Source organism: Pimephales promelas, chromosome 16 (assembly GCF_988280905.1).
Source record: "Pimephales promelas chromosome 16, fPimPro1.hap1.1, whole genome shotgun sequence".
Taxonomy (NCBI): domain Eukaryota; kingdom Metazoa; phylum Chordata; class Actinopteri; order Cypriniformes; family Leuciscidae; genus Pimephales; species Pimephales promelas.
Window position 1 is genome coordinate 7754265 of NC_142784.1, and position 288358 is coordinate 8042622.

Consider the following 288358-nt stretch of genomic DNA (forward strand, 5'->3'; position numbering starts at 1 on the left):
GCTCAAAATATCACACGGGTCATTTTTTTATAGCATGTTAAGTTTGCCAATTTTGGGGGGTAAGGAAAAACGTGCCATTTTTGTTTGTCCCTTTAAACTTAAATGGGTTGGTGCTACTAGCCCCTGTTTAGGAAGACCGTAGCTTCAAGAACTTGTGCTCTCACACACTAAAAATATCAGTAAGCTGTGTTCATCCTTACATGTTCAAACCAGAGTTGGACTCAAGAAGAAGTGACAAGATGCTTAATTGATGAATTTATGTAGATGATGCAGATTGAAGTTATCTTCAAGTCATCCATTATCAGGTTCCGTCATGATAATCTATCGTTGTACAGAGGCTCGTGAAGGAATTGTTGTCAGATGCCTACAGAGCCAGGGAATATGGAGATAGAACAGGTGTGCACTAGTTTAGTTTAATTAAACTTTTATGACATGCTGTTGCATTTGTGTTACGTACTGGCTACGTGAGGTGAAAACAAGGATGCGACAGCTTGAGCAGTCTCCCAAAACCGATTTTGAGATTCACATTCGAGAGGGTGACATACCAATATAAAGCCCTTCCATTCGGACTCTCTCTTGTTCCTTACATTTAAAGGGGACATATCATGCAAAATCAACTTTTTTAGCCCTTAAATGCATTTCATTGGATACTTGGAGTGTTTATAAGTACAGAAAAGATGAAATTATTCTCTTCAGGTGCTTCGTTTATATCTTTATATTCTGTTTTGGTCATATTTTTCATCCTATTCAGATATTTCTGTTCTCTATATGACGTTTTTTGAACAAATACGTCACAGTATTTGCAGCGGAACTGACAAATAAGGACAATGACTACCGGTTCGAGCAATCCGCCATTGTTATTTCTCGCTCCGATTTTGTAGTCCAAGCTCAAGGATGCCGAAGTTACGGGAGGGCAAGTCAAAATGTTCGGTTGTTGGATGTAGTGACCTGAAGCACTTCTAGGATTCCCACTTCAACAACCTCGGCCTTATATTGGAAGGGTTTGCCGATCGACTTCGTCTGAATGAGGGGTCAATTCCTTCCATCTTTGGAGACGACGAACAGAGCGTTTCGATAAGCTGTAAATATTGTTAATAAAAATAAAGTACTTTACTTTATTAAAACACATGGTGGTCATGAATTAGCAGTAACTTTGTCTTTCTTTGTTTTTGTTTTGAAGTAACATTAGACGTCCGCAGTATTATTGGTCTTTCTTGAGTTTCATCAAAGGTCAGCTGCTGTGTTTTCTGATGCTTTTCTAAACGTATCATATATCAGTTATGCTGTACATAGACCACAAATGTATGATTTATATGTAAAAATGAAAGATTTAAAAACGCGGTATGTACCCTTTAAGAAGTGAGAAGTTTGAAGTGAGCTATGCACACAGAGATCCCTGCTCCTCAGTTATCTAAGAGACTTGGGTTTCAGGGTCAACTTTGGCAGGCGCTCGCTGCTCCCCAGCCAATGGATCTCATTCCTGGGGCAGTCTTCGACTCAGCCCAAATAAAGACTTTGCTGACGCGAGTCATGCAAGTTTGCACATCAACCAAATGTTGGCGGTAATTCTGGCTTCAAGGAGCTCCAGCTTCAAGGAACTCAGGGATTATCATGTCCTGGTCCGCTCAGAGAACAGGACGGTGGTTGCCTTCATAAACTACCAAGGAGGTCTCAGGTCTTGCCCTCTATGCAGACTGGCGAGCCGTCTTCTCCTGTGGGCACAGAGGAACCTCTGCTCAGTGGGCGGTTCACATGCAAGGCTCCTTGAAGGAGAGAGCAGACATGTTGTCATACATCAGTCCTCCCCTGGGCTAATAGACTCCCCCTTTCATTGTGCAACTTCGGTCAGGCGGATGTGGACCTCTTTGTGACAAAAGAGAACTCCCACTACCAAATTTACTTTTCAAAGGAAATGGACGTACTGGCTCTGAAGCAGCACCTTTATGCTCCCAAAGGTCGTCAGTCGGATACCGGAAGAAGCATGTGCACCAGAATGGAAGAACCACGCCTACCAGAATTAGTCCAGCTACTGCCAGCAGGCCCATATCACTGAGGAGAGACCTCCTCTCCCAAGCAGTATTTGTATGTATTTAATTATAAAGCACCTTCCAGGCTACACAGTAGCTCCAAAGTGCTGTACATTACAAATGATCTAAATCAAAACAGCTCCACATAACAAATGATAGAGAACAAACAACAAGATAAACCATAAAAAAGTACAACACCCATTAAAAGAGTGACTTAAAATGCAAGAGAGAACAAGTGACACTTTACACGGAATCTAAAAATATTGAATGTTGGGGAAGATCTAACAAAAATGGGTAGGTCGTTCCATAATCTCAGACCAGCAAAAGCGAAATCACGATCACCCTTGGATTTAAGGCCTACTTGTGGGATAGTTAACAGGAGCTTATTTGAGGATCTTATTGATATATTTGCCCTGTTGAGCTCCACCAAGTATTCTGGAGCCATTTCACAAACTGCTTTAAAAACATGGATCAAAGGATCGAATCTGAAGATAAAGCAATCTTACGGAAGCGTTTGAACTAACAGTAGAGACAATCTGACACCCCCAACAGCAAGAATTACACGACAATGGTGTTTTGTTTGGCTGAGAATTCAAACTTTGACATAGGTGACATTGCAAATTAAGACTTTAAGGTCTAAGGTAAGGTAAATTAAGGTCTTGCATGTATCATAGAGTGTTTTTTAATCTTTTTCCACGGATCTGTGAATCATTTTGATAATGTTTTCATCTGTACAGAGGAAAAAACAACATTTGCCTTTGCAGGGGAGTCTAATTGACATCATCTCTGATGACACTTTGTGTCTAGGGAAAAATAATAGCATTTTCATATTTAATAGCAAACAATGTAAGATTCAAATCCCAATGATGCCACATTGGAAAATACATTTACATTACTTAACTTATGTAACATAAAATCCATAATGTTTGTAATAGTATTTAGTGTGTTTATCAAGCAAAATTATGTCCAAAAGACGTCTTTTCAACGTCTTTGTCACAAAAGTCAGATGTTGAAAAGACGTCAACTGAGGAGCCAATGAAAGATTTTATGACGTCTTTTTTTGACGTGTTCTGCATAGATGTTCATCAAACCTTCGCACAAGTTTAAAAACTGGTTCAAATGTGGCCATTGCGGACATGTTTTCAACATCATTTATGGTCTCATTTACACAATTATACTGTTTGTGGACCAAATAAACACTCAGGATGCATTAAATTAAAACTCATGTTTACTTCAATGTAATTTCCTTACATTGTTTAGATGAAGTTTAGAAGTAATTTGTTTTCATTTTAAATCACCATTGTGGTGATCAATATTTGCTTTAGTTTGGCCCTTGATCCCAGACTGCCTTACTTTAGCTTTCCTTTGGCTGTAGTAACTGTCATCAGTTCCTTATTGATGATGACATTGTCAACACAAAGTGAGCATTTAACCTTTTAGACTTGTCTTTATGTCTGGCATTTATAACCATCAATCTTGTGGAATTGGAATAAATTGGAATTATTTGGGCCATTAGCATTAAAATGATCACTAAGGTGAATTACAAGCATGTCCACACACTATTTTGAGCAAACACAGACATAAAGATTTTAGATATGATTCTCAACAACGGTGACAACCAAAACAAAAAAGCTTGGGAATCAAGGATGTTGTGTACTATGAAAGTGTACTATCATGCATTGCAGCATGAAGCTTTTTTATTGTCACCATTGTTGTGAATCATATGCAAAATATTTGTCTGTGTGTGACTATATGTTACATTACCTCTAAACATTGTGTAAACATGTGTAGGATTGAAAATAATCCAAGAAATTTGAAATGAACTGTTCTGTTCCACCCCTTCTTTTAACCACAAGGACCATGGAGGAGCTGATAGTGATCAAGGCCTGTAGGCCAAGATTTGTGTACTTTGGGGGTCAATGAATTGTCACACCTTTAGAACACTGGGGGAAGTGTAATTATCTGATTGGTCAGTTTGAATGTCTCACATTTGGGTTTTAGTCACATGGTCAGGAAAAGGATAAAAGAAGACTGTAACTGTTGCTCTGGCTCTTTTGATGCTCTGCTCTTTCTATGCTCTGGTTCTCTCTCTTTCTTGGCCTCCTCTTTTTTGTCTCTCTCTCTCTCTCTCTCTCTCTCTCTCTCTCGCTGGTAATATTTTACATGCTAAGTAAGATTATTGGTATAAGTTAACATCATCTCATATATCTATTTTGTAACTATTTTAAGTGTAACCATAAACTTATTCATTAAACCTTTTCAATTACAACTAAGATGCTATCTAGTTTTGATTTGGTATTGACTTTGAAGTGCTACATATTGCAATACAATACTGTCACTCTCTATAGCAAAGCTCTCCCACATATATTAAGCTATTGTAACTGCGCTTATTTCTGTCGTTGGTATAAGTGGCAGTGGGTGGAATAGACAATAAATGAGCAGTTTTCTACCATCTTGCTAATAACGTTTCTTAAGTCATTCGGCAGTCTTGCAGCCTGAACCTCTGCAAGAAATCCACCAACACATGCTTTTTATTCACCCAAAAATTAGTGATCATTTTAATGCTACTGACCCTAAAAAGCAGCTCCACAAGGTTGGTGGTTATAAAATTAAAACAAAAGTCTAAACACAATGTTAAAGGCTTGCTTGGATTGATTTTATCATTGTCAACTGATGACAGCCAATTGTACTTTTTCTTGGCTTTCTCTGTCATAACCATTGTATTTTACAAGCACACAGTTACAACAGCCAAAAAAGCACTAAGTAAGAAGAACTGGGACCAAGAGCCCAACTAAAGCAAACACCGATCACCACAATGGTGACTTAAAATGAAACAAATATCAACATCTAAACCTCATCTAAACAATGTATGGAAAATAATTACATTGAAATAAACATGAGTTTTAATTTAATGCATCCTGAGTGTTTATTGTGTCCAGAAACATTATAAATTGTTCGAGACCATAAATTTACATTTACATTTAGGCAATAACAACGCAAGAAGTGCTAAAAATACAAGACAATTTAGGATTTAAAGTTGTTTATTTTTATTTTTATATTAAGTGCTCAAGGAAGAGATGAGTTTTCAGTTTTTCAGTCTTTTGAATGCTGTCAGGGATTCTGCATTCCGGATGATGATAGGTAGATCATTCCACCAGCATGGAACCGTGAATGAGAATGTTCTGGAGAGTGATTTTGAGGCTCTTTGTGATGGTACCACGAGCCGTCGCTCATTGATCGATCGTAGGCTTCTGGTAGGGATGTAGACTCGTAGGAGTGAGTGAAAGTAAGAGGAAGCTGAGCCGGTCAATCTGTAAGCAAGAGTCAACGCCTTGAACTTGATGCGAGCAGCGAGTGGCAGCCAGTGCAGAGAGATGAACAGAGGAGTGACGTGGGCCCTTTTGGCCTCGTTGAAGACCAGACGAGCTGCAGCATTCTGGATCATTTGTAGAGGTTTAGTTGCACATGATGGAAGTCCAGCCTGCTCAGTTAGGAAATCCCTGATCTTCCTGATGTTGTGCATTGCAAACCTGCATGATCGAGCTGTCTTTGTAATGTGGTCTGAGAAGGTCAGCTGGTCATCAAAGATTACTCCAAGATTTCTATAAATGATGTTGAAAACATGTCCACAACGGCCACATTTTAATTCGTTTTAAACTTGTGCGAGGTTTGATGAATTAATCAGACGTGCAGTACACATCAAAAACACACATATAAAAACTTTCATTCTGGCTCCTCAGTGGACGTCTTTTCAAAGTCCAACTTTTGTGACAAAGACAGCTTTTGGACATAATTTTGCTGTATCACCTTACCCTACCCATAAACCTGTGAACATCACTAAATTTAAAGGGAAACATCCAGTCACATTTATGACACTTTTGTATAGGTCTGGTGACAAGTCTGTGTTTGACGTTTAATTTTCATATATGTTTCAGTATAGTTTAATCAACGAACCTGTACACAGCTCTCTTCCCCCACAGTGTGTCCTTTTATAGGTTTTTATTTATTTTTTATTTTATTTATTCAATCCCCCCTTACGTAGCACTAATCTCCATTTCCCAAAAAAGCTTGTATGTTTTTTTTTTTATTATTATTTTGTTTGTAAAATATAAATTAATGAATTCTTGTCACAGCATTGCTAAAGTATTACGCATTAATGGGAATTTGGCAGGATTATTGCGCTTAATTGTCAGAAGAATAATGTAACAACCCCAAAAATCGTAATGGTCCTACACAAGCTTGTATACTTAGTTATATACTAGGCTATATATATATATATATATATATATGATCAGGGAAAGGATAAAATAATTTATATACTCTTTATAATGTTGTTTCGTTTTGGTCTGTTTGTTTTCGAAAACATGTTATCTGGATATGTTTGAATGTTGAATGTACAATCACTCAATCGATAAATCACTCTACCGAAATTGTAGATGAATGATTGTATGATGAATGTTAAATGTTGTCTATTCTGTAGTCAGACAATCAAGAGGAGCATCAGGCGCCAGAGGAACAGTTGGACACCTGTCGCCCCCCTCCCCTCTCCATCTCTCTCTCTCCCTCTTCTCCCTCCCTCTCTCCTCTATTGTACTCGACCCTGACTGCGCGTGCAGCTGCTAACTGACGGCATTACGTTACGCGCGACCCCTGACATCTGCGAGCGCAACTCAATTTTGAACAGATTTCTATTGAACTTACACTTTTATCAGGTCTTATGCATAAATACCCAAAGTTGTGCATAAAATATGAATTATTTTCATTTTCTAAACTAAAATGATGAAATTATTATTATTTAAAAACGGATGAGTTTTACTAGGCTAGTATTTGAAGGAAACTCAAGTGCACAGCCTACTGAGAACTGAAGAAAAAAAATACTGAGTAAAAAATCAGCTAATTAAAGACAGAGATGTGTGTGTATAAAGAAAGAGTGGGTGTGTCTAAAATAAAAATTGCATAAAAAGAAAAAATACAAAAACAAACTAAAAAGTGGTGCGTGCAATACACACATAATGGACATAGCATAGCCTACATAATGTAGGCTAGCCTATATAATGGATTAATTGTATTCTACAGTCATGTTAACAAGACTCATTAGAGCGTTTGCCGAAGAGAAAGTAAAGCCTAACTAGGTTTATAAACAAAAAGAACTGAGTTCTGCAGCTTCGCTTATGCGCGCTCTCGGACACGGAGACAAAAGCGCGCGCGCCGATTGGCTGGAGCGAGCACGCGAATGTTTCATTCATATGCAAAGTGGCTAATATAAAGCCCTCACTCTAGCCTCACATCGCTAAACTACCAGCCCCGTTTGGTTTGTACACAAAGCACAATAGAGAAGACCCAATATTGCGTCTTTCCTCAGCTTTATTTGCCGAGCGAGCAGTTCCGGACGGCGGAGCACCCGGTTCGCAATGGCCCCCGCGGCCAGACTCAGAAACGACTTCGGTGTGGAGGACGACGCATATTATGCCGCTAAAGGTGACAGAAAGGTAAGGCCATTTTGCGCTATCCTTAAATGGCAAAAAAGAAAACGTAAGCTTGTGGTATGCTTAAACACACACCGCGGGTGTTTTTCTTCTTAGACTCGAAAACCAATAGTGGAGAAAAAGAGGCGAGCGCGCATTAATGAAAGCCTGCAGGATCTCAGGACTCTGCTCACAGATAACGATGTAAGTTTATCTCCTCTTTACTGACACTGTCAATAGACAGACATACAGATAGACAGACACATAGATAGATAGATAAGCAGATAAATAGATTCTCACCTCACTTTATAAACAATATTGCATATTTTTCTCACTTTTCCTTCAGTTGCAGACAAAGATAGAGAATGCAGAGGTGCTTGAACTGACAGTGAGACGAGTTGAGAACATCCTACAGAACCGCTCTCAGGGTAAGATGAGCCAACCTCAGTTTGCAATACACAGAGGCAATTGTTTGCAGTGTAAACAACTGAAAGTGTGTGTATGTGTGTGTGTGGATTACAGAGGCTGAAGCTGTGAATCAGGAGGCCAGCGAGAGATTCGCAGCGGGTTACATCCAGTGCATGCACGAGGTGCACACCTTCGTGTCCACGTGTCCCGGGATCGACTCCAAGCTGACCTCAGAGCTGCTCAACCACCTGCTGGAGTGCATGCCCTTAAATGAGGAGCACCTTCAGGAGATGATCCTGGACCTCATCTCAGAGCCATCCTCCTCCAGCGGGGAGTGTGTATCCGACCTGTCCTCAGCACTGTCCCCGTCCCCGTCCAGTGAGGACCCGTGCTCCGACCTGGAGGAGACCGAGAGCGAGAGCGAAGCAAGCTCAGCCAACTCCTCCAGCATCACACTCTCCGAGGTCGTGTGGAGGCCGTGGTAGAAAGATCACAAGTCTTCCTTCTTCAGAATACACATAATCCTGTATTGGAGCATATGCTGGGATTCTTTTGTCATGATTCAGATTCTCATGAGGAAATGGCTTTAGGATTTATATACACACATAAGCAGGATATATTACATCATCTTACGGAAAGAGTATGGAATTTGACGGACTTTGACACATTTCCGGATGCTTTTCTTCAGTTTCTCTTCAGAAACAAGATGACTATGAAAGCTTATTTAGAAGTGAATTTTAGATTGAATTGCCTTAAAAAGTTAGCTTATATAGAGTAATGACTTATATAGAGTTTTAGTGGGGAGAAAGATTTGTTTTGTGCCTTTGTAACCTATAGTTAAAAAAACACTAAATCACATTGAGAGACTGAGTAGATTATCAAGGTTGTATGTCTCGACCAGCTGGTTTATGACTACTACTAGTCATAAAGTATGTTTTTAATACGGTGTATCTTTAGGGATTATAAATATTAATAAAATATATAATTTAATTGTACTATAAGTGTCAGAGTAGTTCACGCTTCATAGTACTGCAGTGTCCGGTATAGGGTAAAGATGTCTTGTATTTCATGTTTATGCTCTTATGAAAATTTCTTTTGTTTTAGTGATTGTGAATTTAATTGATTTGTATTAAACGTTTTCATGTTAAGTTGTCAGTGGGCTAGGTGTGAACACAGCAATTCATGTATTTGTAAGATTTGGACAGTTTGAAGGAACAGGATCATGTAACTGATGTACCTGTAACTGTTCTCACCCCTTTTCAATTAGTCAGATTTATGGCAATGATTCAGTTTGATGTGTATGTATTTATAAACCTGAGCCCATGTAGCTTCAGCTTTTTTTGGATGATATTTTAAAACGTTTTGGGGAAAGTTACTTTCATTCTGGATTGCGGAATAGGACACAGGAGAAGAAAGTTCAACACTTCAGCAATAAAAACAAAAAAATAAACAAATGTGATGTTTATCGAAAGTCATTTTTGCTTAGTATGGTTGAATTGGATCATCGAAGGTCAGAGATATTTGTATGATTTAACATTGAATTATTGCAGATTTGCATAATCTTCTGAGTTTACTGTTTGTGAATACTGATAGCGATGGGATGCATTAACAGATGTTTAAGGATATATTGAGTGGGGTGAGGGGTCAGCTGACTGTTGAGAGAACAGATGGTGATGAAACAGATCCCTCGAGACCACAAGGTTGTATGTCTCGACCAGCTGGTTCAGACTAAAGAAATAAAAAAAGAATAAATAAGTAATACTTTTGAAAAAAAAAAAGGGGGTCTCTGCCTTTTATGGACCCCACAATGACCATAACATAATATTTAACATAAACTATACATGAATTCAAATTTTCATGACAATTTTATGACAATGGTGTTGCTTCATGCATGTAAACGTGATTAAATATTCAAATCCAACAATTTAAAAATACTAAAGTTATTGCCAGTCATCAATATTAATTTATCCGTCAAATAATAAACACTATTAAAAAGCAATTTAATTTCAGAACCTTGATGTCATTTTTCACAACTCTAGACACAAAACTCACAACCAATGATCAAAATGCACATTTTTCAAAACTCTAACCCTTTTCTCAATTGCTTGGATACAATACACATAAAACTTAGATCATTTGTTCATTCAACAAAAATCACCTGTTCAGTATGACACAAAGAATTACTATTTTCAAAAGGCAATTCACACATTACATTTCAAATGAGTGTCTATTCATTTCCTTACAATGATCTCACTATCAAACTGCTCAAAATGAGAAGTAACATCACTCTTAATGTAGTTGTATGGACACAATATTTCCATGTTTACAGTAAATCATGAAAGTTTCAAGATAACGAGATTGATTGTCACCGATTAGCGCATAGCATGAACCAATTAGACTGCAATATCCATGGATGTAGCCTAATATTTCATATTTTTGATTCCAATGAACATAGGTTCTGATTGTACTGTAGTGTTTTGTGTGTATTCTCTCTACTACTGCAGTACTGCTTTACAGAGATGTGTTTACTGTACATGTAGAACCACAACAACCTGGATCACCTATTTTGCTCTACAATATTTAAAGATTGTACGAACACAGTGAAACTATCAGTTGCTGGTGTGTGGGTGATCTATAGTTATGTTTCAATGGTATTTCACAGTAAATTTATTTTTTGAACCAATGATTGTGCAAGTGCAAGATTTCTTTAAAGATGTGAATGCACAATGCAATGTTTTGAACATTAGACAGTTACAATTAAGTGAATAACCGTTTTGAGTTCCCTTTCGTAGTCACTTCGAGTTACGTCAGAAGTGACGGAGATTGGGGGTTTCGCATAGAAAGCCAATCCTCTTCGAGTATTTAAACACGAGCCAATGGCATGCAATGCCTTGGGGCTGCGGAAATTTGCATAGCGTACTCCGCCCTACTCCGTGAGTATAAAGGAGGAAGTGAACGCAACCGCAGTATGTTTTCGCTTCGGAGCCAAGAGAACCTCTTCACTCCTGAAAGCTATTACAAGACTCTTCGAGACGAGCGTCCTCTTCAGTGTTGGTGTGACGGAGGTACCCAGCGAGTTTCTGCATTGCCTGCGATCTGTGCAGTGGTCTGCCAGACTTTGCGCTTCTCCCTGGTCGCCTCAGCGCTGAAAGAGTGAATTTCCTCCTCTCTGTAAAAGAGCTGCACGCGGCACGTCTTTTTAAAGACGGTTCGCCCGTGTTCTTCTGGATGCGGTCGATTTCTGTCGTCATCTGATGGTCGCGATCGCTGCTCTGTATGCCTGGGCATTCAGCATGCGGCAGCAGCGTTCGTGGATGACTCATGTTCCTGCTATGGGGACATGACCATCTCCACACTGAGGTTAAAAAAAAAAAAAGATATATATATATATATAAAAAAAATTATATTTTATATATAGAATATATATTTTTATATATAAAAAAAAAAAAAATCTCACTAGAGTGAGAGCCCCGGTCCCCCTTACTCGATCGGCTTCCTTCACGAAAGGGGGCCCGTCGACCGGGGACCCGGCGAATTAACGGTGACGGTGTGGCATAAAGCCCCGACGATTTCTCGGGCCACACCTCCCGCCTCAGTGCGTGAGCCAGCGAGTGTTAGTTTGATTCAGTCGGCTGCCTCTTCAGTGGTACCGGCTGCTTCGAGCAGCGCTCCAGATGATGATGTGATGTCGATCGCAGCATCACTAGGTGGGCTACAGTCCTCGGGAGATGAGGATGCGGCTGCACTGCCCCCTTCGGGAGAGCCAGCGCTGCCCGTGTCGGATCCCGAGCTGACGGCATGCTGTCTCAAGCCGCTGGGAGTATTGGGTTAGAGTGGCATCCTCCATTCTCCCCCGATCTCTCACGGAGGGATAATTGGTTTTGGACAAAGCTGCCGCCGCAAGGCCACGGCCAACTCCATTGCCTTTTTTTCCCCGAGCTGCATGCGGAGTTATTGCGCTCTTGGGGGACTCCTCTGTCCACTCGAGAGCGCGATCTCTCCCCCGCCTTTCCCCCCTCGATGGGGGGGCCGCCCGTGGGTGCACTGGGATGCCCCCGCTGGAGCGTTCTGTTGCGATACAGCTGTGTCCACAGGGCGCCTCCTCCGTGGTCCTCCTAGGCACCCATCCAAAGCCTGTAGGTTCTCGTCTGCCATGGCGGCGCGTTCCTATAGAGCGGTGGGACGGGCGGCCTCCGCTTTGCATGCGATGAGGACTGTGCAAGCGCAGATGCTCAGAGATATGCTCGAGGGCGGGACTGATCCAACGGCATTCGAAGATTTGCGGTCCGCCACTGACCTTGCTCTCCAAAAGGGCAACGAAAGTGGCCGCTCGCGCCGTTGGTCAGGTGATGGCCACTAGTGTGGTCCAGGAGCGTCAACCTGGCAGACACTCGGAGCGCTGAGCGGATTCGTCTGCTCGACGCCCTTCTCTCCAAGGTTGGCCTTTTTTGGAGGTGCAGTCGAGAACTCTTGCCCAGCAGTCTCCACTGCCCAGGAGCAGACGGAGGCAATCAAACATGTTCTGCCCCGACGACCAGCTGCTGCCTCCACAAGCAGTCGTCGGCACAGATGCCTCCCGCTGCTCGCCGCCGAGGACGCCCCCCCGCGGCTCCCCTGCCTCCCGCCCCGCCCCAGCAGCAGCCTTCATCCGGGCCACGGCGTGGAGGAGGCCGCCGGCAGGCATCACAGCCCCCTCAGGCCGCACACCCCGCTAAACGCCAGGTAAGCGATGATCCTGATACGGGCTGCTCAGTGATGGAGTTGAGTTTTTCCCCAGGAGGCCCCCTCCTGCCCCCGGTGGAGGGCCGGGGGGAAAATCTTTCGTTTTCAGTTCCCGCTGCTCGCCCACGGGTGGGCAGCGCCCTGAGTTGGTTAAGAAAGACTTGACATCATCACTGAGCCCACAGACTGGAATGAGTGCGCTCGACGTTCCAGTGCGTCAGCCCACACATTCCTCTCTGTCTCTGAGGGTGCGGAAGGGTGCGAGTGTCGTCCCCGGGCTACGGCAATCCCTTCCCCCTCTGTCGCCAGACCCCCGGCGGAACGGACCCCCGTGGAACGCTCCGCTTTCCCTGGTCCCTTCCGTCGGGGAGCGGGCTTCGACGCATCCGAGCGGGGTCATCCCTGCACGCGTGCCAGTCGACCCGCCACGCTGCCCCTCCGGGGGGACGTCTGTGGTTCACATGACCCCGTTGGCTCACTTCCTGGAAGCCTGGCTAGTGCTTCCCGGGATATCCCGCTGGGTCATCAGAACGATCAGATTCGGCTACGCGATTCAGTTCGCACGGTCTCCTCCCCGCTTCAGGGGAGTTCGCTCCACGATAGTTGGTGGCAATGCCCCACTCCTCAGAGCGGAGATTGCGACCCTGCTGGCGAAGGGTGCAATCGAGACGGTCCCTCCAGCCGAGGTGGAGTCCGGGTTTTACAGCCCCTACTTCATTGTCCCCAAGAAGACCGGTGGGTTACGACCGATCCTGGACCTGCGCATTTTGAACCGTTCTCTCCATCGACTACCGTTCAAAATGCTCACGGCCAAACGCATTTTCGAATGGGTTCGGTATCAGGATTGGTTTGCAGCGATCGACCTGAAGGACGCGTACTTCCATGTGTCCATCTTACCTCGACACAGACCGTTTCTTTGGTTTGCCTTCGAGGGCCAGGCATATCAGTACGCCGTTCTCCCATTCGGGTTAGCTCTGTCCCCTCGCGTCTTCACGAAGATCGTCGAGGCAGCCCTTGTTCCCCTTCGCGAACACGGGGTTCGCATCCTGAATTATCTCGACGACTGGCTGATACTAGCACACTCTCGAGCTCAGCTTTGCGAACACAGAGACTTGGTGCTCCGGCACCTAGCCCGTTTGGGCCTTCGGGTCAACCGGGAAAAGAGCAAACTTTGCCCCGTGCAGAGGATCTCTTTTCTCGGCATGGAGATAGACTCGGTCGCCATGTCCGCGCAGCTCACGAACGAGCGCGCACACTCACTGCTGACTTGTCTTCGACAGTTCGAGGGCAAGAGTGCGGTTCCACTGAAACTATTTCAGAGGCTCCTGGGGCATATGGCATCCGCGGCCGCGGCAACGCCGCTCGGTTTGCTTCATATGAGACCGCTTCAGCTGTGGCTTCGCGATCGAGTCCCGAGGTGGGCATGGCATCGCGGCTCGCTCCGAGTTCCAGTGACTCCAGCGTGCCGCCGAACCTTCTTCCCGTGGTCGAACCTCAGCTTCTTACGGACCTTTATGCGTTGAAGTGGAACCTCTTCGTCAATTGGTGCTCTTCTTGCGGAGAAGACCCCCGGAGATGTTCGATCACTGTCGTGCTTTCCTTCCTGCAAGAAGGGTTGGAGCGCAGGCTGTCGCCCTCCACCCTTAAGGTTTACGTCGCGGCCATTGCCGCTTCTCATGAAGCAGTGGAAGGTAAGTCCTTAGGGAAGCACGACCTGGTCATCAGGTTCCTGAGGGGAGCGAGGAGGCTGCATCCGCCTCGTCCTCCCCTCGTACCCTCTTGGGACCTCTCGGTAGTTTTAAGTGCTCTGCAGAGGCATCCCTTTGAGCCTTTGCAATCGGTAGAGTTAAAGTTTCTGTCCATGAAGACAGCACTCCTGGTTGCATTGGCCTCCATCAAGAGGGTGGGGGACCTGCACGCATTCTCCGTTGACGAAGCGTGCCTGGAGTTCGGGCCGGCTTACTCTCACGTGATCCTGAGACCCCGGCCTGGATATGTGCCCAAGGTTCCCACCACTCCCTTCCGGGACCAGGTGGTGAACCTGCAAGCGCTGCCCCCGGAGGAGGCAGACCCAGCCTTGGCACTGCTCTGTCCGGTACGTGCTCTCCGCACCTATGTCGACAGAACGCAGTGTTTCAGGACCTCAGACCAGCTCTTTGTCTGTCATGGAGGGAGCCAGAAGGGAAGGGCTCTCTCAAAGCAACGGCTGTCCCACTGGATTGTGGATGCCATTGCTTTGTCTTACCAGCAGCAAGGCCTTCCGTGCCCCCTTGGTGTGACGGCCCATTCCACTCGGAGTGTGGCCTCCTCTTGGGCTTTAGCGCACGGCGCCTCGCTAACAGACATCTGCAGAGCTGCAGGCTGGGCGACACCCAACACCTTCGCCAGATTCTCTAATCTGCGAATTGAGCCGGTATCCTCTCACGTACTCGTTTCGGCCAGTTCTGGATCCGCTCAGGTGTCTTCGCTTGCTCGCCACTCCACTCCCCGGACTGGATAAGTGCGATATTTCCTCAGTTCTTCCATTGAAGCCTTGAGTCCTCCAGCACCGACGATGCGGGCACCACTGCTGTGGCTCTGGATGCTGGCTAGGTGCCTCCATGCGTACGGTTCCCCCTTGGTAACCGTCTCATGTGTATTATCCACTGTAAGCCTCTCTGAGCATGTGTCTTCCCTTGGCAAGCCATCTGCCACCCCTGGAGCTGAAATTAGTAGCCACCTGCGGTTGGTGCTCCAGTGATTCCATATGTGTTCCTATGTGGCCATATGTGTATTCGTAAGTCCTCCCTTCGGTAGGCAGCTGGTAGCATGTCCCCTTCGGGATATGTTTCCCAGTGTACCTTGGTAATCCTGTGTCTAAGTCGGATCCCCTAAGGAAAACAGGTAAGGCTCGGGGGTTCAGACTTTCGCAGGGCACTGGAAGACAGCCTGAAGTTGGCGTGATGGCACAGACCCCCAATCTCCGTCACTTCTGACGTAACTCGAAGTGACTACGAAAGGGAACGTCTCGGTTACGTATGTAACCCTCGTTCCCTGAGTAGGGAACGGAGACGTTACGTCTCCCTGCCACTTCTGCTGTATCGCTGGGTAGATGCCGAGTTCAGTCTTGGCTCCTCAGCGAAGACATACTGCGGTTGCGTTCACTTCCTCCTTTATACTCACGGAGTAGGGCGGAGTACGCTATGCAAATTTCCGCAGCCCCAAGGCATTGCATGCCATTGGCTCGTGTTTAAATACTCGAAGAGGATTGGCTTTCTATGCGAAACCCCCAATCTCCGTCACTTCTGACGTAACGTCTCCGTTCCCTACTCAGGGAACGAGGGTTACATACGTAACCGAGACGTTTTGTGTCTAGAGTTTTGAAAAATTACATCAAGGTTCTGAAAATAGTAGCAAAGTGATTGTAAAAAAACTATAATATACAGTATATATAACTATCTAATAGTGTTTGCCATTTATTTTGGAACAATGTATGCCAATATTTTCCCTTAAACATATTATTTTATTTTAGATCATTCGATTATTTGGTTGTCACAGGCTTTCATGTGGTTATCCTTGTTCAGACAATTAAAACTGCTGACAGAGAACTAGAGGTATCTTTTTATTACAAGGTAGGAATAATGAGACATGTTGGTTTCACTAACATTTATGAAAAAACAAACACAAACCAAATGACATGCTCATAAAAACTATTAAATAAATTTGAATAAACTAATGTTTACTGACAGGAACAGTTTAAGCAGTCGCCACAACCCTATGGCTCTTTCAGCTCGTCGTACATTTATTTGCTTCAACACATCATAAACTGAGATGTGGAGAGCCAGTGGCAGTGTTCATACACAGTGCAGTGCACTGCTGGCCATGAGGTAAACCCCACAATACACCAAACTTCAGACAATAGAAGCAGAGTATTTCAGGTACGGGAACAGTTTACAGGATTTCTGTCACTGTTGGACAACTGCAATGTGAACAGAACATCTTATAGCCAAACGACAAAAGAAGTTACGAAACGTCAAAATTTCGATTTCTTGGTCAATTTCTTGAAGACCTACAAAAATTGTCTACAAAAATTCTGGTTCCCATCCCTGTGCTTACTAGCACATCCCTGAACAGCCACAGGAAAAAAAAAAAAACGCATGTTCTGACGAAAAGAATAGTAAGTGGAATAGACAGGTCATGTGATGTTGGCAGCAGCTTATTTGGCTGGAATGATCCCCAAACTCACAGTATATGGTGGCGTTTCAGTTCTTGGTTTTGATTGCATTGGTGCATTAGTATTGGCTTGTGTTCATAATAGGTCTGTTTCTCCTTTTCATTTCTACACACTGTAGAATAGATGCTCTACACCTCATTCATATATATTTGCGTATGTTCTGATATGTGCACAGAGCACCATTCCATGAAGGAAAACATTGCTGTAGCGACATAAGTGCTCAGAGTCAGGTCCATGTGACAGCAGTTCCAGCCAATCAGAGAAGAGCGCACATTTGAACAGCATCTTTAGGTTAATCAGTCAGCTATCTGGCATTCTTTTGTATTTACACGCACACATAAATAAACACATTCATAATCTTTTCAGGAAACAAAGCATATCTGATTAAACTTCAACTGTGTACAGGCGTGAAGGTCATGTTGTCGTCTGCTGGCTGAGATTAGTACATTGTCAAAACGTAGATCATGATCCACTAGGTTGCAGCTCCTGTGAATGAGATTCTCCTCCATCTTTTACCACCTGTCCTCTCAAAATCCCCAACTCCATATCAGGCAGGTCTTCTTCTGGCTGAGAGGAGACCTCATTCTCGCAGAACATACAATCCTACAAAAACACATACAAGAGTTGTTTAACCACTGTGCTTTTACCACTTCTACCAACTGACAGTCTCAGTGTGGTGCTCTATATGCATATATTGGGTGAAATATTGTTTGTCAATTCTGACTAATTAAGTTCTCTTTCGAGGGAACTCAACACTGCGTCATTGAAAATGACCTTTTGGGGAAGCTCCCTTAGCGTGCGCCTCTGAAGTATGAATGAAACTAATCCAATCCTGATTGGTGTTGCGTCATGATGTAACATGTGATGGCATAACCGATGCATAAAAGTGACTCCGGAAACACACACATTAGCTTTTGCTCTTCAGCAAGCGCTCTGTGTTGAAACTGTCTCTGTCTATTTGGTGTTGTTTGTCTGATTTATCAGTTACTATGGGGAGTGAACAAGTCGTTTGATGTGTCCACCCCTACCCAAGATACATCACGGGTGGGGACACACATCATATATGATGTGTCCTGCGGCTTCTGCTGCCCGTGACGAGTGCCCGGTGCTGGAATTGTCTGCTTCTGAGGAAGTGGATGTTCTCAGCATCGGGAGCGAGGAACATGAGTTTAAATCGCCAGCTCATGTTCCCGCGTACGAGGAGTTGTAGAGGTTGTGACGCATGCTGGGGTCAGGCTCAACATCAGCTGGCCCACAAGATAAGCAGGAAGATTCTCGTCACAGCAAATTAGACGAGAGATTCCTGCAGCATATATCACAACCTCAGTGGCGGGGTTTGCCATTTTTCCCAGATCTACATAAAGAGATCGCTAGCTCCTGGGAAAACCCCCACTCCTCTCGTATCTCAAGCTGTACATCATGCGATTATAGCAATGTTGTGGGTGCGGGGGAGATGGGGTATGGCAAGATGTCGCAGATGGAGGTCCAAGTGACAGCCATCAACCAGCTCCTCATACAGACAAGAGCAGAAAGAGAGCGTTGCCTCTAGAGCCCCTCCTCCGGGAGCTTGGCAAGAGAGGAAACGCTCGACCTGAGGGCCGTCCTTCAGGCCAAGAGAGCAGGGAAGGGGTCCTAACCGAGGTGGTAGGACCTCAGAGGGCTGTCCTCACAGGTTGTCCTCACAGGTTGTCCTCACGAGGTTGTCCTCACAGCGGAGCCCTCAGGGAAAAGATGCTGTCCCGCCATCTCTGATGCTTCGGGCCACATCAATTTCCAGCGAACTCCCGGCGTGGTGTCCGCCACAAAAGTTTCAAAAAAAGCAACTACTATGGTCACAAAAAAAATTTATCTAGCGCCTGCCGTTCTTTCGCTTCAGGAAGCGAGAACAGTGTTCAAGAAATACCCGAGACCAGCCTCGAGAGGAAAAAAGCCTCTGGGAAATTGCCTCTGGGAAATTGGCAAAATCTTCCAAATATATCTATATGGGTCCTGAATATAATAAAAAATGGTTACAGACTGTAATTCAGTCACAGACCCCCCAAGTTTGCAGGTGTGGTGTGACTACAGTGGTTCCAGAACAGGCTCGGGTTATGGAACAAGAAGTACAGACTCTTCTGGCCAAAGGGGCCATAGAAATTGTTCCCCTACCAGACAGGGAGTTAGGGTTTTACAGCTGTTACTTTATAGTTCCAAAGAAGGATTGAGGAATGAGGCCGATTTTAGACTTAAGGCATCTGAATCTGGCTCTGAGGAGGTTGAGGCTCAAGATGCTCACCATTCACATTATAGTGAATCAAATCAGATCCAAGGACTGTTTTGTCACAATAGATCTAAAATACGCCCATTTTGGACCAATGGAAGTGGATTTATTTGCGTCTCGAGAGACGTCTGACTGCCCACTTTGGTTCTCCCTCTCACATCCAACCCCACTGGGGTTGGATGCCATGGTACAGACCTCGCTTGTACACTTTCCCCCGATCGCTCTGCTTCTGGGAGTCCTAGAGAGGGTCCGTCAGGAGGGCATCAGTCTTCTTCTGATAGCCCCGTTCTGGCCGGCCCGAGTATGGTTCTCAGACTTAGTGTCACTACCCTGATAGATCAACCGTGGCAGATTCCTCTGAGGAGGGATCTGTTGTCTCAAGCAGAGGGCACAATATTCCACCCTCACCCGGAGCTGTGGAAACTGTGGGTCTGGCCCCTGAGGGGGCTCAGATGCTGGATTATCAGTAGGAGTAGTTCTCTAATTGGAGTAGAGAACATAATGTAGATCCAGTCAACTGCCAGGTAGCTTCAGGTCTGGAATTTCTTCAAGACCGCTTCTCGGCGGGTCTCTCCCCTTTCACTTTAAAAGTTTATATGGCTGCCATTGCGGCTTTCCAATTGCGCCTTTAAACGATGGGCCTTTGGGGAGGCACTAGCTGGTCATATGGTTTTTCCGTGGTACCTGGAGGATGAGACCGACAACCAGGTCCAGGGTTCCCTCCTGGGACCTGGCAGTGGTCCTCAAAGGGTTATCCCTGGCCCCCTTCTAACCACTTCAGTCTGCTTCACTGTATGACTTGACTTTTAAAATGGCTTTTCTGTTAGCTATTACCTCTCTTAAAAGACTAGGAAATCTCTAAGCCCTGGCAGTGACGCCAGCCTGCTTGGAGTTTGCCCCTGGCAGAGTAAAACTATTTTACATCCTAGGCCTGGTTATGTGCCGAAGGTGTGGCTCAGTCTACAGTTCTTCAGGCTTTTCATCCTCCACCATATGTGTCGGCAGAAGAGGAAAGGCTCCATTTGCTTTGTCAAGTCAAGTCAAATATAGCGCTTTTCACGATACAGATTGTATCAAAGCTGCTTCACAATATCAATCAAGACAAATAACAGTGTTTGTTTATTCATGAAAAAAAAAAAGACAATCAAGTTTGGTAGAGCTGATCAATGATGGGTCATTTCATTTGAATATCCCCAACTGAGCAAGCCAAAGGCAACAGTGGCAAGGAATCGAAAAACTCAATCAAGTGACCCAATGGTGTCCTAAAACTCCATCAGATGACCCAATGGAGAAAAAAAAAACCTTGGGAGAACCCAGGCTCAGTTGGGGGCCAGTTCTCATCTGGTGTTTATGAACTAGAGGCCAAATTTACAGTAACTGTAGATAAAAAATGTATATGAATGCCAAGCTAAATAAATGCATCTTTAGTCTAGCTTTAAACTGGGAGAGCGAGTCTGAGCAACGAACAATATCAGGAAGGCTATTCCAGAGCTTTGGAGCAAAATGTGAAAATGCTCTCCCTCCTTTGGTGGATCTGGATATCCTAAGGAATGACCAGAAGCCTCGAATTTAGTGATCTTAAAGAGCGTGATGGGTTGTAGGGCGATAGAAGATCCGTTAAATAGACTGGAGCCAAACAATTTAGAGCTCTAAAAGTCAAAAGCAATACCTTGTAATTAATACGGAACTTTATATGTCAAGTCAAGTCAAGTCACATTTATTTATATAGCGCTTTTCACAATACAGATTGTATCAAAGCAGCTTCACAGTGATAACATGAAAGTAGCACAACACAGATCAACAACATTGCTAAACACTAAATAACCCCAACTGAGCAAGCTCAAAGCAAGCCAAAAGCAAGGCGACAGTGGCATATGTAAACCAAAGTGATGATAGAATCGGTGTTATATGATCATATTTTCTTGATCTAGTAAGAACTCTAGCGGCTGCATTTTGGACAAACTGTAGCTTTCTTATTGAGGATGCAGGACAACCAGCAAATAAAGCATTACAGTAATCTAGTCTCGAGGTCATGAATGCATGAACTAACTTTTCTGCATCAGAGACAGATAGCAAGTTACGTAGCTTAGCGATGTTTCTAAGGTGGAAAAAGGCTGTTTTTGTAACACATGAAATATGCTTTTCAAAAGACCGGTTGCAGTCTAATATAACACCCAGGTCTTTTACTGCAGCGGATAAAGTAACAGGGCATCCTAATATGTTAAAGTCGTGCTTCGAAAGGTTTTGTGGACGGTTTTTAGAATCGATAAGTACTACCTCTGTCTTGTCTGGATTTAATAAAAGAAAGTTACGCGTCATCCAATTTTTTATATCTTTAACACAATCTGTCAATTTGGATAATTTAGCGTATTCATCTGGCCGTGATGAAATATATATTTGAGTGTCATCAGCATAACAATGGAAACTAATTCCATGTTTCCTTATTATATTAACTAGTGGCAGCATATATATTGAGAATAATAAAGGGCCTAACACAGATCCCTGTGTTAAACGTTCTTGGAACATGACCTAAAGATAAAGATGAGTTAATAATATTAAGAAGAGGCTCTTCCACTATAGGTAATATTTCTTTCAATAGTTTAGTTGGTATAGAATCTTATAAACATGTTGTTGTTTTAGATGAAGTGATAAGTTTATTTAACTCTTTTTGTTCTGTAGTTGAAAAGCATTGTAATTGTTCTTGTGGGGTAATAATTGCGGCTGAATTATAAGGGGCAAGCAAAGATTGTGAGTTTACGTTTGTGATTCTGTTGCTTTCAATTTTCTCGGTGAAGAAGTTCATGAAGTCATTACTACTAACTTTAACTATTAGTTAAAGGCTTGCTTCATCGTTAGGCTAATATGTGTGTTATATTATGTTATGTTCTTACTCATCACAAAAGTTTATTATTTACATGAGTTGATTTTGATTTTAAATTTACTCGCACGTTGGATAAAGGGTCATTGTTTTTCAAATCAACCAAATTTCTGAAACTTGTTATATATTTTATTTTTTTCTGTAGAAAGACAGACATAATTAGTGATGAAAGCCAAACATTAAATGTCACAGATGTATATTGACTGAGTAATCCACCTTTTTGTACAGAGGGGTCAATTTCACCTGAGATTTGGAGCTAATGGGGTGTAAAAATTACATAGAAAGACGGCAGGATCATTATTTTATTATTACACAGAGGTAGGCTGGTATTAGTAAAATCTGTTTACTAGCAATCTTTGTATCGCCAATGGTGACAGTTTAAAAAGGGCAAAAAAGCACTTCTTGTGTGTTTTTTTGCCACACATTTGCATGCCTGTAACTCCAGAAGTTTTAAATAGAAATAATATCCTTTTAGATTCTGGTTCTCAACAAACTTTCCTTTTGGTATCGTCATTTTCCAGAGAGAACAATCAATGTCGAAACTAGAAATGTATCTCGAGTGCCATGAATATCATTTTTTTGAAGTTGTCATTCCAGTAACTTTAAAAGTATTCAAGATATCTTGACATCCATCTAGATTCTCATTCTTAATAAACTACATTTCTTTTTAAACAGGGAAATTAAAAAAAAAAAAGTTTGATGAGACAAACTTTGGCTTGAGAAAGCCAGACCAGAGAGTGTGTAAAAGTTTAAAGTAGTTTGAAGTTTGATAGATGAATTAGTTAGAAAGAAAGAATAGTTAGAAAGATAGATAAATAATAGATAGATATAAAGATTAGTTTCAAAGAAAGAAAAATTAGGTAGAAAGAAAGAAAAAAATAGGTAGAAAGAAAGAAAGATTAGGTAGAAAGAAAGAAAAAATTAGGTAGAAAGAAAGAAAAATTAGGTAGAAAGACAGAAAGAAAGAAAGATTAGGTAGAAAGAAAAAAAGAACGAAAGATTAGGTAGAAAGAAAGAGAAATAAGAATAAGAAATAAGAAATAAACACCACTAAAAATAAAAATAAGTATGGAGGATAACAATAGTGATGCTTCGCCTTTGGCAAGCACCAATAATAATAATAAGTTTAAATAGGATTTCAGTAAGTTGGCTTTCACAAGTCAACTTAATTAGTTTGGCTGTTACTAGTTTCAGTTCAGTAAGCAGCAAAATACTCTTAAAAGCAATATTAAAATGAATAATACAATAATAATTGTACTAATAATATAAAAGATAGTGGATTGTGTTTCTGCATGAACAAAATACCATGATGTTGATGGCATTGGGTATGCCTCCTCTCCTCATCCAGGGGTGCTGATCAATCAGTTCTCGACGCTGGTCTGAGGTGAAACAGGGCTGGTTCTTCTGCATACGCCTCAAACGCTCCCTATCTTCCTTCAGAACCATGTCCATGTCCCTGTCCCATAACACCAACACTCTTACGACAGAGCTTTTCTGATGAGTAAATACACTTTCAGGAATAGTTCACCCAAAAATGAAAATCTTGTCATCATTTATTGATCAGCTCAGTTACGATGAGCTCAGTGAATTTGTTTTTGCTGTCCACCAAAACTTTAAAGCATCAAAAAGCTAATAAAATGGTATAAATGTACATTGTATTAAACCCCTTGATTCATTTGGATTACTTTTACAACGTCTTTCATGAAACTTTGGAAGTTATACCATTTTGGTGGAATGGACTTTCAATGGAGAGAGAGGTTTCATTAAAAACATTTTCATTTGGGGGGGATTAATGACAGAATGTTCATTTTTGGGTCATCTATACCTTTCAACACCTATTCCCTCTTCTCGCAATAGCAGACAGAATTGACACTTACCTTGACGGCACTTGATAGGTCATCATGACACAGTTATCATCAATAGAGGCCGCAAGTTTACATTCAGGCTCTTGAAGAATATACTTGCTTCCTGCAAGACACACACACACACACACACACACACAGACACACACACATATAATAAAATACATTTCCAGCCATTAGTTCTAGTTCTTAAATACAGTAATTTATGATGTTATCATGTTTTTCAAAGCACTGATGTCACAATGAGTAAAATGATGCATAGTAAACAACCTAGATTATTACATTTACAGTGGAGAAAATAATTATTTGATCCCCTGCTGAGTCTGTAAGTTTACCAAGTTTACTGAAAGATAGAACGTTTTTTTTTAACGGACAGAATCCAAACAAAACCAGAAAAAAACACATTATATATAGGTTATAAATTGGTTTGCATTTCAGCAAGCAAAACACGCCTTAGTACTTGTTGGCCAGCCCAGAGGTAAGACGTTTCTTGTAGTTGGTCACCAGGTTTGCACACATCTCAGGAGGCAATCTTTACATATACTCTCAAAATCCTACATCGAGTTGAGTTGATGCCAATTTTGGTCTCATCTGACCACAGCACTTTCTCCCAAGCCTTCTCTGAATCATTATATGTTCACTGGCAAACTTCAGACGAACCTGTACATGTGCCTTCTTGAGCAGGGGGACCTTGCGGGCACTGCAGGATCCATTATGGTGTAGTGTGTTACCAACTGTTTCTGTTTACCAACTGCCTTGAGATCATTAACAAGCTCCTCCCGTGTAGTTCTGGGCTGATCCCTCACCTTTCTCATTATCCTTACCCATGAGGCGAGATCTCGCATGGAGCTCAAGACCGAGGACAATTGATTTTTCATTTTGTATTTCTTATTTCAGAATAAACACATCAACAGTTGTCTCCTTCTCACCAAGCTTCTTGCTGATGGTCTTGTAGCCCTTTCCAAAGATACAGATTCTGTGAACTAGCTGACATGAGGACTACTTTCTTTAAGTAAACGGGGCTAATCTGTGTTCCACGTGGGCACATAACCATTCTGTGGGACGCAGAGTTGTTGGTTGGGGATCAAATACTTATTTCACTCAATCAAAACTAATCAATTTATAACCTTTATATAATGTGTTTTTTCTGGATTTTTTAGTTGATATTCTGTCTCTATCCGTTAAAATAAACATAGCATAAATTGATAGATATTTATGATCGAATATAAAATATATTTTCTGTTGGGTCAGTAACTTGTGTCGGCACTGTGCACATCAAGAACCCATCTCGGTGATTACTAGATTGTTTATCCTGTGCGAATTGGCAATAAGCATTATAGACATCCACAGCACATTGGTTGTTTTAGGTCAAGGTGTCGCCTGTCAGTAGATGTCGCCCTCTTGTGGTCAATGAAGCCACGCATTAGGTGGCTTTACCTCCTGCTAGTAGTTAACCCTCAATCGGGTCATGGGGTCTATACGACCCCAATCGACTGTTACTTAATAAAAAAAAGCTTCCCTTCATCTTAGTGGAATAAGATTTTGTGACTTTTCATACATTGTCTACACACACACACACACACACAAAAAAAAACACAAAACACGCAAAAATATCACATACACAAAAAAACTGGGCTTGATTCAGTTGTTCTGAAGGTATGTAAAAAAAAAAATGTTTACACTCCTGGTCTTCGGGGTCTAAATATAAATATATAAATCTAATAAATATAATATATAAATATAAAAAACTAAATATATTTTCTTAATGTTAAAAAATAAAAAAAAATCTGGCATAAATCTGAAAATTTTTACACAGAAATGAAGGCCTAGTGCAAACTGTAAACTTTTCAAAGGGCTTTAAATGATTCCAGGGTCTTATCAAGCGAAACAATCACTTATTTAAAAAAAATCTTTTCCCGAGTCAATTCATTCATTTCGTTTGTTGAATGAACCAAATGACACATAAAAGATTTGTTCATTTTGATAAATGAACAGTTCGAACAGGAGAGTCACGAACGTGCGTCAGAGAACAGAGCAAGGCGAGCATTTGAGCTTATAAAACGTAAACTTTTTTTTTAATGAGCAATCGTTTCGCTTGATAAGAACCTTATTCATCGTCTGGAATCGTTTAAAGCCCTTCGAATAGTTTGCACTGAAACTGTCTTTTGGACCTTGAACCTTTTGGTTCCCATTGACGTCAATTCTATGGAGAAAAATCCTGCAATGCTTTCATCAAAAACCTTAATTTCTTTTCAACTGAAGAAAGAATGACATGAATATCTTGGATGAGATGAGGGTGAGTAAATTATCAGCAAAAGTTTTTGTAAGTGAACTACTCCTTTAACTAATCAACTACCAATTATTAAAATGATGGAAAAGTGATACGTAACTGTAATACGGTCAACAAAACTGAAACTATCTGTTCTGAATATACAAGAACTTGCCACAACTATAGGTGGCTTTGACCGTTTCTATGCAATATACTTCATCACTGGTATAAGAAAATAGTTCTACATACAAGTGCTTTAGAAATGAAATTGTCTTGAGAGCTAACAACAAAAGATTTTAATGGTTCCGCCTTTATGTCAAATCAGCTGCTTAAATGTATGACGACAGCCTGCATGTGCTCACTTTTTTTAAATAGTCATAAGTTAAATGTGAAGACCTGTTCCACTGTTGGAGGAGTTGCAGTCATTGGATATGGAGCCAGTAGATGCTGACATGGCAGAACCTGTGCCGGAATGAGAGTCTTCCTGCAAGAACAGCTCCAACACGCTGCTGGATGAGGAGTGGTCACCACAGGGGCAACCGCTACCTGAACAACACACCTGGAAGAGAAGCCCAAAAAAATCAGGAAAGGGATGCAATTCATCAATTCCATGATTAGCAAGTGAATAGTTCATTGTGTGTAGCCCCTTTACCTGCTGTAAGTCATCCCTTCCAGAAGTGCTATTGATGACTGTGTTGATTTTGTCCTGTCCTGAACTGCCGTTACCCTGGGTGTGAGAGTCCTGCTTGTCCTTCAACTGAAGCAGGTCCAGTTGCAATGGAGAGCTACAACAAGACTCAAACAGTGGAGGGGAGTAAGGGGGCGGCAAAGGAGAAGGACACTCTGTAGACGCAACAACGCAGGGTTTGGGCTCAGATGTCATTCCATACTGGAAATGTGTCTGGGGTGTAAACGCTGGCTTCTGGGAAGTAAAGGGGGTGTGGGGCTGAAAGCTCTGGTGATTATTGGAGCCTTGAAGGTTGGTATTGGCTTGTGGTGGCTGAAATGCTTGTTGGCCGGTGTAGACTTGAGACTGCAAGGGTTGCTGGATGTTGTAGGCTTGCTGGGGCTGAAGGGGCTGCTGGCCATTGTAGGCTTGCTGGCTTTGAAAGAGAGAACTGTAGGCTTGCTGGGTGTCAGTATAGAAAGGAGAGGGAGCTGCTGTGCCCATCTGCGGCAACATAAAACTGGGCAAAACAATTGCTACAACTGGTGAGACCAATGGGGTTGGATAAGGCTGAGTGCTCTGGGACTCTGCTACTCCTGCAGGGGCTTGTGGCGGGGTAACAGGGGGGACTACAGGGTAGAGAGGGTACCCTGGGACCACCGTGGGGAATGGGACTGAAAGGCCAGACTGGGATGTTTCGGAAGGGGACCAAGATGTCTGGTTTAAACCCTGCAGGGGAGGGAGAGGTCTGTGCTGAGACGCATTATCTGAGGAATCGTGATGTTTTTTGCGTGGTTTCTTTGCCTTTTTGGTGCGCCAACTTTTCTTGGGGGTTGTAACAGGGGCACCCGGTCCTGCTTTGGATCCATGAGCACCGAAGAGGCAGAGAAAGAGACCAAGAAAGAGTGGAAAATTAGTGTAATGTAGAGAAAAAAAAATGTTAAACAAAATATAAACATATAATTTTTTAGATTCACTTTATTTTGATAAACAAATTCAAAATAAATTCCTTTAACAAATTCTGTTAGCTATAAGTAATGTCGCACCTTCATGTCTACTAACTCTCATTAGATCAGTACAGTATTACTAGATTGGTAGGGTTAGAATAAGTTGACAAGTAGTTGGAAAGTTACTTCTAGTCAGTTGAATGTTTGTTGAAGGATCATCACAATAAAGACTGCAGAAATTAAGCAGACCGTGAGTCTACTACTACTCTAACGAGAGATAGTTGACGTGTAGTTGCAAAGTTACTTATAGTCAACAAATTAGAATGAAGTGTTACCATCTTTAGTGACACATGACCTTAAGAAACTTGCTAATTGTTTATTATCAATGTTGAAAATAGTTGTGCTGCTTAATATTTTTTTGTGGACACGTAATCCATTATTTTCAGGATAAATTTGCCAGATGTGTTTTAATGTCTACATACCCTCGGCAGCCTGTCCTCGGTTTCTCTGCGTGCTTGCTGGGCAATCCTTCTCGAGGGCTTGACCATTCCTGCAGAGTTCCCTGCAGCGACTGAGAAATGCTTGCTCTTCCTTCTGTGTGTGTGCCGCCAGTACGTGTTTTGTGAGTCCCAGCTTCTTATAGGCTTCCTGCTCCACTGCCGGTGGGGAAACCACACTAACAGGTGCAGAAGGTGCTGGGCTTTCTGCAGCATCTTCAATGATCTCTGCAAATTACAGTCAGACACTTTTAACACAAAATAATTTGATCTTCCTCTCAACATCTGCATTGCTGTGATAGAGAGAAGAATAGGATTCCCCATATTGTCGTCACTTTTCCTATTTATGATTTCAATAAAAACTTGCAAGTTGAGCTTGTGGAAGAATCATGTTGCTGTATCAATAAATCTACAATATCCTACTTGTCCTGATTCTTTACTCACCCCAAGGCCTTCCAAGATGTATATAACTTTTTTCTAAAGGTGAAGGGGTTGTCTACTAACTGTACTGAAAAACTGTAAGGTTTTTGAGGAAACCATTCCTGAATTTTTCTCTATTGAATGCAAGTAAACAAAGCTCACTGTAGTCCATTTTTGACAGTCCAAAATCCACGACCCGTGTGGACTAGAGGGTCCTCTCTAGTGAAACGATCAGTCATTTTCAGAATGTTTGCACATTTCTATACTATTTAGCTACAAATGTTTGCCTCGGTTCAGCTCTGTGATGCACGTAATGTGTGACGTAGGCGGCAAGAATCACCCCATTGTTTACAAGGAAAATGTGCAAAGACTAGATGTCAAGCTCCTTCACTCTGTAAAACACAGTTATGTATTATCCGTGTATTAGCGTTCAAAGAGGTAGTGTTGGGTGAAAACATTCATCTCTTCTTTTTTCTTCAACTTTTTCTTCATCTGACGTAATTGATTTGGACTGTTTTACCCCTTATTTGGACCATCAACAATGGACTAAAATGAGCCCTGTTCACTTGTATTAGATGGAGAAAAATCTTGAAATGTTTTCTTCAAAAACTTTCATTTTTCTTCGGCCGAGGAAAGAAAGTCAAATAGATTTTGGGGGGTGAGTAAAAGGAAATTAAAAATTTTTAGGTGAACCCCCTGAAATAAAATAAATGAATTATGTAGGATTAATGATTAATTAAACATATGTATTATTTGGTACCTGATTCTGGCTGTGTTTTCTTGTCCCCCACGTGTACGATTGTGCTGCTGTAGGAACACTGAGACACCACACTGTCTGCTTTGCTGGGCAGGTCCAGAGGAGATAAATGCCCTTCCACAACACGACCTGGGGCAGGACATGAGCGAGGCTTTTCATTGGTCTTTATAGACATAGATGATGCCACCTCTATACATAGAGAATCTAAAACCAAATTATTATTATTTTTTATTGAATTCGAAAGAAGTATCTTTGTTTGATATTTATCAAAACAGTTTAAAGAACAAAGACAAAATATGAGACTATACCATCAGTTTGCTGAAGAGTGGCATCAGAGGCTTTCTTGTCCTCGTCAGAGTTTGAGGAGGTGGTGTTCGAGGAGAACTGGTATCTACGTTTCACTGTGTTTGGGATGTTACAGGTCTCCAGATATCTGTAAGATACACAATTCACTATTGCCTCCATATTAAAAAAAGCCTTCTCTTCCAGATGATATAAATCAATGAGCGTGTACTCTTTAGACTCTATAAATCACACACACACACCTGATGACACTGTCCAGACAGCTGATTTGCTGGTACGAGTACATTGTGTGGTCCTTGAGTTCCTCCATTGAGGCAGGTCCATCTCTGACCAGCAGTGCAGAGTCTTTCTGCTTTACGACAGGAGACCTAAGCCCTGCTAAAGAGACAGTACATCCTCAAACACACAATCACATGAACATTTAGACCTTGTAATACTGTAAAATAAGTGTTACTCTAGGGCAGAGGGCCTCAAGTTCAGCGGGCAAGAGGGCAACATTTACATAAAATACAAAGGGCCACAAATTACATTGTAAGTTTACAAATGCAGTTTATTACCTAGCTAAGTCTTGCTAGTCCTTTACTGGTGGTTGTTACGTACTCATAGTTAAGTGTTGCAATATGGACATGTGGGTGTGTTGTTGTGGTGGTGTGTGTTTCGGGTGTCCAATGGATCAATCTACTGTTAATCTTCATGATCTTCATGAGCCTCCGCCAATCACATGTCACTACTGCAGTTAAACACCATGATCACTTCAATGTCGGACAGCTGTTTGCTCACTTTTGTCTGTTGCTCACTTTTGTCATCGACTACCTGTCAATGATTTTCTGTGTATCTAACATTCGTTAGATACATAGTTAGTTCATTCTGTTTATTGTTGCTTAGTGTCTTGAGATTATACTGTTAAGCCTGGTCAGTTTACACGGAGTGTGTAAAGCTGGGAAGAGAGCAGGTTAGCAGGTCGCGACATACACAATGCACTTAGGATGTTTTGGATTATGTTAGATACACCAGTTTAAGAGAGTGCCTACTTTGTAAGTATTGTTATTTAGTTATTGTAGTTTAGTTAGAGTGTCTTGACGCCGAAGATTGGTTATTTTCTACTTTTTTGTTTGGTAGTTAGTTTAGTTAGTTTGTTTTGTTTTATTGATTTCTTTGATTTGGCATCTCTCGTGCTCACTTTCCCACCTTGTGTATTTGTTCAATGTTTTTATTGCTCTTACATGTGGCAAATATTATTTTATTCTTTGGCACTTGAGGGTTAATAAATCCTTTTGAGCTGAGTTCTGAAAGTACAGTTTTCTTTTCTTGTTCTGTCCTGCACTTTGAGGTACACACACCATTTTTTATAAGTGTTATTTCCTTATTCGCTAGTCCAGCCTTTCTCAAAGTGGGTGCCGCGGCACACTGGGGTGCCCCCTAGCTGTGTCAGGGGTGCCGCCAAAAAATTATGTAGGCTAAAAAAAATGTGAAAAAAAAAAAAAAAACAGAAAAAAAAAACAGCTGACATTTCATATATAAATATATTTGAATTTACATATTTACATTCTTCTTTTAAACATATGAACATATTAATAAAATTGTAAATTCATTTTAGATAAATATATAAAATTAATCATAAAAAAAATCCGTCTCACAAGACCGAAGCAAGACGCACACAACTTGACGCAAGTGACGCAATCCATAGCAACGCATTATAGCAACACCTCAGACTGACAGAAACGTAAAAATAAACGTGAATTTAGGCCACTTTAGTTACAGCATTATGGATCGTTTTTTGAAAAGAAAATCCCCATAAGAGCCGGGGATTTTTATTTTATTTTATCTGCATCCTGCACTTCATTTGAGTTCTCCTGGTCTGGATTTGTTATTGGGTTCTTGTATTGGGCGGTCCACCTCTTACGGTTTTATGGCATTTGTGTCTCTGATTAATTATTTTGTGAATTACTTTGCAAACCTGTGTTTTTAAAGGTGCTATAACGTTTTATTATTATTGTTATTTACAGTTCATATTATGCTCTGTTCATTACTGTTCTGTCTAACTAAACAAGACATTTGCATTTAAATTTGGGTTATGCAGTGTTTTTAAATTATATTTTACACTGGGGTGCCTTGAGATTTTATGCACTTTTGAAAGGTGCCCTGACTGAAAAAAGTTTGAGAAAGGCTGCGCTAGTCAACAAAAAGAGGGACGTAAAGTGGTCGTATTTAAAATGTCACTGAACATGAAAAAAAAATCTCTCTCTCCTCTATATATATATATATATATGTATATGTACATATATAAAAGATTATACTCAGAGTATAAAATAAAAATCTCAAAATGAAAAAGACAAATATTCTTGAGCAAATAACCTTTAAGAACTCTTTTCAGACAGGACTGCTGCTCGCTGGTAGCTGCTCTCGTCAGTTAGACGAGAATGAGGCTTTGGCTATTAATATTCACTTGCAGAGAAAGCACTTTCACATACATAAGTGGATCCAAAGCAAGTCAGGATTTTTTTAAGCACACGGGTTAATGTAAATACCTTTTGAAGTAAATAATTCAAGTCAATAGGGTTCAAAAAGGTTAGCAACCCCTGCTGTACTGTATAGGCACACACACACACACACACACACACACTCACCGTCCAAAGTCTTTTTCTGCTCTGATTTGAAAGAGGAGCCTTGCTGCTCCTGAGCCTTCAACATATGAACCCCTTTACAAATCTCCTGAAATGTCCTCTGAAAAACAGTTTTAGATGATGTGGTGAGGAGTGAACACTTTGTACTTCACAAAAATACATTAAGTCAGTGGAAAAGAAAACTATTCAGGGAAGAAAAAAAAATTATATTATATTAAAAATAATATATTCAATAATTTTGTCTTTTTTAAAGAAGGTTTTAGCACTCCTTTTCAGGTTCCTAATAACACCCCTTAATTGAGATAAAACTACGGTAACAAATGAAAAATGACCATAACACAGAAATATCAGCTATTTTGGAAATTCTTCATTAAATGAGTGTTGTTCTGGATGAGTATGTTGTGAAAGAGAATTACCGGTTTGCTTTTGGTCCGCTCTTCCTTTCTGCTCTTTTCATTGTTCCCATTCCCACCGTTTGCTGCATTTCCATTTCCATTGCTGTCACTAGAGGACGCTATGCTCAGCAGGTGCTCATGGGAACCGTTGCTGCCATGACTGCCATAACCACTGGACCCCATACCGTGGACCGGCTATGAGACAGATTTACACTGTGTATTTCATTTTAGACTTTAGTCCACCAATACAAAGAGACAGATATCTGTCTCAGTTCTCAAAAAAAGAACATCAAGGCAAGACTGAAGTTTGCTATTCTACACCGACATTAGAAACCAGAACAGGAGAGATAAGTCAAAGTGGATTTGTTTCGCCACTCTTGGTCATGTTTGGAAGTGTTCAGGTGCATTTTCTGCTCCTCGTTATTGTAACGTCAACTACGAGTTCCACATTATACCAAAAAGTGTTTGTGGAGAATGTGAGGCCAAACCTGACTTGCTATAGCCCATCAAATGTGAACTGCCAAAAATGACAGAAATCAAATTGCCAATGTAAAGAAAAGCATTAAAGAGAGGGCTTGGTTAGTCCATAGTCCATTAGTGTCTTTTTTCCATCATACAATAATTTTACAACCTCCATACAAACGCTTATTCATGGCATCCTCGCTGTGTGTGTGGGCTTGTAGTGCATGAAAGAGAAAGTGTACATGCAATGTGTGTGTATGTGTGTCTGTCTGTCTGTCTGTCTGTCTCTGTGTGTGAAAGTTTTCACCTGAAGAAGCAGTCTGTGAATCTGTTCAGTGATTTCCTGTATATCCGAATCAATGGTTTTGTCCTCTGTTGAAGACGGAGCTGAAAACACATCCTCATTCATTGGACCCCTGCACACAAAGTATATATATATAATAATAATACCTTATACCTTACCTAATAATACCTTAAACTAAAATAATACCTTTCTTATAAACATAAGCACTGGTGAAAACTTACATGCGAACTTTGTGCCGTCCGATAACAAAGGACACCTTGCGGCTCCACGGGTTCACAAAGCTACACCAGCTCGTATCTAGAGTAACATATTCTCCATTTCTCACACAGAATCGGAGAGAAGAGTGATCAAATGGCTGCCCAACATACTGCAGAACTGCAGGAGGAGAGAGAGGGAGAGAATTAGGAAAGCAAGGACAATACTGTGTATGAGCCATTCAATTTCATTTGTTAATGTCAATATAGTGACACCTGCTGGCTTATGCATATGAATATTTGTATATTGCCTCCTTGTCTTTGTATCCTTACTTTTCCGGTGCACTGCCAGCATTCTCGGTCTGTCGCTGGGATGCAGGTGTAATAGAAGAGGTGTCCCAATCAGGTCCTGAGGCAGATATCCCAACAGAGGCACCGCCCTGCAATGCAAGCCAGAGTTGGACAACGAATTTATTAAATGTTAAATCTAGTTTCCAATGCAATAGTGAAAAAGATATGTACATTGTATTTGACATTTTGAGGTAACGATGATTAGATTCTATGAAGATGAAGTCAAGCAACACAGGGGTCTGACATTTAGCCGTAGTCACGTGACGTGGGTGTTTTGAATCATGCTTCGCATCAGTGTTTCGAATCATCTGTTTGTTGATTCAACTAGTTTGTTCTCTCCCTGAAAGAAGACGTGCACCAAAGACACAGGCATGTTTAGCGGGATCCGTGTGCTAGTGGGGGTGATGAATATCAAACACGTCGAAAGAGTTGTAGTCCACAAAGTACTCTCACACAAAGTCTAACCGTATGGAAATTCTACCCGCTAAATTGTCACATAATCTTTATTGCAGAGTAAACTCGTAATCTACACGCTGCTTCGGCAAACGTGAGATCCGAGCCACTATAGATACTTTATTGTAATGCAGACCTTAAATCTATGCGCTGCCTCGGCAAACGCAAGATCCCAGTCACAGAATCTTTATTGCAAAGTATAAACTCGTAATCTACACGCTGATCCGGCAAACGCGAGATCCGATCCACTAGATTCCATATAGCAGTAATTCAGTAATTGTGGAATTGAGTAATTCCACAATTCTTATGGGACAAACAACACCAAATAAAACAGACAGTTTGACACAGAGCGCTTGCTGAAGAACAAAAGCTGACATCTCATGTGTCCTTATATAGCTTCTGCCTATGTGCCGTCACATATTACGTCATGATGCAACACCAATCAGAGATTGGCTTAGTTTTATTCATACCAGAGCCCGTCTAACAGAGAGCCTTGGCACTTCCTATTAGCTTCCTATTTTTAGAACAGATAAGTGAACTTAAAAATGCAATTTTCAGCTGAGTGTATTATCTTAGCCCTCCCTTTTGAATGCAACTTTCAAATTACTTGACAAAATATAACATCCTGAGAAAAGTGGATTTCTGGGGGTGAAACCCCATAGACTCCCATTCATTCTGCACTCGACCGCGAGCGCCCCCGCATGGACAGAGACGTGTTACTGAAGCCAGTCCAGAAACCGGAAGTAACCAGCCGGTGCCAATTCTCTTCAATTATACATTCTCTATTCATCCTTCAGAGACCCTACGCTGAGGGGCGTTCCCCCAAAGTGTCATTTGACGCAGTTTGAGTTCCCTAGAAAGGGAATTTTTTACATACTCAAAATTTGAGTGTAAAAAAGTCAACAAACTGAAAAATAAAATAAAAATGTAGGTAATATTATATTGTTAAAACTGGTTACATGAAATTGGTATCGGAAAAGGTATCGGTATCGAACATTTTGTTACGGCAGGGCAACACACACTTAAGGTAAAGGTGATCAGACAGAGAATGAATGTGAGGGACCAACTTATAAAACAAACACAAATGAGGATGGTTAATATAACACAGCTGAGTCAAATATGAACTAATAATAAGGAGCGTGAAAACTGAACAGAGGAACACATGATGAACATGAAAACAAGCTAAAATGATAATAAAACTAACTGAACATAATAAGACAACGGTTTCCTGCAAAACCATTCATTTTGCAACTGATATAGCAAGCTGTCCAGACGGGGCCCTGAGGCAGCCAAGGAGCCCCAAAGGCCCCTCCACCATTCTGTACATTACAGTTGGGATGAGGTTGTGATGTGCTTAAAATGTTTTTATCACGCAGAGTCTCAAAGCGATTTCCATTTTTTTTAGCCCAAGAACATATTGAACCGTTTACACTAATCCTTTTCCAGTAACATATATGCAAAGTCTTGTGTTTTTTTAAACATTGACCCCTGTTAATATTTAACAGGAACCTGAACAAGCTACATTTTCTCCTTGCTACCCATTTCATTCGGTAAGACACTAATTCCTTCTAAATCTCAAACAAAACCATTTAAAAACATGCATTTTATTTGAATAATAAAGGCATCTCCTAATTTAAAAAATGCACCGTTTGCCATGTTGTTGTAGCAATGATAAAAGATAGTTTGGTAAAATGAATTTGTAGCACCTTATTTTCCAGTCTTATTTTGCATGTACATAATATGTATTTATTGTTGGATTTACAACAAATGGGTAATAACTAGGTACTAACCCTGAACCTTAACCAACCTTTTATTACTAAGTATCTTCGTCGGTAGGTACACTGTGTAAGTGCATTGGAAGTGCACGTACTGTAAAATACAGTACAACCATGAATTTATTTCTGCAACATTATATTTCCAGTAATGTGCCAAAACAATATTATAAGCTACTGAGTGATTCTATAATTGGAGATATATTTTGGATTTTAAAAAGTTAAGGAAAAAACCTGTTCACTAACTTAAATTCTTTTCAGTTTCTTAATGAAAACATTTTAAATTTTACACAAATTTCTTCCTTTTTTTACAAAAAACATCTTTATAGCATTGTTTGTTAACTCTGTTACTGTCAATTATGTTACATAAATTGTTACTAAACCTTGGTAACAGAGTTTGACGGTAACAACAGAATTGACTATTTTAAACTTTTTAGCCAAAAAACTCCTCTTACTAGCATAAATGCTAAGAGCACATGGCACTAATGAAATCACGATTAAAAGACTTTTAAACAACTTCCTGTGTGATCAGTGATAAATTCTGTTTTCCTTTTGAGTAACGAGTAACAAATCATTAAAATAATGAATTTAAACATTTGAAAAAAGCAGATTTAAAAATAAATAAATAAATACCCTACCATAACACAAACTTTTCAATCATTTCAAAATATCATTAAAACTGATTTTTTTTCTCAATCAATGTACACAGATGGAAGACCAAAGGAAACAATGGTTACCATTTTACACTATACTCTTCATGACATTGGGGCATCTTAACACATCGTCTCCTCCACCAACAGCAGCACCACTCTTTCATAGGTCTTTTGTGCTGTTATGGAATGCTCCTGTTTCCAAATGCCAACAAATGAAGATCCCTCTAGATTTATCGATGTTCCAGGTGGTCACCACACCTTCCAGGGTGCGCAATCAATCCCTGACGCTGTTCTACAAAAATCGACTTGGGCTTTACCCCTATGTAGACCTCCACTCCTTGAAGGAGAATAACGGTGGCATCCCACAAAGGGGCAACCTGTCTGCTAGTTTGGAGAAAGCTAAGGAAGAGTTTACCCAATACATTCTGGACTCAACTGCTGGTCTGGCTGTCATGGATTGGGAAGAGTGGCTTCCAACGTTTGACCAGAATTTGGACATCAGGGAGATATATAAAGAACTGTCCATCAACTACACCCTGGAGCAGAACGCTTCTCTCAATCTGCAACAAGCAAGCAGCGAAGCCAAACGACAATTCCAGAAGGAAGCCAGATGTTTCATGGAGGAAACTCTGAAGATAGGAATCTATCATCGACCTTGGTACCTGTGGGGCTACTACTTGTACCCAGACTGCTATAACTATGACTTTGAAGAGTCAAACTACACAGGTACTTGTTCAGAGAAGACAAAACAGTTGAACAACGAGCTGCTGTGGCTGTGGGAGGTTAGCACTGCCCTTTACCCCTCAGCATACCTGCCGGTCTCTGTGAGTGGAAGCAGGAGTGCTGCACTGTTCGTACGTCACCAGGTGCAAGAGGCAATGAGAGTGGCAGCCCTGCCAAAACACAAACACACTGCACCGGTCTACGTTTACCTACGGCCTCTCCTAAGAGACCAAAAGGAGCTTTACATGAATGAGGTACAGCATCGAGACTACTGGTTATTATAGGCCAGGGATGGCCAAACTCAATCCTGGAGGGCCACTGTCCTGCAAAGTTTAGCAATTAACACTCTTGCCTGGAAGTCTAGTATCCTCTAGTATGCCTAGTAAGACAAAAAAGAGCTGTTTCAGGCATGTTTAATTAGGGTTGGAGTTCAACAGGATTGGCTTGGACACCCCTGTTATAGGCCATAACAGAGTATTTAATTGGCAAATATGGTACACGGAATAGTCTAGGACAGGGATGGGCAACTTCAGTCTTGGAGGGCCATGGTCCTGCAGAGTTTAGCTCCAACCCTAATCAAACACACCTGAACAAGCTAATCGGTGTTTTCAGGATTACTAGAAAGCTACACTGATAAAAATGATTTTGTGGTGAAGTAAATACTGCAGAAAAAACAATGGAATTTCTACATAAAAGTGTTAGCTCATGGAAGAATTTAAAAAGGCCAAGAATACTACTGAGATGATACAGAAAAATAAATAATAAAGTTATCGCCTAATTCTTCTAACAGAATAATTTTATTTTGCAAAATATCTCACCATCACTGATGCGTCCCAGTCACCATTTGTTATGTCATTTACGATCAGAAATCCTGATGTGTGGGGCGAACCTCGAGGACAAACGCGCACACGCTCTGGAGATTATCACGTGAAACGAAACAATATCCAATCAGAAAGCGAGATGTTGGAAGACGGAAGCATAATGCAGTCATAGCGCAGCACAGTTTTTTTTTTGTGAATTTTCTTTGAAGATCATTCCAAACACTAACCGTCCGCCAAGCTTATTCTGAAGTCTTGTGAGATTTTGTGAGATTTCCTGTGTTCACAGTCTAGACTCTGGTTGAAAATCTTTTCGTGCGCTGTCTTTGTCACATCATGGCACACCACATACTATAGGAGCAAAACGGTTACATCTAGGATTTTTTCTCCTCATGTGTGTGGTCTGTAAAAAATGATGTAAAAAAAACATCATGTACCCAGCTACATGATGTTTAGCCAGCATAAGGTTGCAGGAAAACTCTGCAGGATAGTAACTCTCAGGAGCAGGATTGACCACCCTAATCTAGGCCACATAGGTTACTTGCGGTAATAGGCTGTCTGTTTCTCTCTAGGTTGACTTGGTCAGCAGTATTGGAGAGAGTGCAGCTCTGGGGGCTTCTGGGGCTGTGCTGTGGGGGGCTAGTGCTGATTACAACGAAAAGGTAATTTATCTCTTAAATGGACAGTTCACCCAAAATTGTTGTGGGTGTCCAAACTCAGTCACTGTCCAGCAGATTTTAGCTCCAACTTGCCTCAACACACCTGCCAGGAAGTTTCTATTATGCTAGTAAGACTTTGATTAGCTGGTTCAGGTGTGTTTAATTGGGGCTGGAGCAAAACTCTGCAAGACAGTAGGCGTTTCTCAATGTCAAGGAAGGATCCTCGGAAGCCGGAATTTCGAGGATGCTACGTCATCGACGTCCGTCGAAGGACTGTTCCAATGTCGAGGATCCTTAGAATTTCAACCAAGGACTGAGTCCTTTGTTCGGAAAATATCCCATACACAGGAAAGGATGCATATGTGTAGCCTTCGCGCTCTTAAATCACCCACAATCCTATGTGCAGCTTTGCTATCTTGTTCAAAAACTAAAAAATGTCGACCGTTAGCGGAGTCGGAGTGAAAACGGCAATGCTTTCAAATGTAAGCAAGTATAATTTCAGTTTAGCCATTTATTTAATGTTTGTTAAACTATTTAACATATCGGCTCAAATTTGCTGAGGGGATTTAAAGCTGTTCCCTTTTACTGGTGATTAACTTTTTAATTTTTACTTCATACAACGTTATAGCCTTTTTTGTTGGTCACATATTTTACAATTGCATATGTTTTAACAGCTAGATCATGTTGCTAGTTCTGTTCACTCCGGTAATATAATCGTTTTTGAATGAATAAACTCCTTTTTAAATCAATATTTTGTGTCAAATTATTGATTTATTTGGTAGGTAGCAATGTTATAAGTGGGACAATGTATAGCGAGGCGGTAGTTACAGCGAATACAACCCCTTCAGGCTGATCAAGACCCCTCTGCTTTAGAGTTTGCGGGGTTGTATTGACTATAACAACAGCCTGGTTATACATTATCCCTTATACTTTATTTATTTATTTCTATGAGGACTGACAAGACGAAATAAGGACTGTCAAGTTAAACAGTGCAGTACACCAGCACTATGATTTTTGCAGCGCTGAAGCGGACCTTTCACTGATGTAATGACGCAATGACGTGCACTTGCTAGCCTGTTCCATTTACATGTTCTCCGAATGCTAAAGAGGACCCTTGCCTAGCCTCTGAAGGAAATGACTTGGAAGGACCCGTCCTGCCAAGGAAGTATCCTTGACATTGAGAAACACCTAGTGAGCAATCCCTCTAGGAGCAGGATTGGGCACCCCTGTTGTTCCAAAGCCATATTATTTTCTTTCTTCAGTAAAACAAAATATTACGTTCTGTGGAATATTCTTCCTGCCGGTGCTGTTGAGCTCCAAAATGCTCTCGCATCGCAATCACATTTAGGCCTACATCTATTTGATTTTAAATAAGGGAAATTAAGATGCTCAATGGCAGGTCTGACATCAGTGACAATTAGTAGGGGTGTAACAGTACACACAAATTATGGTTTGGTACAAACCTCGGTTTATGCAAAATATTTTAGGAAAATGTACTTTATTTAGACTTATTGTTCTCACATTCTATTGTGTCTGTTTGACACTTTGTGTGCATTGGCAATTATTCAATGAAGTCTGTGAAGTTAAATGGAGGAGACTTGCTTTAAAATCTATGCATAGGAGTTAGCTGATGTGCTCAATACAAAGCAGGTCTAAACGTTTAGGACACTGATTGTGTATTTTTAAAACGGAGCTGACTCTGAATCATCCGCTATCGCATATCAATATAAATGGTATAGTCCCACCCAATCTCTCATATACTCTATTCATAGATGCCACCTACGTCACTACAAATAGAACGCCGCCATATTTGCGACCGACTCGCCCAGTATGGCCGCCCAAACTGCCTATTTGAATGAGAGAGATAGACAGAGATACCTGGAGAAAATTTTAATTTTAGGCTCCGATCCTTATTTGTTACCCTCAGTTTTCTTTAGTCCATTATTATCTGCCCCAGGCTTGCCCCAATTGGCCTTTCATGGTATAGAAATACATAAGTCATAGAGCTATGGCATGAGAGTCAAGGCGATGTCATAAATGAATCTTCTGCAGCAGTTCGGCTGGCATAAATGAATCTATCTAATCCGAACAGCAGCACTGAGAGAGACACCTGCATCAGCACAGAGATATCAGTCAAATATCATAAAAGACTACCATATAGGTCAGAAAGAACAGATGTTGAGTTACAATAGGTTTAATAATCACAAATATCGAAATGAAAGAGTCTTTCGAGTCGAATCTTTTTGAATGATTTGGCTGCGATTAAAAGCTATAAAGAGGTAAAGCTCTTCAGTGACTATAACAACTAAAATTGCAGTTTTCGTCACGTAAAGCTATCATATTAATAAATAACGATATTAACATAACAGACGAGTCGTATTAGATCACTTTTATGATACTTTTGTGATGTTTTTTGTCTTTTATTATTATTTTTTGCGTGACAGCCCCCAGTAGGCTAATGTTACTCATTCACTTTCATTACATCGACAAGAAGAGTCTCCATTAGGCTACATATTCAAAAATGTCCCTTTGTCTTCCACGGAAAGTAAACTTAAGGATTTGCACGTGAAGGTGAGTAGTTAAATAACGCCAGAATTATCATTTTTGGAAGTCTTTAATATGCATTTCAAGGCTGAGATTATGCATCGTCTGCAGTGCGAACATTACTTACACAAAATAACATCTATAAAGCGCATGTGATGTGACGAAGACATATCTCTATGAACTTCAGAAAAATATTTATTAGATTTATAGGTAAGTATAAACTTACAGACAGACAGACAAATATGTTCAAAATAACCCAAAATCTGATAACATATCATGATAAAGTGCATTTAAACAGATCTAACAAACAAAATGAAGAAAAAACATTCTGTTTGTATAATGTTGGCCACTGAGAGTAGGCTATAATAGAAATATAATTAACCACAAACCAGCAACATTTTAAATAAATAATGTTCTCTTCCCTCTTCTTTTGGTATACAATAAAATACCAGTTTAGGGTTCCTTTTCGGCTGTTGTTGCAGCCAACTGCGCAACATATTGCAGGAGGCATTATTGAGACCGTCGGTCACAAAGATGGCGGCGTAAAGCTACAATGACGTCACGTGGAAACGAATAAATTGATATAACTTACAAAGACGATATACTGCCCTGCCCTAACGATTGGTCACAAAATCCATGATGTTTCCATGAAATCCATGATCCATTGATGTTTTTTTTTCTTCCTTGAAACGTGACATAAGTCGTGAGAGTGCCATAATATTATTACACAAAAACGTGATTTGAGAGCAACGACTCGATAATTTTCATTTTGTTCTACATATAAACCTATTGTATGGATTCAGAAGACATGGAGTATATAAGTTTTATGGACCCCACTCTTTAATGGTACTATAATGTCATTTCTAGAGCAATGATCCACAGTAGAAGGAAAATAGTATGTTTGTGGAACAACATGAGCATGAATAATTTGTAATATTTTGTGAAATTTCATATTTTTAATGCTTCTTATTCCTTTCAGACCTCGTGTGAAGCCTTGTCTGCATACCTGTCAGACACTTTAAACCCCTATATCGCCAATGTCACCTCTGCAGCCCATTTATGCAGCAAGAGTCTCTGTCAAGGTAATGGACGTTGTGTCCGTAAAAACTACAACTCGGATGATTACCTGCACATTAGTTCAGAAAGCCACCAAATTCGTAGGAAAGATGGGAAATATGTGGTCACAGGTAACCCTTCCCCCAGTGATTTCACTTACTGGGAAAATAAATTTACCTGTCAGTGCTATGAAGACAGAAAGTGCACAGCTACGATACCTTCTTTCTAACAGAAAATGTTCTAGAATAAGCAGACAAATTGAGTGTATTTGAAACGAGTATCATTCATTTAGTTACTTTATAATTTGGCAGACATGAGCATAAAGTATGTCAGAAGCTGTCTTTACTAAAAAGTGACTGAATATAACATGCAATAAAAAATTAGCTTTGAGATGACAGAAACTCAAGAAGATCTTTCTTCAACATGACCACAACAATGTAACATGACCAATTTATGCAACAATTTAACATTATATATGAACAGTTGTAGACTTCACAGTGTCCGGATAACAACATCCATTCATTTAAAAAAAAAAAAATACCACTAATGATATTTCCAGAGCATATTAATTTGTCATTCATTAAAATTGTCTAATGATGTCACAGAATGTCAAATCATCACGATTTTAAACAACTTTTGATAACACTATACAGACACATGCAAGTTGTGTCAGTACAATGCAACGGCCAATCATCATTGTCAAGTTACTTTACATCTAAAAATCATAGCACATCATAGCAACTTTTTTAAAACTGCCCTGTTTCTTCTCATCACTTGTCATGTCAGACACCAGGCAGACTTTTGGTGTCACAGAAATGCTCCAAGCTTCTTCTGAACGTTAACCTGTAGACCTCACATATGTTCCACACATGTATATAACACACAAAAAAACAACCGATTTCAGAGTCTTCAAATAATAATGGTCAAGTCACTGGAAAAGACGCCTAGTTGGTACGAGCATTTTCTTGAAAAGGAACGTAGGGGAGAATTTACATATTCTCTAAATCAATGGACAATTTTTTTGATGTAGACCGAAAATGAGCTTCCCCTTTTAGAAAGACCAGCAGCCGCCACTGGCTGACTCCTGCACTGCATTTGCATGATTTGTTCTGATTGTCTCCACCTCAATGTAATCCCTCCCCCATGAAAGGTATAAACGCTACTGTGCTGAGCTATTAGTTAAAGTTGGATGACAGCGAGTCCTCAATAAAGAGTAATTGAGTAAAAACTGCTTGTAAGATATCCCAACGTCTCCTCATCTCTGCTTTGACAAAGACAAAGTTTACAACACAGGTATTATGTATGCTTTGTGCTTTTCTTCTACCCTGATTTACAATCCCTATCCTTAACATTTATGGCAGGAAACCAAAATAGCAAGGGAAAAAAGATTCGAATTACTTCAATTACTTTAAACATCATTGCTTTTCCACATAAGCTCCATCAGTCTTTGCTGAAATTTGGTATTTAGAGAAAACAGTTATCTGAAAGAGTACACAAATATCTATCTATTCGACTGCCTCATCCTCCTTACCCTAAAAGTGGTTTTGCTGGAACTGAGCCAACTGCAACCTGTTAAATCTCTTTAGTTTTGAGATTCAAAAATGCATAATTACGCCATTTGGCAAAGTTACCAACCAAAAGGCCATGAAGTGTGTACAAGTTTTAAAGGGTTAGTTCACCCATTTTTGGGTGAACTAACCCTTTAACCAGAGGAAAAATGTAAATATATCACTGCCTTATTGTTGCAAATTAATCCATCTTACGTTATGCATAATACAGTATTTGCATGTGTATTTGCATAGTTAATATAGACTCAAACCTTTCATCAACATCCTGAAACACACAGTTTGGTGTGTGTGTTGTGGTGAAGATTCTCTTATCGGGTGGAATTCTTGGTGCTGCATTTTAGAAAAACACATCAAAAGACAATATTAGTATCATTATATTTGATTCATGCTCATCAAATTGATCTTCGTTAAATTCACAAACAGAGCTTGAAACGTAACCACATGAGGTCAAGGGCAACATTGAGTTACCTTCGTATCCAGAGTGAACTCTCTCAGCCAGAATGAGGCAGCAGAAATGTTCCTCGGAGAGCTCAGAATCTTGAACCTTCATCAAATATGGAGTCATCCTGAAGGGATAGTACTGCAGATCTCCTTCCTTCTCTTTACCACCACTAAACACAAAAACAGGTGTATTCATGCCATGCCGCCCGCTATTACGTACTTTCAACTTGTGAAAAGCATTCACGTCCTCATAGAGCTTGCAATTACGGCTTGTAAGAAGGAAATTGTCTGAGAGCTCGTAATTGTACCACCTGACCGCTGCAGATTCATTGAGCCATTGATAGAGGTGCCATAAAAACACATAATGCGCGGCCCGAAGAAGTAAACAGCTTGGGATATAACGTCATATGTTGTCTTCTCGAAACTACAGTAATTATGACATGAATGCAGCATAAAAACATAAACACAAAGATAATTTTAAACCAAGTCTTGCGTGCATCACTAGACTTTTGACAAACAGCATAATAACACTGCTCTACTAATACATCCTAATACACAGGGCCAGATTTTACTTGCGCCAACACAAACCCTCTTTTTGCTTTAAAAAAAAATACTTTTAGGATTTACTACACAGAACATAGTTTAGGAGTTTCCCTTTCAGATGAAAATTTTTGTGATGAGACTCAAGTAATTAAACATGACTTATAAGGTTTGCGACTTTGCGGTAGTCAGATTAGTGGTATTTGTGCCACTATCCCAAGGCCAAAAAAAAAAAAAAATGCTCCAGAAATGCTGTGATAGTTGGTGAAGTGCAACTTTTCATTTATTTACTTTACTTCATTTATTTCTATTACTCACTATTAATTAATTTATTTGGAACCCCAGAGGAAGACATTATCCGAATATCGTTTGCCAAGCCATGCTATTTTCTGTCCCTGTTTTGTTAGTAAATGACCCGCACCTGATTATCATCCGCACCTGATATATATATAACTGGCTTTCTATTAAAGCAGTACATTGAATGACAATCTCCATTGCCTTACATTATTGGCAGTAATATAGGGAAATATAGTAATATATAGGGGAAGTCCTGTCCTAATGTTTAGAGAGTCAGACCGAAGTTGGGGGTTTGATTCTCAATAGCGGCAGGAAATGACTGAGGTGCCCTTGATTAAGGTAGCTGCTGTGTTCTTTCATTTTGCACATTGTCAGTAGATCACCGGCAGAACTTGCACTCCCAATGTGCGATTCTTTGGGATTTTGCTCTCATGCTAATTTGCTGTTTAGTAAATCCGACCATCAGATAGCAAAAGACCATTTGATTGACAGGTAAAGTGCAGGTTTACGGGGTCAGGGACATCTAGTTTACATAAGTAACATAAGTGTAACATTCAGATATATTCTGAATGTAAGAATATACACTCACCTAAAGGATTATTTGGAACTCCTGTTCAATTTCTCATTAATGCAATTATCTAATCAACCAATCACATGGCAGTTGCTTCAATGCATTTAGGGGTGTGGTCCTGGTCAAGACAATCTCCTGAACTCCCAAATGAATGTCAGAATGGGAAAGAAAGGTGATTTAAGCAATTTTGAGCGTGGCATGGTTATTGGTGCCAGACGGGCCGGTCTGAGTATTTCACAATCTGCTCAGTTACTGGGATTTTCACGCACAACCAATTCTAGGGTTTACAAAGAATGGTGTGATAAAAAGGAAAAACATCCCGTATGCGGCAGTCCTGTGGGCGAAAACGGCTTGTTAATGCTCAGAGGAGAATGGGCCGACTGATTCAAGCTGATAGAAGAGCAACTTTGACTGAAATGACCACTCGTTACAACCGAGGTATGCAGCAAAGCATTTGTGAAGCCACAACACGCACAACCTTGAGGCGGATGGGCTACAACAGCAGAAGACCCCACCGGGTACCACTCATCTCCACTACAAATAGGAAAAAGAGGCTACAATTTGCAAGAGCTCACCAAAATTGGACAGTTGAAGACTAGAAAAATGTTGCCAGGTCTGATGAGTCTCGATTTCTGTTGAGACATTCAGATGGTAGAGTCAGAATTTGGCGTAAACAGAATGAGAACATGGACCCATCATGCCTTGTTACCACTGTGCAGGCTGCTGGTGGTGGTGTAATGGTGTGGGGGATATTTTCTTGACACACTTTAGGCCCCTTAGTGCCAACTGGGCATCATTTAAATGCCACAGCCTTTAGCATTGTTTCTGACCATGTCCATCCCTTTATGGCCACCATGTACCCATTCTCTGATGGCTACTTCCAGCAGGATAATGCACCATGTCACAAATGAGTTCACTGTACTAAAATGGCCCCCACAGTTACCAGATCTCAACCCAATAGAGCATCTTTGGAATGTGGTGGAACCGGAGCTTTGTGCCCTGGATGTGCATCCCACAAATCTCCATCAACTGCAAGATGCTATCCTATCAATATGGGCCAACATTTCTAAAGAATGCTTTCAGCACCTTGTTTAATCAATGCCACGTAGAATTAAGGCAGTTCTGAAGGCGAAAGCGGGTCAAACACATTAGTATGGCGTTCCTAATAATCCTTTAGGTGAGTGTACATATATGTAACACATCTATTAAATAATGACAGTTAAACGTTACATTTGCACTAATATTTATAAACACTTATAAATTTCTCTGACCTGATGCGACAGAAAAAAGACTTCTCCTGCATGAACTCAGTGGATGACGACTCTGGAAAACAGTGAAAGAGATGAATGTGATCAGAATGAACGTGAAAGAAATGGAGTGAGATAAAGAGAGTGAATAAATGAGAAAATCTCCCTCTACCTGTTTCCTCACAGACACAAACCTACTAAAGCCAGATTTTGTAAGTGTTTAAAACAGTTTTGTTATTTGAGTAATTGTTTTAATCAGACAGTCTTCTTCTATTTTTAAAAACTTATTTGACCTTAAACCAAATGTTGTAAAGGTTTGATTCTTCCAGACCAGAGCTGATTTGGGGAAAAAAAAATGAATGGGGAAAATCTCCAGAACCAGGATCACAGAAAAAGTGGATGTCCACAGTGGTCTACTGGCCAGGCAAAGAGGAACCTTGATCTTGTGTTTAGAGAGAACTATTTGAAGAACAAAACAAGAAATAATTTTTAAAATACTTGACAACAAATAAGGGATGCACCAATCCAATAAGAATTTTAAATTGGTTGGATTCAAGACTTTCACTGGAATTACTGTTATTTTATCTGTTATTGTATATACTGCCCGGACCAAAAAAAAAGTCGCTGTTTGGATTTAAATAGGATTGCAAATCAGGCTTGTTGGCAAAATTTAGACTTTCAGCTGATTGTAATGAACAAATCAAACAAAAGTAATTGAAATAGCTCAACACAAATGTTTCAAGTGGCTTCCCCAAATTAAACTGAAAATGTAACTTTTAACGACTTCTGCAGTCTCAGACTTATTTAACCCATTCATGGCAAACATCTTTAGTACTTAGTAAAACAGCCTTTGCTGTTATGACCAGCTGCAAACGAGTTGCATAACCAGACATCAGCTTCTGCCCGGTTTCTGAAGAATCTAGCCCATTCCTCATGATCAATGGAATCCAGTTCAGTAATATTCTTGAGTTTCGTCTTCAAATCCCACCAGAGATTTTCTATGGGGTTCAAGTCAGTACCTGATGGCCAATGTAGCAAATTGAGCATCATTTTCTTGTGCTTTTGGGTCAGAAGTGGTGTACGTCCTGGAGTTCTGGTATGCATTTATTACGAGCCTTACTGTGCAAGCTGAAACCTCAGTCTTTTGCAGTCACTCAAGTGTGTATCTGCAGAAATCTGATTGCAGCCACTGATAGCTTCCTTTTTCTGCTCCGTTCAGGTAGTGTAACCACTGTTCCTTTAACTGTGAACTTGTAAACTCTGCTTCCAACGATGTCTCTAGGAACATGTAGTGCCTTCGCTATTGTTTGGTATCCCGTTTCTTGTTTGCGAAGGTAGATGATATCTTCTCTTAACTTTTTGGACCATTCTTTTGACTTAGTCATATTTCTAACATGCAGTCAAACATGACACAAAAAAAACAAGCCAGTTTAAGGCAGGCATACACTGTGCGATGTCTGTGCGAATTCAGCATGGTACCTACCTACTCGCACTGAACGAGTAAATCACATGCGATGTGTATAGAAGCCAAATTTCAGGATTTATGTGCTCACACTATACGGTCCGATCATCGAGCTGCGACTTCACTGCTCACGCTATCCGTGTGAAATATCTACCTGGATTGTGCCTATAGACGATAGCATGTATCCAGAGATATTGTCATAGAAGCTTACTCCATATATGCCAAATCTTATAATCATGATAACTGATCTCAGGTTTATATGGTTCTTCAAACGAATTTGTGTATTTGATTAAAATATCTGGATTAAATTGTATATTATGATATTGTTCGCAAATTTATTTTTAAATCATTATTAATGTCCTGGTTCAATAGGGTACTCTTGAAAGAAAGTAGCAGTGGCTGGGAGAGACTTTAAGTATCACCTCCACTTAAAAAGATGCAATCTAATCTTGTTTACATGAAATAAGCTGCTTCCGAGCAGGTTTGAGCTTACGGACATGTTGCTATGACAGCAACTCCAGGATGAACCTTACAATCCTTTATCATGTCAAATCGTCAACCATGAAATCCAGCTTATTGAGTAATCCATGTAGGAAGAACGGTAGAAAAAAAAACCTTAGCGTTGAGCCCTGCTAATGTCTATGTAAGACTGTTTAAAGTTCACTTAAATTAAAAGATGTTATATTATATAAAGCCAATTAAATATTAAAAATGATGGCTTTCAATTTATACAGTAAAGCTGAATGGCTATAAGTACTCATTTCATCTCCAGAAACTGAGACTTGTTTTTTTTTTAAGAGATATCAGTGGCGGTATATCATAGGCGTAATTTGTAGGTGGGACATTTCCCACCACTTTTTGCCATTATTGATATTGTCCCCACCACTTTTTGATTTGACTTTTTGATGCATTTATTCACTGACATTGATTTGGAGATTCACTGTGAAATTATGTATAACAATATAAAAATATATGAAACATGCTAATGTTAGGCACAATTAATTGCTATTAATTACAGAAAAGTGTGATTAATTTTTATTTTTTACCCATTGACAGCACTAAAGTAGTTTAAATCAGTTCAGTGCACTCTGCATTGGTAGCTGACCTGTTCCGGTGCACATGCTCCAAGATGGAAGCCTGTATGGAGTTGTAAAACTGTAGAACACACTGACGTCACGAGGAGCCAGAAACTCCACAAACTTCCTGTCGTTGAACTCATCCTTTCTGCAGTTCAAGATTCCTGCAGCCTGTTCGGAAATGTACACAATCTTCCCCGTGATCAGGGACACCGCAACTGCAAAAATGTCCTTCACACACAAAAACAGTTTCAAACATTGTGTTTATGTTCTTCTGTCCCATAATGAGTCAAGTCAAGTCACATTTATTTATATAGCGCATTTTACAATACAAATTGTTTCAAATCAGCTTTACAGTGAAAATAATGCAACAAAGTTTGTTAACAAAAGAAAATAGCGTCACAGTCCCGCTTAAGTTCAGTGATGGTTCATTTTTGTTGTAAAAAAGTTATTAATTTAGTTATATGTATAGCCACTCTGCAGAAACCCGTGATGTAATCCTTCAGCTCAGTTCAGTTCTCATATAATGGTGTCAATGCAGGCAGATCAATAATATTGTTGAATATTAAATTAAAGGTTACTTATTTAATGTCCCCAACTAAGCAAGCCAAAAGTCAATAGCAATAAAGGTGAAGAACTGAACTGTGTCTATGTCCAGCTATCTTGTTCAACTAAACCACCAATATGAAACTCTGTTTTATGTTGGACTTAAAAACATGAAACTAAAGCCATTTTTTTATTAAAATGATTATAGAGAAATTATACAATACTTTCCAAGTACAATTCTTATTTTAGTGTAATAACACTGTTGTATGTTATAAGCCATTACCCTTCAAACTGCAAAAATTGAAATTGCGAATTGAAAATACGGCCAATGGAAACACGTCAATTTTTGAAAAAAAAAACAAAAAAAAACTCCCAAATATCCCAAACCTTTTTTTTTTTACGCTCGCATGAGATGGTTTTTCAGGCAATTCAAAAATATTTCGCAAAACAGCAATGGAAACAGTTTTTCACATTTACAGGTCACCTGGCGTACGTAAAAATCGATCATTCTCTAAAGATGACGTGTGATGTGTGATTACAACCCTTTCACACACAGGCAGTAAAAAAAGGATTCATTTTAGAAGAAAAGTTACATATAGCACCTTTGATGGAAACGCCGTCATTTTGCAATAGTTTTTTATCGACATTTAGATGCGCAAATCTGTAATGTAAACGTGGATATAGATTAATCCGGGTTCTGCATATGCAGTCCATCTCATATAGTCTAGGACTATGTTTCTACTACTATAGTTTTTAAACACATAAGTAAGGACCCTTTAAAGGTGTGTGTGTGTGTGTGTGCAACTCACAGCATTTCTGAGTGTATATTCTGAGGTAATACTGTTGATTTCTTCAATGGTGTATGAGGGCACGTCCTGACCGGAGGGCTGACTGTCATTGATCATAAGCATCTGATAGTACTCTTCATTGGCTGCAAAAACCAAGAAAAAACATGCCAAGCTTACACATTATGCATCCACAAACACATACAAACTGCAGAAATGAATTTGTTAGTGGTTGTCTGACCTTTGACTTGTTTGATGCAGCGCAGGGCATATCTGAGAGTGTGAAGTGTGCTTGCCCGGCCCTTGCTGCGCTTGTCGGGAGGGAGGTGATATTTCAGCTCTTTTAGGGACTTAAAAAGCTCCTTCTGAGTCTTAGCCTTTGCTGATTCTTCACTACTGCAGAGTCAACACACATGCACAATGACACAGTTATTAATCCCTCTGAACACACACTGTGATGCTTAGAGGGGTCACTGCAAGTGGTTGAATCGTATAGTCCTATTTAATGACTGTGGTGGTGTTACCTGCAGCCGCTGGTTGATGGGTTGTCTTGCTCTGAACTGATCAGGCTGAAAGCATTGTTGCTACTGGGAGGGGAAAGACTTTGACAGTTTGAGCTATAGAAGAAAAATAAGAGGTGAAGAGAACAACAAATTTAAGTGAGACACAAAACAACTACTTCTGACAAGATGGCATTTTTATTCATACTTGCCGTGTTCTCTGAATGAATCTCACCTCTTGTTACTCCCAGATGATGCCATGGTTCCATAATCTTTTCCATTTCCACTGGAACTTCCCACAGACTCATTACCGTGGGATTCATTACTTTGCGACTCGTTACTGTGAGATTCTGTGCCACTTCCACTGGAGCCATTTCCACCCATCTCCATGTCCTCATGCATCTGTGTTTGAGGTCTGGGAGAGGTGTGCGGGTCATGACTGCTGTCACTCCCGGCAGAGGCTTCACCCATGCGATGCAGGTGAGACATGGAAACACACGAGGACTCCGGCTCGCCCTCCTCAGGAGACGCGCCCCTGTACATGTAGTGCTTCGGCTCGGGCTCACCTGACATGGACATGGTCAAGCTTTACAGGTTATAAGCTCCCCTGATCCCATTAAACTGTTGTAGTAGCTGAGAAAAATGCATAAGGTAAGACAAGTTCATTCATAAATAATGGAAGCCATTAATTAACCTCATAAGTCATAATATTATCTTTGGCTAATAAAACTGAAATAAACTTCCATTGGCATGAGAGTCAATAACATGATGTTAATTTTTCTGTCTGAATCAATTAATCAATTCAAAATACATTTAAAATGCAATTTATGGCTTGAATACACCACTTTTATAATGTGTGTTTTTAAATTTTAAATTAACATTAGTTAATGACAGGGGAATAATTAATGAAGAGCAGTTTCAAAAACTCAATTCTCACTGGCTTAACTTAATTCCTCATTCTTCACGAGTCTGTACTGCTCATAAAGGTAATAAAGATATTGTGAAAGACATGATAGGTTTTTATAACATTTTATTTGTATTTCTTATTATATTTTTGTATATATTCTTTATCTAACAGATGTAGACAGACTTCAGTGTAACTTACGTGGACTAAAAACACGTTGACCTGCAATGCACTGCACGGTACACTGACACAGTTACCGTTATGTAAAAGTCGTGCCACCACCGATACCGATTCGTTTTACAGCTGTTCTTAAATGGCATACACGCAGGAATACGGAAAACGCGTATAATATCGCATATTTAGTGTATTATAATCATTACACCTTAAAAATATAAGAAAACTACACAAAACAAAACGATTTAAAGTACACGCGCATGCGCAGTACCCAAAAGGTTATGCAACACTTTTTGAACATCTATCTATCTATGTTAACAAAATAAGTAGTCTAAAGTCACAAACCTGCAAGAGCACGCTTTATCCACGTTTATCCCAGGAATTTTTTGGTATCAATGTTTTCCTGGGTTACTTTTGTCAGAGTGAGACACGCATAATACAATACTTCCCCGTTGGATTTCTTCTGAATAGTGATGTTACGTTCGTGAACGAATCGTTCTTTTTGAACGAATCTTTTAGGTGAACGAATCATTCTCGTTCACGTTATCCATAACGTCAGCATGGGATTCCACGTGAGGCGCCTTGGCGGTTTACATAAAGAGACTGGCGGAGCCACTCACAAATGAGCGCATGTTGACGTCACTCAGTGGGGTTTACCCATAGTTTACCATGGGAACCCTTGTGCGCCAGCCAATAGAAGGTAGAAGGGGAGGTGCCAGAATTCAGGTCAGAGCGCGAGCCACTCCTGCTTCAGTCGTTATGTCGTGGAACTGTACCGTTTCTACCCCACATGAAGAGAAAATATTATTCGTTATTCCGAGTATTTAATACTCCGTCTTTACCGCAGGGCCTATACTTTATCCGTATACTTTATTTAATACTGCAAAAAAATCAAGACATTTTTTGACAGAACTTATTTGCCCTACGTAACTACATGTGTTTTACAATTTTATTTAAGTGAACTGTTTTGTACAGGGGCGGATTAAGGTTGTCAGGGGCCCCTAGGCTGCTTTTTGTGTGAGGTCCCCCCACTAAAAATGTATTTAGTGCCATATATGGTCCAATTCACATGGTTTAACCTTTAGTTTATAGCTGGGTGACCAGATTTCTCAGAGTGGAATATGAGACAGACACAATATTGCTATGTTAAAAAAAAAAAGAAAAAAAAAAGTAGACTTACATAAAATTGCAGATCAGTGGGAACAAGATGGTGCAACAGCATCATTCACTGTTGCCGTTTTATATTTTTCACTGGAACTAATTTTTGCCAGCGTGTGCTTAATTGTCTTTCAAGTGTTTATCATAAAACGCAGAGCAGTCCAGTCCGAAATTAATTCGTACGAAAAGCATTGCCTTTATTGTTGTAACTCAGTTACCAAACTCTAGTTCGTTTTTCATTGCTTGAACACAGTTTTCAAAACTCTACACCCTTACCCATGACTTTAACCACAACCTGCACAACACTGTGGATTTGTGTATTATTACAGTTTTAGTACAAATATTCCTACTTTGGATAATGTAGCAAAATCATGGTTCATTTGTGGATACTATGGTTAAACTATATTAAAATTTATTTTTTTCCCTTTATTTGTCAAAACCATGGACAGTTTTCATAAAGGACGACGCCAGATAAGAAATCTATTAATAATGTCTGATTAAACCCACTACCTATCACAGTGTTTTTGAAAGTTTCAACCCCAAATCGAGAAAAGTTAGGACATTTTGTTAAATGTAAAAAACAAACAAACAATTAGTTCATTCTGTTTAATGTTTATTTAACTGACAAAAGTACAAAGAAGTTTTCCAATCTTTTCACTGGCCAACTTGTATTTTGTAATCAACAAATTTTGATTTTGACGGCTGCAACAGAAAAGTTGGGATCCTAGGAACTCTACACCGCACAGTGGATGAAAATGGACGACCACAGTCTCGTGTCAGGCGAGATTGCGCTAAGTTTAGTATCCTCGATCCCCAAACAATTAAAAACTGTAATGAAAAGGAAAGGTGATATGTGACATTGGTAAAACATGCCTCTGGCCCAACCTTTTGGGAGCCATCAAAATAAAAATGTGGACCTTTTTCTTTGTACTTCCGTCAGTTAAATAAAGTGGAAGAGAATTAACAATCACTGATTCTTAATTTTTTAAATTATATTTTACAAAATGTCCCAACTTTTGTTGGGTTTAACATTAGCTTTGCGAGCATGACTCTCAGTTCATTGGCTTTTTTAGGCTACTAGCAAAACTTGCACACAACCACGACAAAACTGATCACAAGCTACTAGGGATTTAATTTTGGTCGTTGTGTGTTGAAATATATAAATAATGTGGCCCACAACACAACCTCTGATTCCCAACCGTGGCCCTATGGGAAAGTAAACATTTACAATGATGACAATAAAACTCAAAGACAAAGAAATGGATCAGCTGGTTGAACACATACTGTATTTTTATTGGGACATTTCTACCGTGTTGGCTAAAACAGCAGCGACTGCTTTCAAGGTAACCAGTGACTGCAATTCTGCAATTCAAACAAATGATCATGTGATGCAATAAAATAGCTTCTCTTCCCTGCATACAATGCCACGGAGAATGACCGAATGTTTCATTTAATGGAAAAAAAACTAAACAAAAGGTGCAGGTCTCAGTAATAATTACAGTAGCAGAGAGCGATCCTCTTAAGAGATCCCAGCATGCAACGCAGTGTGACGTAGCTTCACATTCACTACATAGTTGGCATAGTTATTATCCAAGATCTGCATTAGAAAGCAAAAATAATTCCAGAATACTTTACTGCATATACATATACAGTATATATATATATATATATATATATATATATATATATATATATATATATATACCAGCACAGCTCTGTAATGTAAAAGTCATCATTTTGGATGTCTATGTCTCCTTTTTTAAAACAGATTTCAAGTCTTTTCTATGAATCTACAATACTGTGCAAAAGTAGTGCGACAGTAGGAAAAATAAGTTTTACATTTCCAAACACTACTTTTGCCATTGCTTGTAATAATCCAGTGAGATTTTCATATGACAACAGCCGGTATGAACAGTCCTTCTGGATTTAGCCTGTCTCGTTTCTTCAGATCAGATCTCCATGTGGAGCACCGGCTGTTGTTTATACAAAAATCTCACAGGATTATTACAATTAATGGCAAAATTAATGTTTGGAAATGTAAACTGATCTGACTCACTACAGCAAAATATAAAAATGAAAGTATTTTTTGGTGAAAATAAATACTAACATGTCTAAGAATTTTGCACAGCTGCAGTGATTTTAACTAAATCTTTTTTTCCAAATCCCACAAAAAATGATAGAGTTCAATGAAAACAACTTTAATTCCTATGAAACGGGCGAGACAGAGCAAAGCCTGCATTATATCATCAGTGTAACACACAGCAGCACGAGTGCACACGTACGCACACACTCTCATAACAGGTTTACAGTTGCACGTCTGCATATTGCACTAAGGCATCAAAACATCCCATAATAGCATATGGAGTAGAGCCAATGGACATTGGAGAACAACCTGCTCTAGTATAAATCGGAATTTATTTGATAGACACAAATCTTAAGTCTTACTCTCCTATATGCCATAACAGCACAGTAAATGAATGTACAATTCTCTGGAATGTTGGCGCTAAACTCTCGGCATCGCTCGTAATAATCTCACTATATATCACAGTCTTCCCTCCCATTCACACATACGCATAATCAGTGTAAAAATATCATGCTCAGTGCATCTACACATCTCTAGTCACACAGCCAACAAGAAAAGCAGCACTAGAGACAGCAGGTTATCAGCAGTAAAAACCGTCTGTGCTTTCAAATATAGACATTATTATTATACTGTCTGAGCTGTCAGAAGACAGAAGCTGTCACGGCCTCCCCTTTTTGGTCCGCTGAGTCTTTTGTGTTTGACTAAATAGGCCTCTTGAGTTTCAATATGCAGGCATATGTAGTTTTAAGCCCATTTAAATCTGTGAATTTCTCTCAAATGAACAGGCACCAAAACAAGCACTGTACCATTAAACCACAAGTTTGGCTACAATGCTGTGCTTACATTTAACATTTAGACAAGAAGGAATATATTTGATGGCTAGCACCATACAACAAACATGAGATCTGCTCAAGCTAGACGAGAGGAGGGGTGTTGGGGTGTTTGTTCGTCAAACATCTGTGTGTGAAGCCTGCCAGACTGTCCATAAAGTAGTACTGTGGCATATATGAACAGTTACAACGTTTAAAACTCATAAAATATTTATACCCATCACATGATTCCAGTGTTTTTAAGACCATTTCTCATAATAAAGTAGTCTGGCACATACAGTTGTCTAAAAAAAAAAAAAGTCAAAACGTCTCTTGTGCAGTGGGGCACATGTTTACCTTTTGGTCTGATAAGATGCACTTCCTCTGAGCTTGTGCTCTGATTGGTCCGTTTTCAAAAGTCCCGATACGTTAACACGGTTGTACAAAAACAACAACAACGACGACAACAAAAAAACGTAAAAGGTTTAGGAACTCCGCTTTCCCTCCAGAAGGACAAACTGGAGTTATTCATTGTTTTTTGATTTTTCAGTGTAGGAAGAAAATGCAGAAGTTCATTCTTTTGTCACCTTCTCTACGGCAATTGCATCCAATGTCAAGTCAGGGTTTTCCACGGCTCTACTGTAGTCAGAGACAGTCGATTTTCGATGCCGAGTTTTTCCTTTATTCCTGCAGACTCTAGACCTCTGAAGATCATTTAGATCCATGAGATGTGGCCATCGGTTTTCTAAGGTCAAAAATCTGCACTTTGCTGAACCCTGACTTCAGTTGGAGAGATGTTTGTGTGGCCAGATGTTAGTGTTTATGAAGGGTGAGCCACAATGTGGGCCATCCAGTTGACTTTGGTGGTCCAACTCTCTCGCAGAGCTTCATCAAACTTCTGCCGGAACTGTTTGAGGGCCTCCTCGTCAGTTTTACCTAATGCCAGAGAGTCCTGGAAAACAAACACACAGCTGCTGTCACTCCATCGTTATTTCTCCATCTATTTTGAATGGCATCTCATTTAACACAGTTAATGCATTGACCAAATTCAATGTTAATGGTTTCATTTGTGTGATGTTCTTTTCCTCATTTTTGACTTGTTGGGGTGTTTGTTCATCAAACATCTGTGTGTGAAGCCTCTTCAATTCAGAGCAATTCCTGCCAGACTGTCCATAAAGTAGTACTGTGGCATTTAAGAACAGTGCTTAACCTTTACAACGTTTAAAACTATTTATACCCATCACATGATTCCAGTGTTTTTAAAGGACAAGTTTGGTATTTTACAATTAAAGCCCTGTTTTAAGATCATTTCTGATGAAATATGCTGTCCCGAGAATTTTCGGATTCTGTGGTAGCACCCCCACACCTCTACAATGGTAGCATTGGTGCACAGGAACAATCCTTTATAATACGTATAAAACTTTAGTTTACAAAGACGTGAAATTCACCGAGTGGTCTGGGGTGTTCAATGATATGCTCACACAAAAATCGCTGATTTTTAACAGGTGTTTAACCATTCGTTGTAAAACTGTAGACCTATTTTTCCGAACGCCTCACAACCGTACATTCTTCCGCTTGAATAATAGACACTCCAGCCCAGTTGATGGCGATAATGCACCTTTGCCAACTGCAAGCAAACCACTTGTATATAGTGTAGCCTACGATACCGCGACTGCATAAGACTACAGAAATAATACAAACAACCCCATTTCCGTTTCCGCCGGCGGAGTAATACAGAGTTTCACTTCTTTGTAAACTAAAGTTTTATGCGTTTTATGAAGGATTGCACCAATGCTACCATTGTAGAAGAATCTGACAGAATCTGAAAATTCTCAGGACAGCAGCATCTGTCTAAAAAAACAATCTTAACCATTCTATTTCATCAGAAACAATCATAAAACAGGGCTTTAATTGTAAAACACTGAACTTGTCCTTTAAGACCATTTCTCATAATAAAGTAGTCACAACAGACATTTAAGCAAAGATACATATCAACATAGTAGCATGTTAAAGGGATACTCCACTTTTTTTTGGGAAATAGGCTCATTTTACCACTCCCCCAGAGCTAAACAGTCGAGTTTTACCGTTTTCAAATCCATTCAGCCGATTTTTTGATATTTAGAAGAATATCATTAACCAGACAGTTTCTGGTCTCATTGACTTCCATAGTAGGAAAAAATATACTATGGAAGTCAATGAGACCAGAAAATGTCTGGTTACAGATATCAGAAAATCGTCTGAATACATTCGAAAACAGTAAAACTCAACTGTTTAACTCTGGGGGAGAGGTAAAATGAGCCTATTTCCAAAAAAAAAAAAGTGGAGTATCCCTTTAAATATACTGTAACTGACATTGGGCTTACACGTTTTAGCTTCTCTTCCTCTTTTTCTTTTACTCCCCTAACTCTATCTACTCTCTATCTCTTCTCCCTCCCAACTTCCCAGAGACAGGAAGGAAAAGAGAAGATAATAAACAGTTACAACAAAAACCATATACTAAGGAGAGTGAAAGACGAAGGAGGAAAAATAGAGAAAACACATCTCATAAATAATATTACTGAGTAATTGTATTTATGATTAATGGAATGTATACAAATATAAATACATATGTGAGGCATGTTAATGTTTAAGGATCAGAGAAGTGAATGTGTGAGACTGTCTTTGTAACTGAAATCTAAATCCAGCTGCATATCTCTCTTAATGTGAAGCCATCTTATGACCTTTCATACTTTTCAATTGAGTAATATTGTTTTCTTGCCGATTGCCAGAGTTAAAAGGAGGGGAACTGTGAGTTCTGAAGAGAGATTCATTTGTGTGGATTCATTTTGTCAGTGCTGTTGGAGCTTGACAGCCTCTTTGAGTTTTAAGAGTTGGAGAATGAATAAATGACCATTTGTGATGCGATCTGGGAAAACCCGTCGGATGTCGCACTGGTACGTTTTCAGTAAAGTCTAAATATAAACTGAATGTCAGTTTTTTGTCAAAATTTGGTTTTTATTAAATTATTATTATATAACATCTTGTTTATCATTCTGAATATAACTTGGGAAAATTCACTAGTTTAGTGGAGAAAAATAGCGATTTATAATGGCCAGCTGAAAAGACGGCTGAGGTGGAGCGGAAGGGCAAAACACAATATCTCCCTTTAGCTCTCCTTCTCTTAACACTACAAAGACAGTTCACCTATCAAAATAAAACACACAAGAGAATAAAGTCCAGTGCTGGGTGAACTACAACGGCACACACAAGTTTTTATTAATTTATTTTTATCCAGCGTTATCGTGCGGTGTGATGTGGAGCACAAGACAGTCCCTCCAGGATTTCACGATTTTTTTGTGTGATTTTTGCGATCAAAATGACTGATTTTGTGGTGGTAATTTCCAAAAATTTGTGAAAAAATTTGCGATTTATATATAACATTTACCATAATAGTATTCAGTCCTTCCAGAAAAATGCGGAGTTTTTTTGTGATTGTTGCGGGCAAAAATTGATGGATTAGGCGGTAAACTACTGGCAGCTGTGGTTGCCAGCATCATACCGTAAATTTATGCAATTTTATGCGATGAAATTGCAGGAATTTGCAAAAATTGAGGGAACTTGCAAAAAGTTGCAGTTTGATGAAAAAGAGAAAAAAAAGTGATTCCCCCAACATCCCGTTGTCACTAGGCTAATGTAAGAGTCATTTCTTATTACTTCCTTTGATAAGCAAGAATACTACATCATAGAAAGTGCTGGGAATATTTAATTTCTCATCTTGTTTTATTTCAGACTGTAACGAGTGTAAATAAGGTGTGGCCCCTTTAAGAGCTGCGCGCTCCCTGTTGAACTCTCTGCAGTGTTATATGTGCGCCTCGAACGCCCCATGTGTGCGGGTAATTTCTGTTTGATGCTACTTCTTATATCTTATGTTGTTTATTAAGTAACGATGTGACGGTAGAACGTGTGACGGACAGTTATACGAGTTCGATTTGTGAGATGTCAATCGCCTCCGTGAGTCTGTCTGGCGTCGCGTAATTGCGTCACTTCATAACGTTCCCATGGAAACAGGGGGAAATGGCTGCTCTTGTGTGAAGCAAACGCAACATTTTTCAACTTTCTGCTAAGATACATGTGACTTTTATTGCAACGAAAATGCGAGGATTATGAAATTATGCAAACCCCGCATCTTTTGCACGGAAATCGGCAATTTATGCGGCGAAAGTGCGGCGTATTTGAAAAAATGCGGCCCCCGCAAAAATATGCGGACTTTGCATTGAATTCAGCGATCGCATAATCGCGTTTTTCTGGAGGGACTGACAAGAGAACAACAGAGTTTGAAGCTGCTCGTTTAAAAGACCTAGCTCGCTTCTCAATCGTCCAATTTCAAAACGGTTTTCACAGGTTGATTTTTGAGTTCGTAAGCTTTCCTAATCTATGATGATTACTAAAATATATGATATGACAAAAAAGGCAATAAATAAGGGAGCGCCAGTCGTCCCGCTAGCAGGACGTGACCGTCAATTAAACCTGTTTTTCTCAAAATTCTGTTTCTGAAAATCACAGCGATCAGCCGACTTCAGATAACCATAACTTTTGTTACAGACAAACGATAAAATAAATAAAAACAGATTTGGAAAGGGCTTGAACCCAGCTTTAATATGGTCTCAAAACCTGTAATATGTTCAATTTCACCATGTGGTGGGTTTTCCAAGATCGCATCACATTTTGATTTTGCGAAGTACAATACTTCGAAGGAGAGGAAATTCTGCGCCGTCAGTGTACGCTTACCTTTAAATACTGGATATCTTTGACAGACGTAAGCTCTGGCAGTCCTGCTGTGAGCATCAGAGCAAAGAGTGTGATGAACAGATTTCCATTCTTCCTTAGAATCAGATAAGCATCCTCACAGTATTGCCTAAAACTACATATATACAAAGCACAATGTTAGATTAGTGTCCTTTATCATAAAATGGAATGGAATTGTGCATTAATTAGACAAAGTCAGTCACTAACTTTCCAAATTTCTCAGTGTTGCCCGTTTTTCCCTGTTGAATCACATGGATGAAGTCGTGTGTGAGGATGAAAGGAACACGCTCACGCTTGATCCCAAACTTGGACTTAAAGTTTCCTAGGATATGGCCAAAGTCTATGTGGAAGAGCTGAACCACACACACACACACACACATAGGTTTGTAAATATCTTGTCAATCTAAAAACAACCAAATTTTATACCATTTTAATTAACAGAAGGGACAATAAAATGGCATTTTAAAGCAGCATACATGGTGTCATTTGTAGAAAGCTTTCCCAACATACCTGCCCTGTACTGCGAACCATGATGTTGTCGCTGTGCCGATCACCGATTCCCAAGACGTAGGTGGCAACACAATAACCAGCACACGATAGAGTGAACTCCTCAATGGCTTTCTCCAAAGCATCTCTGTGTCAACATATCACATCACCGATCAGTTGACACAGACAGTGAGAACACGAGTACTGCCAACTAGAATTTCTATAACGTCAAGAACTGCTAGGAGGCTAGATCTAGAAGTTTTCTTTGCAACAGTTTTAACATTAAAAATAAATAAATAAGTAATCATCTCTAACAATAAGAGATACGTGGCCTGCTATTCGAATGGTTTGGAGTTCAGTATTGTGCAAAATTGTTTTCTGTTACAATTGTCATGCATATTTAAAATTTAATGATAGCAAATGACACTTACACAAAATTGTCAAAAATAAGGAGTTTCACACAATATTTACAAAAAAATGATTTGTTACTAGAGGCGAAACAATAATGATCACGCCTCGTGGTATTTGTTTTGGCTTGGGACGGAGCGGAATCAGATGCTGATGTCTAATAAACGCTGTAAAAATATTTCATATAGTTAGTTCATGAAAGCTAATGCATTAAATAATGTTGACAAATGGAAGCTTATTGAGAAGTGTTACTTATCAAATTTACATGAGACATTTAGAGTTTACATTTACAGTAATGTTTTAATTAAAATATTTTATCAATACATTTCATTTGAAAGTTCAATACATTTTCATGCATCAGTCTGTTTATGTTTGTAATAAAGTTCAGCTCTTTTACTTTGAGTTTTACTTAAAGGAGTAGGTCACTTTTAAAAAAAACTTTTGCTGATAATTTACTCACCCCCATGTCATCCAAGATGTCCACGTCTTTCTTTCTTCAGTCGAAAAGAAATTAAGGTTTTTGATGAAAACATTACAGGATTTTTCTCCATATAATGGACTTCAGTGGGAACCAAACGGTTCAAGGTCCAAAAGACAGTTTCAGTGCAAACTTCAAAGTGTTCAAAGGGCTTTAAACGATTCCAGATGAATAAGGGTCTTATGATGCGAAACGTTTGCTCATTTAAAAAAAAAGCAAAGTTTAAGTGTTATAAGCTCAAATGGTCGCCTTGCTCTGTTCTGTGATGCGCGTTCGTGACTCTCCTATTCGAACTCTTTCACCACAATGAATTAATCTTTTGAATCATTCATTGAATGAACCAAATGACTCGGAAAAAGATTCGTTCATTTTGATGAACGAACATGGAGTTCGAACAGGAGAGTCACGAACGCGTGCATCACAAGGCGAGCATTTGAACTTTTAAAACTTAAACTTTGTTTTTTTTTTTTTAAATGAGCGATCGTTTCGCTTGATAAGACCCTTAGTCATCGTCTGGTGTCGTTTAAAGCCCTTTGAACAGTTTGCAGTTTGCACTGAAACTGTCTTTTGGACCTTGAACCGTTTGGTTCCCATTGCAGTCCATTATTTAGAGAAAAATCCTGGTATGTTTTCATCAAAAACCTTAATTTCTTTTCGACTGAAGAAAGAAAGACATGGACATCTTGGATGACATGGGGGTGAGTAAATTATCAGCAAAAGTTTTTTCAAAAGTCAACTACTCCTTTAAGTTTTATTTCAACCATCGGTTTTTAATTAGTCGGCTATCGGCAGGTAATGCTCAACAATATTAATATTACATTAATAATTGATTACTTATTTATCAACAACCATGCATTTTTTAAAGTTTTAATGTATCATCAAGTGTTGCTGATAAAGTTAAACAAAAGTTATTAATAATTCTCACACCGATCTCATTGGAATACATCACATGCGATCGGCGTGTCTCATTCAAAGTAGTCCCTTCCAAAGGCATCCGAAGTTCAAAGACTCTCCATAGCAAACGAATGACTTCCAGTCCATCGGCTGTTGTTTGGCTTAACTGTGCCGGTTTGGTCAGGTTAAACTATGGGTACAGGCTTTCACTTTAAAGCCCAGCAGACCAGATCACGATTTGATTAAGTGTACAGCCCTACATTTGATTTATCCATCTGAAATTTGCCAAATTCTGTGACATTCCGCGTTATTTACATTTTTATGATTGTTTTTTTAATTGTGGAAATTATGGGGAAGGAAATTTCAATATCCAAAGGCTTTCGAAATTAAGATGAACAAATGTATTAAAATAATCAAATACGGTTGATAAGAGATATCAGAAGTCTAACCCAGAGTTCTTGTCTTTGAGCCAGTTCAGTAGCGCATCTTTATTGAAGGCGGCAGCAGCGGCCATGTTGCTGCTTGTTTTCTGGATGTTCGCGATGGTATCAGCTGAAGACACAACCTCAATCAGACCAGAGCGATCTCCTGTCGCCAGACAACCATAAGGCACAATCCTGCGAGACATAAAAAAAAAACATAATTTGAAATGATCTCTAAAAGCCATTAAACTTGACAAAATTCAAATTAATTACATTTTAATTGCTGCAGTCTATTAAAAAAAAACATAATTAATTAGAACTGTCAAGTTACTTTCAAAAGGTGTTTTATAGTTGGGGGCCTTAAGCACATAAATAGGTAATTTCGCGCAAATTCATCTAAAAGCGCCAAATTTGGCACAGATGTAGCTCAGGTCATACTGAAATGATTTAGCTAGGGCGCCGGAGCCAGCGACCCTCGGGGCCAAGATGGCGGCCAAATCCAATATGGCCGCTGCCCGAAAAGGGTTCCGGCTATAACTTTTGAACCACATGAGTTACAAATACAAACTTGAAATGTTTTTCAGCTTAATTTATCATGGGAAACACATAGAAATGTTTATATTTATGACCCAGTATATCTGGACCCCTTGATCCTCCAATTCCAATATGGCCGCTGTCCAAAAAAGCAGTTTGGGCTGTAGAATGGGGCCTTACATCCCATTGTTCGCGCAAATTCATATACAAGCACCAAATTTGGCACAGATGTAGCTGAGGGCATACTGAAATGATTTAGCTAGGGCGCCCAAGCCAATGGTCCCTGAGACCAAAATGGCGGCCAAATCCAATATGGCCGCCACCTGAAAGGGATTCGATTATAGCTTTAGAGCCAGATGAGATACAAATACAAACTTGATGTCTATCTTACCTTTTCTGGCTATGGGAAACCCATATGAATACTTACATTTATGATTGGGTATATCAGGACAAAATATTTTTTTTTTCAAAAAAAAATATCGCTATCAGGACCCCCCAAATTCCCTAAATCCAATATGGCCGCCACCTAAAATGGATTCGACTATAGCTTTTGAGCCAAATGAGATATAAATACAAACTTGATGTCTATTTTACCTTTTCTGGCTATGGGAAACCCATATGAATACTTACATTTATGATTGGGTATACCAGGACCCCCCAAATTCCCTAAATACAATATGGCCGCCACCTAAAATGGATTCGACTATAGCTTTTGAGCCAGATGAGATACAAATACAAACTTGATGTCTATTTTACCTTTCCTGGCTATGGGAAACCCATATGAATACTTACATTTATGATTGGGTATATCAGGACCCCCAAAATTCCCTAAATACAATATGGCCGCTGTCCGAAAAAGGGTTTTGGCAACAAATTTTGAACCAAATGCGCTACAAATGAGGATGTGGTGTCTATTTTATGTTTATTGATCACAGGAAGTCCATTGGCATATTTATATTTATGCTTGTGTAAGTCTGGAACCTGTATTCTTTTCAAGACTATGGTTGAAAATCCTTTTTTTATCACAACTTTGAAGGTTATTCTCAATGTTGATTAATTTCCTTTTAAAAGCGAAATGCTTTTCAGTGTACCACAGGTGAATACATTTCAAAGTGTAATCATATAATAAAGAATAATACACATTATTATTGGAAGGAAAAATGTATATTGTCAGATTGTTAAAAGAATAATATAGTCAATTTGTCCAAAACTCTTAAAAGTTTACTTAGCATAACAAAAAAAACAGCAATAACAAGAAAAAACAACAGTGAATTCTCATGGTCTCTCACATGAATTATCATTATAATCACCGGATCTCTCATCGTCTCCACCATCATTGCTACAACACCCTCACATGCACATATAGAAGTCAGGGATGTGATTTTTCCGGATTAATCCGGAATTCCTGCTTTTTTGTCCTTAGCCAATCACATGCCTGAGAAGTGCAACAAACTCCGGCTTTACAGCACTTGCAGTGCCCTCTACATGCTGTCTTGCAGTCACAGTGGAGGAGATATGGTGCAGGCTTTGACTTCAAGATTAGTCCAGTAAGGTTCCCAAGTCTTGCTCGTAGAGTCCCGATACCATCCCCATGCATTGAAATCTGGGATATCTTGCTGGACAGCGGTTGCCTTATTCCTGTAGAAGCTGGCCTGCAGCAGTGCTCTTTTGATGTGCTGAATCAGTGCAGCTTGGGTGGGAGGCAGGTTCTCGAGAGTCTTAGTACCATTCGAGAAAAGGTGATGTCTAGCTTCATCTACACGGCTGGAACCACAGCTCTTGCTGTACATGATGATGACCATTCGCTCCAGTCTTTGGACATGGACATCATTGTTGATCTCTTCAGGCTCTAAGGTAAGGGTAACCAGGGATTCTGTGAGATCTGGTGTTGCCTCCCAAGCTGCCCATGCACTCTTTTTCCCATGGCCCAGGCTGAGGTTGTGTCACAGCCTGTTAAAGCGTGGAAGAGTGGTTAGGCCAGTGACTTCTGGGGACCAAGATCCTTGCTGATTTCATGAGCAGGAATGTCCCTATAGTTTTTTACACTTGCAAAGCCAATCCAGAGCTCTGTGATGCCGAGTGTGTGGAAGAAGCGGATGGGAAGGATGACAACATCGCTGTCGACAGTCCGGACAAATGCCTTTTTATGGCCATTAGGCTTGGGGGGAAACACCAGATCTCACAGAATCCCTGGTTACCCTTACCTTAGAGCCTGAAGAGATCAACAATGACGTCCATGTCCAAAGACTGGAGCGTATGGTCATCATCAGCAAGAGCTGTGGTTCCAGCCATGTAGATGAAGCTAGACATCACCTTTTCTCGAATGGTACCAAGTCTCTCGAGAACCTGCCTCCCACCCAAGCTGAACATCAAAAGAGCACTGCTACAAGCCAGCTTCCAGCACATTCTCATCCCAAGGCATCATCTAACTGACGCCTTGGGAAGCATTTTGACCATGCTTCAATATATTCAATATCTGACGCTTTAGGCACCCTTTAGCGTCAGTTAGATGATGCCCTAGGATCTCGTCTAACCCTTACCCTACCCCAGACCTAAACCTAACCGCGTCATTTACCTCACGCTTTACCTTTAGCGTCAGTTACATGACGCCCTAGGATCGCCTAAAGGGTGCCTAAAGCGTCAGATATTGAAGCATGGTCAAAATTGTCAGTTAGATGCTGCCTTGGGATGAGAAGTGGCTGGAAGCTGGCTTGCAGCAGTGCCGCTGTCTAGCAAGATATCCAAGATTTCAATGCATGGGGATGGTATCTGGACTCTACGAGCAAGACTTGGGAACCTTACTGGACTAATCTTGGAGTCAAAGCCTGCACCATATCTCCTCCACTGTGGCTGCAAGGCAACATGTAGAGGGCACTGCAAGTGCTGTAAAGCCGGAGTTTGTTGCACTTCTATATGTGCATGTGAGGGTGTTGTACAAACAATGATGGTGGAGACGATGAGAGATCCGGTGATTATAATGATAATTATAATGATAATAAATGATAATAATTGAAAATGCGTGAGACCATGAGAATTCACTGTTGTTTTTTCATGTTATTGCTATTTTTTTGTTATGCTAAGCAAACCATTAAGAGTTTAGGAGAAATTTACTATATTATTCTTTTAACAATTTGATAATATAAATATTTACTTGCAATAATAATGTGTATTATTCTTTCTTAAATGATTACACTTTGAAATGTATTCACATGTAGTACACTTATAAGAAAATTAATCAACATTGAGAATAACCTTCAAAGTTGTGATAAAAAAAGGATTTTTAACCACAGTCTTGAAAAGAATACAGGTTACAGACTTACACAAGCATAAATATAAATATGCCAGTGGACTTCCTGTGATCAATAAACATAAAATAGACATCACATCCTCATTTGTAGCGCATTTGGTTCAAAATTTGTTGCCAAAACCCTTTTTCGGACAGCAGGCATATTGGGGAGTCCTGATATACCCAATCATAAATGTAAGTATTCATATGGGTTTCCCATATCCAGAAAAGGTAAAATAGACATCAAGTTTGTATTTATATCTCATCTGGCTCAAAAGCTATAGTCGAATTCATTTTAGGTGGCGGCCATATTGGATTTAGGGAATTTGGGGGGTCCTGATAGCGATATTTTTTTTTTGAAAAAAAAAAATTTTGTCCTGATATACCCAATCATAAATGTAAGTATTCATATGGGTTTCCCATAGCCAGATAAGGTAAAATAGACATCAAGTTTGTATTTGTATCTCATCTGGCTCTAAAGCTATAATCGAATCCCTTTCAGGTGGCGGCCATATTGGATTTGGCCGCCATCTTGGTCTCAGGGACCATTGGTTTGGGCGCCCTGGCTAAATTATTTCAGTATGCCCTCAGCTACATCTGTGCCAAATTTGGTGCTTGTATATGAATTTGCGCGAACAATGGGATGTAAGGCCCCATTCTACAGCCCAAACTGCTTTTTTGGACAGCGGCCATATTGGAATTGGAGGATCAAGGGGTCCAGATATACTGGGTCATAAATATAAACATTTCTATGTGTTTCCCATGATCAATTAAGCTGAAAAACATTTCAAGTTTGTATTTGTAACTCATGTGGTTCAAAAGTTATAGCCGGAACCCTTTTTGGGCAGCGGCCATATTGGATTTGGCCGCCATCTTGGCCCCGAGGGTCGCTGGCTCCGGCGCCCTAGCTAAATCATTTCAGTATGACCTGAGCTACAACTGTGCCAAATTTGGCGCTTTTAGATGAATTTGCGCGAAAATGTGCTTAAGGCCCCCAACTATTAATCTATTTCGATTCCTATCCGAGGGAATGTATATCCTTTATATCCAAAACTTTTATCCTAGTATTATTGATAGGTAATATATATATATATATATATATATATATATATATATAGAGAGAGAGAGAGAGAGAGAGAGATTATAGATTATTGTAGTAATATAAATAAAGAAAAGAAATGATACTGCAAGACTCAAAAGTACAGAAACCCATGTATAATCGGTGTCATTATTTTCAATAGTTTGGAAATACTTTTCAAACTGCTATTTGGTTTTAGAGGTTTTATTATGACACTATGTATTTTCAATGTTTGAGTGCAATTATTAACTTATGAAAAAAAAAAAAAACTTTAATAACAACATGATTACGTGTAATATTTTCTATAAAAGTAAGTAGATGTAGTGCATACGATCAGGTTTTTTTCGCAACCTTGGGATCATGTGGTTTCCAAGAAGGCTTTTGGAGGTTTTGGGAAATTAATAGAGCAAGAAACTTTTTTTTTTTTTTGGTAACATCATCCTCAAATTGAATAATGACAATCAGACTTGCCAAGTCAAATTTATTTGTATAGCACCTTTTTACAATATGCATAATTTCAAAGCAGCGTTAGAGAAAATCCTGCTGTCTACAATGCCTTAGTGTTTTACCATTGAGCCATACCAATATCATGATATAAAACGGTAATACAAGCACTCCTCTGGATTTCAGATTAGATAGTTATGTATTGAGTATTTTGGTGTCTACCACAATTTAACACTGCAGTTCAAAATGTAATGTTAAAGTTTATTGGATTAAAAATACAAATAAAGTTTTCTCTTTGAATATATTTTAAAATGTAATTTATTCCTGTGATCAAAGCTAAATTTTCATCATCATTACTCCAGTCTTCAGTGTCAGTATCCTTCAGAAATCATTTTAAGAAGCTGATTTGCTGCTTAAGAAACGTATCAATGTTGAAAACACTTATGTACAATTTTTTTTCCAGGAATTTTTGATGAACTTAACTTGTACAGATGAATTGTTCACCCTAAGACCAGTATGTGTGCTAACTAAGTAAATGGGCACTATTTTGATTTCATGAGGACTTTAACAGTTTAACACACACACACTCTCTACCTGAGGTCCAGGTTGGCCTCCTTCCATAGCAGATCCATCAACCTCAAAATCTGCAGAGTCAACATGTCCTGCCTCAGGTCTGAAAAAGAGAGATTTGTAAAGTACTGTAATGTGATTCTGTGACAGCCTTGTGTCCATCACCCGAGCCGTCTCTCCCTCACCGTCTCCATTTTTGAAGATGATGTCCACTGTGTCTCCTCCCAACAGCTTGTTATTGTAAACTATCCACAGAGGTTTCATCTTAGAGTCCATGTACTTGCACCTCTCGACACTGGCAGAGGAGGAGAAAAAAACTGGTTAGAAAATTCATCTTAGTGTTTTATGGAAGCTGGTTTTCGCCACAGAAAAAAACATTTTAAAAGATAATTGCGATTTTTTCTCTCACAATTGAGAATTTATCTATTTCTCAGAATTGTGTGACAAAGTCGCAATTGTGTTATAAAGTCAGAACGGTGAGAAAGACTTTTTTTCCCCTCGCAATTGTGACTTAATATCATGCAATTCTGACTTTTGAATTGTGAGATGTAAACTCGCAATTTCCTTTTTAATTTTTCATTCTGTGGCGGAAACAAGCGTCTATAGTATTTTGCAGTATACTGTATATAAACTTCCATCAAAATTAGTCTTTGAAATTATTTTAATTTTCAGCTGATGTCACCAACCCTGCTTCTCAACTCTTTGCCCAAACCACCCGTCATGCACAGAGACAACTTTTCATAATGCTGGGTACACACTACAAGGTATTACACCCCAGGGACAAACGCTCTGGAGATTATCATGTGAAACGAAACGATACCCAATCAGAAAGCAAGCTGACGGAAGATATGTAAAGTGTTCACATCGTTTCCACGAATTCATCTAAAGTCTAATGAATTCCATGTTTGTTTACTTTAAAGACACGTTTGATGCAAGAGATTCACAGTCGGGACTCTGGTTGATTGTCAATGGAATATGTTAGTGTGTGTTGTGCTTTCCTGATCACATCGGTTCACTCCGCACATACAAGAAGATATTTTGAAGAATGACAGAAACCAAACAGTTGATGGACCCCATTGACTTCCAAAGCGTTTTTTTTTCTTACTATGGAAGTCAATGGGGTCCATCAATTGCCCACATTCTTCAAAATATCTTTCTTTGTGTTCAACAGAAGAAATAAACTCATACAGGTTTGAAACAACTTCAGGGTGAGTAAATGATGACAGGAAGTTTTATTTTTGAGTGAACTACTCCTTTAACCTGATCATTGTGGAAGTTAAAAGGCTGTTGCATGTTTACTTTAATAATACAGAAAATAAACAATTCCTTCACCAACTAATATAGTTCATCATCCCCATATAATTCAACTGGTGTGCAGTGAGCGAAACACACGAATCTTACTTGACTCCAGCAAGCAAGAGGTTGGGGTCGAGAGGGCAATGCAGGTCGGACAGAGTCTCGATGAATCCCGTCTGTCGAAGGCACGTCATCATTGCCTCTTTAAGATGAGCTTGTTTCGTCTTGGTTTTTATGGTAGCCAGTTTAATAAGCTCGTTTACTGCTTTCAGCTTACTGAGAGCTTCAACCTACAAAACAATCACAGCACATCATAATCGTGTTGCCATTCAATCCTGCTGTAAACCGTTCTGTGAAGAGGGCCAGTCCCTGGGGTTCCATCTAAATATTTGTATGCACATTTTGGGATATCACAAGTCAAGTCCAAGTCAACGATGACATCACTGTTCTCTCCAGAGCTGCTTTATAGAGGAATTGAACTCATTCACAGTTTTTGAACTGATCAACACTGGACTGACTTTAAAGCAGAATCCAACTCCATTTACATCTCAAAACCATTGTTCCTCTCTCTATCACTGCTTTGAAATAATCTGTACAGTATAAAGCGCTATGTAAATAAAGGTGGTTTGACCTGACTGAATAAATTTGATGCCTAAATAAGTCATGTGATATAAATATCAGCATCACAATATCTAAATGTTGCTTTGGTTGCTCTTGTTCTCTTGGACACATCTGTACACTTTGCACTCTAGAACTTAATTTCATAAATGTTTAAAAATATTTAGATGCAAGAATCAGGAAGCTGCTGACTTTGAATTTGTTTTAACACATCTCTGCAACCTTCGCTCATTGGATTATTCCTTATCGGTGCAACATCAACACAATCTTAAAGCAGAACTGTTTTCCAGTTTTGAAGCACAGCTATTTAAGAAGGATGGCTGTTATTAATTTTTATGTATATGCGTTTACAGACCCCCAAAGTATAATAAGGATTTTATAAGTAGTTGTAAGTAGTAGTTTGTACTGAATTACACACAGTAAAGCTTTCAGCCGGTTTGAGCCGGAAGAAGGAAATCTTAATGATTTTACTGTACATTAAACATCAGATGTTTTGTAACAGCTTTTATTGAAAGTGTGTCACAGAAGAGGTGACCTTTAGCACTATACTTTTGCCTTGATTTTGAAATGTCCAGCTGTCATTTTTGGCAGTACTGTTCCTCTTAACTGACAGTTTGTCCATGCCTGGCATTTGCACTTGTTATTTTTGACACTGTTACATTTAACAATTTATTTTTATTAGTGACCAATAGTTGAGCACATGTTAGCCATGTTGCTTTCACTCACTCCTCATAATGCAAATTTTTAAAGTGATTGGCCTCTGATTGGTCAGATGGCCATTTTGTTGTGATTGGTCTACTCTGCTCTGATTGGTCAGATGGCCCAGTCTGTTGTGATTGGTCTACTCTGCTCTGATTGGTCAGATGGTCAGTCTGTTGTGATTGGTCTACTCTGCTCTGATTGGCCAGATGGCCCAGTCTGTTGTGATAGGTCTAATCTGCTCTGATTGGTCAGATGACCCAGTCTGTTGTGATTGGTCTACTCTGCTCTGATTGGTCAGATGACCCAGTCTGTTGTGATTGGTCTACTCTGCTCTGATTGGTCAGATGGCCCAGTCTGTTGTGATTGGTCTACTCTGCTCTGATTGGCCAGATGACCAGTCTGTTGTGATTGGCCTACTCTGCTCTGATTGGTCAGATGGCCCAGTCTGTTGTGATTGGCCTACTCTGCTCTGATTGGTCAGATGGCCATTTTGTTGTGATGGGTCTACTCTGCTCTGATTGGTCAGATGGCCCAGTCTGTTGTGATTGGCCTACTCTGCTCTGATTGGTCAGATGGCCCAGTCTGTTGTGATTGGTCTACAAAGTACTCCGCTCTGATTGGTCAGATGGCCAGTCTGTTGTGATTGGTCTACAAAGTACTCCGCTCTGATTGGTCAGATGGCCAGTCTGTTGTGATTGGTCTACTCTGCTCTGATTGGTCAGATGGTCAGTTTGTTGTGATTGGTCTACTCTGCTCTGATTGGTCAGATGGCCCAGTCTGTTGTGATTGGCCTACTCTGCTCTGATTGGTCAGATGGCCCAGTCTGTTGTGATTGGTCTACTCTGCTCTGATTGGTCAGATGGCCCAGTCTGTTGTGATTGGTCTACTCTGCTCTGATTGGTCAGATGGCCCAGTCTGTTGTGATTGGTCTACTCTGCTCTGATTGGTCAGATGGCCCAGTCTGTTGTGATTGGCCTACTCTGCTCTGATTGGTCAGATGGCCATTTTGTTGTGATGGGTCTACTCTGCTCTGATTGGTCAGATGGCCCAGTCTGTTGTGATTGGCCTACTCTGCTCTGATTGGTCAGATGGCCCAGTCTGTTGTGATTGGTCTACAAAGTACTCCGCTCTGATTGGTCAGATGGCCAGTCTGTTGTGATTGGTCTACAAAGTACTCCGCTCTGATTGGTCAGATGGCCAGTCTGTTGTGATTGGCCTACTCTGCTCTGATTGGTCAGATGGCCATTTTGTTGTGATGGGTCTACTCTGCTCTGATTGGTCAGATGGCCCAGTCTGTTGTGATTGGCCTACTCTGCTCTGATTGGTCAGATGGCCCAGTCTGTTGTGATTGGTCTACAAAGTACTCCGCTCTGATTGGTCAGATGGCCAGTCTGTTGTGATTGGTCTACAAAGTACTCCGCTCTGATTGGTCAGATGGCCGGTCTGTTGTGATTGGTCTACTCTGCTCTGATTGGTCAGATGGCCAGTCTGTTGTGATTGGTCTACAAAGTACTCCGCTCTGATTGGTCAGATGGCCAGTCTGTTGTGATTGGTCTACTCTGCTCTGATTGGTCAGATGGCCCAGTCTGTTGTGATTGGCCTACTCTGCTCTGATTGGTCAGATGGCCCAGTCTGTTGTGATTGGTCTACTCTGCTCTGATTGGTCAGATGGCCCAGTCTGTTGTGATTGGTCTACTCTGCTCTGATTGGTCAGATGGCCCAGTCTGTTATGATTGGTCTACTCTGCTCTGATTGGTCAGATGGCCCAGTCTGTTGTGATTGGCCTACTCTGCTCTGATTGGTCAGATGGCCCAGTCTGTTGTGATTGGTCTACAAAGTACTCCGCTCTGATTGGTCAGATGGCCAGTCTGTTGTGATTGGTCTACAAAGTACTCCGCTCTGATTGGTCAGATGGCCAGTCTGTTGTGATTGGTCTACTCTGCTCTGATTGGTCAGATGGTCAGTTTGTTGTGATTGGTCTACTCTGCTCTGATTGGTCAGATGGCCCAGTCTGTTGTGATTGGCCTACTCTGCTCTGATTGGTCAGATGGCCCAGTCTGTTGTGATTGGTCTACTCTGCTCTGATTGGTCAGATGGCCCAGTCTGTTGTGATTGGTCTACTCTGCTCTGATTGGTCAGATGGCCCAGTCTGTTGTGATTGGTCTACTCTGCTCTGATTGGTCAGATGGCCCAGTCTGTTGTGATTGGCCTACTCTGCTCTGATTGGTCAGATGGCCATTTTGTTGTGATGGGTCTACTCTGCTCTGATTGGTCAGATGGCCCAGTCTGTTGTGATTGGCCTACTCTGCTCTGATTGGTCAGATGGCCCAGTCTGTTGTGATTGGTCTACAAAGTACTCCGCTCTGATTGGTCAGATGGCCAGTCTGTTGTGATTGGTCTACAAAGTACTCCGCTCTGATTGGTCAGATGGCCAGTCTGTTGTGATTGGCCTACTCTGCTCTGATTGGTCAGATGGCCATTTTGTTGTGATGGGTCTACTCTGCTCTGATTGGTCAGATGGCCCAGTCTGTTGTGATTGGCCTACTCTGCTCTGATTGGTCAGATGGCCCAGTCTGTTGTGATTGGTCTACAAAGTACTCCGCTCTGATTGGTCAGATGGCCAGTCTGTTGTGATTGGTCTACAAAGTACTCCGCTCTGATTGGTCAGATGGCCGGTCTGTTGTGATTGGTCTACTCTGCTCTGATTGGTCAGATGGCCAGTCTGTTGTGATTGGTCTACAAAGTACTCCGCTCTGATTGGTCAGATGGCCAGTCTGTTGTGATTGGTCTACTCTGCTCTGATTGGTCAGATGGTCAGTTTGTTGTGATTGGTCTACTCTGCTCTGATTGGTCAGATGGCCCAGTCTGTTGTGATTGGCCTACTCTGCTCTGATTGGTCAGATGGCCCAGTCTGTTGTGATTGGTCTACTCTGCTCTGATTGGTCAGATGGCCCAGTCTGTTGTGATTGGTCTACTCTGCTCTGATTGGTCAGATGGCCCAGTCTGTTATGATTGGTCTACTCTGCTCTGATTGGTCAGATGGCCCAGTCTGTTGTGATTGGAATGTATTAGTAAATGTTGAAATTAACTTTAACAAAGCTGAATAAATGCTGTAGAAGTGCAGTTCTGTCATGTTTTGGTTTTAGTTTCATGTTTCGTGATCCTGCCGTGTGTTCCCCATGTGAATGTCATGTTATCATTGGTTGATTGTGTTGACTATGTTCACAGGTGTCCCCTGTCTAGTCATTAGTTTTGTGTCTTTAAGCCCTCATGTTTGCAATGTGTCTTGATCAAGTATTGTTTCCTGTAACCACTATTGCTAAGCTTCACGTCGTGTTTTGAGTTTCATGCCATGCCTTTGTTTTATGTTTAATCATGTTTGGTGAATAAATACTGCACTTCTTCGGGTTCTTCAAACTTGCCTTCAGTGGACATTTACTTACAAGTTCATTATTAGTCCATGAGAATTAATGTAATTAACTAATGAACCTTACTGTAAAGTGTTACCCAACTTTCTATACATTTTCACAACACATGTGTTCAAGTGTTTTGTTACTCAATTAATCAAATTCTACTCCAATGAAAGAAATCAGAACTGCAATGTTTTGATCAACGAAGCAGAAATTCTCCCCAAGTTTATAATTGTATTTTTTCTTGCATTTTTGCCATCTGATTTCATATTAAACAGACCAAATGCTATCTCTGAGTGAATGATACTTGATCCTTAATTATTAGGCTGGAATGAAAGTGGTGTACCTGTTTTTTTAGGACCTCTATGTGTGGGATGCAGCCTCGGCAGTATGCTTCCAAAATCAGAGCGAAGTGAACCGATACCGGTGGCATGTACATTTCAGACCTGTAACATACAACACACACACAATCATAACCTTGAGTTCTGTGTAAGCATACTGAAATAGCAGGTGAACTGAATTACTGACATATTCAGGCTTCTTCACATGTACACACTTGCCTGAGATGCCAGAATAGGAAATGGCCTATTTTGCGGCTGGTCTGAGCGCGCTCCAGGAGGAACCGGCTGAGGGCGCAGTCGTAGTACGGCTCATAGCGCAACACCTGCACAAGCTGCAGCAAATACTGCAATAGCTCGTCATCACTAGCACACACACACACACACACACACATTCAGGGTTTCAGCATTTCTTATGTGGTTTCCTTGACATGCTCCCAGACAGCGTGGGCTGCTCACCTCATATCTCGAAGGCACGTGACGGCAAATTCTCTGACATACTGGTCGGGGTAGTTAAAGTCCAGGAGTTCGAGAGCATCTCGAGGGCTTAGCTTGGGCCAAATCTGCAGCAAAGCCTGTAACTGCAGAAAAACACTGAGTTCAAACACATCTACAGGGGAATGTCAAGTCACCTTTATTTATATAGCACTTTTCACAATACAGGTTGTTCCAAAGCAGCTTTACAGTGATAACAGGAAAATAATGCTTTCAGAAGAAAATAGCATCACAGTCCAGCTTAAGTAAGTTCGCTGATGGTTCATTTTTGTTGTAAAAAAGTTATTAATTTAGTTAATTGACATATAGCCGCTCTGGATAAAACAGTGATCCAGCTCAGTTCAGTTCTCAAATAATGGTGTCAATGCAGGCAGATCAATGATCTTGTTGAATATTAAATGTCCCCAATGAATGTGCAAGTGTGTGTATGTTTGAGCGTATACCTGAGCCATGTCTTCATGCTTGCTCCATTTGACCGACAGCAGCAGTTTGGGGAGAGACTGAGGGAAGTTTTCTCTGCAGTCGTAGCGAAGCGTCCAGATCAGATCTTTCTCATTCTCACACAGCTGAGAGAGAGGATCCCTCTCCATGATCTCCTTCAGCTCGATGTAAAACTTCTTACCCCCACGACCCTGCACACATGGATTTCACCTCATTAGGAAGATCATCTCATAGAAATGGTATTTATGTGGAGCTTATGATATTAATGCATGATATCAATGGATTTGATAAAACTAGAATCCACAATTACATGAAACCAAGAAGCTGGGACATTATTTAAACATGTTAAATGTTTATGGATGTCCCAATTTTACCATTGTCATGGTCTCACTGGACCCTGCTATTTCTGCAGCTTTTTCCAGGATCTATGGAAGAAAAATATCACAACATGACAAATGTTCAATTATGTTATGACTATCCACTGACTGATGTATGCAAAAATGGTAAACGCATGCTTTTTCGGGTGCGAGTGCGCAGTTTTTCCGTTTCAAGCAGAGTTTTGTTTTATACATTTGTTAACACTCAATTTTTGCCTACATTTTGGTAACTTATTTTGGTTTTTCAGTTTTCAGCCAAAAGAGAATAAAAGGCTGAAAATATTGCCGCGTGTGCGTTAAACATACTAAGAGTTAAGAAATAATGGCAACACTTTACAATAAAGTTCATTAGTTAACATGAACTAAGAATAAACACAATACTTACTGTATACAGCATTTATTAATCTTAGTTAATTTCAACTTTTTTAATTCATTTGTTAACATTAGTTAATGTGCTGTGAACTAACATGAACAAACAATGAACAGCTGTATTTTTATAAACTAACAAAGATTAATAAATACTAGGGGTGTAACGGTACATGTATTCGTATTGAACCGTTTCGGTTCGAGGCTTCCGGTTCGGTACGCATACAAACCGAACGATTGCTTGGACCATTTTTCCTGCCGGCAAAATTCGTGCTGACGTAATTCGTGCATTTGCAACATCAAATGGCAAGCGTAATGAAAGCAGAACGAAACTGCGCTACTCATTATGTGCTTCTCATGGATCGTTTATCAGTTCGGACCAGCAACATCTGTGCAGCGCGAGCCGATCTCGATCAAGCAACACTGTTACTACACAGCGCTAAGAGATCCGGTAAAGAAAACATTTGAATTCGCCACTGAGGTAATAACATCGCTGCGAGATCTAGTGAGAAGCGTTCACATTTCTCCGTTATTAACCGTAGATCTCTATTAGATGGAAACCAGGAGAAACATTGTGCCGTGATTGAACTAGTGTAATACTTTACGTCCACAGACCAGCAACATTCACCATGGATTTAATATAGGAACACTAACTGAAACCAGTTTGGCTGGAATGGTGAAATGCTTTCAAGTACTTCACACATCTTTTTCCAGCACTTCAAAATTCAAATATTTAATAAATATATATTTAAAAGTTATTTTTAATGTGAGGACCAAAACATTATTTGTTCATCCGTCAAAGATGATCCCCATTTATAAACCTGAAAGTTTCAAGATCGAGGAAAACTCACACTTATTTAAAAATATTTTTTCTTTAAACAAATAGGAAATTTCTCTGGCATTTCTTTCTTTTTGCTGTATCGAAAACGTACCGAACCGTGACTTTAAAACCGAGGTACGTACCGAACCGTGATTTTTGTGTACCGTTACACCCCTAATAAATACCGTAACAAATGTATTGCTCATTGTTAGTTCATGTTAGTTAATACATTAACTAATGTTAACTAATGAACCTTATTCAACCTGATGAATTTTTTTTAAATTTTAAATGAATTAAAAGTTTTATTTTATTCAGTAAATTAATAAAAATATTTGGGTGGTGATGGCGCAGTGGATAAGACACGTCTTTGGTGTGAGAGACCCGGGTTCGAATCCACTGTGAGACACCGATGTGTCCCTGAGCAAGACACTTAACCCCTAGTTTCTCCAGAGGCGTGCGACCTCTGACATATACAGCAATTGTAAGTCGCTTTGGATAAAAGAGTCAGCTAAATGAATAAATGTAAATGGAGAGTGGACATGTGTAAGTGTGATATGTGAGATATGGATACCTTGTCAAAAGCGGGAAACACAACTGATTGTGTTGAGTATTCAGGAAAGCTTATATGCAGTTCTGTGGCGTTCTCCGTGTATGGATTGGTCTGAATCGTCCCAATAGGGTTCAACATCTCTTCCAGCTCATCTGCAAAACACAGAAAAAAAGGCATTTCCTGAACACATTTCCTTCCTTTACAAGACAGAGCACAACCTTCCACAAAACGAAGTACTACTCACAGATTAACTGATAACTCATACAGAGTTTACTCTACACGCACGCACACATAGAACCAGCTGTCAAATCACTAGCCAATTGGGCATGCTACTTAATATGTTTACTTTGAAGGGGAAGTTTGTGCGCAGATTTAGCGCAAATACTCGACTCGGTAGTCATCATCATGGTCATCGTGATATATTAAATACAGCGTATTGCGCAGAATCTGTGTATATCTGGCTTACTTGAAAATGCACGGCACTATGTAACAAATAGCGCCGTGCTTGTTCATTTGCATTTAAGCAATAGTGAAGATTAAAAAGCTAACAGAAAAGACATTGATATTGTCCGACATACTAAATGTTTTTGATGTTCTTTGTACTGTATTGTGAGGAGATGGCTGGATGATTGCAATCCACATTTTATATATATATAAAAGCTGTGATGTAGTTAATCTTGTTCTTTTTTTTTTTTTTTTTGGGCTAGTACAAGTTCTAAATGGCCGGTAACTTAGTAGCCAATTTGGCCGGTGAGTGAAAAAGTTCATTTCAAACCCTGGTTACCAATCAAATAAAACCACATATTCTTTAGTGTATGTCGGGCGTAGCTCTTGCTGATACACCTGATGATTTTGAAGTTAATTACTTAAAATGCTATTCATCATCATGCAAAAAAACAAAATGGTTGTCAGGTTGTTATGTAGTACTTACAGTATCTACAGTAGAACAGATGTGAGATACAACAATAAGAAAGGTTCCCAAATCTCAATCGATTTTTTGATTGGTTAAAATGAATGGTGAATATCTAGTGTTTTTTCGTGGGTGCTCTGCGAATTTTTGGCGCCTGTGAACGTGTGTGTGTGTGTGTGTGTGTGTGTTCTCACCAGGGAAAGAGGACCAGCAGTGAAGGATAATGTCCCCAGTCTTCAGCTGACCTCTGTAGTCAAACACCATCGTGTTCACCCATGCGATTGGGTAGTGCTAGACAGAAAATATAACAAACAAAACAGATGATCAGCTAATAGCCCCTTTCACACGGCAATCCCGGTAAATTACCGTAAATTTGGCAGAATGACTTTACCGGTAAATATAAAAATGTGCTGTTCACACAAGCAACAGCGTTCTGGCTTTTTACAGGGTAACAGACCATTAACATCAGCCACAAAATACCGGTAAACTCTGTGCTGACATCATTAGCTGGAAGTAACATCTAAAGTTGACAAATCTCTTCATCTGCCCGCATGCGGAGAGGCGCTTTAGATTCGTTATCACTCCAATTTAAAGACATTTGTAAACAGTGCTAAGTAAACGTGTCATCTGCTTCATCATTTTATAAATGGCTCAGAGCTTCTGATTGGCCCAAATCACTTCTTACGTCAACGCGTTCTGGCCTCCTACGCGCAAAATACCGGTAATCTTCATTCCGCATTCACCGGTAATTAATTTACTGGTAATGTTACAACTTCCCTTACTGGTTAATTGCCGGAACAAATTTACTGGTACATTTGAAAAGGTCCTGTTCACATATGATCTGTTACCGGTAAAAAACGTACTCACCCCCATGTCATCCAAGATGTCCATGTCTTTCTTTCTTCAGTCGAAAAGAAATTAAGGTTTTTGATGAAAACATTCCAGGATTTTCTCCATATAATGCACTTCAATGGGAACCAAACGGTTCAAGGTCCAAATGAGAGTTTCGGTGCAGCTTCAAAGGGCTTTAAAGGATTCCTGACGATGTATAAGGGTCTTATCAAGTGAAACGTTCGGTCATTCTAAAAATAAATAAAAAAGTTTAAGTTTTATAAGAACAAATACTCGCCTTGCTCCGTTCTGTGATGAGCGTTCGTGACTCTCCTGTTCGAACTCGTTCATCAAAATGAACAAATCTTTTTGAATCATGACTCAAAGGGTCCTAAGATAAGACCCTTCTTCATCGTCTGGTGTCGTTTAAAGCTGCACTGAAACTCTCATTTGGACCTTGAACCGTTTGGTTCCCATTGAAGTCCATTATATGGAGAAAATCCTGGAATGTTCTCATCAAAAACCTTCATTTCTTTTCGACTGAAGAAAGAAAGACGTGGATATCTTGGATGACATGGGGGTGAGTAAATTATCAGCAAAGTTTTTTTAAAAGTGAACTTCTCCTATAACAGTGCGTGCTGTGAATAAAGTTTGTGTGCGTGTTGATCTCACCACTTTCCCTGCCTTGCGGATAGTCTGGTATTTGCTCTGGGGGTTCTTGGTGGATCTTTGTTTCTTCACTTTGTCCATAACAGCATAGATGGCGAAACAGAGGCGGGCCATGCGCGGCAGGTCGCAAACAGCGATGTCGAACTCCAGCGTTTTGTTCCACACGTGCTCAGATCGACTGCTGCTCTCGCTGCTGACCGCGGTCTTGCACAACATCTCTGTGCCGTGAAACAGCCCCGCTCGAACCTGGATCTACACGCACACAAGTTACAGAAATTACATACAACTGTTATACTCAAATGTACGCGCAAATGCTACTCTTATCCAGGTAATTGACAACGACAGATTTAACTGACTGAATAATATTCAGCAATATTACTGAGCTGACATCACTTTTTTTTCTGCAGACCTGCTTCATAGATTATATAGAAATAGATTTATAACAAACTGAATCAACACTGAACTGACTTCAACTGAATAATGAATGTTTACTGTTGTCTTTTTAGAGCTGCTTTACAGCCGAATCACTGAATCATAATTTTCCTGTTATCTCTGAAAACTATATTGTATACAGTAAAACGCTGTATACATAGAGTAAGTGACTTAACTTGACTGACATTATGATAGTGCTTTCATTGCTTTGTGTAATAGTCAGACTGAAAAGGTATTTGGCATTGGTATAAAGATTTGTTAAAAAGTAGGGGGTAATTTTAGATCAACATATGACGAAGTAAAGACCAGATTAAAGAAATATGCTAGATATTTACTTAAATGTAAAGGAATGCCTAGCATGCAAAGTTTAAAAGCATTAATAATTTAAAGGAGTAGTTCACTTTAAAAAAAAAAAACTTTTGCTGATAATTTACTCACCCCCATGTCATCCAAGATGTCCATATCATTCTTTCTTCAGTCGAAAAGAAATGAAGGTTTTTGATGAAAACATTCCAGGATTTTCTCCATATAATGGACTTCATTGGGAACCAAATGGTTCAAGGTCCAAATGAGAGTTTCAGTGCATCTTCAAAGGGCTTTAAACGACACCGGACGATGAATAAGGGTCTTATCTAGGACCCTTTGAGTCATGACTCGAAAAAAGATTTGTTCATTTTGATGAACGAATTCGAACAGGAGAGTCACGAACGCTCATCACAGAAGGCGAGCATTTGTGCTTATAAAACTTAAACTTTTTTATTTTATTTTTGAAATGGCCGATGGTTTTGCTAGATAAGACCCTTATTCCTAATTAGACCCTAATTTGGACCTTGAACTATTTGGTTCCCATTGAAGTCCATTATATGGAGAAAATCCTGGAATGTTTTCATCAAAAACCTTAATTTCTTTTCGACTGAAGAAAGTAAGACATTGACATCTTGGATGACATGAGGGTGAGTAAATGATCAGCAAAAGTTTTTTAAAAAGTGAACTACTCCTTTAAGTATAATATATTTTTGGTGAAACACTTGAACGCATGAATTCTTCACTAAAACAAGGTGTGTTCTTGTGTATTTGAATACGTTTAGAGGTGGGACTGTGTGTTGCTGATTGAGGTAAAAGGTTGCATGCTAGATGTTTCACCCTTGACTCTCCCTAATGGTCTGCTTTTGTATGTTTGGAATTTGGAAATAGTCATTACTTTGAAACGGAGCAAAGACACTGCAGCCTGTTTTAATTGTAATGCAATACTGATTCTGGGCCAGCAGGAGGCAGATAAAGGTTAGTGTTAGTGAGATCATGCTAAATTCAGAGGTGTTGACACTATTTACCTTAGCAGCATCGTCAGCGTTCACCTTGTTACCTTTCACAAGATTAATTCTGAACAAAGAATGGACCTTCCAAACACACGTATGTAACTGCTGAGGAGAGAGAAAGATTAAAGGAGAATGTAAGTAAATGATGACAATAAATTATGAAGAGTATAAGCATACTGTATTATAAGTGTATTGGGTAACAAAAATTAAACCAAGTAGCTTTTCAGGCAAACATTATACACAATGAATTGTCTAAAGTAGGTTTGAACATCAAAATGTCGGACATGTTTTGGTAGTCAAACGCCAATGGAACGCAATAAGAGTTAAAGTGCTGAATTATACATGTGGTTTCTCTCTTGGGACACGTGTATGAACTTGATGACCTGACATCCTCTAAAATGGCTTTTAAAATGTTGCACCATTCTTGCATAAGGTTCTTGGTTTGATGTTCATTTTGTCACATTAAGTGTGGCTTAAGTTTAAATCACTATACAATTTGCAGTCACACTTTACATTAGCTGTCTTTAACTACTGTGCACTTGCATCCAAAAAAATGTTAGGTACTACGTATTTATTGTGTTAAATGCTGAATTGTTGTATTGCAATGCTGTTAATATCACAAACAGGTTTGGTAGATACAGGTTTGGTAGTATGGGTACGTTTAAGGTAAACCTAAACCTTTAGTAGTGTTGTAGTACTTGAGTCCCATCCTGAGACCCTTTTTTGAAGGTCTCGGTTTAGTTTCAGACTAAAAGCACAAGACGATTCAAGATCAACGTCGGGATATCAGTAAATTCCCAGTGCATTGTCTGATTTATTTGTTCACATCATTACTGTGACTTGATGCAAAACTTTCAGCTCCAAATGCAATCAGCAACTAATTTCTAATTTGATTTGTTTTGTTACTGTTGTGCCGGGTCAGAAATGAATGGGCAATTGTGTTAAAAATGTCACCAAAATGAATACAAATGCCCCCAAAAAAATCAAGATATGATTGCAAAAAAGAAACTACTTCTTGTATGACAAGTAGCAATAAAGAGTAAGAAAGCTGTTTTCATGAATATGAGCATGACTGCAAAAATGATACTGATTTTATGCAAACTTTCAATAAACAAGTAGTTAATATTAAATACTTTTTGTTATACTGGTTGAAACTCTCTTCACATCCTGATAGCAATCAATAATAAAAGTGGTCTATATATATATATATATATTTTGTAGGGCTGTGCAAAAGTTAATTGCGATTAATCGCATCCAAAATAAAAGTCTGTGTTTACATTATATATTTGTGTGTGCTGTATATAATTAATTTGTATATATAAATACCTATGCATGCATGTATATATTTAAGAATTATTTGCACTGAAATTCTGTATATATTTATAAATACATAATCTATATTATATAAATATAAATATTTTATATATGAATAACACATTTTCTTAAATATATGCATGCATGTGTGTGTATTTATATATACAAAATAATTATATACAGCACACACAAATATATTATGTAAACACAGACTTTTATTTTGGATGCGATTAATCGCAATTAATTTTTGCACAGCCCTAATATTTTGTTTTTGTTTTACATATAGCTTCTGTAGAAGTCTCAGGACTAAAAAGTTCATCCAATCAGTGAATTAGGTCTGAATGCAATGATGGGATGGCCTAACTGCCCGTTAGCGTATGTATTTCCATATCTCCGCGAACCTGCTCACACAGACATCACATGTCATCAGCACGTTCGTCGAAGCTACACAGAGTTGTAGACAGACACAGAGTTTCACAAACAAACAACCGCCGCCTTTTACAGTTCCTCCTGAACCAAAACAACAAGCTTATGATGCGATGCGTTCAAGCCATATAGTGATTACCGTAACTTACAGACGTAAACCCATGCTTAGAGACATGAGGTAACTCAATGCCGCCTCTCTTGACGATTTGCAGACCTGAATGTACTTTGGAGGATCTCATGCTTTTAAAACTATTGCTAGCTTCTCCAGAATTGCCCACCTTATTCTTTAAGTGACATTTTAGACACAATTTTGAACATGTTTTTTTTTCTCTATTATAGCAACAAAAATTGTTTTAAACGAATCCTATTGCTGTGCGTCTCCGAGCAACACACTGTGGTGTTTCGTTCCTGAATGAATCAGCAGCTTTGAACGAATCGGTTGAATACATTATTCAGTGACTCATTCATTAAATGTTACGCTGCAACCTACTGGTTTTGGTTTCATAGTTAAAAGTACCATTTTAATTTGCTATCATATTTTTATATTCAAAATTGTTTAAAAAAAATGTGTACTGATTTAGATTCTGTGCAACATCTGCTAGTAACATCTGTTAGTAACTTCATTTGATTAATAACAGCTTTATAATGTATTATTATTTATTTATTAAATGCATAAGACAGGCAGTAAATGTGGATTTTTCAGATGAATTTGAGGAGTGTTAAAGGTCTAACTAGTCTTAGTCTGCTAGTCTCGACTCGGTCTCGCCCTGAATTTAGTTTTTGTCTTGATCCTTGGTTTAGGTGGTCTTGACTACAAAACTACATAGTAGTAGTTAAAGACTGAATATAAAGTGGGACCCAATTTCTATACATTTGACACTGTGACCTCATAGACACAAATGCAAACGAACATACACGCTCACACAAATGCATATACATTCCCTTAGGGGTTTTGGTTTAACAGCAGCAGTTTTGACATGGTCAGCAAAATAACTCACATGATCAGTGCAAACACACATGCCTGACTCACTTCCTGGAACACATTTATGAAACTCACTGGCCTAAAACTGCGTGTGAAGGAAACAAACTATAATGTACACTGGACGCTACACAACGCTACTCATCCACACGGCAGATAATACACACCAGCCAATAAACAAGTATCACAATACTGTAAAAAAGAGAAACAACAACAAAAAACACCAATTTTGATGTTTCCTACTCTGTCTGTACTGCATGCACATGCATTTACACTAGGGCTGTGAAACGATTAATCGCATCCAAAATAAAAGTTTGTGTAGTGTGTATAATTATTTTGTATATATAAATACACACATATGCATGTATATATTTAAGGAAAATGTGTTATTAATATATCAAATATTTATATTTATGTATAATATTAATTTTGTATATATATATTAGGGCTGTGCAAAAGTTAATTGCGATTAATCGCATCCAAAATAAAAGTCTGTGTTTACATAATATATTTGTGTGTGCTGTATATAATTATTTTGTATATATAAATACCGATGCATGCATATTTATAAATACATAATCTATATTATATAAATATAAATATTTTATATATGAATAACACATTTTCTTAAATATATACATGCATGTGTGTGTATTTATATATACGAAATAATTATACACAGCACACACAAATATATTATGTAAACGCAGACTTTTATTTTGGATGCGATTAATCGCAATTAATTTTTGCACAGCCCTAAAATATATATAAAGTATATACATGCAAATATTTCTTAAATATATACATGCATGTGTGTGTATTTATATATACAAAATAATTATGCACACTACACACACATATGTAAACACAGACTTTTATTTTGGATGCGATTAATCGCGATTAATTGGTTCAAAGCCCTAATTCACACGACACCTGCTGAGATAAATGCATTCAAATGATTCAGCTAATTGCCTTCACTTTCTCTTGTTCCAGTTAAATGTGTAAAAATAACTACTGCATCTCATTCGTAGTTAGACTCAGCGAAGAGTGTAAACACTGTGACCCTACGGCGCTTTCGAAACAATGCTCTTTATTTGAGCAGTCCAACTTCGGCTCAAACATTGCCGTGAGTTTGGGGTGAACAACGGCATTTGAGATGTGAAGTGAAGATGCAATAGGAGTGTTTGAGAAAAAGAATTATATTTTTGCGGTGCTGCTAGGGGCACAAATGAGGACAACATGTGAGTACAGAAGTGCAGGACACGCAGACACCCAGTGTCCTTACCGTCGGCTGTCTCTTCTTCGGGGGCAGTGGTAGAGGAGGGTTCGAACACTTCCGAGCAAGCACTGATCCAATGGTGCTGATCTCCTTGTCAAACATGGCCTTCACAACGCCACAGTGAACCATTGTCAGATGAGGGTTCTCATTTGCCAACAAACAAGCCCTAATGTACTACACACACACAAACATTTAGATTAGTGTTTTCATACAGAAAATACCAGGTACCTGAAAGAACTCCATGATGCTACCATGTTAATATTCAACAATAGTATTGATCTGTCTGCATTGACACCATTATGAGAACTGAACAGAGCTGGACGATGACGTCACGGTTTCTCCAGTGCGGAAATATGAACTAAATGAACTTTTTTACAACAACTTACTTCAGTGTAGCGTCATAGTACTAGCTATGTCTAGACTAAAGACTTTGACGCATTATTTTCGTGTTATTACTGTAAAGCTGCTTTGAAACAATCTGTATTGTAAAAAAAAGCGCTTTATAAATAAAGGTGACTTGACGGAAATAATACTGCTACTTTTTTTTGTAAGTTGTAAAGTGATTTCTGATAACTGTGTCTGCATGGTTTGAGCTTTTTATGCATTTCCTGGAAGGCCCTTATGATCTCCAATGAACGGTTGTGACCAATCGCTCACCTGACTGGTTTCAGGCTCATGATGGAACTAAACTATTATGCACACAAAATTTAAAGTGAAGCACACACTCTTTTGTTTGATGTCTGAACATGACCTACCAGTTAGACACATTTCACTGAGCAACATTCTTTTTAATTGTTTTTCGGAAAAACAACTGGGGTGTTTCTGTACATGTCATTCTCACGTTTTTGCATAGTAAAAAACCTATACAGTTTGACCCCTCAAAGCCTTGAATCTTACTTTGTACTGATTAAGAGGGTGATCTTCAAACAGGAACTCCAGTTTGCCGCTGACACGCAGCACATAATCACTCCGGGAACCAATGTCTTCCTCTGGGCCATGAGTGGTCTGCCATTTCTTGAGAGCCTGGTCCAGTAGTTCAGATACTGAACACTGCAATGACACTTTCAGGCTAGCTGTGTCCTACACGGAGAGAAAGAAATACGAGGACAAGACTGATCATTCAGTTCTTGGTAGAGAGACATATGCAACATACCATGTACTAAAATAACAGTACACACCTGTGACTGGTCGTAGTGCATGGTAATTTTGATTACGCCCTCATGCTTGTCAATCAAATTCTCCAATAACCCTGTCTCCAGCTGAGGGGAGTAACAGCTCCGAAGCCACTCCCCCCACGACATCATCTGCATTTGGTGCATTTTCTCTTCGCTGATTCGCTTCATTTTGGAACGAAAGTCCTTCACTTCCTGGTCTTGCAGGGCGTCCAACTCGTGAAGACCTGTGCCATGTGGCATAACGTTCAGTGACTTTACACTCTCACAATTTCAACAACATCCACGTCAGACAATGTGCTTATGCAATGAATAACATAGAATCTCAATTCAAATCATGTGAACTCTGCCGAGTGTCAATCACTCCGTCACAGATGCAATGTTGTTTGAACATTTATGCATATAAGATGCTGTGAATTTCTGCTTCAAAAACAGGCACACTGGTCCAAAATCAAGCCTTTTTTTAAAGCTAGGGTATACGATTTCAAAGATCGTTTAGATGCTGGTTATGGTTATATAGTACAATCCTAACAATATGAATAGAAAAAAGAATGAAAAAAATCCATTCACTCTACTGGCTGTACAGCCGCAGAGAGGTTGACCAATGGAAGCTGTCTGGCTGGACAGCTTACATTGGTCAAGTGCTCTCATCCAATAACCAGCTCCACTTGAAACTCCGCCTGATCTCCAACCGCACCCGACCCCGCCCCCCTCCTTGCGCGAGCAAGTAGCTGACAGACAGTCTATGGTAGCTAGCTAGCTACATAGCTTCAGATCAGCAATGGATAAAAATATAAACAACAGCAGCAAGCGGCCCCTGCTTGCCCCTACTGTAAAGTTTAGACGAAAGAGAAAGTCTGCAGAGGAAAGAGCAGAGATAAAAAAAAAAAAATTAATGCCGGACTCTAAGCAGGATAAATATAGGGTCCACATTGACCGTTGGAGGAAGCTTCAGGGAGATAAATAGCTTTTTATCAGTCTGACAACTTGCTCATGCTGCCGGTCGGCATTGGAATGTTAGCCGTTTAGCATCACCTATCACGGGTCAAAGTAATTATATTTCTTGAAGTGCTTTAATATATTTCAGTATGCCTAGCGCGTTTCTGTTCGAGCCGATCGAAATTTGAACAAGATGCGCTGTGTGCTGCTATAACAATTACTCAAAACCTTAGCAATACTAGTAGTATTATACTAATGGTGGTGGGGAGTTTAGAACATTTCATGTGTTGGTAACACTTTATAATAACTACACGCTCATAATCATTAGTTAAGCATGAGTAAACCATTAATTCATCATTCATAAAGCATTAATAGACATTAATAAGCAGTTCATAAATACAGCTATAAATGCTTTCTTCTTGATTTAAAAGCATATCTATAATTTGTTTAATAATTGTATTTTCATCCTTTATTAATGATCAATTTATCATTTCTAAATGAAGAATTGCATTTTTTATTAACCAGTTATTTAAAAGTTTTCAGTGGTTCATTCGATTACTTAGAGCGAGTAAGTAAATGATTAATAAACTATTTAAATGTACATTCATACATCTTATTATTCAGACATATAGTGATGGTAACTTAATGTGTTAATAAATGCTTTATTAACATGTATTAATGCTGTAATTAAGGGTTAATTTGGGTAGTTATAAAGCATTTAGTAGTGGTCAGTTAACTATGTTCGTGAGCTCATCTAAAATGAGGACTATTCATGCCTTGTAAAGCATTTTTAAAGGCTGTTAAATATTTCTGTGTTCTGTATCACTGCGTTGTGTTTGTTACATTTTACTGTTTAGAAGATTGACGAGTCTTTAAATCGCCTTTATAAATGCTTTACAAAGAATGAATAGTCCTCACTTTAGATTAGCTCACAAAAATAGTTAACTAACCACTACTAAATGCTTTATAACTACCTGTATTTACTACATTTACTTACACTTTCTAAGTGATCTTATGAATGACTGACAACTCTTAAACAACTGGTTTGTAAATAATGCTATACTTCATTTAGAAATTATTAATTGATCATTAACAAAGTATGAAAATACAATCATTAAACGCATTATAGATATGCTTATAAATCAAGAAAAAACATCTATAGCTGTATTTATAAACTGCATATTAATGTCTATTAATGTTTTATAAATGATGAATTAACTGTTTACTCATGCTTAACTAATGATTAATAGTGTGCAGTTATTATAAAGTGTTACCCATGTGAGGCTAATCTTGCGTTGATGTGAACTCAAAAGTGACATAGGTCAGGGATCAGGTAGCACAGAAGGAAGGGGTGTGTGTATGTGGAGGGGCAGGATGAGTTTTTTAAAACTTCCCTACCGTCTCAGGCTTTCTCGACCGATTTTTAAAATCGTATGCTATAGCTTTGAGTTTTATAAAAGAGTAAAAACAATGTGTGATAAGTCAAAGAAACAGTTAACAGTGTGCGTTGTGTGTTGTGAAGATGGCCAGGTTGGTCTCAGACTAAAGTGCATGTTTGAGCTTTTTTTAACTGAAAGTAACTTTCACTTTGGATATATCTTAAAACCTGTCAATGCCATTGTTTTGTCAGAAGATAAGGCATGTTTATAAAAGCCTAATTGAAGTATGGCCTAGTCCTGGCTAAATCTAAGCCCTGTCTGAAACGGGGCCTAGGTGTGTGGACTAATATGTAATTTCATTGAAAAAAATAAAACAAGACTGATGCTTTTTTGTTTCACAGAAAAAATGTATTATTTGGATCTGCAAAATTAAAGAAGTTTAAATTATGACAATTTTCATTATTGACCGAACTATTCCTTTAATGAGCGTCTGTTCCCGTTGAATGACATCGGTGTGTTTAGTTGCGAGACAGTTCTGAGGGAAAGGTTTCAAATGGCTTCCAGATAACACACATGATGACATTTAAAGAGCATTAAAAATTCATTTGATCCTCTCCACTAAGAGAGATTACCCATATTGTGTGTGTGTGTGTGTGTGTGTTTGTTTGTTTGTTTCAGAGCCAGTGAATGAGTAAGGGAAGTAGAGTGTGTGTGTGTGTGTGTGTGTGTGTGTGTGTGTGTGTGTGTGTTTGTTTCAGAGCCAGTGAATGAGTAAGGGAAGTAGATTGTGTGTGCATACAGTAAGCCTCGCCTGGCATCTCATCATAGTCTTATTATAATTAATACGTACATACACATAAACAGACAATCAGCATCACTTTCATATCTGCCTCTGCTGAGTCTCATGCACAATTGCTGCCACCAAAAGTGTGTGCCAAAGATTAACAGACACCATATATTACAAGCTTCATACAGTACCTAGAATACTGTCAAACACTTGATGGCTGCTCTGTCAAGTCTTCGTCGTCGGTTAGGAACCAGGGTGTGCTCTTTGATAGCAACCTTTCATTTGAAAGTCACGTGAATAGTCTGTAAAACCGCATCTTAAAAATATTTCAAAATTACATCAAATGCTCTTCATTGACGAATGCGGAACAATTAGTTCATGACATCAAGGCTAGATTATTGTAATGCTCTACTGGGTGGTTGCCCTGCACACTTAATAAACAAACTCCAGATAGTCCAAAACGCAGCCGCTCGAGTTCTTACCAGAACCAGGAATTATGACCATATTAGCCCGATTCCAACCCTGCATTGGCTGCCAATTAAACATTGTATACATTTTAAAATATTGCTAATTACTTACAAAGCACTGAATGGTTTAGCTCCCCAGTACTTGAGCGAGTTGTAAGCAAATTTATTTATTTATTTTAGTGCTGTCAAACGATTAAAATATTTAATCGCGATTAATCGCATTAATGTCATAGTTAACTCACGATTAATCGCACATTTTTATCTATTCTAAATGTCTCTTGATTTTTGTTTTTTTGTTTTTGTCCCATTATTTTTTTTTCTCATTTTAATGCTCTTATCAACATGGAAAAGTGGATCGGCTTGATTTGTGCAAATATTTTTATTGAAAACAACATTAGCGTATAGTGTTCAATTTCACACTAACGTTCTCAATTGGAGCAAGTAATCTCTCACACAATGTAACTGTCCATCAATAAAAGGGTGAAAGAAATACTGACGAGGTCCTTTATTGACAAGGGGGCGGAGAATTCGCATCAGCTGTGTGTGTGTGTGTGTTTGCTTGGCCATCATCAAGTGGTATTTCAGACTAGACGTGCTGCGATGATGATGGCTCAGTTCACAACGACAAAACACACAGATCACTTTGGTCTTGTCAATGGGGCCATTTGGCTACTTTTAAAAGTAAACTTTCCATTCAGAATTTTATTGGCATCCATTTCGGCGTATTGCGCTCGTCATCCACTCAAAACGTAACGTTAACCAACTATTTGGCAGGCTCGCAAGCCTGGACGAGTCTGTGCGGCATGCCTGTCGTTTTGTTTCAGGTCTAGCTAGATCCGCTTGCGATTTGGTCGATGAAGCAACTAAACGTCCTCGCGCTGCCAGTGAAATGAATGGGTTTCAGAGCGCAGCAGAACGCCATTAAAATGGGTTTGCGTTAACGCCGTTAATAACGCATTTAACTGACAGCCCTAATTTATTTATATGCTTTATTCATGAGGAGGACTTTTTAAGCTATGAAACCTTTAGGATGTTTTAATGGTACAAAGAGCTCTTATTTGTCAAAACATCAAGGCAAATATGATGTGCTTTTAAATACTGATTATACTACTAGTGCAATTCAAACGCAGACTCTGGTGTTTTCATTTTTATTGCCAATATTTTTTAAAACAAAGCACTATAATATATATATATATATATTACATGTTGTACATAAAAAACCCTAAATATAAAATAAAAATTTTAGGTATTAACACATTTGTTTTTTAAATCTGTAAGACAAAAGCAAGAGTGTTGTTGTGCCATAGGTCATCACACAGTCCTGATATTTTGACAGCTCAATTGAGTGATTTTTTTTAAATATCAGTTCAGTAAAAAAAGTTCATATGACACACTATTGCTAGTTGCTTGGTCTATTTTTGATCGGCAAACAAATTTGCTCCTGCAAAACAACTGTTGCATGCCTCAGTTTATCACTGAATTAATCAAAGTTTTTGACCAAATTAGTTGAGTTGAATGATTCAGTGATCCTCTCCTAATTAAACAAAACATTTGCTTGTTGTTACCCACTGGGGTAACAAATATAACCTGCAGAAAGGGTCACTGAAAAATCCAAATCTAATGGATATTATCTAAAAGTAGAGCTCTCATTACACATGTGATTAAGTGTCACCTTTGCCAATGAGGACTCCGATCTTAGAGTCTAGTAGGCGTTCTGCACGTCCACAGTTGCGTGTGATCAGTTTGAGGACAGGCCGGAACGGTCGCACGTCGCATAGTCGCCTGGTCTCGTCCTCCAGCTCCTCGTGAACTGCTGCCTGGTTCACACACTCGAACATGTGACTCTCCATCTCCCCCAGCAATGAGAAGAGAGGGTATGTCTGAGCCTCCTTCCATAACAGCTAGACAAACACAAAAACAGGAGGAAGAGAGTGAATGATACAATCAAAACTGCATGTTAAATATCATTTCTCAATGCAACCTGTATGATACACCAGGGCTCTTCAACTTCAGTGCTGGACGACTGGTGTCTTGCACACTTTAGTTCCAAGTCTAATTAAACACAGCCGTCTCCGATTTACAATTAATTCTGAACACCGTCGCTGGATCCGAAATCTCTGTCTGAGTAGGTACTACATTTGACCAACCATTAAAAAATTCGCAAACATTAAAAAAATACTTTCTATATAGCATGAATGTGTGCAGCCCTGGTTATCATTTGAACACGATTTCGATTTTGTTTCTGCTTATAATATAATGAGCAAAAATCAACAGGCTAAAGAACACTTACAGATATGGTGTTTGCCTATGGTTCAAAAATACCATAGAAAAACAACTAACCTAACTAATATAAATGTCGAACATTATTAAAGGAGTAGTTCACTTTTCAAAACATTTTGCTGATAATTTACTCACCCCCATGTCATCCAAGATGTCCATGTCTTTCTTTCTTCAGTGAAAACATTCCAGGATTTTTCTCCATATAATGGACTTCACTTGTAACGAAATGGTTCAAGGTCCAAAAGACAGTTTCAGTGCAAACTATAACTGCTCAAAGGGCTTTAAACAATTCCAGACGATGAATAAGGATCTTATCAAGCGAAACAATCACTCATTTAAAAGAAAAATAACAAAGTTTAGGTTTTATAAGATCAAATGCTCGCATGACTCTCGTTTGTGACTCTCCTGTTCAAACTCGTTCATCAAAATAAATGAATCTTTTTCTTAGTCAATTCATTCGTTTCATTCGTTGAATGAACCAAATGATTCGGAAAAAGATTCATTCATTTTAAAGAACGAGTTCGAACAGGAGAGTCACAAACGAGAGTCACAAATTTATTTATTAAATGAGTGATCGTATCGCTTGATAAGACCCTTATTCATCGTCTGGAATCGTTTAAAGCCCTTTGAACAGTTTGCAGTTTGCACTGAAACTGTCTTTTGGACCTTGAACCGTTTGGTTCCCATTGAAGTCCATTATATGGAGAAAATCCTGGAATGTTTTCATCAAAAACCTTAATTTCTTTTCGACTGAAGAAAGAATGACATGGACATCTTGGATGACATGGGGGTGAGTAAATTATCAGCATAAGTTTTTTTCAGAATTGAACTACTCCTTTAAATGCAAGTAAATGCACAGTAATTAAGAAAGAACAAATAAAAAAAATAGCAATCACCACAATAGAAACAACTGAACAAATATACATTAATTCATTAATCATTCAAAAGAATCATTAATTTGAATATCCCCAACTGATTTGCCTTTGTCTTGCTCAGTTGGGGATATTCAAATTAATTAACCAATCCTTGATAAGCTCTACCAAACGTGGATGTTTTTTCCACTAAGAAACGAACATTGGTATTATGTTTTGATTGATCAAGCTGTCAAGCTGCTTTGATGCAATCTATATTGTGAAGTGCTATATAAATATACTTGACTTGACTACACGATAGTTACACACGCCTGCACACTGAAAACAGCAAGCGAGTTGTCTGGTGCTTGAATGGTTTAGTTATATTGAAATGCTTACAAAGGAATCGATAAGAGGAATCGAAATTCAAATTTTATAACAAGTATCCGATTCCTGACAATTCCAGAATTGTTTCGATTCCCAACCCTAGTATAATACAATTGAAATTCAGACATACTGTACCTGTTGACATGACATGTTGTTACACTGTTGTGACTTACATTGTCAAATGTAGAAGGTCAACCTGTTGCCGTACTGTTTTTCACGTACTACATAGTAGGGAAGTATTCGATTTCGGACACAGCACATGATAAGCTTGTTTGGGTTGTCTGTTTAGGATAAGAGCTAAACCATAGACTTTAGATAAACAAAGATGGTGCACTTATATTACTACTATGTATGGGAAAAATGCATTTTTATGTCATGATTTGAGTGTTTAGAAACAACATTTATGGGACAATTGTTGTCAGATTTCATTGGTGATTTCAAATATGAAATTTAATCGTAAGTTTGGTGAACAGCTTTGGAGAATTTGATGTTTTCCCATTCAGAGAAAGGAGTACATGACTGAAATAGCTGGCAGTTTCAAAGATGGCTGCCGAGAATGATTTGTCTTAAGCCCTATTTAGAAGGTAATTGTTTCTCACGTGGGCGTCTGTAAAAATAAATTTGCACACTTCACACACTTTTGTTCACACACTTTTCAAAAGAGACTGTTTCTTTCTCTTTCTCTAGCCAACTTAAATCTGACGTACGAAGTCTTTTGGGTTGTATAACTGCTGAATCTCCAGTTGACACTGATGATTGTTTGGATCATAAGTTTAATTTTGTAAAGTGCTGCGAGAAAAGCCTATACATCTCTACATCTCCTCACACGCTCTCTAAGTCGTCCTCAGACGAGCCTTCCATCGTTGCCTCCATGCATCCCGATTCTCCATGCATCCGGCCAGTTCGTTGGTGCTCTGGGCTCCCGCATCCCTCTTGAGTATGTCCACGTATGTTAGCGTGGGGCGTCCTCTTGACCTGTGGCCATGTGTTGGTAATGCCACAATCAAGACCTCGGAGCAGAAATAAGGGAGAAACACACAGGAACTCTGTCTCTTTCCCTGCCATTAATGCTTGGATGACACACCACGTCTCCTTCCATAAATAATAATAATGTTTCGTGCGTGGCTGTGATCGACTACCAACGTCCGTTGCCATTATTTTTGGAATGACTAATCGCGAAAGAAAAAAAAGATGTTTTATTAGTCGCATAACATCGTTAATGGAAACACTGTCATTTCACAATATTTTTTTATTGACATTCAGAAAAAAAAGGGTAACACTTTATGATAACTACACACTAATAATCATTAGTTAAGCATGAGTAAACCATTAATTCATCATTTATAAAGCATTAATAGACATTAATAAGCAGTTCATCAATACAGCTATAAATGCTTTCTTCTTGATTTAAAAGCATATCTATAATTTGTTTAATAATTGTATTTTCATCCTTTATTAATGATCAATTTATCATTTCTAAATGAAGAATTGCATTTTTTATTAACCAGTTATTTAAGAGTTTTCAGTGGTTCATACGATTACTTTGAGCGAGTAAGTAAATGATTAATAAACTATTTAAATGTACATTCATACATCTTATTATTCAGACATATAGTGATGGTAACTTAATGTGTTAATAAATGCTTTATTAACATGTGTTAATGCTGTAAGTAAGGATTAATTTGGGTAGTTATAAAGCATTTAGTAGTGGTCAGTTAACTATGTTCGTGAGCTCATCTAAAGTGAGGACTATTCATGCCTTGTAAAGCATTTTTAAAGGCTGTTAAATATTTCTATGTTCTGTATCACTGCGTTGTGTTTGTTACATTTTACTGTTTAGAAGATTGACGAGTCTTTAAATCACCTTTATAAATGCTTTACAAAGAATGAATAGTCCTCACTTTAGATTAGCTCACAAAAATAGTTAACTAACCACTACTAAATGCTTTATAACTACCTGTATTTACTACATTTACTTACACTTTCTAAGTGATCTTATGAATGACTGACAACTCTTAAACAACTGGTTTGTAAATAATGCTATACTTCATTTAGAAATTATTAATTGATCATTAACAAAGTATGAAAATACAATCATTAAACGCATTATAGATATGCTTATAAATCAAGAAAAAACATGTATAGCTGTATTTATAAACTGCATATTAATGTCTATTAATGTTTTATAAATGATGAATTAACTGTTTACTCATGCTTAACTAATGATTAATAGTGTGCAGTTATTATAAAGTGTTACCAAAAAAAGAAACGCAAAATGTATTGACGCCACTTAACCGAGCAAAAAGGTTTCACTCGGTTATGCAATTTTAAACGGTTAACCGGTTAACCATGGACACCCCTAATTGGTATAGAAACAATAATTTTGCTATCGTGACAACTCTGTTATTTAAATCTTACTTTTTAGAATAGGAAGCTAGATGCGCGTATGTGGTTTTCATGTCTTGCATTTTATCTCAAAAGGATGTTATTTAAAAAAAAAAATGAAAATAAGCGGAAACAAGTTGCAGCCTCTTATTTACATGAGATAATAAATAAAGCTGCTCGGGTTGTATTTTTAATGTTCTGTATAATAGCCTACATATTTTAAATTGTATCATATATTGCTGCCACAATAATGGCCCATTTCAAATGTTTACGTGTTTTTTTTTCTCTTTCTCCTTTTTGTTCGCTGAGGTAAATAAGTGTACATCTTTAAAATTCATGTAAATTACAGTGAAGCGCAACCCGTACAGTTATCACCCGTAAGGTGCTGTGCAGTGATCGAAAGGATTTAAACAATGAATTTTGAATTGATCTCTTCTTGTTAACTCGGAGATGCGGATTCGGACGGTAATTAAATCACCAGAAGACCTTGGTGTTGGTCAAAAAACAGTAGGTAATTTGGCCAGGGATTTTTACACGTGTGGTAGGAGAAAAACACTGACATTCTGGATTCGGATGGCAATAAAAATCATAGACTATAAACATTGAAAATGCCTTACAACCCCAAGGGAAACAATTGCCATCCGAATAGGGCTTTAGAGGAACTTTGTCTGAACAAAGCAGGACACTGGCCTCTCAGGACTGAAGTGCTCCGCTATAAATGATCTGAAGTGCCCTTACATTCTTTACTGGTAATGGTTAAACTAGAATCTAAAAGGTAAAAATGACATTTTCAGAAGGGATAACTCCACCAGAATGCATGATTGTTTTGGGTGTTTGTCAGGGGCTGCTTTGTGTTTGCTCAAATATCTTTAATAGTTATTTGAAGCCCAGTTTTCAGTCTCCATGTAGACTCTGAAAGAAAGAATCTGCTTGTAAAGAAACATATACGCACCAGTTTGATGTGTTGGATGGTGCTCTCTCGGGGAACCTCCATCTGGATGTAGATTCCAGTGGGCAACAGGAAGTCCACCATCACCTGGACGTCTCCATCCAGCCCTGACTCCGCCCACAAGTCCAGCTGATCTGTCTTGGCGGGAGGCATGGCTGAGAGCGGGCTGGAGCCAAACCATGGGAACCTCAAAAAAAAAATAAAACAAAGAGGTTAAGTAAAAAGATGAAAGTAAAAGTTTTTTTTTCCATTGAAATAAGTGCGTAAAGAAATGTGTGCACTGTCATGTTTCATTTTTCTGAGTGGTAGCTGGGGGGGGGTCGTAACCTGGCGGGAGTCCGATTTTGGCACCACACTGGCCCGTTATTTAAAGTCCCACTGAAGTGCCTTGGAGCGCGCAGCTTTGATTGATGCGTTGATGTAATTCCCACTGAAACAGGAAGCTAATGCGGGACATATTGAATGGCTCCGCCCCATTTTCAAATAGCCAATAGCTTTTAGTTTACCTCACAGACTGCAGGTCGTACTTGACGGCACAATGGAAGCGAATACGAGAGCTGATGATACGCTGGATTCAATAGTAGAGCTGTGAATAAATTCTAGCCATTTCATTTTTAACCAACGTACAGTTGGAAAACAGAATGAAACTTGAGTGTTTGAGCAACCAAACACACATCTATGCTCCGTGACGTGTCGCTTTGGCCAGGTGGAGTTTATAGCACAGGGGGCGGAGCTTTTGATTCTAGAGAGCCTTTGATTGGACAGAAGATGAGATGAGGAGCTGGAGTCCGCGGTGATGTCATTAAATCCCATGATCCATTTTAGTGGATTCCGTTTTGAATGCTTGTATCTACTAAATGCAAATTTTGTAATTGTTTTCGAGCACACCAGCTCATTCATAACCTTAAAGGAGTAGCTCACTTTTAAAAAAAACTTTTGCTGATAATTTACTGGAATGTTTTCATCAAAAACCTAAATTTCTTTTCGACTGAAGAAAGAATGACATGGATATCTTGGAAGTGCCATGTCATCCAAGATATCCATGTCTTTCTTTCTTCAGTTGAAAAGAAATTAAGGCTTTTGATGAACACATTAAAGGATTGTCTCCATAAAATGGACTTCAATGGGAATCAAACGGTTCAAGGTCCAAAAGACAGTTTCAGTGCAAACTGCAAACTGTTCAAAGGGCTTTAAACGGTTTCAGACGATGAATAAGGGTCTTATCAAGCGAAACGATCACTCATTTAATAAATAAATAACAAAATTAAGCTATTTAATAAATAAATAATAAATAACAAAGTTTATAAAAACAAGTTTTATAAGCTCAAATGCTCGCCTTGCTCTGTAGTGTGACGCACATTTGTGACTCTCCTGTTCGAACTTGTTCATCAAAATGAACAAATCTTTTTGCGAGTCATTTGGTTCATGCAACGAACGAAACGAACGAATTCCGACTCGGAAAAAGATTTTTCAAAAAGTATTGTTGATTAAAATGCTGGGTCTGTGTGTGTGTGTGTGTGTGTACATGAATAGGCTTGGATTTGGTTCTGAAACCCAAAGCACAGAAAAATAGAGAGACCAGAATAACAATATTCATGATTCTGAAGGTGAAAACACTGAATTATTTTAGACTAATATGCCACTTTTACTGGTAACAGTCATTTGACATTATCAGGACCCACGAATATTCCCCCATTGCATTATTATACATTGTATTCAACATTATATATAGTTTATTGTAGTAATGACACTAAAACGCTAAAAACTTAATTCTTTTCACACACAGTAATTTTTATTTTGGGTGAACTATACCACAATGAATATTGTCACTATCCACGATACATATTGTTGCATTTTTGTATTGTGATATATTGTGACACGATATATTGTTACACCCCTAGTCTTAAAATAAAGTACATTTTTAAAGCTTTCAAAAGTAATGGGAGAATATTAGATTAATTTGTGTTCGAAGATGAATTTAAGTGTTATGGGTTTAGAATTACAGTACATTATGACAGAAATACAAATTTAAACTATATCTTGAAAATGGAAAAAACAAACAAAAACAAAACTACATTGTTCTATAGCCTCAATTCAAAAATACCCCTCTGGTGTGTCTAAAAACAAACACTTGCTATTTTCAGCCAGTATTTTCGCTGAAGATCACAACAATGAGTCAGTGAACCACATGATGCTGCTCATATCCATTGTCACCTTACAAACCAACTCAAAACCTCATAAGCAGGACCTCAAACACACACCAGACAGGTGTGGAAACTCAGTCACACAACGTCAATCGATGAGACAACGGGGTCTGAGGACGGGGATGTGGTTCACGGCTCGCTTCCACACGCACGCGTGAGAAACGGCAAGCTATACAAAGACATTCCCACATTAGGAGACAGAGGATGTGGTATTTCAAACTGTGAACACAGATTTTCACATACAAGCACACTATTGTTTATTTAGATAAACGCAAACCCAAAGCAACAAGAGGTAATTGCTGTGTAAGTGCACTTTGTCTGCTTTAAGAGGGGCCACAGTTCACCACATCCATTACAGCTCGCATCAAGAGCTCCTAATAACTCTATGCTTCAGAAAGCCCGACCACAGCTCAATATCACTGACGTCTCGGACCTCTGACGTCTCCCTGCTGACGCCACCCTTTCTTAAGAGCCACTGTGCTCTTAGGGTTTAACCCTTCACGTTAGCTTTTCCTTTAAAAGAGCGCTTTATGAACTAGTGCTTTGTTGGGATTGTGATCAAGTTCACATAAAGCTTTCCAGCACTCTCAAAGAGGACTAAATGTGTGTTTTCCTCTGTGAAAATGCTTGAATACAGCAGGAATCAGCATCAAAGGCTGGTTGGTCACATGATGACAAAATATAAATGAAATAATGGTAACTAAAAATTATAACTGAAATAATAAATAAATGCATACATAAGACTGTGCCATTAATTTGAACTACACCTGTAGGTTGCGTTTACTATCAATGTGAAGTATAGTATCTTGGAGGCCATTTCCTCATACAGGCCTAAAAAAAAATATGATATTTGATTATCATTTAGGTCGACCTTAGTATTTTAGTCAATAAAAACTAAGAGAGCTTACATGTTTCATATTTAATTCGAGAGCTTACATGAAAAAGAGCTCCTGAAAAACAGCTAAATGGCAGACTCACTATTTGCTGACTCAGATAACATAAAAAATCATCTTGATTGTGAAAAGGAGCCTTGTGCTATTAACTTTAACCAGTTCAGTCCGATTTATGAGCAAACAACCCCTCAAAGACATTTAAAAACACTTATCATAAGTTACCAGACAACAACAGTTTGAAACAGTTTGATCCAACAAATCTGCATGTCTCAGTTTATCAATCATATTTCATATTTCAACATAGCCATTTAGGCTGTCGTTTTGACATTTAACGGTTATCATAATTTTATTATGATATTATTATCTTGTTTATATTGTTAGTGAGCTGTGTGCCATAAATCTTTTGGTATTGCAATTAAACTTATATTTCAGTCAAACTATGACAAGGGGAATATAAAAGTGCACTCTAAAAGATAACAAATGTGTGTTGGGGGGACAGTACTTTTTTTTTTTTTTTTGGGGGGGGGGGGCTCCAATCATGCATTGCTGTATGAACAAATAATAAGCTTATGTTCAGAAGTGATCTGTTTGTCACCATTGCTGAGATTCATACACACATTTTTGATGCCTGTCTGTCCCAACAGAAATATATGTTTTTTGATCATTTGGTTTCATTGAAAAGGCTAAAAATATGATGCCCTACAAGGACAGTGCTGCTATAATTAATAAAGCAAACCTAACTCAGAAATTGGTTGAGTTAATCCAAGAGATTTCTACTAAAAAAAACAAAACAGGTTACACTTTATATTAAGATGACATTGTTACAGTGTAATTATATATTTAAGTACTGAGTTATGGTAATAAAATACAAGTACTTACTTCAGGATTAGGGTAGGATTATAAATTTGGTTGAGGGTTAGTTAGCTATAATTATGCATAGTTTACTGTTATTGCTATGGTAGGTACATGCAACAAGTACACTATAAAACAGTGTTACCAAAAAAACATTATTACTATTGTAATTGAAGTTGTGAATTCTTTGATCTTTAGTTGCCAGTGTTTTAAAGAGTGTGGTTATGGGTCTTTTTGTCTATTAATCTGCTTTTAATAGAGATGAGGGACATTAAACAAAGGGAACCATAAAGAGCGTAAGGTGTTAGACTACTGAGTAATATTTTAACGCAAACAAAACAGGAAGTTCTCTCTCCCTGCCTTGAAAGCACACCCCCCACCACACACCCGCACCCACACACACCAGTGTGTCTCTCTCAAAAGCACCATGACTAATGGAAGACCTTATGACCCAGCCACGCGCAAATGCTAAAAAAAAAATACCGCAGAAGTGACTGAGTTAACACAGACCCTTCACACAGAACACATAAAGCCAATGAAAGATATAGTATACAATAAAAGACTGAATGTGCAGCAGACACGTTGAAAAAGCCCTGACTCTTCATTTCCGTACAGAGACAAGAGCAACACCAATTCCAGGAGATTCCCGGACAGTGATGCTGTAATTACACTCACAGTTCCCCTGATTAATCTGATTTGGGTGGATTGTAAAGCCTATGATCCTGTATCCTATGCAAAGCCTATGATCCTGTAGCCTATGATCCTTACTAAGGAAATGTCACATGATTAGTTGATTTGAGGATTCAACATCTGTAAACCTAAAGTGTGATCTTGTCATTTTAAAATAACATAAAAGTGACGGTAAAGAGTGTTTTATGAACCTTTTCAGTGACTGTTCTAATAGTTTCTTTTCTCCATCTTATGCTTTTATGGAATCATCAAAGCAACATGAACAACAAAACTTATATATAACATTATAATATATATATATATATATATATATATTAGTGCTGTCAAACGATTAAAATATTTAATCGCGATTAATCGCATTAATGTCATAGTTAACTTGCGATTAATCACACATTTTTATCTATTCTAAATGTCTCTTGATTTCTTTCTCACATTATTTTAATGCTCTTATCAACATGGAAAAGTGGATCGGCTTGCTTTGTGCAAATGTTTTTTATTGAAAACAACATTGTCATATACTGTGTTCAATTTCACACATTCAGCATTCTCACTTGGAGCAAATAATCTCTCATTGTAACGCTGTCCATCAATAAAAGTGTGAAAGAAATACTGACGAGGTCCTGATTTTGACGAGGGGGCGGAGAATTTGCATCAGCTGTGTGTGTGTGTGTGTGTTTGGCAATCAAGTGGTATGTCAGACTGGACATGTTGCGATGATGATAGCTCAGTTCACAACGACAAACACACAGATCACTTTAGTATTGTCAATTGAACCATTTGGTAATTTTTTAGTAAAGTAAAGTTTCCATTCAGAATCTTATTGGCATCCATTTCGGCGTCTCTCGCTCGTCATCCACTCAAAACGTAACGTTAATCAACTATTTGGCCAGATCGAAAGCCAAAACGAGTGTGTGCGGCTTGCCTATTGTTTTGTTTCAGGTCTAGCTAGATCCAATTGCTTTGGTCCAACGAAACAACAAAACTTCCTCGCGCAGCACAAGCCACTGAAATGAATGGGTTTTATAACGCAGCGTCGCGCATATCGCGTCCTGTTGCAAAAGTATATGAAAAAAAACCTACAAAGTTTGCAAGGCCAAAAAGACCGTTAATCGTGCAATAAAATTTTTTTACGCCGTTAAAATGGGTTTGCGTTAACGCCGTTAATAACGCGTTTAACTGACAGCCCTAATATAGTTATATAGTTATATAGTACACTAGAAATATTCTATGTGAAATGCAATTTTTGAAAGTTTGCTGAGAACTGTTTCCCATAATGCCGCGTTCCAGGCAAACCCGTGGCTTCCCATCCGTGAACTCAAACTAGATCGATGTACTCCCAGTTATGAGCTCTGACGTCACATAACCATACAAAACAACAATGGCAGCCCCTACAGATGCAGTGTTTCTGCAGGAGGTACAAGGTGTGAATACACTGTAGGACAATTTAATGCTAACTAGTGTTCAGTCCACTGAGTGCAAGGATAACTTAATACCAAATACGTTTCCAAATATACAAATAAAGTCAAATAAAAGGTCTAACAGCTTATCTTGCCTTATGCGCCTTTTTTCATCCTCCGTTTTCCGGAGTAAGCACCTTTGGCCACAGAAATGCGCATAAGCCCCGTAAGGTCCGCCATGCCGATTTGTTTACATCTGGCTACCACAATTCCTTGCACTCAGGTAGTTTGGCGTGACTATAAAGTTATGAGTGGTGGTTGGAAGTCGTGATTTACATGCTCAAAAACCTGCCTGGAACGCAGCATAAGTTCTCTGGTCAAGCTTATCCAATAGAAACAGACTGGATGTGGCTATGCCCAGTGCATTATGGGTGTTGAAGTTTTCCTACCTATTTGGCAAAAAGGGAAGAGACCAGCACCAATTTCTTTTTGTTCGTTTTTTTTTTTTTTTTTTTTGCTTTTATACCGCATAGACAGCCAAGTTACATTGACCTGTCCAGCCCTCGACAATTTGCTACAATTTGGAGAAACCCTGACAAACCCTGTCTTCCTCTCTGACTTTTGAAATAACTATTAGACTTTAGCTTCCAAATACCTTTTTTGGGGCTACTGCATCAATGGATGTAATATCACTGTGTCAGTTTTAGTGAGAGTGAAGGATGGTAAAGGGCAAGGCACAGTGCTGCAATTATTTGCCATATACAATGAGTGAGAAGAGGAGAGTGGCGTGAGAAAGCATGAAAGAGAAAGACAGGGATGGGGGTGGGGGGTCATTAAGCTGTAAAAGTTCTCAGCAGGATATTGGATTTAGAGCTCTCTCCATCTCTATCTCTATCTCTCGCAGCACTAATCAGTCTCCCATTATGGCATCAGCTGGTCAACAAACTGTAAATTCATAAAGTGTTCTTTATTATTAACAATAGGGCTAGGAAGGGGCCCGTGTTTGGCTTGGGAGTAGATTGACTGGCCATCAGGAGCACCTGAACTTTTCCCGGTGGGCCAATCGCCAAAACCCCTCCACACCCCCACACATTAAGAGCTGTTATTTAGTGGAGCACCTGGGAAACAGACATCAAAAGCCAAACGATGGAGCCGCTAACTGATTAAACCCCATTAATCCAGCAGTCGCAGGACCGTCTCACACACAGAGCTGACAAACTCTTGTTATTAAACTCCAAACACAGGTTAACATTCATTAAAGAGTTTACTTTTCTCATAATATACACTACACATCACATTTTTCAATGATTCTCATCCCTCCTCTCCGTAAGCTGCTCTGCTTTGATTGGCCAAACGGCCCAGTGTGTTGTGATTGGTCTACAGAATGGAAACGAAACGCCCATTACCATAACTGAACTTCAGCTCCAGAGGCTTCCTAAAGCTCAGCGATCGCACACACTGTAAAAGACAGTATCCATGTTTCCATCGACACGTTTTTATCCGAATGAAGTGATATCGAATGAAAAATGCCTTATGGAAACAGTAAAATTCGATGAAATTTCATGAAAATCGACTCAAATGAAATACGTTCGGCCTCATCGGATTTTCTCTTGATCGATATACGGCTAATGCGATAAAAGCTGATGGAAACGTTATTTGCCGAATAAATAATGAATTGCGATTAAGTTTTATGCCCTTTTATGGTTGCAACACGTCAGAAGACGAGTTCATTTCCGGCCAGTCTGTTTGCGCACACATGCCGGATGTCAACAAAGACAGATGTAAGTGGACAAAGCAAAAAGATGCTTCAACCAAAGGGTTTCCGTGAACCACGATCTCCCAGAACTGATGGAGCGCTCGTTCCCAAACCACAGTCACCTCCGCTGTCGTCGGGCATACGTGCATCGGCATCGCATCATCATAGCAATGTTTATAGCGTCGCTGTTTTCTTAGGTTAGTTTTGCTTGTTTTTACGTGGCTTGGTTGAATTGTAATGTAGAATGTGGTCTGTTATTTCTAGTTAACAGACTGCGGCGCTTCTAGTATAACACACCGTTGCCATGGACGCAGTTCAGAGACGGAACAGACTATTTTCTTTAGCAGAAGCAATACTCGTTTTTAAATCAATAAACTCGTTTTTAAGTCAATATTTTGTGTCAAATGATTGATTTATTTATTTATTTGGTTGATTTATATGTAATAAGCAGGATAATATATAGCGAGGCGGTTGTGAGGCGAATACAACAACCGCCTCGCATACATTATCCCATTCATATGTCGCTATCAGCTTGCAAGCACATAAGCATTATTAACCTTCAACTTGTGAAATATTTATCATTTTTTGGTAGATGGCGCTATCCGTTTTGTCTAACAAAACTTTGTTCGCAAAAGTTTGCTTGAATGTTGTTCGATTCAGTGCGAAAATAAATGGAAACACCTTAAAATGTCTCAAATCAATTCGATATACCAATTTGATCGCAAAACAGCATGTGACGTCATTACGTACAGGTTTTTATTCGCTTTAAAGCTGTTGGATGGAAACACACTTTCACCAGCTTTATCCGCATGAGTTTTTTAACCGAATTTCAGATAATTCGATTGACAAGTGGATGGAAACATGGCTAGTAATGATAGGGTTGATTTTACCACATCAATTCAAGAGCGAGTCTAATGGTGATGAAACACTGGAAGAACTACTTATTCAACCTGAACCTCCATCGCAAGAACATGTCTTCTGTTTCTGCTGACCTGTAAACTACACTGACTTTGAGCTCGTTGCACGACAGACTGCCTATGTTCTTCATTAAAGACTATTGCAAGAACTTGCCTTTGCACTTGGATCCTCTGTTTCTAATGACACTGATTGAATGGTAATTTTCAAAAAAGCATAAAAGAGGAACTTTAAAGGCTCTGTGGTGAACCTGAAACCAGTTTGAATAGCTCCATGTGCACTGAAGTGTCAAAGTTAACTAAAGATTAAGATTTCCACACACACACAGTGCCACGACTATAAAAATGACCATGCAGTTACTAAAGCTGTATGACATTATGGTATTTTCTGTTAATGTTACTATTATTAGTCTTATATTAAAGGGGGGGTTGATTGCAATTTCACTTTTTTCATTTTAAATAGTGTGTAATGTTGCTGTTGGTGCATGAACAGTATCTGCCAAGTTGCAGCGCTGAAAGTTCAGTGTAAGCAGAGATATCGTCTTTTAAAAATCAGGAAGTATATTGCCTACAAAAACGACTAGATTGGGACTACAGCTGGGTTTTAGATGTCACTAACCCACACATTTACATCAACCCCTCCCTCCGGGAATATGCAAAAAAGGGCATGATCATATTTCCGCGGCTCGTCGAGTGTGTTGTGTTTATCCAGCTGTCAGGTCTTCTGTGTTCGAGCTTCCCACGGACGCTGTACTTCGTCAACAATGGAAACAATTTATGTTTGATTATGTTCCTGAAAATGACGATCATAATTTAGCTCTCTGTGCTGCTCCACGAATTCAACACCGGATTCAACAAGAAACTGTTACTAAAACATGAACAGTTCCAGCTTTAAAACCAGAGGCAGCAGTTGTTGGGCCACAACCTGTAAGTCAGCTTAGACTTAATCATTTTAAATGTATTTGCATTTTTAATTCCAGACGTAGCCTTGTGTTTTATATTTTTCAAATTCTAGCGCTGGCTTTTTAGCCACTAGGCTACTAGTTATGCTATTTTGTGTCTACGACAAATGCGTACAAACATTATGGACCTGAATTTTGTATAAGTACTAATGTTGTAAATGTACGACCGTCGACCGACATGGCGACCGACATTAGAACCCCTTACCCGTATGTATTTTTAATGGCATATTATACACCCACGAGAATACTTTATTACTTGAACGAACTAAATATACATTAATGAGCACATATATTTTTTAAATAACTAAGTGTTTTTAGCTAAGAATAAACTAAAAGAGTTACACAGTGTAGCTTTAAGTTAGTGACCATCGGTTGTACACTACTTTTCAAAATGCATTCTGAGATACATTGAGTGGACTATATAGGGTATAATAATCATCACTATACATTCGGACAGCACTACAAAATGGCGAGCTCACTATATAGTCCACTATATAGTGAGTAATGGGTGATTTCAGCAATAGACTCAGGAAGTCAATCACTCGTTCAGGGGACAGATGAGAGCGCGACTTACAATAAAGGTGAAGTTTATGAAAAATAAGACTTTTTAAAAAAGAAAAAACACAAATACATGTTATATTGCACCCCATAAACAGAATCATGCAAAGAAAATGGCAGTAAATTCTCGGGTAATATAAATGACAAACAAGGTTGTTTTATAGTGTTTAAGATGTTTTTCAGTGCAAATATCTTAGTTTTTATTATCAATATAATGGTTGCTGTTATTTTAGAAACCATAAACTCATGGTAATGAGGAGCTTGGTTTTCGCCCGTCTTGATCTTACAGTTAAACTCTGGATTTGATGCAAGAACTATAGTCATTTTTCAGGACCTAAGTTCCGTTCTAATAACTGGTGATTTAAATAATAAGAGCATTGCAATATAATGCAAAATGCAACACATTTGCAGTAAATTCAAAAATATATTTTATTTAATCATTAATTAATTTAATATATAGGGCAGAATTTGAGCCCCAGTCCAGCCCGCATGATTGCCCTCTTCTACAGCCAGAAAAAAGACCTTCTAATGATACAACTGCTGCTTGAAATATTTTTTATATTTTCTATAGATATGTTGTATCTCTGCATATTAAAGTCCCCCTGTGTGGAAAATCAAGCTTTTAATGTTGTTTATATGCCTGCCTATGTGGTGTTTTTAATATATTTTAAGACAAACCATGTGTAAATTCATCAGTCGACATCATTGCTGAGTATTTTCTCCTTAAAACTGCAGTGAACCAAAGACAGTCTCAAAAACACGGTTTGAAATCGCTGGTGTTTCTGACGTCACAAACTACCTTGTAACCAATCAGATCAACGTGTGATCGTCAACCAGTGGATCTCTGAGCGTCTGTGAGTAAGTGGAGGCGGGGCTCATTTGCATATTCATAGAACCTGCATATACTAAATGAGACAAGGGTGTAGAGTTACATTCAAGATATTTTAAGCTATGAAAAAAAAAAACTTTAAATATGTAATTTTGGTGAGTTTTTTTAAAGATCTCGTTATTTTGAACACTAATTATTCCTGCGGTAGAAAACGTTGTGGCATGAAGATCGGTTATGAAGGGGCCCTTGGCTTCGCTGATGGCCCCAGGGCCCAGTGTGTTTCTAACGCGGGCCTGGTCAGCACATGATCATCACGTGGATCTGTAGAATCTGCATGTGTTTGAGTGAAGATTGGCAAAAACGGAAGAGAACACAGAAGAAGAAGAATGATATATTGACCATTATCATGAATGATTGATTTGAGAAATTATTTTATTATGGCCTATTCTCTGCATCAGTGATATTTTTCATATTCAATATTTCAATGTTTTACCACAAAATGGAGCAATAGACCAATCAACATCAAGTATACCAGAGAGTCATGTCCAATTATTTACAGCAGGACAAAAACAAGCCCAAGAATATATCTCCGCACGCAACTATCAGGGTCCAAGCGGAAATCATTTAAAGATAAACTCGCAAGCAAATTAACCAGTTAAACTGTTCATCCCCCTTTTGCGCCAACGTCACAGTTACGTTACGGCGCTAGCTGGAGGCAAAACAAAGTGAAAACTGGAGGCGGCCAATACAAACCAGCACAGATTCGGCTACATAATAAGGAGCTTAAATAATTGTTACTATTATTAAATGTCATCTTGTTGTGTTGTTTGGTGCAAGAATTGATGAAAAATGAATATGCCGTATCTGGAATTTTTATTTCTAGAAAATATTCACATCATTAAAATCACACCGTAATGTCACTCTTTACATTGTCATCATCTCGGCGGCGCTAGCTCAGCAGAACTGCGGATCATACACACAAGTCTTGTACAGGACCATATAGTTATAGGCATCTAAAGATTTATAAGCCCTCAGTTTCTCTTTACGATCGGTTCCTCTAAAAGTTAGGTGTAGAAGTCAGACCACTCAACCGAGGTAACGTCAATCCTGTCAGGTCGTCCATGCATTGAGTGAGCGTGTAGGCGGCTACGTTAAAATCAGTCAGTCCGTTAAAAATAACTTTTGGAAATAACAATCGTGCTCCTGGACACTGAGTGACCTTACATATTAAGATAGAATCAGATTTTCTCCAGTCATTGTTAAAAAACAAACAATACTTGCAAACTAGCATAGTGAAGCGGCCAGAGGGATCGTTCTGCCTAAGCTCCGCCCACAAAAAAATGTCACCATGTTTACCAACTGAAAAGGAGTCTATTCCTGGTACTTTTACATGTACAACCATTTAGTGCAGTTGCGCGAGCAATACTGAAATAAATGACATAAGTACAATAATGTAGGGTAATGTTTGTAGGTTAAAATATCAGGCGGAAAAGTGTCTTAAAAAATAATAATTGATATGATGGGAAAAACAACAACAAAAACAACAACAACAACAAAAGCTTAGGCTTAAACATGAGAAAATAAGCCAAGGAATCTGGGGACATAAAAATATGAAACATCAACAAATAACACTATTTTACGGTGGCCGAGAGAGGTGCAAAATTAACAAATCACAATTATAAAAACAAAAAAACAAGTCAGAAAACACAATGACAATTTAGAAAACAAAATAACAATTCAGAAAACACAACACCAAATCTGAAAACAAATTAACAAATCAGAAAACACAAAAACAAATCTGAAAACAAATTAACAAGTCAGAAAACACAACGACAAGTCAGACAAAACGGAAAAGGTAGGTATATGTGGTGGCGAATGGAATACTGATCGCTGATTGGACGAGACATCTGTCAATCAAGACATACAGATAATACAGGCAGAAGAAAGATCGATTCGCGTATGCATGTGTAAATATTAGCTGTATCGTCTACGATATTTTCTTATGTGCGAGGCTGCGAGCTAACATTATCGAGTAGGTCCCTCACTTTGCAAAAAACAAACATAAACACTATTGGAATGCATTTATAATGCCCTAAAAATTCCAAATATAGGGGCAATGCCCCTGCATGAGCTTTTGCTTTTCTACATGTGGTTTTATACAGATCAATAAACAAGAAGTTAATATTGTGAATTACAATTTGTCGCTCGAGGGAGACTCGAACTCAGGTCGTTCGCGTCAAAAGCTAAATCAGCTGTTCTTCCAACACGAGCCCACTTTACCAGCTCGAATTATTTTATAATTTTGCCTGACCAAACCAGATAGTGGTAGGAAGATTTTAATTTGGAAAGTTTTGTTCTCCATAATATCACTAAATTAGCCGGCTAAATAGACAGCTCGAATATTTACACATGCACATGCGAATCAATCTTTCTTCTGCCGCAGGCTGCTGCACTTTCTGTATGTCTTGATTGACAGATTCTTGTCCAATCAGCGATCAGTATTCCAATCGCCACATATACCTACCTTTTCCGTTTTGTCTGACTTGTCGTTGTGTTTTCTGACTTGTGAATTTGTTTTCAGATTTGTTTTTGTGTTTTTTTGTTTTTATAATTGTGATTTGTTTTGCACCTCTCAGCCATTATACTATTTTGTTCTTGGGCCACTAAGAAAAGTGGGAACAAAAACAGAACTGTGCATGAACCCATTAATATATTCCTGACAAAAACAGAGTTCCCGGCGTTTTTAAAACCTGCTTTCATACACCACCAACAAGCCATTGCTGAATGACTAACACAATGCATCTAGAACTTCACCTCAAGTTTTTCTGTTGTAAAAATGACTGTTATTTCACCATGTCAAGAGTAGGAAATCAAGCAGAATATCAGTTATGTGACACTTCCTCTATTTCAGATGCACTGCATGTGACACTAGGGCAATATAAACCCTCCCATGTTGTCATGTTGTGAAAATGAATTGCTTCTTTAAGAGAGAGAGAGAATACACTTGTGCTAGTTTCTTCACCAGAAGAACAAAAGAGCTCTGTAATAAAAAAAGCATGGTGGGTCGCACTACGCCCCCCCGCCCCCTCACACACACACACACACACACACACACTCTGGTGGGTTCAACAGGTCACAGAAAGACTTTTTTTTTTTTTTTACACATTCACAAAAAAACAACAACACGAATTTCGCTCTCTCGTAGGCAAACAGGAAGCAGGAACTATTATTAATGCCACTGTCCTGCCACACATTCCTCCTCCAATCATTCAGAAAAAAAGACACATTACTCTAATTACATTATAGTCCTGAAAGCCACAGACATGTAGCACATGCTGAGTCAAACTAATTTAGCATGTACTGTATATTAGAGAGAGTATATTTTGAGCTTCCATTATTGTGTAATATTAAGACTTCTGTAACAAACATTATTGTGAATAGCTCAAATAAATAAATAAATATATTAAATGACCAAGGTATTACTTGTCAAACTGGCATTAGCAGTCACTGCTTTTAAGTAGTGAATGTAGCGTTTACCTTTATGTCAACTACTCTTCAGCATACAGTGGTAACCAAAAACAACTTTTAAATGTCAAACATAACTGCATTAAACACTAACTTTTGGTTCACTAAAAAAAAAAAAAAAATACATGAAATATTATTTATTCACCTAATTCAGTCCTATCAAGCAAAGGATGCTGGGAACTAGAAATCCACTTTCCAGTCTCTGAAATTTTCATGACAATGTTCATTCAAGTTATCACAGCTTAAGTTTTACCAAAAAATCAATTAATCAATTAAATTTGAGTTCTATTATACACAATATTAGGTTAATGCAATGATCAACAATATGTCAACAGAACTCAAACCAATCTTTAGAAAGCTCTTACAGGGAACATGTTTCAAAAAGTCAACTTACTAACTCACTTATAAACATACATAAAACTGTGATAGAAAAAAGCATTTCAATTAGTTTACCTCTTTCATTCCTCTTAATATTGTTGTGAATGTTCCTGCAATTACTGTGACCTTTATTTTGCTGTGCATAAATAACCTTTTGCACAACACAATAATATACAAAGTAATCGACAAGCACTGCTTTCATTTTCAGTTCTACAGTCAAATGTCTGAAAAAAAGCACTTAAAGGAGTAGGTCACTTTTAAAAAAAACGTTTGCTAATAATTTACTCACTCCCATGTCATCCAAGATGTCCATGTTTTTGTTTCTTCAGTCGAAAAGAAATTAAGGTTTTTGATGAAAACATTCCAGGATTTTCTCCATATAATGGACTTCAATGGGAACCAAACGGTTCAAGGTCCAAAAGACACTTTCAGTGCAAACCGTTCAAAGGGCTTTAAACGATTCCAGACGATGAATAAGGGTCTTATCAAGCGAAACGATCGCTCATTTAAAAAACAAAAACAAAAGCTCAATATAAGCTCAATTGGTCACCTTGCTCTGTTCTTTGATGTTCTGTGAGTCAACCAAATGACACGAAAAAAGATTTGTTCATTTTGATGAACGAGTTAGAACAGGAGAGTCACGAACGTGCATCACAGAAAAGAGCAAGGCGAGCATTTGAGCTTATAAAGGTTAAGCTTTGTTATTTTTTTTTAAATGAGCGATTGTTTCGCTTGATAAGACCCTTATTCATCGTCTTGAATCATTTAAAGGGGAAATGAAGCAGTGAATCAAGTTTACATGATTTACTAGATGGATTTCCAATATAATCAACAATTATATAAGAAACATTACAAATGTAAACATTTAGAAGAAAAAAAGAAAAAACTTTGTATCTTTCGCCGCCAGGGCGCCGCCATTGTGCAGTTGACGTCACGGGGTTGGTTGGCTCAAGTTTAACAGGCACTGGGCATTGAAAATCGTGACATCAAACTGTGTTTACACCAGTGTTTTGACCGCGAACGACTAATGTTAGGTACAGTTATTAGACAAAAAGACGACGTCTAATGTTATATGTTGACAAACTGCACACAGAAACATTGTTCGCGATGTCTGCCGTCATATTCCCGTCTCGTCAACAACATGTAAGTTACGTTGCTGTGTAGAACAGCCGGTGGTGGTTTGGGGCAAAGAGCGGGTTTGCAACGCTAACTTACCGGGTGTCCGTGTGGCTGTTGTAGCGTTACTGCGATGCCCTCCGTGTCAGAGTCCATCTGTTGTCAAGAGGTTGATCTTAAGCATGTATTATGTGGTCAATTCTGCATCACCGGCGCGCACGTTTACCATGCTGTGCCGGGAGTTAGACGTGTGGAAGCGGCGATGCTTTCCCTGAAGGATGTCAGAGCGGAGACACTTTTCCTAGTATGTAGGCTGTAGCTACTAGCACTACCAGTGCAAAAATATGGACGTTTCATTTCCCCTTTAACAAATAACGTTACATGCCAACTTACATGTTGTTGACGAGACGGGAATATCTGACGGCAGACATCGCGAACAATGTTTCTATGTGCAGTTTGTCAACATATAACATGAGATATCGTCTTTTTGTCTAATGACTATACCTATCATTAGTCGTTCGCGGTCAAAACACTGGTATAAACACAGTTTGATGTCGCGATTTTCAGTGCCCAGAGCCTGTTAAACTTGAGCCAACCAACCCCGTGACGTCAACTGCACAATGGCGGCGCCCTGGCGGCGAAAGATACAAAGTTTTTTCTTTTTTTCTTCTAAATGTTTACATTTGTAATTTTTCTTATATAATTGTTGATTATATTGGAAATCCATCTAGTAAATCATGTAAACTTGATTCACTGCTTCATTTCCCCTTTAAAGTGCACTGAAAGTGTCTTTTGGACCTTGAACCGTTTGGTTTCCATTGAAGTCCATATATGGAGATATTAATGTTTTCATCAAAAACCTGGATGACATATCTTGGATTATGGACATCTTGGATAACATGGGGGTGAGTAAATTATCAGCTAAGGCTAAGTTTTTGCTGAGACACATCTATCCCTACAGTACACAGCTCTCAGCTGAGGGGTTAATCAGACATCTGTCTAACTACTTACAATTAAACCCACATCCTATGTAAATGAAAGCATACACGTACCACTAACTATAGTGTTTAAAATGGAACTAAAGCATACCCCATTTAAAACAGTCTGTAACTTTGAACTGCTGTAAATATTCTAATAATAATAATTTTAAGATTGTGCAAGATCGACACCAGTCAAGCAGCATATACTCCAACATCCAACATGATTTAATAGAGTAAATCAAATAATAATTTAAAGTAAATAGACAGCTTTGGATAATAACAGCAGCACGTACAAATACGGTCAAATACATTTATAATAATATTAAATTATCTCCTCCCACAAGCAAAAAGATTCAAAACCCGGTCAGACAATAAATACATTCAAACAAAAGTCAAATTCAGTTTGTTGCTGTTTGTCTTAGTTCTGAAAAGTTCATATATATAAAAGATATTTTCCAAAAACAACAACTGAATAATACGACTTGATTTCCCTGTTTACTCTCAGCATATCTCTAGTCCGTGCCGTCTGTGAGGAGGACACCTCACTTCTGTTATCAGACACCCAGAGTTACATAAGCAACCAAACATCTTCTTTCTAACATCCTCTCTGTATATCGGCATGAGATATGAACAATTGCCATATAGTAACAAGCTATGACTCCCCAGAGGGAATAGCTTTCGTGGAAATCGCATGATAAAACCTTGCGTCATGAGTGTGTACTTAAAAAAAAAACTGTGCAGACTTGCACCTCATATCCTGTCCTACTCTCCCCAAGGACCATAGGAGTTTCAGTACAGTTACTGCTGAAGAAACGTGCTCCACATTCTCAACCTAAACTATTGCAAAGTAGACACTTAAACACTACAGGACATTGGGTCCCCAGTAGCAAGATTGAAGACCTACGACTTAATATAAAAGCTTCAACTAAGAGATGAGACATGCTGGTTTTTATATTATTGTGTGCTTTAGCCCTCGACCTAGTTGCACAAGTAGACAGTAGAGTAAAAAAGGTGCTTGCGCAACTACTGTAGGTCGAGAGCTAAACTTTTTCCCTCTTCTTGAACTGAACTCCTTGGGTGACATCAGAGGAACTTTACTCCACTGAAACTGTGTAGCATATAAACTGAACTGTCAAACGATTAATCGCATCCAAAATAAAAGCTTGTGTTTACATAATATATGTGGGTGCACTATGTATAATTATTCTGTATATAAATACACACACATGCATGTATATTTAAGAAAAAAATATTATTTATATATAAAATATTTATATATAATATAAATTATATATAAATCTATATACATGAAAATATTTCTTAAATATATGCAAGCATGTGTGTGTATTTACATACAAAATAATTATACACAGTGCACCCACATATATTATGTAAAGACAAACTTTTATTTTGGATGCGATTAATCATTTAGACCACTGATCCTAGGACAGAGAAAGAGGTGCTTATACCACAGGGTGTGGAATATATAACCTGCAGTGCTGGCATTACACTTTTATTTCAGCCGCCACCTCTTTGCCCTTTAGAAGTCGGCAGGTTGTTGTTTAGGCAAAATAACTTGCCTTCCCGTTGACTCAAGGCTGCTGGGGTAAAGGTAGGCGTTGGGCTCCGATACCCCGAACATCACCCTCCTGGGGTTTCTGCCAGTGCTTAAGCTGTAAATCCTGAGGGCCTGATACAAAGGGAGTGGTGGATCCAGCAAGTTAGTGGGGGAAGGAAAGGTAACAGGACATACACTACCGGTCAAAAGTTTGGAAATATTTAGATTTTTTAATGTTTTTGAAAGTAGTCTCTTAGGGTATGTTAATGTTTACACGATAACAATATGCTTAAAACTGAGTTTTCCTTTGAGTTTTTCACGTACAGACAGTGACAATAAAGTAAACAGACAATATTGGCATACATTGTCAAAACGATCCCCATTCACACAGATCCGCGAAAACGACTAAAATCGTTTTAGATGGCGATGAAACACTACAGACTGAACACATAATATGCATGTGCAAGACGACATCATCGGCTTCGGAGATTCGTGTTTTTGTTGTTTACGCAGAGACCGTTTTCAAAAACTTGCACTTTGAAACCCGTTCACGCCTTTGTCGTGTAAATGAACGGCCAAAACGCATAAAAAGATTTACGTTTTTAGTTGAAAATGGTGTCAGGTACAGCACCTTAACCCCGGAACACACCAAACCGACGTCGACGAAGTAGCGCTGATCAAAGCCGACAGTGTTATCGCCTCTCGTCCTCTCACGTCGGGATATAAAGCTGCACTTGAACACACCGAGAGAACTACAGGTGACTGTCAGCTAGAATGTGCGTTCTGCGCCTGCGTGTAATGAGCCAACTGTTTATTTCTGCAGATATAAGTCTATATTCGTCATTCAGAAAGGAAAACCGACGTTGACGTCTGCAGATACACACAACATAAACAAAGCAGCACGTGCTTACCTTTTTGAATATCAATCCTGCTAAACATTTTTTATATTCCACTCCACTCAAGTTAATATTGAAATATTTGCCAAGAAACACCCAGGTAAGAGGACGTAACATAAGAACAGCCTTCTATCTTTACCGTTTTGACTACTTTGCTTGCCGTTTGACTCTTTCAATAAGCTGAACAGCCAATCAGAGTTCTCTCTTGACCCGACAGCCCTTCAACATCGAATCGGTCATGGACCAATTTCAGCCGACGGCACGGAACTGTGCTGAACACACCGAGGAAACTTAGTCGGCTGACTCACAAAAACTGCCTGACGGCCGACCGTCAGCTTGTGTTCTGGGCATTAAAACTCACCAAGCCTGTATTCATTTGATCAAAAATACAGTAAAAACAATACAGTAAATACAGTGAAATGTTCTCACAATAATTAAACTGGTTTCTGTTGTGATATATGTAAAAGGGATACTCCACTTTTTTTGGAAATAGGCTCATTTTACCACTCCCCCAGAGTTAAACAGTTGAGTTTTACCGTTTTTGCATGCATTCAGCCGATTTTCTGATATTTAGAAAAATATCAGTAACCAGACAGTTTCTGGTCTCATTGACTTCCATAGTAGGAAAAAAATATACTATGGAAGTCAATGAGACCAGAAACTGTCTGGTTACCCAGATAGCAAACTGACATTGAATCAACGTGGAAATATGACATCGAAACAACGTTGATCTGACATTGTTTTGCTCATCGAATTAACGTTGAACCAACGTCAGACGCGTCATTCTTTCAAAACTAACGGAAAATCAACTTGAAATCAACGCGTTGTTTCAACGTTATGAAAGCAAACCAATTTTCGATTTTCATTTAGCTTTGAAGAATGCCGCGTCTGACGTTGGTTCAACGTTAATTCGATGAGCAAAATCAACGTTGTTTCAATGTCATGAGAGATGTCGTTTCCACGTTGATTCAATGTCAGTTTGCTATCTGGGTAGTTACTGATATTCTTCTAAATATCAGAAAATCGGCTGAATGGATTCGAAAACGGTAAAACTCAACTGTTTAACTCTGGGGGAGTTGTAAAATGAGACTATTTCTAAAAAAAGTGGAGTCTTTAAGATATAATTTATTCCTTTGATGGAAAGCTGAATTTTCAGCAGTCTTCAGCGTCACATGACCCTTTTCAGTTTTGTCTCGGTCGGGTTTCCATCCAACTATTTTGAACTGAATGAAATGGATGCATCCAAAAAAAAAAAGGCCATGGAATTTGTGCATTTCATTTTTAAAAATCCCAATAGAACACCAATCACCCAATGGATGGAATTGTTGATTTTCCACTAAGGTTTTACCAAGACATTTCTTTTTCTTTTTTTTTTCTTTTTTTACGTTTTTTTGACCTGAATAAGAATATTGTGATTGCCTTGTGCTCACAATGGAGACCTTGTGTTGTGGCCTGTCAGCACTCACCTGCTGTCTCCGCGGTCTCTTATTTCTCAGCCGGCTCCATGATGGTATGAAGAGGATGCTGCATCTGACAGAGACACAGAGAGGATTCAGATGAATACGTGTGCGATGAACAGAGTCAGAGCTGAAGGACCTTGAGTGTCCCCATATCAGCTGAGACAGCGACTCGTGGAGCTGATATTACATATACAGCAGCACCTCTGGTTATTCTAGCTTACCTCACGCCATTAATGTTTGCCAACTATAGGGTGTAATGAGGCAAAGTTAATGCAGATTTCACATGAACATAACCTCTCCTTCTCGAAAACACACAGTTTATGCCACAGGCTCTTGATATGAACAATCATTGAGGTTACTGGTACCAGGAGAGGGGTAACTGTCAGTCTCTCTTTCTACATTTTACACATGTCTGAAAACATATGAACATTGACTCAGCGTTGTTATCACACACAAAAAAGGTATTAATATGATTTCTGGAAACGGTACCACGGCAATACCATTTTTTTTGGTGCATGGACCACAGTAATACCTGTTTTTACTTGTAACATGTTACTACAATAAGTTTTAGGCATGTGACTTGCAATGCCACGTTTTTTTCTCATGGTAAAACCACAGTACCATGTGTTTCTTTGTCATTGTTATTCTCTGAAATGCCATGGTATTTGAATATGATAATCATTCACTATCATAAAACATAAATATGCCATTGCCACCACCTGACCACAGGACATGATGCACGTACACTTTGCAGCGAGTAAAGTGCGTGTCAAAATAGAGGCCCACAATTGCTTGGCCTGTTTTTATTGTGGGAAAAAGGTTACTCACTCTTTCTCACTCGCTGTGAAATAAACACACACACTTGATTACTACTGCATGAAAAACAGGGACATTCCACAGACTTTTATTATGTTTTTTTTTTAAATACATCTAGTTATAAATACCTAACTCACACCCTTTCCCTAACAGAAAACTTAATGCATTTTACAATTTTAACAAAACTTTACTTATTTTATTTTTATGTTGGTTTTACAAATGAGGACATAGGCCTACCCATATCTGTCCCCAAAATGGTACACACACACACACACAATGCTAGCAGGACGTACAAAGCCCCTGTAGAGACATTTAGACACACATGTTGCAAGATGAGCCCCACAAACTTACACAGGACAGAATTAATCATATTTTAATTGCTTCATTCAATTAATAAAAAATAAAAAAAAATGTTGCGATATGATTATTTATCCTGAAATGTTTTTATTAATTTGTTTTTTTTTGACATATCTGTAACAAGCCTCCATTATCTTTCCTGCTTGCGGCAGATGTCAATACAATATATCCCCCAAACAAGGCTTTTCTCTTAAAAAAAGCTACATTTTCTGCCCAGTGTTTATCTTAATCCACCATGTTGTTTTGTCAACCATGAACACACTCTCTCAGTGATGTGGAAAAAGCACTGATGATCTGACAACACCGACAAACATGTATGCTGGACTCGAATTTAGCAATGTTGATTGTGAAATGTTGCTCGAATGAAAGAGTCACACAGCCGATCCGTGCTCCTTCACAAGGCCGTCACCTGTGCGATATGCTGACACCAAAACTGTGACGAACTGAATAAATCCAAATTGTAATAGTTGGTGAATAAATTCAGTCCGTGCAAACTCTGTGCTACAATACAAAGTAAAAATTGTACATAATTTGGAATTATGGGAATTAATATTAGGACCTTAAAGACCCCCTGTGGTGAAAATCAAGCTTTTAATGTTGTTTATACGTCTATGTGGTGTTTTTAATATGCTTTAAGACAAACCATGTGTAAATTCATCAGTCGACATCATTGCTGAGTATTTTCTCCTTAAAACTGCAGTGAACCAAAGACAGTCTCAAAAACACGGCAAGGGTGTAGAGTTACATTCATGAAAATTTAAACCATTTAGACTCTTTTTTAAGGAAAAAACATTTAAATTGTAATTTTGGTGATCAAAGTTGAGTTTTAAAATATGTGATGATTGACTACAGAGGGATTTTGAGAGAATCTTCTTTCAATTTGACCAGTTTTCAAAATGTAAAGCGGTTAAAAAACATAGCCACCGTCTCTTTGCAGCGTTCAGCCATTTCAAAGCCCACAAGTATGGCTCTTTGCGGTATGAATTTGCATTTGTGGAGCGATCTGAATCTGTGGTTTGTCTCATTTACAACTGAATTGCTTCTCATATCTAATGTGAAGACAAAACACAAAGCAATAGCCTATATATACAGTATATATTTTAATCTTTTCAAACGAATATAACAGTGATTAATGATCACGATTATAATTTTTTTTTGATCACAAAATTAATTTCAAAATAATCGTGATTATAAGTTTAATCATTATCCTGTAGCCCTGGGAGAGCATAAACATTCTTCATACACGAATGAACACACACACACCAGCGCATGTGTCCTCCTTATCACAGAGCAAACAGAGGGAGGCACAGTTAGAGGTACAAACCCTGCAGCCCTAACCCGGAGGTGTTCCTCTCTTTCTCATCTATCCCGGTTTACCTCCCGCTCTCACACGGGAATGCCAGGAATCCACATTCCTCACTGACCCTCATCCTCCTTCACACACACACACACACACACAAACAAACAAACGCTTTTCTCACATTTTTTTCCAACCAGGAAACAAAATTTTTCTAGTAAGAACAAGTAAAAATGAGACATTTCAGGAAACAATAATTACTAAAGCTGATCAGAACATGTTTGAAAAGGAAGTCATCTGTAAATATCAAGACACAGCTAAAGATTTGAACTGTTAATACTAACAGTGTTATATTCTATTCATTTTGTATTTATTAAAAAAACTAACTAAGTAATTATGGGAAAGTTCACTTTCTACATGAACTACTTCAGTTCACTTTCTACATGAACTACTTCAGTTCACTTCACACATTTTAAAATGAACTAGTTCAGTTCATACTTCAAAAAATGAACTAGTTCATTTTTCCATTTGTTGCGAGCTCCTTTTTATTTATTGTTATACACCTTATTCACGGCAGCGCCATCTTTGTCATTTTTAGTGAGAATGAAAGCGAGGCTGTGAGGGGATAGACATGCATCTCTTCAATAGGCTGTACTGTTATTTAATGTGTTTTCGATTTGATTTGATTTACTTTATTAATCCCCAGGGGGGAAATTTATAAAGGGTTTTCGGATTGTTCTGCTCATGAAACACTGGAAAAAATATCTTTCCAAGAAATTTCAGTTGACAAAAAACTCCCGATCTGTAAGCTGTGAAAAATTGTAAGTAATCTAGGAGCTTTATTCAGCTTTTTACAGCGGATGCTATTGTAAACACGGTAAGTCTATCCCTCACAGCCTCACTTTCATACCTGTCATGGCGCTGATCTGAATAAGGTCTATTGCCACAGCCCATATACAACCACAGACAACAATTATTTTATCGACAGGCAGTTTGCACAGAAATGCAAGATATTTCCCATCGTCACCGGCCTCGTCATAAAACCCGTTTAATTGATGCCGCGGTGCGACACTGGTGACTTCTGTTGCCAGATTGGGTATTTTTTCGCTACATATTAAAGCCTGTTTACATGTGTTTTAGCCGAGTTTTCGCCTGGAAGGCTCTGTAGAAATCTGGCACACTATTGTACGAAGTTAAACTGAGAGATTCACAGAGATGTGAACTGTGCATTCACAGACACCAGAATGAACGCGTTCACAGTTACATTCATCAGGCAGTATGTTCAGTTCACGTTCGCCCCAAAATATGAACGTGTTCAGGCACAACACTGCTGTGACTAGTCACAACACTTACATATTGCTGCCCTATTTTTGGTTTGATTGCTTTTATCGTTCTCCTCATTTTTAAGTCATTTTTGGATAAAAGCGTCTGCTAAATGATTAAATGTTAAATCAATGTAGATATCAACACCTAAATCTAAGGGCCACATATTTAATTGAATAAGGAAGGGACAATGTCTAAGGGTACATTAAAACACGACAACGATATGCTAAAAACGGAGAAATTTTTTCTTTTGAGTTTTCCACGTACAGACGACACCATTGTCAAAACTAACCCCATTCACACGGATCCGCGAAAACGACTGAAATCGCGTTATTCCTCTCCCAGGCCATTAGACGGCTATGAAACACTGTAGCCTGAACACGTAATACGCACGTGCATGACGTCATCATCTTCAGAGATTGTTTACGCAGAGACCGTTTTCAAAAGTTGGTGTTTTAAGGCGCCCAAAACACCATTGTCAAGTAAATGAATGGAAAAACGCACAAAAAGTTTTACATTTTTTAGTTGAAAACGGTGTCGTGTAAACTGCCCCTAAAATGCTGAAACTCAATTAAAACTCATAGACTATGAAAGAAAACCTGCTTTATACAACACATCATCAAGCACTAAACACCAAATTGTATGTTTTGGAAGAAGGCGTTAATCCATTTTTGAAAAAGGCACATTTTCACAAGTATGAAGCTAAGCATAAAAGAGGACATACCTCATTTGGATGACTAAAATATAGTACCAGTAAAGGTTGCATCATTCAACTCAAATGATGTAAAAAAGAGGAACTCAATTTGCTCATAATATATTTATGATTGACATGTTTTCCATTTGTATCGCTACACTGTAATTTACAGGAACTAAAGATGATCTCCCAGTTGGCCACGTGTGTAATTTTCAGTGGTGGAGGAAGTACTGAATCTCAGTACTTAAGTAAAAGTACAAATACAAAGATAAATATTTACTTTAGTAAAAGTAGAAGTAACACAATGACAACCATACTTAAGTAAAAAGTAAAAAGTACTTTATTTTAAATGTACTTTAAGTATTAAAAGTAAAAGTACTTGCATAACAATTTATTATCTTAATGTCTATTTTCTAATGATTAATAAAACACTTAATTCTAACTCATTCAACCTAATAGCCTACTCCTATAATGATGTTCAATAATGATGGAAAAGAATGTCACCATTTCTGAAACAAGCTTGCAATTAGGCAATATCATGCTTATCCTTACTATATGTTAATAACTATGTTTGGCAGTGAACGCGATTCATTTATGGTGTAATTCTGAACCTCTTGGCTTGCCATAATCCTAACCAAACCAAACATATATTACACACGGTGTGTTTCCTATGCACGTAAAAACAAATGTTTGCGTATGAGTTGCATGATAAACACACTGCGTGTGAGACGCATTTAGTGTGACCGGGTTGATATAGGCTACTGTATCTATGGCAACCAAACGTCACTGGTGAGACAAACGTGCAACGAACGGACGGTCAGATTACGTTTTAGCAGGGGAAAAACTGATCAGAAAATGTAACGAAAATGTAACAGAAGTTGTAGAAATGTAGTGGAGTAGAAAGTATAATAATTGCTGCAAAATGTAACGAAGTAAAAGTAAAAAGTAGGCACTATTTATTGTACTTAAGTAAAGTAAAGATACGTGAAAAATGTACTTAAGTAAAGTAACGAAGTATTTGTACTTCGTTACATTCCACCACTGGTAATTTTAAATGCAACACCTCTCAAAAGGGGTAAGAAAAGAACCACAGACAGAAGTAAAGCTTTTCTGTAGTAAATCTGTGACGGCTAACATTGGAATGGCCAAGAGAATATCTATCTACCCAAATGTGTCGCCACAGCCTCAAAATAGACAAAGAGAGCGCTGTAGCTGCCTTACATTTCCCACGTCAGTACAACACCAGCAGCCAAATATCCACACCCTTTCACAAAACTCATATCTTCCTCCAATGTGTTGTTCACCTAAGTGTGTGTGCCAGCTCGGTAATGCTTAATAGCTCATTCGAAACGATTAGAGTCAATTTCAAGACTTTAATTTCGATTTCTTACAAAAGCTACTGTATGGCTTCAGAAAGCTTGGTATATAGTCTACAAACCATATTGAATTTTGGAGCTTTTTCAACCAAAAACATTAAATCAACAAAACCTTAAAACAAACTGAACTAAACTCAATCAGTGCTCTGTATCTGCCTGAACTCATGGTCAACCACAGTCATTAATTATGTGTTACACACATTTATCCACGCCCCATGAGGCCTTGCGTCAAAAGTGGGCGCGTCTTCCGGTTCGAAGTAAACAAGCGAGACGTGATACTCATTCATTCGACTATCGATTAACCATTAATATCTATACTAAAATGTATAATTTAATTTGTTTAACTTTTTATCAGTTAAAAATGCAATGATACAAAAATTCAGCGTGATTCAGCTAAACTTGAAGATATGCGCTGCGGTGCTCTCGACTGCCGCTGTGAGCTGGCGTTTCTTTAAACAGAGAGCCTCGTTTGTTCCTAAATAATAATAAAAATGAATCATGTTAAATAAAACCGAAATCGCGATACTCAGATCCACGAACCTGTGTCGCAGTCAGGGAAGGCAGAATCACGACACACCCCTTCAACTCCCAGAGACATCCTTCCCATCCAGATCCAATATAGCTACCATATCTTTACTATTTGTATTATTTGAAGTTAACATTACAAAATACGTAGACTACACCACAAAACTAGTTGAGGATACATTTTTTTTTTTTAAATTGGGCGCTTCCAGCATTATGGACTTGACATTTGCTGTCAAAACCTGAAATTTCAATTCTCCGAAAATGCATTTAGGCTTTTGAAACCTCTGTTTATATATATATATATATATATATATATATATATATATATATATATATATATATATATATATATATCATCCTCCATTAATAAATGAGTTCAAACATTAGAAAAATATAACACATGCATTTTAGATTTAATATTGAGGGAAATACACATGAAGGATATGACAGAAAAATCTTCAAATTTTAGAAAGCACGAGCCTTTATTTAAAGTTAATTTCGTTTTGTATTAATTGCATCTGAAGAGTTCAGATGCAAAAGCCTCTAAATGCCATTTGAAATTTTCTTCTTTAATGATGATTTTTATCAAGCTTGTATATTTAAGTTCAGTGATTTCACTTAAATGGCAATGATAATTACCTATTAATTGTTATTTAAGTGAAATTACTGAACTTAAATATACAAGTTTGATAAAAATCATCATTAAAGAAGAAAATTTCAAATGGCATTTAGAGGCTTTTGCATCTGAACTCTTCATCTTAATTTTAATCAATGTTTCATCTACAAATTACCTGGATTTAAAGTTCCCCTTCTTCGTGATCCCATGTTTCAAACTTTAGTTAGTGTGTAATGTCGTTGTTAGAGTATAAATAATATCTGTAAAATTATAAAGCTCAAAGTTCAATGCCAAGAAAGATATTTTATTTAACAGAAGTAGCCTTCATCGAACGGCCCGTTTGGACTACATCCCTCTACTTCCTTCTTTAATGACGTCAGTAGAACATTTTTTTGACTAACGTTCGGTCCGCCTACAGGAATGCTCCCTCAACTCCCTCAACTCGCGCACTTCCTATAACTTACTGTGTTTACTAAGCTCTTACAGTGATTTTCTGAAGGAAAACTGACGCTTCATCTTTTGTGTGATGTACAATAAACTTTATTAAACTCATCAGTATATGTTTGATCATCATTCGGACCTGGTCCGAAACAGCAGACTTGTAGGCTATTAATAAATAATGGATAACTACAACAGATGACAAATACGTTACAATAACCGTAATTAAACTACTGTATACCTGTTCCATCTCGCACTTTGACTCTGTAGGCATTATTGTCCGACTCGAAATGAACACTGTTACTATGAGTTTCTGATATTATCATCATTTCGAGACTGAGCGCAAGCTCATAAAGCTCCGCCCCCTGTCCCGGCAGCAGCAGCTCATTTGGATTTAAGGGCACACACTAAAACAGCACGTTTTTCTGAGCCCCCAAAAAATGATAATTTAAACATGCTGTAAAAAAATGATCTGTTGGGTATTTTGAGCTGAAACTTCACACACACATTATGGGGACATCAGAGACTTATTTTACATCTTGTGAATAGGGGCATAATACAGGACCTTTAATAAATATGGCAGACAATAATCAAGACACGGAGGCGCCGGCGCCTGAACTGCAGCTTGTCACATAAATTAATCGAAACTCAGGATAGCCTACTTGCCTCACAGACCTGAGAAATATATATAGCCTATATATTATATTATATTATATATAGTATGAAATGTTTACTGTGTGTCATTCATGTTCTGAAAATGTGGCTTCACAGTAGCCTTCACTTAAAATCTGTAGTCCAAGATTGTTGGCTAATAAAATGTGCCACTGAATTAGTTTAGTCCAGTTATAGGACTATGTACAACCTCTGAAAAACACCTAGCCTCTTCGCTAAATAGCACACAAAATACCATTGGTATGCTACTTCTGCTACCGCCTGACCGGAAGTTGCACCCACTTTATTTTTTACAGTAGCGCCCCCAGAAACAGGTGGATAGAATTTGGGTGTGAACATTGATATCCATGTGGCAGCGATCAAAATGTGTTTTGACACTTGTATTGTTTCGTTATAATGTTACGCCAGTAGGTGGCGACAAGAGACTGTTCAATTAATTGAATCATTCATTCATTCACAAACACTGATCCATCCAATAATGAAACAAGTCTTTATGAATGAGACATTGACTCATTCATGCATTTTTTTCCAAATAAACTGAAGCAATGAACATTTCATCAGAACCTCTGGTAAATTACGTGTTATTTTGTTTAGTTGTGTAATGTTTTTTCCTTAGAATCGTGGGAGAATCTCAATCTCACGAACCCGAAGCCCAAAGTTCACTTCTCGGAGTACGCACACAGAAAGCCGCTTGGAGAACGGTATCACTGTCGAGGCTTAAACAATTATAACTCTATTATAATGAATTAACTCTATTATTCTATCTATTTCAGCCCATTCTCACCCCCAAGGCGTCACTTAACTGACGCCTTGGGAAGCATTTGGACATGTTTCAATATCTGACGCTTTAGGCGCCCTTTAGCGTCAGTTAGATGACGGCCTAGGATCGCGTGTACCCTACCCCCACCCCACACCTAAACCTAACCGCGTCCTCTAACTGACGCTTTCCTTTAGCTTTCCTTTTCCTTTCCTGACGCTAAAGGGCGCCTAAAACGTCAAATATTGAAGCATGGTCAAAGGTGACGCCTTGGGGTGAGAATGCGTTGTCTATTTATAAAACTCATGAAGTTTCGCAACAGTAGCTTGCATTTTAAGACGATCACAGATCAAGCTGACGTGGATGTTCAGTTCAGGCTTTAAGGGAGGAACAAAACCACACGGATGTGAAGGAAAGAAATGCAGAAAAACAAAAATGTGAATTTTGATTGCATGGTGACATGGTGATAAAATTTGTTATCTTTGGGTGAACTATTCATTTAACCTCTAAATTTAGAGTGCATTGTGCAGCTGCCCTTTCACTGCTGAGCCACGGTGGCAACATTTCAATGAGCACACACATACACATACTAAAAAAAAAGGTTAATCAGTTACCTACCGAGGCCTGAGTGAACAAAGGTCCCATTTTAGCCGCGGGTGGAGCACACAAGTGTCTCTCTCTCTCTCTTCCTGTACGACTAACTGTGTGTGCATGTCTGAATAAAGCTGTGATATGAGTCTACATGAGAAAGTTATGCAAGAACTGACAGATGGAAAGCATAGACTATACAAACTATCAATTCACAACACACACACACACTCATTAGAGAAAGACAGAATGAGAAAGCAGCTGTCACACCGCTTGTGATGACAGCAGTGCTCGAGGAATAGAAATTTGTTTGTGTGATTAAGCATTAGAGCTGCGTGATTAATCGTTAAAGATTGCGTTCTCGATTCAAACACCCACGCAATCTCGTCCCAAAATGACAACAATTCAGATCTGCGTTTGCATTGCCGCTGACCCAGAGAAAGCAGTTGTCATTGTGCAGGACGAGGCCGAGGGACGTGATATAATGAACGACACCTGTGAGACGCAGCGGTCTCGCATCTCTCAAGGAGGAGCGGCGACAGTGAAGATCAAGAGAGGAACAGGCCTGATTTGTGGATTTATTTTATTAAACTTGAACGCTCGCCGGTTCCCACCTCCTTCTTCCCATAACAACTGAACCTCATTACAGTCATGTATAGGTATGAAACAGTCTTTTCAACATCAACATTATACAAGTTTATAGTTCGGATATAAACACTGATGTCAACATAAGCAATCAAAATAGAATTAATTCCCTTTTGAAAGTAACTTGGTGCCTCAAATACGATAGTATCAATGACTACGTTTACATGCAGTCAATAACCCATTCAAAACCGGGATATTAGCAATAACTGGGCCGCGAACGGCCATGTAAACACCGGCAAAAACCGAATATGCTCATATCCCGGATTTTAAAAACCGGGATATTATACCTGGGCTACCCCTTTTCTAATCCGAATTTTTAGTCATGTAAAGGCGTATCGGAATAGCCCCATAGTGATTTGTGTTCTGTGCATGTTCTATTCGCAAGGAATCTTGGTCTTTTGAGTAGAGAAACTTCTCGGTGCATACAAAAATCCGCGTGCAGTATACCGGAAGTAAACATGGCGAGACGCTGCACAGCATACTTTTGGAGCGAGCTCAGTAACGTTACCAGCATCAAAGCGCAAACAAAGGCGATCGCTATCTGCCCGAACTATTCATTATCCGCGTGCTGCTGTTGTTTTTGTCTTTGGATACAGGAAGAAGAATCGGAAATGACGCATATTGCGTCTTAAGTTTGTCCGTACGTCTAGAAGCTAACCGCGCGTCATCGTTTACATCGGGATATTGCAATTCCATGTACAGTATACAGGAGAAACTCTCTCTGCTCACGCATGTAAACGGGTTATTCCTAATGTTTCAGAAACCTGAATAGTGACATTAACCCGGCCATAACCCGAAAATTGGCTGCATGTAAACGTAGTCTATGGCCGTTTCTCAATATGCGTACTTGTCTGTACTTGTGTTCTTGTGGACTTGTGAAACGTCATCAGTCGCTGCCGAAGTACTGTTCCAATTCAAAGTTCGCATCTAGCCAAGTCCACTTCAAATCCCCGGATGTGTTCTTGATCCGCCCCGTTTACCGAGGATGCATCGAGAGGTGACTTGTGTGGACTTGAGATAGCCAGGTAACCCAGAATGCACCTCGCACCAACCAGCAAGCGTCAATGGGAGAGGAGAAAATCCGCGAAATATCAAAATACTACTGTTATTGAGTCATGAAATGTAACTTTAAGAGTGTTTCAGGCGAGAATGTGGTTGTTTAAATCTCAAATCTGTAGTTTATTTATAAAGATAGCGCCTATATTGTAAAATGCATCTGACGTTTTCGGAGTTCTGACATCCAAGCCTTCAGCGGACACTCAGCGAGATCAACCCCGACTGGAACAGCTTATCCTCGGCTAGTGCTTCTGACGTTTGCCGCCGGCTCTGATCTCTCTAGTCTAGTGGATAAACCTTGACGTATAACTCGTCTTGTGTATAAGTCTATCTTTGGTCTCATTAAACTATAATTTGTTCCATGGCGCAAAAAAAAAAAAAATACAAAAATAGTTTTTAAGGTTTCATAGCTATTTTTTTATATTGTCTTCACTATATGAACAATAAAATAAAATGACATAACCCTGTCTCTGTTTGATAAATGTCAATAAAAATCCAATGTTTCATATTTTTAAAATGAAAACAAAAAGATCATGTGCATTTTGTTATAAATATGCATGTTCATTTTGTTATAATGCATGTAGCCTATATGCAGTGAAGAGAATCGCGTTGCCTGAACCACATGGCCATTAGGCTATTACAGGCTATGTTGTTTTTTGTTAATGAAGAGTCAGAGGGGTGTTTTATAACATATTTCGTCTTATTGTTGACGAAAAGATGCAGAGTTGTAGCAAATTCCGTTTTATTGTTGCCTAAAATATAGAGTAGAGCGTGCTGAGTGACGCGATCAAGTACGCTCTGTTCCATTTGCAGAAGAACCGGACTTGCGTCCTCGCATCCTCGGGAGTTCGTTCTCCAGAGTCGAACTTGCAAGTCTGAACTACCAAGGACGCAAGTCCGAAGTCTGCGTACTTGGTATTGAGAAACGGCCAATGACATTTTTAACCAGTAGGTGGCGACACATGACTATTAAAAAATGTATTAATCATTGAATCATCCATTTAAGAGATTAGTTAAAAAACGCTGATTCATCCAGTGATGGAACAAGTGAGTCATTGAATCACTCATTCAACCCGATTTTTAAAGAGTAACTAAACACTTAACCAACTTTTTTTAGTTAATGATCTGTAAGAATGGATCTTTATTAATACCAGTCATTGATTCGAGTAACTTTTATGGCATTTGTTTATAAAGTGTTCTATTTCTACAATATATGGTGTAAAAACGTCTTAGTGCTGCCCTCTTCAGGTTGAACGGTGGCTACTAGGGCTGGGTATTGAAACAAATTTCACAATTCGATTCGATTTCGATTCACAAGCTTGCAATTCGATTCGATTTCGATTACGATTCGATTCAATATTGATTATTTTGGATATCAGTTACAATAAATGGCAATTTTTCTCAAAGGAATCAAATCTCTTAACTAATGCTGTAAACTATAGGAGTCTAATTGTAGCCTACTAGGCTTCATTAACCTAATACGAAGGCAATAATGAACTGTTTTGTAGCTATACAAACACTTAAATTACACTTTTGTTGATTTTTATAATAAGAAGATTATATGAAATATAAACATTTAAATGGTGGCTGTCATAAAAACTTGCCAGATTTACTCAAATGCATTAAATATTGAAGAAGATAACGAGTTTATGTGGGTTTTCTGAGGTAAATATGACGATACATGACATTGATTACAAGCTGTTTAACTGACGTCTTTCCACGGTTGAAACTCTGATTGAGCGAATGAATGTGACATGATACGGATTTCGATAAGTTGTACTCTATCTTTAACACACTTTCAGATGCTCATTCATGTTTATTTCGCGCTGTAACTGGTATTATTAAGCCGGAAGAGAGATCAGCGCTGCTGCTTCTCTTGACCTGCGCCAGAGCGATCTCACGCCACAGCGCCAAAACGCTATTTATGTTTTTGAATTTCTAAAGAAAATGGACGTAATTTGAAAATTGAGACTTTGTTTCATATCAATAGTAACAAAGGACAAAGATTACGATCTTTTGGATGCGCGCAGTCGCGATACAATGTCTCATTCATTCAAACGAAGCAGGATGACTAATCGATTCTTGAGATTTAAGAATCGATATCGGTTTGTAAAAATGAGAATCGATTAATATCGAGAAATCGATATTTATTACCCAGCCCTAGTGGCTACTGCAGTTGAATTTTCCTATTGGATGTTTGCGGTTGTACGTGACACAGCGGTTGTTGGTGACGTAGGCAAGTTCCATACAAAGAGATGCGTCTCAGGTGCACGCCCCCCTCCGCTGGGCTCTGCCCACTTTTCCAGCATTTTTCAAATATTTCCAGTGGGTGGAGTCAGGCTCTGACCAGGGGTTTAGTTACCCTTTAAAAATGAGTTATTCAGATTAATTAGAAGAACATTTTAAATAGACTGCAGCATTGACATTTCTTTTTTTATCAGAACTTCTAGTAAATGACGTGTTATTTTGTTTAGTTGTCTGTTCAGAGTCGTAGGAGAATCGTGATCTCTGTTTGAAAAAACAAAACAACAACAATCGTGATTCTTAATTCATCCAGAAACGAGCAGCTCTATTAGGCATCACGTCTTTTTTATTGCGTTTTGCATGACGACTCAAATTTAACATTGGACATCATAAGGATCAGTATTGGGGACGATTAAGCATGTTTATAACTGATCGGTATCGGCTATCCTAAGCGATGCTTTATTCTGTTGCAGGACACACATGTTCGAACTTCTGTGTTTAACTTATTTGATCCACACACTATTAATGAATCACTCGAAAATAATTTTTTTTACCGTTTCCTTGTGTCTGCGTTGCTATGGGATGCACTTGCTGCTTTTGACAGATTCTGACATTGCGAGCTTCATGCATTATAGCCTATATGCATTATAGTTATATAATGTCTAACTATATAAAAACATTTGTACTCTGCCTTTCAGCTGATAAAAAAATTATTGTTCTTTTAAATACTGTGTCTAAAAATTGTTATTTAGTCCCTTCCAGAAAAAAATCTTTATTTTACATCATGTCATTTAAATTCAACATCACTGAGGCCAAAGGCAGCAGGCATCATGCAGATCACTATTTTAGAAACAGTTCTGACCAAGACCAACTAAAATCCAACAAAATAAACAATGAACAAATCAAATATAAAACAACATAAAATTAGATAGACAGTCTTATATATTAAGAATATATTAAAAACCAAAAACTTTCATATTTTTAGAAAGGATGTGAATTAAAACAACCCCAGCAGGTTAAACAACAACAGATCAGTTCTGTTAAATTAACATTTTATCCATTTGTTTTCTGACGGGGAACACATGGAATGAATCACCGCTCCACATTTTGATTGACAGCTGTCACAGCCTACTAGTGATCGTGCTTACTCCTTTCTTTTCAACCATTGGATAGGATATAAAACACGGCTGTTGTATTTGTATTTATGACGAAGCGCTGTTAAATAGAGGTGAAAAACTATGCCGCAAAAATAATAAATAAAATCCTTTATGGCTGTCAAACGATTAATCGCAATTAATCGCATCCAAAATAAAAGTTTGTGTTTACATAATATATGTGGGTGCACTGTGTATAAATATTTTGTGTGTGTATATATATATATATATATATATATATATACACACACATGCATGTATATTTAAAAAAATATATTATTTATATATAAAATATTTATATTTATATATAAATCTATATACAGTATATACATGAAATTATTTCTTAAATATATACAAGCATATGTGTGTGTATAATGTATATATATATAATTATACACAGTGCACCCACATATATTATGTAAACACAAACTTTTATTTTGGATGCGATTAATTGCGATTAATTGTTTGAAAGCCCTAAAATCCTTTCTTAAAAAGGCAAAAGATATTTTTTTCTAATTAATTATAATTATAATTACTTATTAATTATAATTATAAATCTATTATAAGATTAATTAATATTATTAATTAATATATTAATTAATTATTAATATATTATAAGATAAATTAATTTCTTAATTTGATAATTAAAAACCAACAGACTGATGAAAATGTGGGACATTTCCTCCGGGACAAGGGGTGAAAATGCTGTGCGGTACAACGCAAAGCGAGACGGGTGGTCACCCTAGTTTTAGTGCAGCTTCAAAGATCTCTACACAACCCCAGCTGAGGAAGAAACCATCAGTAATTTTCTTAAAAAAAAAAAAAAATATTAATGTACTTTTTAGCTACAAATTCTCATCTTGTACTTCATGCATTATGTAATCACACTGGGAAGGTCAGGCTGACAAAGGCGAGAAAAGGTGGAGTAGGGTGTAAAACTTCACCTCATTTACTCCTCCAACTGCAAAATGGTCCGACATCATTGTTTTACCGTTGGATTTGTAAACACTAAGTCGGTACTTCCGTCTACATCACACATGTCCTTTCAACATGATTACGTAATTTGTGGTGCATCTGCAATCTAGTGCAAGACGAGCATTTGTGGTTAAAAAGTAAATGTTTTTTTTTCTAGATAAGACTCTTATTCCTCGGCTGGGATCGTGTAGAGATCTTTGAAGCTGCACTGAAACTGACATTTAAACCTTCAACCTTTCAATCCACGTTGAAGTCACTATATAAAGAAAAATCCTTGAATGTTTTCCTCAAAAACCTTACTTTATTTTCGAATGAAGAGAGAAAGACATGAATATCTTGGAAGACGTGGGGGTGAGTAAATTATCAGGAATTTTAAATTTAAATCCACTTTTTTTTCATTCCACTACTCAATAGTGACAGATGCCCCTATTTTGCATTTGAGCCCCTGAGAAACACTCTGTGCGTCCCTGTACACTGGATTGATTTTAATCACTTTAATGTACTTGAAGTGTGCACCAAGTATTAGCAAAATGCAAGTATAGAACTGGAACTTGATATTGTCAGTCAGATACTAAATATTCAATGACTTGGATATGGGGCACAGGAAACTTGACCAGAAAAGGGGCTTAAAATAGACAGCAAGCAAAGTATACATGTGTGTGTGTGTGTGTGTCAGTGTGTGTTCACGTGAAATATTAGCACACTTTCAAATTTCTTACTCGGTCAAATTACAAAGATAAGCCTCTTGATCCTTCAAACACATGCAAAATAGGCACTTACAAAAGCACCTCAACACACACACACACACACACGCTTGTAATCACTTCCCAAAGCATATTCAACATAGTAAAGACTCAAATCAATAGTATCTGCTCTAACACTTTTCTCCTCTCTTCCATCTATTCTCTTGGTATGTTTCACTCCCTCCTTTCCCGTTTCTCGAAACTGCATTCTTGAGCGTGTCCCGACTCGTGTGCAGGGAACTGTAGGAATCCAGGTACGGGCACGCTTCCCGCTCTGTTCACTGCAGCAGATCCCACAAGTGCACAGGTGTGCATACAGGTGTTACAATGCGCATACGCATGGAGATCAGGTCTGTAGACGACAACGCAATTCAGCTGTTATCAAAGAGAAGAGACAACTGTGCAAATGTGATGCCACATGCGAATTGAAGAAAGCGTGGTGTGAAGGCTTGCATGACTCAATTAAAACGATCACTCATACATCGCAGCTCATTTCCACAGGAAATGAGCGCAGATGTCTTGAACTGACTGTCCTGACACCAACTGATCAAATTATGGGCACAAACACCGGAGCAGAGACAATTTAAAACGAAAGCATAACCACTTTCTGACACTTGTGTCACTCGAGTAGAAACCTGTTTTGACAGTTCCAAAAATGTTTAAATCATGCCACAAATGGCCATATTTTATCCAAGAAAAGGCAGCTCTGTAGAACTCAACACATCCAGTCACTACGACTCATTTAGGAGTTTTAATCGGAGGCTCTTACTGAAACAGATAAGACAGGACTGGAGCAGAGCGGGATAGGTTTGCACTGTGGATTGTGGAAACCTCCCCTCCTGAAAGAACATCAGTGACTCACACTTCTAACAAGGCTTGATGACATCTTAATGCAACCGAATAGTCTGAACACGGAAAACTCAAAGGAACATCTTCTCCGTTTTAAGTATTGTCTACTGTAGTGTTCGATGCTAGAATTTCTAACTTAGATATGATACCTTGAATAATATTGATATTCAATACCATTTTCAACACAATGCGGAAATCTGCCTTGTATATAAATTATATATACATTTTTTTATTTATTAAAATAATAAAAACAATTTTTACAAAACAGACAGGTAAACAGCCAACAAATTAAAACCAAATAGATAAATTGCAAACAATAACACAAATAAATACAATAGAATAATGAGACAAATGGAATAAACATGGCTTTAAGTTTTTTAGGTGGGTCTAACTTTAGTAATGCTACAATTAAAGAGCAGAAGCGATTTACTCTTTGTCTTTTGTTCTTTGATTAACATGACAAACAGCGGCAGGTTTATTAGACCGTTGTCACTTTAAAGGGATAGTTCACTTTGAAATTCATTTTTGGTATGTTTTAGCTTTCCTCAAGTGCATCCAAGATGTAGGTGTCTTTGTTTCCACAGTAGTTTAGATTTTTATATTTTTAGGTCAAACCGTTCTTGTCTGTCAGTCATATAATGCAGGTCTATGGTCACCACCTCAAAAAGCATGCACAGAGAAGTCCAAATTAAACATGATTCAATGACTCGTAAATGTAAGTACACATTGATGGCCTAAGACACGAAACGAGCGGTTTGTGTGAGAAAACAAACAGTATTTATATAATTTTTACCTCTTGTAATCACAGCCACGTCCAAGTGATCTGAGGGCGTGTGCACTTTGTGACTGTGCTTACAAGAGGTAAAATGATATAAATACTGTTCATTTTCTCACACAAACCGCTCGTTTCATGTCTTAGGCCATCAATGTGTACTTACATTTACGAGTCATTAAATCATGTTTAATTTGGACTTCTCTGAGCATGCTCTTTGAGGTGGACCCCATAGACCTCCATTATCTGACTAACACAAACGGTTTGACAGAAAAATATCAAAATTGAATATACTGTGGAAACAAAGACACCTATATCGTGGATGCAATTGAGGCAAGCTAAAACATATCAAAAATTTATTTCAAAGTGAACTATCCCTTTAAGGCTATGTTTACACAACAACGATATGCTTAAAACTGAAATATGTTGTTCCTTTGAGTTTTCCACTTACAGACATCGTCAAAACAATCCCGATTCACTCAGATCCGCGAAAACGACTAAAATCACTGCATTCCTCTCTGACAGGCCATTAGATGGCGATGAAACACTGTAGACTGAACACGTAATACGCATGTGCATGACGTCATCGTCTTTAGAGATCTACACTTTTGTTGTTTATGCAGAGACCGTTTTCAAAAACTTGCACTTAGAAACCCATTTTCAAAAGTTAGCGTTTACAGATGTTTACGCAGTTGTCGTGTAAACAAATGCAGAAAACGCATCTAAAGTTTTACGTTTCTCGTTGAAAACGGTGTCGAGTAAACTGCCCCTAAAGCTTAAGCACAGAATTGTTATACAACATGCGTTTTTTCTCAACTATTTATTTCTAATATTGACTGTTTACGTGAATGCTCGCCATGACGGGCATTTTAGCCTAATTTTGTGTGTATTTGACCATTTAAGCCAAATAAGCCAAGAACTAAATTTGGTACTCGCGAGCTGTCTGAGAGGTGGCTTTATGAGAGCGTCATTTAAAAAGATCAGTGGTGCACGCTCTTTTGGTGTGAGCGCGAAACCTACAATTATGCGCAATGCTTCAGGACCCAACACTATTCAACTGGAGTGAACGACACAGGTAAGCGATGGGAGGAGTGTGTTTGTCAAACTGTCCCCGTCGGAGAGGAGAGAGAGCGAGAACGCAGCTGGTATTGGTGTATCGAAATATCACGCCACTAAGAGGAACTCTACCTTTTTCAAATCGATTGGGTCATTCTGTGTCAAATCAAACAAATTTTCGAAACTTTCCCTGAAATTTTTTATTTGATTTTTTATGAACAAGACAAGACAAAATTTGTTTGACAAGACAAGACAAATGCAAATAGTGATGACAGCCAAAATATAAAATGTTATGGAGGATGAATATTTATTGAGTAATCCACACTTTTGTGGAATTTTCACCCAAGATTTGGAGCCAAATTACATATAATTGTAGTCATTTGGTAAAATACACAAAATTCGAAATCCCAGAGATATGGGGATCTCAATGTGAATTAAACGTTTTACAGTACATTGCATACAGCTGATACTTTTTTCTTTTAAAGAGGATTGTCTGAAGAACAACAAATAATGTTTGAAACTAGAAATGTTTCCCTCTTGAAAACAGTTGCATTGAACATTTCTGTCTAACTGCCACAAAAATGATCTTTTCCCAAGTTTGCGTGCCTGTAACTCTAGAAGTATTAAAGATTTATATTCGTTTCCCCATTTTTGAACAGTCAGTCATCATTGGCATATAATGCAGCAAAGATTGCTAAAGTCAACAGATTTCTAAAGTCATTTTCACCCCCGTCTAGAACAAAATATTGGATTACTCATCTAATATTGATCCATGTATATATACTGAATAATGACGGCACGAATGACCCTATTGCATTTTAACTATTATGTAATCTTTAAGGAAAATGAACCTTGCCTATGTACCGTTTATGTACATTTCAGAACAAAAATGGGAAGTACAAATGAGAACATGTGTTTCACAACAAATATGTTGGATACATTGTTTCATTTTATATAGCATGCAAGTGCTAAATTACTATGAATATGAAATACATGTCAAGTTCACTCTCTGTGACCTAGAGTTTTAGATTAGCCAATTACACTCTTATGGCTATTGAGCTGAAAGGATTCACTTAGTTATCTTCTTCATCTTTGTCATTTTTTTTTTTTTAATTTCTAATCCCCGACAGTATTACATAGACACATAGACTAGGTGGAGCAGGGTCACTTCCAGGATTACATTAGAGTTAATCAGCATCGAATTACTAACTATTGGCAAGGTTTTATCTACAATGACTAACAGAATTACAAAACCTACCATTATCCAAAAGGATTCTGCACAGCCTATGTAATTTGATTCAAAGGCAGAGCAAGTTATTACATTTTGATGAAAGACTGTAATGAAAGACAAACTTTTTTTTTCTTTACGATAACATGCGGAATATGACCACAAGTGTATTAAAGGGTCAATTTTGTTGACATTTGATATTGTTATTGTTTCTAAAACATTACAGCATTAAAGATTCTTAATGCTAACTGGCTCTCCAATACATAATCTGCTCTTTAAATCATACAGTCCGCCATGGGAGTTTATGTTGTGTGTGTCTGTCCCCATTTCTAAGTAAAAATGTTTTCCTGCGCCTCTAAAACAAACACACACACTGTGCTCTCACATGACTGAGAGAATCAGCCCATTCACTGGCCCTGTCACCACAGTGACCTCTCTTCTGACTGTGTGCGAGTGTGTGTGGGCATCCCAAAGTGTTTGTGTCCCCTGACTGATGACATCACAGTCTGCCACCAAAGTCTCTCTGAAGCTCCGGTCACATGTGTGTGTGTGAGGGCCAAGAAGAACAACTCACAAAAAACACATTTGTCTTACACACACACACACAAACATTCTATCTGACTGAAGATGACCTTTCATGTGTTCAGAAAAACAAAATTCTCGCAAAACATCCGTAATGAAAATGGTGGTTGTAACCATGGAAGCCACTGAGGTTCGGTCGATGACAGACTTTGAATGTCAGAACGACCAAACCAACATTCGAGATGCTCAAATGACGTAAAATCATGTGAGGTTTTTTGTTGCGCATCAAAGGATTCATTCAGTAAATGTGTTTCCATCGTCGTTTATGCGCATGTCCTCTTATCGGATAAAAAAACGTACCTGCGTCAACAGAGCGCATACACTTTTATCCACATTTTTAGAATTTGTATGCATACGATAGTGTGATTGCACTGTAAAAACAAAATGTTTTAGTACAGTCAACTTGTCTTGGATGTTTAAGTCATTTCAACTTAAATTACATTAAAATGACAAAATGGCTGAATCTTGTAGCCAATAGCCCCACTTTTGAACTTATTTTGCATTCCACACAATATGGAAATCAGAATATTTTCTACTGCAATGGGAAACAACTATGTTGATTGAATCGCCACCACCTTGGGAATGACATCAAACTGAAGACGGTGTTGACCTGCCTTGAACGTCCGACCTGGAGAGCCTCTCCAGTAGTGTCTTCCAAGACCTGGAGAACCTCTCCTGTGGAATATTTTTAAGAATTCCAAGTTCAGATTAGTCTGGACTAAGATCCAGAAAGTTCTTTTCATTTGTATGTAGAATATGCACAGGGTTGGAGAACGGCCTGTGGGCGTGTCCTGAGGTTCATTGCTCATGTCCATATGCGTGTTGAGTCATAGTTTAGCCCAGTATTATGCCATCGCATCCGTCTATGGCACAAACAACTAAAGCCGTGCCTCTCTGTCCAGTAAACACACGTTTATGTCCAGTCAGGTAAACTTGTCATCCAAGCAATCCTACATTTTAACGAGTGGCCGTAATGGATATATCACAATCCATTGTTTAATGATAGAACTTTGATTCTTAAACTTAAAAATAAGAGCTCTTTTTTAAAAGCCATGTTTAATAGGCAAGTGAAAGCGTTCAAAAGTAACCAAACAGATGTCAACTCTGCATCTGAATGGTCAATACTCCAAATCTATAGAATGTCTGAAACTTATAAACAGAAACATGCTACTTCTACGTTTTTATATAAAAAGAAATACATATAATTGACGCAGGATGGAGCACTAAAGCGCTTCTCCATGTGTCATGTTTGCAGTCTAAGCGCATCCGACGACATATTATTAACAAATAAATAACATCGAGGCGGCGAGATCAATGCAATGTAACACAAATCTACGCCACTCATTGCAAAACACACGAGACACCACAGAACACGAAACACTTCCCAGCACAGAACGCTCACCTTTAGAATAGATTATCCCACCGGAATGGAATGTCCGACGCCAGTTCTGTGGGATTCGCGGAAACTGAACGTTCGAAGTTGGGTTGAACTCCCCAAAACACCATCGGACAGGTTTCAATCACAGTAAGAAGACACAAGCAAGGTCTTCTTCTCCTTCAAATGTCCAGTGCAGTCTTCCACTCGACAGGTGAACAGCTCTAGTCCTCTTCCTGCTTCTTTCCGCAGTCTGACTGAGTGAAACAAGCGATCGGTCGGGGATTTTTTTCTCCCTGTTTGCTTTGCGCTCCCCCCCTTTCCACACGCAACCGCTATTTTGTCAACAGTTCGCTGACACACGAACTTCTGAGCCGTGATTTCACCCGGAAATAGACATAATGTAATGCTATGACAACTTACGCAGTCGTGAATATTTTTAATGTCGTGTGAATATCTCCTCGCAGACAGACTAGGCCCGGCGAACTGTATGCATACTCTCACACTCGACTAAAGCACGATTCCTCAGGGATGAGATGACGAGGAGGGTGCTCTGGACGTAAACACTATACGTACATTTACAAATTTGGTAAAATTTTCCCTTTTTTCCCCTTAACAACACTAATTTTTTAAGGAACGACTATTTTAACGGATTGTTGTTGTTCTTATTTTCAGTGTTCTTTAATACTTAGCCTACTGACTATTTTTTTAAATATTCTATTTTTTTTATTAATGAGCGAAATTAGCAAATAAGTTTCACTCGGGTATTTTAACGAGCGAGTTTAAAAAAAATCCATGTTATGCTATTTTTCCTTATTTAGTTGCTGAAGCAGGACCTGTTACGCTTGCGTTGTGTTTGTGTTTGTGTGGTGTCTGCAGACATCTAGTGCTGATGGCGGGTAGTGCAAGTTTGCATCAGTGTGTGTCGTTTTGGGGTGAGAAAATGTCAAATTGTCACGTTCTAAAAACAATTTGCTCTTTGGATTCATGTTGGGCCAAATAAGGGTGATTGGGACAGTTTTTGAATTTCCACCATGTTCAAGGTTTATTGCCATACATTAAAAACGTAATTTCTGTAATACTGAAGATGTGAACATGAAACAAGTTTATATTATAGTGAAAGGATGCTTGCTTGACCCTTAATGTAAACTGAGCCAAAACCCCTTTGGCTGATGGGGATGGGACGTTTTAAGTGATAGGGACAGCTGGACATCTTATCCTTGATTTATGATATAAAATCCTTGATATACATCTTATCCTTGATTTACCCCATACTTTGATATCATTTCAAATGCAAGGTTTTCTTTTTCTGTTCATCATTATTAAGAGTCTATGTTTATTTCTGTTATTTCTCAATCATAAATACATCCGCAATACATAAAATACAACAAAGCATAATCGAGATAAAAGAAGACTTTAGAAAGTGTAAACGAGTAAGAAAAATGGTTGAGGTCCAACATTTTTTAAAGAATTAAAATGAATAATAATAATTAAAAAAACATTTGGATGAAGTGATGGCTGATCCCATCCCCAATAAACTGTTTATCAAACATATTTAACCTGCAAACCTTTGATGAAATAAATGGTGTATTATTACTGCAACAAAATTTCTATAGTCAGAATTGGGTTGTTTAATTTTAGTTGTTTTATTTCAGCTTGTTTGGGTGGATGGGACAAAAAACAACAAACATTAAATGAACACATCTTACTGATTTAGTTGTGCATCATTTTCATGTTTCCATGTAAAATATTAGTTATGATATACAATTTTACAAGTTTATGACCTCATTATGAAAACTATAGCTAAAGCGTATGTCACCTTCCTCACCTCATGATGTCACAGTGATGAAGCTCTACAGTGCTGATGCGGTCTCACAGTCAGCTAGGGCTTTATCTTCACACACTAAGCCAGAAGATAAACTATCGCGTCCCATTTGACCTTATGTCCCAATCACCCTTAATTCTACAGTTATCTGAATGAATTAACTTTATTAAGTGGTTTCCAGTATTCAGAAATAACCTTTTCCCCATTCCGGCCATTATCCTGAAGTGTCCCTGTTGTATCATTAGATGTGTTGGACAGACTGTCTCATTTCTCATAGATTACTGGTTGTGCTGGTGTTTCTTGAATCCTGCCGGCTGACGCAGTCACTGTCCGTCATGTTTCAGTTAGGAATGATCAGAGCTGAGTTCTCCTGATAAGCCTTTCCAAACATTCCCGGAACATTCTCCAGCCATTCCTGTGGTGAGGCGAGGCAGAAATAGGACAGCCGGAGGAGATCAGGTTTCAAAGCTTAAACCCGCTTTCACTCAGATGACTGTGTGCGTGCGTGTGTGTGTGTGTGTGTGTGTGTGTGTGATCAGTAAGATTTTTTATGTTTTTTTTAAAAGAAGTCTCTTCTGCTCACCAAGGCTGTATTTTATTGATTAAAAATACCTAAAAAACCCCAGTAATATTGTGAAATATTATTACAATCTTGAACAGCTGTTTTCTATAAGTGTTTAATTTTATTCCTGTGATAAAAGCTGAATTTTCAGCATCATTACTCCAGTCTTCATGAAGTGTCACATGATCCTTCAGAAATCACTCTAATATGATGATTTGATGCTCAAAAAACATTTCTTATTATTATCAATGTTGAAAACAGTTATTTACATTTTTATTTCAGGATTCTTTGATGAATAAAAAGTTCAAAATAACAGCATTTATCTGAAAAGCTTTTGTAACATTAAACACTACCGTTCAAAACTCTTATAGAAAAAAGGGTTCATCGGGGTTCCCCAAAGAACCTTTTATGCTAAAAAAGGTTCTATAATGACAAGAAAAAATCTTTTGGCAAAAAGGTTCTTTATAGGCTATTATTCATTCATATATTACATTATTCTGCAACATTGTATTATTACATTTTAATCATGCTGATTTTTGGAGGAGAAAACCTGAAATGGCACTCTTCGTGTGATATTGATTACTACAAAAAACTACAAAAAATGATAGAAATATATACATTTTCTAACCCCCATATCTTGAATTTTGTGATCATTCACATGCATTCATAAATATATTTTAGGGTCTTGATGTTTGTCAATAATATGAAACATTTAATCCGGAAAGGACAAAACAAATGATAATGAATGAACCCAAAAGGCTCCATATAGAACCCTTTTCCTGGTTACACAGAACCCTAAATGGTTCTAATTATTGAACCCTTCAAAAAGAGTTCTGTATAGAACCTTTTAGGGGTTCCAAATACGTAGCGCTGATAGAACCTTTTCTTCTAAGTGTGTGGGGTCAGTAACAATTTTTATTTATTCTTTTGGTGGGAGAAAATAAAATAAATCAATACTTTTATTCATCAAGGATGAGTTAAATTGATCAAAGGTTACAGTAAAGCCATTTATAATGTCACAAAATATTCCATTTCAAGTAAATGCTGTTCTTTTAAAGTTTATATTCATCAAAGAATTAGATTTTTTTTACACTGTTTTCAGCATCAATTCATCATATACGAGTGATTTCTGAAGGATCATGTGACACTGAATGATGATGATAAATTCAGCTTTGATCACAGGAATAAATTACATTTTAAAATATATAAAAATAGAAAACAGTTATTTTAAATTGTAACAATATTTAACAATATTATTATTTATTTTTCTTTCTCAAATAAATACAGCTTTGGTGAGCAGAAGAGACTTCTTTCAACAAAAAAAAACAAAAAAAAAACAAAAAAAAAAAAACAAAAAAAAACAGTATTTATTTAGGGAATGATCACATGTAGCTATTATTATTATTATTATTATTATTATTATTATTCATTGCAACCATCAAGTGTGTTGTTGACGTCTGCCAGTTATGCGACGGTTCAGGGCTGCAATGCGTCACTCACTGGTTCACATTAGAGGAGTGCAGCCGCGGACAGCATGCTTGCATTATTCACCCATTCCATCCTTATTCCATTAAGCGTCCCGTCAACGGGACCCGAACCGGCCCGACTCCTAATCTCATCAGCTGTAACGACACACACATGCCACTTGAAAGGATCCCCCATGCCTAGGCGTGTAATTATGGATATCATAATATAATCATTTGTTTAATTGTGAACCTTGGCCAAGAGGTATGTAATTGCTTGAAAGGGCATTTTTTGCTTCTTAATTAGATTTAGAAGCAAAGCTTTGAGATCTCAAGTGTCAACAATCTCATCCCAAGACGTCATCTGACTGACCATACGTTAAGACCCGACGTTTTAGGGTACCCCGATGACGATCCTAGGCGGGGAGGTTTAGGTCTGGGGTAGGGTTAGGAATAGATAGGCTCATCTAACTGACGTTTAATGGTACCCTGAAACGTCGGATGTTGACGTAGGCCTATGTTCAAAAACGTCGGTTAGAAGACGTCTTCTTGGGATTAATCACTGAGGATGTGAAACTCCACACGAGTGAAAGAGAAGCGGAGATAAAGACGGGACATCTTCACCATCAACCTGCAGATGAGATCGTTGTTGGATTTTTTTGTGGCTTGAGTTAGGGTTTTTTGTTGTCCGCTAGAGTAGCCTACAATATTTATATTAAATATTAATTTCGAATAGGGATGTTAGTAGATCCTGGATGTTGTCATAAAGTTTTGCTGATTCAAATTCATGGGATGTTAATGGTATCGCATTCCTTCTATTTTGCTGCTGTGGATAAACATAATCTGCTATCTAAGAATAAATAATTAGTATTAAAAAAGTCTCTTCGGCTCACTGCATTTATTTGATTAAAAAAATAATAAATAAAAGTTGCAATATTGTTAAATATGATGAGGCAACGATGATCCTTCAGAAATCACATAATATGATGATTTAATGCTTAAAAAAACATTAATTATTATTATAAATTTTAAAAACAGTGTAAAAAAAATCGGATTCTTTGATAAATAGAAAGTTCAAAATAACAGCATTTATTTGAAATTGAATCTTTGTGACATTATAAATGTCTTTACTGTAACGTTTTTATCAATTAACTCATCCTTGATGAATAGAAGTAGATTTATTTTATTTTCTCACACCAAAATGTATTAATTTAATAAAAACTACTGACCCCACAATTTTGAACTGTAGTGTTTAACGTTACAAAAGATTTTATTTCAGATCTTGCTGTTCTTCTGAACTTTCTATTCATCAAATAATCCTGAAATAAAAATGTAAAAAACTGTTTTAAACATTGATAATAATCAGAAATGTTTCTTGATCATCAAATCATCAAATTAGAGTGATTTCTGAAGGATCATGTGACACTGAAGATGAGAGTAATAATGATGAAAATACAGCTTTGATCACAGGAATAAAATTACATTTTTTCTATAAATTCACATATAAATCAGCTGTTTAAAATTTTTATATTTCACAGTATTACTGTTTTTTTTTTTTTGTATTTTTAACCAAATAGATGCAGTTGGTGAGCAGAAGAGATAGTGTAAATATACAAGACTATATTGTAAAAGTGCTATAAATAAGGGTGACTTGACTATTAACGCTTCTAACAGGGAGATGCCATGATTATATTTAATGTATTTTTTTTTTTCTAAAAAAAAAAAAAAAATCTGGCATGCATAATGTTAAATAATACACAAATGCATGATAGCATCTGAGTGACCTTGGCCACCCGGGGTCATCTTGAGGTCTCTGCGTGATCTAGCAAGAATCTCCTTCATTATCTATAATGGGGAAAATGACACATCACTTATTTTTAGCTGACCGTTTTTTAACATCATTAGGACATCTGCACGTCCTTTCTCGCCCATACAAAACTGTGTGTACATTTCCTATTTATAAACGACTGTGGAGTATCATAATACACCCCAATAACAATTCTGGCATGCTTCTAGTGTCATCTATTGTTCATCAAAGCCAATAACAGAAAACATCACGTAGGGTGAATCTTCACTCCATGTCCAAATGAAAAAGGAGGAAAACGAAAAAATGAAATCACTCAGCTCAACTGACCAAATTATTTTGGATTCAGACAAAAATCATGTGCTTCGTAACAATGGCCGGATTTTGTGCAAATCAAATCTTTGGCTATTTTCCTGTGTATGGCAAACACAGCTGACCCCTCTCCTCTGTTCAATGGGCGCGCGCGGGGCGAGGTGCGCTCGTGCAAACCACTGCTGTCCAGCTGAAACCTTTCCCAACAATCTTGGGAATTCAATTGTGTGCCCGAGCAGTGGGAAACCGACAACCCGTGTTGACACTAGAGGCCAGGTCAGTCTGAGGAAACCTCAGGATTACCGCACACTCGCGGAACCGTGAGCGCGAGATTAACGCGCGCGCGCGCGCGTGTGTGTGTTCTCACGCGCCTCTGAGTCAAATGCTGTATATATGATCAAAGAAGAACAATTTGTCCTCATTCGTATTGGTGGATTTCATTCTGTCCGCAACAAACCCACGACCTCATAACAAGGATGCAATATATCCTTAATTCAGAATTAATTCGAAGGAAGTGCATGTCACAAAACATTTACTTTCCAAATGTAATTGTAGCCTATATAAAAATCTTACTTACTCACACATGTCCCATGTGTACAATGTAATATAAACCTGTACATAAACACACGCACATCTGTTAGACTTTTGGATCCTCGCCACTGTCACCTTTGGCATTTTGCTTAGTTGGGGACACTCAATGCCTATTATATTTGATCTTGAGCTGGACGTCACTGTTTTCTCTAGAGCTATATACTGTGTATATATATATATATATATATATATATATATATGTGTGTGTGTGTGTGTGTGTGTGTGTGTGTGCGTGCGTGCGTGCGTGTGTGTGTGTGTGTGTGTGTGTGTGTGTGTGTGTGTGTGAACTAAATTAATAACAAAAATGAAGCATCACTGAATTTACTTCAACTTCTAGATCTGCTCTACCAGAAACCAACTCTGTTGCTTTATTTTCCTGTTATCACTGTGAAAGCTGCTTTGAAACAATCTCTATATAAATAAATAAAAAGGTGACTTGTTGACCCAGCCACATTTATACCGAAAGCATCCAGAATGTATTTCAAATATGAATTCAAATGAGTAATAGGCATGCAGCACAAGTAAGGCACTGGTAGGCTATCACTCCGGTGTTTATCACCATTTTAGCACAAAGATGAGCATTTCTAATTTTTTTTTTTTTTGACGACGTCCGCTGTAAATCCCACAATCCCCCGCGCGAGTGTGTGGAACAGCTTCTTTAGAAAATGCGTTCCTCCGTTTAATTTGCAGCGAACCCTCATTCATCTCATCATCTGAACCATATTAGGCCTACTCCTCATTGCACTTCATTATGTAGCCTCATATGCCTTCTTTAAACTTAATGTTATCTTAAAATAGGCATTTGATAAATGAATTATTAGTAGGCTAAATTAATTAGGCCTACACTGATTTCAGACAAATAGCCTATACAAACAAAGCAGACAAATGAAATTCACAGGGAATGGAGGCAAACGTGTAGTGTCATGAAGCGCTGAAATAACGCGGCTTTCCCATAAACCGGTATAAATAGGCTTACTCATCATTTAGCTAATTGATAGAAAAGATTAAAGAATTTTTTTTAATAATAAGCTCAAGCTGTCAAACCATCCAAAATAAAAGTTGTGTTTATATGTGGGTGCACTGTGTATAATTATTTTATATATAGGCTATAAATACACACACATGCTTGTATATATTTAAGAAATATTTTCATTTACTGTAGGCTATATAGATTAAGATATAATTTATATTATATATAAATATTTTTAAATATAAATAATATTTTTTTTCTTAAATGTATGTATATATATATATATATATATATATATATATATATATATATATATATATATATAATTATACACAGTGCACCCAATATATTATGTAAACATACACTTTTATTTTGGATGCGATTAATCGCGATTAGTTGAGATCATTTAACGAGCTTCATTGACATGTTTCTCCCGTTTTCGTCAGACTGCAGAGCCATTGGTGCGTTTTCACCTTAAAACAAGATATTCACTTCCTCTGAATGTCATGTTATGTAACAATCATACCAATTTGTGGTAAGGACTAGTTCGCTGAAATCAGTGTAAACCTATTATTAGACTTCTAATTAATTTAGTCGTATTTTAATTTAGTTTTGAATTAATTGTATTATTGATTTAAAGAAATGTGAATATATAAATTATAATAGGCTAGGCTACATATTTTCTGAAGGTAGTTCAGTTTCCTGATAGTATATCCTATGTGATGTAATGCAGCAGGTGTCCTGCAGGGGGCTGCAGGTGTCCGTCTTCTGTCTTTAGCAGCCTACACGACAGCAGATCAAGGACGATAATACACGCACGCATATGTTCCGATGCATATGGGAAACGCGGCTCAGATTAAACGAGCAGCGATTGTTTAAATATAGGCTACAATCTACGAAATAATCACATGAATCTATGCTATACCCCTGACCCACATTAATTGACAGAAGCAATTAATAATTCAACACTTAATTAACAGAAACTCAAAGCAGACTCTAAATTATGATGATGATTATTATTCTAATATTAAATATTGTATTATTAGAATATTATTGGTCTCTAAATTACATGGAAATTATATAATAAATTATATATTTAGCCAAGCCAACTCAAGTAAACTCAATGAACTAACAAAACTGAAATGAATATATTCTAGGCCTATACATGTGTCCTGTAGATGAACTTCCTTAAGGGTGAACAAACCACCTTTGAACAACCCCATTAAATATATTTCAGGAAGAGAAAAGTTCTTTTGTGACAACATTCCCCGATGCGCTTTTTGGGACACACACACACACACACACACACACACAAGGGGCCCCTCACTGGCCCTGAGCGCGCGATATCCTTCATGCGGGCGCGTTGTGTGACGCACACCTGCAGGCTCCTGGAGAGGACATGACGGGGGAGATAGCTCAATAATAAGCCGATCCTCCAAATATCGAAGAAAAGGTTTAAGATTAGCTATACTCTAATGATTAAAGAAGTAAATTAAAATTAAACAAATAGGCCTATGGATACATTCGAACAATCAAAACCAACTTCTCCGTATAATGTTTTTTCGCCTTATTGTTTTTTTTTTTTAATTAATCATGTCTCCATAGTTTTAATTAATGTAATGTTCAAATATTCGATAGCTATAGGCTAATCAAATAACGATCCTTATCATTAACTATACGAATCCACTATATAGGCCTAATCTAGTTTTATAAAACACTATTTACTTAACATATAGGCTAGGCCCGTTATAGCCGTTCAGCTTTATGACGCGCGGACAAAGACGCTTTTAACTTCACTATTACATTATCCTAAAATATATTTTCTAAAGTTTTATTAGGCTACATTGCCAATTATTTCACTGTAGGCCTATATTATATTATAACTGTGATTTATTAAACATTAGCCTACCTATTATGTAAAAATGTTTCAATCAAAATAGGCTATGTTATTTTAACGTTTGCGTAAAATTTTCTTAATGGAAAATTGAATCGTGCAAAAACATACATTTTGTTTAAAAAAATCTAGTTTTTCAGATGTGCATATTAGGCTGTAATAAATTCCCAGAGATACTTTCATTGTATTTTACAGCAACTGTATGCCTAGTTCTAGTAAAATTATTTTTAAAGACAAGAAATAAAAAGCGATAAACTGTTCATGTGAAATATGCGACATGTTAAAAAGCTGACATGCGGCCAGTAATAGCGAATACATTGATTTGACCGTGCTAAATATTTACAAATCCAGCTAAATAATTTGTCTTAAAAGTTGACGCAATTTTCCCTCATCTGGCCCAATAGGCTACTTCATATGTATTCGCATAAAATTGACTTTTACACGATCGAGAAACTTTAGAAGTTGAGTCATTTTTAGAAATTATTTTCGACGTAGTCCTATTTGGAAAATGTTTTCAAACAGTGGGCTAAATCTCTCATAAAACTCTATATTAATGCCTGGATAAACACACTACGATAAAATATTAGTGGAAGGCCAAATGTAGTTTCTGGCCTTGATCTAAACAGTTAAGAGCACTCTGATTCAAATAGCTAATCTTGTTATATAACAGGCCTAATAATAATAGCATAATTATAGCCTCTATAAATTATAAAATCCAAAATCAGTGTCATGTTGACAAAGAGTTTATTAAAGAATAAAAAGTAGATCTATTTAAAAAACTGAAAAGTGCTAGTTAAACATGGTCCCATTGTGTCATAGACATTAAAATTATTTAATTACAAATAAAAGTACATACAAAACAGTCCAAACTGGCAGTCACGTGCTCTGACCCCTACGAGACCCTTAATCACGGAATCAAGAGGCCAAAACACAGGTGTATACATGTGTGTTTATGTCTCTTCGGGTTACCTGTCCAGAGCTCCACTGCATCCTTAAACATTCAAAAGCAAAGACAATAAAAATATATGAATTGGGAAAAGGGTTCAGAATACCCAATACTTCACTCCAAAGTCACTGACAGAATGTTGTGAACGGATTCAGGTAAACATGATTTGTAATTCCACGAAGATGATGAAACCTTCGATGATCTGGCCATCTTCTTATATGAATGAACATATACACATTCAGAACACAACTGTCTGCGAAGAAAAATATGAAACCTTGCATCAGGGCAGGATTGGATACCCGTGCTTCCATAATTCGAGGCTCCATTATGTTAAGTCCCCGCACAACTTACGAAATGTGTTTTTTTGAGATCGCTGGACCTTGTTTTATAGTCTATTTGCGAGGGCAGTATTGATCTGTGTTTGGTCTATATATCGATTCGCGCGTGCAGTGCAGAGTGTTTGCTCTCGTGGTCCCAGTAGGAGCAGTGCATCATGGAGAGTTCCGCGGGCTGGCGTGCGCAGGCGAACTGAAGCCCCGTCCCGTTCCCGCCGGACACCGGAGGAGGCGCCGCCGTCGCGGGACTCAGCTGCTGCGCGTGAGGGAGCGTGTGGTGGTGGTGGTGGTGATGGTGGCTCATGCCGTTGTAAGAGTTCACCATGCCCTGGAGACCTATGCTCTGCACGCGCGAGTACGGGTTGTACGAGGACGGCGCGGTCAAGCCTTTCACGTTAACGGGACTCACGCTCCCACCGCTCATCTGACAGGAAGTGTACGGCATAGGCGCGGGAGACCATGAGTTATTGATAAACCCGGACTGCAGGTACTTGGGCGGAGAGAGGTAACCGTACCCGTCTCCGCCGAACAGAGACTTGCCCGGCTGGAAGTGAGTCGGTGGAGGCCTGAACGGTCTCTTCATGCGCCGTCGTCTCCGGTAGTTGCCCTTCTCGAACATGTCCTCGCACGCCGGGTCCAGGGTCCAGTAGTTCCCTTTCCGTTCGCCACCGCCCTCCCGAGGCACCTTAATAAAGCACTCGTTGAGAGACAGGTTGTGTCGGATGCTGTTCTGCCATCCTTTCTTGTTCTTCTCGTAGAAAGGAAACTTACTGATGATGTACTGGTAGATACCGGACAGCGTGAGACGCTTTTCCGAGCTCTCGCGGATCGCCATCGCGATTAACGCCACATAGGAGTACGGGGGTTTCTGTGTGGGGTCGGATTTGTCCGGTCCCTTCTCCGGAGGAGGTTCGTCTTTTGTCCGGTCTTTCTCCGCTGAGCTCGAGGTAGTGTCCATGAGGATCATGCCGTTATCCTCCGGGCCTGGGAAGGTGGCCATCATTGCGCGCGCAGACCTGCACCAAAACAAAACCGTGGACTAATAAAAACAGTTCAGCAATGCTAACTAGTCGAAACTATCCCGTGAAGGGAGAGTGTTTTTTATACAAATTTTTCGTTCTTTCTGTTTGTGTACGTGTGCAGCTTAATGTTAGAAAGCTCTCGCGCTTCAGAGTTTCTCCTCAACTAGAGACTCCTGGAGAAGGAGGGCAAATTGTGCCTTGGTTTCGTGTAAGCCCGCCTTCTCTTTTCCTCACACACTCTCTCACATTCACACATATTTGATGCGGTAGGGCACAAAGCTTCCTGATTCGTAGCCTATGCTTCATCTATTTTGCTTCATACTCTAAATTCTGAACTATGTCTCTCAGCACGTCAATGGAAGCAACAACTGGAAACCGACACAGTTTTTGGAAGACATAATTAGTTCATATGACAGGTGCAGGAGCCGTGCGCAGTTCTTAACCATTCTTAAAATACAAATAGAAATAGAGATTTCATGAAAAAGAATTACTATTTACGCACAATATGGACAAATGGATATGCTATGTTACATTATTACTGCTAATAATTACCGACCAATGTCTATAACGTACACATTTAACTTATTATTTACAATATTCCTGTTATTTTCCTTTAAATTGATCGATTTCATTTGTCTTTATGATTTTTCTTCAGTGTCATGATGTGATTCATATCCCTCTCGTGTATGGCCCTACCTATTTAGCTATTTTGTGAGTTATTCCCAAATTTCTGGGAATAGTTCTATTCATTTTAAAGCATAGGCTATTTTTAGTAAGTTAGCCTACTTTAAGTGTTTGTCAAGAAAATGGGACCAATTAAAGGACGACTGATCACTAATGTGTGTTTTGGTGGATGTGGCCCCAAAACAATACCTCCATTTTCCAGCTTACAATTCTGAATGTGTCTAGCCTATTTAAATGCATATCTAAAAAAATGTCAACATGTAGCCGAAAATGACAAAAATTGCATCTGCATGCACCAAACAATTTGTGCATGACTGGTTTCCTGAGATATACCTATGACGTTAGTTCGTTATTCCCAAAAGCACAGTTAAATAGCGCGAACAATATCCATAAGTAAATCAGCATGTAATTAGGCTAATTACACAAATTAGACGTATTTCCCCCCTTATTCATATGAACTGGTTATGGCAAATACCCCCAAGATGACCGAGAATAAAACATGGTGAAGAAAAAAAACATTTAATAATTCAGTCTGTGCATGATGCACGCACGTGAATATTTAAAAGAGTTAAAGTTATAGATGCATATGTCTACTTTACTAGGCTAATATAGCTAATAACAGCATAGGCTACTTATTAATAATGTAATTAATTTCTCAAAACGTTTTGGCCGTAAAGTTTTTACACTTGACAACACCAAAATTAAAAAAATATTAATAATAATATGCGCCAGTTCTCTGTGCGGTCGCGTGGGTGTAATTGTCCACATGCATCATTCTGTATGGTGTTTTTGAAAACATGGTTTATGATTTTTCACAGGTCAGTGGCTGCCAGGTTTTTAATTCGTCTTGGCTACTTGTCTACAATAAGCTATTCAACACAACAAGTGTTTTAACTTCACATTTAGATGAACTGTCCTTACTGATACCCGACATTTATAATCTTCATGAAGTTTAGCCGCAGTTCATACATTTTCACTTATTTTATTTGATGGATTTATTATTGTTATGGTTGTTATTTATTTTGCGTTAGGCCTATATGTAGCTACTTTTGGGTTATTATGACCTTTATTCAGCATGTTTGACCTAGGATGATCTGAAGCTGTAGTTTCATAACGAACAGGGCATATTCTGGTTTGTTAAAAGGCCACGACGTAAATTAATATCTCAAGCACATAGACTACTGTACATCAAGATAGTTTATATATATATATATATAGGCCATATATAGGCTACATAATAACCACCCTTAAAATATAAATGAATTAAAATAATAGCACGATTCAATTACTCATAGTGTTAAAAAATAAGTGTCGGTATTTATAAAGTTAAATGTTATAAAATATAATTGAGTCGACATACAAATTCAAAACTCATATAAAATCCAGTTCAACGTTAAACCAGTGACTTAATTCTGCTTAAATTTGCACACACATTAAATAACTCCATAACAAAATTATTGAAGTAAAACGTGTTATAGGCTATTTATATTGTGAGGACATTAATGATCTTGTAGCCTAAGTTATAATGGTTGTGGAAATGAGTTGAACTCATTAGTCATCGCTGTTAGCAGCCTGTATATGCAACAATTAGCCAATGTTCTTTGATAATATAAATGACAAGCTTGTCTCATATGTTACGTTATCACAAGTATATACGAATTATATATATAAAAAAATCTATTCTTGTATATATATTTTTATAAACAACTGTGAAAGTTTTTGAAAATTCTGCTGGAGAACAAATTGGTCTTAAAATAAACATTTTAAGAGTTAATCGTTTTACCGTAAACTTAAATTTTATTTTAACCTTTACTAATTTTAACCTTAATAAACCGAAAAAAAAAATATCTACAAAAAAATTAACAAATCACATATTTTCCACCAGAAGAACGAACATCTTTTACTTAAAAATAAATAAATAAATAAATAAAAATACACAATATTCCTAAAAACTCACCAGGTTTGTCAACCCCAACACGAGTACAAATGCACGTTCAGGTGTGAACAAGATCCATGGTTTGCCAGGCTCACCGAGGAGAAGAACAGCGAGTGTGTGTGTATGTGTGTGTGTGTGTGTGTGTGTGGAGGGGGAAGGAAGGAAGAGGGAGGAGAAGGAGAAAGAGGATAGAAATGTATGCATACGTTTATAATGCGTGCTTAATATACTTTGAAAGACAAAAAAAGTGCACTTTCTGACACACATACGCGCGCGCGCGCACACACACACACACACACAGGTTAGTGATATCGCCTAACTCAACAATTATGCCTAAACAAATGCCTCACAGACACCTGACCTGAGCAAAACACTAAATATGATTTTTCATACATGTTTTTCCCGATAAACTGTTGTTAATCCCGTCACAACATCAGTGGCATTATCAAATAAAGTTATCATCTCTTCACCAGTGCTTTGAATTCATTATCAATCTCAATGCTTTGACCGTATCATTCTGCTTTAAAGTAAATACATGTCAGTGGTGCTCAAATAAATCGGAATAAACTAAGACATACTGTAAATGCTCACTCTTGCCATTAATTATGATGTGTTTTAGCAAATAAACAAGAACAATAACAGTGAGGACTCAATTCAAGTCACCTTTATTTATATAATGCTTTTACAATACAGATTGTATCAAGCAGCTTTACATAGATAACAGGAACATAATGCAAGAGTCCAGCTTTTTTTGTAAAAAAAAAATAAAAATGAAAAATGTTCCTTGTAGCCTAATGGTTGTAAAAAGAAGTCTCTAACCCAATATCTGATAAATATACATTGCTTACTTCCGATTGTGAAAATCTGGTTAATGCATTTACACGACACTTATAATACATTTATAATCTTATTGAATCAAAATAAATCAATATATTAAGTCAATGTTTACACTTATAATCCTATCAAAATCTGAAGTGTTACATAAAGTAGAAAGCTAAACTAATTTAATATTTACTAGATTTTCCTTCATATAAGATCAATGGAAAGGAAACAGGGAGGGAAAAGTGCATGCAGAGAGGAGAAAATGGAGGAACGGAAAGAGGGATTAAGACGGAGGGATGTTCTCCTGCTCCTACTGTGACAGGTGGACATCATCAAAGGAACACACACATACTCTCTCTCTCTCTCTCTCTCTCTCTCTCTCTCTCTCTTTGTGTGTGTGTCCGTCCTTCAGTATATCTCATTGCATTGATCATTTGCAGTCTAAACATTTAAAATTAAATGCTTATTTATGCAAAGTATTGTGAAGTTAGGCTATGTTGAATGAAATGTTGAATGAAGTTGAAAGTCTTCTCTATTAATTTGAGTATAAAGGCAGTGGAAACTGACATACAAACATGGCCCTGTTCGTCTTGCTTTAAACCAGTGCAATGGTGCATAATCACTTACTAGCTATATTATCATATTATCTTATATTTACTATATTTACTGACACACTTCAGAACACTGCACTAACACTGATATAGTTAGTAACACACAGATGCATTTACACGCATGAAGAGAAACTGATAGTCGACATGTTTAAATCCTCAAAGTTAATGGAGCAAAACTGTGCAGGTGTAACTCAGGTGAGGATCCGCAGTCGCCAGGCAACCACTGTCCCACAGTACAAAAGACTACATGTGGGTGGCTATGAATCATGGGAGATCTTATCGCATCACGTCTCCACGACAACAAGCAGCCATGACACCTCATCTCCTCTTCTCTCTTACACTCAGCACGCATTCATCCTCCTCTTAACAATGTTCTCTCTGCTAAAAGGGTCTCGGAAATCATTGTAGCATAAAAACTGACGCATTTAATACAGAATGAAAGTTCAGAGCAATCAAGTACTCGATTGCTTATGAACCGTGCGACGAAGAACATTGATTCATTCGAGCATGTTGGGAGAAAAATGTATTTGTGAAGTGTGCTGTGCATCTGGTTATAAGTGCTCTTATTTATTTGCACATGTGATTGAAATGGTGTGTGTGTGTGTGTGTGTGTGAGGTCTTTGCACACAGTGTGGAGTAGCTTCCTGCAGGAAAGGAAAAGTAAAACAGGACGTCTTCGAATCCGCAGGGAAAAGGACTCAAACCTGCCTCAGACACATCTCCTCACTCCTGTTATTCACCACATCCCTCAATCATTCTTTCCAGACCATCATTCATCTGTTCATCTCTCTGCTTTCATGTCCCGCTTTCACTGTTCATTCAACTAGGGTGGACTTATATTGTTTTTGCATTAAGACTAATAATAACTACAGCCTTGTTAAAATTGTGGGGGGGGGGGGGGGGAACTCTTGAGCTTTGCAGGTTATGTAGGCAATATTGAAGGTTTTAAGCTTTCGCTGATAATTTACTCACCCCCATGTCATCCAAGATGCCCACGTCTTTCTTTCTTCAGTCGAAAATAAATTAAGGTTTTTGATGAAAACATTCCAGGATTTTCTCCATATAATGGACTTCATTGGGAACCAAACGGTTCAAGGTCCAAATGAGAGTTTCAGGTCAGCTTCAAAGGGCTTTAAACGACAGCAGACGATGAATAAGGATCTTATCTAGGACCCTTCGAGTCATGACTCGAAAAAAGATTTGTCCATTTTGATGAACGAGTTACAAAACTTAAACTTTTCGATTTATTTTTGAAATGAGCGATCGTTTCGCTAGATAAGACCCTCCTTCATCGTCTGGTGTCGTTTAAAGCCCTTTGAAGCTGCACTGAAACTCTCATTTGGACCTTGAACCGTTTGGACCCCATTGAAGTCCATTATATGGAGAAAATCCTGGAATGTTTTCATCAAAAACCTTCATTTCTTTTGGACTGAAGAAAGGAAGACATGGATATCTTGGATGGCATTGGGGTGAGTAAATTATCTGCAAAAGTTTTTTTTAAAAAAGTGAGCTATACTAAGACCGTTTAAAGCGAGATTCAAAGTTACATACATTCAAAACCTGTTGAAGAGAGATTTGGAGGCTAAACACATAAAATGCTTATAATTGCTAGAGCAATAGGCAATCAGAAATGTTAGTTCTGGGTAAGGTATTTTTACTACTAATAATAATAGAAAAGTTTAACAACAGTCTTTTACAGTAACAGCAAACACCATAGGAAGCATGGAAGAAAGACACCAGGTTATAGTTTTAGTGTGCCGGTAGCAGTAGTTATATTCCAGAGATATCTCCCCATCTACCGATAACTTCAAAAAGCGTTTGGAGGTTCAAGCGGACATCATGAACACATAGACTGGACCTCCATGACAAGGATATCTCGATCTGTGTCTTCAGTGTTTGTAAATTAAAATGACCAAAAGCAGTATGTGCGAGTATGTGAAGCAAGTGTGGGCTGTTTCTCTTGTAGAGTGATACTTTAAGAGAGAAATCGGGCCCAGATGAGCACTGTTTGCTGTGGACTCTTGGCAGACGAGAGCATTAACGGGTAATTGTCTAATCCCTGCCAGTCTCTTTGAAACGGGGCTAAAGTTTCACTGGAGTGGGTAATCCTGCCTGGCTCGTGAGTTTGCTGGATCAGGCTTTGGCTCAGATGAGGATGATGAGGATGAAGATGATGGTCTATAAAGACAACATCCGGGGCTCAGCACATTACTGCCCTATTACTTCCTAATTGAGGAATTCAAACAGTAGTTCCATTATCAAGATTTTTAATTTAGCTATTAATTAATTAAGCTTCTGTCAGTTTGTTAGAAAAGTAAAAAAAAAAAATAATAATAATAAATTAAAAGTTTTTCCTGAGTTTGAAATGTTGTTATTCACCTCATAGCTTGTTGTTTTAGTTCATGGCTTATAACTTAAACGAAGATTTCCCTATATAGGAAAGGTGAATGAGAAAATGATTTGCGAACCGAAGAACCTGATTTCACCAAGTGAAACATGCTCCTGATTTGAGGGACGGGTTTATGTCAAGCCTAGAACCAGGGTTATGTGCTTCTACATCAGTGTTATACACCCATCACTTTCCTCTGGATAACTTGTGCATAGGGTTTTGACGGTAGGAGTGTGTGAACTGAGCCCAAACTGCTGAAAAAGTGTGAAATTTTACATGTTAAATTTACCACAAAATATCTAATATCTATAATATTCCCATTTGTTGACTGATACCTGTCCCCATGTTTAGAGAAATTGTGAGTAAGTTCAGAGGCGTTGTGTGTAAACATGATGGTTATTGTAGTTCTAGAATTAATGTGAACAAGCATTTACTCATGTACAAAAACACATTCAGTATTCCTCAAAATGAATAAAAACAGTGAAATATAAACTCAGAATAATACCCAAACCTGCAATAATTAAATGTGGTACACTTTATTTTACAGTGTCCTTGTTGCATGTTACATGTACTTACTGTAGTAATACCAATAAATTATGCATAATTACATGCAACTAACCCTCAACCAAATCATAATCCTACCCTAACCCAATATTGAGAATGAGGAGTCACGTGCCGATTTGGGCGGGGTCTGAGCCGGTCGGCCATGATGGTAGGAGACGATATCGGTTACCAGGGGTAACGCCAAAGAACCCATAGACACGACTAAACATTCCAGAGCTCTTACATTTTCGTGCATTTATTATTTTGGCAGGACAGAGACGGATCTAAGAATAGGAGAAAAAAGGAAGAAAGTAAAGCAATGCTAAAAGATAAGGTGAAAGAAAAGGGACCTTACAGGAACAAACTCACACAAAGTGCAAAACAGCTGTATTCGGAGAAGCACCATCAATATAGTTGTTCTTTTGCACTAATAACAGTATTATTATTTTATTATTATTACTTATGTTGTCCATGAAACGTATGTTGTCCAAATAGCCTATATATTTCAGTTCTCAATAAATATTGTTAGGCCATATCAAGTTGTTTCAAACATTTATTTTAATGAAATAAAAAAGTAATGAACAAGGCACTCAAACAACACTTTTGCATATGTTCATTAACTTAACTGTCACCGTCCCACAGGTGGGACGTTTGCCACTATATTTTTAAAACAATAATATCTTAGTAAATACCTTAAATAATATTGACAAACTATATATCATTTGAAAGCTTACAATCTCTAGTTTCTATATTTGGTGACTGATTTTCAAAATATATTACAGAGGAGCCATAATTTATCAATATAAAACAAGAATATTTTCATACTCATTAGGCGTGTTCAGACCTTTATTTTAAAATAGCAGTAAACATGAAAAATCATGAAAAAATGGTAGAAACCTCAGTTTGTTTTCATGGCAAAAGTTCAAAAGATAGAATCCATTCAATTATTTTGGAAAAAAAAGGTCTGAAAAGTTTGAAATATCAAGAAAAAAATAATAAATTCACCATTTGTGACGTGGCAGCTAGCTATGACTTACATGCGTGTTCTTTGTATGTGTTTCTTAGAGGTTCAATTCATATCAAAATCTGCCAAACTTCCCATGCTACTTCTGAATAGGATCTCTACTTCAGAAATTGTATGAAAATTGTGAAAATAATGGTTCATATCACTCAAAACACGAATGGAAATGCAGGCGCCCTTATATGGGCAGTAATGGAGTCTGATTGTGCCCTAGTGAAAAAGTTTGGTACTGCGCTTAAACAAAATCTTACTGAAAGCTCATTTTTTGAGATATCAACCTAAAATTTGTAACACAACTTGTTCAGATTTTTGGCTTTGATCTTTCTGCCATTTTAGAGTAGCCCAGGTTTTGAAAATATATATTTTATGTAAAATATGAATAATTAATATTTTTACATTGTACATTTCCATAAACTCAAACTTCTATAACTTTTTTTCTGTTTCACTTTCTTAATTTATTTCACTTCTACAAAAATCTGCCAAATGTCTTCTTTAAAACAAGACCAATCATATGTCTATATTCCAAAGCATTCTTGAATTACAACCATTTAAGTTTGAAATGTGCATTTTCATGTCTATTCAAAAAAGGGGGGGTGACAGGAAACAGTGAAAATCGTATACTAAAGGCATCAGCAAACCCAGCAATTTTCCATATAAAAAAATTTATATTTCCTTATGCAATCACTCTTTTAATGTCTGGGGTGAAAATGACCCCAAACACCTTAAGTGTTGTCCTTTTCTAACAGTGATTAAGGGTTAAATACATAATTACACTGTAACAACAACACCTTAAAATAAAGTGTAACCTTAAATGTTTAAACTTACATTTATATCATTTATCAGATGCTTTAATCCAAAGCGATTTACAAATGAGGAGAACAATAGAAGCAGCAAAACTAACAATAGGACACTTTGTAAGTGTAAACAGTTTTGTAAACTGCTTCACAGTTTAGTATACGCAGTATATGTAAAATAAAGAATAGAGGAGAAGAGAACGGAACGTGTTAGTATTACTGGATCAAGTGTTGCTGAAAAGAAGTGAAGGTCCGAGTCCAGGGTGAAGGAGTCCAGGTGAAGGAGTCCAGGTGAAGGTCCGAGTCCAGATGAAGGAGTCCAGGTGAAGGCCTGAGTCCAGGTGAAGGAGTCCAGGTGAAGGCCTGAGTCCAGGTGAAGGAGGTGAAGGGGTCCAGGTGAAGGTCTGAGTCCAGGTGAAGGAGTCCAGGTGAAGGCCTGAGTCCAGGTGAAGGAGTCCAGGTGAAGGAGTGAAGGAGTCCAGGTGAAGGCCTGAGTCCAGGTGAAGGAGTCCAGGTGAAGGTCTGAGTCCAGGTGAAGGAGTCCAGGTGAAGGAGTGAAGGAGTCCAGGTGAAGTTCTGAGTCCAGGTGAAGGAGTCCAGGTGAAGGTCTGAGTCCAGGTGAAGGAGTCCAGGTGAAGGTCTGAGTCCAGGTGAAGGAGTCCAGGTGAAGTTCTGAGTCCAGGTGAAGGAGTCCAGGTGAAGGTCTGAGTCCAGGTGAAGGAGTCCAGGTGAAGGTCTGAGTCCAGGTGAAGGAGTCCAGGTGAAGGCCTGAGTCCAGGTGAAGGAGTCCAGGTGATGGTCTGAGTCCAGGTGAAGGAGTCCAGGTGAAGGCCTGAGTCCAGGTGAAGGAGTCCAGGTGAAGGCCTGAGTCCAGGTGAAGGAGGTGAAGGGGTGCAGGTGAAGGTCTGGGTCCAGGTGAAGGAGTCCAGGTGAAGGAGTCCAGGTGAAGGTCTGAGTCCAGGTGAAGGAGTCCAGGTGAAGGAGTGAAGGAGTCCAGGTGAAGTTCTGAGTCCAGGTGAAGGAGTCCAGGTGAAGGTCTGAGTCCAGGTGAAGGAGTCCAGGTGAAGGTCTGAGTCCAGGTGAAGGAGTCCAGGTGAAGGCCTGAGTCCAGGTGAAGGAGTCCAGGTGAAGGTCTGAGTCCAGGTGAAGGAGTCCAGGTGAAGGCCTGAGTCCAGGTGAAGGAGTCCAGGTGAAGGCCTGAGTCCAGGTGAAGGAGGTGAAGGGGTCCAGGTGAAGGTCTGAGTCCAGGTGAAGGAGTCCAGGTGAAGGTCTGAGTCCAGGTGAAGTTCTGAGTCCAGGTGAAGGAGTCCAGGTGAAGTTCTGAGTCCAGGTGAAGGAGTCCAGGTGAAGTTCTGAGTCCAGGTGAAGTTCTGAGTCCAGGTGAAGGAGTCCAGGTGAAGGCCTGAGTCCAGGTGAAGGAGTCCAGGTGAAGGTCTGAGTCCAGGTGAAGGAGTCCAGGTGAAGGCCTGAGTCCAGGTGAAGGAGTCCAGGTGAAGGTCTGAGTCCAGGTGAAGGAGTCCAGGTGAAGGCCTGAGTCCAGGTGAAGGAGTCCAGGTGAAGGCCTGAGTCCAGGTGAAGGAGGTGAAGGGGTCCAGGTGAAGGTCTGAGTCCAGGTGAAGGAGTCCAGGTGAAGGTCTGAGTCCAGGTGAAGGAGTCCAGGTGAAGGTCTGAGTCCAGGTGAAGTTCTGAGTCCAGGTGAAGGAGTCCAGGTGAAGTTCTGAGTCCAGGTGAAGGTCTGAGTCCAGGTGAAGGAGTCCAGGTGAAGGCCTGAGTCCAGGTGAAGGAGTCCAGGTGAAGGTCTGAGTCCAGGTGAAGGAGTCCAGGTGAAGGTCTGAGTCCAGGTGAAGGAGTCCAGGTGAAGGCCTGAGTCCAGGTGAAGGAGTCCAGGTGAAGGCCTGAGTCCAGGTGAAGGAGGTGAAGGGGTCCAGGTGAAGGTCTGAGTCCAGGTGAAGGAGTCCAGGTGAAGGCCTGAGTCCAGGTGAAGGAGTCCAGGTGAAGGAGTGAAGGAGTCCAGGTGAAGGCCTGAGTCCAGGTGAAGGAGTCCAGGTGAAGGTCTGAGTCCAGGTGAAGGAGTCCAGGTGAAGGAGTGAAGGAGTCCAGGTGAAGTTCTGAGTCCAGGTGAAGGAGTCCAGGTGAAGGTCTGAGTCCAGGTGAAGGAGTCCAGGTGAAGGTCTGAGTCCAGGTGAAGGAGTCCAGGTGAAGTTCTGAGTCCAGGTGAAGGAGTCCAGGTGAAGGTCTGAGTCCAGGTGAAGGAGTCCAGGTGAAGGTCTGAGTCCAGGTGAAGGAGTCCAGGTGAAGGCCTGAGTCCAGGTGAAGGAGTCCAGGTGATGGTCTGAGTCCAGGTGAAGGAGTCCAGGTGAAGGCCTGAGTCCAGGTGAAGGAGTCCAGGTGAAGGCCTGAGTCCAGGTGAAGGAGGTGAAGGGGTGCAGGTGAAGGTCTGGGTCCAGGTGAAGGAGTCCAGGTGAAGGCCTGAGTCCAGGTGAAGGAGTCCAGGTGAAGGTCTGAGTCCAGGTGAAGGAGTCCAGGTGAAGGAGTGAAGGAGTCCAGGTGAAGTTCTGAGTCCAGGTGAAGGAGTCCAGGTGAAGGTCTGAGTCCAGGTGAAGGAGTCCAGGTGAAGGTCTGAGTCCAGGTGAAGGAGTCCAGGTGAAGGCCTGAGTCCAGGTGAAGGAGTCCAGGTGAAGGTCTGAGTCCAGGTGAAGGAGTCCAGGTGAAGGCCTGAGTCCAGGTGAAGGAGTCCAGGTGAAGGCCTGAGTCCAGGTGAAGGAGGTGAAGGGGTCCAGGTGAAGGTCTGAGTCCAGGTGAAGGAGTCCAGGTGAAGGTCTGAGTCCAGGTGAAGTTCTGAGTCCAGGTGAAGGAGTCCAGGTGAAGTTCTGAGTCCAGGTGAAGGAGTCCAGGTGAAGTTCTGAGTCCAGGTGAAGTTCTGAGTCCAGGTGAAGGAGTCCAGGTGAAGGCCTGAGTCCAGGTGAAGGAGTCCAGGTGAAGGTCTGAGTCCAGGTGAAGGAGTCCAGGTGAAGGCCTGAGTCCAGGTGAAGGAGTCCAGGTGAAGGTCTGAGTCCAGGTGAAGGAGTCCAGGTGAAGGCCTGAGTCCAGGTGAAGGAGTCCAGGTGAAGGCCTGAGTCCAGGTGAAGGAGTCCAGGTGAAGGTCTGAGTCCAGGTGAAGGAGTCCAGGTGAAGGCCTGAGTCCAGGTGAAGGAGTCCAGGTGAAGGTCTGAGTCCAGGTGAAGGAGTCCAGGTGAAGGCCTGAGTCCAGGTGAAGGAGTCCAGGTGAAGGTCTGAGTCCAGGTGAAGGAGTCCAGGTGAAGGCCTGAGTCCAGGTGAAGGAGTCCAGGTGAAGGTCTGAGTCCAGGTGAAGGAGTCCAGGTGAAGGTCTGAGTCCAGGTGAAGGAGTCCAGGTGAAGGTCTGAGTCCAGGTGAAGGAGTCCAGGTGAAGGTCTGAGTCCAGGTGAAGTTCTGAGTCCAGGTGAAGGAGTCCAGGTGAAGTTCTGAGTCCAGGTGAAGGTCTGAGTCCAGGTGAAGGAGTCCAGGTGAAGGCCTGAGTCCAGGTGAAGGAGTCCAGGTGAAGGTCTGAGTCCAGGTGAAGGAGTCCAGGTGAAGGTCTGAGTCCAGGTGAAGGAGTCCAGGTGAAGTTCTGAGTCCAGGTGAAGGAGTCCAGGTGAAGTTCTGAGTCCAGGTGAACGAGTCCAGGTGAAGGCCTGAGTCCAGGTGAAGGAGTCCAGGTGAAGGTCTGAGTCCAGGTGAAGGAGTCCAGGTGAAGGCCTGAGTCCAGGTGAAGTTCTGAGTCCAGGTGAAGGAGTCCAGGTGAAGGAGTCCAGGTGAAGGTCTGAGTCCAGGTGAAGGAGTCCAGGTGAAGGTCTGAGTCCAGGTGAAGGAGTCCAGGTGAAGGCCTGAGTCCAGGTGAAGGAGTCCAGGTGAAGGCCTGAGTCCAGGTGAAGGAGGTGAAGGGGTCCAGGTGAAGGTCTGAGTCCAGGTGAAGGAGTCCAGGTGAAGGTCTGAGTCCAGGTGAAGTTCTGAGTCCAGGTGAAGGAGTCCAGGTGAAGTTCTGAGTCCAGGTGAAGGAGTCCAGGTGAAGTTCTGAGTCCAGGTGAAGTTCTGAGTCCAGGTGAAGGAGTCCAGGTGAAGGCCTGAGTCCAGGTGAAGGAGTCCAGGTGAAGGTCTGAGTCCAGGTGAAGGAGTCCAGGTGAAGGCCTGAGTCCAGGTGAAGGAGTCCAGGTGAAGGTCTGAGTCCAGGTGAAGGAGTCCAGGTGAAGGCCTGAGTCCAGGTGAAGGAGTCCAGGTGAAGGCCTGAGTCCAGGTGAAGGAGGTGAAGGGGTCCAGGTGAAGGTCTGAGTCCAGGTGAAGGAGTCCAGGTGAAGGTCTGAGTCCAGGTGAAGGAGTCCAGGTGAAGGTCTGAGTCCAGGTGAAGTTCTGAGTCCAGGTGAAGGAGTCCAGGTGAAGTTCTGAGTCCAGGTGAAGGTCTGAGTCCAGGTGAAGGAGTCCAGGTGAAGGCCTGAGTCCAGGTGAAGGAGTCCAGGTGAAGGTCTGAGTCCAGGTGAAGGAGTCCAGGTGAAGGTCTGAGTCCAGGTGAAGGAGTCCAGGTGAAGTTCTGAGTCCAGGTGAACGAGTCCAGGTGAAGGCCTGAGTCCAGGTGAAGGAGTCCAGGTGAAGGTCTGAGTCCAGGTGAAGGAGTCCAGGTGAAGGCCTGAGTCCAGGTGAAGGTCTGAGTCCAGGTGAAGGAGTCCAGGTGAAGGAGTCCAGGTGAAGGTCTGAGTCCAGGTGAAGGAGTCCAGGTGAAGGTCTGAGTCCAGGTGAAGGAGTCCAGGTGAAGGCCTGAGTCCAGGTGAAGGAGTCCAGTTGAAGGAGTCCAGGTGAAGGTCTGAGTCGAGGTGAAGGGGTCCAGGTGAAGGTCTGAGTCCAGGTGAAGGCCTGAGTCCAGGTGAAGGAGTCCAGGTGAAGGTCTGAGTCTAGGTGAAGGAGTCCAGGTGAAGGTCTGAGTCCAGATGAAGGTCTGAGTCCAGGTGAAGGAGTCCAGTTGAAGGAGTCCAGGTGAAGGTCTGAGTCGAGGTGAAGGGGTCCAGGTGAAGGTCTGAGTCCAGGTGAAGGAGTCCAGGTGAAGGTCTGAGACCAGGTGAAGGTCTGAGTCGAGGTGAAGGAGTCCAGGTGAAGGAGTCCAGGTGAAGGTAAAGGAGTGAAGGAGTCCAGGTGAAGGAGTGAAGGAGTCCAGGTGAAGGCCTGAGTCCAGGTGAAGGTAAAGGAGTGAAGGAGTCCAGGTGAAGGCCTGAGTCCAGGTTAAGATCCGAGTCCAGGTGAAGGTCTGAGTCCAGTTGAAGGAGTCCAGGTGAAGGTCTGAGTCCAGGTGAAGGTTACAAGGTAGTTTGTGTTTTTGAGACTGTCAGTTTTAAGCAGAAAATACTCAGCAATGCTGTCGACTTATGAATATACACGTGGTTTGTCTTAAAGCATATTAAAAACATCACATAGACATATAATCAACATTAAAAACTTGATTTTCACCACAGGGGGACTTTAATATTTGGCATTTTGTGCCATAACAACTAAATTAGCAAATGTTTCAATTTATTTCCTATACTAACACATTGGCTGATGTGTCATCCTCCTGCGCAAGCTAAATTTTATATCTAAATATGTTACAGTTTAAAAGTAAATCCACATTGTTTAAGGGGTTCTAAAGACATACAATATTTTGTGCTACTTTCATTACAGTTGGTAAACATGTTGACGTTTTTTTGTGGGCGGAGCTTAGGAAAGATCCCTCTGGCCGCTTCACTAACGCTAGTTAGCAAGGATTGTTAGCTTATTTTTTAACAATGACTGGAGAAAATCCCTTATTATCTTAATATGTAAGGTCACTCAGTGTCCAGGGCCGCGATTGTTATTTCCAAAAGTTATTTTCAACGGACGGAACCAGATTGGCCGACCTGTAGCCGCATACACGCTCACTCGATGCATGGATGATCTGACAGGATTAACGTACGTTACCTCGGTTGAGTGGCCTGAATTCTACACCTAACTTATAGAGAAACCGATCATAAATAGAAACTGAGGGCATATAAATCTTTAGATGCCTATATGGTCCTGTACAAGACTTGTGTGTATGATCCGTAGTTCTGCTGAGCCAGTGCCGAGACCACGACAATGTAAAGAGTGACATTGCAGTGCGATTTTAATGATGTGAATATTTTCGAGAAATAAAAGTTCCAGATACAGCATATTCATTTTTCATCAATTCTTGCACCAAACAACACAACAAGATGACATTTAATAATAGTAACAATTATTTAAGCTCCTTATTATGTAGCCGAATCTGTGCTGTTTTGTATTGGCCGCCTCCACTTTTCACGTTGTTTTGCCTCTAGCTAGCGCCGTGACGTAAACTGTGACGTCGGCGCAAAAGGGGTCTTTAGAGCAGCTCGGACATTTTGCCAAACATCTCCTTTATGGGTGAACGATTTCTTGAACGTTACAGCTCTTTTCTTTTTTCTTTCTCAGTTTATTTCCTCATACACTTACCGACACACAGAGTTCAGCAGTGTAAATGTGCAACAGGCTGTGTCTTTGCGGTCAGTTCTCTTCTTTCTCTTTCCTTTTTTCTCTTTACAAACACACACACGCATGCATACACCCAGCACACAGCCTGTGTTTTCTTTCTGCTTTATTAGCGTTCAGCTCCCTCAGAAAGTGCCTATAGAGGCTTGTGTGTTTGGGTGTTCACTTCAAAGCCACACGCGGTGAGCCCTTTCCTAAGGGAAGTGTTGTTCTGTGTTTGTTTTTGGGACAATCCTTAGAGGCTTTTTTAAAACCTTTTAGATTTCGGAACCAAAGCTGATTAAAGCAGGCGGGGGTCTGTCAAGCCGACGGCTGTCAGTCAGCACCCCTGCCCAGCAGGAAAAGCCTATCAGAGAGTCTGAAACTGTGGCACGAAAGCCAGGCTCATTACAGAAAGCATCAGCATTACTGTCAAGAGCATTGTCATCTCATCATTCATGTGAAATCGGATGTCACATTCTCTGATATATGGTCTGATCCCATCATCATCACCAAACAACACACAATCACACTTGAAATCATTACAAACTGTTTATTCCAGAGTAACTGATATGTTTATTTAATCGCATGGTGTACACTGGTGACGTTGTGAACAAAGCGGCATATTTTTGGGGTGCTGAAGAAAGCTTAGGTTGACAACATTGCACAACACTGAAATAAAGACATTTTAGGCGTCTCACTGAAAGAAAAAATCCAATACATCCATAGAAATGTGAATTTGACATCAATAAAAACAATGACCAGTAATGTATGTGCGTTCATCATTTGTGCTCGGCATGGGGTCTCTGAATAATGGTGGTAAAAATAACCATAATTCTTAGTGAATAATCAGAATAATGAAAATTGCATGTAATTGGGAGTGAAGAGGTTTGTTTGTGTCCACATCTTACGATTTAAGCTTGCTCTTATTTTTTTCATTAAAATAACATTATTGGTGCATGTTAATGAAGTCAATAGTAAAATATAATTTCTTTAAAAAACGTTTTTATGAAAATATTCTACAAACCCAATTCCATAAAAGTTGGGACACTGTACAAATTGTGAATAAAAACAGAATGCAATGATGTGGAAGTTTCAAATTTCAATATACAACATAGATGACATATCAAATGTTTAAACTGAGAAAATGCATAATTTTAAGGGAAAAATAAGTTGATTTTAAATTTCATGGCATCAACACATCTCAAAAAAGTTGGGACAAGGCCATTTTTACCACTGTGTGGCATCCCCTCTTCTTTTAATAACAGTCTGCAAACATCTGGGGACTGAGGAGACAAGTTGCTCAAGTTTAGGAATAGGAATGTTGTCTCATTCTTGTCTAATAAAGGCTTCTAGCTGCTCAACTGTCTTAGGTCTTCTTTGTTGCATCTTCCTCTTTATGATGCGCCAAATGTTTTCTATGGGTGAAAGATCTGGCCTGCAGGCTGGCCATTTCAGTACCCGGATCCTTCTTCTACGCAGCCATGATGTTGTAATTGATGCAGTATGTGGTTTGGCATTGTCTTGTTGGAAAATACAAGGTCTTCCCTGAAAGAGATGATGTCTGGATGGGAGCATATGTTGTTCTAGAACTTGGATATACCTTTCAGCATTGATGGTGCCTTTCTAGATGTGTAAGCTGCCCATGCCACACGCACTCATGCAACCTCATACCATCAGAGATGCAGGCTTCTGAACTGAGCGCTGATAACAACTTGGGTTGTCCTTGTCCTCTTTAGCCCGGATGACATGGCGTCCCAGTTTTCCAAAAAGAACTTCAAATTTTGATTCGTCTGACCACAGAACAGTTTTCCACTTTGCTAGAGTCCACTTTAAATGAGCCTTGGCCCAGAGAAAACGCCTGCGCTTCTGGTTCCTGTTTAGATATGGCTTCTTTTTTGACCTATAGAGCTTTAGCCGGCAACGGTGAATGGCACGGTGGATTGTGTTCACTGACAATGTTTTCTGGAAGTATTCTTGAGCCCATGTTGCGATTTCCATCACAGTAGCATTCCTGTGTGTGATGCAGTGCCGTCTAAGGGCCCGAAGATCACGGCCATTCAGTATGGTTTTCCGGCCTTGACCCTTATCTCTGAATCTTTGGATGATATTATGCACTGTTGATGATGATAACTTCAAACTCTTTGCAATTTTTCTCTGAGAAACTCCTTTCTGATATTGCTCCACTATTTTTTGCCTCAGCATTGGGGGAATTGGTGATCCTCTGCCCATCTTGACTTCTGAGAGACACTGCCACTCTGAGAGGCTCTTTTTATACCCAATCATGTTGCCAATTGACCTAATAAGTTGCAAATTGGTCCTCCAGCTATTCCTATTCCTATTTGTAATTCCATTGCTGTTTGAAAAGCTTACAAATACATTGTTACTAAAATAATAATATTACATTTTCTGGATTCAAAGAATATTACCATGTGCAGTATAGAGCACACTCTGTTGTTAAGACATTTTCACATAAAAACGTATTTAAAATGCCAAAATTACTGTATTATTTTCAGGATAAACTCAACAATTGTCCACTTTAAGGCCAATTTATACTTCTGCGTCGAGGGTAGGCCACACTAAGGCAACGCACGTAAGTGATGCCGTTGTGAGCATTTACACTTCTGCGTTCAGGTCTTAGTTGCTCTGCAGTACTGCTCCGAAACGCTAGTTGGCGACGGAAGGTTTTAATGTTCCACTGTGTTTAGATTCCTCGTGGCTAGGTTACTACAAGCAATGGCGACTGAAAGAGAGCGGATCATGTTGGAGTTGGAGCTTATTGAGGTGGAAAAACAGTTCATTTTAGTAAATTACTAAAACTAAAAGGCAGAAATGAGAGAAGACGTTGGAGTACGGACGTTGGTACGTGCGTAAATGCGTAGGAGGAAATGAGATGCTACCAAGCCGACCAATCACAGATCTTGCGGTCCGCGTCGTCGCAACGTGTAGTTACATTTTTGAGGAGTTGCGCGTCAGGCTACGGCGAAGGGTACGCGGTATGGTAGGCTGTATGCACCCTACGCAGAAGTATAAATTGGCCTGTAGACATTCTCCTGACTATAAGTAACTTTGCAACTACATGTTAACTAACTCTCATTAGATAGTAGAGTATTAGTAGTCTGTAGTAGACTGTTAGGATATAGTTTGGTGTTAGGTTTCGGGTATATACAATCCTACCCTATCTCACGACCAATTCGTACGAATTCGTACGAGTGATTCAAAAGTGGCTAATTCGTACTAATTCATGCGACCTCACTCATACGAATTTGTACGATTTGTCTAAACCCACGTGACGGTTATGTTTAGGGGCGGGGTCAGGGTTAGGTCATTCGTACGAATTCATTCGAATTGGCTAATTCGTAAAATATGTACGATTTAGCAAAATCGTACTAATTCGTACGAGTGAGGTAGTACGAATTGTTACCAATTAGCCACCTCGTAAAATTCGAATGAATTCTCGTGAGATCGGGTTGTATAATCAGTAGAGTATCTGTTGGGGGACCTTAAAATAAAGTGTCTTTCTTTTTCTTTTGAGTTCATAAAACTGACACATTTTAAGTAATCTGAATTGTTTCCTTGTTTTGAGTTTTATGAACTTGTTTCTTTTAATTTAAACAAACTTAAATTTAACTGAAACTGGGCTGAGATTTTTTTAATTTCTCAGCATGCTTTGCTTACACTTGAAAGGGAGAGTAAATGCTAAAATTAAGTATATAATGTTTTTATAATGTTAAGTTGGAGATTTAGTTGAATGTTTTGTTATGCTAGGTTAGAAGAGTTTCTGTTATGTTGGTATAGGGTCCCCATCATGGTGACGAGTGGCGCGTGAGCTTAGTCAGAGGACAGATATTATGTTATATGTTGGTTTTGCTGTACACATTCAGTTCGAGCTATTAATTTGCCAATTCTATCGAGAAATTGTGTTACCAGTTAGCAAGTTAGCATTTATTGAATTAGCTAGTTAAAGCTACCCAAGTTTCCATTACTAAAATATTTAAATTTATATTACCTGATCATTTTAAGTTAGTTTACTCAAATATTTCAAGTTAGGGGATCAATTAAATACATGAAAAGGTCTGCTTACTTTAAGTTTAAATTTCTTAACTTAAATTTGCTTATGTAACTGATTACCTCAAATGCAACTTATTCGGGTTTACCGCGTGGACGGCACTCATTGTTGCTACCTTTTTAAACGTTTGTGTTGCATATATGCAGTATGGAAATGATTAGGATGATGGGTTAGAGTAAAGGTGACATAATGCAGGCTGGACTTGAACCCAAATATTCATAGGAACATTTGCACTACCACTGCGAAGAGGCTTCAGTGTCAGAGGGTTCTTGTTTTGAATATATATAACATCAAGTCAGTGTCTGAAACCCAAAATCTTAGGATTTAGGATCTCTTTATGATGCTTTATGTCAACGTTTTTCTTAGACACATTGCAAACTGATACACAATAAGCTGTCCGTCATGTTTTCCCACACACATTGCTGAAACGAAAATGCAGTTTCGCTTCATTGAAGAATAGACATGGGTCTGAAGAGATGGAGTCAGAAACTGACAGCCTCAAATCAGATACAGGTGCTTACACTTCCTGTTCTGCCAAGCTCTTTCCTGTTCACCTTTCCATGCCTCTGTGCAGGAAGACCTTTCTCTTCTACAATAACCTATGCCCGTAATATTCACCTCTCACCGTTTCCAACACCGAACAGAAGGTTAGAATTCAGCATGTTTTCATTTTTCTGCTGAGCGTAGCTAGACAAAATGTGTGTGGTTAGCTCTCCCCAACATGTGTATCTCGAGCTGTCAATAATCGTCTCTATAATTGAATTGAAAACTATTAACCAGGTCTTTATTCTGAAAATGAATGCATCACATTTTTATCTCTGCAAGCTTACGGTTAGCTGTTTTTTAGAGCAAATGTGTGTCAGTAGAAGCAGAATAAAGTACGCCACACACCACCCACAGGTTTAGTCATGCCGGATCAAATTCTACTGAATTAAAAAAAAAAATGTTGATAAAGAATTTCGAGTCTGTGTGAAAGCATGCGCTTCCTTCCACTCTATCAGATTGTTGACAAGTTCAGACACACACTGTCTGTCAATATTCGTGTGTTTGTGACACTGAAAATCCAGCTGTCATTTGCTTCTACTTCACCATATTCTCTAGTCAAGCTAAAAGTATGGAAAAGTTGCTGCAAAACAATAAAGACTGATCAATGGGTATGTTTTAAATCAATTTAAATAAATGAAACACACTATGGTGTGACTGCTGTTTCGACCCAATCTCACAGGAATTTTAACGAAGTGGTGAAAACATGATTTTTAGATAAAGTAAGCATGAAGGTCAACCCCTAAATATAACCGTCACTTGGGCGTAAGCAAGGATATCATACAGATTCATACAAATTAAAGGTTACACTACTTGCTGATCCATTGACTACCATTTATATGCATTTGAACAAGAGAGTCATGAAACACAAGTTCATGCAAATTCATGCAATCTTCCCTGCAAATTCGTAAGAAAATTAAAAATGGGATGGATGGCGCAGTGACACATGTCTTTGGTGTGAGAGACCCGGGTTTGAATCCATAGTGAGACACCAATGTGTCCCTGAGCAAGACACTTAACCCCTAGTTGCTCCAGAGGTGTGCGACCTCTGACATATACAGCAATTGTAAGTCGCTTTGGATAAAAGTGTCAGCTAAATGAATAAACATAAATGTAAAAAACAATAGAAAGCTGATATGCCACGACATGAGCTCTATCAATGCAAACTTTAAAGTGTTAGTTCATCTAAAAATCAAGATACTGTCATTAATTACTCGCCCTCATGTCGTTCCAAACCTGTAAGACTTGCTTTCATCTTCAGAACACAAATGAAGATCTTTTTAATGAAAACGGAGGGATATCTGTCCCTCCACTGACAGTCTGCGTAACTAACTTTCAAGCCCTAGAAAGATAGTAAAGACATCATTAATCCATGTGACTCCAGTGGTTTTGGCCAACCCGGTCTCACCCCAAGACATCATATAACTGACGTTTTGGGACGTCTTTTGACCATACGTCAATATTCGCCTTTTTAGGGCCCCCTTAAACGTCGGTAGATGAGGTTATGGGATCCTAACTCTACCCCATACCTAAACCTAACCCTAAACCTAACCCGTCACCTAACTGACGTTAAAGGTAAAGCGTCAGTTGTATGACGGCCCGGGATCGCCATCTACCAACGTTTAAGGGGGCCCTAAAAAGGCGGATGTTGACGTATGGTCAAAATACGCTCCAAGACGTCAGTTAGATGACTTTTTGGGATGAGACTGTGTTATTTTGGCGCAATTTTATAAAATGATGCAAGTGCTTTGTTTGCATGAAAAACGGGCAAAGATGAACAAATGTCTTTTGGGTTTGGAACTAAATGACGGTGAGTGAATTTTCAATTTTGGGTGAACTAGCCGTTGAGGTAAAGTGGAGTACACTCTTATGCCAGAGACACACTTAAAGGTGTGTAGTGGGCGGAGTCAAAAAACAAGAACATTCTGATGCCCCGTTTACTCGAAGGGAAGACGCAGATATTTCCCTGCGGTTTGGCCTCTCATTTACACAAAAACCCTGTTTTTATCACAGAAAACTATTATTTTCTATTTCTATTATTATTTTAACTATTAAAACTATTATAATGGAAATTTATGATGACGCCGGTTATGTGTTGGCATGTCTGAAACGGGGAGAAACCGGGGTTTAGCTTCCCAAACGTCACATTATGTGCCAGAAAATGCTTAAAGTCATGTGAGCGCCCAGTTTGGCAGAGTTATGATGGTGTTCAAAGGCGTATTTATGCGGGTTGATGTAAATGACAACTTTTTTTTAAATGATGTTGTGTGCACATAAAATATGTTTCTCTAAATACCCTATGTGTAAATACACACATTTCAAAGTAAAATAACTTGCTGTAGAAGTGTTTTTCATAGAAACGAGTAAGTGAACTCAGCATGTTTCCTAAATATCTGCATTTTTATATTTTATTATCTGCATTATGGTATTTGTATGCTTTAGTAGAGTGAAAAAGTTACATACAGCACCTTTAATGAATAGCCTGAAACACTCCAAGCCTGAACTGAACTCACTTGCAGTTTGTTTCCTTCGACTGCAGCAGATTTTAGACACCCACTGAACGTGACTGTCTATGAACATGATTAGCCGTATCAAATTAGATTGATAATTGGCCTTACAGTCATTAAGTGTGTCCCGACTTTTAAGCAAAAAACTCTTGAATATTTGTACGTTTTGAATGGGTTATATCTGGAATTCGTTTTTTTTAAGATGCCACAGAGGGTGATGTCATATGACTCAAAGGTTAGTTTTGAGTGCTCAAAGGTTGTGACCGTGGCTTTAGGGGACATAGCTACGAACTGCCATGAGCTGATTGAAACTACAGGGGTTGGACAAAAAAACTGAAACACCTGGTTTTACTACACAATAATTTGTTAGAATGGTGAGGGCCTCATTTTGCATCCAAATACAGCACCAATTGACAGATAGAAGTCCTTCACAGTGACCAGAGGGATTATGAGCCGTTCCTCTTCCAGAACAGTGTCCAGGTCACTATATGATGCTGGTGGACTCGCTCCTCCAAAACACCTCAATAATATTCAGATCTGGTGACTGTCAGACCATGGGAGATGTTCAACGTCACTTTCATCTTCATCAAACCCTTCTGTCACAAGTCTTGCTGTGTGTGTTGGTGCATGATCATACTGATCATGAGCATCAGGTGCTCATGATCCTCCAGAAGGGTTTGGTAGTCCTCGGCAGTGTCGTGTCCATCAAATACAATCAGGATTGTCATGATATTGGAGCTCAAACCATCACTGATCCACCCGTGCTTCACTCTGAAGATTGGCCGCCAGGCATATAGATGTGAAACCTCCAACATTGGCCAGTGTTTCAGTTTCATTGTCCAAAGCCTGTATGTTTGTTTTACATATATCCATTCATAACCAATGAATATGGTTAAATGTTAAATTGTAAAAGGTTAAACATCTCTAGTCTAAAGAACATCTTGGGATACTTCAGGATTTAGCATTAAGCTTTGTATTAGTAGAAAACCTGTAGTATTTTCCAATTATCATGCTTTCCACCCTCATATCCCCCTGAGACGATAGATTTATGTATTTTTTGTCTGGAAAAAATCCTCTGATGATGCAAAAAATCGTCATTTTGCATCATTGGAGGATTTTTTGTCCAGAGGCTAAAGACTACAGTCAGTAGTAGGTCTGTCGCGCATGTTCTCAACCCACCCATAGAGGGCGATCTCGCTCACAGAATGAACACACAGTGTCGGCCAACTTTTTTTGGAAGCTAAGCTAGCAGGCTCTTGTTCTGTGGAGAAAGCTGAGCAGTAAGGGTTACCATCCTCTTTTTCCCAGACATGTCCGGCCGTCGATGTCCGGGATTCAGCTTTTGCTTTCTGCGGTCGCCATTCATTGTTTACATGCACAGCTTTTGTTTCAATCTAACTGAATTCATTCCGATTGGTGAATCTGAACGTAGTGTTTACATGAACGCTAAACAAGTGATCGGTTGACGTGTGTTTTAACATTGCTAAGAAAATTCCCGCTCCTCCGTGAGAGATACGAGACCAGTGCGTCTCACAGCTTTCGCTCATCGGTAATCACACCATCGGCCTCGCGTCGTTCTCCCGACTGTAGAACGCAAAAACTGAATCCCGAAAATTTTGGGCGATCTCAAAATCCCTGGCAGACTCATCGCGGAGACTCACTAGTAGCCTAGACTTGTTGTTTAACGACTGCGCTCTGTTACCGGTGGGCGTGGCCTCCTAGGGCAGAAAAACAAGTGCATTCTGGGCGTTGTTGTCTTTACACATTAAAGCCAAAACATAGCCAAAAATACATTTTCTGGCTTTTCTCAATAGACCTTTTTCACAAAAACCGGAAATACGTAATCGTTGTGGAAACGGAGTTCCCGTCAACTGTCGACACATTAGAAAAACCTACTCTGGGAGGAGAAAATTGATCAGAGAGTCTTCAAAACTTCGAAAAAAATGTAAACTTGTCATGGTCCAGTTGTTGATGACTTTGTAAAATGCCTTGGTGATGCTTTTCTGCAGCTGATGTATCTAAGACCAAAGATATGATATATTGATTTCCGAACTGAAGCTCATTCTTCCCAATATATCATTAAAGGTAAGAAGGTGGAGTGTGTAGAAAGTTATTAATATTTAGGGAGTATTATTTACAATAAACTGCATTTTGATGTGAATACCAGAAGTCTGTTAGTTTTATTCATCAGTTATCCTCTAGGGGTAATGAATTTTTTGCACTGCTGTTGCTATAGAACGATCAAAGATGAAGAAAAATTATACAAATATTAATTTATCCCTTGTACACTCAGATTGTTAAATACTCAGAATGGTATATATTAATATTTTAAATTTATATGTAGCCCACTGTTGTGTGTTCTTATTTATCTTGTTTTATATTGTGGTGTATATTTTTATGTGCTTATTCCGCTGGATACAAATATCTTAATAAAGTTGAACATGAACTAACGTTACTTAAAAAATACACAAAACATAAAAAATAAACAAACAATGACGGCTTATTAGTGAATGGTGACATGAGAAGTACAGAAGATCACAGGATCAATAACATCCCGCCAGATTGCCTGAATCCAGTTCCTTCGAACTTCATCGACAGGGAACTGACGAGGGAAGGAATGAAAACGACAGGTATGGCTGCTTTTGGGAATAACCAAAAAGATCGGTACGCAACAACTCTCACTAGTTGCCTTCGGCGCTATCTGTTATGAATGGAGCGGAAGAAGATTACCACGACAATTGCGTATTTCCGGTCACAAATACGGAAGTTGTGAGAAAGGTCTATCTACAGTAGAAAGCTCCAAATTCAAAAAAAGTTTCACATTTCTTCTACATAAACGACCCATTTTGAATACACATTCATCTTTCCAGAGGTGAAGTATCCCTTTAAGTTTCAGAAGGTTTTCACCCTCAAAAACGTTGTGACTTGCAGAAGAGCAATGGGGTTTTGGAGAATGGCAAGAATCCTCTTTGTGGGACGAGCCATGCAGTGCCACAGCCATATTGTATCCAAAGTGGAAACTCTCTGTGTTGATGATTTCATTATCAAGCAGAACAAGCTTTACAAATAGTCGATAATTATCATTTAGCCCTGAGTAGTGAGTAGCAGCTGCTATGCACGCAGCTGACAGGTGCACAGAGCGGCTGATGACATGTTTCGCCCCTTTCACTCGTTCTCCAGCGGTTGAGGTGAAAAGAGATAGTTTAAGTGTGTGTGTGTGTGTCTGGAGGTGGGCGGTAATGAAAGACTAAGTGAATGGGGGGCCATGTCTGGTTCACAGGTTTTTTATTTCTTACTTATTTGGAGGGGAGGGACTGGAGCGAGGAGGTGTTAATTGACAGGCAGCAGACTGACCCGATCCGTGTTTGAACAGGGCGGACAGAAATCGGGGTAACACATATGTGACTCAATTCTGACCCCTGAATTCACCCCTGACAATGAAGCATCCGACAGGCTTCAGCGAGACTTTATCTGACTGGGCCCTGGTCCTAAACACACACACACACACAGTACATGCCCCAGAGGACTCCTCATTACATGTGTCCGCAGAGCTCTCTGATTATTTTTATCTGCAACAGGAAGAACCCCTCTAATAATAAACCCTCAGATCAGACCGATGACAGATCCCAATTAGAGCAGAATGAACAACAAAGAGGAAGGAGAGGGATGTGCTCCAGTCGGACGATTCTTCGGTTTGCTTGAAACAAGAAATGGAGGATGATTAGAGCTTTATGAGACAGGAAACACAACAGAAGAGTTAGGAAATGAATAAGGCACTGAAAGAGTCGGACGAGCAGCAGAAGAGAGATAGAAATGGGGAAAAAGAAAGCTCGTTTTCAAAGACAGAGATCTTATGATGTTTGTTGTTTCCAGTGAACTGATTAATTGTCGTTGGGAAAGGAAGTGAGCGAATGACGCAGCTCTCTGATTGGACATCCCGCTTGCATGCATGAATGTGACACGCCTCTTCCTCCTTACATCCTCCTTCCCTTTATTTGGCATGTTGTATCAAACAGATCTAAAGACACGTTTTTATTATGCTTGTGTTTCCATCTGTGAAGAGGAACTCTCTGTGTTGTGAAATCAGTTGACGTAACTTAATTTTTTTTTTAAGAAACCCATTGCCTCAAAATTATTAAGTAAATAAACTTCATGCTTAATCGAAAAAAAAAAAAGTATTCTGGTCCCCAGATTATGGCTCGAGTCCCTCCTTCAATGTTAGTATATGAGATTTTTTAATTGATTAATTGTCTGTCAGGTGAAAATTGTCAGTTTTATTGCTTAGGAAAGTATACTCGTGTAATTAATAGGGTTATTTTTCAAAGTTTCAATGAATTAGATGTACATTTCAGACTTTTTTTTGTGCATTTTTATAAAAACCTATAGGACTGAAATCATTCAATTGAATCCAGTTCTATCATGGCATATCTTCAATTACATTATGGGCAATTAAATGCAAATATTCCATCGCACGGTCCATCTTACCCCAATGGGGGCTATCTTACCCCCCTTTTAGCTATAACAACTAGCTTAGCACATTTCTATTTCCGATAATAACACATTGGCTGATGCATAATTATCAAGTTCACATGACTTATTTTTTTTTTCAATTAAGCGCTACGTTTACTTTAATGTACTTTAATTATACATCACGGCAATGATACTTATCACAATTTGAATATAGTAATCCAATCTGTAAAGCTGCAGAAACAATGTTTATTGTGAAAAGTATTATGCAAATAAACCTGACTTTTTAAACGAACTTGTTAACTAAAAGCAATCGCAGGTCCAGTTTGTGAAACCACCCTGGTTTCAGTAAGTAAACCACCCCACCATTTCAGTAAGTTCATTCTGTCAACATACCTTCTGATGTTCATTCATGTTTATTTCGGGCTGTAACTATTAATATAGAGGAAATCAGTGCATGTGCGTTGACGCTTTCCTTGAAATGCAGCACTCAGTAAAGAGAGACAAAACAGTATTTATTGTTTGACTCTCTCGTTATAAAAATGACATAATTTGAAAGCTGAGACTTTGTTTCATATCAGAAGTATCAAAGCTTAATGTGATTTATTAGATAAGAGGCACGCTGCAAATGTGTGGTGAAGTTTTGTTCATGCATCACCTGAAAACAGCATAGACCAAAAAACCAATTTTTGGGATTTAAGAATCAACATGGGTTCATAAAAATTTGAATTTATTTAAAATCGAGAAATCAGTTTTTTTTTTTCCAGTCCTAATAAACTCTGTGGATAACTGATGTTGGTCTGTTACTCTGTTTGTAATAAATAGAAGTGTTCTTTTTTATAAATAGAAGAATCTTTTTTTTCTGTGTGGAGGCATATAAGTTCTCACTTTAGCTTTAAAGGAGTCGTTAATTACATTTTAATTTATTTTATGAGGTATGGGGTAAACAATAAGACAACTTTGGGTGACAGCTGAAAAGCACAGTCATTTCACAGTTATTGGTAAATTATTGCAATTTAATGTACGATTACAAACTCTAGTTTTATTCTTTGGAATAAAGTTTATATAAAATATGTGTAGCACTGTGAATAAGATTGCAACGCATTCTCACCCCAAGGCGTCACCTTTGACCATGCTTCAATATTTGACGTTTTAGGCGCCCTTTAGCGTCACTTACATGACGCGATCCTACGGCGTCATCTAACTGACGCTAAAGGAAAGCGTCAGTTAGAGGACGCGGTTAGGTTTAGGTGTGGGGTGGGGGTAGGGTACACGCGATCCTAGGGCGTCATCTAACTGACGCTAAAGGGCGCCTAAAGCGTCAGATATTGAAGCATGTCCAAATGCTTCCCAAGGCGTCAGTTCAGTGACGCCTTGGGGGTGAGAATGGGCTGAAGATTAAGATTTGACTCGAGAACTTGACTCTTCACAAATTGTGAAACTGAAATCTGTTTCTATTTGCTAAATCTCAATAAATTAAAATAAATTAAATATTAAATGTGTGCGTATCTTTGATACAGGTGTCTGTTTGACATTGGTAATGGAGGAATTTTTCTACCCTGCCCAATTCAGCCATGTACACTCTAAAAATGCTGGGTTGTTTTAACCAAACTTTGGGTCAAATATGGACAAACCCAAACGTTGGGTTAAAAATGTAATTAAAAAATGTAACCCAATGGCTGTAAAACAACTCAGCAATTTTTTAGAGTGTATACATGCTCTGAACACACAGACACACACTCAGACTCACTGTCCACACCCCATTCACACCAACAATGACAGACATCCCCCAAATAGCAAACACCTGGACTTGACATACTAGCACACACACACACACACACACACACACACACGCACACACACACACACACACACACACACACACACACACACACGATCACACACACACACACACTTAAATCTCATGAGGGAAGCTTGAGGCTCAGCAGAAACATCAAACATCAGAAACTAGAGAAAAGAACCCAGCTGGAATACACAACTCAACAGAGAGAGAGAGAGGAAGAGAGAGGATGGGAGGGACATGATTAGCTGTAGACCTACAGCTGTCAATTACACACATTTGATGACTTTGTGAGTCATCAGGTCTGAATGGTTGCATAGTGGGCCATGTTTTTTAAAAAAAGTATCTTTTTAATATTCTGGTCCCCAGATATCCCAGATAGCAAACTGACATTGAATCAACGTGGAAACATGACATCGAAACAACGTTGATCTGACATTGTTTTGCTCATCGAATTAACGTTGAACCAACGTCAGACGCGTCATTCTTTCAAAACTAACGGAAAATCAACTTGAAATCAACGCGTTGTTTCAACGTTATGAAAGCAAACCAATTTTCAATTCAACGTTAATTCGATGAGCAAAATCAACGTTGTTTCAATGTCATGAGAGACGTCGTTTCCACGTTGATTCAATGTCAGTTTGCTGTCTGGGATTTCTCGAGTCCCTCCTTCAATGTTAGTATATGAGATTTTTTAATTGATTAATTGTCTGTCAGGTGAAAATTGTCAGTTTTATTGCTTAGGAAAGTATACTCATGTAATTAATAGGGTTATTTTTCAAAGTTTCAATGAATTAGATGTACATTTGAGACTTCACTTTACATTTCAAACCTATAGGACTGAAATCATTCAATTGAATCCACATATCCAGTGCATCCAACATCCAGTGCTATTATGGCATCTCTTCAATTACATTGTGGGCAATCAACTGCAAATATTCCATCGCATGGTCCATCTTACCCCAATGGGGGCTATCTTACCCCCCTTTTAATTATGCTATAACAACTAGCTTAGCACATTTCTATTTCCGATAATAACACCTTGGCTGATGCATCATCATCCTGCATATTCTAAATATATTACCCTACACCTCTATCCAACAAGTATCCCAGTTTCATTTCTCACCACAGCACCAAAGTTTAATAGTTAGGGTTAAAGATTTGCTTGCGCTTCAAGCATCACTAATAATAACAAGACAGAGCAGAGACACAGATGACACCCCCTATGCTCTTTATCGGCAGTGCTTATTCAGATGTGTGTGTGACTGCATGCTCTCCTTGGGCCGTGTGTGTATATAGGACAGTGTGGCAGTGGGATATCACAGCTGGTAGAGATCCGAGAAAAGCTTTCAGAGTTAACTCTAATCCAGAAGTACAGAAAGACAGACTGAAACTTACACTGTTATCATTTAGCAGGATTAATCAACAAACTGTTAATAACCCAACACAGACCCCTGGGGCACACCACTAATTAGACTATGTAGTTGTGTTCTGAGTATTTGTGATTCGACTATTACCAGAATATAGAGGGGAACGAGAAAAAGAAAGAGAGAAATTTGTGGATAAAAGGTGCTGGTTCAGTGAGAGGACAGAAAATTTCATGCTGGTATTCGTGAGAGAGAATCATATTCCTGTGCACAGTGAATCTGAGGGGGGAGGGAAAAACAAGTTTATTTCTAAATCATCAGTCATAAAAGGAGGAATTACTTTAATACTAATGCAACTGCTAAGTATTGAGCACTGTGTTAGAAAACGGTGTTTATGTGTGTGCATGTGTAGGAGGGAAATGCCTGTAGCGGCAGGTGTGAGCCCTGATTGAGCAGAATGTCTGCCGGTCTTGGTGAAGAGTGAGAATTGCCATTTGCTATGTGTGTGTGCAGTTATTGTTTGTGAATATGATCCTGCTGTGCTGTGTCGTTCTAAGAGGCTGTGTTGAGGTGTCATAGTACAAATAGCTTCCACAGCAACAACCGTAGCCGCTGATTGAAATCCCTCTTTCATAATGACCATCTGATACAAGTTCCGATGTTAGATGATATCTAATTAGTGTAAAGGATAATCTTTTAATGATTGCAGGGTTTAATTAGAGGATTATAGCTACAACCATTACCAGCACGGTTTATTTTAACAGAAGCAAGTAAAGTATCTGATAATGAACCGAAAGTACCAGCAGCACACACTTATTCATCATGAAGGAAGGGAGGGAAATCTTTTAACGGTAATGATTAAAAAAGTTATGACATGGATTTTAAAATTTTATTATTTATAGAATGCTCTTCAAAGCTTCACTTATAATGTTAAAGTTTTTTGGTTTGCAAAAAAACAACAATATTTTGGCCTTTGTAGTAAATAGTCCTGCAGCCATAGAATAAGAATATGACAGTGGTTTTCCTATGGGTTTTTATAATGTTTTTATTTTTTTTCCGAAGTATCGAAATAATCTTCCGGGGTTTGATGTCACGATGGCAGCACTCTATTTATTATTTTCAAACCTCGTTCTGACCATCTGGCTGTGTCCCAATTCAGAGGATGAATTCTTTTAAGGCTGCATTCCAAAACCTAAGGCTCCTTCTGATGTGACCTCGAAATATGTTGTTCGTTTTACTGCGTTAATGTCGGATAGAACAAGTAAATCCTTCGCTGCCTAGCCTAGCCCAAGATTCATTGCACGCCAGTGACAACTGGACTTTTTTGAGAGAATGCTGGATTTTGTACTTTTAAATTTACAATAACTAGGGCAAGTACTCAAATAACTAACAATACAAACGTAAAAATAAAATACAATTACTAAGATGCAATACAATAGATAGTTTCGTAACACTTTCTTTTGATTGTCCCTTTTGAACATTCTGTTGACTACAAGTAACTTTGCAACTTGTCAACTAACTCTCATTAGAGTATTAGGATCCGCAATATCCACAATTATGATGCTCCTCCAACAGACTAGTGACTAAGTAACTTTGCAGCAACATATCAACTTATTCTAACCCTACCAGTCTGCTAATACTCAACTAATACTTTAATGAGAGTTAGTAGACATGTAGGTGCAATGTTACTTGTTATTAGACAACAGAATGTGTTAAAGGGACCATCAAAATAATGTGACCCCGATAGTTTAAATTGAAGATGTTTCCCTCTGAAGCGGTTCAGCGCAAACTCCACTCAGCAGGCTATTCAAAAAGATTTATACTAATGTCAATCACAGTATGATTGACTACATAACACTACATCAGATACTAACCCCTTAACCAACCCAAACCCAGGGCTGGGCAACTCTAGCCCTCGGGATCCACTTTTTTTGCAGAGTTTAGCTCTAACCCTAATCAAACACACCTGAACAAGCTAATCAAAGTCTTCAAGATTATTGAAAGCTCCAGGCAGTTGAGTTTGATCAGTGTTGGAGCTAAAAACTGCAGTAAAGTGGATCCCCTGCCCTAACCTTAACCTGGTTTGGGGGGAAAATCACACATCCACTACTCATTGGATTTAATCCATTATGTCATTATGATACTGTGACAGTTATCTGGACTCAATCATCTTTAGGGCCAATCCCAATTCTACCCCTTACCCCTTCACTTTCCCCTTCCCCTCCGTTTTGCGCGTCCACGTGAAGGGGTAGGGCTGTCCCAATTCTCTTTTGGTTGGAGGGGGAGGGCTAGGGTGAAGGGCCAGATAGCCCTTCAAACGAAGATTTTTCGGGAGCACACTTCAAACGAAGGGGTATGAGAAGTGTCACTGCTAACCCAGGGCTGGCTGCCCAAGCGACAAAGGAGACCCATAAATTTAAGTATTTGTGGCTTTAATAAGTATTGTAACGACAAATAATGATTTGCTTTATGTTACACTCAATATTGTGTTCATATTTACGGTCAGTTTCTTCACAGAAACGTTTGTAAAAAAATCGCTAAAATTACTGTAGTTTGCTAGTGATAGTCCCGCAACATATTTTCGTCGTCTCCGTTGTTTCCTGCGAACTTCACAAGATGCAAGAAAATAGCTGTAACCCACGCGACTGAGATAACTGCAGCTGTCGACGGGATCTTGGAAGTTGTGATAAACATCGGCGCATATCCTGTGACGTAGGCGCTAGCGACGACTTATAATGACGTTTAACGGAGGCGTAGTGGTGTCCCATTTCTTAGGGGAATATTTTCACCCCTACGCATTGCCACTCTGTTTCAAGGGTCAAGGGGAAGACGAAGGGGTAGGGCTAGGGGAAAGGGAAGGGGTAAGGGGTAGAATTGGGATTGGCCCTTAGTTTCACTTATGGACTTTCAGTTTTGTTTCATCAGTCATATGTGTTCCTTTGTTTGAGTTTTCCAGCCAGTCCTCAGTTCCTATGGACACTCTTCAGATCCTCACAACTGTTTGTCATCTGATTGAACTGGAGGGAGTTTACCCCCGGTCCAGAACACAGCCAGACCCAGAGTCCGTTCCACCACCATCGACCACAGAGGAATCATGTGAGCCCCCCACAGACGGAGAGCTACCAACACGTCAGCCAGTGCTCGAAGATAAGAGGTCAGTTCTGATCTTTGCCCCGGAAGAGGAGCTCCCCATTGAGTCTGACATCAGTTGCCAAGGGTATTTTGATGGATTTTGAGACTGGCTGACTGACTTTAGATATCCACCCTATCCCACCTCAATTTGGATTTTTCATCACTGTTCCTAGACAGCAACTTGGACTGTATGAACTTTCTACCTGTGTCCTCGGAACCTTCATCGCTGTTTCTAGACTGCACAGACACCTGCATGGACAATGTATTGTTACCTTCATCTGCCTCTGTAACGGAGGCCAGCTAGTAGTTGCTGTGCGAGTAAAACCTCACTCCCCGATCTCAATGGGCGCTCTAGCGACAGACGCTAGAGGCTGCAGTCTTTAGCCTCCTTGCTAGAGCGTTTGACTCTCATGCCGGAGACCCGGGTTCGAGGCCCGCTCGTAGCGGGGCGAGTAGGACCCGGGTGGAGGGGTTACATTGGTGCCGTGACCCGGATGAGAGTGAGGTTTAGGGGGGTGAGTGTAACGGAGGCCAGCTAGTAGTTGCTGTGCGAGTAAAACCTCACTCCCCGATCTCAATGGGCGCTCTAGCGACAGACGCTAGAGGCTGCAGTCTTTAGCCTCCTTGCTAGAGCGTCCGACTCTCACGCCGGAGACCCGGGTTCGAGGCCCGCTCGTAGCGGGGCGAGTAGGACCCGGGTGTGAGGGGTTACACCTCTGTCACCGCCCTGCTCAGCCAGTCCTCCAGCCAAGCATTCACATTGAGGGCCAGATGTACTAAGGCGACACACCAAGATGAAAGCTCAGACTGCCTGTCACGGGAACTAAAAATGGCAAAATGCGCTTTTCGTGTCATTCATGGGATGATCAAGGAGAAAGTGGGAGTGTCACATAAAGAGATGGGAGGGGAAACTAAATATGTATTACGCATTATGTACAGGAAAAGTCGATGAAATATGTATTATTTCTAAATAAAATGCCTTTTATTTCATTTTATTTCTAAATAAAATGAAATATGCCTCTATTTTGCGCTGAAAATTCTCGGCCTCTTAAAAGCAGGTGTAACTTGGGAAGCGGCTTTCCTGTCATATATGCCTCCTGGTGAAATGGAAGCAGTAATCCGAGCAAGAAGAAGACATAGGCTAAGGAGACAAGCTGAAAAGCTTTTTTTTTTTTTCAAAATGAATCACACTTTTTCAGTTGAGTGAAAACAAAAAAGCGTTACAGATTAAGCAGCTACGCAAGTTACTGTTACTGGAAGAAATCAAAGATGACATTGAATCTCCGACTACGACTTGGCATCAGGATTTCAAACACTCATAGTATCAGCAATGAGAGAAGGAGACCATTTAATTGCATGTTTAAATATGCGCAATTTACTATATAGTGGGTGGGTACAGACACGGATTACCTGACGAGCTGCATGTTTGGTACATAACACTCACACTACGGTTTCACATCAAGTGCTTTCTGAGTCTTGGCCATGGCGCTATCAACACTGTGTTCACAAATGTACGTACATCTGGCCCTGAGCCTCAGGTCTTGGAACCACCTCCGGCCTCAGATCATCTTGCTCCGTCTCGGCCCATCAACCTGTCAGCTCCACCTCGGCTCCTCCCACCTTTGGCTGCACCAGCCACCTTCAGTCTTATGGTTCTATCGCCTCATTGACTCCCACCTTCATCAGTCATCACCCCACCTATGCTATGGACTTGCGGACCTTCTGCTACGCTTCGTTTCTCCAACCTCTACCTCGGCTCCTCTTTTCCTTCAGGTGCGACAGGCATCACACCGCCATCGCCTCAGTCCTCAGGCAGTCATCTGAGGACTGAGGTGCCAGCGATGTCGCTCTTCTCCATCAGCGCCCTGGGATCCATCGGGTCTGCCTCCATCGTCATCCCCAGTTGACTTCAGCCTCTACGCCACATTGGCTCCTTCCTCCCTCGACTCCACCATGGGCTATTGTCGCTGGGCTCTGGGTCTGTGCAGCCAGACGCCCTTCATCATCACCGCCGGGGTCTCGTTGTCCGAATAACACAATCCCCTTATCATCTCCCATCTCCTTAATTGAGTCATCGCCTCAGCCACCTTCTAAGCCCCTTCATCCCAACTGCTACTAAGTCGTTAGGTCAAGCCTACTGGGAGGGGCCGTTCTGTCACATTTATCTGGACTATTCATTTTAGTTTCACTTTCATGAACCTTCAGTTTTGTTTTCATCAGTCACGTGTTCCTTTGTTTGAGTTTTCCCACCAGTCATCAGTTCCCATTGACACTCATCAGATCATCACCTGTTCGTCACCTCCTCAGTATCACTGTCTATTTAAGTTCCTCACCTTCACCCTTTGTTTGTTGGTTGTTGTTTGTGTGTGCATTACACACACATTGCCTTCCTCTTCATGGATTTGTTTTCATCAAAACACCCCCTCTACTTTCATTGAAACCTTTTTGAACTAACCACCACAGCTTGAAAAGTCACCACAGCTTTAGAGATAAGGGCACATAGAAATTTTCACTTTGTGAAGGATTTTTTCCCCAAAATGATAAACGATATAAACATTGACAGCCAATTGGAATCCATCCTGTTTTAAAGAGCTCATGAATTTAAAGCGGCATGCTACGAAACTGGAACAAACCTACATTGACGGCGAAGCCAGAGCCCACTGCGGAGGTGGAGCCTGCCATGATCAAAGTGATAGCAACCAGGACTGAGCCCAGGATCGTTCCAGAACCTGAGCCCAATAGATCATCTGACCAGGTTTGTGAGCCATCATCATCGACTGTTCTTTTTTTAGCTGGAATTACTGGTGGCGTATGAAGGGATGTTATGAGTGAGTGTAAAATGCCCATTTCTGTTCCCTGCACAGAGCCAGTCCTGTTATCTGCATTGTACCCTTAGTTTTGATGTTCATGCTCTGCCTCCCGCTCCCACCTCCTCTGCCTGTTTTGTGTAAAACTAGTTCCCAAACTGTTCCACATTGGCCAAGAGGGCCGTTCAAGTGTTCCCTGTCTACTCTGCATTGGCCAAAAGGGCTGATCCTGAATGAAAAGTGTGTTCTGTTTCATCCTGTCAAGCCTATCTGTTCACCACCACTTGCTCTGCCAAGTCCTTCAGCCCTGCCTACACTCCTCTCACCCATTCAGCTCCTCCCACGCTGGTTCCACCTCCATGCCTGGAATTGCCTTGGGCTTTGTGTCTGCCAGTCCAGCCCTGCAGTTTCTACTCAAAAGCTCCACCTAGGACCTCCATGCCCGCCTCTACTCCTAGGTCTGTGGAGCAGTTGGCTCCACCGTAGCTCCTCCCTCCCTCGGCTCCACCTGTGACCGTCGTCCCCTTGGCTCCAGTGGCGCCTCCAGAAATTTTTCATAGGGGTGGCCAGATGGGGCCAGTTAAAATCTTGGGGTGGCACACCAAAACTACAGTATAAACCATAATTTCAGAATTGTATTCTACTGTTGTGTAGAAAACTATCAGAAGACTTAAGCAAACTCCTACTGATATACTTTGGTTTATTGTGTAATATTTCATGTTACTAATGATATTAGTAGGGCCCTACTAATATATATTATATTATATATAATGATATGTATTATATGATATATATATATATATATATATATACATAGGGCCCTTGCCCCACAGCAAATTTCCAGATACTTACATAATTGTGATGAATTTAATCATTTTTAAGTTATTATTTTCTAGTGTAAGATTACACTCTAAAAAATGCTGGGTTGTTTTAACCCAATTTTGGGTCAAATATGGACAAACCCGAAATGTTGGGTTAAAAATGTAATGTAAAAATGTAACCCAACGGCTGGGTTAGTCCATATTTGACCCAAAGTTGGGTTAAAACAACCCAGCATTTTTTAGAGTGTACAGTTAACACCTTTAAATATTACATAAATGTATTATGAATTTTTAATAAACTTAATGAGTGTATACATCAGCAGCAAAAAGTAATTCTTGAAAAAATCTGCACAGTAATTTTATAAAATCTAAATATGTTAATAAAAACAAATTACTATTAGTTCTCTTTTAAAATTCATTTAGGCAATCATACATGTCACAATTTTATATATATATTAATGTCAAGAATTCAGAAGTGCATCCTACATTACAAATAAATAATATACAATTAAATGATGCTTATTTAAAATGTATTGAGCAGGCTAGGTATAACAAAATATATTGCCTTTTAATAATATTTCAGTGCGCAAACCCATGATAACATGAAAAACAGAGAGCACAGCGTGTATGCGCATCGCGGGTGCAGAATGATGTGCTCAAAGCAACATGGAGTCACAATGTGCAGCAGCACTGCGCTGCATAAGTGCGCATTTAAAAGCTCATGTCACAAATCGAAGAAATGTTGAGCGCACAAATCCTAGTGCGATTTGTTCCTTTGTTTCACAGTTATTGTGCGATTGATGCCGATTCATAGTCCTTGTGATATGTGTGATCTAACAGTAACAAGCACACGGTAGTGAGTCGTTTAAAAATAGCTACAAACTCCAAGAAAAAAAGTAATTTTATGCGAATATACAGCCTTTTATCTACAGATCATGCATTTATAACGTGAATACATCAAATTGGAGAGAGTTTTACCGTGCATCAAAGAGGCACGCGTGCTGTTTGAATATGAATGGAGAATGATTGACAGCCGCAGAGGAGGGAAAACGAGTTTCCGTATACTTTAATGATGTAAATATACTTCTGTCACTCACATTAAGCTATGGAATGACTTCAGATGACTTTGTCACCCAAACTGACGTGAAAAAAGCGGGAGGCGCCGAAAAGCGCGCTGTTTGCATCCTTGTCTGTCCAAACGTGGCAAAAACACATCAAAGAGCTGCTGTAACAGTATACCATTTGGCACTTAAAAAGCACGTCACGACACATAATTCCCCGTCTTCTTTTACTTAAGAATATTTTTGACTTATTTATAAAATGCATAACGGATGCTACAAAAATTAATACTGGCCATTGGGGTGGCCAATGGGGTGGCCAGGAGTCGGCCAGGGGTGGCGCCATTGCTTGGCTCCACCGAACTTCTTCGTCACTCTGGGTGCGCCACAGACTTCCAGATCTGCACCTTGTCCCTCCACCCTTTCAGCTCCATCAGGCTCTGCCTTCCCTCCACCTCAGTCCTCCACTCACCCTGGCTCCACCTCAGTTGCTCATCACTTTGGCTCCTCCCTGACCTCCAGGACCTTCGCCGTCCCTTTAGTCCCACGGCTCCACCTGAATTTCCCTGACAGCTGACATTTCGGTCCCCCCGCCCCCCCCCCACACACACACACACTTTTCACCTTTCACCTTATATGGGATGGGTCGGGGCTCAGGGGGCAGGGGGATAACGTGACAGGCAAAGAGCACTTTTTCGCTGTTTGCAAAATGGAGTGACATCTGTGAATGTCATTCACAAATGTTACTAGGCAACCAGTAGTGGCAACGCCCATAGTGACCAAAATGGCCAACCACTGGCAATATGCAGGAGCCCGTTTTCATCCCAAAGCGCCATATAGGACGCTTTTGCAAAAGCGTAAATATCCCACGCACATATGGCACCCTTTAACGTCAAATGAGACGCAGATATATTTGGCCAGAAGGCGCCCCCTAGTGGTCTAACCCTTACCCTACACCATACCTAAACTTAACCATAACCGAAGCGTCTCATTAGACGTTAAAGGGTGCCATGTGCGTTGGATATTTACGCTTTTGCAAAAGCGTTGTATATGGAGCTTTGGGATGAGAATGCGTTGTATGCAGATATATCACTGGTTGTGTGAAAAGGCCTTCAGAGCCTATTGTGCAATGATGTACAACTATTTGTTGATTTCAGGCAGTCATATGCAAATATAATTGCCCTTGTGACATCACAGATTCCACAACATCCCAACGAACCATTAAATAAACGCTTAGTTAACACACTCTCTGCTTAGTTAACAAATGCTGTGTAATTTCACACATTATAGGAATGATGCTTAGACACACTGTTATGACAGAGTGTGCTTCTATGCATTTATTAACGTGTATGCCCTGCATTTGGGAATGTTCAGTATTTTTGAGCACATGTGGGTGTGGGTTAGAGAATGTTCGTGTATGTTTGTGTGTCTGTGTGTTTGCAGGACAGTACGCTGTTTCAGCTGTAGGCTATTGTCGCACTGTGATTCTCCCTTACTGAGAAAATATTGTGGTACATCTGTTCACACTTAGCCTTACCACACACACACACACACACACACACACACACACACACACACAGGGAGAGATTAGAGATCAGATGAGATTCTAAAATACTTTAGGGTGTTTTTAGAGCGCTGAGGCAAGAAATGATCATCTGAGCATTCAAACATCATTAAAAGTCATAATGGCTATGTAACACAGATGCACCACACTTTAAAAAGTGAAAACTTAAGGAGTGTGCTTCAGGAGCAACTCGATCTGCCCCTAAAATGTACCTTTGTTGGTTTAGTTCGATTATATCTAATAAATAATATTTGAGGAATATTTATTATAAAATAAATAATATGTGACTTGATTAATTAGAGGTTCAAGCCCTAAAAATGGGTTCAAGAAACTATAAAAATTTCCATGGATCAACATTCTCACCTAAAACTGATTGGGCAGACCAAACCGTAAATAGTAGAGACTTGAAACTTTGTGGGCTGGTTGTACTCACACTGTCTACAACGTCTCTGAGGCTCACCCCGATCGGCCTGACGGGGGCGCTACAGTGGTGAAAAGTGTGAAATCGCTACTCCTATACTGTTAGGCGTAGTCTCAAGTGTTTTATGTTGTTGTAATCCTTGATTCAAGGCATGTGTTCCTCAGATTCGATCATCGTCTGATGAAACTTTCGGTATTTTAGATTTTTGAAAAACCTACTTTTACGAACTAGTCCTAAGTTTTTGGCCTAATCGGAACCAATCGGAGCCACTTTTACTAAAATGGCTGTAACCATTTAATAGCAGATCACGGTTCTTTTGACACTGCACGTCTGGGGTTGACAGGGGGTTTCACATTGCATGACTTTACAATAGCAAGATTCGCAGACAGCTCTGTCCGGTCCGCAAAATACATTTCACAACAAACGCGAGAAGTGACTGGAATATGAGACTTGAATTGTTATTAAAAATGATAGGCGCAAGAATAGTCTGTGTGCTGATTTGCAGCGAAAAGAAGAAAAATAATTGAACAAAAAATGATGGTGGAGGAAATGGTTTGGGAAACAACGATTGTGCAATAATTTTGCTGCTGTCGCGGCTGGTCAAGCAAATGTTTTTACCTTGTTTCTGTTTGATACAATTGTAAATATATCTATTAAAAATACTAATATTCTGTTCTATAACTCCTCCCCGAACTTCCCGCTGCCCTTCCTCTCTCATTGGCTGTAGGTCATCGCCAATGTCATTTTCAGTCAGAACACATTTGACACAGTAGACTTTTAAAATTGCCGACAAGTCTAGATATTTAGCATGCCAAATATATCACGGGCGTCGGCGACTCGTCAGAGATTCTCTCAGGTCACGACTTTGATAATTCACACTGCGTGATTGTCACTTGAGTTAATGAGCACCTAATAGCCTCTTATTTCAGGCATTTATTGGTTATTTCACAAAACCTGTCGTCGAGTGAAAAATGGGGCTAAAATTGTGCAGTGTGAACTCGGCATAAGAGCTCATTCTGTGGTCCGGTGAAAAAGTACTGTGCGACTGACCATTTGGTGGCGCTATAACATAGAAAAAACATCAAAATGGCTAAAACTACGGAACCCTGAGTCTGATTGACTTGAAAATTGGCATACAGTGTCTTTGTTCAAGGTGCCAAGACTGACTTTGAGGACATTCGGGGATCTCGAAAAAACAAAGTTGTCCAATGAAGTTTGAGCAGCAATCAGACTAGGTGTACGTACGGTGGCCGATCGGCACAAAACTTGCTGGGCCTCTTTGACTTTCGGCCCTAAAGGATTGTGAGAAATTTTAAAGAAATCGGACACCAGCCGCCGCCTTCACGTTTTTCACCTGCGTAAATTATTGTGTGCCATGTGATTTTTCGCACACGCCCACGACATTCACATCGCGTGATATGACTCTTCATTCTGAGCAACTTTGCTTCCAGGACCACCGGCGTCAATCAAATGCTTTGTTAAATATTGGTTTCAAAGACCAACTTTTGCGAACTAGTCCTCGGTTTTTGGCTCAACCTCGATAAAACCCCTGCGACACAATTCTCAATGTCAATAGTTATAAAAAAGTGAACTTTGGCCTTTATACAGCTATAGATGGGGGATTTAGAAAATAGGTGTAGACAAGTTCACCCAAAAGCCTATCATTCCTTAACGAAAACTCGATAATCGGTGAAAACATGTGACATGATTCTAACCAAGCATGCAAACGTTCATGTGTGTGTGAAAATATAAGCTCCAACATTTCCAACTACACTATAGTGATGATGTCATAGTCATATACAGTACGTGAGTATTTTTACCCCCCAGAAAGGGTTTTAAGCCAGTTATTTATTTCTTTAGCCGTAGTATATCAGTAGGAAATATCGGTTTACATTTCAAAACATTCCTTTTACCATTAATTGTTATAATCCAGTGAGGTTTTTGTATTCATAAGGAGTCTGACAACAGCCGGCGCTCCACACAGAAGCTGTTGCTTTACTCAAATGTGAAAATTTGGTGTTTGAATTCAAAACCATCCTTGCCTCTGAGCTCTCAAACTATAATGCCTATTAAAAAAACATCCCTTAGAATGACTATAAGCTGTTTTCCTCATGGGTACCAAAAAATTTCTCGATATTGGCTTAGATAGAAATGGGACATTTAGTTGTTTACCAGGACCCCATACACACACACCCACTCTCTCTCTCACACACACACACACACACACACATATATATTTATATATGCATATATACTCACACATTGACTTCTATGCATTCTGTGTGCAGAATGACCTTCCTTATTTCAGATGTGGTAACTGTATCTTTTCTGACCCCTTCAACCTTTCCAAAGCTCACCCCCTGCCATCTCTGCCGCTCTCACACACACATGGCCGGGGCAGCTCAGTCCCTTATTTGTTCAGTATGCAGGACTAATTTTTCGCATGTAGCGAGTGCACAAGTTGTGCGGCTGACCGATCTCAACCCTCGCTTACCTTATGGAGTTAGTTACTGTCACACACAGTTCAACCCTGACACTACCAATCCAATCATGCGATCCGACAAAGAAAGAGAGAGAGAGAGATTGCTTGAAGGGTTCCAATGTCTTTCCAGCCAGTGTCTCACCCCCTGTTTAAAGCTCTGATCCTTATCGTAATTAATTCAATAAACCCGCAATGTGCCGGCAACCTCTTAGCCCCTCCGTCAGACATGGATTGATTTTCACTATTCATGTGTGTGTGCTTGTGTGTGTGTGTGTGTGTGTGTGTGTGTGTGTGTACGTATAAGCAAACTGTTCTCTGTGAGGAGTTTTCAGTTCGGTGTATGAGCTTTTTAGCAGTTGTTTCTGAGTGTGTGACTGGAGTTGTATTGGGTGTGTGTGTGTGTGTGCACGTTGATATCAGGGATAATCAGGAACAGACATAAGCACAAAACTTTTTCTTGCAGTGGGGCAAAGTATGAAGGCTACTTAATTTGTTTAAGACTTTAAAAAGACTCATAGAAGTTTGTCTTAATAACTTAATAAAAACAAAAAAGGGAAACCCAGGCCTAAACCCAAAACCCTGAGCATGTCAGTGTCACTGCAATCATATCCAGTGTGTGTGTGTGTGTGTGTTTAAGTGTGCCCTGTCTGGACCTCAAAATTAATTTGAAGTAATTGTATCTACAGAACATTGCTATATCTTCATTACAACATTTGCGTTTTTTTGTAGATAAACTAATTAGCTTGATTCTTAATGACTTTAATAAGCGTCATGGTACTTTTTCAAAGAGCCTTTTCCCTGTGAATATGAATATGACAGTTAGCTGACTTGCTGTCTAATGCCTTGTTTATTTAGTTTAAATTAATTGTAAAATAATAACCGATAAATTAATTAGCCTGATTGAATAACTTTAATGAGCTCTTTGGTCATTTTTAGCATTTTCCTGTGATGAATTGCCTAGTTCACACAACTATGAGGGCTGTGTCTCAAAACCAAGTAAGCTTCATGTTTAAATTACAAGATAGTTACAAGATTTAACAAGGTGTTCATGTCCTCAAATTTGATTTGCTCCACTGTAAAAATGAACATGCTTATACAATCAATAAAATTGTGGCAACAGATTACAAGCAATGTTATTAATTAAATTGAACAAATTAGAATTGAGTAATAATTGATCAAATTATTCCTTAAAAGTTAACTATTTAAAATGAGTAAAGGTTACACCAAAAAAATATATCTGAATAACAGACAGATGTCAAAGATTAATTATTTTATATTATCTTTAATTTATATTGCCAACATTGAAGACTTCTGAAGTTAACCGTAAAGAAAATCGTAATTTTAAAACAAACCTAAAACAAACACTGATCACGACAATGGTGACTTAATGTACTTTTTTGGGTAAGTTTTACTCATTTTAAATGTTTAACTTTTAAGGAATTAATTTGATTAATTGTTACTCAACTCTATTCTTAAATTTAATTAATAATATTGCTTGTAATCTGTTGCCACATTTTTTTTTATTAGATAAAGTGCATTAATTTTTACAGTGCAACCACAATGGGTTGATGTATCTTAGAAAGTAGCATAATTTTACTATTATAATTTACAAAGTCCTATCATGCACCATCTCATCACACTACTGTACATGCAACATCCATATACTGTATTTTCAAACTTTTTAAAACAGGCTACAGGGGTGAGCAACAAAAAAGCTAGTCAGTTCCCTATAGGTTTTGAGATACAAGATTTTTATATAATCACACACACACACACACACACACACACACACACACACACTGATTGATGCTATGGTAACCAGATTCACCAGCACCTGCCTCATCTGCAGGCTTCAGGTAACTGAACACTATCTCGGGAGATCAGGCAGCACAGATGCATGCAGGTCACTTAATGGCCACACCGAACGCCATTAGCTACGATAATATTAAAATTATCAGTACAAACAGACTAAATGTCATCATTGAGATTTAAAATAATTGGGAAGGTGATATGGATGGACTTAGAACAAAAGCAATCGGTATGTTATGTTTTGCTTGGAAGTTTAGTTAAGCTGCAGGTTGTGTGAGTAACGAGCGAAGATTGCTGACCGTAGACCAGAGGCAGATTTGCTCGGGGCTCAACAGAGCTTTACTGAGAGTTTTTTAGGACTCGGGGTAAGCTGGGCCACCTATATCCAGGGTGTGTGCTTATTTTTTTGGTTTATCTCTCACAAAACAGACATCTTAGTCCTAAATTTGATATTACTTACTAATTAGTTAAGCTTTTCTCCATAATAGTTAATGGTAGCTGAAGTGTTAGTCATTATTCCTGTATTACTTCCTACTAATGACGAACCATCTATAGTATTACTGTAATTTGTATTCAGAGGTGCATGTGTGAGCATTGCTACATTATCATTTCTTTGAGTTTGCCAATACATCATGTATACACATAATCTACAAAGCAGTAAATATACATTTGCCAAATGCAAGATGTAACAAATTTTGCTAGGTTACACTTCATTTTGAAATGATTACTAAATCGATGATCACTAAAAATGATTCAGACACCATCTACATAACTTTGCTATTTTTTTTACTAGTGGTTGCAGGACACTATAGTTCATGTAAGTTAGGATAGCAAGGTGTCTGAATGAATTTTGGTTTGGCTGTACATGTCAAATTATTCTTCTAACCCCACCAGTCTACTAATACTCTACTAATACTCTAATGAGAGTTAGTTGACATGTAGTTGCAAAGTTACGCTACGTTCACACTGCAGGCTGAAACGACGCAATTCCGATTTTTTTGCCCCAATGTGACCTGTATCTGATCTTTTCATGACAGTCTGAACGACACAGATCCAATCTTTTCAAATGCGATCCAGGCCATTTGGGTATGTGGTCCAAATCCGATATGCAACCGATCTTTTGAAATGCGGCTTCAATCTGGGGTGTGTTTTCCGAAAGCATCGTTAGCCAACTATGGTCGCAAGTTCTGTCGTTATCAGCATAGTTCAACTAGTCGGTGTTTCCCGAAAAAATCGTTCCAACGAACATTCGCAAACGGCATCGCAAAGTTGTGTGGTTTGAACGACAGCTCTCGACCTGTGGTTAGAGGCATCGTTTCTATATTGCACCACATTTGGATCAATAAAAATAAGCAAGCTGACATTCAGTACAACCGGTGCCTTTTATTTAGAATAGATACAAATGTAATTTACATTTTAGTTTGTCAAAAGATTTGAAGTACCGTGTTTGAAGAGTGCGCATGTGCGAACTTGCTCTACAATGTAAGAACGAGCCAAATATTGAGTCTGGTAATAAAGCAAAATAACTGAGAACAATTGAAGAGCTCTTTTCCAAAACGCGTTAAACGACATTTTTAAAAAAAATGAGTTTGTCGTGTCATTCTGCTGTGGACAGAACCCTTTCACTGCTCTATCAACGTTTCATGCCGAATCGCTATATTTCCTTGTTTAAAATGTACTGCAAGATACAGTTTCTTTCCAAACCACGATAAGCGCCAGCCCTGTTTTTAGCCTAAACACGATAAATCCTCAAATTCAATGAGCGCTCTACACAATCCAGCACGGCGGCACTCTGAACAGAGGTTTATTATGTTCATTCATTCCTCAAAATGAGTCCTAGTTTTCTAGTCGACTAGTAGTAGATCATTTAAGCCATTTGTATTATCAGTAATCACATATATTGATTTAATTAAATGGGAGAGAAACCATATGAGCGTTTTTAATTGCATATTCCGCATCTCAACGTATGCATAAAGCTTGCCACAAAGAACCGGCAAAAGTAATGATTATGCATGAAACATTTGAATTGTTTATTAATAAACTAGTGTTTTCTGTCAGTGTCAGCAACAAAGATAAAGTTGATGATGCTTACTCGCCATCTTCGCAGTGAACGCGCATAGAGAAACGCATACTTCGAATTAGCCTACATACGCAGAGAGTTGCCAATTTATTTTAGTTTTTAATTGTTTTGTTTAAAAGTAGATATTTAAAGCTTTCTGTAGCTTAGTTCTCAGGCCTGTGTGAGGCAAGCATCGCGGTGTTTCGGTTCATATTATGAGACGCGCTCCGGTTCACCTGCGCGCCTCTGTGTCCTGATTATATTGTCTGATATTTACTTCTAATGTATTAATCCAGTCAATTTGTCGATGAAACATTTATTAAAATGAAGATACAATTTATATGAAACGAAATTTACAAGCTTTCTACAAAACAAAACTTAATAAGTGGTCAAAATCATGTCTGACGCACTCCAAATATTTTCCGATATTGGGCAGCTTTTGAATTTTGATCCTATCTTACTCATCTCATGCGGTTCCCTTTTCATAGCCTACTCAACATAGATGAAATAATAAAAATAAGTAATGTAATATTATTAAAAACAAATGTGAAATGTTTATTTTGTTTTTTTGTTAACTTATATTTAAGCGTCATGCTGCTCCGCTTTGCTCACATGTTATGTAGCCTGTGTGTGTGTGTGCATGTGCTGGAGGGGTGCCCATCCCTTTTTTGAATATCGTTATCATATATTGATCATTTTTAATAATTCGTTTTTTTCATGCATATGTTGAAATTGGTATTAATAATTTGTTTTTTTCATGCATATGTTGAAATTGGTACTATTTGTTTGAGGTTTATTTCGATTTATAGCGTTTTGGAAAAAAATAAAATTAACTTTTAAATTATCATTAACAATATTGTTGTTTGATTTAATAATTATTGTTCAAAATGTTCAGACTGAACCAATAAAACATTTAAACAGGATAATTTGAATATTCACAAAATGTGTGGGTCTAGGTAAAAAATGTAGTTTTCCTGAAAACTATTGAAATGGATTTATAGCGTTTTGGAAAAGAGCTCTTCAATTAGAAATAGTCCTCAGATGACATGTCTGTAATTTATATATAAATAAATCTAGCGTTAATTGGATCTCAAAAAGTTTCATTAAAAGTACCCTAGTTATTACTCCACCACGTGCGAAACCAACGTGGTTGAACCAAGGAGGTAATGCATCGACCGGAAGTTAAAGCCGGCCGGGTAGGAGAACTTCACTTGAGTTAGCATTTCCATTGACTCACATTCATTTTAGCTTCACTTTGACAGCGAATAACTTTACATCTGAGGCGTTTGAAGACTCCATTTGTCCATTATTTATTTCTAAAGAAACACAACAATGTATAAAATGCTCCATTACATTGTAGCTTATGTTATGGCCCCGTAGAAGCAGTTTTAGTGAAAGTAGGCTAACGATTGCGTCATACCCACACGACTCTCTGTCGCACAGTAGAGAGATTACCGAATGGACAGGAGGAGAAGCTTGCGGACAATCGGGGAAACGTGGAGGCAAAATGACAAAATAATTAATCAGAATACCTAGCAAAAGTTTCTCCTGCTCCTAGCTCATGGACAGCTCCTATTCACACTCTCCGCCTCTGCAAGTTTCAGAAGGGAATGATTCAGATTTCTCATGCCACAGCCTCTAGAAAACAGATGGGTCGCTCACATCACATCTATGTCGTCAAGCTCTGTTTGAGTCGGTTTGAGTTTGCGCGACAGGAACGGAAGTCTTAAAAAATCGCTAAAAATGGGCTTCACTTGTCTCAATTGAGTTCCAATGAGATGGCTCTGTCCATTTCTTATACTGTCTATGGGTTGAACGATACTTTGCGACAATGGGTTTCGGAAACAGTCGTGACTAGCTAGTCGATTTCTTCAACGATGCATCGTACTATTATAGTGAAGTAGCGAACTAAATAGTTGTACGGGAAACACACCCCAGGATGGCCAGGTCACATGTATCTGACCCGCACGTCATTGATATGCGACAAACGTCATAATTCTGTGTTGAAGAAGGCGGGAATGAGAATATAAACAACAACTATGGCGAACGATGCTGAGACCAGTCAATGGAAGGGTAGGGAGGCTTCTGATTTAATTAATATTTGGGGGGACAGCTCTATTCAGGCCAAACTCAAGGGCTCTTATCGGAACCGGGCGGTTTATGAAAACATTTCCAGCGAAACTTTGTTGACCGTTGAGTAGTACTCTTCTATGCATGCAGGTCACTTCTGGGTCATTTCATGTTCACACAGGAGATCGCAAGGTCACATTTAAAGGTTCTCAAAGCGATCCTGGGTGTTGACGTTCGAATATTTTCAAACAAATCGGAGCTAGACCCTCCCTCCTCCGCATCTCATCTCCTCCCCCTCCCTTCCGTGCTTCTTGAAATAATTGTGAACGTGCATTTCTAGCTAATTATATCCTTGTGTGGGTTTGGCGAACATAAGCGTCAATTTAGAAGAAAAAAAACAATTTAACGTTACCCACCTGTCCAGCAAAAACAGAGCAACCTGAATGTCGGACTGGAAGCCCTTCTGCCGCCGGAGTTCTCGCCATCGTTCAAAAGCTTTGATACCGATGTAAATTCGGAACTTCGCACGTTCTTTATCCGACTCCTTCTTCTTTTTAATTTCTTCCTCAGAACGACGTCTCTTTGGTCGTGTGTCGGTAATTTTTCAAACTTCCCTCTGATGCTTCGCTGCTCTCCTTCACACACACACACCCTTCATGTGCACGCGCACTAACCCCCCAGACCCACCCTCAAATACTTCTTGCCAGTGATTGGCTGGAACACTGTTTGTTAGGTTTCGTGGTCCGGGTAAGACATGATTGTTTTTGTTGCCGTTTGTGGAGCCTGTGGTGTCTACAGAGACCGCGTTTTTTTACAGTGTGTTTAGGGGACAGGCAGCTAGCCGATAGTGAGGAAACGTTTGATGTATGTGACAAAAAATGTTTTGGCCCAGCATCGCTTATAGAACCTTTAATTGGAAATGTGCAGACTGATCTCATGAACTAGCATGTGTATGACACGCCAATTCGTCAATTTCGTATTCCCATGCTATCAACACGCATAATCGCTTTCAGCGTGTTTATGAACGCTGTTGACTTAACGTTATTACTGTATATATAAATATATTACTTACCTCAACCCCATCCCTAAACCTACCCGTCACTGGGGTCGATGGCATTTATGACTGTTCCCTTACCATCCTAGGAAAAAAAAATATAGCTCCCCAGATGTAGATCTACATTTTGCTTCATTTCGCGCGGACATTTGACGGCGTGTACAGACACGTGGAATCACTCGGACATTAATGGCGTAGACATACACGCATACACGCGGATACACACAGATAGCTCAAAATGCGTAGAGATAACACGCCGCTTGACTCGAAATTGGCGTGTATGTTTACGCAAAAGTCATGATGTCATGTTGAAATGTGAATGGCCTTGCAAAAAAAAACAACAACAATATTTTTCAAAAAATCGGAATTGAGTGTGATGCAGTGTGAATGCAGCCTTATAGTTAGAAAAATGTCTAAAGTGGATCATCAAGTGTTACATATCAAATAAGTACTAACTAACTATAGGCTAAGTAACTTTGGAGATACATGTCTACTAACTCTCATTAGAGTATTAGTAGAGTATTGGTAGACTGGTAGGGTTAGAATAAGTTGACAAGTAGTTGCAAAGTTATTTATAGTCTATTGAAGGATCATCACAATAAAGAGTTTACCGATATTAAGCAAACAGTCCACTAATACTCTGATGAGAGTTCTATAAAGTTAGTAGAATGTCTAAAGTGGACTATTAAAGTAAAGCGTTTTTTGCTATTAGGAGATCAGGAAAAGTGACGTGAATCAAGTTGTGTCACGAAATCAAGCATCAGTCAAATACAAGTTCAGAGAGATGTAGCGTCCTGCGGTCACCAACTTATCACATTTCAGAGCATGTTACGCTATTTACCGCTGACCCGCGGCCCCACCGGTGAGTCACAGTGACCGCCGTGGAACAGGGTAGGGAGAGGGTTTCGGGGGGGTAATGCACTCAGGATATTTGACCAGAATTTGCCCTCTGCCGCACCCCCGCCCGCCCTGTCCTCTCCGTTCCCTCTCAGATCAGTCAAATTGGATCAAGATGACACCAATAATTGATTCAAGCTGCAGTCGCGCTCAGACCCAACGATCCATATCTGAGTGCGTTTGTAACTGGTGTCTGTGTTCACAGCGCTCACGCAGCCCCGTTTACCTTGGCTCGGCCCGGCTATCCTTTCAGCCCGATCCCCCTCAGAGAGTCCTCGCGCCATGACATCATGAGAGGAACCGCGAGGTTACAGTTTTCACAGATATTTGGGAAATTACATCTTTTCATCAGCTTTTCATTTTGCACAATTAGCATGTGCTCTCTTGCAGAATGGACAATTCTGGTCACTGGGTGTTTGTGGAGTTGCTGAGGATGTACATAAAAGCACCAGGAGGGAATTTTGAAACTTTGAGGGCACAGCGATACAGAGGCATGTACTATATTAATACCACGGTGCTGTGATAGCATGGCACTGAATGATCACCATTATCATGTACCATTGAACTTATGGTACTCCAAGTACTTCAAAGAATAGACTACCATGGTTAAGGACACACGATACAAGATATATATATATATATACACGATATATATATATATTCGTATCGCCGATATATTAAAGCCGATATGTATTATTTCCTTCGGCTGAGATACTTCAGGTGCGCACTCATCGCCATGATGGCTTCAATTGCTTGAAACATAATTGGAATCACTCCAAAAAAAAGGAAAATACAGTTGAGTCTATCAAGTCTATCAAATAGGCAACATTAATTATCATGAGAACATTAAAATTGTGTGTTTTGGACGTGGCTTTTAATACTGAGACTTTTGTTTTTGTAATCAGTGCAATTTGCAATGTGTATGAAGTCACAGAAGAACTGGTACACTCTAAAAAATGCTGGGTTATTTCAACCCAAATTTGGGTCAAATATGGACAAACCCAAATGTTGGGTTAAAAATGTAATTGATAAATATACAGTTGAAAGTGAAAGTTGGGTTACAAATTTTAAATTACATTTTTAACCCAACATTTGGGTTTGTCCATATTTGACCCAATTTTGGGTTGAAACAACCCAGCATTGTTTAGAGTGTACATCATAAAACTCAAATGCTTTGACAATTAGAATAGTTTTTCTACACTCAAAGGTTCAATGGAGTTCTGAACCTTGGAGTTCTAGACTCAATTTTAAGGAACCCTTCATGTCATAAAGGTTCTAAACAAGGAGAAATGCATAGTTGCTCGTGTTTAAAGGGTTATTTCAGTTTTTTTTCTAGTGATAAAGTTTTTAAAAAAATCTTTTTAATTCAAAACGACACAAAATTAATTAATTCAAATTAAATCTATAAAATGATCCCATGAACCCTGTGTAAAACCTGTTCTTCCATGAGTGCGGTTGCTCCAATGACAGTATAAATAAGAGAGGCAGAGTTCAAACGGTCTATATAGATTAGCTTGACATTATTTGTTCAGAGTTTTAAATATTTTCCCACTTCTAATTAGCAATTTTCAGCCTGCTTGGGTCCAAGGAAAATGTTTAAAGTTGTAATGAACTTAAATAATAACAGAGCGAAGAGAGATATGAGCATGCTTGCACACAGTCACACACACACACACACACACAGTATGAGAGAGCGAATGTGCAGTCTTAAGTAGTAATGACATATTTATTTTCATTTTCCATCTAGACTACTGAAACTGATCACTACTGATCACCCCACACTGCTATCACAACGTCATGCTCACGCTCAGCACTGACACACACAGACAGCTTGTAATATTAGGATAATATTAGTGCTTACTAACATTATCCGTGTGCAGAGGAGGAGTAAAAAAAAAGATGGGGTAGTTATTATATTTGGTAACACCATTTGTTAACATTAGTTGATGTATTAACTAACATTAACTAATACATTTGTTACTGTATTTGTTAATCTTTGTTAATAAAAATACAGCTACATTGTTTGTTCATGTTAACTAATATTAATACAACTTTTGATTTGAATAATGTACTAGTAAATGTTGAAATTTACAAATATTAATAAATACTGTAGACGTTCATTATTAGTAACTAATGTTTACTATTGAAATGTGTTACTTTGTATTTTTTTTACCTTTCAGAGTGACTTTTGGGAAGTTAGATTTTTTTATGTACACTGTAAAAAATATGGTTTAACTTAAAAAAAATAAGTAACCTGGTTGACTTAAAATTTTAAGTTCATTGAATTGGAAAAATTGAGTTAATATAATGAAGGAGATTGTTTTAAACACCAGAAACTCAAAATATTATGTTATCTGAACTACATATTATCTATGTTGATTTGACAAATGAAAAAATGTTGTGATTACAAATCATGAATATATATATATTTTTTATCTTGACAACAAAAAAGCAATTGAACATTTTCCGAGTTTTGCCTTATAGGAAAAAAAATATTAATATATTTTTAATCCAACAAACGTTCACCCTTTTTTTTTTTTTGCCAACTGCCCTAATGAGGCATTATGAAGCACAAAACAATCCATTTAACAACAAATAATTAACAGGTAGCTTACAAAAATACAGTTTTGGCAACGGAAAATTATGATTAATCATTTGAAATGAAATTACATGATTTTAAACATGACAATTTGCCCGTGACAATCTTTGACCTGACATTCACGAAAAGTACACTGTAAAAAAATATTTTCAAGATTTGTTATCACAACAAATTTTCTTTTGTCAAATCAACTTTATAATAATTTATTCAGTTGAGATAACTTATTATTTTGAGTTTCAATTAATCTAATTTAAATTAATCTACTTCATTGTATTAACTCACTTTTTCCAGTTCAATCAACTTAAATTTTTAAGGCAACCCAGGTTACTTACTTTTTTAAGTTAAACCATCAATATTTTTTTACAGTATTTTTATTACAATATTTTTTTTTTTTATTATGCCATTGACCACAAATAATGCTTTATTAATAAAGTTCGGGAAGAACACGTTCAAATGATTTATCCAATCAGTATATACGTATATGTTCCCCGACAGTTTTCTGCATCCCTCCGCCACTCCGACTCTTCACTCTCGGCTGATTCAGGCCCAGTTTGAGCTCAGAGTCGTCCCCTTCAACAGCACGCTAAATATTCATACTATTTACTAAATCTAATTATTTGAAAGTGTAACTTGTGGATATGAACATTCACAAAATAATTTGACGGTAATTGATATTAATCAACAAAACCAGAGAAAGCAAGCATGCATGAATTTTTTTCAAGTCCTTTTTCTTCAAATCCCAGCTCCTGGTCCTTTCTTGGTCCCTTCCTTCTAATTTGCTTTCAATTCATACTTTCAAATAGTCCTGTCTGAATAAAGGCAAAAATGCCAAAAAATAAACTTTTAACCAAAGCATAATGCAGTGCATTCAATGTATAGCAACATTTTGCCAGTATGTGTAATCCCTGGGAATTGAACCCATGACCTTGGTGTTCTAGCACACACACAGTTTATTTACATAAGCGTGACCTCTCACCTCACTATCAACAGCAAAAGCATCATAATTTTAGTCTTTTTGTGTGTTTCTCAGTGCCACTCATCTGACATCATGGTGTAGTCCATTCTGATGCTGCTACCACAACACAAAGACCATATCCTCCTATTGTGCCTCTCTCTCTCTCTCTCTCTCTCTCTCTCTCTCTCTCTCTCTCTCTCTCTCTCTCTCTCTCTCTCTCTCTCACTCACATACAACTCACATGTCTGGTTCACCCTCTTTGTGGGGACTCTCCATAGACGTAATAGTGTTTTATACTGTACAAATATTCTGTCCCCTTACACTAACCCGACCCCTAAACCCATACCCTATATACCCATACCACAAAATCGGTATTTTTACATGTACAAGTTCAATAAAAAAATTCTTCCTTATGATTTATAAGCTTGTTTTCTCATGGGGACCTCAATAGACCTCAATAGGACCCCAATTAATCTGTGTGTATTCTAGAAATATTTGTTCACATAAGTGAACAAAACATAAGTGTTTATATTTTAGACCTGGAAATTGCGAAAATGTTAATGATGTTAATGTTAATGTAATCATTTACATAAATGAAAACACAAACAAAACATATTTACAGCTATATACAACTTCAGCAAAAAGAAAAAAAATGATATTTGATATAAGCCACAGAGAGAAAGAAGATGAGCAGTGCTAAACAAACAAAACGGACCAACGGATACGATTTTCTTCGCACCACACTCGGTCGGACCCATTTCGGACCCATTCGCATCCAGTCTGCGAATTTCCATAGGAAATGAATGAGTTCTGGTCATTTCGGAGTCGTATCGGAGAGGATTTCAACTGCCAGTGTGAAGGCGGCGTTAGGGTTAGACCACTAGGATAGCGTCATCTAATTGACGATAAAGGGTACCTAAAGCGTCGGATGTTGACACATGGTCAAAAGCGTCAGTTAGATGACGCCTTGGGATGAGAACGGGCTGCCTAATATCACCATCCCTCCGCAGCCAACTATCGCAATCCTTTCCCGACAGCGCAAGGTCGCACCATCCAGGAGGGGATGTTCTGTCACCACATGTCATTTGTGTTTGTTAGTCTCTTTTTCATGGACTTTTAGTTTGTTTTCATCAGACATGTTTTCCAATTTCGAAGGTGCAAGAGATTATCCATTATCTCTGCTCAAAACTTAAAAACGCAAACCTGCGAAAATGCAGATGGCACACATTTGAATATATACTGTATGTGCGCAGGCGTGTAGTCATTCTTCACAAATCAACCCTCAACAAACTACTTATCCTGACAGTGTTTTATCTGTACAGAGGTAAAAAGAAGGAGGCCTTCACAGGGAGGGACAGAGAGACTAACATTACCGTAGACGTCATCCTTATGATGTAATATAACACTCAAATATCTCAAAATGTTTGTCAAAAGTGCAAAATTGCAACAAATAGCCTACAACATTGCAAGAACAAACTATACATCTAACATAAATTGCAAGTAGAACATTTTCTCAAAAATACCTATTGAACTTGGTCAAATAAGGCCATGGGTAATTAACGTTAGTTGTTTCTCATAATATGGGTGTGTCAACACACTTCTGTACGTCAGTGAACCGTTAGCCGCAAGATGCGTGATTAAACAACAGGTGGCGGTAATGACAAGAAGAAGAATATCCTTGCATCGCGCTGATTCGCGCAGGCTCGACAAACGCAATGTAGCTTCTGCTCGCGCTACACCACTACTTGCTGCAAAAAGTAGTTAGCTACTGGAAAAGCTACACTGTTTAAACAGCGCAGTCTCACCCCAAAAAGTCATATAACTGACGTTTTGGGACGTCTTTTGACCATACGTCAATATTCGCCTTTTTAGGGCCCCCTTAAACGTCGGTAGATGAGGTTATGGGATCCTAACTCTACCCCAGACCTAAACCTAACCCTAAACCTAACCCGTCACCTAACTGACGTTAAAGGTAAAGCGTCAGTTGTATGACGGCCCGGGATCACCATCTACCGACGTTTAAGGGGGCCCTAAAAAGGCGAATATTGACGTATGGTCAAAAGACGTCCCAAAACGTCAGTTATACGACTTTTTGGGATGAGAATGCGTTGGTTTAAAAAACAACTGAGCTACTGCCAGCTACTGAAAAATGTAGTTAAGTACTTACGCTACTTGTAGTTAACCACTCCCCAACACTGAGTATACGTATGACACAGGACCAGACTGAGCAATTACAGTGGAGGGCATCCAATTTGACAGTAGCATATCTCAGTAAGTTAACCAGCTGCAGGCACTCTTACACAAGAGAGGCTGGAGAGGGTGACACTAGTGAATGCCTTTTTGACCTTGAGATGATCTTTGGTCACTGGGCAGTAAGGAGATGATTTAGTGTGCTGTACGCCACAAGCTTAGACAGAACTGTTGTCCAATGTCACTGATGAGCTACTCAGGATAGTCAAAACAGCTATTAGCTATTATCTACTGTTTCTCACTTGCTATTTGAGTCTCCTTCCACAAAAAGCATTTTGTCTTCAGTTGGTCCACATATCTCACGTGTATAATGGTGCAAGCTAGGATTTATTTAAAAGGAAAGGAAAGACGTAATTCCTTTGGTCATGCTTTTGAAAGTAAATGTTCAACAGGATGCAAGAGCATCAGTGAGACCAGACATTGAAAAATGTTCAGTAGGTAAACCATTTCTTTATGGATGCCCCTTTGCGCACAGGGTATTGCTGTTTTGTAAAGAAAAAGGACAAACTTGTGGAGTTTGTAAGTTGAAGCATTATATTTGCTTTTTATTTGGAATTACTGGAATGGCAAACCCATTCATTAGTAGGGAGTGTTGGTCATATTGTGTACATTTGACATAACATATGAGAAAGGAGAGATTGATTGAAACATTAGATGATAAATAACAAAAACCTCAAATTTCACAAAGAAAACCAGATGGATGGATGTCATAGAAGTCATCCACACAATGCTCTGATTGGCTGTGATTGATTGTGAACATTTTGCTGTTCAGTGTAGACAGATAAATTACTTGTTGATGGAATCTTGTCACATTGCAAAGGACAAGGTGTTAGGGAAAGTAACTTGGAATTGTCCCACCTCTTATTCAAAAATAACCACAGGAACAGTGCTCGAGGTCGGACATGTGTATTGACAACCAGACAGACCTCGTCATAGACCCTCAGCAAAGACCACAAGAACCAAACAAATGTCCTCTGCATGGACCCCTATGGACAGTTTCAAGTCATCCTCCCTCCAAATGCCGCCGGGATGTATTCTGATCTTCAAGCAAAAGGCACTGGATGAATTATTCTGAATTTATCACCTTTGTCACCTTTCTCTCTTTTCGGGTAGTGAGTTTCTGCCTGATCTTCATCTCAACCAGACACCTCCATCTGTCACGATCATCTGTATCTTCCTTCTCTAACCCACACCACTCCATGTCTGTTTTGATGGTTTCTTTCCAGCGGTGTTTCGGCCTTCCCCTCTTTCTCTTTCCTCCTACTTGCGTCTCCACGGCTCTCCTTATGTCCGCCTCTTTGTCTCTCCGGCAAATGTGTCCAAACCACTGTTGCCTTCTTTTCCTCATCAGATCTAGTATTGGTATTACTTGAGTTTGCTTCCTTATCTCTTCATTAGTTTGGGGTTCCTCTAGACTTATTCCAAGACAGAACCTCAGCATCTCACAGGATCCTATCTTGTCTGCAAAAGTTTCCTGTTATGGGCTACGTCTCACTTCCTTATAATAGGGTCGATCTTATAGCTGTCCTATGGATGAGTGTTTTTAACTTTGTTGATATTTTCTAATCGTACAGAACTCCTGTCAGCTCCCTCCATGCTTTGCTTATTCTCAACTCTACCTCTTTCCCATAGCCTCCATCTTAGTGGATGGTGATTCCCAGTTATTGGAAGGCTATTTGTTGGGGAAGATTTGCGTGCTTTGTGCTGTCATACTCTCTTAATCTTATACTCTCTTCTCTTCCAGTATGTTGCAGGTGTTTGGTCGTGCTTCTGCTTAGCTTCAGTACAGCTCCTTCTAGTTTTCCCCTCCATATATCCAGTCTCCTCTCTAATTCCTCTCTATCCTCATCACTTATAACAACATCATCCGCAAGCAGTATTGCCCATGGTGTCTCCTCTCATGTATCTTCTTTGATCACATTCATAATTATTATGAATACCAGTGGGCTGAGTGCTGAACCTTGGTGCAGTCTAACCTCAATCCCCATCTCCTCTGTCTCTCCAACATTGGCCTGTGTCGTGCAGTCCTTGTACATATCTTTGATGATATCAATGTATCTCTGGGACCTGTCTTAAAGGACAACTCCGGCGCAAAATGAACCTTTCGTCTAATTACACATTGTTACCTATTCAACCGTTATCTGAGATTTGTTTTCATGATTGCTGAATGTAAATAGTTTTATCTCTAAAAACAGTTTAGCCTCTAACGCTAGTATAATGCTATATAGGGCATAGAGTAATGACAAATAAAAATCGCTTGTTATTACTACTAACAAGGCTCAAAATAGCCCCGCACTAACACGGTAGCATAATAAGGGTCCCTACATTCAAACCGAAGCATTGAGAACTTTGCCAGTGTCCAAACAGTTTAATAAGAAGATATTTTATACACGCGAATACAGGAAGAAGCCATCTTTGAAAAATAGTCTCGACCAGTCGATCTACGAACGCCGATCCAAGTGCGCTGAACTGTGCAGAATCTCATATGGTCCGTTGTATCCTGAAGAAACACAAACACGAACCGTTTTCTTCTCTTCAATATGTACATGTAGACTACTGTTGACGCTCACCTTATCACCTTATTCACATCTCACCAGCGCACATGGATCGGTGTTCGTATATCGACTGGTAGAGACTATTTTTCAAAGATGGCTTCTTCCTGTATTCGCAAAGTTGACTGTGTGTATAAAATATCTTCTTATTAAACTGTATGGACACTGAAAAAGTTCTCAATGCTTCGGTTTGAATGTAGGGACCCTTATTATGCTACCGTGTTTGTCTGGGGCTATTTTGAGCCTTGTTAGTGGTAATAACAAGCGATTTTTATTTGTCATTACTCTATGCCCTATATACTAGCATTATACTAGCATTATAGGCTAAACTGTTTTACAATTTACATTCGCCAATCATTAAAACAAATCTCAGATAACGGTTGACTAGGTAACAATGTGTAATTAGACCAAAGGTTCATTTTGCACCGGAGTTGTCCTTTAAACTGATGCAGTGTCAAATCAGGTCTCTTGGTATAGTGTCGTATGCTTTTTCCAGATCTATAAACACCATGTGTAGCTCCTTGTTAAATTCTCTATATTTCTCCTCCTTCCCCTCTGACAGGGGACCCCAGTTTGTGCCCAAATTTTGGCAAGAAGTTGTTGCGAGCGACTGTCAGTCTGTCCTCAGGGTTTCATCCCCAGAGAAATGGCCAAACAGAGAGAGCCAACCAAGATTTGGAGAGGGTGTTGCAATGTTTTGTCTCCAAGAATCCTTCCTCTTAGGCCAACAACTGTCTATGGTGGAGCACACCCACAATGCGTTACCAGTATCGTCCACGGGCCTATCTCCATTTGAGTGTAGGTCCAGTTTGAGTTTGAGTTTTCGTCCAGAGGTGTCACTGTACTTGGACTAGAGCCCGTGAGACTCTACTCCAAGTGGGGGCGCACACCAAGGCTAAAACCGATCGGCAATGGTCTAAGCCTCCCGGATATGTCGTTGGTCAAAAGGTGTGGCTTTCAACCAGAAACATTCCTCTATGCTCCGTTTCTAATCAACTTGCTTCCAAATTCATTGGCCCCTTTCACCAAGATCATTAGTCCGGTGGCTCATTAGTCCTCAACCTTCCTTCAGATTAATCCTGTCTTTCATGTGTCTAAATTTAAGCCCGTGTTTCGTTCTCATCTCATCGCCGCGACTCGTAGATGATGAGCCTACTTAATTGGTTAACCCTATTCTGGTTTAGAGACAGAGGGGATGCGGATTCCAGTACTTGGTGGACTTGGAGGGTTATGGTCCAGAGGAAAGAAGTTGGGTTCCTGCCAGGGACATCCTGGATCAGTCCGTTATCGATGATTACAATCAACAGGTGAAGGTGTCTGGGAACGCCAGGCGCTATGTGAGTGCGTGTTGTTGAATGGGCTCATCAGCACGGCTCGTTATCTCCGCTGATGAGCTGATCAGCGCCAGCTGTTCTGAATGAGGATGTCCAATATATTGTTTGTCTCTTCATCTTGTCTTTGTCAGATGGTTGTGGAGGTTCTCCAGTGGTTCACGGTCTTTTCCCTTGCTCCAGTTCCTGTTTCCTGAGTTATGGTTTTTGCCCTGTCCTGAGGATCGTTCCTGTTTCCTGATCTATGGATTTTGCCCATTTCTAAGGACCGTTCCTGTTTCGCCATCTGCCCACTGAGTCCTGCGTTACCGAGCCTGGAAAATGATCCATCAGCCTTTCTTTGGACCTGCACTGCCACTGAACTTCTTTTTGTTAATAAACACCAGTTTTCACTTGCTATTGAATCCTTGACTGTTCTTTTCGTGCCATGACAGGGTTTGGAAAATTGATGGATTTTTGAATAAGTAATCATTTTGTCACAATTACATTTTTTTTGTGCATAACAAGTGGAAAACTAAATTCAAAATGCACGTTGTTTAGCCACTAAAAAAAAAAATGCCGACAGCACGATTAGTGAGAAGGAGAGATCTGAGGAGGGAGAGAAAGAGATGAAGGTCTCCTCCACACAGCTGTCTTATTATCAGTGTCTGTGTGAGTGTGTGTGTGTGTCTGTTATGTGTAGTAAAAGTACAGTTTGCGCTTATCATCAGGGTCACTGTGCACTGCTGAGATCCAGCTGCTGTGTGTATGTGTGCGTGCTTGTGTATGTTTGTGTGTGTGAACGAGAGCAATTTCTGTGATAAGAAGTATCATTGCCAAACGTGTCTTCAGAAATGATGCGAGTCCACTACTTGTTTTACTCGTTGTGTTGTTGCGCGTGTAAACTCATTTCCAGAGTGTCTGGAGCAGTGTCTGACAGTGATCGACGAGCATCTTTTCCGCAGTTTCTGATTGGCCTGTGAGAATGAGGCAGCATTAAAAGAGGCCTATATTTAGAGGCCCTCTCATTCATCGGCTAAATTTGCTCTCTGTGTGTTTGTATTAGTAAGTACTTTCCTGTATTGTTGGTGATTACAGTCTTCCTACTGTTGTCTGTGAGTATGAGTGTGTGTAACACGATGTGTGTGTGTGTAGATATAGTGCCTGATTCTGAATCACAGTGACTTTCTATTCTTTGGTTTCAGTCACGGGACCTTTTTCTCACAGTCCCCGTATTTATAACGTCAGTCGAAGGAAAACAACGGCAGAGAACTCAAAAACAACCAATTGGACAATCCAAATTAAGAAATAATGTTGATCATGTTTTTAATCTGTAAAAAAGAATCAAAAGAGTCAACTAAGAAAATTGACAAATCTGACATTTAAAAAATCTGACAACAATGGACAAATCTGACATTTGCAGATGTTTACATCAATGTGTCTCAGTAACTTATATAAAACTGTCACATGTTATTGTGCTGTTGTGAGGATTTGGTCTTAATATTACAAATAAATAAAACAATATAGTGAGATGTTCCAGTCTGAATGAACGTGACGGGGCACCAGGAATGGGTCCTCGAAAAGAAATCAGAGCTTTTGTCATTAGCCAGTAATTTTAAAACTATTGTTTTTAATTGATGTTGCTATTTAATAGACCTTATTCAGAGTAGCGCCATGACAGGTATGAAAGTGAGGCTTTGAGGGATAGACTTAGCGTGTTTCCAATGGCATCCGCTGTAAAAAGCTGAATAAAGCGGCTAGATTACTTACAATTTTCCACAGCTTACATTGTCGGGAGTTTTTTGTCAACTGACATTTCTTTGAAAGATATTTAGAACAATCCGAAAACACATTCAATAACAGTACAGCCCATTGAAGAGATGAAAGTCTATCCCTCACAGCCTCGCTTTCATTCTCATTAAAAATCAAAGATGGTGCTGCTGTGAATAAGGCGTATAGTGTCCGTGTAAAATGTCAAACAGCGATATCACTTTAACAAGCTTTAGAAACAGAATTAAAAGTCATGTTGCAACTAATGCACAGTGACATCAAATGAGCAAAAGGTTAAAACAACATCAAATTTAACAAGACCAGCAACAAATTACGGGAAATCAACATATCTATACAAATAGCATGAAAGTTTAAATTCTAAATAAAAAGCTGTTGTTACATTTTATTTGGTAACACTTTATTTTCCTTGTTGCATGTTACATATACTTACCGTAGTAATAACAGTAAATTATGCATAATTACATGCAACTAAGTAGTTGCTTAATATTACTCAGTATAATTACACTGTAACAATGACACCTTAAAATAAAGTGTACAGTAACTAAAATCTGCAAAAACCCAAACTGTTTATTTAGGTGTTGATTTTATTTAAGTATAGGGCTAGGGCTGTCAAACGATTAATCGTGATTAATCGCATTAAAAAAATAAAAGTTTGTGTTTGCATAATATATGTGGGTGCACTGTGTATAATTATTTTGTATGTATATAAATACACATAAATGGATATATATTTAAGAAAAAAATATTATTTATATATAAAATATTTTTATTTTTATATAATATAAATTATATATAAATCTATATAGAGTATATAAATGAAAATATTTCTTAATTATACTGTATAGAAGCATTGGTATGTATTTATATATATAAAATAATTATACACCGTGCATCCACATATATAAACACAAACTTTTATTTTGGATAAGATTAATCGCGATTAATCGTTTGACAGCCCTGTATAGGGCTGGTGAACACTTTCAAATACAAGAACAATAAGCGGCTGGTTAGTTGAGACAACAACCAAAACTGTGTAGTATTTAGAAAGGCATACTAATCTTACTATTCACACTATTTTAGCAATGCCAAGGTTGTGGGATTAATTCCCAGGAAATGCATGAACTGATAAAATGTGTACCTTGAATCAAGGTTGTTTTGGGGCAAAGGCATACATGTGAGAATAAAATATATAAACTGAATTAAAAATGCAAATGAATGATAATTGCTTATGCGATGATATGCTTAATTAATCATGCAGGCTTGTGAGAGGTGACTACAATGTAGTGTACTAGTGTTTGAAGTGGGCGGTGAGATAATGAAATATCCTTTAATTTTAGGATTTTTTTTTATTGTGAAACAAACAAACAAAACTTCTAATGAACTTGTATATCACTGACAAACACATATGCAGCATTAGTAAGGATTGCACGATTGCTTTTTAAAAAAGAAAGCAGGACCATAACGGAAAGGCGGTGTATGAGTGATTGTGATAAGAGGATGAGGAAAACAAGAACGAGTGATTCTGGAAAGCACACAGAGCTTGAGTGTCACTCTGCCCTTTCCCAATCTCTCCTTCACTTCCCTCCCGCTGGACGGAGAAATACCAGCGCTCCAGCTCTTCAAGTCTTGTAGCTGCCTCACACACACACACACACACAGACATGCACACACACACAGGACCAAGTGTACCCACTTAATTTCGGAGAGAAAATGACTCAAAAGTGAGCTAAGTCTGTCGAAAAACTTCTCATTTGTAAAACAGACAAACAAACAAAAAAAGTATAAAATAAAGTTTCATGATTAGGGTTAAGGCCCTTTGCATACTTAGTCCAAAATATTCGTAGGCCTTTTGCGTTTTTTTCTATTCGTGATTGGTTGATTCTGATTTGTCAAACACCTCTCTGCACTATCCCCCATTCAGTAAACGTGTGTGTATTGTGTCTCCAGGAAGGCCAGAGCTTGACCCAGGATTACCCGCAGCACAGGGAACGTGTGTGATTGTGTTATTACACGTGTGTGTGTGTGTGTGTGTGTGCACACAATATTCTACACAAAGACTAATCCAGTGTGTGCTTGTTTTGGTTTCTATACACTATAGGTAAAAAAAATGTTTCAGTAAAATGGAAAGATGAATGTTTCTGTGCATGTGTGTGTGTGTGTGTGTGTTTTTGTGCATATGTGTGTGTGTTTCTGTGCATATATGTGTGTGTCTCTGTGCATGTGTGTGTGTGTGTGTGTGTGTGTGTGTGTGTGTGTGTGTGTGTGTGTGTGTGTGTGAGAGTATGTGTTTCTGTGCAAGTGTGTGTGTGTGTGTGTGTGTCTGCTTCAATATGGAGACAGCTGTTGCTTGTTGAAAGGGTAAGTCTTGCCTCTGGTGACTATCCTACACCATTAACATGTTCACACACACACACACACACTGGTCTGCAAATCATCATTTTATTTTTCCAATTTCTTTTTTTTTTTGTGAGAATTTTGTAGAAAATTCACTTATAGTTTTGGGACAAAATTTCCACAGACAAAACAGTTGTTTTATTATTTTCATTATAATTTAGAACTGCTGTAGATTTTCTTTCCGGGGATGATTTAGGGTTAGGGTGAGGGTGAGGTAAGTGGCCTATACACTATTTGAAAGGCTGATTTAGCTTTAAATCTACTGACATCAACATCAACATATCCTCCCTGTTAAAGCGACACCTTTAATGCGTGCGCATTATTAATATATCTTTCATCTGCTGAGTTCAAAAGACCTTTATTCTTTATTCTTATCCATTGCTGCCACCCATCACTAACACCCATACACACTCTTTTTGTTTGTTTCACTATAGTACAGAGGGGTTTTTTATACTGTAATCGCTGGACACATTTCTCAATACTTAGGTCACTCTTCACACAGTGATCACAACAGCAGTGCTTTGGCACAAAATTCATTCAATGACGACATCTTTAAAATGACATGATTACATTTCTCAATTAAAGAGCAGAGACGAACAGCCGAAAGCCAATTTGCACGAGTTTACACTCATTTCAAAACTGGTTAAACTCAAGTTCAAAGCCTGACAATAAAAACATGATATATATAGAGTGTTCTGGAAGAAGGACTTTACTTGAGGCAAGAATGAAGTGTTTTTTTAGTGCATTTTGAATGTGAAATTACAGAATCTGCTGTGTCAAGATGAAAGTTGGTCAGGAGAACTGAGAGTTTTGGAAAAAGTGACGTGAGTATTGAGAAATGTGAGTGTAGCTATTGTAAGAAAACTGTAATGAGGACATCCCATTGACTTCCACTGTTTATGTTAATATGTTCTTATGCCTTTAAGCATAACCCTAATAGAAACCTGTGCAAAACACTGTTTGATTACACTTAATTTTAAGGTGACGTATCTACATTGTACTTACTCAAATTAGCACTGAGTAATGTTAATTAATTATGGACTTATATAGTTACGGTTAGGATTTGGTTTAGGGTTATTTACTTGTAATTATGCATAATTTACTGTTAGGAAGCACATGTAGTAATGTGTAACTATGCGCCACCTTAAAATAAAGTATTTCCCACTATTTAAATATAAACATGATTTGGCCTATTTAAAATTGAGGTCCAGCTTAGTAGTGGATGTCAAACACGAACACACACACACACACACACACACACTCTAAAAATGCTGGGTCGCTTTAACCCAACTTTGGGTCAAATATGGACAAACCCAGCCATTGGGTTACATTTTTTATTGCATTTTTAACCCAATGTTTAGTTTGTCCATATTTGACCCAGTTGAGTTGGGTTAAAGCGACCCAGCATACACACACACACAGACACACACACACAGAGAGAGAGAGAGAGAGAGAGAGAGAGAGACTGGTCTGCAAATAATCAGATTTGTGTAACTAAATCACTTACAGTAATAAGTCTGTAGTTGTGAGACAGACTGACATCCTAAACTCTCAATAAATGAATGAATAAACAATAATATCAAGAGCATTTGATATTGTTGTTTAATGCAGCACCCATAAGTGACAAAACAAACAAACACAATCTAGGGGTGGGGCTTGACATTATTTTAGCATTATGTACTTGGTATGTGCAGATTATTTTCAATTAGCTTATATACAATAACGTCTTGGGATGAGACCGGGTTGCATACAAAACATATGAAAAATGTCAATATGGGGCATCAAGCAATCGAGCAAAATATGAGCAAGCATCAGCAGCACACACGAGTCCAACATGAGAAGAGGTTGCTTAATACAGTAAACATAATTGCTTTTACAGTGAACAGAGCTGTTTTTACAGTAAAATCATAAAACCATGGCTGATAATATTAACCATGTATGCACATTAAATTATCTTTTTTAATAATTAGATTAGCTAACATTGTACAGGAACAAAATGCAGGAAATACCATTAGACATTGGAATATGAAATATTATCGTTTTTTCTATTTTCTTGACTGTGTGCGTGTGTGAGTGTGTGTGTTTTGTGAGTATGCAGATGTGTTCAGTGGTGCACGGGTGAGTGTGAGCCTCTGGCGCCCTCTGCTGACTGACTGACCCCTGCCCCTCTAAACCTGCAGGCTCACCTCTGCACCAATTCATATATACATTATAAAAAAGCGCAGCAAGAGCTTGTGTCATTCTTTTTAAAAAAAAACAAGAATTTTTGAGCTATTTGTTTAATGAAAAAACAAACCAAAAGAGTCTTTCTTCTTAATGATTATTCGGAGTCTGGTTGGTTTTCTGTACTCAATTGTAAGTCAGCCCCGAATAAATAAATGTATACTTAGCTATTGCGCTTCTACATGCAGGGCTTTAACCTTGTTAACATGCAACTGCACTTTAAAGGGATAGTTCACTTTGAAATACATTTTTGATATGTTTTAGCTTACCTCAAGGGCATCAGATGTAGGTGTCTTTGTTTCCACAGTATTTTCAATTTTGATCTTTTTCAGTCAAACCGTTCTTCTTGGCTGCCAGACAAATAACGCAGGTCTATGGTCACCACCTCAAAGAGCATGCAGAGAAGTCCAAATTAAACATAATTTAATGACTCATAAATGTAAGTACACATTGATGGCCTAAGACATGAAACGAGCGGTTTGTGTGAGAAAATGAACAGTATTTATATTGTTTTTACCTCTGTAACCACAGCCATGTAAAAGTGATCTGAAGGCACGGGCGCTTCGGTCTGTGCAAACGCTGGAAGTGATCGCTTGCGCATGTATGTCACTCATTTTTTACACAGAGATTTCGGAAGTTTTACCTAAACAAACATATTTGTTTTATTATTATTATTATTATTCTAAACCTACATCTCTTCTTTTGTGTTGTGGGTAGCTTTACATAATCGATGCGATATATGATTGACTTATTTTTGACTTATTATTATTATTATTATTATTATTATTATTATTATTATTATAAATGGTAGATCTTGTTTTGTCCCTCTCAGTTGCTGGCTGTGTCAATACATGCTTAATTTTGTCTACTCAGAAAGAATATTTCTGTAGGCCTAGAGTTGTTTCGAAAAGTAGGCTACACTGGTAGCAAGAAATGGATGAATCGTGATTTTTTTTTTATGCATCTATGTATTTACTTATTTAGTATGAAAACGTCATTGCGCAGATTTTATGCTGAAATAGGCTACTGTACGGTTAGAGAGGAGGACGATCCCTGGACTACATTTCCCAGCATTCCCGGCGGCTCTCTGAAAGGTGAGAGTTCAACACTCAACCGCAGTGATGATGTCACTTACAGCATGGCCGCCCTCAGTATTGCAAGGCGTTTAGTAAAGTCTTACTCTTGCGTTAAATGTATAGACAAAAATGTGCACTCGCGTTTACAGACCACAACACGAATGTTTTGTGTATCAGCAGCATCTCGCAGCAGTAAGTACAGTCACTGGAAACTTGATGTTTACGATTAATTGCTACATGCTTTACAGAAGTGGAGAATTGACCTTGTATATTAACGGTTTGTGGTTTTAATGTCTCGTGTGGTTAACTAAATATTTTACTGAGTCATTAGACCTCAAGCTTGACGAAAAAGTACAGTACGATGACCTTGTCATCGATTTGATGTTGTTATACTTATTAGATTTCTTTTGTATTCATGTATGATGTCTAAAGATCACTTCATCTGGAAAGCATCTTCTGTTTACAAACGTTTGATAGATGTTTTTAAGATGTCAATTTTACATTCTAAATCATAAACGTCTTAAAGACGTTATAAACGTCTATTTGACATCTGACAGGAAACGTCCTATAGGTGCGCATAACGTCTTCCAGTTGTAAATATCAAATAGACGTCTATCAGTGTATGTAAAACACATCCACGTCTTAAAGACGTATGGATGCTTTCCAGATGAAGTGGTCTTTAACAGACATCTTGCAGACATGTGCTATAATGCTGTTTGAATATAGTTATTTAAAAATATTAATATTATTCAGTAGTCAACATATAATGTGGCTCAAAACCTTTCATCAAAGTTATACATGAATTTTGTTGACTACTGTAGTATATTTCCAAGTACCATGTGATGTCCCATGGCACTTTAGCATCTAATTACTGAAGTTGATCGATGTTTCTTTTTCTCCGCCGTCCAGGCTCCGTGGATGTGCCCAAGGCTCAGTTCACAGATACAGAGGTTCAAGACATTCTGAGCAAAATCACGGGTCTGGATCTGCAGAAAGTGTTTCGACCCATAAGACAGAAGCTAACGCCACCTCAATACAAGCTCATGACAGACTCAGATTTAGAAGAGGTGAGATCTGATGAAGAGGGTTTGAGATGCAGGATACAATGGAAAGGGATTCAGTGTAGCATGTGATATGATTGTACAGTTATGCTTCTGTCTTGATTGTGTTTGTGTGTTGGCTTGTGTGTAGGCTGTGTTGAAAGCAGAGGAACAGGCAAAACATTTGCTGAAGATGCCCCCGGTCCTGCCTGAGAGGAAGCCCATAGACGAGGTGCTTTCTGAAGATCGGATGCTAGAAGGCATGGACACTGCCAAATACGTGTTCACAGACATCAACTTTAACGTTCCGCATCGAGTAAGAAAATTCTGCTATATAACCAGGTTTAGCATATCTGTGTTTTAGGGCTGTGAAACGATTAATCACATCCAAAATGAAAGTTTGTGTTTACGTGTACTGTATATAATTACTTTGTATAAACAAAAGCATGTATATATGAAGAGTTCAGATGCAAAAGCTTCTAAATGCCATTTGAAATTTTCTTCTTTAATGATGATTTTTATCAAGCTTGTATATTTAAGTTCAGTAATTTCACTTAAATAACAATTAATAGATAATCATCATTGCCATTTAAGTGAAATCACTGAACTTAAATATACAAGCTTGATAAAAATGATCATTCTAGAAGAAAATTTCAAATGGCATTTAGAGGCTTTTGCATCTGAACTCTTCATATTTAAAAAAAAAATGTTATTTTATATATAAGCATGCAAATATTTCTAATATACATGCATGTGCGTGCATTTATATATCCAAAATAATTTGTATTTGTATAAAAACACAGTACACACACAGGTTCATCATTTTACATTGGTTTTAAATGTAATTATTCAACGTTCCTGTTGTTCAAGGATAATAATCCAGTACTGCAATACTTTATTTCCTGTAATTTCCTGATCATTTTCTGGTGTTTTAATGTGATCCGTTTCGGTGTAATTTATCTTTCGTGTTCTTGATGTTTCTGTTTCTCTCACCAATTTCCCAAAGGAAAGGTTCATAGTTGTGAGAGAGCCCAGTGGAACCCTGAGAAAAGCATCATGGAACGAAAGAGACCGGATAATGCAAGTCTATTTCCCCAAAGAGGGTCGCAAGGTCACACCTCCAGCCATCTTTAAAGAAGAAAACCTCAGGGTATGGAGAGTGCAGATGCTGAAGAGGTGTTGCCGATGTGCACGTGTGTTGATTTATGACGAGTGTTTGTTTCTGTGTGTGTGCAGGTGGCCTTTGACCAGGATAAACACGAGGATGTGTTAAACCACTGCGTTGCCCAATTTGAGCCAGACTCTGCAGAATTTAAAAATGTGAGCTTTTTTGTTGTTCCTGACAGACACATTTATAAAGAAATCAAGTGTTGGCAATGCTCTACTAGTGCATGAAAACATCTTATTCTGTTTGTTGAAGAGTGCTCTGTAACATCGGTGTCGTGAGTGTGTGGTTTGCCCTGTTTCTCCTCATTTTTTGAGTTGTTCGGCACTTTTAACAGCTGTGTTTGCTGATTTTACACTGATTTTTATACTGGTATTTTTTTTGTCCAGAAAGCTTATTTTATTTAATTTTGATAATGTTTTTTCCATTTTGTAATGCATTTTTTGGGAGATTTTTAGTTTTTATTTTATTTACCTTTAAATTACTAGATTTGATCAATAAATAATTAGTAATATAAGCATATTCCTCACAATTTCATGTCTAAACCTTTTATTTCAGCTCAAAATATCTTACATTGGGTGTCTTTCCCGACCTCTTGTGAAAAAAAAATGCAATATAACATAATAATATAATATAGTCTGCTAAATGACTAAATATATAACATATTTCATGACCCTTGCAGCTAGATGAGCAAATGAGCTGTTCCGCTGGGTCCTAAAGTTAATTTATCTTTAAATTCAGATACACATGTAGACATTATAAAAAAATAAAATAAGTCTTAGTATTTTTAATAGGATTTTTTTTTATTTTCAGATTATGCAGAATATTAAATTTATTTAATAAATATATTTAATTGATGTTGTCGATACAATATATAGCGTATGATTTTACACCTAAATTCCTCATATTGACACAAAATAAATGCAAATCCACATTTCGCTGCCTGAAGTCGATGTTTCTGTGAATATCAGCGATCCATTTGCTTCTCTGTTCTGTAGATTTCGGCAGTCTGTAAAAATATCCCTCAGATTACTTGGTAAATATTGTTGTACAGTCAATCTCAAAGCTCTTTCCCGTTTTAGATGTGTTTTGTGTGTTTTTCGTGGCATTCACACTGAAAGTTAATGCTGCCTTTTTGCCACTCAGTGTGTTTACTGTGTAACTACGACCAATAATAGTAATGTGCTCTTGTGCAATTAGGTGCTAATGCTGACCTACGAGGACATTGAAAAGCATGGGAAATACGACATGCTCAGATCCACACGGTTCTTCGGTGGTCTGGCCTGGCATCTGGCTAACGGACAGCGGATCGATGGCCTTCTGGTGGACATGTTGCAGAGAGACCTGTGAGTGTGTGTGGAGATCAAAAAGGAAATGCTCACATTTACCACAGACAATTATTTTGATTTATGGAAAAAAGACGGAAAACGTGCTTGGAGTGATGCACAATGAAAACTCTATGCGACAGGCGTACCGGAGGATTTAAAAGCAGAAATTAACCTTTATTGCAGACATAAAGTATTCCATAGCAATGTTTATTGCCATCACCAAGATGTATAAATCATCATATTGGGGTGTTGGGGTCCAGAGAGAACAGTCATTTATAAACCAGTCACACAGTATCACATTATTTCAGTGTTACAAAGAAGTACTGGGATAAAAGTTTATAGTTATAAACACGGATATATGCAGTAGTGGTCCAAAATAATCGCTTTTGAAAGAAACTTGAACTTTTGAAAGCGATTGTATCAATTATAATTTTACATCAGTAGGTGGCGACAAGTGATGTAAAAAACCTATTTGTCGTTTATCCAGTAATGAAACAAGTACAGTAATGAGAGTCATTCATTCAAACCCTGACCCTTTTTTAAATTATTAATTTCGATTAATTAAACATTTCAAAAAGATTGTAGCAATTAACACAGCCAGAACCTCTAGTATATTACATGTTATTTTCTTTAGTTGTCTGTTGTCAGAATCGTGGGAGAAATAAAAATAAATCATGATTCTCAATTCACCCCAAATCGTGCAGCTTTAACATGAACTGACATATTGGATATAACTTTACACAGACATGGCTGAGCGTATCATACAAGTCTGATAATTACATTAATGTGTATTTTTTTGTAGTTTTTATGATACAATTGTGAAACTAGTATTAGTAGAGAAATTCGCCTGTATTTAAATGGCAAATATATGGACGTTAGAGAAATGTACGTTTCAGATTTTTGCAGCCGACCCCTAAAATGTGTGTGTGTGATGCGCATGTGTTGTCATGGTTGCAGAATGCTGGATGCGGTGAGGTTGGTGCGTCTGCTTCATCTGGTTCATCCTCAGTGTGAGTCTGCGCAGGACGCTCGAAGACAACAGGCCACACACCTCGACCTTCTGAAGGTGAAGAACTCCTCAATCACACAATACACTTCAAACATAACTGCATATCATGGTTTGAAATTAAGGGTTAAGGCCCGTACACACCGGGACGAATATCAGCGCGCGTTATTCGTCAGCGTTTTTCAACGCGTTTTTTGTGTTCACACCCAAGCGTTTTTCGCTGACGATGAGCCGAGTGAACATGCTAATTCATTCCTTGACTCTAGATGGCGCTTAATGTAAAACAGAAATAATAATAGAATACTATACTAGGGTGATCATATTCATGTCTCAATGTTTTATTATGACAGATAGAAAAAAAAACGAATGAAATAATGATAGAAATAATGTCTTCTGTATTAGAAAAATAAATATATAAATAATAAATAACTAAAAGAAATGCTTTCAAATGTAACAAAAAATAGCTCTCACAAACTTACAAAAACGAACTAACAAAATCTATTTATATCTTTAGTTTTCATCCTCTTTATCTTGTTTTTCTTCCTCGTCCACCTTGTTTGCCCATCTATATTTTGCTGTAGAACTGATCTTTCCCTGAAAACCAGGACATTTTCATCACTTAAAAACAGTCAGGTCAGGACAGGACGTGGAAACAGGACATGTGTAACGCAAAGTATCTCTTGCCCAGAGATAAAAACATAGCAGATGTCGGATGAACAGATGCACGAGAGACGAGAGTTGTCGTATTTCCCCGCGTTTAATAAAACCACTCAAACACTCGTCCTCCTCGTATGGGGATCGAGCGAGAAAAACCCCCACAAACAAACATCTGGTCACAATAGAAAAATAAAATAAAAGAAAGAATACAAAGAGTCGGCAGAGCGGTTCTCCTCTCCTCACTTGTCAAAATCTAACTGACATTACGCACACTATGCGCAGTTCTCATCTCAACTCAGATTTCTATAAAGCACAAAGTGACCGTTTTACACATGTCCCGGGAAAACAGGACTGTTGGTCACCCTATACTATACTATTATTACAGAAATACTAATATAAATATTATCATACAGCTCTTTATGCTCCGAGACCAGCAGCTCAACATTCATCACCCATAGCAGGTATCTGATCTCTTCTTCGCCGGCAAGACCGTTTTGTGTTTGAGCGCCCTCAAGTTGTGTTTTACTGTAACTTCAGAAGTACCAGACACGTGAGCAAACCCGGCAATCTCGTTGGCCGGATAGGTTTTGACGCGGCGCGTCAAACCAAAAAAACGAACCTGAGGCGTTTTTTTAAAAATGACGCTTTTACGCGTGGCGTTTTTCGCGTCGGTGTGAACACTCACATTGGCGCCCATTGTTTAGTCACGAGGCGTTAAACGTCAACGAATAACGCGCGCGAAATTCGTCCCGGTGTGAACAGGCCTTTAGAGTGCATTGGCGCTGTTAGTTTTTTCCCCATAGGAATTTAAAAAGCATATACAGTGTTATATAAGCCATGAACCAAGCCAACCGGCCATGTGGTGAGTCACAACATCAGTCTTTTATTGTCAAGACCAACTAAACTTAGACCAATTCAAGACCAGCGTGTGCTGAGATCAAGGCCAGACTAATATCCCCATTATAATTGTATTTATTGATGATAGTATTATTATTAAATATAAAAGACACAAAATATCTAAATGTGACCCACTCTAGCGAAATGAGTCGGAAGTTGCAACGTTCCACAATAAGATATGGTCCGATTATGTGGAAAAACAATGAAATAACCAAACTTTTTTTTTTTTTTGCTAAAGAACAGACATTCAAAAATAATCTCCCAGAGTTTTGTAGTCCAGATAATTGAGTAAAGGTATTTAAATGACGATTAAAGTTGTCAAAGCTTTACTAAATTCGCTGAAATAAACATTGCTCTTCTCAACTCCCCTCGTCATCTCTGAGCATTTCCCAGGTATCCCCTGAAACGTTGAAATCAAAAGTTTTAAACTCACTGGAGGCTTGTAACCTAAGCTGTGTATGTATATTTATCTGCAAGAAGAAGACATGTTCCGGATGTTATCATTCCGGTCCAGGTCCAGTGCTACCACATCTTTAACTTACTATTAGTATTATTTGAAGTTAACATTATAAAATACGTAGACCTACACAAAACAAGTTAAATTATTACTACTTTGTTTAAAATTGGGCCATTTCAGCGTTATGGAGGTGACATTTGTAGTCAAAAATTCCCATATAATGAAATCTTTTAATAAATAGGCCTATGTGAATTACACTGCACAAACCAAAAGTAATCCTACCCACCGGATGAAGAAGGGTTGACTCTCCCCAGAACATAAAATCTTCATTTTATTTTATTTTCCGTGTTCGCATTTATGAGGAAAAAAACAATGATACGGGCGTGACCGTTCTATGGAAGCGGCACTAAAACTTTCATAGAGCCTAAACAGAAAGCACAAAGCCTTTCTTTAAAGTGAATTTCGTTTTTTAATAATTGTATCTTAATTTAAATCAATGTTTCATCAACCAGTTACCAGGATTTAATAATAAGAAGTAAATATTGCAGACAATGGATAGGCTAGGCCTAATCACGACACGGCGGCGGCGCTGAACGGAAGCTCGTCTCTGAACCAAAACTCGGCGTATAAGGTATCCTACTTGCCTCACAGAGCTGAGAAATATATATATATCGAAATGTCTACTTTTAACCATTTAAAACGAAAGAAAACAGACTGCTCTCTGCTAATGTGGGCTAATCCGTATGAAAAGTGAATTTCTCTCTGGCACCAATCTCTCTGATTTTAGAACATTTTTGTAAAAGTGCCTTTTTAATTATTTATTCCAAAAAAACGTAAAAATAATTTGAGCTTCAGCCTGGTTAAATCGCATTTATATATATTAATGTATTTGGTCAAATTAAACTATAAAATAAATAGTTTATCCCTTAAAATGCAATGGATTTTGAAAGATATCAAAAAATAAAAGAGATTTTCTCAATGTGTACAGTATATCTTTACAACTATTCAAAGTATGGTTTTGACTAAGATGTCCATTTGAAAGCTTATGGTGTCCTCTTTCCATTTAATAGCAAAATCTCAATTTTTAAATTTGGGTCACTGTGACTCATTTTGCTGGATCAGGTCACAAATTAGCTTAAAAAAATGCCTAATGTTGAGATTGATGTTTTAAAAATAATATTTTTTATATAAAATAACTTTTTTGAATATAAAATGATTAGAAAAACTGCAGCGGATCATTTAATGAATGAGTCACAGAATAATTTATTCAACTTGATTCATTCAGGAACCAAACGCAGTGTGTTGCCTTTGAAACGCAGAACAGTAGAATCCATTTGAAACTATTTTTGTTGCCGAAATAGAAAATAAAACCTTATTCAAAATTGTGTCTAAAATGTAAGTCACTTAATATTCACTGAATATCAATATTAATATTATCAACATTTAATATTAACTAAAATCACGCTTGCAGTTGTGCTCATATTCATGAAAACGGCTCTCTTTTCCTCTTGTGATATTGCTTAATTATATATCTTATATATAAAAACAAGATCTCATACTTTTTTCGCAATAAAATCTTGAATTTGTATGAATTTTTCTTACATTTTTGAAGCCGTTCCCCATTCTTTTCTGACCCGGCACAACAGTAACAAAAGAAATGAAATTAGAAATAAGCTATTGATGCATTTCAGTTTTGCATCAAGTCGCAGTAATGATGTGAACAAATAAATCCGACAATGAGTCCTCTTAGTCTGAAACCAAGATAGAGTATAAATGCCTTCAAGACCTTCAACGTTAATTATATTCAGAAATGTTTTTTGAGCATCAAATCATCATATTAGAGTGATTTCTGAAGGATCATGTGACACTGAAGACTGGAGTAATGATGATGTAAATTCAGCTTTGATCACAGGAACAAATTACATTTTAAAATGTATTAAAATAGTTTTGCTAAATTGTAATAATATTTCACAATATTACTGTTTTACTGTGCTTTTAATGAAATAAATGCAGCCTTTTCGAGCATAGAGACTCCATTCAAAAATATTTCCAAATCTTTGATGGGGACTGTATAGTAAAATAATAAATAAATATTATAATAAATGTCAATTGAAATGCCCAAAACCTTCACAAGGGACGCAAGACAAGAATCATAACCTCAGACTATAATACAACGGTGTTAAATAGACCGTACACAACACTATCTCACGACCAATTCGTACGAATTCGACGCATGATTAAAAAGTGGCTAATTCGTACTAATTCGTACGACCTCACTCGTACTAATTCGTACGATTTGTCTAAACCCACGTGATGGTTATGTTTAGGGGCGGGGTAAGGGGTAGGTCATTCGTACGAATTCATACGAATTGGCCAATTCGTAAAATATGTACGATTTAGCAAAATCGTATTAATTCGTACGAGTGAGGTCGTATGAATTGTTACGAATTAGCCACTTTTTAATCATTCGTCGAATTCGTACGACTTGGTCGTGAGATCGGGTTGGATGTACTATAAACATTTACTCAAGTAGCCATGTGCTAAATCAGTGTGTCTCTCTCACATGAGAACATTACTGACATGAGCTCTGGAAACAGGGAAGAAGGGGTCAGGCCCAGGGCACATCACTTCACATCAGACCTTTCACCCACGCCTGGACCCCATCCAGAGAGAGTGCGGTGCAGGAAGGCGCAAAGTGCCACCAGTGATTTGGTAGAGATGGGCGAGTGACAGGTTTTAATGCGTGTGTATATTCGATTCTTTGAGAGGAAATAGGAAAGCATGGCAGACTTGATGAGGGGGCCGGGGTTCAGTTACGGTTCAGGATCACTGCACGCCGCGCTCAACCGCTGACCCTTTAACCCCTGTGACAGGAAGCCAGCATCTCAGGATTTGTTTTGCTAATTAAAATAAACTAAATTGTACTCGCATAAAACAATAAATAGCACTTTTAGAAACATCATTAACTCTTTCCCTGCCAGCGTTTTTGAAAGAAAAAAAAAGTGACCAGCCAGCTGTAGCATTTTGATCATTTTCACAAAAATTTTCTCTGAATATTTTGTTGCATGAATATCTGAACATGCAATATATCAAAAGAATGAACAGATCCTCTACTTTTAAACAAAAAAAGTCCCTGTTTTATTCTAGCTTCATGCTTCTTTTTTAATCAACACTTTAATGTGTGTTCAATAAAAATAAACAACGTTTATGTCAAAGATTCGTTATAATAAATGACAGAAAAATCTGTCATTGGCGGGGAAAGAGTTCAAATTATACACAAAAACGATACTCATAGTTTACAAAATTCGAATACTGTGTATTCGAATGAACTTAAAATAAGTTAAAAGTTGCACTAATATATTATATAGACTCATTACAAGCAAAGTGAGATATTTCAAGCTTTTATTTGTTGTAATTTTGATGATTATGGATTACAGCTCATGAAAACCTTTTCACAATATTCTAATTTCGATTTTGGGGTTTTCATGAGATGTAATCCATAATCATCAAAATTCTAACAAATAAAGGCTTGAAATATCTCACTTTGCTTGTAATGAGTCTATATAATATATTAGTTTCACCTTTTAAAGGGATACTTCAGGATTTAGCATTAAGCTTTGTATTAGTAGAAAACCTGTAGTATTTTCCAATTATCACCCTCATATCCCCCTGAGACGAGAGATTTATGTATTTTTTGTCTGGAAAAAATCCTCAGATGACGCAAAAATCTTCATTTTGCGTCATATGAGGATTTTTTGTCCAGAGGCTAAAGACTACAGTCAGTAGTAGGGTCTGTCCCGCATGTTCTCAACCCACCCATAGAGGGCGATCTCACTCACAGAATAAACACACGGTGTCGGCCATCTTTTTTTGGAAGCTAAGCTAGCAGGCTCTTGTTCTGTGGAGAAAGCTGAGCAGTAGGGGTTACCATCCTCTTTTTCCCAGAAGTCCGGCCGTCGATGTCCGGGATTCAGCTTTTGCTTTCTGCGGTCGCCATTCATTGTTTACATGCACAGCTTTTGTTTCAATCTAACTGAATTTATTCTGATTGGTGAATCTGAACGTAGTGTTTACATGAACGCTAAACAAGTGATCCGTTGACGTGTGTTTTAACATTGCTAAGAAAATTCCCGCTCGTCCCGCTCGAGATACGAGACCGGTGCGTCTCACAGGTGTCGCTCCTCGGTAATCACGCCACCTGCCTCGCGCCGTTCTCCCGCGGCCCTCACTCGTCCCGCTCGCCACAGTAAACATGATGAATGGCGACTGTAGAACGCAAAAGCCGAATCCCGGACATTTTGGGCGATCTCGAAACATTTTCGGTCAGACTCATCGCAGAGACTCACTAGTAGCCTAGACTTGTTGTTTAACGACTGCGCTCTGTTACCGGTAGGCGTGGCCTCCTAGGGCAGCGAAGCAAGTGCATTCTGGGAGTTGTTGTCTTTCATCCACATAAGCCAAAAATACATTTTCTGGCTTTTCTCAGTCTAGAAACTCCAAATTCAAATATAATTTCACATTTCTTCTTCATAAATGACCCATTTTAAATACACACTCATCTTTCCAGAGGTGAAGTATCCCTTTAAGTTGAATTACTGAAACAATGAACTTCAGCACGATATTTGAATTTTTCGAGTTTCAACTGTATACTCGCATCAGACAAAACTAATCATATCATATCCGTTTTATAAGACATAAAAGCTGGATTTTGTTGGTTGCCATCTTAAAGGGTTAGTTCACCCAAAAATGAAAATTCTGTCAGTATTTACTCACCCTCATGTTGTTCCAACCCCGTAAGACCTTCGTTCATCTTCGGAACACAAATTAAGATATTTAAGATATGAAGATCGCTCCTGCATACAGTCCATAGGCTTCTTGAGGGACTGGCTCTTGCTGTCCCCGAAAAGTCATTAAAGACATCGTTAAAATAGTCCAAGTGACTACAGGGGCTCAATCTTAAGTTTATCAAACGACGAGAACACTTTTGTGCGCAAAAAAACAACAAAAATAACGACTTTATTTCAACTATTCGTTTATTTCTCCCTCTGCGCGAGTCAGGTTACTAGTTTAATAGCGTAAGGTTCCGTTATTGTACGTAGCTCTACGCAATCACACTACGTTAACTGACTTACAGGCTCATGGAGAAGGAAGTGAATAGTTGAAATAAAGTCGTTATTTTTGTTGTTTTTTTGCGCACAAAAGTGTTCTCGTCGTTTGATAAACTTAAGATTGAGCCCCTGTAGTCACTTGGACTATTTTAACGATGTCTTTAATGACTTTTCGGGGACAGCAAGAGCCAGTCCCTCAAGAAGCCTATGGACTGTATGCAGGAGCGATCTTCATATCTTAAATATCTTAATTTGTGTTCGGAAGATGAACGAAGGTCTTACGGGGTTGGAACAACATGAGGGTGAGTAAATACTGACCGAATTTTCATTTTTGGGTGAACTAACCCTTTAACATCAAAAAAGAACAATGTGAACAGTTTGACTGCGAGTTAAAACCCATGCATCCTCACACAATGCATTTTCTCTTTCTTTCCCTCTCGTTCTCAGATCTACGCCCAGCACGAGTCGAACAGAGCCGGGTTCATCGAGCTGGCCGTGCAGAACTACGAGCAGACTAAAGCACTGAGCGCTGCTTAAACACATCAAAGTGTGAAATTCTGGAAAAACAACATTTAACATGAATGGAAGTGTCTGTCATATTGTTTCAAATGTCAAGTTTAAAAACCTACTCATTCTGTACATAATAAAGAAATCTTTGTGTAGAAGGTCTCAGTTCCTTATTTAAATATCACCATTTTCTTTCACATTTTCTCAAGTTGATCAAATGAAAAGATCAAAACAGCTTTCTCTCTCTCTCGGCTCAGAAAAGCAGTCCACCTCAAACACACACTCCTAGCCGAGGCTCCACACTTCTTATTGGTGAAGCTGTATCAGATTATTAAAACATGCTTTTTTATGTTTTCTCATCCAATCCAATCAGTGGTATAGATCTTGAAACGACACATCATCATCATCATCATCAAGTGTCGTTAGGGCAGAGCCTGTAAAAGTAGAGCGAAGACAACAACATTTGTTTTTGCTGCCCTTCCTAAAATGTAAAGGACGATAGCTATTAATCTCATTCATAAACTCCCATTTGAGACAAAGTTCGATTATAATGTTTGCATAATAAATAAATGCCAGGCTGTCGCTGTACAGAGGCTAATTATTAACATGGTGTCAGGGAAATATTGACTTTGGTAATCTTGTGCTTTCTGAACATCAACATGTTTGAGTTTAGTCCATACGAACAATTTTAAGAGTAATTAATTTAATTTTATACATGGTCCTGTGATTTGATAGATAGAGAAAAAGAGAGAGACACTATTACCTATAGCGGCACTGCTTTATCTCAGAAGATTTTTTGCTCAAACATGTATATATAATTCATCTCTATATAATTCAAGTATAAGTCACTGTAGTACAGTTCAGAGTACATGAAATAGATTAACAACATCAACTAACAAAATGAACAAATGTATAATAATAATAGAAAAAAGTATTGGGAAAGAAAGTAATAATATGAACTCAATAATCTTTACATTTTGTATTGTTTATTGTTTGATCTCGAAAGGATTTCAAAGTATATTGTGAGATCAGTATTACAATGTGATATATGAAAGTTTCTTTGAGAGTTGTTTTTGTATAAAATTTTCATAAGATAATTAAAAGATTATTGATGTACTTTTGTTTTTCAGAAAAATATAGGTTTTAAAAACCATGTCATAAGGTTGTAAATGAAAAGTTTTGTTTACATTTTTGTCATGTTTAAGTCAATCAAAAAAAGAAATAAATAGAAAAAGGGCAATACAAAATAAATGTTCCATATCTTCAAATGATGTGTTGCAAAACGTAGATTTATCACAAATAGTATGAATACTTTGGAAACACTTTACAATAAGGTGTCATTCATTAACGTTAGTTAATGTACTATTAACCAACATGAACTATAATACATCTTTAATTTAGTTACTAAAAATACTGTCGTTCATTGTTTGTTCATGATAGTTCACAGTGCATTAACTTTCACATCAATCCATTAGAGAAGACATTTAAATTTTATAATATATCTATATATATATATATATATATATATATATATATGTGTGTGTGTGTGTGTGAATGTCAAAGTTTCATTAGGAAGAGGAGATATTTAATCAATTATTAAATCAAACACTCAAAAAGAGTTGCAGAAAAAGTGGGACAGCTGATACAGCGAGGCCAATTTTATTATAAAATTTACTATTTGTCAAATAAATATATAATTTTGGAAGATGTATGAAAGATGAGGTGGTTTTTTTAACAAGATTTAATTTGGACACACAGAAGGACTAAATGCATCACCTTTCAAAACAAGGTTGAATATAATATTATATAGGTAATTACAATGATAAAGAACTTAAAAGAAAAAATAAGATAAACTGGACATTAAAGGAGTAATCAAAGAGTAAAGTACATTTGTGGATCACTTTACCATCTGAAATTAAAACATTGACAGAACTCAAGGTTTTTAATACACATTTAAAGCAATGGCTGAAACAGAAACAATTTTGTGAACACTGATTGTACAAGTTATAACACAATGCATACGTTGCTTTTGTTAGCACACATAGACATATGCAGCCTTTTGTGTTCTTGTTAAATCTGTGTGTATTGTTAAATCTGTCTAGACTTTGTTTTATAGTGACTTTCACAGCTATTTAAGCCCATATCTTATTTCACGTATGGGATGTATTTGTTGTATGTTTGTTTAATAGTTATCTTACATTCAATACTCTTTAATTTCTTTTAATTTAAGAAGCCTAACCAGGGGTTGCAAATTAGTCATGGCTAGAAACCTGTATGTGTGGCATCTACAGTACTTTATACTTTGATTGGGAATAACATACTTAAAACACAAAGATAGATGGGAACACACAAGATGGGTTTTTGGGATGGGAATTGAACACAGGAGCCAGAAATGCAGAAATATTGTGAATCCGAAATAATAAACTAATAGGGATGTGACTGTCATCCATGTAAGAACAGGAACAGTAGGTGGCGGCGGTGCAGAGTTTGGAAGAAGAGGAAGAACAAGAAGAAGAAGACGAAAGGGGTTACTCGATTTCTCACAACATAAACCACTGTACGTCAGAGGAAAAACATGACGACGTCCTAAAATTACAAAGGTGTAGAATAAGACAACTCTATTTAAAGACAGAAGCGGATATTATCCGTGTTTTCATTCTGTTGTGACGAGTAACTTATTCTTGTCCTCCAGTTAAACAGATAAAGCGCACATATATCTGCTGTGTTTCCTCATAAACATCTCTGCTCTGCGAGTGTGGACATAATAACGTTAACGTTACAGGTCAAAGGGCATCAATGGCACTCGTGTTCAGTTCTGCGTTCAGAAGTAAGTCACACAGTTTCATTATCTAACTGCATTTGTTCTGAATACTCACTTTAACCACATTTGTAGAATTGATAAGTGTTTAACAATAGAAACAATTACGAATGAACACTAAATTTTGTTCGTTTTTTAAACCAATGTGTTATTGATTGTAACTGTGACTGAATGTAGGTGAAGGTGAAGGTGTCAGACATGCTGAGTTCTGTTAACTGGGTGAAAGGTCACACACTCAATACTATATTATTCTCTCCTTGAGTGAATAATAAATACATATATTTAATGGGTAAATCAAGTCTTAAAAAGGTATAGCACGCAGCTGTAATTGCCAGGTGGAATGTTTATAAATCAATAATATAAAAATGTATAAATGGAAACATACTATGAAAATGTCTGTTTGATGTGATATTATTGATTATGATTTGTATATGGACACTTAAAGCACGCATTTATGTTATTATTACATAACATATCAAATCAATCGGAATATACTGTAAGGAAAGGTAACGCAAGCCATTTTTAAGCAAAACAGAATACTATATTTGGGATAATTTGATAACATTTACCCTGAAATAACATGTATTAAACTTTGTAAACATATTTCATGTGCGTAATATACTATCTTATTCATTTTCATTCTTAATACATTAAAATGTGTTAGAATAGAGTATATGGAAAGTAGCATTAACCTAGATGAATAAATGCTCTTGTTTGTTGTTAGATCATAATACCTAATGTTAATGAATTAAAAATTGTATATGTTACCTTAATAATAATAGAATATTTCGTCAGATCAGGGTTGTATTATGGGCCAGTTGTAGTTACTCCTATCTATTGAAGTAATGTAATAGTTGAATGGATTATGAACTCACCAAAATGGAAAAGAAAGCCCAACTGGACGCAGGATCAGTTACTGCTGCTGGCCCAGTTGGTGCTAGGAAGAGAACAAAAACATATTAAAAGGGAAATTCGGCACTGGGATTTCAAGCAACACTAATGGGAGAGAATTTGTTTGCAAATGAATGCAGCATTCCCGACTGTGAGAGGCGCTGGTGTCGCTACAATCCTTTGTGAATAGGTCTTAGTGAGTTAGGAGTCCTCTAGACTTCTTTTAAACTGTCCCAGACTTAGGTACTACTTTTAGGGTTAAAATTCGCTGGATTTACTATGTAACATATAAATAGTAAATCCAGCGAAACTTCTATATGTACTGTATGTCTCGAACAGAGGTGCCCTCTACATGTCAGAAGTGTAAACCTGTGAATTTTGTCTGTGTTTTGTGTTTAGAAAAGGGTCTGTTTGTACCTTTCCTGAACGCTGTTAGAGGAATGTCTTCATCCGGAGGGCCCACCCCCCCCTTCACAACGCTGTCAGTCAGCCGTCCAGTGGACACCGTCACTCACGTCGAGATCTGCCGTCCAGAGAAACGCAATGCAATGAACAAGGCATTCTGGCTGTACGACCTCATGTCCACATTACACACTGATATCCATATGAATAATTCATTTCATTTCCTTTAAGATTTCCTGTTAAGGCAACAAGTGTAAAGTGACTTGAATGGTAATATTTTATTCAAGTCGTCTTTTTTTTTTTTGTAGTGCTTGAGAAAATGACAGAATCTGCTGCAAAAAAGTCAATAGTGTGTGTCATTATTCAGCTCAATGTTGATTCATTTCAGTTTGGTAACATTTACTAAAATATTATAATGTTTACAAAGTATATATCATCATTCGTGCTAGAAAGAGAGACATAAAAGTGCCCATTTTCTGCCATTTCTATGTTCTCTTAAAATATCCTTTTGTGAATGGCAGTGTAAGACTGGATTTTGAAGTGCACAGTGATCTCAGTTATCACATCATGACTGAATTAGTGTGTGTTTTCTGTTGTACCTGCAGTGAAATGGTTGACTGCTTCAATCAGATAGCTGAAGACTCAGAGTGTCGTGTCGTGGTTTTCTCAGGCGCTGGAAAGATCTTCACTTCCGGTAAAGCTATCAAACATCACACTGGAAAATGTTTGAAAACCACTTCATTTGTGTAACATCTAGAATAAATGGTTTTGTTGAAATTAAATAAATTATTTAAAGGAGTAGTTTACTTTAAAAAAAACTTTTGCTGATAATTTACTCACTCCAAAGTCATCCAAGATGTCCATGTCTTTCTTTCCTCAGTCGAGAAGAAATTAAGGTTTTTGAAAACATTCCAGGATTTTCTCCATATAATGGACTTCAATGGGAACCAAACGGTTCAAGGTCCAAATGAGAGTTTCAGTGCAACTTCTAAGGGCTTTAAACGACACCAGACGATGAATAAGGGTCTTATCTAGGACCCTTTGAGTCATGACTCGGAAAAAGATTTGTTCATTTTGATGAACGAGTTTGAACAGGAGAGTCACAATGATTTGTGCTTATAAAACGTAAACTTTTTTATTTATATTTTAAGTGACGGATCGTTTCGCTAGATAAGACCCTTATTCATCGTCTGGTGTCGTTTAAAGCCCTTTGAAGCTGCATCTGAAACTCTCATTTGGACCTTGAACCGTTTGGTTCCCAGTAAAGTCCATTATATGGAGAAAATCCTGCAATGTTTTCATCAAAAACCTTAATTTCTTCTCGACTGAGGAAAGAAAGAACGACATGGACATCTTGGATGAGATGAGGGTTAGTAAATTATCAGCAAAAGTTTTTTTTTTTTTTTTTAAATGAACTACTTCTTTAAGATTACTGATAATAACTGATGAGTTCAACCAACCTGAAAAAAACAAGGTTTTAGGTTCTCCAGCTTGGTAAAGTTCTTTACTATGTTTGATATAATCTTTTTTTTTGTTTTATATGATGAAAGTTCTTTTCTATCTTGATGTAAAATATAATTCATTAACCTTATTCAATTAACAACTTTTTTATGCATGTCTTAATTTAGTTTATTCAAAATAAAGCAGTTTAGGTTTGGGCAGATGTCAACAGTGTTGTTCATCATTATGCACAATAATGAACCACAAATTAAAGACTGGTGTCGGTACTGATATTAAATCTCTGAGCACAACCACTTCTCTTCAGCACAATGTTAACCACAACGTTCAATAACAGAAACTCCTCTAAATGTCCAACATAACTAAACATTAACGTAAACTACCGACATCTTTCCCTTTACTGAAAAACACAAAATAACACTTAATCCCTAAATGAATGCAGTCCCTTGAAAAGCATGCTGGGAACTACAGATCCACTGCCCAGGGCTGGATTTCTCTAAAGCACTGTGAGCCTAAGTTGATCTTAGAGACCATTGGTGGCAAAGGCACTACGATAAACTGGATCTGTAGTTCCCAGCATGCTTTGCAAGGGACTGCATTAGGAGAGTAGATTTAGGGATTAAGTGTTATTTTATTTGTTTTCAGTAAAGGCAAATATTTATGTATTATATGCTGTGTATTCATTAACTGAATAGTAATAATCTGTGCAGGTATTGACCTCATGGGCATGGCCAGTGATATCCTACAGCCTGAGGGAGATGACACCGCCAGGATCTCATGGAACTTGCGCCGCACCATAGCTAAATACCAAGAGAGCTTCTTTGTTATTGAAAAGGTTTGTTCTAAAACATCATTCATTTATGGTGAAACCATCTCAATAGAAGCACGATATGGAAAAAAGTATTGGGACGCACCTCTTAATTCTTGAATTCAGGTGTTTCTATCTGACCCATTGCCACAGGCAAGGGCGTAACTTTGGGTCTACCATTGGGGGGCTTAAACTCGTGCCATATTTATTAATTTATTCATTTATTGAATAATTTTCTTTTGTAAATGGTAACATGCTAATTTTTCCGTTCCTGTATTAGAAATACATTGTGATACTTTTATTCCCCACTTCTGAGGTGGGAAAGGGTTCCGAGCCCCACCTGTCCCCAATCAACAAAATGTTAAGAAACTAGGCTTTAAGTTTAACTGTTAAAATGTATTTTATTAACATCACATTGTAAAAACTTAACATCCAATAACAGCAAAAACTTTCAAATAGAGAAAAAAGAAAGTGCAATTATATTATCACTTTGCACGAAATACGACTCAAAAGTAGATCGAAAAATTGTGTTTGCATTTATATAGCCTCTAATAACATAAAATTCAGAAACTGAGAAAATACAAGTGTGGACTAACGTTAGTTGTGCTGTGATTCATTTTGTCACTTTGCAAACTCCATGCAAAAAGAACAAAAAAATAAAATAATAATAATAATAATAAATAATAATAATAGCAAATTGAGCTGAAGGTGGCAAATTCCTAATAATGTATACCTAAAATACGTTGCGCATAGCCTACAGCAAAGGTGTTTTAACAACAAAACACAGCCACTTGCAAATATTTGACAATCGGAATATCAGATCCTAATATAGCTAGCAAATTGTGAAATTCTGAATAAAAAAAATTAAAAATAAAAGCAGATCATCAGTCATTCAGCTGTTGTGGCTGACAAGCAATGAAGGACGCGTCTCCATGGGAACCATAAAATGATACTACGATCAATAACGGTCGCCTTGAAAAACTTTTAAACTTACGTGTGAAAAGGTTAAGTAAGGCTTACATTTAAATGTGTCTTTGTTTTGTTTTGAGTGTATGGTCAATAAATAAAGGAATTAAAAAGATGGGCACAAAACCTGTTTGTCGTGCCCCACTCGTCTCTATTCTCGAACAGTAGGTCGCGCCCACACGCCCCAGACAGCAAACTGACATTGAATCAACGTGGAAACGACGTCTCTCATGACATCGAAACAACGTTGATTTTGCTCATCGAATTAACGTTGAACCAACGTCAGACGCGGCATTCTTCAAAGTTAAATGAAAAATCGAAAATTGGTTTGCTTTCATAACGTTGAAACAACGCGTTAATTTCAAGTTGATTTTCCGTTAGTTTTGAAAGAATGACGCGTCTGACGTTGGTTCAACGTTAATTCGATGAGCAAAACAATGTCAGATCAACGTTGTTTCGATGTCATATTTCCACAGTTTGTTCGATGTCAGTTTGCTATCTGGGGCCGCACTTTGAGAAACAGCTAATTTAGCAATGGGGTACCTCCGTTTGGTCAGGATTTTTTTGGAGCCGACCAACAATTAAAAAAATCGTTGTCTGGCTTTCAATGTCCTTTCCATCTTTCTATCCGTTAGCATGCAATGTCAGCTATTTCCTCAAACCATTCATCCCAGCGACTGCGCAACGTAGTCAACAAACTTGGTAGAGAAAGCGGGTTGGGTAATACCAAGTCGGTGCGGTGGGCAGAGGGTACATTGCAGACTATTTAAAATATGATACTATCTTTCTTGCTGGCAAATGTATTTCATATTAATTCGGAATATTTTATATTTATTCTAATCTGAATGATGTGATGATATTGGGGGGGTTATATTAGCTGGGTCTGATTTTTGAGGGGGTCATAACCCCCCTAACCCCCCCCCCCCCCCCCCCATGGTTAGGCGCTTAAAATGAAGCGCCTAGCCATGCTGTGTGCATTTACAAACATTTGTGAAAAATGGGTCGAGTGGTACCATGATAGGATGCCACCTTTACAAGTAGTCAGCTTGTGAAATTTCATCCCTGCTAGATATTCCATGGGTATTATTGGAAAGTGGAAGCATTTAGGAACAGCAAGCAACTCCATGAAGCAGAAAACCACGTAAAGTCAAAGGCGAATTGAGTGTAAAAATCGCCAACGCTCCAGAGTTGAAGAGATCCAAACCTCCACTGGCATTAATATTAGCTCAAGAACAGTGCGTAAGGGGTGTGTCATAGTGATGACGCTCGTGCCATCGCGCGACTCTGTTGCTCTTAGAAGAAAGTTTGTGTTCGTCATCAACAAAGAAAGGACCAACAAATGTCTCCAAACTGGACCGAAGCAGAGACCAGGAGCTCCTCACCATCAGCGCTGACGCTGAGATCGTTCACCAGCTTCGTGGAACGGTATGCGTGTGTACATGTTTTCGACGCGTACGTTACACGTCTCACGTGCCTTTCCGGGATCTTTACGGGTTGTGTGTGAACACACTCACAGATCCCCGCAAATCACTGGCAGTGTGAATGAACCGAAATCAAACAATCCCGGGACAAATGCCGGGTCACATTATCCGTGTATTTTCTGGTATCTCTGTGTGAAAGGGGCTAGAGAATGACCTGTTGGGGTAATGGTCAGGTGTCCCAGTATTTTTGTCTATATATTGTAAATGAGAATATATGTATTGTATACCATAAATGGGATATAGGTAATATGAGAAATACACTCAAAAGTTAATACAGAAATGAATATTTGTTCTTTATGCATATTTGAGAACTATTGCGAAAAGACATGACATGAAATGATAAGAGGATTGCAGTATATTTAGATGAACATTCATATTTGGCTATATGATTCAATGGCAATGAACTACTTTATCTCAATGCACAAATCATGTTTCATCATTGTGTCTCTTGTGTTTCTTTACACAGTGTCCAAAACCAGTGATTGTGGCTGTTCATGGTGGATGTATAGGAGGAGGTTAGTTTCCCTCTGTTTAGAAATTTTATTCTATTTAACATTCTATACTTTATTGAGAATATGTATATAACAAATTCATTATAGAACATATTTCTTCTTTAGTACTATTTGATGTTGGAGTATTATACCATATTTTATTTATTAATATTACTGTAGTTATTATAGCTTGCTATAATTATGACAGACATTAAAATGTCTTTAACTATGGAATTATTGATATGTTTGACTTTTGCATGCAGTGTCTTTGTCCAAGGCACCATCATTGTTTATGAGCACAGTTGTGCAAAAAAAAAGAAATATGGCCAGCAATGTTCAATAAGCATTGAGTAGTTACAGTATTAGACAAGAATATCTTACCAAGCCAAAATTTGTTGGGCCTTTTGGACAAATGACCTCAAAGACAGGAGGCGCTATAATGTAATGATACAGACACAAGTAATTCATATAATTAATTAATATGACCTCAACTTGAACAACTTTGTACTAGTGAAGTTAGTTTTTCCACTAGAATTTTGCTGTTTCACCAGATAGCAAATGATTCTTCGTAACCACATATAAATGTTATCATTTCGTTGTGTCTTCTTTTTACAGGAGTGGACTTGATCACAGCATGTGATATACGACTGTGTACGCAGGATGCCTGGTTTCAGATCAAGGTGTGCTCAGTCTCATTAGATTGTCGTTGTGATTTCAACTGACCATTTAATACTATTTTAGAATAAACTTAGATTTGCAGAAATGTACATTTGAATGGCTGATTTGATCACCCTTTCCTTTTCAGGAGGTTGACATTGGTTTGGCAGCTGATGTCGGGACTTTGCAACGTCTCCCCAAAGTGATTGGAAGTCGGAGGTACTATCTTTATCTTAAAGCGTGTTATAGATCCAGTAGCAGTGCCCTGTTTTTCTGTAATTGACTGTAAAGTTTGCTCCCACTGTCTTTCAGTCTAGTAAATGAGTTGGCTTTCACTGCAAGGAAGATGCATGCTGATGAAGCCAAGAGCTGTGGATTGGTCAGGTGAGATATTTAACTAATAAGATATGAGATGATGTGCTATTTTGAATTTTTAATTTATACGTTCACAATATATTGATAAGTGATTTAAAATAAAAACGTTCCTACTGTAGATTTAAGGACCTGTAATGATTAGCTATCCTCTTTACATATGGAAAGAGTGAACACGATTACACTCATCGGCCATATTACTAGGTCCACCTGTTCAACTGCTCATTAACGTAAAACATCTAATCAGCCAATCACATGACCTCAACTCAATGCATTTAAACATGTTCAAGACAATCCGCTAAATTTAAAAACTGAGCATCAGAATGGGGAAAAAAGGTGATTTAAGTGACTTTGAACGTGGCCTGGTTGTTGGTCCGGGTATTTTAGAAACTGCTGGTCTGCACAACACATCAAACTTTGAAGCAGAACAGCATCTCTGAACAATCAACACACCAAACCTTGAAGCAGAAGAGCATCTCTGAACACTCAACACGTCATACCTTGAAGCAGAAGAGCATCTCTGAACACTCAACACATCAAACCTTGAAGCAGAAGAGCATCTCTAAACACTCAACACATTAAACCTTGAAGCAGAAGAGCATCTCTGAACACTCAACACATCAAACCTTGAAGCAGAAGAGCACCTCTGAACACTCAACTCATCAAACCTGGAAGCAGAAGAGCATCTCTGAACACTCAACACATCAAACCTTGAAGCAGAAGAGCATCTCTGAACACTCAACACATCAAACCTTGAATCAGAAGAGCATCTCTGAACACTCAACACACCAAACCTTGAAGCAGAACAGCATCTCTGAACACTCAACACATCAAACCTTGAAGCAGAAGAGCATCTCTGAACACTCAACACACCAAACCTTGAAGCAGAAGAGCATCTCTGAACACTCAACACATCAAACCTTGAAGCAGAAGAGCATCTCTGAACACTCAACAAATCAAACCTTGAAGCAGAAGAGCATCTCAGAACACTCAACAAATCAAACCTTGAAGCAGAAGAGCATCTGTGAACACTCAACACATCAAACCTTGAAGCAGAAGAGCATCTCTGAACACTCAACACATCAAACCTTGAAGCAGAAGAACATCTCTGAACACTCAACACATCAAACCTTGAAGCAGAAGAACATCTCTGAACACTCAACACATCAAACCTTGAAGCAGAAGAGCATCTCTGAACACTCAACACATCAAACCTTGAAGCAGAAGAGCATCTCTGAACACTCAACAAATCAAACCTTGAAGCAGAAGAGCATCTCAGAACACTCAACAAATCAAACCTTGAAGCAGAAGAGCATCTGTGAACACTCAACACATCAAACCTTGAAGCAGAAGACCATCTCTGAACACTCAACACATAAAATCTTAAAGCAGAAGAGCATCTCTGAACACTCAACACATCAAACCTTGAAGTAGAAGAGCATCTCTGAACACTCGACACAACATACCTTGAAGCAGAAGAGCATTTCTGAACACTCAACACATCAAACCTTGAAGCAGAAGAGCATCCTTGAACACTCAACACACCAAACCTTGAAGCAGAAGAGCATCTCTGAACACTCAACACATCAAACCTTGAAGCAGAAGAGCATCTGTGAACACTCAACACATCAAACCTTGAAGCAGAAGAGCATCTCTGAACACACAACACACCAAACCTTGAAGCAGAAGAGCATCTCTGAACACTCAACACATCAAACCTTGAAGCAGAAGAGCATCTCTGAACACTCAACACATCAAACCTTGAAGCAGAAGAGCATCTCTGAACACTCAACACACCAAACCTTGAAGCAGAAGAGCATCTCAGAACACTCAAAACATCAAACCTTGAAGCGGAAGAGCATCTCAGAACACTCAACACATCAAACCTTAAAGCAGAAGAGCATCTCTGTAATGGTATTGAGGTTATTTTATTGGCACATTTTGGGTCCTGAGCATAGTTTAAACATCACAGTCTACCTGAGTCTTGTTGCTGCCCATGTCAATCCATTTATGATGAGTGTATCATCTTCTGATGGGCTCTTCCAACAGGATAACAGGCCCTGTCACAAAGATCAATCATCTCAAACTGGTTTCTTGAACATGCTCTATACTGAAACTGACACCAGTCACCAGATCTCAATCCAATAGAGCAGCTTTGGGATGCGAAGGAATGGCATTTTCACATCATGGATGTGCAGACAACATATCTGTAGCAACTGTGTGATGATATTATGTCAATATGTAACAAAATATCAGAGGAATAGTTTCAGCATAAGGAATTAAGGCATTTCTGAAGGCAAAAGAGGTCCAATCCTGTACTAACAAGTTGAACCTAATAAAGTGGTCGGTGAGTGTATATTTACATGAAAAATCTAATAGTTTCTGTGTGCGTTTGTTCTCTCTCGTTGCCCACAGTCGTGTGTTCCCAGATAAAGAGGCTATGATGGCTGGAGCTCTGGAGATGGCAGGAGAGATCGCCAGCAAAAGTCCTGTAGGAGTGCAGGGAACCAAAGTCAACCTTCTTTACTCCAGAGACCACAGTGTTGCAGAATCCCTGGACTACATGGTGAGATCACAACTCACATCAGCCAAACATCCGGACAGACAAGTGTATATAACATGACGTAGTGACATGATAATATAAAATTTATAATAACAAGGGAAAATACAGAAAAACTTAATTCAAGATTGGACATGGGAATTAAAATAACACCAGCACGGAAGCAATGAGAGGCAAGTTATATTGTAAATTTAATCGGGAGAGCAGTGGATATTCCCCAAACTGGAAGTGCCTCCCATAATCTAAAAAGCAATCGGCTCATTGGGAAGAAAAGGTGGATTATTGTTATTCGTTTTCTCCTGTTTATGCTAGTAGAAAGGGACGTTTCTGTATTTTCTTTGTAATCTTTTCTAGGTTACAAAGTCTCTAAATGAATAGTTTCTTGTATTAATGTTTTGGTTTAGGGTTAGTTCACCCAAAAATGAAAATTCTGTCAGTATTTACTCACCCTCATGTTGTTCCAACCCTATCTCACGACCAATTCGTACGAATTTGTACGAGTGATTAAAAAGTGGCTAATTCGTACTAATTCGTACGACCTCACTCGTACGAATTCATACGATTTGTCTAAACCCACGTGATGGTTAGGTTTAGGGGCGGGGTCAGGGGTAGGTCATTCGTACGAATTCATACGAATTGGCCAATTCGTAAAATATGTATGATTTAGCAAAATCGTATTAATTTGTACGAGTGAGGTCGTATGAATTGTTACGAATTAGCCACCTCGTAAAATTCGTACGAATTCCCGTGAGATCGGGTTGGTTATTCCAACCCCGTAAGTGTCACGGGGTGTGGCGGAGTGCAGGCTGAGGAAGACAGACTGAAGAGGCAAAGCTCCAATTCAAAGACTTTACTTAACTCACAATAGCAAACAGGTACATAAAACAGGCAGGGATACGCTTGCAACACAAGGTAACATATGCAACAACCGACAATGACAGACTGAATGAGGAGGAACTAAATACACAGAGGAATCAACCAAAACGAGGTGCAAACAGGTGAAAATGATGAAACAAGACGAGGAACAGGTGGCTGATGAGGGAGTGAGTTCGGAAGTAGAGACAAGAGGATCCTGGGAAGTGTAGTGCAGATGACGAGACAGACTGGTGCAGACGACAGGCTGTGACATCACTCCCCCCTCCCGGTAGGCGTGACTTCACGCCGTAACATCAATGGGGAGGGGGGGTGGGCGCCCTGGAGGCTGTGGAGGGCGTGGTCTGGAGGAGGAAGCCTCCAGGGCGGGGCCGGCTGAGGGCGTGGCCAGGGCGGAGCCGGCTGAGGGCGTGGTCAGGGCGGAGCAGGCTGAGGGCGTGGCCAGGGCGGAGCAGGCTGAGGGCGTGGTGGAGCAGTCTGAGGGCGTGGCCAGGGCGGAGCAGGCTGAGGGCGTGGTGAAGACCCTCCAGGCGGCCACGGCGGTGAAGACCCTTCAGGTGGCCACGGCGGTGAAGACACTTCAGGTGGCCACGGCGGCGAAGACACTTCAGGTGGCCACGGCGGCGAAGACACTTCAGGCGGCCACAGCGGCGAAGACCCTTCAGGCGGCCACGGCGGCGAAGACCCTTCAGGCGGCCACGGCGGAACTGAAAGGCCGAAGAACCATGGCGCCAACGAAGTCCTGGCACGCTGAAGCCGCGCCGTAGAGCCACGGGACCGAAGAGGCGGCGCGGGGACGGGTGACCGGAGTGACGATGAGGCGAGGGAGGCCGATGGGGAGACCGGAGGAAGGGAGGAGTCCAGGGATGCCGAAGGGGTGCAGGGTGAGGGTGCAGCCCGAATCCCGGAAGTCCGTGGCTGGTACTGGGCGTCGAGCAACGAGGGCTGACCTGGCGTGGCGCTCGAGCCCAGCGGAGCTTCCGGGCAGACGGACCGCGGAGGCGATGAGGGAGTGGTGGGTCTAGGTGGAGGCGGAGGGCTGACAGGGTGAGATGAAGGTGTGGGCTCTGAGGACAGAAGTGTAGACCTGAACTCGGCCTTACTGAAGGGGCTTGAGTGAGCAGAGGGGATGACCAGCAGTGGTGGATGAACAGTCCAAATGTGATGGTTAGGAGGAGGTGGGAGAGGGAGGCTGGGAGGGACCATGGCTGGCTGGACGGTCCCTCCCAGAGACGTCCGCTGGCTGGACGGTCTCTGGCGCTGGCTGGACGGTCTCTGGCTGGACGGTCTGGACGGTCTCTGGCTGGACGGTCTGGACGGTCTCTGGCTGGACGGTCTGGACGGTCTCTGGCTGGACGGTCTCTGGCGCTGGCTGGACGGTCACTGGCGCTGGCTGGACGGTCACTGGCGCTGGCTGGACGGTCTGGACGGTCTCTGGCTGGACGGTCTGGACGGTCTCTGGCTGGACGGTCTCTGGCGCTGGCTGGACGGTCACTGGCGCTGGCTGGACGGTCACTGGCGCTGGCTGAATGGGGCTGGACGGAACCAGTGGTGAGGGGAGTTCAGGCTCGGGTGGGCTGGACGGAACCAGCGGAGAGGGGAGTTCAGGCTCGGAAGAGCTGGACGGAACCAGCGGAGGAGAGAGTTCAGGCTCGGAAGGGCTGGACGGAACCAGCGGAGAGGGGAGACCTGACTCGAGAGGGCTGGACGGAACTAGCAGTGAAGAGGGCTCTGACCGGTGGGTGATGATGGCAGGTGTGGTGATGAGGGTGGGTGTGTGTGGTTGAGTGGTGCTGTCATCTTCAGCCTCACCAACGGTGAAGGCTGACCCACTCAACCACAACACATGATCCAGGTATCCGGCGAAGGTTCCTGGAAACGCTGCTGCTGGGGCTTGCTGGTACAGATGATCGTCCAAACCCAGCCAAAAGACTGACTTTAGAACGTCATCTGACCAACTTACCCCAGCAGAGAGCTCCAGGAACCTGATGACATACTCCTCACAAGTTCGTCCATCCTGGAAAAGGTTGATGGTGGTGAGAGCCGGGGTTAGGAGAAGTCCCATGTTGTCACTGTTGTGGTCGGTCGTTCTGTCACGGGGTGTGGCGGAGTGCAGGCTGAGGAAGACAGACTGAAGAGGCAAAGCTCCAATTCAAAGACTTCACTTAACTCACAATAGCAAACAGGTACATAAAACAGGCAGGGATACGCTTGCAACACGAGGTAACATATGCAACAACCGACAATGACAGACTGAATGAGGAGGAACTAAATACACAGAGGAATCAACCAAAACGAGGTGCAAACAGGTGAAAATGATGAAACAAGACGAGGAACAGGTGGCTGATGAGGGAGTGAGTTCGGAAGTAGAGACAAGAGGATCCTGGGAAGTGTAGTGCAGATGACGAGACAGACTGGTGCAGACGACAGGCTGTGACAGTAAGACCTTCGTCCATCTTCGGAACACAAATTAAGATATTTTTGATTAAATCTGAGAGCTGGATTACCCCTCCATACTAGTCCATAGGCTTCTTGAGGGATTGAAACTTGCTGGCCTCGAAAAGTTATTAAAGACATCGTTAAAATAGTCCAAGTGACTTCAGTGGCTCAATCTTAACTTTATCAAATGATGAGAACACTTTTTGTGCGCAAAAACAAACGTAAATAACGACTTTATTTCATCTATTCACTTCCTTTTCTTTGCACCTCTAGCCAGTTAAATGCCACACGTAGGCTCACTATTGGCCGACGCTGGTCATGTGTGTGATGCATGTGACATATAACGACAGATCATACGCTGTTAAACTAGTAATCTGACGAGGCCAAGAGAGAAGGAAATGAATAGTTGAAATAAAGTCATTTATGTTTGTTTTCTGCACAAAAAGTGTTCTCGTTGCTTGATAAACTTAAGATTGATCCACTGTAGTCACTTGGACTATTTTAACGATGTCTTTAATAACTTTTCGAGGCCGGCAAGTTTCAATTCCTCAAGAAGCCTATGGACTAGTATGGAGGAGTGATCCAGCTCTCAGATTTCATCAAAAATATCTTAATTTGTGTCACGAAGATGAACGAAGGTCTTACGGGGTTGGAACAACATGAGGGTGAGTAAATACTCACAGAATTTTCATTTTTGGGTGAACTATCCCTTTAAACCCTTCCCGAAGTTCACGTTGTCCATTATTTCTTACTGTTAATAAATTCCTATTTTTTTCTGCACTTTAAAAGTATTTGGGAGTGAGAGCGGGGACTCCAAGGATCTTTTTTAATATGATCCCCGTTAATTGTTACAGTGATTTAATTCCCTTTAACTAGGGATTTAACATTTTTCATACTTGATTGATGTAAAGCATGTGAATGCACAACAGTAACAACATTTTACATCCCGTGATTAAACTGAGAAACTGTTCTTGTGTTTCCCGTTGTTTGTTTGCGTAGAGCACCTGGAATATGAGCATGCTCCAAACCCAAGATCTACTGAAGTCAGCACAGGCCGCGATGGAGAAGAAAAGCCTCAAAGAAATCATTTTCTCCAAGCTCTGAGCGTCCACACCCCCGACACCACCCGTCGAGTTTTACTGAAGCATACCTCGCGATGGCGAGCGCCAAGCCCGTCTTCACATTCAGTGAACTCTACGGGTTTGGTGTTGAGTCTTTCTAGGACTGGTTCATTCAAAATGAAAGTTTGATTTAATGTGCCTTAACGTCTGGATAACTAACCAAAAAAAGGCTAACCATGTTCAGTGCTGAATGCACTCTAAAATCGAAATGTGTACAGGTACCTAAAATGAAATAAAAAATGCTAAAATGAGTGTATAGGTCATGTCAGTGTGTGAAGAGAAATTAAGTTTGGTTTTGTAATATGAGCATCATCGCAGCGTGGATATCATGTGCTGATCTCCGCGTCCAGGTTTCAGGTGTTCATTATATCATACTGTACACTGTACATACTGAACTGTATAGCATTACTGACTCCCCAGCCGGGTATAAAAGTATAATACACTGGACACCATCACAACTGAATCCTGTTCTTTGATCCGGTGCAATGATGTCTGTGCTGAGACAGCTAACTCTGATTCTGCTATTCCACCTGGTTTACTCCGGTAAGACTTAAACTTCTCCATTGTTTAAAGGGATACTCCACTGTTTTTACATATTAAATGATGTTATTGCCTTAACAAAGACGAGTTGATACACTTTGATAGCACTTAACTAGCCCAGTTCATTCAATATGGGCCAAGCAGAAAAGCGACCAACACCTCCACGTTTTCCCTATTTAAACACAGTTACTCGAGCAGTGTAACTCGACCTAGGACGGTGACTCAAAATAAAATGTTGCGCTTTTTTAAGCGTGTAAAGTGGATAACTATATTGTATGGCGGATATCACAGCAAGTGCTTGGGAGCATTTCGACTCGGCGCAGTAATATCATCACTCGTGAAAAGTCCTCTCCCCCTCTCACTCCATAGATATATATGTGCCGAAGTGCTCCCAAGCAGTGGGATGTATGTAATCAACATTACGTTATTAGAAATCACTCTAATATGATGATTTTAATGCTTAAAAACAATTGTTACTGACCCCAAACATTTGAACGGTACTGTTTAATGTAACAAAAGCTTTCTATTTCAGATAAATGCTGTTCTGTTGAACTTCAAAGAATTCTGATTAGTTTTTACACAATTCTTTTCGACATTGATAAACTTTTCTTGAGCATCAAATCATCATATTAGAGTGATTTCTGAAGGATCATGTGACACTGAAGACTGGAGTAATGATTATGTAAATTCAGCTTTGATCACAGGAATGAATTTAAAATAGATTCATATATAAAACAGTTCTTTTAAATTGTAATAATATTTAACAATATTACTTTTGTGTGTAATCAAATAAATGTAGCCTCGGTGAGCAGAAGAGACTTATTTTAAAAATAATTAAAATATTATATATTATAAAAATAATTATAAAAAAAATGTATGTTTGTTTTGTTTGTTATTTATGTTTGTTTTGCGCACAAAATTTAATATTATAAAAATCTTGCCGATCCCTCATCATTGCTCTCATTAAGCTCCAGCTATGGTGATATTTGATAGTTGACCTTCAACCCCAAATATGTTTAGAATATATGACAGCACAGAGCACATTGTAAAAATGAATACGCTTTATCTAATCGATAAAATTGTGGCAACAGATTACAAGCAATATTATTAGTTAATTTGAACAAATTAGAATTAAGTAATAATTAATCAAATTATTCCTTAAAAGTTAACCATTTAAAATGAGTAAAGTTTACACCAAAAAATTTAACAAAAATATCTGATAACAGATAGACGTCAAAGATTAATTAAGAACTCTTGATTTTATATTGCCAACATTGAAGACACCTGACGTTAACAAGCAGAATCACTGAAGGAGAAACCTAAAACAAACACCGATCAGCATAAGGCGACTTAAATGTAAGTTTTACTCATTTTAAATGGTTTACTTTTAATGAATTATTCATTTGAATAATTATTACTCAATTCTAATTTGTTAAATTGAATTAATAATGTTGCTTGTAATCTGTTTCCCCAATTTTTTTTGTTTAGATAAAGCGCATTCATTTTTACAGTGAAATGTTACTGGGTTGTTAATATTCTTTCAATTATTGTGTGTGACATGTAAATATACACCAAAGCTTCAAAATTACAACATTTGCAAATTAAAATTACAAAAAAAAAATTACAATTTCATCATTTGATGGGTTTGAAATAATGTTAGTGCTTAAGAGTTGAAGAATGATAAATATCAATGTTTTTCAGGCATGTCCACACTGAAAATGAAAATAAATGTTGCTTGAGCAGCAAATCAGGATATTGGGATGATTTCTAAAAGATGCTGAAAATTCAGCTTTGATCACAAATAATAAATTACATTTTAAAATGTATAAAAATAATGCTTTAAAATTGTAATAATTCACAGACTTTTTTTCCAAAATATAAAAAAACACGTTTTTATATATTTTTTTTCTAGGTCAGATTCTATGGCGAATGAAGGACCACGTGCATAAAATCCAACAGGCCCGAATAAAACACACGTCCACTGCCATTCCCAAAACAGGCACAATCCACCAACCCCTGAACCACTTTGACCAGCAGGATGACAGAACTTTCCCACAGGTACACATTAGCCTATAGACCTCACACCCGTCCTCACCACATGCGATCAGGGGAACACTTTATAATAAGTATACGGGAGGAGCCTAATAAAGTACTTCAATCATTTGTAAGTATTAATTAGTTAATTAATAATCTTTACTGTATATTGTATTGTCTACATTGCTAATAGGCTAGGCTATATAAAAATAGTGAGCTCTTCATTCATAGTCATTAACATAGTATTGTTTAATTAGCTCATGTGTAAGAAGTCAAATAATGCGTTTTATGCTTTATGCGTTATTATTGTACACTTATTATAAAGTGTTACCGAAATGGGTCGTTTCAATTCCTATATTAAAAATTATGTGAAATAAATAATGATTTAAGTTATTATAAAATGTTGTTTTAATTAATTAAAATTAGTTAATTAATCATGTCAACTATTTTGTCATCATTTATTGATTAATATTTGTTCTGCACAGAAATTCTTTGTGAACGACGTTTATTGGCAGCGTTCAGATGGACCGGTCTTTCTCTACATTGGAGGAGAGGGACCCCTCTCCAAATTCAGTGTATTGTACGGTTAGAAACCCTTTTTTTTTTTTTTTTTTTTTTTTTTTTAAAGAAGTCATTCTGATTCTTTCAACCTGATCTCCTGTGAAAAATTATTAGCAAAAATACCCATCACTTCCTCCTCCATCTCGCTGCTGCTTCCGGTCAAATGTCCACTGGGTGGCGCCAAATGTTGCAGGTTCAAAACTAGTTCAACTCTAAAAAAAACATCTGTCGAAAAAACATCATGCAGTCATTTACAACACAACATGATTTTATAACTTTTGGGAGGGCTCTTAATATCATTTTCCTGTCTGCTGCAAAGTCTAACAATATAGACTCATCCGTCACATGCCATAACTTGATGTCTCAAAACATGCATTTACATTTATCCAGAGCAATGGCTTGCAAATAAAGAAGAACATTACAAATAATAATAATAAAAAAATGTCCAGAACTGAGTGTTCATGAAGCAAAGGTTGTGCGTCTATGGACCAGCCGGAACAGATGAGTAGCCTAACATACAATTAACACACAAGTAACACACTAACTAACAAGAAACTCTGATTAACAAACTGGTGAATGATACACTCAGTCTATGTGGTAGTTCACTATTAGCTATTCAGTAACTACTATTTTTATTTTATTTTTTTACATATTTTACTGTTTAATAATTAACATGAATAATGCATAATTTATGATAAAAGGTAACGGACGGTAGCCCGCTAGTAACGACGCAAGTGTTACTACATCCTCCTAAAGAGACTATCATTATTTGGATCAGTTTTCTAAAGTGAAAACATCATAACTAATATTGTCATTGTAAACTTTTGAGATTTTTGTGAGATTGTCAATGGTAATTCCTTCTGATGGATTTGGCAACACTTTAGTCATAACTTGTGTGTTCTCATGATCTCCACTTTATTCATTACTAGTGTGTTCTCATGATTTCCACTTTAGATGTAATAACACTTTTATTATCCAAAATCTCACAAAAACCTCAAAAGTTTACATTGACCTTAGTCAATATTAGGGAGTTATAATGTTTTTCACTTTAGAAAACTGATCCAAATAATTAGCAGTTTATAAGGATGTAGTAACACTTGAGTTACTTATGCGTTAGCATTACCATTACCTCATATTATACATTATGGATTATTTATATTAATTATGAACCTGTATATAATAGTTCTTAGTAGTCTTCTGTGAGGTATGAAAAAATAGTAATAGCTAGTGAACTACCACATAGACTGAGCGTTGTTACTTACTAATTCGTTAATCAGAGTTTCTTGTTCGTTAATAGTTACTGAGTGTTAGTGCGTTACTCACTTTTCCCTGTGTAGTTATTCATTAATAAAGGAATAGTTTTCCAAATTTGAATTCAATTCGAGGTTGAAGTTAAGTTAAAATTAACTTTGAATTGATTCTTTAATTTTTAGAATTTTAATTTTGGGTTGTTGAGCTGTTAATTTTGAGCTATTTTTAATTTTGTTATTTAATTTTGCTATTACGCTATTTCTTAATAGCGTTCATTAATCAGAGTTTAGTTACTGTGTTGATTGTGCACTACTTATTTCTTCCTGTGGTAGTTATTCATTAATGAAGGAACAGTATTCTAAAGTTGAAGTTAAGTTAAAGGTAAAGTTAAAGTTGAAGTTAAGTTAAAGTTAAGTTAAAGTTAAAATAAAGTTGAAGTTAAGTTAAGTTAAGTTGAAGTTAAGTTAAAGTTAAGATAACGTTGAAGTTAAGTTAAAGGTAAAGTTAAAGTTAAGTTAAAATTGAAGTTAAGTTAAAGTAAAGTTAAAGTTGAAGTTAATTTAAAGTTAAGATAAAGTTGGAGTTAAGTTAAAGGTTAAGTTAATGTTAAAGTTAAGATAAAGTTGAAGTTTAGTGAAAGTTGAAGTTAAGTTAAAGGTAAAGTTAAGTTAAAGGTTAAGTTAAAGTTAAAGTTAAGTTGAAGTTAAGTTAATGGTAAAGTTAGGTAAAGTTAAAGTTAAGTTGAAGGTAAAATTAAAGTTAAGTTAAAGTTAAGTTGAAGTTAAAATTGAAGTTAAGTTAAAGTTAAATTTTAAAGTTTAGTTAAACTAAAGTTAAAGTCAAAGTAAAGTTAAAGTTGAAGTTAAGTTAAAGGTAAAGTTAAGTTAAGTTGAAGTTAAGTTAAAGTTAAATTGAAGGTAAAGTTAAAGTTAAGTTGAAGTTAAAGTTGAAGTTAAATTAAAGTTAAGTTTGAGTTAAATTAAAGTTTAGTTAAACTAAAGTTAAAGTCAAAGTAAAGTTAAAGTTGAAGTTAAGTTGAAGTTAAGTTGAAGTTAAGTTGAAGTTAAGTTAAAGTTAAGATAAAGTTGAAGTTAGGTTAAAGGTAATGTTAAAGTTAAAGTTAATTTAAAGTTAAGTAAAAGTTGAAGTTAAAGGTAAAGTTAAGTTAAAGGTAAAGTTAAAGTTAAAGTTAAGTTGAAGTTAAAGTTGAAGTTAAGTTAATGGTAAAGTTAAGTTAAAGGTAAAGTTAAGTTGAAGTTGAAATTAAGTTAAAGGTAAAGTTAAGTTGAAGTTAAGTTGAAGTTAAGTTGAAATTAAGTTAAAGGTAAAGTTAAGTTAAAGTTAAGTTAAGTTAAAGTAGAAGTCAAAGTTAAATTCAAATTGATTCTCTAGATTTGCGAAGTCTACCACAGGCATGTGATCTGCAGGGCACCATGTGCTGATGGCGGAGAGGCACGCGGCGCTGCTGGTGTCGCTGGAGCACCGCTTCTACGGGCAGAGCATCATCCCTGATGGACTCGAGACTGAGACCCTGAGACACCTCTCCAGCCAGCAGGCGTAATGATGACGAGCTTTCACACATCGCAATGGTGATCGCAGTGACAGGAATGATGCATGTTGTTTCCTCTCCTCCCGGTCTCAGTTTGTCCGACTTGGCTGCGTTCCGGCACTACATCAGCCAGCGCTTCGGCCTCTCGCACGCCAACGCCTGGATCAGCTTCGGAGGCTCCTATGCTGGAGCTCTCTCGGCCTGGCTGAGAGGAAAGGTTTGTTCCCAAACAATTCTCTAAAAGTGTTGTTGCTGTGCCTTTACTAATGCATGCACTTATTGTGTCATTACACTTGTGCGGCTGGGATACGGGTGAGGTTCGGCACAGGTTTGGGGGTTTGGTGGGTAAGGGAAGGGTCAACGGTATAGGGATGTCACAATATATCGTGATAATAAAATACATCAATATGTATCGTGGATAGTGACAACATGTATTGTGTATAGTTCACCCAAAATAAAAATTATTATATCTAGTTTTCAGAGTTTTAGTGTCATTACTACATTAAATGCTATATATAATGTTATGTAATATATAATGTATAATAATGCAATGGAGGGTCCTGATATTTCCAAATGACTGTTACCAGTAAAAAGTGGCCGACATTATTTAAAATACATCTTGTCAGTGAAAGAGCATTTGTTCAATGTAAGTACAATGTAAAAACATGTATGTACTCAATAAGTGTACCATAGAAATTATTAATTTAAATGTTTGTAGACATCATTAAGTGGAACCGAAGTTTTTAATTAGTTTTTAATCTTTAATTCGAATAAATTTTAGAGTCATCAAATCTCCTCCAAGGTCTATCACCTCATAAAGGGTTAGTTAACAAAAAAATGAAAAATCTGTGCATCACTTTACAATAAGGACCCATTAGTTATCATTAGTTAATAACAATGAGCACATGAGTAGAATTGATTAATCATGTTAGCTCAAGGCCATACATTAAATTAATATTAATATAAGTTACATTAAAGTAATATTAAAGATTATAATTAGTGCTGGGCAACGATTAATTGTGATTAATCACATCCAAAATGAAAGTTTGTTTACACATAATATGTGTAAAAGAAAAAGAAAAATGTGTTATTTATATGTAACATTTTTATATTTATATATAATATAAATGATATACAAGCATGAATGTACATGCAAATATTTCTTAAATATATGTGTGTATTTATATATACAAAATTATATGTTATGTAAACACAAACTTTTATTTTGGATGCGATTAATCACAATTAATCGTTGCCCAGCACTAAATAATTAGTAATACTAATTAGTAAATGTTGAGATTAACATGAACTATGATGAATCAATTAGCTTTACTTGTATATTTCATTGTTCATGTTGAGGAATGTAATAACTATTAACAAATGGAAGCTTAATGTAAAGTGTTAACGAATTCTGTCATCATTTTCTTTATAGTTTTTTTGTTTTGTAACACTGAAGAAATGTACAAAAATGCCTATGCTGCTCTTTTCCATTGAGTGAAACTGCAGAATGTGTTTCTCCTCTAGTTTCCTCATCTTATCTATGGAGCAGTGGCGTCCTCCGCCCCCGTTCAAGCTCAGCTGGACTTCAGCTCTTACAATAGGGTGAGCGTTTCATTCTTGTCAAGTATCGTTATTATTCATGGTATTATTGTTTTCGTTCAGTACAATTGTCCTGTGACCGAATACGGTTCCTTCGTTAATGAATAACTACACAAGAACCAATGAGTAACATAATATTAACTATCTAGTAACTATTATTAACTAACAAGAAACTCTAATTAACAATCTAGTAAGTAATAGCGCACAGACGAAAGTGTTACTTCACTTATAACTATTTTTGAAATGCTTCCCAGAGAACTTCTGAAAAAGTTTATTAACAATCTAGTAACTACTATTTACTAAAAAGAACTAGTAAGTAGCTCACAGGTACTTCATACTTCTTTGGAAATTATAAATTATTTGGATCTGTATTATAAAGGAAAGATCATGGGAACTAACTAATGAATCAAGTGTTACTACATGATCTAGTCGTGATTTGTGCAACCAAACACAAAAGTCATTCAAGCGTTTGAGATTTTTGGTGAACTTTAGTATACTTTTAGAAATTTTTTTAGAAGTATGTCGTAACACTTGAGTCGTTATACTTAGTTCCCATGATCTTCACTTTAGAATACGGATCCAAATAATTACTAATTCCCATTGAAGTATGAAGTAACACTTACATCTGTGAGCTATTACTTACTAATTCGTTAATCAGAGTTTATTTTAGTTAATAGTAGTTACTAGATTGTTAATAAACTTTTTCAGTAGTTCTCTAGGAAGCATTCAAAAATAGTAGTTATTGATTAGTTAATAGTGAACTACCACTTTCATCTGTGCGCTATTACTTACTAGTTTGTTAATCAGAGTTTCTTGTTAGTTAATAATACTTACTAGATTGTTAATATTGTGTCATTCATTGGTTCTTGTGTAGTTATTCATTAACGAAGAAATCGTATTCTAAAGTGTTGCCAAAAGGGTTAACATTTGACAATTATAGGCCTAATAATTATTTTATTTTACATGTCTCAAGTCACAATAGTAACATTTATGTTTTAAATACTTCACTTTCAAACGTTCAAATCTTCAAGCTTCATTTATTATGGCAGGATACTGGTGGAACCATACTCTTCTATCCACAGAAATGTTGGAAATCGTGTGAATAAAGGAACCTAATATGCATTGTTTTCCCCAATTCTATGGTGCACTTCTTATTTATAATATAATATTTCACATCATTTATCATATTTATATATGACCAAAATAATTAAGGTTTGAAAATTTGAAATTTGGTGACTTTTATGACACACACACACACACACACACACACACACACACACACACACACACACACACACACACACAAATGAACTGGTTTACCTGTAACAATATGGAAAAATTAAGCCATAGGACTCAAATAAAAGGTTGAAAACATTTTTAGAGCATTTTGTTACATTTTTATTACATTTTGATGTTTTGTTAAGCAAAATGCTTTCTCTGTGTTCAGGTAATGACTGTTGACTGTAATGACTCGTCAAATGTTTCTTTGATGAGTCAGTTTTTGCATTATTATAATTAACAACAATGCAATAACTGACTCATCAAATACAATTTTAAACAAAAAAATATGTAAACCTTCTAAAAAATAAACTTTGAGATTGTCTAAACGTATTTTCAAATCCACAACCTAATAAAAGTAATTATTATGTTTTAAAAAAACTAGAATTTACAAGCCTCTTTAAATAGAGTTATACAAGCGTCTAGTAGTTACAACATGACATCAAATGTGTGTTTTTTTTTTGTTTTTTTTTTTTTACTGCTACCGAACCAATGACACTAATCTGCCTTAAAATTTGAATTTTTAAATACTGCTTTAATTGAATAATAAAAAAATATTAGAAAAAAAAAGATAACTTTCAATCAGAACTCAAGTGTGACTCCCATATTAGGAGAGGGTTAAACTCGCTGCATAGGATTCCCAACACCAACAAACAACAATTTGACAAACTCTTTTCAGAAAACTTTTAGTTATTATAACTTGTGTGTTTTGGCATTGAAACGTTTATTTTGCAGGTGGTTGCTTCTAGTCTTATGAATGAGGCAGTGGGTGGCTCTGAAAAGGTAAGAGCACATTTAGGGTTGCTATGAATTTATCTGTGTCTATCTGAGTGTGTGTGTGTGTGCTCGCTCAGTGTGTAGCCGAAGTGAAGGGAGTGTTTGCAGCGGTAGAGGCGGCTCTGCTCATGGGGAATGAGACCCAGGTGGGGAAAGACTTCGGCTGTTGTGAGACCCCTCTGAAAGCGGAGGACAAAACAGAGCTGTTGCAGAGTTTGGCTGATATCTTCATGGGAACTGTCCAATACAATGAGGAGGGGGTCGCATTCAGCATCGCTGAGCTGTGTGACATCATGACCAATAAGAGTGAGGAGATGGAGGCGTATGACCGTCTGGTCAAAATAGTGGCGGTAACAAATCTCTTTTTATGTGGCTTCCTATAAATTTGTTAAAAAAAAAAAAAAATGGAATTGTATCTATAGCTTTAATAAAGAAATCAAATTAAATGTAAGTTTAGATGTATTTTAAAGTTTTGTGGTATAACAGTGTTCATTACCACAGATAAGATAAGTAATAAGATAAGTCACTTTCATACTTTATTGCTGTGTTGCGTAGATTAGAAATAAAAAAAATCTAATTTTAAAAGAAAAAAACAGTGATTTTTTTTTTTTGATGATCATTTTCTTTCATTTTAAATTGCACTCAAAACACTGTAAAATTATAAAAGTAATATCTGTAAAATAAAAATGCAGCTGTTATTTTAGGTATTGTGAAATTAATGACAAATTCCAGTCATTCACATATTTTATCCAGAAAATTTATTGTTTTTTAATACAGCATTTTTTCTGTTTTCTTAAATTACATAAAAATATATGTAAAATTACAAAAAATATAATCTGTAGGCTAATTAAACGATAAAATTCAGAAATTTAAAAAATTTTTGACTCAAAAAATGTATTCGAATTAAAGATTAAAAACAAATTAAAAACTTTGGTCCCACTTAATGATGTCTACTAACATTTAAATTATTAATTTATACAGTGCACTTATTGAGTGCATACATGTTTTTACATTGTACACATTTTAAAAATCACCTGCATGTATTGACATCTGTAATTCATCTCCGTATTAAAAAATTAAATCAAAAAATTGTTAAATGACCAGCAGCCTCCCGAAAAACTGCAATATTAAAGTAAGACATCCTAAATTAAATAAACTGAATAACACTGTTATTTACAGGTATTTCCTGCATTATTATGATCAAATACCTTCATTGTACAAAAAACGTGACTGGCAGGTACGGCTGCCAAACAAAAAACCATAAAACTAAAGCAAAATATTCTATTTTAAATAAACCAAAAAAAGAACAACAAACACTGTTATTTCACATGTATTTCCTGATTATTATGATCAAATGCTTGTTTGTTAAATATACTGGTATATACAGTGATTTGAGTAGGACACCCATGCTAAAGTTGCCTAAAAAGAGGAATAAAAAATCATCTTTTGGAAATTGATCTTAATGCCTTAATTAGAAAAAATGAGAAAAATCCAACCTTTAAGGACACCAATTTTCTTTGTGAATGAATAATGTATCATAAATAAATAAATGTTTTTCCATAAAATACAGGGAGCATAAGTCAGGACACCCCTATGTTAAATTCCCTTAGAGTCAAGTAGATTTTTATTTCTAAAAGCGCTATTTCATGGATCCAGGATAATATGCATCCTGATAAAGTTCCCTTGGCCTTTGGGATTAAAATATCCCCACATTATCACACACCCTGCCTTCTCCACACCTGGCATTGTGTACTTTTCATAAGATCATTTTTCAATGCAAATCAAACCAGCTGAACTGAAATAAAACCAATCTCTAGGTGTGGTGAAGGGTGTGTGACGATGTGGGGATATTTTAATTCCAAAGGCCAAGGCAACTTTATCAGGATGCATATTATCCCGGATCCATGAAATAACTGTCCTTTAAAAATAAAAATCTGCCTGACTCTAAGGGAATTTAACATAGGGGTGTCCTGACTTATGCACCCTGTATTTTAAGGAAGAACATTTATTTATTTATGATACATTATTCATTCACAAAGAAAATTGGTGTCCTTAAAGGTTGGAGTTTTCCTCATTTTTCTAATTGAGGCATTAAGATCAACATCCAAAAGATGATTTTTTATTCCTCTTTTTAGGCAACTTTAGCATGGGTGTCCTAACTTATTTACATCACTGTAACTGCTCAAAAGTTTGGAAAATTACGATTTTTTTAAAATAATAATTAAGAGAATGAATAATTAAATTATTTTTTGTCTCTAATGCTTACCAAGACTTGATTAAAAATACATTAAACAGAGTTTATATATACTGTATTTAAAAATGAAATGTATTCCTGTGATCAAAATCTGAATTTCATCATCATTACTCCAGTCTTCAGTGTCACATGATCCTTCAGAAATCACTCTGATATGATGATTTGCTGCTAAATTGTTATTGATGCTCAATTATTAATAATTGTTCTTTGTTACACTTTAGGCTGCTTGTTTTTTGTGTGTGATTCTTTTAAATGAAAAATACTAAGATTTCACAAAATTACTGTTTTACTGTATTTTTCATAAAATAATTACAGCCTTGTAGCATGTAAGGGACTTATTTCAAAAGCAAAATCTTATTATTCCAGAGTTTACACACACACACACACACACACACACACACATTTTTTTATAGGCTGTAAACAGTGTATTCTACGGAGGCGTATTGCATTCACTTGAAGAAAAAAAAATCTACTCTGTTTTTCTGAATTAACGAGTTAATTTTTCATGAGAAAAAAAATTGCTCTGTTTTTCTGAATTAATGAGTTAATTTTTCATGAGAAAAATTTTTTTTGCTCTGTTTTTCTGAATTAACGAGTTAATTTTTCATGAGAATTTTTTTTTTGCTCTGTTTTTCTGAATTAATGAGTTAATTTTTCATGAGAAAAAGTTTTTCTCTGTTTTTCTGAATTAATGAGTTAATTTTTCATGGTTTTTCTTTTTTGCTCTAGTTTTCTGAATTAACGAGTTTTCTCGTTAACGTAATTTTCTCATGAAAAATTAACTCATTAATTCAGAAAAACAGAGAAAAACTTTTTTTCTCATGAAAAATTAACTCATTAATTCAGAAAAACAGAGCAAAAAAATTTCTCATAAAAAATTAACTCGTTAATTCAGAAAAACAGAGCAAAAAAAATTTTTTCTCATGAAAAATTAACTCATTAATTCAGAAAAACAGAGAAAATTTTTTTTTCTCATGAAAAATTAACTCATTAATTCAGAAAAACAGAGCAATTTTTTTTCTCATAAAAAAATTAACTCATTAATTCAGAAAAACAGAGTAGATTTTTTTTCTTCAAGTGAATGCAATACGCCTCCGTAGTATTCATTCACAAGCAGAAGGCTATTAATATTCTAATTTTCCACAGATGTTGTGCAACTAAAATGAAAAACACAATATCATTTCTGACCAGCTGAGGGCATCACTGACTGAAAAATGTTGCCAATTCTCTTTTACATTTGAAACAAAACTCTACACTCAATGTACAGTTTCCTCTTACTGTAAAATACATTTTGCTAAAGTAAAATACTATTTAAATGATAACATCATCACTGATTATGTGGATAAAGCTTGATGACCGTATTTGTGCCACATCTTCAGATGTACCGTGCCCGAGAGAATGTCCCGTGTCTGGATGTCTCTCATGAGAAGCTTGTGCTTGAACTCACTAACACTAAAGCTTCATCCAGTTACAGACAGTGGTTCTACCAGACCTGCACTGAGTTCGGCTTCTGTGAGTATTACATCAACTCTACTCTTTTTGATCCTTCTCTGACTTCTGGTTCTCAAACCAACATCTAGTCTATAAAATGTGTCTGAAAGGCATTGCTTTAGATTACAAAATAAGTGGCATCTGCAAACAAACTTCATCTTTCTATCTATTTTGCTGGGACTTTTAACAAACTGGTGTCAAGGTGATTGATTTTATAAAGCTTATGCGTTTAGCAATTTGCATGAAGGATGAAGACAGTTCCCTCAAGTTCACACAACTGGAGTAACATTTGGTGTAGTTCATCATCAGACGTTCAAATCATCTTTATCTTGAACACTATATCTATTTTTGTAAAACTATATGCTCGATTATTATGTTCTTTAAAATAATTGCCATTTGGTGTGATAAATATTTTATCCAGTGGAATGACGTTGCGCTGGCAAATATTTTTAAGGTCAGTGTTTTGGGTCCACCTCTCTGTTTCTGTCATCCGCTCGGTAAAATCCAACACTTTTTAGTTAGCTTTACATAATGTCTTAACTTAATTGTACAAATCTAGTGATCTGTACTCACATACTGTTCCTTGTTTACTCTGAAAACCCAAGTTAAGTTTAATAGATTTTTTTTTTTTTGAGTTCCATTTTGTCAAGCAAAAAAGAGTTGAGGCTGTGAAATTCCTAATAGACTTTCTCTTCCTATTAATGCAACAAAAAATCACAGTTATTTGATTTCAAAGGAAGGGAAAAGTGATACAGTCGTGCTCAGAATTAATGGGACCCCTGGTAAATATGATGAAACCTGGCTGTAAAAAATAATTCTGCATTGTTTATCCTTTTGATCTTCCATTCAAAAAATTGGCAAAATTCTAACCTTTAATTGAAGCAAAAGAATTGAAAGTGGGGGTAAATCACACTATGAAATAAATGTTTTTCTTCAAAACACTCTGGCCATAATTGTTGGCACCCCTAGAATTTTTTATGAGAAAAATATCTCTGAAGTACATTCCCATTAATATTTATTTTTTAAGTACATCAGGGTGACTAGGAACATGAAATTGTCCAGGTATGACTTCTTGTTTCAAGGAGTTTAAATATGAGGAAGCACAAAGGTCAAATTCCCTGAATCATCCATCACAATGAATAAAACCAAAGAACATGGTTCTGATGTGCATCAAAAGATTGTTGAGCTTCACAAAATAGAAAGTGGATGTAAGAAAATAGCTAAAGAATTGAAAATCCCCATTTTGACCATCAGGACAATAATTAAGAAGTTATAATCAACTAAAGATGTTATGATTCTGCCAGGAAGAGGACGTGTGTCTATTTTGCCTTAATGGACGGTAAGGATGAAAGTTTGAGTGTCCAAAGACTCTTCAAGGATCACAGATGGAGAATTGCAGAGATTAGTTGAGTCTTGGGATCAGAAAACCTAAAAAAAAATATCAGACAACCCCTACATCCCCACATGTTGTTTGAGAGGGTTTCAAGAAAAATGCTCCTTGCTCATCCAAAAACAAACTCCAGCATATTCAGGTATCAGACACGACTGGATCTTCAAACGGTACAGGGTTCTGTGGTCAGATGAAACTAAAAAAGGGGCTTTTTGGCAGCAAACCCAGCAGATGTGTTTGGTGCAAACAGGGATGAAGAGTACCCCATGCCTACGGTTAAATATACTGCTGGATCTTGTATGTTGTGGGCCTATTTATTTGCTGGAGGTCCTGGACATCTTGTTCAGATACATGGTATTATGGATTCTATCAAATACAAAAAGATAAAAAATAAAAACCTGACGCCTTCTGCTAGAAATCTTATAATGGGCCGTGGTTGGATCTTCCATCAGGACAACGATCCAAAACAAAAATCAACACAAAAATTAGTTACGGAGCACAAAATGAAGCTTCTGCCATCTGTTATCTTGGCAAAAGTTTACAGATCTGAGGTTGCAAAAAGTTTTTAATAACAGGGTGCCAACAATTATGGCCAGAGTGTTTTGGAGAAAAACAGATTTACCCCCACTTTCAATTCTTTTGCTTAAATGAAAGGTTAGAATTTTGCCAATTTTTTGAATGGAAGATCAAAAGGATAAACAATGCAGAATTATTTTTTACAGCCAGTTTTCATCATATTTACCAGGGGTGCCATTAATTCTGAGCACGACTGTACATAGATTGCTTTTAAAAGGTGACCTAACTTCTGACTAAATCTTTAATTAGTCTATATTGCATGTCGAAAAATTATGTTTTAAAATTTTATTGCTACACCCAGTGTCATAATTTCTTAATTGGGTTGATATAATCCCTCTATATTTGTGATAATATCTTGCAATTGACCATGCTTGAGTGAAACACAGACTTAAATATAAAATAAATATATTTTATTTATTAATTGTAACAATAAAACTTTTATTTTATTTTTTTATTGTGCTAGTAAAGACACAAGACAGCACATAAAATTGCCAAACCAAAGCAATTGCATAATTTATTCATGCTGCAATGCACTCTGGGAGTCAGTAATTCTGGTTAGAAGACGTCAAGAGTAAATCTAGTCAAGTACTCACCGCAGTCCTTTTTTAGTTACGCAAACTCTTGTGTAAGTGAACTATACAAAGCGTTTGTTATTACAACATATTATTCGGATTTCACTTTAATTTGTTTTTGTAAGGCAATCGGTTTTCTTTTTTTTTAAGTAAGACTAACTAATTACATTTTACAGTGTAATGGAGTTTGGGTTCTTGCCACTATTGCCTCTGGCTTGCTTAGTTGGTGATATTTAATATTCATCAATATTATTGACTTTACTGCACCGTGGAAAACTGAGCGGATGATGACATCACTGATTTCTATGTGCTTTATGGCCGAATTGAGCTCATTGATGATCTTCTCACATTTATGAGTACTGCATTATCCTTAAACTGATTTCAACTGAACAATAAATGTTTACTATTGTGTTTTTAGAGCTGCTTTACCGCAGAATTGAATCCATTTGCATCATTGAATCATTATTTTCCTGTTATCACTGTAAAGCTGCTTTGGAAATTTGTATTGTATAAAGCACTATATAAATAAAGGTGACTTGACTTGAGTGTATTTAAGGTAATTAAATATTCTATTATGAGGTTAGTTTTCATCATGTCTATTAAAGGAGTAGTTCACTTTTAAAAAAACTTTTGCTGATAATTTACTCACCCCCATGTCATCCAAGATGTTCATTTCATTCATTCTTCAGTCAAAAGAAATTAAGGTTTTTGATGAAAACATTCCAGGATGTTTCTTCATATAATGGACTTCAATGGGAACCAAACGGTTCAAGGTCCAAAAGACAGTTTCAGTGCAAACTGCAAACTGTTCAAAGGGCTTTAAATGATTTCAGACGATGAATAAGGGTCTTATCAAGCGAAACGATCGCTCATTTAATAAATAAAAAACAAAGTTTAAGTTTTATAAGCTCAAATGCTCGCCTTGCTCTGTTCTGTGATGCGCGTTTGTGAATCTCCTGTTCGAACTCGTTTATCAAAGTGAACGAATCTTTTTTCGTGTCATTTGGTTCATTCAACGAACGAAATGAACGAGTTGACTCTGGGAAAGATTCATTCATTTTGATGAACGAGTTTGAATTGGAGAGCAAGGCGAGCATTTGAGCTTATAAAACTTAAACTTTGTTATTTATTTATTAAATGAGCGATCGTTTCGCTAGATAAGACTCTTATTCATCGTCTGAAATTGTTTAAAGCCCTTTGAACTGTTTGAAGTTTGCACTGATACTGTCTTTTGGACCTTGAACCGTTTGGTTCCCATTGAAGTCCATTATATGGAGAAAAATCCTGGAATGTTTTCATCAAAAATCTTAATCTCTTTTCAGCTGAAGAAAGAAAGACATGGACATCTTGGATGACAAGTTTTTTTTAAAAAAAAGTGAACTACTCCTTCAAGTGTTTATTTATAATCCAACTTTGCACCTTTTATGTTGGTTTATGGATCAGATCAGACATGCGAGGACACTCATTGCCTCTTCTCACGCGTGTCAACCCTTCAGTCTCAGACTGAGCTCTGCTCTCGACTCTTCAACATCGCTCAGGACAGTCTGCCGGTCCGCATCGACTCCACCAACCAGTACTATGGCGGGAACCGGCCCCAAACACAAAGAGTGCTCTATGTCAACGGTGAGCTCGCAGATCCTTTCACCTTCAAGGTCATGTTCGAGTTCATTCATATACATGTAATGACAGTGAAGGTGCCCGTTCAGAGTACAGTGATTGAACATTATGTGATGTGATTCATAAAGACCTGTTTTTCTGACCAAGGCAACATTGACCCGTGGGCAGAGTTAAGCGTCGTCTGGAATGACGAGATGGTGGACGATGACAGAGTCATTCTTATTGACGGCACCGCCCACTGTATGGACATGAACGCTGATAAATCAATGGATAAACCTGCACTGCACCAAGCCAGGAAGGTAACATGTAATGGAGTTTGTGAAAAAAATATGGAAAAATGAATCATTTGAGTTTACTTTTACTTAAAATAAGGGAGTTGACTTACCTTTTTCGGTAACACATTACAATAAGGTTTCATAAGTAACTACCTGAGTTAACATAAACTAAGAATGAGGAATACTTCTAAAGCATTTATTAATCTTAGTTAATATTAATTTCAATATTTACTAATACATTATTAAAATCAAATTGTATTTGTTAACATTGTGAACTAACATGAACAATGAACAGCTGTATTTTTTATTTACTAACATAACAAAGATTAATAGATAATGTAATAAATGTATTGCTCATTCTTATTCCATGTTAGTTAATTCATTAATGAACCTTATTGTAAAGTGTACACTTTTCTCCATACACTAAACAACGCTGGGTTGTTTGAACCCAAATTTGGGTAAAATATGGACAAACCCAAATGTTGGGTTAAAAATGTAATTTCAAATTAACCCAACTTCAACCTTCAACCCTTTTTTAATTGCATTTTAACCCAACATTTGGGTTTGTCCATATTATACACAAATTTGGGTTCAAACAACCCAGCATTTTTAGAGTGTAGGGATGCACTGATAATACAATTTTGTCCAATACTGATAACTGATCATTCTTTATATTGGAAAGCCGATAACCATTATATTGGCCGATAAATCTAAATTTAGATTTTATTTTATTTTTGAGAGCCTGATTACAAAAACAAAAGTCTCACCATATCCCAAATCACACAATTATACAATGATGTTTTCATTATAATATTTTTCCGCCGATATGAGACTTGCATGTTGCACTGAACTGCATTTTCCTTTTCTATTTCTTATCTGGCCAATAACGATAACAATAAAAACGAACATATATGGGTCGATACCGATATATTGTATTTTTTCTCATGCAGTTTTCCTTGTTGTTATCCCCATAGGAGATTGAAAGACGTGTGGCCATGTGGCTCAAAAGCGCACATATGGTCTGATCAGCACGACTTTTTTATGATCACATGATGACCGATGCGTGCCAAATGGGTTTCTTTTTATCTTTTAATTGAAAAAGAGAGATCTGAGTGCTTGAAATCATGAAATCTGCTCTACATTAGACTTCTTAACCTTATTAGTTCACCACAAATGTCTAAATTATTTCCATGTACAGTATGTAATAGTAGGTCTATTAAAATATTTACACTCACATGATTGCCAATCTTAAATGGTCTAAAAATTGTTATTGCATGATTAATTCTACTCAAGCTCAATTTATAATTCTATACGAACATACTAATATTACAATCCCACTTTATAACTTTATATCATTGGTGGTCTTTAACTACTTTGCACTTACGTAAAACTAAGCATTTGATTTGTACTTACACAAACAATGCTGGGTTGTTTTAACCCAAATTTGGGTCAAATATGGACAAATCCAAATGTTGGGTAAAATGTCATTTAAAATTTTAACCCAACTTCAACTTTCACTTTCAGCTGTAAATTTTTTAATTACATTTTTAACCCAACATTTGGGTTTGTCCATATTTGACCCAAAATAAAAAAGATTGACCAAAAAAAAATAAAAAATTTTTTCGCATTTGCTTAGGTTAGGAGTACATTTTGGGTTGGGGTTTGGTAAATAAGTATGTAATTTCGTGCAAATACTTTAATTAAATAGCATTTTATTAGAATTTCACATTTGTTTTGTAAGTAGTTAGACACCTTATAATATAAAGTAATATAAAGTGTATTCATTGTTACAGAAATAGAAAGCTAGTGTGTAATTAACTTTTGCTTTTGTGAGACACTTAAAATAATAGGTGTGAGTACAGAATCCAACACCACACCTGTCCAGCAACACGTCCTGCACCTTTAATCAATGTGGAGATGCATATACTACTGAGCTATTCTTACTCTGTGTGCTAATTTGATGTATTTATCACAAAAATATAACAAAATATATATAACAAGATAATAACAATATCAATATGCTTATGTTTTACCTTGTTCAGTAAACTAATGTAAGTTAACTTCTAACTAATACTCTGTATACAGTGATTAATAAGGCCTTTAATGATAATAAAATGTGTGTTATGCAGAATTTATTTGTGTTTGCGCTCTTGCTACTATGCAGATGTGGCATATTTCACACCTTGTTTAGAAATGATCGTGCTGTTCTGAGGCTTTGCCAAAACCTTAAATGTGTGTGCTCTTAACACATGTGATTTAGATAAACCCTACAATGGGCAATTTCCATTCACGATAATATCTGTGAAAAGCCACCAGCTTGTTTTAGACAATAGAAAGAGCTGTTGGTATTACATACTCCCACTCCTATTAGCAATCGTTACTCTTATGTGATGAGAGAGAGAGAGAGAGAGAGAGAGAGAAAGAATTTGTTGTATAAGTAATTGTTTGGTGCTTCAAAACTTTCTATACTGTACATTTTTTACAAGTTCAGTTATGCATTTCCAGGTTCAAGAAAAATATGTTGAGATGCATGATGTTAAGAACAAGAAAATGATCCTGGTATTCTCATGTACTCCCATTGCACATTACAGGAGTAATCAGTCATTTCTATGCAAATAATGTAGAATTAGGGGCATGTGCAATGATGTCTGAACAACAGCAGAAACGCAAAATCAATCTTACTCAATCTGGGAATGTATGTGTGTGTAAGGTGAGCAAGAGCCAGTTGTTACAAGGCCATCTGCTTGGCGGCGGTGTGTGTGTGTGTGTGTGTGTGTGTGAGGGGGTGTTTTAGGGGACAGGGGGTGTGTTCAGCTCCTGCTGTTTGGTCCTGCCTCTCGCTGATTGATGATCTCCACTCCCCTAGGGTCGACCAGGTCACGACCTCCCACTACTGACCCCCCCCCCCCTCCTCCGAGAGAGTTCATTCAGCACACACACACATACACACTATTCACTCCATTTTGCTGTCTTTCCCCCTTTCCCTTTCAAACAGATCTATGAATATATATATACACTTGCCAATATACTGTACATGATCATTTGTCATGTCATGTAACAGTAGGATCCTGCTGTCATATGCTGCGCGTCATCTAAAATTGTTTTAAACAAATATTTTATAATTATTTTCAATAATATACATTTATGCTAACTGAGAGTATGTGTTTGAAATAGTTTAGCTTATATAAATAGTATTTTAAATGTCATGACTCATGTCAACTGCCCACAAGGCTATTTAAGTAAATAAAAAAATAATTAAATAATAAATCTATAAAAACATTTTATTGAATATATAGTCATTTATGTTATATATGATATATTTCTACACTGAAAAAAATATTATTGGTTGAACATAAAAAAATAAGTAACCTGGTTGCCTTAAAATTTTAAGTTCATTGAAATGGAAAAATTGAGTTAATACAGTGAAGGAGATTGATTTAATCATCCGAAACTCAAAATATTATGTTATCTGAACTATATAAATTATCTAAGTTGATTTGACAAAAGAAAAAAATGTTGTGATTACAAATCATGAATATATTTTGTTACAGTGTATAAATATTGTGTTCATTTGAAGCAGTGCGTGCTAATTGTCAATGGTCCATATACATTTGCAACTAAATTCCATTTTTAAAACATCCATGCACACAACGTGTGTGTATGTGTGTTTTATTTGCATGATTCAGTGTGTTTTACAGGTCCTTTTTCTTTTCTGTGACTTCTGTACATACGTACACATGATTATATGACCGCTTTGCTTTACACACATACTATGTGTAGACTATGAGCAAAACACCTGCAACTACACATATATTTTAACCATGCTGTACATTCTAATATCACTATGAATTATTATTTTTTAAATCAGCCCGCAATCAGGCTTTATCTCATCACTGCAACCAGATTAGCAGAAGCTAAGAGTGTGTCATAGATCTCTCTCTCTCTCTCTCTCTCTCTCTCTCTAGCCTGTTCCCTTGATCAATGAGCAAGTGCCAGAGCAACAACTATTAATCAGGGCCTATCGGCTATCTGTCTACCACAACAACCAATCACAGCGGCCCGACAGCTACTCCATAACAAATGGAGCGGGGGTGGGAGAGGGAGGGGGGGCATACTTTATCTGATCTTAGCCAGGTCACAGCACAACGACACTTACAGATGACTACAGATGCTGATTGAAAACACACATGCGGTCTAAAACAAAAGCACACAGGCCCGTGTAAACAGGGATGCAGTGCTGCATTGTTGGTCAGACGTGTCCCGCGTCAAGAACAGATCTGAAATAAAGTCTTGAAAGATTTGGATTAGCTTACTTTTTTTTTTTAGCATTTTTGATAAATCACAAAGAAAATAATTTAAAAAATAATTTTGCCTTCCCTTAAAGTTTGATAGGTTTATTAAGCATGGATACAGCATTAAGGGTTGGATAGAGAAATGTGGCCCGGTTGATCGTTCACTACAACCCAAAAAGTCTGTTAGACGAGATATATAAGTCAGAGCCGGCTGAGAGGACTGCACGTTTGGTGGATGCAGCTTTGAAACAGTCTGTTCTGTGAATAAATCTGACTTGACATGAAAGCTCTGAGAGGAGTTAGTCAGAAATATTGATCTCGGGTTAAGGAAATAGTAGGTCTAATAACAGTACGTTGGCTTTGACATCAGCACCTCTTAAAGGAGTAGTTCACTTTTGAAAAAACTTTTGCTGATAATTTGCTCACCCCCAAGTCATCCAAGATGTCCATGTCTTTCTTTCCTCAGTCGAAAAGAAATTAAGGTTTTTGATGAAAACTTTCCAGGATTTTTCTCCATATAATGGACTTCAATGGGAACCAGACGGTCCAAGGTCCAAAAGAGAGTTAATAACAGTTTCAGATGCAGCTTCAAATGTCTTTAAACGACACCAGACGATGAATAAGGGTCTTATCATGCGAAACGATCGGTTATTTCAAAACTTTTCTAAGGACAAATGCTAGCCTTGCTCTATTCTGTGAGGCGCGTTTGTAACGTCACGTAATACGTAATTACGTTCAAAAGGTCACAGGCGACGTAGCCGGAAGTACAGAATCAAAATCTTCCGACATCGTTGTTTTACCTTTTAAATCCTTTTTTGTAAACGGCGTTAGAGTTAGTTTGCACATTCAACCTATGCGTTCAACTTGTAAACACTGACACTGTACTTCCGGCTACGTCGCCCGTGACCTTTTGAACGTAGTTACGTATTACGTGACGTTACAAACGCGCCTCACAGAATAGAGCAAGGCTAACATTTGTCCTTAGAAAAGTTACATTTTTGGAATAAGCTTTGAAATAACCGATCGTTTCGCATGATAAGACCCTTATTCATCGTCTGATATCGTTTAAAGACATTTGAAGCTGCATCTGAAACTGTTATTAACTGTCTTTTGGACCTCGGACCGTCTGGTTCCCATTGAAGTCCATTATATGGAGAAAATCCTGGAATGTTTTTATCAAAAACCTTAATTTCTTTTCAACTGAGGATAGAAAGACATGAACATCTTGGATGACATGGGGTGAGTAAATTATCAGCAAAAGTTTTTTCAAAAGTGAACTAATCCTTTAAAATGAAAGGGTACACAGTGAATTTTGCCCTACTCGACTGCCTTCAGTCAGTGTATTAAATCACTTTGGAGTTCACCTCTGTTTTATCCCATTATTTTAACCAGTTTTCAGGTCGGCATAATCATCAGAAACTATAATACTTGTCTCGCTTGAGTCGACGCTAAATGGCAACGTCTCTATCTTAAGTAATTCAATGTCGTATCTCACCAGCACTCATGACATCCACGTTGTTCTTGTACGTCCTCTTTTTGTGGGACCTTCTACTCTTCTTTGCAATGCGATGTAGGCAATCCTGTTTTTATTCATGCGAAGTACATGACCAAGCCACTGGTGTTGTCTTTCGTTTACTTCTCGCTCAATCGTTTCTATCCGATAAAGAAAAACTATAAAACTAGAATACTGCACACCATTCTACAAAACTATTTGCACATCTGAGCCTTTGTTATTAAAGGATTAGTTCAGTCCAGAATTAAAATTTCCTGATAATTTACTCACCCCCCACGTCATCCAAGATTTTCATGTCTTACTTTCTCCAGTCCAAAAGAAATTAAAGGAGTAATTCACTTTTCCAAAAAAACTTTTGCCGATAATTTACTCACCCCCATGTCTTTCTTTCTTCAGTCGAAAAGAAATTAAGGTTTTTGATGAAAACATTCCAGCATTTTTCTCCATATAATGGACTTCACTGGTAACCAAACGGTTCAAGGTCCAAAAGACAGTTTCAGTGCAAACTGCAAACTGTTCAAAGGGCTTTAAACGATTCCAGACGATGAATAAGGGTCTTATCAAGTGAAACGATCACAAAAAAAATTTAAGTTTAAGTTTTATAAGCACAAATGGTCGCCTTGCTCTGTTCTGTGATGAGCGTCCGTGACTCTCCTGTTCGAACTCGTTCATCAAAATGAGCAAATCTTTTTCCGAGTCAATTTGTTCTTTTCGTTCGTTGAATGAACCAAATGACACGGAAAAAGATTAGTTCATTTTGATGAACGAGTTCGAACAGGAGGGTCACGAACATGAATCACAGAACAGAGCAAGGCGAGCATTTGAGCTTCTAAAACAAACTTTATTTATTAAATGAGCGATGGTTTAGCTTGATATTGATAAGACCCTTATTCATCGTATGGAATCGTTTAAAACCCTTTGAACAGTTTGCACTGAAACTCTCATTTGGACCTTGAAATGTTTGGTTCCCATTGAAGTCCATTATATGGAGAAAATCCTGGAAAGTTTTCATCAAAAACTTTAATTTCTTTTCGACTGAAGAAAGACATCTTGGATGACATGGGGGTGTGTAAACTGTCAGCAAAAGTTTTTTTATGTGTGCCGCATTGCAGAGATTTGTGGTTAAAAAGTACATAAATGTTTATTTTTATGGTTTCTCTAAGTCTCTTATTCCTCGGCTGGGATCGTGTAGAGATCTTTGAAGCTGCACTGAAACTCACATTTGGACCTTCAACCCGTTGAGAAACGTTGAAGTCACTAAATGGAGAAAAATCCTGAAATGTTTTCCTCAAAAACCTTAATTTCTTTTCGTGTGAAGAAAGAAAGACTAAACTGAACTAATCCTTTCATACAAAGATTCAGACAATATAGATTTACAGTGAAATATGTCTGTTGATTAGAGACAGTATCAGATTCTCTAAAATAACACAAGCCTCACATTTGATGACTTCAGTCAGCGCAAGTAACATTCAAAAGTTTTAATCTCAGAATAGAGATTTACCAAAAACAACAACAACGAGCCTTTAAAATGTACGGTAACATACTCTATGTTGGTTTGTCAAGTCAGTATAATGGCAACAACTAATCTAAAACAGAGTCAACATGTATAATGAAAACTGTATTCTGCCATTTTTCTTGGCTGGAAACTTCAAACACTCCAGCCTCATTTTCAACCCCTCCTCACATAATAACAGTTCCCAGATCAGCAGGACCTTCACAAACGGCTGCTCTCATACTGTACCACAGTGAAACGCTACGCGCGAAGACGAAAGTTTCAGCTCTCCTCTCGGTGAAGCAGCCGTTCATCATCACACCTCTGCAACAGTCTGTCAGTGTCTGATGCAAAGCAGACCTTCCTCGAGATTTATCGAGCACTTGGCTTAGTGTTCCTCCCTTGGCCTTCTCTCTTACCTCCCTCTGTCCTTCTCCACATCTGTCCATCCATCATCTCGCTGGCCAGCGGAAGAGTATTAATCCCTCCACCCCATCCCTCACTCCTCTAGACTGATGAGAGGGAGGGCAGGAAACGGGAGAACCGAGGATTTTTCATAACATTTTTGTAACACTGGAAAGGAAAAACTGTATCGCATTACACCAAACGTATGCACATACGTTACATTGCAGGTGTATGTGTGTCTTTGTTAGTTGGCTGTCTGTCTGTCTGAGAGTGTATCATGACATTTTGAAAAATGAAGTCATTTCTAGTGCCTTTCATCTTCAAGGAAATCTGCTAAAAGCTGTTCAACTATATCAAGCTGAAACCCGTTGGAGCGGTGCCACACATTTAGCAACAGGGCTCCACAATACATTTGTTTTTGCACACCAGCCACTGTGGCTAGAGGTTTTCCAAAGTTAGCCATTTAGCATTTTCTCTGACCACAATTTTGGCATTGATACCATGGGGAAACTGACATATTGATATTTTTAATATTATCTCGTAATTTGGCAGTAGGTTTATTAGGCTGCTGTCACTTTAAAGGCAATTGCACACCGAGTCCGAAATTCCTACCCTATCTCACGACCAATTCGTACGAATTCGTACGAGTGATTCAAAAGTGGCTAATTCGTACTAATTCATACGACCTCACTCGTACAAATTTGTACGATTTGTCTAAACCCACGTGACGGTTATGTTTAGGGGCGGGGTCAGGGGTAGGTCATTCGTACGAATTCATACGAATTGGCTAATTCGTAAAATATGTACAATTTAGCTAAATCGTACTAATTCGTACGAGTGAGGTCGTACAAATTGTTACGAATTAGCCACCTCGTAAAATTCGTACGAATTCCCGTGAGATCGGGTTGGAAATTCGCATCCGAATTTTCCGCACGTTAAAAAAAAAATTCGACCTCACGTTATGTCAGTCACGCTTGCGCACCGCCTCCGAAACTTTCGTCCGTGATAAAATTAATCGGATTGGGTTCGATTTTCTGCGTTTTTCGCATCCAGAGCCAGCATTTTGAGAGGTCTTTTGACAATTCAGGGCCGGGGGGAGCTCGTCCTCAAATCATTGCACATGTGTCGTGCTTTCAGTTTCGGTTTTCAATTCGATCAAGTGTTTATGTTCTCTTCTCTATATTGGATTATGAAATATATCGATAATATATAGATAATAAACCTCCCCTTTCAATCAGATTGAAATTTAGGATCGAATAAGGTGTGATTGAGCAGCCTATTCGATAACTAATGTATTATTTGGGCACAATATACACAATAACAGCCTAGCTGTTCTGTCTGCCCAGCGCTTCCAACTGGCCGCGCGCGGGCGTGTGTGTCCGTGTGTGTGTCCATACCTGGTCCATACCAGACACACTGCCAGTCTCCGTTCAGAATCGATTGGTTCACGGAAATTGGTGGTCTTGTTTTTAATATGTGGCTCCAAAATCGCTAGCAAAGCATCAAACTGTCCCACTGACATTCTGAGGTAAATTTTGAATCGCTCAGGATAAATTCGCAACTCCTTGATAAGGAACTCTCCTTCCTCTCGGCGCAATTTCAGGATTGGATGGACGTAATATTTTCTCTTTCTTCTCTTTTCAATAAGAGAGAGGGCAAAAATCATCCTCACTGCTTGACGAATTTGGTATTTTTGCGTTTTTCCCGCAAAGGTTTAAGAAATACGCAACGGACTCGGTGTGCAAGGTTTCTATGCGTGACGAATTTTTAGGCTGACGAACACGAAAATACGCATACGAATATTTCGTACTCAGTGTGCAATGGCCTTAAGACCGAACACACATATCCATTATACTGTTACACATGCGTTTTCTTTCTCAACTGTTGACTGACTTAAAACATAACTGACTACGTGTACACTTGTTGTTATTTTGTGTGTGTTTGACTGTTTAATCGCAATAAGCACCGAAAAATAACCCAGTTTAGTGCTGAGAGGCGGCTTTATGTGCTGCACTTTGGGTGTGAGCAGAAAATCTGCGGGTAAATTGATGCAATATGCATAATCCCACACCGAAATTCAAGCCCTGTAACACCAACAATATTCACCCGCGGAGCGAATGAAACGAGTGAGTGAGAGGAGGCGGGTTTGTGAGTAACTCGCTGTTAGAGAGATGAGAGAGAGAAATCGCAACTGGTAGTCTACAGATAATGAATATTCGAAGCGTTTCGCATATTTCAGTATCAATTTTTTTGACAACACTACATTGCACTTATAGTTTATGTAAGCAATAAGGTACGAGAGGCTGTGCTGTATCGGGAATAAGTAACGGCTGAAGGGCGTTGTTAGGCTCGACGCGAAGTGGAGTAATGGGCCTTTCACATAGGACGCAGAATGCCGCGCGAAGACGTTTTGTTGCTGCGTTGACTAAAGTGCAAAAGTGCAGCGGTGCGCACCATTGACTTGCTCGCACGCACGCCGTAGTCAAAGTTCAAAATAGTTAAACTTTTGCTGCTGCGCTCTGTAACGATTATCAGCGCGGCCAATAGAAACTGGACGTAGAAACAATCGTGTGTTGATTTCGATGTTATATGTGTACACACACACACATATATATATATTTATATATATATATATAATATCATATGGCATAGCACAAATCACGTTGTATCTGAAGGGCAATGCTCAACAGGGCTGGGTGGGTAGGGCGAGGTGGGATGAGGTAGAGTTTTAGCGTGAGTGAATGTTTATGTGTTGTATTATCTTTGTTTTTGTCTCGAGGACCCCCTCGAAAACGAGATGTTTCATCTCAAGGTGTTATCCTCAACAATAAATTCAAATTCAACCCAGCGGTCAGCGCAGTGCATTCCGCTGGGTTGAGCGTTGCCCCTCAGATACAACGTGATTTGCGCTGCGCTATGCCATATGATATTATTATATATATATATATATATGTGTGTGTGTGTGTGTGTGTGTGTGTGTGTGTACACGTATAACATCGAAATCAACACACGAATCATGAGCTCAGTTCTGACGATGTCAAAATTGTATCGTACAGCTCAGGAAATTCCGACAGTACTGGCCGTTCATCCATTTTGATTTCCGTGTTTGTTTCTATGTCCCGTTTCTATTGGCCGCGCTGATAATCGTCACAGAGCGCAGCGGCAAAAGTTAAACTATTTTGAACTTTGACCGCGGCGTGCGGGTAAGCAAGTCAATGGCGCTTTGATTGCGCTTTGGTCGACGCAGCAACAAAACGTCTTCATGCAGCGCAAGCCATTGAAATGAATGGGTTTCATAGCGCAGCGCAGCGCATTCCGCGTCCTGTGTTGAACGGCCCATAACCCCTTCAGCGTTACTTATTCGCGATACATAACTTACCTCGAGTACCTTATTGCTTTTAGAAAACGGTTACTACCAGTGTTGTGCAAGTTACTTCCAAACTGTAATACATTAGGTATTACTTGTTACTTTTATTTAAAAGTAATTCATTACCTTACAATATTACTGTCTCAGAATTGTAATGCGTTACATTACTCATGTATTACTTTTGAGTTAATTTCACCAAAATAACTAAGTAGAACTTAACTTTGGGGCTGTAACAATATGCAATATGAAACCGAAATCGCCATTCGCCACACGACTCAGATCCACGAACCTACAGAATCGCGACACACCTCTTCCAACTCCAGCGTTATTCTCCTTACCGTCCAGATCCAATGCTGCCTTATCTTTAAATTAGGCTATTAGTATTATTTGAGGTTAACATTTGAAGTTAACCACAAAACTAGTTGAGGATAAATTATTGAAAATTGGGGAAGTCCAGCATTATGGACATGACATTTGCAGTCAAAACTTGAAATAAAAATTCTCAGAAAATACATGTATTGAAACGTATATAGGCTACTTCCTTAAAGGACTCCAGACATTAGACAAATATCAGTCTATGTTTTATTTTTAATATTAGGGAAAAGACACACATTCATGCGTGACAAAAAAATAGGAGGCAAAATATATTTTGTAATTCTGTTAATTACACTGCGCAAATCGGATGAGGAAAGGTTGGCTCTCCAGTCTCCATAGAACTTAAAATATTCATTTTATTTTAGTTTTCGTGTTCGCATTTATGAGGAAAAAACAATGTTACAGACGCGACCGCTCTGAACTGGCACTAAAAGACTGCTTTAAAACTTTCACACAGTCTGTTGCCTTTAAGAAGTAAAAGCAGACAATACACTGTAATACAACTGTAATACAAGCCTCACTGAACATGTAACGAGTAAAATATTACTGAAAATTGATTAGTAATGCCTTACACTACTGCGTTACAGCAAAAAGTAATATGTTACTGTAATGTATTACTTTTGTAATGCGTTACTCCCAACACTGGTTACTACACAATAAAAATATTAAAGTAAAAAAAAAAATGTATTAGTTCAACTTTCATGAAGTAAAATCACTAAAAGACTTCCTTCCGCTAGAAAACAAATTGGCAGCAACAACGTTCCAATGTGTAATATGCATGAAAGGAACTGCGCAGTGATAAAAAGAACCGTTGGGTGAAGCGGTCATAGCCGTGTTTTAGCATGAATAAAGCACAGCTATTGACCAATCAGAATCAAGAATTGGAACTAACCGTTTTATAATATTTCAGATGCCTTTTTAAAAGACTACAACTAAAAAATGTATATTGTATATTAAATTTAACCCGCCAAAGTGGCTGAGTGACTGCGTTACACGTCAATCCCTGATTTAGCGCTGATTTAAGACACGGAAAACTGTTTTGCTTATGCAGGAGAGGCTGATTTGAAGTTTCCAGATCTAATTCGGTCCTCATGGATATGTAAATCAAAATTACATTCCGTTTTACACTCAAAAAAATGTGTATAAATGTAATATTTATCGATAATTCCGTGTGAAATCAACCCCATTTTAATAAACTGACATTTTTGATTTTTTTTTTGTTTGTGAAGAAAGAAAATGTTATCGTTTTACTCATTTCTTTTTTACAGTGTCGTTGTTACACATGACATCTTACATGTAGTTACTACAGTAAAAACTGTAAATTATGCAGAATTACAGATCCACATACCCGTACCATAACCCTAAGGTAAATAAACATAGTTAATGAATATTACTCTGTACTTAATTGTATAATTACACTAATAAGGTCACATTAAAATAAAGTTTATCCATTCCATCATTTTAAAAGTTGGTGATAAGCCTATGTTATAATCAGTTGTATTTTATTATTTGCATTTAGTGACCTTATCAAAATATCACTTGTCTTCACAGAGCCTTCATATTCCAATCTTACGCAGAGTTAAGATTATGATTGTTTTAAAATGTTTTCTGCAATTAAAGATAATTCAAATCAAAGCAGAAAGATTTGCAAAATAAGCCAGATGAAAATCTCTCTCTCTCTCTCTCTCTCTCTCTCTCTCTCTCTCTGAGTGCATGCTGGGAGTGAACGGAGCGTGGTGAGGGTGAGCTGTGTGTTGTGGCCGTGTGCTAAACAAACTTTTCTATCTTCTATCTTTTTTTGTGTATGTTTGTTTGTTTTTTAAAAATTTAAGAAGTAATTTAAAGGGTTTTGGGTCTGCAACCAGCGTTGTGCTGGGAGGCATGACGCACCAAAACACAATGAGTTTTAAAGACTTAACCCGCCGCCATGGAGTGAAGGTTGAGTCTAGAATAAATGTAGAGCAGTGTTGTTTAGCGGTGGGAGAGATCGTGGGACATGATCATATTGTCTCGGCATCGCGAATGAACAGTGCAATTGTTATTTTTTTTAAAACAATTGAAAAGGCAAATGAAGTTGTCCAAAGTGGCGTTGTGTTGGATGGTTCACTTGTAACTGTTTTACCGCTGAGTACCCCGTCAAAAAAGGTCATACTTTCTAACGTACCTCCGTTTATCAAAGACGAAATACTCGTGCAAGAGTTATCTCGGTATGGAAAACTGGTTTCCCAGATAAAGAAAATTCCCCTCGGGTGCAAGTCACCTTTGGTAAAACATCTAGTCTCGTTCAGAAGACAAGTTTTCATGGTTTTGAAAAATGGAATTGATGAGATCGATCTGGTCTTTAAGTTCAAAATTGAAGGGTTTGACTACACAGTCTTTGCAACATCTGACACCACAATTAAACGTTTTAGTTGTGGTAAGATCGGACATCTTGTTCGTGATTGTGCTAATAAAAAGGACAGTGCAGGTGCGAGTACAAGCATGGGACAGGGTGTGTCTGTTCTTCCTCCAGCTGAGGTCGCGAGTGACACCGATACCGTTATGGCTGTAGTCGAGGCTGGTGACGCTGCCGCCGGTATTGTGTTTGAAGCCGTTGAGACAGAACTTGGGTCGATCGCACCCGTGAAAATATCTGATACAACTGATATTGTTTCTGAGCATAGCAAAGATGTTAAATGCATGATGTCTGAGAAGTCTCAGCATTCTGAAAACGTCTGTGTAACGGATGCTGATGAAATAGATGTAGAAGATGATGTTGATTTTGAGGGGAAAGCAAAATCTGTTTTCAAGATCCCAGTTAAAAGAAAGAAAAAAAGCAGTGGAAAAGCTTTTAAACAAGTAAAGAAGGATGAGGGTGGTGATGATACCAATGTGGGATCGGACAGTGATAGAGATTCCTCTGATTCGAATGTGTCTCAAGTTTCAAATATGTCTATAAGCTCTCAAAATGAAAGCTTGGTCTGTTTGTATAGCGCTGATGATATTAGTCGATTTCTGCAAGAAACAAAGGGAATGAAAGGTGTGCAAGTTGAGAATTTTTTTCCTGATTGTAAACAATTCATTAATGATGCAAGGTATCTAATGAAAGAGGGAGCCTTTCAAGATGTGGAGATTTACCGTCTTAGAAAACTTGTGAACAAACTAAAAAAAACTATATCTAAAGATGATGAGGCTGTCAATTTTTAAAATTCTGCCAAAAATAGTTTTTTTGGCAGCCCTTTTTACTTTATTTGTTCTGGTCTCTAAAACAAAAATGACAAATTTCAAAATTGGATCTTTAAACATAAATGGTGCCAGAGATAATCATAAAAGAATGATGTTATTTGAGTCTATTAGACAAAAGCAAATAGACATTCTCTTTTTACAAGAAACGCACAGTGATCTTAAAAATGAGACCGACTGGAGAAGAGAATGGGACGGACAGATTGTCCTGAGTCACAAATCTTCTATTAGTGGAGGTGTTGCTGTTTTGTTTTCAAAACATTTTTTACCTCTGTCTTGTGAAGTTGAGGAAATAATTAGTGGTCGTTTTGTAAAGATCAAAGTGAAATTTGAGAAAATCATCATGGTACTTTTGAATATATATGCACCTACAAAAGGATTAGAGAGAGTTATTTTCTTTGATAAGGTGGATGCTGTATTGAAAGATTTGAATTCAGAAGATTTGTTATTTTTAGGTGGAGATTTTAATTGTACAGCCAATGATAAGTTAGACAGGAATCATATAGAACCACACGCTGCTTCTCAGAAAACACTTATACAACTGATTGAAAGTCATGATTTATGTGATGTATGGAGAAATATGAATCAAGATGTTAGACAGTACACTTGGGCTCATAGTACAGAACATTCTATCTCTTTGGCACGACTTGACCGAATTTATAGTGTTCAGCATCAACGTAATCTTTTTAAATTTTGTAAAATTATTCCAGTGGGGTTTTCTGATCACAGTTTAGTTCTGTGCAGTGTTTTAATGAAGTGTGTGAAGTATAAGAGTGCATACTGGATTTTTAATAGTTCATTGTTAAATGATAAACTTTTTTTAAAAAATTTCCAATTTTTTTGGGAAACTTTTAAGCAGCAAAAACATTTTTATGCTTCTTTACAGCAGTGGTGGGACTGTGGAAAGATTCTTATTAGAGATTTTTGTCAAAAGTACACTGTGAATGTTACTCGAGACATAGCCCAATCAATGAAGATTTTAGAAGCGGAAATTATTGTTTTACAGGATTTAGTAGCTTTTAAGAAAAATAAAAAACATTTTGATGAATTGAAGAAAAAAAAAGCATTTTTGATAGATCTGTTGGGAGTTAAAGCACAGGGAGCTTTAGTCCGTTCACGGTTTCAAACTGTGACACAAATGGACGCTCCCTCAAAATTCTTTTTTAATTTGGAAACGAAAAAAGGTCAAAGTAAAATGATTCATACTCTACGCTCAGCTACAGGACAAGAACTAACAGAGCCTGCTGACATACGTAACCGTGCTGTAGAGTTTTTTTCGGACCTTTATAAATCTGAACTGAAGGAATGGGGTGCAGATGCTGATAATTTCCTTGATGGACTGCCGAAGGTGGACGAAGAGTCCAACAATGACCTACAACAGACTTTGTCAGTACAAGAGCTTTATACTGCCATGATGAGCATGGAAAACGGTAAATCTCCAGGAATTGACGGGTTACCTGTTGAGTTTTATAAGACTCTATGGCCCGTCATAGGAGAAGATCTACTGACAGTTCTCAATGACAGTCTGAAAACAGGACTGTTGCCCCTAAGCTGCAGAAGAGCAGTCATCACACTGTTGCCTAAGAAAGGGGATCTTCAGTGTATTGAAAATTGGCGCCCTGTCTCACTCTTATGTTCAGAGTACAAAATTTTATCCAAAAGTTTAGCTACAAGACTGAGTAAAGTTTTAAGACAATTGATACATTCTGACCAGTCTTATTGTATTCCCAATAGGTCTATCCTTGATAATATTGCTTTGATTCGAGATGTTTTAGATGCTTCTAAACTCCTGGGAATTAACTCTGGTCTGATTTCTCTCGATCAAGAGAAAGCCTTCGACAGAGTTGAGCATTTATTTTTATGGAACACTTTGGAGGCCTTTGGTTTTAGCCACTCTTTTATATCCATGATAAGGGCTGTGTACTGTAACATTGAAAGTGTACTTAAGGTTAATGGTGGTTTGTGTGCTCCATTTACAGTAGAAAGGGGAGTTCGGCAGGGTTGTGCCATGTCTGGAATGCTTTATTCCCTTGCCATTGAACCTTTACTTAAAAAGTTACGAGATAATTTAAAAGGTCTGACTTTCCCTGGTTGTAATAACCCTTTACATCTTTCCGCCTATGCTGATGATGTGATTGTTTTTGTGAATGGAAATGAAGATGTTTTTATGTTAGAAAAAATAGTTAATGATTTTAAATGTGTTTCTTCCGCTAAAGTCAATTGGAAGAAAAGTGAGGCTCTACTAGTAGGAAATTGGAGTGGAGATCTTCCAACATTACCTGGAGGATTAATTTGGAAAAGAGGAGGTTTAAAATACCTTGGGGTCTATCTAGGGAATGATTTTTTCATTAAGAAAAATTGGGAGGGTTTAATTGAAAAAATAAAAGGTCGGTTGGAAAAATGGAAATGGTTGCTCCCTCAGATATCTTATAGAGGACGAATTCTTATAATTAATAATCTTGTAGCATCTTCGTTATGGCATAAACTTGCTTGTGTCGATCCTCCAAATGGACTGCTTGTAAATATACAAAGAGAACTGGTGAACTTTTTCTGGGACAAGTATCATTGGACTCCTCAAAGTATTCTATTCTTGCCCAAAGAAGAAGGAGGTCAAGGTCTGGTTCATCTCGCAAGCAGAAGAGCTACATACCGTCTTCAATACATACAGAAACTGTTGATGGGACCATATTCACTCGCGTGGAGACCTTTGGCTTTAAGCATTTTGAGAAGAGTAGGCAATATGGAAATGGATTTAACTTTGTTTTTAATGGATCATAAAAGACTGACTTTTACTGGTATTCCTCCTTTTTATGAAAACTTGTTTAAAGTGTGGGGTTTCTTTAAATATAGGTGGATGGAACCAGCAACTTCTCTTTATTGGTTGTTAGAAGAACCAGTTGTATTTGGAGCTAGGTTTGATACCTCAGGAGAAGAGTTTCCTGGTCTAACAGACATATTATGTTATAAAAAGCTTTTTAAGCTAAAAAATATTATAATTGAATCAGGCTATAATTTACTGAGAGCTGAAAAAGTTGCTATTATTTTAGGAGTTAGATCAGTACGTTTTGTAAAGAAGTTTCTTGTCAAAATAACTAACACTTTAACTGCTGAAGAGAAGACGCTTTTAGAGGGTTTTGGTGCAGGGACTTTAATCCCTGACAGTAAAGATCTTTTTCCAGATCTTGAAATTTGTTCTGTAATAGAGGAGTCTTGTCTTAACAGCTCTTTGTTAAAATGTGGAGTTAATGAGTATATAGATTTTTGTACAGTAGATGGGAAAACATTGTATAAATGTATGGTGAAAGTTATCCATCAGCGTAATTTAAGTATCAAAACAGATACAGTATGGAGAGAAAAATTAGGAATCAATTCTGATACTCAACCTGTTTGGCGAGCACTTTACAAACCACCATTAAAAAAGAAGCTTGGTGATTTGCAATGGAGGATTTTACATGGAGCTATTGCTGTAAATGCATTTGTATCTATTTTAAACCCCACTGTAAGTGACAAATGTCCTTTTTGTCTCGAACGAGAGACCATTTTTCATTGTTTTATGGACTGTGATCGACTTAACCCTATTTTTGATTTATTAAGTGCCTTTTTGGATACTTTTAATATTTGTTTTTCAAAGCAAGATTATATTTTGGGGTTTTTTTACAGTTCAAAACAAAAGTTCAAATGTCACATTATTAATTTTATTGTGGGACAAGCAAAATATGCTGTCTATATTACTAGGAGAAATAAGATAGAAGAGAAGCCAGGACAAGATGTTGTATTAGTGTTCAAAAATATGGTAAAGTCAAGAATTCTTATTGATTTTAACTTTCATAAATTGATGAGCACGATAAAAGACTTTGAAATACAGTGGTGTTGTAATAATGCTCTGTGTTCAGTCAATGATGAAGAAATTGTTTTTGTAAGAGAGTTGCAGTAATTATTTTTTGTTTATTTATTTATTTATTATTTTTATTTTCTTTTCTTTTAGGTGTGTGTAAAATTGTATAAAATGTAAACAATTTTTAAAATAAATTGATTGTCAAAATCAAAAAAAAAAATCTCTCTCTCTCTCTCTCTCTCTCTCTCTCTCTTTCTCCCCCCGGAGTGACAGGTAGATTAAGGCGTGTGATAGATGCCCCTCTCTCTATCTGCTTCTCTCCATCTCCTCCCTCTCTCCCTCTATCTATCATGGGCCCTGCTGTAATTGCGCTTGTGTCGGGCTGGCACTGCAAGCCACCATCCATCTCTTTAATAACAAACAGTCAGGGAAACGGATGGCGCTCGGGCTCCGAGTTAATCTCCATCTGCAAGAGGACCATCGGGGGGAGAGGGGGAGAGATTGAGGGAGTTGAGGATGAAGAGGAAGACAGACTTAGGCTTCTGGAGGGAGAAAGGAAGGAAAGTCTGCCTTGGTTTCTTTCCTCCTGCATATGTTGAAAACAAACATGAACTATATACATTCACAAGAAGAAAGATGGAAAATAAGGACCCTTGAACATAATAAACAAACTTTTGAACTATAGATTTTTCATTTTCCAAGCAAAAAGGCTGACACATTTTTGCTTGAGTATTGTTTACTGGCCCATCTCGTCCCGAGATCTACAATTTATGTGACATTATCCTTAAATATATACAGTAGTAATTTTTTGGTTTCACTATATTTTGATGGTTCCTTTAACACATTCTAATCAGAGAAAGCTCTCATTAGAGTATTGGTAGTTGGTAGAGTATTAGTAGAGTAAAATAACCTTTTCCTAATTTTGAAATGTCACCATTGGCATACAC

The 288358-nt window shown here is 38.5% G+C and overlaps 8 protein-coding genes and 1 long non-coding RNA gene across 14 annotated transcripts; 6 read left to right on the forward strand and 3 right to left on the reverse strand.

Annotated features, from left to right (window-relative positions):
* The first annotated feature begins 7254 nt into the window (after nt 1-7254).
* her13 (hairy-related 13) lies at nt 7255-9643 on the forward strand. Its single transcript, XM_039654166.2, has 4 exons — nt 7255-7516; nt 7610-7696; nt 7839-7920; nt 8015-9643. The coding sequence occupies exons 1-4, from the start codon at nt 7439-7441 to the stop codon at nt 8383-8385; spliced, it is 618 nt and encodes a 205-aa protein (XP_039510100.1). The 5' UTR covers nt 7255-7438; the 3' UTR covers nt 8386-9643.
* Nucleotides 9644-16210: 6567 nt separating this feature from the next.
* LOC120464710 (period circadian protein homolog 2) lies at nt 16211-53277 on the reverse strand. 5 transcript variants are annotated; one of them, XM_039654207.2, is made up of 23 exons: nt 53160-53277; nt 51972-52369; nt 51761-51853; nt 51478-51632; nt 51261-51382; nt 49935-50136; nt 47392-47443; nt 44740-44882; nt 44523-44601; nt 34008-34114; nt 33702-33855; nt 33484-33592; nt 32736-32909; nt 32323-32419; nt 29938-30070; nt 29701-29825; nt 29396-29596; nt 28201-28443; nt 26757-27628; nt 26501-26663; nt 23851-23941; nt 23279-23429; nt 16211-17438 (listed from the first exon to the last, which is right to left on the reverse strand). In XM_039654207.2, the coding sequence occupies exons 2-23, from the start codon at nt 52313-52315 to the stop codon at nt 17298-17300; spliced, it is 3951 nt and encodes a 1316-aa protein (XP_039510141.2). In that variant the 5' UTR covers nt 52316-52369; nt 53160-53277; the 3' UTR covers nt 16211-17297. The 5 variants fall into 5 exon arrangements, with proteins under 5 accessions (XP_039510141.2, XP_039510142.2, XP_039510140.2 ...); XM_039654208.2 differs by having other exon boundaries at nt 29396-29521; nt 29938-30073; XM_039654206.2 differs by having other exon boundaries at nt 26757-27625; nt 29938-30073.
* LOC120464711 (hyaluronidase-5-like) lies at nt 35973-43945 on the forward strand. Its single transcript, XM_039654210.2, has 4 exons — nt 35973-36028; nt 36960-37880; nt 39017-39106; nt 42627-43945. The coding sequence occupies exons 2-4, from the start codon at nt 36960-36962 to the stop codon at nt 42930-42932; spliced, it is 1317 nt and encodes a 438-aa protein (XP_039510144.2). The 5' UTR covers nt 35973-36028; the 3' UTR covers nt 42933-43945.
* A 1967-nt stretch (nt 53278-55244) lies between the features above and the next one.
* On the reverse strand, nt 55245-143034 carry pik3cb (phosphatidylinositol-4,5-bisphosphate 3-kinase, catalytic subunit beta). 2 transcript variants are annotated; one of them, XM_039654198.2, is made up of 24 exons: nt 142548-143034; nt 120389-120452; nt 99418-99601; nt 94235-94463; nt 88997-89217; nt 88716-88898; nt 87825-87992; nt 83836-83922; nt 82076-82324; nt 80767-80863; nt 79684-79814; nt 77924-77974; nt 77552-77740; nt 77073-77194; nt 76836-76979; nt 76622-76721; nt 71651-71835; nt 70435-70544; nt 70274-70352; nt 64365-64532; nt 62160-62283; nt 61857-62002; nt 61632-61764; nt 55245-57816 (listed from the first exon to the last, which is right to left on the reverse strand). In XM_039654198.2, the coding sequence occupies exons 3-24, from the start codon at nt 99565-99567 to the stop codon at nt 57685-57687; spliced, it is 3198 nt and encodes a 1065-aa protein (XP_039510132.2). In that variant the 5' UTR covers nt 99568-99601; nt 120389-120452; nt 142548-143034; the 3' UTR covers nt 55245-57684. The 2 variants fall into 2 exon arrangements, with proteins under 2 accessions (XP_039510132.2, XP_039510131.2); XM_039654197.2 differs by having other exon boundaries at nt 83836-83925; nt 142548-143033.
* A 9634-nt stretch (nt 143035-152668) lies between these two features.
* On the reverse strand, nt 152669-156993 carry foxl2a (forkhead box L2a). Its single transcript, XM_039654177.2, has 2 exons — nt 156886-156993; nt 152669-154238 (listed from the first exon to the last, which is right to left on the reverse strand). The coding sequence occupies exon 2, from the start codon at nt 154223-154225 to the stop codon at nt 153314-153316; it is 912 nt and encodes a 303-aa protein (XP_039510111.2). The 5' UTR covers nt 154226-154238; nt 156886-156993; the 3' UTR covers nt 152669-153313.
* Nucleotides 156994-212745: 55752 nt separating this feature from the next.
* On the forward strand, nt 212746-214360 carry LOC148973300 (uncharacterized). Its single transcript, XR_016146758.1, has 3 exons — nt 212746-213104; nt 213994-214157; nt 214316-214360. It is a non-coding gene; the product is annotated as an uncharacterized LOC148973300 (long non-coding RNA).
* Nucleotides 214361-221675: 7315 nt separating this feature from the next.
* On the forward strand, nt 221676-233967 carry mrps22 (mitochondrial ribosomal protein S22). Its single transcript, XM_039654202.2, has 8 exons — nt 221676-221836; nt 222554-222711; nt 222836-223000; nt 223691-223834; nt 223921-224004; nt 225050-225195; nt 226135-226243; nt 233750-233967. Exons 1-8 carry the CDS (start codon nt 221707-221709, stop codon nt 233837-233839), a joined length of 1026 nt encoding a protein of 341 aa, XP_039510136.2. The 5' UTR covers nt 221676-221706; the 3' UTR covers nt 233840-233967.
* A 2325-nt stretch (nt 233968-236292) lies between these two features.
* On the forward strand, nt 236293-251398 carry ech1 (enoyl CoA hydratase 1, peroxisomal). The gene is made up of 11 exons (XM_089120937.1): nt 236293-236409; nt 236502-236636; nt 237918-238086; nt 238526-238614; nt 240089-240213; nt 243100-243148; nt 243740-243804; nt 243930-244000; nt 244094-244165; nt 246569-246719; nt 251025-251398. Exons 2-11 carry the CDS (start codon nt 236606-236608, stop codon nt 251127-251129), a joined length of 927 nt encoding a protein of 308 aa, XP_088977063.1. The 5' UTR covers nt 236293-236409; nt 236502-236605; the 3' UTR covers nt 251130-251398.
* A 147-nt stretch (nt 251399-251545) lies between these two features.
* Nucleotides 251546-270801, forward strand: prss16 (serine protease 16). The gene is made up of 12 exons (XM_089120936.1): nt 251546-251689; nt 253599-253744; nt 254206-254305; nt 256960-257089; nt 257175-257298; nt 258606-258683; nt 260694-260741; nt 260813-261085; nt 264369-264501; nt 268462-268641; nt 268783-268934; nt 269885-270801. The coding sequence occupies exons 1-12, from the start codon at nt 251632-251634 to the stop codon at nt 269933-269935; spliced, it is 1473 nt and encodes a 490-aa protein (XP_088977062.1). The 5' UTR covers nt 251546-251631; the 3' UTR covers nt 269936-270801.
* The last annotated feature ends 17557 nt before the right edge of the window (nt 270802-288358 follow it).

Bases quoted from the DNA above. Each gene is read 5' to 3' on its own strand.
- mrps22 (XM_039654202.2), top strand. From the start codon at position 221,707: ATGGCCGCCCTCAGTATTGCAAGGCGTTTAGTAAAGTCTTACTCTTGC. The intron at 224,005-225,049 runs GTGAGCTTTTTT...TTGTGCAATTAG, and splicing joins ACTCTGCAGAATTTAAAAAT to GTGCTAATGCTGACCTACGA. The intron at 225,196-226,134 runs GTGAGTGTGTGT...TCATGGTTGCAG, and splicing joins GACATGTTGCAGAGAGACCT to AATGCTGGATGCGGTGAGGT.
- foxl2a (XM_039654177.2), bottom strand. From the start codon at position 154,225: ATGATGGCCACCTTCCCAGGCCCGGAGGATAACGGCATGATCCTCATG.
- pik3cb (XM_039654197.2), bottom strand. From the start codon at position 99,567: ATGCCTCCCGCCAAGACAGATCAGCTGGACTTGTGGGCGGAGTCAGGG. The intron at 83,926-87,824 runs GTAAGGACACTG...CTCTCTCCTCAG, and splicing joins CGAAGAAGAGACAGCCGACG to CAGTTACATACGTGTGTTTG. The intron at 77,975-79,683 runs GTATCCATATCT...TTTCTTCCATAG, and splicing joins TGTTTCCCGCTTTTGACAAG to ATCCTGGAAAAAGCTGCAGA.
- her13 (XM_039654166.2), top strand. From the start codon at position 7,439: ATGGCCCCCGCGGCCAGACTCAGAAACGACTTCGGTGTGGAGGACGAC. The intron at 7,517-7,609 runs GTAAGGCCATTT...TTTTCTTCTTAG, and splicing joins CCGCTAAAGGTGACAGAAAG to ACTCGAAAACCAATAGTGGA. The intron at 7,921-8,014 runs GTAAGATGAGCC...TGTGGATTACAG, and splicing joins CCTACAGAACCGCTCTCAGG to AGGCTGAAGCTGTGAATCAG.
- LOC120464711 (XM_039654210.2), top strand. From the start codon at position 36,960: ATGGAAGACCAAAGGAAACAATGGTTACCATTTTACACTATACTCTTC. The intron at 37,881-39,016 runs GTACAGCATCGA...GTTTCTCTCTAG, and splicing joins AGGAGCTTTACATGAATGAG to GTTGACTTGGTCAGCAGTAT. The intron at 39,107-42,626 runs GTAATTTATCTC...TATTCCTTTCAG, and splicing joins GTGCTGATTACAACGAAAAG to ACCTCGTGTGAAGCCTTGTC.
- prss16 (XM_089120936.1), top strand. From the start codon at position 251,632: ATGATGTCTGTGCTGAGACAGCTAACTCTGATTCTGCTATTCCACCTG. The intron at 257,090-257,174 runs GTAATGATGACG...TCCCGGTCTCAG, and splicing joins CACCTCTCCAGCCAGCAGGC to TTTGTCCGACTTGGCTGCGT. The intron at 268,642-268,782 runs GTGAGCTCGCAG...TTTCTGACCAAG, and splicing joins AAGAGTGCTCTATGTCAACG to GCAACATTGACCCGTGGGCA.
- ech1 (XM_089120937.1), top strand. From the start codon at position 236,606: ATGGCACTCGTGTTCAGTTCTGCGTTCAGAA. The intron at 244,166-246,568 runs GTGAGATATTTA...CGTTGCCCACAG, and splicing joins AAGAGCTGTGGATTGGTCAG to TCGTGTGTTCCCAGATAAAG. The intron at 246,720-251,024 runs GTGAGATCACAA...TTGTTTGCGTAG, and splicing joins CAGAATCCCTGGACTACATG to AGCACCTGGAATATGAGCAT.
- LOC120464710 (XM_039654205.2), bottom strand. From the start codon at position 52,315: ATGTCCATGTCAGGTGAGCCCGAGCCGAAGCACTACATGTACAGGGGC. The intron at 51,633-51,760 runs GTAACACCACCA...TTGACTCTGCAG, and splicing joins CCATCAACCAGCGGCTGCAG to TAGTGAAGAATCAGCAAAGG. The intron at 23,942-26,500 runs GTCTTCACATTT...TGTGTCTTGCAG, and splicing joins CTCCTCCAACAGTGGAACAG to GAAGCAAGTATATTCTTCAA.